Source organism: Streptopelia decaocto (assembly GCF_964273445.1).
Source record: "Streptopelia decaocto genome assembly, chromosome: 1".
NCBI classification, from domain to species: Eukaryota; Metazoa; Chordata; class Aves; order Columbiformes; family Columbidae; genus Streptopelia; species Streptopelia decaocto.
In genome coordinates this window covers 41,453,751-41,735,772 of record NC_138663.1, presented here as the reverse complement: position 1 = coordinate 41,735,772, position 282,022 = coordinate 41,453,751, and the positions used below count along the sequence as shown (strand labels likewise).

Below are 282,022 nucleotides of genomic sequence, written 5' to 3'. Positions count from 1 at the left end.
GCCTGCATTGCATCTTCTGCACAGCCTTCTTTCCAATAGGTTCCAGATCTATCATTCCTACTATCTTCTACCATCAACTGTCTCACCTTCCACCATCTTATCCTTCCAACAGCTTATCCTTGGTGCCATCTCAAGGCATATCGAGGATAAGAGGGTTATTAGGGGCAGTCAGCATGGCTTTACCAAGGGTAAGTCATGCTTGACCAACCTCATAGCCTTTTATGAGAATGTAACAAGGTGGATGGATGATGGCAGAGCGGTGGATGTGGTCTACCTTGACTTCAGTAAAGCCTTTGACACAGTCTCCCACAGCATCCTCACAGCTAAGTTGAGGAGGTGTGGTCTAGACAATAGAGTAGTGAGGTGGGTTGCAAACTGGCTTAAGGAGAGAAGCCAGAGAGTGGTAGTCAATGGTGCGGAGTCTAGTTGGAGGCCAGTATCTAGTGGAGTGCCTCAGGGGTCAGTACTGGGGCCAGTATTATTCAATATATTCATTAACGATTTAGACAAGGGAACCGAGTGTACTATCAGCAAGTTTGCTGATGACACCAAGCTGGGAGGAGTGGCTGACACGCCAGAAGGCTGTGCTGCCATCCAGCGGGACCTGGACAGGCTGGAGAGTTGGGCAGGGAATAACCTGATGAAATTTAACAAGGGAAAGTGTAGAGTCCTGCATCTGGGCAGGAACAATCCCAGGTTCCAGTATAGGTTGGGAGATTACATATTAGAGAGCAGTGTAGGGGAAAGGGACCTGGGTGTCCTGGTGGACAGCACGATGACCATGAGCCAGCACTGTGCCCTTGTGGCCAGGAAGGCCAATGGCATCCTGGGGTGTATTACAAGGGGGGTGGTTAGTAGATCGAGAGAGGTTCTCCTTCCCCTCTACCCCGCCCTGGTGAGACCCCATCTGCAATATTGTGTCCAGTTCTGGGCCCTTCAGTTCAAGAAGGACAGGGAACTGCTGGAGAGGGTCCAGCGCAGGGCAACAAAGATGATTAAGGGAGTGGAGCATCTCCCTTATGAAGAAAGGCTGAGGGAGCTGGGGCTCTTTAGCTTGGAGAAGAGGAGACTGAGGGGTGACCTAATTAGTGCTTATAAATATATAAAGGGTGAGTGCCACGAGGATGGAGCCAGGCTCTTCTCGGTGGCAAACAATGATAGGACAAGGAGTAATGGGATCAAGCTGGAACACAAGAGGTTCTACTTAAATTTGAGAAGAAACTTCTCAGTGAGGGTGACAGAGCACTGGAACAGACTGCCCAGGGAGGTTGTGGAGTCTCCTTCTCTGGAGACATTCAAAACCTGCCTGGACATGTTCCTGTGCGACCTCACCTAGGCGTTCCTGCTCCAGCAGGGGGATTGGACTAGATGATCTTTCGAGGTGCCTTCCAATCCCAAATATACTGTGACACTGTGTGATACTGTGATCTCTACTCTTTGAAGTATATATATATATATATATATACACACATATATACTTATATATACAAAACCTGTTTTTCCTCAGTTGTTCCACTCCAAGGGGAAGACATCTTCCCATCACAATTACACCCCACTGGGAAGAGGGCTGCTGGCTCACCCTGAAGTTTTTGGGGTCAATCTTCAGCTGGGTGGCATGTTTCTTGCCGAGTGGGTTCACTATCCCAAGAAAAGCCTCGGAGTTGTCCAGGTGTTGCACCATGTCATTGATGGCGGTGAAAACCTTCTTGCCGTGGCCCCTGACCTGATCCGACTGCTTCATCTCTTCAGCCGAGTCCATGCCTTTGAAGTGCGTGAAGTAGGACTTGGTGTCTGGGTGCTCAGTAAACATCCTGTTGAGAAATGAGAGAGATCTTAATTTGCAGACCAAGACATCCAGGCAGATATGGCTTCATGTTCCAGGCCTTGTCTTATGTATTTATGCCCTTTTTCTTTCTCTTTGCTAGAAACTCTTTCCCCTGGATTCCTTGGTTCTCCTTTGCCATGCCCAGCCATGCACAGCCCCTGTGCCCACAGCAGCCTGCCCCCTCCCTCCCTCCCCTCATCCTGGGTCACTTCCCTTTGCTCTCTCGACCTTAAAATCTACCTATCCTGAATTTATTTTGCTGCATCTGAAGTAAACTTTTCCTCAGCATCGACTCTGTCATGGGGGTCTAAAAGCCACAGAGAAGGGCGAACATGCTCACACAGGTTGGGTGTGACAGCACGATATTCCCAGAGATGTTCTGGACAGCAGAAATCTCCACCGTGCTCTTGGTGGGTCTTTCCATGGAGAAACCCTACTATTGTTTTTGTTAATTAACACCTTCCTAGAGTCCTTCCCAGAGCTTTCTTAACTGCCTGTGATGGATTGTTGGGTACTGCTCATTTTGTTCATTCAAAAGTAACAAAATTCAATGCCACTCATAAAGGAATTGCCTTTACAGCCATCTTGGTCAAACTCTTAAAAAAGCAGTTTACTCCATTGGTTAAACCAGTTATTCACCTGAAATAGTAATAGCAAATTCCAGATTTCGTTTCACAGAGACACAGAACAGTTGGGTTTCAATGGACCTCTGGAGGTCATCTTGTCCAACCCCCCAAATCAGGCCGATTGCCCAGGACCATGTGCAGACAGCTTTTTAGTATCTCCAAGGATGGAGACTCAAAAAGCTCCGTGGGCAACCTGTGCCAGTGCTCTGTCAGCCTCACAGTGCAAACATGTCTCCCGATGTTCAGAGGGAACCTCCTGTCTTTCAGTTTGTGCCCATTGCCTCCTGTCCTGCGCTGGGCACCACTGAGAAGAGCCTGGTTCTGTCTTTGCATCTTCCCTTCAGATTTTTGTATACATTTTGTATACATTCAGATCTCCCTGAACCTGTTTTGTTCCCATTCTCTTTCATACCATACTTTCTTTTCTTCCCTTTAAATGATAGAGTGAAGAAATTGTTCCCATCTCTTCTTCATTTCCCACCTCTTCCCAGTTTCCTTTTACTCTTCTTTGTGTGGATTTCTCCTCTTCTCTGTTTCCTCCCTGAGGCAGAATAAACCACAGCAAACCAAAATGTCCCCAGCAAGGGCTGCATGAAAAACATCAAGACGTGTTCCTAGGTTGTAACTCCATCCATCTTGCTGTTCCTCCTTCAACCTTCTGTGGCAGCAGTGGGAATGGGCTCTTTCCTTACCTGACCAGCACGGTTGTCCCATTGTCCTCAGCATCCGCATAGATCTTCTCCCAGGCACCGCGGGCACTTTGCACCTCGGCTTCAGAGAACGACATGGTGGAGGAGACTTTGGCAACGAAGGGTGCAATGGGAGGGAGAAGGACAAGGAGGACCTGGCGAGAGGGTTCTGCTCCAGTTCTCTCCTCAGGGCTCCCTAAATACTGTCCTGGGGATTTAAGAGATCTTGAAAGGAGTCTTTGTCTCCCTTCCCCTCAGTCACATTTCTACAGGCTTTAGGGCTGCCTAATCACTTTTAATCAGGAAAGAAACCAACCACATGAGGAGGGAGGACTAGCACTCTCGGTGTGGCGTCAGGTACCGGAGCAAAGATCTCGCTGTCTGAGGAGAAAAGAGAAAAAAAGGCAGTTTTCGGTGAGGAAGAAAAAGATCGGCTCTCCTCCTCTCTCACTGTTGCCAAGACTAGTGCTCGGTGCCTCTTTCCCAAGGGCGATCCTTGCCCAAGTGCTAATTTTCCTGGTTTGTTCCCGAGAGCACCGCTGTGCTGCAGGCACCGTGGTGCCCCGCCATCCCCTCTTCCCAGCACTTCTTGCTCCTTCAGATCCCGTTTTCAGCTCTGGCAACTCTCTCCAGTCCTGCCTTGATGCCGCGCTCACTGCTTTCCTTGCAGCCCTCTGGTTTAGGAGAGGCTCACCCCAGGCTGCTCCCGGCCTCAGTGCCAGGCGGATGGGAGGCATCACCAGCCCTGAACGACACTGTTGTGGGGACATTGACAACAGCATGGGTACAGCATCTGTGGCCACTGTGCCCTGGCAAGCTACGTCGTTTTAACTCAGGAGATAAAGGGGCGCAGGACACCCAGGTTGGAAGCACAGACATTTTGCTACCCTAATCCTCCTGGCTTGCAGCCAGGATCTCTGTCCTACCCCTAAGCCCTACCTGCCTGGGAGAGAGAAGGAGATAAGGGGCAGCAGAAGGGCCAGTGTGGAGCTGCAGATGGTGCATATGGGCCTGTTATTGTCACAGTCACTTGGAACTGGAGGCAAAAAAAAAATCTTGGATTATCCACACAGCATCTGGGCTTAACCTCTGTCAGGAATGTTCTGGTTAAGTCCAGGGCATGCAGACAAAATAGGGGCTAAGGGGCTTGAGGAACTGCTGCTGGACGCTGAGCGCAGACAAAACCTTGTATTGTTTGGGGTGGTTTAGAACAGGCACGAGGGTGAAACGTGCGGCACAGGGAGCAAAAACAGCCTGATACCCCAGGCAGAAGGAAAAGGGTGGCTGCAACGTCCCAGAGACTGATCAGTTGCAGTCTCCGTGTGTCTCACCACTGGTGACAGATGCCTCAAATGACTTCACCAAAACTATCCCCCCCCCACTTCCCTTCCTATCCCTTTCCACCACAGCAAAGAAAGAGCAGTCTGATCCCATGATGCACAGCTTCCTGCTTTCTCATCCCAAAATCCTCAGAAAAATGCCCCAGATTTCAGGAGAGCCCAGGGGCGGGCAGACAGGCTATGCTGCCAGGACCGCTGACTCTTTGAAGGCAAACAGATATTGCCTGAGAGCAGAATGAGTGGTTGCCATGGGTGGCTTGGGAGGGAGTGAGCTCCTGAAAAAAAAAGCAGCACCAGTTTTAGCCACAGGGAAAGGGCCTCCAGCAGGTCCGGAGCATGGAGGTAGAGCTGGTTTTTCATCGGGATGTGAATCTGTACAACTACTCACAACTTCTCCTCGTCTCTGTAGGTGTCATGTTCTCCTCATGGATCCTGGTGCCCCCTGACTTGCTGCAGACACTTCTCCTTGGGAGAAGCTGGAGCATAGTGGTGAGCCTGGCGCTCCCACCTGAGCTATGGTAGCAATGCACTTCGCTCAAGGATGCATCTTCTCTGTTAGCTTTCTTAGCCCTTTATTCTTCACCTCCCTTTTTTGTCCGTCCCCTTTGTTGTCTTGTTTGGGTTTTTTGTTTGTTTGTGTTTGTTCGTTTGCTCGTTTGCAGCAGTTCACAAGCAAACCTCAGATTCACTTCTCCTCTGATCTTCTCAAACTCATCTGGGACGTTGTACTACAAAGGCGATCGTTGACTCGATATATTGTCAGCCATCCTGTCATGAACCAAAAAAAATACCCATTTTGACTTGGGAAATTTCAATCAAATTAATTTATTGCCAAGTGACAAATCAACCAACATTTAGACACCTGTCTTCCCCCTGATCCTGGTCCCCTACCTCAGTGCCATGTTACCCCCAGGCCCTTTGGTGAGACAAGGGGCATTGCAGGAGCTGCAGGTTGGTGCAGGTGGGTCCCTTTGCTCTTGCCGCTCCTTGTGTCCCACTCAACTGCTTCAGCGTGGGTTCTTCCCCCAGCCACTGTCCCATTGGGTGCTGTACCAGCCCTGGCCTTGTCTCTCCTTTTTTAGCATTCACTGCCCTTTCTTAAACATGTTTCTTCAGGGGCACTGTAAACTCATCTGGTTTGTCAGTTTTGGGGTGCAGTGGGTCAGTTTTGTCCGGTGCTGAGGGCAGCTCTGTGCATCACTGAGCACTGACCTCCTCCTGCATAGACAAAATGAACAACGATGCCATCAAGCATGTCACCAGGCTCTCTGTGACATGCTTTTCAATTCTTTCCTTTCAGCTTCAGGTGTTACTTTTACTGTTTTGGAAAATTACCTTTTATTTTCCCCCTGCACTATTAGCCAAGTCCTTGTAAAAGGCACACAGAAACACCTTACAAAGTTTTGACATCTCCGATAGGGTTGTATGCATCTATACAACACCTCAGAGGTCTCTAGAGATTGAAACAAAAAAGTTCCAGAAGCTTTTTTCTTTTTGGCCTTGAAATGGTATGGTTATGAGAAATTTTCAGTTTAATTGTAAAGTCATCACATTGTTGCCAACACTCACTCTCTCACCCTCTCCCAGGGTTTGTTTCGTTTAATATCCTGAAGGAAGTGAATGTTCTTAAGTGCAATTTCTGCTGAATGGGAAGAAAAATTTTCTAAAGCGGGGGTGCAGGGCAGCACTGCAGAGACAGCCTGGACCCCACATGGGGAGCTCCTCAGCAGGCAGGGTCAGGCTGGGGGGCAGAGGGTGCTGGGAGATCCCAAGCAGGGAGCACAGCCCTGGGATTTTGGGTTGTGCATGGTGGCCAAGCTTTTCCTGGATTTGTCCCCGGCCGGAGAAGCAGAGGACGTGTCTCCCGCTGCAGTGTGGGGAAACAGCAGCGGTTCTGTGAAATGGGGTTTGCTGCCTTCCAGCTTCCAAGAAACCACGTGCTTTAGACAGAAAGCAGCCGGCAAGCTGTGGCTGAGAAACAGGTGTCATTTTCTGCCCGCCCGGTCATTTAGGACCTGGCAGCGCTGACTGCCTGCCCAGCCTGCTGCTGCCCCGGGCACTGGCAATGCAAAGCTGGCCCTGTTTCCCTCCTGAAAGTCAGTGATCTGTTAAGTTTGATGTTTAATATAAATAAATCATCCTATTATGCAACAGGGGTTCATGCCCAGCTCAGCAGACGTGCCTGTTGTAGAGAATGGCTGGAAAGGGCTCAGCAGGTATAAATCTTATTTCCCCATTATCCTCTGTCCTGTCAGACTGAGGTTAGAGCCCCCCATAGCAAGTATCCCAGGTTTCTCTGACACTTAGCTTGAGATGCCGACACTCGGTGCTGCTTTTACAAACAACAAAGCACCTGCATGTGCTCCATGCTCCATATCTGAAATTATCAACATTTCCAGCTCATCAGAACAAGCCAAATTAGGAGCTGCAATCACGATGGTTGGTGTCAATGTCTGAGCATCAAAGCTCAGGTAGCACACAGATGGGAAAGACCTGGAGCAGATGCACACAGCTTTCCCAGCTGCGATCAGAGAGGGGCAGTGGCCTGGGATGGAGCCGTGTTGCACTTTGCACTGGTGAAAGTCCCAAGTCCAAAGGGTAAGAAAAAAGCTGAAATACTCAGTTTCTTGGAACCTAGCCACCCAGAATGGTCCTCATATAGTTTACAGAGAAATGCCACCTGGCACGATAGAAATGTAGACAGGTTTCTGTTGTGAATATTTTTATTGTGCGCATACGATTTTATATGTGAAAACGAAGGTGATGTATTCAGAATAGTTCAGTTTTATTCATCACAGGGCATAGTATAAATACAGGTTAATCTTCTGCACGTTGCTTTAATAATTAACGGCATTAAGTACATGGCCAGCAGTGATTCTAACACAGTCATTACAGCTAATAACATCGCCAGTGCTGAGTTTTCATGTAGTATATCCAGCCAACCAAGTATTTGCATTGGGACAGGCCAGTGTTCAGCAGGAAAACTCTACACCCTCAGTGAAAGGAAAAAAAAAACCAGAACCAAAACCAAAACCAAACAAAAAAACCTCCAACAAGTGAGGCAAAGCTACTAACCATCTCACCACCAGACTGGTGCCCAGCCTGTCTTAAAGCAATAGCTACTCTGGATACCACCCCCCCCAGTTTTATTGCTGATCACAACTTTACAGGGTATGGAACACCCCCTTGGACATTTGGGGTCTGCTGTGTCCTCTCCCAGCCCCTCAGCTCCCCCCCCGAGCCTCCCCGCTGTAGGGGCAGAGTGAGAATCAGAGGCGGCTTTGTCACTGTGTGAGCCCTGTTCATCTATTGCTGAAACATCAGTGTGCTGTCAACGGCGTGCTGGTGATAAATCACACGGCAGCATAAGGGTGGCTGTGAAGAGCGTTAACTGCACCCCAGGCAGACCCAGGACACTGCTGGATCACATCTTTCTCTCAGACAAATTTGGGCTCACATGGGCCACGCTGTGCTGAACCTGCACACAGGTGCTGTAGGCAGGAGGCAAAGAAAGGAGGTTTTATGGACATGGAAAATATCGAGCCCAAGTCAGAGATGTAGAGAGCAGCCACAGCTGGACAGAGGGGCTCAGGCAGCGGCATAAGCACTATTCACATCTGCAATGTTACAGTCTAGCATTCAGATCTGCCCCTCTAATGAGATCAGACTGCCCAATGTTTTAATGGAAAAAATACTCCCACAGGGTTTGGGTACAAGCTACTGGACTACATTGAGTTACTGCTTCACAGCGTATCTTAACTGGGACAAAAGCTCTTCAGTTACACATAATCTGCTTGAGTGATGTTCTGAAGAAACCACAAATCCATTGAATGTCACCCCTGGCAGAGTTAAACCTGGGGCCCAGGTAAGGAGACCTGATATCAGAGGAAGAAAGGATGTAGCTAAAAGAAGACATCAGGCTAAAATAAATACTCATGAGGTGGTATATATGGAATTTAGGCACCAATCCAGAAGCTTTGCATCAAACACAGGTAGAGTACAGATTATATTGGTGGTATGGACTGTTGTGTTCAGAGATGCAGCAGGGCTAAGCTACAAGAGCAAGAGATAAAGCATCAGATAAACCTGCTGTCAGATACAACAGGAAGGAGGTGTTGGACTGAAAGGGTAGTTGGTGAGGAATGGAAGGAACCAGAGAATCAGACTAGCAAACTGTTACCTATGTGAACAGAAGGCTGGATGATGGACTTTATGGTCCATTTACTTTCTCCACTCTCATAATTATTGCTTCCCACTAAAGCCATGCTCTCCCTTGGGTTGCTGTCCCTGCTGCTCAATGTACTGGGCATTTACACAGATAAAAAATCTATCATCACTGTCTGACTTTCATTGGAAGTAACATCAGTACATGTGGCTTTAAATTCAGTGAGTCCAAATTTAATATCCAGCTTCAGTGTGCGTTTCCTCCCCAGCGTTGTGTCTGGCGTTGGCACTATACAGGAGCCAAGACGTTCTATCTCGTCCTCATCTACATACAGAGCATCCTGCTTTTCTGTACCATAGAAAGAAAAGGGTACACTTGTCTGATCTGGTTCTGTTGGATGAAAATAATAGTGGGCAACTTCATTTATATTCACTGAGTCCCCAATTCCCACCAATTTCTTGAAGATATCTACTGAATAAGTACAGCCATCAGCTTTTGAGACCCTTTTTTTACGGAAGTCATGGATGGTAGCATCAAATTCCCGAGTTACTGCTAGGCCATATGTCCGAGCACTGACTCTTGAGGAAACAATATCTGGATTGACTCCAAATAAAACAGCCCCTTTTGCAACGGCTGCTTGTGCCTCCAGTGGGCAAAAGATATGATACTTCTCACCAAAGGCCTGACTGATTGCATCTCTCAAGATGACGCTAGATGCAAAGCCCCCCACAAGCAAAATGTACTTGACTTTGGCTATCTCAGGCTTGTCAAGAATTTCCCTCAAAGCACAAATTATATTTTTGATACTGTAGTCAAAAAAGCTCTTCATTTTCTCATATGTAATCATGATCATCCCATCACACCACACAGCTCCTTTTGCGTTTTTGAAGAAGTGGGAGATGTCCTTTTTGGAGTTTGCCACTCTGGTCAAGTTGTAGTAGCAATGTATGTAAACCGCCTCCCTGCTAGCAGAGCATTTCTGTAGACTGAAGGTGTACAGCATATGCTGTAATTCGGTAGGATGGTTCTTTACATATTCATCCCATACACCATCATCAAATATTTCCTTGAGGAAATGAGTGAAGTTTTCATCTACTCTGTTGCCTCCCCATCCGCCTCCAGTTGCCTTGTGTAACTCCTTCAAGTGATGGTTTTCTTGGATCTCATGTACTGTGATGTCTATTGTTCCACCTGCACACACACGTACAAAAACATATGAATTGTAGAATCATTTTGGTTGGAAAAGACCCTCAAGATTGTAGAGTCCAACCATTGAAGTTAACTCTTTTCTTTAAAGTACATGAGGTCCTTACTTTCCACTGAATATAATCCTACCTTCTGAACTCCTTGTCCATGAGTCTGCTTTTCTGCTGCTTTCTTTTCTCATCCTGACTCCTCCCCTATTGCCTGCACACCTTTAGATTTCCTAAATTCATGCACTTCTGTTTAGAAGCCTGGTCTCTCAGGGCTCCTACAGTAATTGCTGATGAGAGTTGGATGCTCTGACTTGCTCCCTGCACAAGCTGATGTCCTTTCTTATCACAAAAGGAAACCAGCCTCCTCACATAGACAGTTGGCTCTTGCCTTCTGATGTACAAGCTCTGAGTTAAGATGAACAGCAGTGGTGAGACTCTCAGAAATTTGTGGTCCTCTTGATGCCTTTTCAGTACTTGTTCACAATCACCAGACTGCTCTTGGCAGGAAATTCATGTCATACCAAAAAAACCCTCACACAGGAAACTAGAGGAATTGCTAAAAAGTGCTCCATCAAATATTCCTAATGATTTACTCTACAGGGCCTGCTAGCTAATCTCTTTGGTCAGGTCACTGGGCACTACACTTGCTCCCACAGAGAAGACACCCTCAGACACATGGTGTGAACAGTGGGGTTGTCCTATGCAGGGACAGGAGCTGGAATCCATGATCCTCGTGGGTCCCTTCCAACTCAGGACGCTCTATGGTTCTATGATTCTAAGCGTGAGCTTGGGCTGTGCAGCAGCATGTGGGTGCACGTCCATGGTGATGCTGGGACATGGTGCTGGCTGTTTGGGCATGATGGCAGGAGCTCTCACTGTGACCGTCTGTCCTGAAGCACATGACAGCGTAAGACAGTGACTTCCATCTGCCATGGAGCAGACCTTTAGCAGTCCTGTCCTTTCCTCCCATTTTTATGCCTCCCCATGGGATCTCAATAAGTGAGAAATAAAAACAAAAACCCCATGACAAGCACAGCAGTGGAGTCCAAGCTCTGGGACTGCACTGCAGACCTTTGGGAACACTGTGAAACAGCCACGCTCCATGCCCAGCAAAGATGGTAATTCTTAAACAGGGAAAATTTACCTCCACAGTCAACAACAATATACTGGATCCCAGGAGAGTCTTCAAACTTCTTCTTGTCACCGCTGTCTACCATAAACCCTTCCTGTGGAAGCTGTTTGCACCACAGTGATGCAGCCTCTGGCTCCAAGGCAAGGATCAGCTTGTCAGAGATCATGTCAGAGATAAGTCCTGCCTAAAATCACAAGAGAGAAGTGTCAGTTCAAGGAGAGGTGGTGAGATCACTGCATGAATGCCACCTGCTAGGGAGGCTGTTCTCACCCCAGGAGCCCACAATGGAATGGTGGTTCTTGCACCGCTGGTCTCCCTGGGTCTCATTTCTGCACAGCGGTGCAGAGAAAGGGCAGAGAGGTTGCCATCGGCAGTTTGGGACATCCTTTCCCCCATCACTCTCAATGTGGGAGATTTCTCTCCCTGGTAGACTGAAATTTTAAATACAGGTTGTTTAAATGTTGAGGAGTTCCTCTGCCTTGATGGGTAAAGAAGTCTCCAAAGACAATTTGAGGGGGTGGGATAACCACTGCTTTTACCTCTTTCGCTGCCAGCCGCATGAACTGCCTGGCAGCCACGCTCCATATGGCTGGGACAGTAATGACCCAGGTGATCTCCTCCAGGTCACAGACAGTTTGGAAAGAGGCCTCTTGGATGGTGTTCAGGGCATGATCCTTCAGGTAGCGCAGGCTTTCAGAAAAGACCATCAGGGCGGGAAGCGTCTTTCCATTTCTGGCTTCCAGCGCCATGCTAGCAGTGACTTTCTACAAAATAAAAGGTCTCAGGGTCACACACGGCAGTCTCAGCAAGAGACCTGTGCACCTCCTCCAAATTACAGGGGGCCTCCCTTGTTCCCTGTGGAGGACTGAGACAGGGAACCCCAGAGGCAGGCCAGTTTCTCTGTTATGCTCTGAAGCAGGGCAGCTTTCTGGTAGGAACAAATACCTGGCTTCACTGAGGTGCGCAGTCAGATTTCATTGTCTTTTAAAAAATTATATAATTTTTATTGGTTTATTTATTTATTATTGCTATTTGTCTACTTGTTTAGTTATAGTTACAGTTATCATTATCATTTGTTCAGTTTATTTTTTTTTAATTGACAACTAATAGCATGATAAAGAAAGGGCCCATAAAGCCTTTGGTTAATCAAGAAAATAAAGAATTTCTGCTTCAGTTCATCAAAATGCCCTTTGATGTCCATTCATTCATCCTCACCAGCCACACTACACAGCCCTCTTCACCAATTCCCCTACCACCCCCACCCCTCAAATAAATTAGTAGCTCTGACTCCCATTAGCAGCAACTGTTCCACCTACTGTGTTGTACAGCTTCATCTTGAAGTTTTGGAAGAAGTACCAGCTGTCAGCTTCGCCGGGGGGCAGGCTCTTGTACTTCATCACAGCATCGTAGCCAAACTTTTTGAACTCCTGATTCCGGTTGAACAAGATGCACGTGGGCGTCTTTGGGGTCTTCAACCCGAGCTCCATCCCCCAGTACACTTGGCGGATTTGGTCGGTACCTGAAGCGAGAGAGAAGCAGTACCCGCTGTAGGATGTGCCAAAATCTATAGCAATGACGAAGACTGACTTGGTGGCCATGGCCAGAGGCAGTGCAGAGAGACGCAGCTCGGGGAGCTACAGGGAAATAAATAGATGTGAAGAGAATGAAACTGCTCCAGTTGATATTGCCAGGTGAAGCCACACCTCACAACCTTATCACCTGGAAAACAGTGATATACTAGTCACGGTGCAAAGTGCCTTTTCCTGTAAAAGGCTGGGCTTGTTTCTGTTATTTATAACAGGAAAGTCCTGTTGTGAAAGCAAGGACGTGCCTGACGCTTCCAATAGCTTCCTACACTCTGAGCAGCACAGTCCCCTGTGCTGCCACTCATTTTGGCAAACATTTTCTGCCGCTGCTGTAAAGCCATGAGTAACCCCGAGTTTTCTTCCCACATCAGAACGTGGATGCCTGAAGTACCTTCTAGGGGCGCTGGTCCTCGAGATGTGACTGCAGGAGGCAGAAGGTACGTTGCATAGGGGACGTCTCTGGCTAAACTTACCGAGTTTAACCTTAGCGGGTCTGAATAGTTCTATGAAGTCCCTTGGGGGGCTGCAGCAAAGGACAGCAAACATTTCCTGACTGTGAAATATTTTAGTAAAAGCTCTGTTTTCTACTTCGGATCTGTCACAGGGATGGTTAATTTCCTCAAATTCAGCTCAAGTTCAGCTCCAAAGGGTGAGGCAGATCTTAAATGCATGTATGGGAGAGAGAAACTGGAAAGACTGGTATAAATAGTGTACACAGATCCTGGTTTGGGGGGACTTGGTCTTTGAGCTCATCGGTTTTGCAGAGAAAAGCTAACTTAAATGCAGATTTTAGACTGGATTGTTGAGCTTCAAGAAAAAAAAAAAAAAACAATGTGTCCTCAGAGAAAGAATGGAAACAAAGTGATTTAATTGGGAGTCCATTCAAGTAAACTAAACTAAAATCTGTTTCAGTGGGAGAGGAGAGGGGAGGTGGTGAGAGAGAGGAGCAGGACAGTCCCTTGCAGCAGCTCTGCAGACTTGTATCGGCATAAACTGACAGTGGAACCTCATGCTCAGGCTTTCTCTGGCATTGCCTTGCTGCAGGAGGGAGCTTGCTGTCTGCTCCACCTGTACCTGAGCTGCAGGAGCAGCTCACCCTGGGACTGTATCTGTAATAACAACTGATATTTGGGATCCTCCTTGGAAACAGGACACAGAGCAGTTGTAGAAATAAAAAAAAAAAAAAAATACCCTGCGAACACAGAACTTTGTTATTCTCTGTGAAAAACAAAACAAAACACAGCTATACATTGCAAAGTTGGCTTCAGCAGAACAGCCATGTGCATTTGCTGTTCCCCACACTCTTCAGGTCTGGGGTGAGTTTGTTTTTCAGGAGTCGTTCCTGTATCCTACCCACTTCATCCAGCCCTAATGATTGCTGTAATCTTCCTTCTATTTTTGGCCTGTAGGGTCCTCTGAACTGTAACAGGCATCATCTGGGGCAGTGCTGGCCTACTTGTGCTAAAACCGCATCCAGGTGTGTGCTGGGCCACTGTCCTGGCTCTGATCTCTGGATGTAGCATGGATGCAGCCATGGAGCCTCTGCTCACAGGGTTGTGTTTTATAAGGTACCTGGTCAGAGTATGTGATTTTTTTTCCCCCTTCATTGTAAGAATGCCCTTTTCTTTTTTTCCTCAGGCAAACATCTGACACCTTGTTGCAACCACCAACCACCAACCATCAACAGTTCAGAGACAGGATTCCAGTGCGGGAGGCCTCACATCACAAGGCGGCAGGAAGCCTGGTGCTGGCGGAAGAAGAACAAGCGTGAGTCTGGTGACCAGAAATTACAGTGATTAGTGTGGCCCCTGATGATCAGCTGTAGCTGGTGTACACTGGGACAGGTTGGACAGAAGATAACAAACAAGCCAGACGTAGGGAGGGCTCTGATGTAGCACCAAATTTTGTCTGGGCCATATTGGGAACCCAGAGCCAATTTGCAGAAGCTGTTTGATCTGCAGCATATAACATGCAGGTCTTGCATTTTCAGAGTGTTTTATTTGCACTATTGGTACTGATCCCACACACCTGGCAAAGCACAGCCTTGAGAAGTTTTGGTGTCTAGATTTTTTTTTCCTTATGTGCTGATAAGGAATTAGAGGGACGAAGTTTAGCTTGGGCATTTCTTAGGACTTTAATGGATACTTACCTACTGATTCTAACGGGGTTTATTATTTGTTTCTTCTTTTCTTTGCTCTTATTTTTTTATTTTTCGGAACTGGGGGAGTTTTGGTTGGGACATTTAGTCTGGCCTTTTACCATTTTGCAGAGGCCTCCGGGCTTTTCTGCTTTTTTCCCCTTTTTTCTCTCTTTTGGATCGGCTGTTCAGGACTGGGGTATCACTTCCTGGGACTGGCTGCTTAGTGTGGATGGAGTTCATTTGGAATTGCCTTGACTATCTTTTATTTCTATTTTTTGTATTTATTTACTAGTACTGTATTAGTATTTTGTTATTTTATTAAATGGTGTTTGTCTCAATCCAAGTTTCTCCCTTTCCTTTTGATTCTCTCCCCTATTGGCGAGGGGAGAGAGAGGGGTGAGTGAGCGGCTATTGTGGTTGTATTGCTAGTTCGGGTTAAACCATGACAGTGAGGAAAATAATAAATGTTTCTGTAGCTGTCACTGAAACATACTAAAGCCTTAGTTGTCACAGCCCTGTCCTGCAGGGCAGACCAAATTTTCATTCTCCTGTTTGGCTGCATTGTCCTGGCCAGACATGAGCTGCCATTGAAGCAGGTTTGTCTTGGGGTGCAGATCAGGATACGTGACCAGGGCACATGACAAGAAAACATCATGTTGTGCAATGAGCTTTCATTTCCATGCGAATACTTCCCTGCATATGTAATGGCTGCCTTAACAACACCAGCCTTTAAAATAAAAGCACCCGGCCTAATACAGAAAGGGGAGGTGGTAAAAGCAACTCTGAGGACAGTTTGAGCAGATGTGCAGGGGCTGTCCTGGCTTTTTGCTGTGAAATCTGCCTTCTTATGAATGAGGCAAGCACTGAAGGGAGACATAGTGACAGGAATACTAGCAAGAAGGAGGGAAATGGTTAATCAGGAGGAAAGAAAAAGAAATAATAGCATGATGGGTGGCATCTTGGGCATAAAATGCAAACATAAATAATTCTCAGTGACTAAAGCCAGGAGTGAACTAACTTCAAATACAATAGCTGGGTGTCCTTGCCCTTCCTGAACAGCTTTGTGGAGAAGAGGCTTTCCTGATGGGATTTTCTGAAGACAGACTGTGGTATTTTAGTTTCTGATCACAGCTGTTGTTCACATGAAGTCATAAAGCGTCATGAAGTGTTTGCAGGTGTGCAGTCATGAATAGCCTGGTAGTGAAGGAATACTCAGACTTTCTGCAGCCTTGGAGCTTTCTTCTGCAGTGGCTCAAGGTTGAGACTTGGGCTGATGTAAGGCAAAGGTTCCCAGACAGTGGCCCTAGACTAAAATGATGACCAAGCTCGGTCACTTGTCCCCCTCAGTTTGTTTGCCTAATTACAGAAGACTGTCAGGAAACCAGTCTAGATCCAGATTACACCTCCTAAATTCAGGTCCTCGTTCTTAGTTTGTTCCCAGGTCTGTCTGCTTAACATATCTTGTTTCCTTCCATCTCTAGCCAGCATGCTGCATCTGATCATTACACGCCACAGCAGATCAGCAACCCTCATCCTCCTTACCAGGAGGGACACAGAAGACACGAGGAGTGAGTACTGGGTTTTCCTGAAATTTCCTCTTCTCAGTATTGTCCTTTCATCCACAGCCACTCATCTTTCCCCATAGCATGTCTACCACCTCCAAGGTTAGACAAGCTCTGAACACAACATTTCTGTGTGCGGTACTGAAGGTAATTTAATTGACAGAGCAGCACCTCGATGGGGTACTTCACAAGATCAAAATAGTAATAAAAGATGGTATGGCTTACTCTGAAAGGAGAGGAACATCTAGTGAATGATAAAAAGCAAAAAATCTCCAGCACTTTTTGGGGTGTGAGTCAGCATTCGACCTAGGGTCATGGTGTAGGGAGGGCTTTTTAAAGCTCTGGTAGTATCACCTAAAGAGCAGGCACTGGAAACAGAAGAATTTCACTCGCAGGAGGAACAGGAGACTGACATTACCCAGACATCTGTGGAGAAAGGAATCCAGGAGAACAGAACTCTCTGGGGAGTATGGAATGTTTGGTGATAATGTTCTGTTGTTAAAGATGGACAAAACAACTAGAGAAAAGATGAGAGTAGATTCTAATAGGTGGAGAATACTTGTGTTTTCCTCAAGCCTTTGACCTCTGATCCTCTCAACCCCACCTCCCTTTCTTCTGATGTAAATAGCTTTCCCCTTGATTTGAGCATAAATCCTAGGTGGAGGCTTTCAGTGGAGGTTGTTAAGCTCCCCTGGAGTTTTTTGTGGGTGCTCTGTGCTTTCCCACCTCATGGCTTTTTTTTGCCAGAATTCAGACTGTTCAATAGGGGCAAGTCCACTGTTGTCTCAGTGTCCAAGTACAAATAAAGAGATCTCACAAGAGAAATCTGTTTCAGAGCATTTCCTGGAGGGATGACCCAAAAAGAGCTTCAGGAGAATGAGGAATTGAAGAAGGAGAAAGAGAAGAACAAGGAACTACAGGCAAGGTAAGGTATTTATTCAGATTTCTGACAAAATGTGTGTTTCTACACTGAAGGGCCACATACTTTTTGCTTCCTCCAGTCCCTAGGGACTCCTTGTTTCCAAACAGGCAGCCTAGGACAGCTTCTCCACAGACTTTCAATTTGACAGCATCTCTTTGTAACTAATTCCTGGAAGATGGTTGGGATTGTTCTGGAAAGGGAAGGAGACTTTCCCAGGGTGAACATGTTAATAAAAGAAATCATCCTACAATGACATAGTAAAAATACTGCTCTTTGACCAGATTCCACTGTGATCATGCAAAACTGAGCTGAGAAAGCACTATTTCCCACCAAAAAAACGCTGCTTGCTAACTATATAATATAGTTGAGAAGTGCATTAGAGATTCATGACATGCTGTGAAATAGTTACACTTGTTCATTGTTTCATCTTGTCTTAGCTAAGTTTTTTAATATCCTTCTTGCCCTAGATTCCAACAGCTCTTGTCCAAAGTGATGGCCATGCACGAGAATTCTGAGAACATAAATGACCCTTCGCATTTGTCTGCTGTGCTGAAGATGTATGAGATGCTCAGGCTACATGACTGGGAAAAATTCAGGAGCTTTTCACGTGGTTTCTCTTATAAAAGAGGCAGAAGCGTAATTAAGGTTTGTTCATGTCCATGTTCTCAATTTGACTCTCATCAGATCAATATGGTGCAGTCAGTATAGTAGGCTTTGAGTATTGAGTATTTCTGCACCAGACAGGGCTGGGGACTAAGTCTGGGTCTCTGGTTTTCCAGCCCAGCAGAGCCTGCATAAAGTTGTAGAGAGCAAACTGGCAGCGACCTGCTTCCTCCCGCACATTCAAATGCCAGTCCCATATCTCACCCATGTTAAGTACAAGTGGGAAAACAGAGTCCTGTTTCCTTATGGTGAATGTTTAAGTATTGGATGGGAGACCTTGTTCTGATGTCTGACTCACTGTTCTGATGCTGGGGGGATCTGAAGGGAAAGACAAAAATTATGCACCTGAAAGGACAAGACTGAGGCAAGGCCATTATTAGCATCAGTTGTGATGATAAGGCCCTGCAGATGCTGAAGAATGGGCTTCAGTATGGAAACAGCTCAATTAAATAGTGTATTTCCCAGGTATTGAAGACATATTTAAATCAAATAGTGGCCCTATAATTTACACTAATGCAGATGTGGTTTCAGCACATACTTTTGACACTATGCCTTTTGTTCCACTGTCTTTGCTGCTGTAACCAGCTGTTGTCTTTGTGCTGCAGAAACTGTTTGAAGCCTGTGAGAAAGATATACAGCAGAGGACAGCTAAAATATTTGAAGTTATTGGCATTCCACCTTCGAATGATGCTATGACCAACAGCAAACAGGTATTTTATGTTTCTGCATAACTGGACCTAGGCAGTGGGATAAAAGGGCCATCTGCCTCTGACATTCATTTAGAACTTAGCTTCTGCTAAGGACACTGCTCAAAATGTACTGGCAATGACAGTGGGGATAACTTAAGAGCTGAGGGGGGTGGAGGTGTGGAAAGAAAAAGCTCCAGCAACCCTTCTGTGTCCTATGATACACAGACACAGACTGGCTGAAGTGCATGTATGAGTGCAGAAAGCACTTTTCCAGCCCTGTGTTGCTCTTATGGGACCTTCCTCCAAAGCTTGAAATTAGTGACTTCTCCATTGCTGATTGAGACCATCTGAGAAAGAAAAGTTCCCGGTGCTCAGGGACTGCATTGCTGGCCACACGACACGCTGACAGTCTGCTTCATGCTGTGCTTGGTTTATAGGGGCTGATGCAAGCAATAAGGAGTGTCTTCAGGTATTCCTATTACAAAAACGACTCTGAGTTTTACAGCGAAATTATCATGGTGAGTAGAGATATAGCCCAGGAACAGAGTTGGTAGTTCAATTTTCTGGTATGTCTGTGCAGCTTGGTGTTTAAAAGAAATGGGAGGTCTCCCTTCTGCTTAGGGTTCTTTTCAACTTGTGGTGAGAGTCTTCCATCCCAAATATTGTCACAGCCACGCACAGAGGTACATGTAACCTTGTAAGGGAGACACTGAGCTCCACCAGGAGCAGTGAGGAGCAGCAGGACAGGCAGGGCCACGATCACACCAGCAAGGGCACTGTCCTGCCCAACCCAAGTATGGTGCAAAGAGCAGGGCCAGTGATGGTGATCAGGGTCAGCCATAGACCAGTGATCACCAGACAAACCCACAGTGACCAGGCAGGTCCAGACCGAGCTGGGAAGTTGGTCTGTGGGTCAGGGTCAACAAGGCTGGGCACAGGCACCCCTCCATCACCTGCCACCACTGAGCTTGAATCGGCTCCTGGACCAAGTGGTGGAGGGTCTGTGGGTGGAGATGAGTCTTCTCATAAGTTTTTCTCACCCCACCCTTTCTGATAGCTTAGCTGTTTCCGCAGCAGTTGAATCCAAGGTTACGTGGCCACGCTGTATCAGAGCTGAAGCTGAACACAAGCAGACAAACTGTTGGGAAGGCCAGGGAAAGCTCGCAGAGACTGTTGGTGTGCACAGCGCCCTGACGCTTGCTAGCCAAACAGGCTATAATCTAGTGAGGGTGTTTTTTCTAGGAAATATATATCCATGTCATACAGATCATATATGAAGCCTCCTAAGAGCAGCTTCTTCCTTTTGCAGCTTGCTGGGCCTTTCCAAAAGCTCAGCCTTATCAAGCTTTTTGCAGATTTCTCTATGAGGACACAGAGACAGTTGCTGGATGCTGGAACAGTCCAGAAGCCCATACTTAGAAAACGAAAGAATCTTTGAAGTAATCCTGGGACCTCTGCCTGTCCCAATCAAACAATACCATTAGTTTTGACAGATTAAATTCTTCAGTGCTTAGTTAAGGTGGAGCAGTGACACAGAGCAAGAGCAGGGAGGCAATGTAACATCATATCAACATAATATTACAAAGCTTTGAAAACTCTTCTCACTTCATTTTCAGCAATCTGGTGTTGATATAGAAGATCCCATCCCAAAAGAGTTCGCACTGCAGTGCTGCAAAACTTACTGTTTGCTGCTTCTTCAGGAACCACCAGTTGAAGCTGTGTGGGAGATCGAGGAAAGTTCATGGCAAGATTTAGAGCACGTGGACAAGACAGACAGGGAGCTCTGGAGAAAACCAGTATGTCTCTGGCCCATAATGAAATGTGGGAAACAAGTCATTGTGAAAGGTGTAGTCTGGGAGAGTCAAGTGTCAATCTGCTAATTTATATGACCATAAAAAGATGAAACAGCTGCTGCACAACATGCTGCTCCTCTGCCTCCCATGAACTGCCTGCTTTTCAGAGCTAGTAAGTTAGATGCTCCTGGTTTGGGACACACAGGCTAAATCCTTATTTACAAACATGTATTAAAAATTGAAGATGTTTGCCTCAGCAGCATGCACAAATTGTATGTAACATTTCTTCCTCGCTGTCTTTAAACGGCATTTGTACGGAAAAAGAATCTGTGTTTCCAGCCTACCTTACCTGCTCTTCACAAATGCTTATTCATGACATTGTCAGGTAACAGTGGGGATTTCAGCCACCCTGTGGAGGCACCTGCCTCCTCGCCAACAGCATGTGGTGGACCTAATGCTTTGCAGGATCCCCAACCGCAGTGGTATCACCACTCCCCTGCCTCTACAGCAGGTACCCAGACTGTGGGCCCGTGCTTTCTGCTAATGATTAAAGCAGCAAGGATGAAGGTGGCCTCTTGGGAAACAGGTATCCTTCTTGGCTAAAAATGTACTTAGCTGAGAAAGAGATCAAGGCACTAAAATACAAGGCTTGCAAAGGCTACAATGGACTCTCAGAAGATTGGTGTGCATAGGTGTGTGTACACAGACACAGGGTGCCAAAAGGCTACTTGTGTTCACACAAACACCACCTGTCTGTTAGTACTCAGCTGCTTTCCCACATCTATACAATTTACCACTCCTCAGCCTTTCAGCTACATACCTGACACAGCTCTTTGACTGATCAGAGTGCTCTAAAAGTTGGATTTCACAGTGTAAGGGGGATGCAGAGAGGCAAATGTGTCTTTATGTGCTTGTGGGACAAAATATTCAGCGAGAATCTTGAGATTGGCCAAATAAAAAAGACTGGAAATCCTGCTGTGTGCCTTTCCTCCCGTTCTGCTTTCTAGTCCTGCAGTTTCCTTGGCTGCACAAATTCCCTGGCATTTTCTTGAGGGCCCCCAGAAAGAAAGACAAATTTCTGTGCAGCTCTCTGCAAGCAAATTGCTCTGTTTCTCTCAGGAATCCACTATTCTGTGAGCATGTTGCAGGTCACTGACAACATGAGCTGGGATCCAGCAAGAAAATCGGCTTTTAGAAAGCCAGCGTATTCTGAGAAAATGATTGCAAAAGACCCTTACTGGAAATATTATGGAATAGAGCAGGTGAGTTAAAATTACATATGCACCATATTTCTTACAACTTTCACAAAAAGAAAGAACTACAATAGTTGATTTTTCATACTTCATAAGGTGTTGCAGACGAAGGTGGCCAGTGCGTTAACACTTCATCTTGTCCAGGCTTTAGAAGGTAAATGACAGGGAATTTGTCCAGTACCAGCAAGTAAGACTCAGTGACTCTGAGCCAAATGCCATGTGATAATATAGGTGTAGTAGTACATATATAGCAAGCTGCCATGCTCTATTTGTTACTTGCTTAGGAATTTTGTTCCGCTAATTTTCAAGACCCTGCGGCTCCTTGAGTCAACCTGGTCTTGTTGTGTGGATCAGTTTTATCTCCGAAGCTCATCAGCTTCTCATGTATTGTTCTTTCCTTTGATTTTTCTTTCTTTAACCTTTTTTTTTTTTCCTCCCTAGCTTTAGGCTAGAACACTCAAGTTATAAAGCTTTATATTTCAAAGGCTGATTTTAAAACCTTCTGAAGGCTACACTAACACATTCAAGTTACAAAGCTTTCTGTTTCAAAGGTTTCTTTAAAGGCCTTCAGAAGGCTACAAGCACTGCTGCATCCTTTCCAGCAGGCTTCACACACACTCCCTAGTCTCTCTGAACAGCAGGACCAGGCTTTTTGCTCTGTCTGTACAGCAGCCAGCAGAATCCAGCAGACTTGGGCTCTGAGGTACTGCTGAAATCTCTTTTCACTGTTATACCTCATCTCAAAGGAGCAACAATTTCCCCTTCCTTGCAAAAGGTGCCATTTGGCCTAGAGTGCAGCAGCCCTGACACAGCAAATCCTGCACAGCTACAAGATTTTTAACCTCTCACAACAGACCAAGTACGTCATCCATAGGCAACAAAGGTCCACAGATTGCCACAAAATGTCTTGGTGCATGAAATTTCCCTCTTGCCAGACTCTCACATCTCCTGCTGCAAACAGAAACATCCAGCCAACACAACCTCTTTTCCCAGTTCTTGATGTTTTGAGGGTGAGATTTCACCTGGGCTGAACATCCAGTGCACCAGTGTGGTGAGTTAGGTCACACATCTGGTGTGGGTTGCGTTCCTTAAACCAGTCCTACCAGCAAAGCGAGATGAGGGATTTGAGTCTCAGATGTCCCCTGCTAAGTCTACTTAGGACTGGTTGCACTTTGGAGCAACCAACAAAACACCATTGTTTTAGGAAGGTCGCAGGGGGCAGGGATAATAGTGGTGGCTGCTGCTGTGCTGTCCTGAGGTAGCCCGAGGCCTCCAAATAAGAATGTCCCTGAAGAACAGGTTGAGTCACACCGATACATCCTGCCTTCCTCTGTGTCGTACAGGATGCCATCATGAAATAACCCAGAGTTGTCTTCCCTTCCTTCTTTGGCTCTACACTGTCATTAAGAGACTTGGAGAAATGCTACTGCTGAAATGTTTTTCTCCCACAGCTTTTTCCACCCTGTATCTCTTGGTCAGTGCTGTCAGTTGTGCCCTTAGGGTCTTGGATTTTTTTTTTATGGTGTAAAATGTCAATATGAGGATAACGAAACCTACAGGTCCTGCAAGACAGATGTCCTCCCTTAGTTATCCCAGAGCAAATACTTCACAGACACAGCAGAAGCTCCAATCCCACCACTGTGATACCTGTATTTCTAATTATTAGACTTTATTTTAAGGAATTATGGAAGTCATAGTTCAGGAAAATATTAAGGCAGCAACCTTTAAAGATAAACCAACCCTGTAACCACATAATCTTTGTATAAGCAGACCTTATAGCCATAGAAGCTTTGTACTCGGTAATCATACCCTACTCTTAAAATTAACATAGATTTACAACATATTCTTTTAAAACAGGTAACTGGGAAGTAACTGAGAAACATGCGAATGTTGCTTAGCATTGCTTAAATGGATGGCTTGTGTTAGAATAGGTGTGAAATATGTTAATTGGTGTAAAGAATTGTAACGAATACGTAATTATTCTGTCAATATAACCCATGTATAACCAACTGGTCGGTGGCGGACCTATGGAGGGACACCCCCAGTCTGGCCCATCACTGAATAAAGAAATGCTTTTTTTAAAACGCAAAAGCGTGGTTTTAAGAGTTTATTAGCTTGCTGATTTTACATATTACTGTGCCTTCCCCTCAGAGGGAGAAAACCTGACCCCGAACACAGGCACCACCACAGCTGAGCAGCAGCTCTGTATTTTCCCAAATCTTGCAACAACACATAATTAATACCTGGATTATATCACTAACTTCTCTTTAGAAGGTTTTTCACTTTTGAAAGTGATGACCGGACTCTGGTTAAAATGCACAGAGATACATCTCACATGCTCAGTTTCCAGAGGGGTACCTGGGAAGGCAAACAGCAGCTATTTCACCAGATATTTTCCTTAGAAATTCGATATCCCTCGTGACAGACTCCTGTGAGAATTAAGATCACTCGAATACCAACATGGGTAATTTTGAAGGAAGGACTGGGCAACTGAGCTGAGAAGCAATGCTGAGATCTTTCATAGCTGGAGCTGAGATGTTCCAAGCAGTTTAGTCTTCTACAAGGGCTTGTCTCAAGTTACTGAAACCAAATTCTCACAACACAGGAAAACAGACTAGGAGACTGTTCAAAAGCTCATGGATTGACATTTCTTTTCTTGTCCCCTTTAGCTCCCCCACCCAAAGGCACACAAACCAAAGGACCAAACAGATAAGCTGGCCAAAAAATGCATAGTTCATCATCCACTCTTTCAAAGGACTAAAATAATAACATCAAGAGCATAGTGTCAATGAACGTATGGTATTTTATATTAGGGTTAGCTGTGCTTCAGAAAAAATATCTGTGTTATGAGTTATTTGACTCATTTCACAGGCATTTGACAACTCACATATTTACCAAGCCCTAGGTTAGTAAATCTAGTTAGAATTGAACAGTGCAGAAAGTGTGATAAATACAAACACAAAATGTTGGTGCAATTAAAATTCCACGTGCATGGAAAACCCTAAACCACGAGCTTTTATTCTTGAGCGATTCCTTCATTCACAATGCTCCCAAAACACAATGACAAAGTAGAGGCAACAGTGGTTTAGGAAGAGAAGAGGACTAAAATTCCTCTTTTCAGGATGTTTTGGATTACATTTGTGATGATATACTCTAAGGACAGCTACATGGGGTAGGAACCAATTTTCCTGAACATTTCAGTAAGAAAGTTCAGAATTTTAAAATGCTTATGGAGAGGCTCACAGATGCACCAGTCCAGGTTAGGGGTTGACCTGCTGGAAAGCAGCACTGCAGAGAAGGACCTGGCAGTCCTGGTGGACAACAGGATGACCACGAGTCAAAAATATGCCCTTGTGGCCAAGAAGACCAATGGTATCCTGGGGTGCATTAGGGTGAGTGTGACCAGCAGGTTGAGGGAGGTGATCCTCCCCCTCTGCTCTGCCCTGGTGAGGCCGCATCTGCAGTACTGTGTCCAGTTGTGGGCTCCCTAGTTTAAGAAGGACAAGGAATTATTGGAGGGAGTTCAGCAGAGAGCTGCAAAGATGATGATGGGTCTGGAGCATCTTTCTTAGGAGGAAAGACTGAAAGAGCTGGGTCTGTTCAGCCTGGAGAAGGCGGAGAGGGGACCTTATTTATGCTTATAAATATCTCAAGGGTGTGTGGCAAGAGGATGGGACCAGACTCTTTTCAGTGGTGCCCCAGTGACAGGACGAGGGACAACAGGCACAGACACAGGAGGTTCCATCTAAACATGAGGAGAAACTTCTTTTCATTGAGGGTGCCAGAACCCTGGAACAGGCTGCCCATAGAGGCTGTGGAGCCTCCTTCTCTGGAGACATTCAAGACCCACCTGGACACATTCCTGTGCGATCTGCTCTGGGTGAACCTGCTTTAGCAAGTGGGTTGGACTAGATGATCTCCAGACGTCCCTTCCAACCCCAACCATTCTTTGATTCTGTGAATTGGTGGCAGTGCCAGTGTTTGATGCCAGGACAAACACATTAACACAACCAGCTGTGAGCTGAGGCTTTGGAGCAAGGGAGCACGTGGCTCCTCTGGCCGGGCAGGAGTGGAGAAGGAATAGCCTGGCAGCCAGCACCCAGGCTCTGAGGATCGACCTTCCCCACAGCAGCACGCACGTCGAACCCGGACAAAAAACAAGAACAACACAACAGGTCCTGTTCTGTTCTGGGTTATGTCCAAAGTAAATAACGGAAGGGCTCTGGTGAAGAAATTAGAGGATGATCAGTCCCGCTTATTTGCTTATAGTTTAGACTTTTACCATAATAAGAATATCTCATTATTTCTGCAAATGATTGTTTTAGTCCAATCTAATCCCAAATTAGGTCCTTTTTCTTTTTCTGTTTTTATTTTTATAAAATAAATTTATTCCTGCTAGGAAACATACTTCTTAATAAATAATTAACAAAGTAATCAAACTCTCAGTTTATAGACATAAACAAACACTAGAACTCAAACAGAGTTCACATGAACTGACATTCCTGGTGCAACCTCCAAAAATGTTACTGTCTCTATGTCTTCACTCTGAACAAAAAATAAATATATAAGAAGTCAGGAGATTGTTACTGTAATCATTAGGATTCTACTTCAGTGTACAAAAACTGATATAGAAAAAATTACCCCTAAGGCAGCTAATTCCCTCTTGAAATTAATTACAAAATTGCTTAATTGTTTTCATGCAAAATGTTTCTGTGTCAAGGCAATTATTATGGTGATGGTATTAATGCAATTAAGGGGGAGCATACTGCCTACACAGTCAATTTTTAATAGTTTTGTTATAATTAATGGAGAAGAATTAAAGTTTCTAACAGCCTAGCTGATTATGAGCTTTCCTAACTGAAGTCTGCTAGAAAGGTTACTTGGCTTCTGACACGCGGGGCACGCAGGTTTCTGTCCTTTGAAGAGCAAGGAAACACATCTAACGCTGTGGTGGGTTGCCATGACAGACAGACTTTATCTAGACTGAGTAATGATGTGACCTTGCTCCACAACAACTTACCAGATATTTTTTCTGGCCATGTCATTCTGCTCTTAGCTGCTTCATGTGCCTCTGTATGACTCACTGAGGGTAATATAAGTTGGATGCTGTGCCACGTACTACTCCAAAGTTAACGTGACGTCCTTTGCATGATTTCCTGATTAATATTTTTTAAAAGGAAATTGGTGTGAGACAGGGAAACTATCTCCTCTGTTCTGACTTTGGTGTCCTGGGTCTCGCCTGGTGAGGGAGACATGCTCAAGGAATCTGCCTCTGAAAAGCCAAGGGCAGGCCTGGGAGTTTCCCAGCACATTTGGTCAAGGAGCCCTTTGCGGGGACCCCCACATTCAGGGAGGTCTCTCTGCTGCTGCTCGCAGCTTCCCCCACTCCCAGCCCCAAGGAGAGAAGCAGAGGCCTGGGCAAATATTTGACTTCTCTTTCAAAGCTGCAATGAGGAACCAGGCGGGACCCGTGAAAGCTGAGCTGCAGCTTGTCATGTCTGGCGGCAATAGTAAAAGCACCATAAACACCAGGAATGGAAGATCCTGAGGTTTAAACCCCTCATGCCCCCTACCAGCTTCCCAGAGACTTGCGCATGGGAAGGGGGGTGCCTGCAGAGGGAAGGGAGCTTCACTTAAGGAATGGGCGAGCAGGTCTGGACTCTTTGCCTGAAGATGACTTAGGGGATCACAGGTGGACAAGAGGGAGGAAAGGAGCGACACATGCACTCTCTGCCTTCAGCTGCAAGAACTAGGCTGATGGAAACATGATGAACACGAGGACATGGCTCGCCCTGCAGCAGAGAGTGGACATGTTGTTCTCCTTGTCAAAGGGTATCGAGGCTGCACGAATACCACTGAGGTCCATGGGACATCTGGACAGGTGTCAGAAAGAGACTTCCATTGGGGGTTCCTTGCAGGTTGGAAACAGGACACTGGGTCTGGAACCACTTGGGCTGCTCTTACAGTCGTCCAAATTTGCTCAAAGAAATGCTACCTGTTCGTTTTGCAACAGCAGAAATTATGGTTGTCACATATCATCCACCCCCACCAGCTCAGCTAGATCAACTATCTCAACAGCTTCAGAAAGGTGGCATAAAAAGGGCATAAACTTATTATTGTGTAGCCTAATTTGATAGTGATGCAGTCGTGTTACCCTTGATCCGGACCAAGTACCAGTGGACAACTAAGCGGTGAGCTGGCATCACTACAGGTATGACCGTAGGCTCCTAAGAGAAAAATCTGTGCTGCGGAATCCTGAGGTCTCCCAGCTGTGCGCAGCCACTGGCATCCAAGAGCTTCCTCTCAGGGCCTTCTCTGTGGGTGGCACAAAGACCACACGTGGGCCAGCAGCTCCACAGGGACACGGTGGATGCTGCTGCCTATGCTGCCGTGGCTCAGGGGCATTGTGGTGGGGAGACGGCAGGGAGAGAGTAGGGATGGTGCAGAGGGGAACCGCACACGAGATCCTCCTGACAGCTGCGGGGGGACACAGAGCTGTGGGCAGGAGCAAAAAGCTGCGTTTTGGCGATGTGTCAGGGCAGGGCAGGAGGCAATGCTGGAAAGGCACCGGGAAGCTCAGCTCTGCCCAAGCCTGCGCACAGTGGCTGTTCCCTTTCACTGTGTTTCAGGGGTTTTTCTTTTTTTTACTTAGTCTGATTTTAAATGGCATAATACCTCCCACAAAAGCATAAACAAGCAATCACTTCCCGCAGGCACGTAAATGTCAGGCGGGTTTCGGTGATGTATCGCTAAGCCTCGCGCGGGCCCTTAGGCCAGCCCAAGCAGGCGGTGTTGCGCTTAAACCGGACGGAGCGGGGGCGGGAGCCACAGGAGACACAAGACTTTTTTCGTTTTCTTTATAGCGATTTGATCTTCACCAAAAGATCAAAGCGGCGGGTCAGGGCTCCCCCCCACGGCAACCCAGCGCCAAGGCTCCGGTGCCCCCATCCAGCGCTCCGCCCCGCCGCACGGGCGGCAGGTCACTCCCGCCCCGGTTCTGCTTTTCACAAGCTCAGCACGTAGGGTCGGGCAGATCACACACCCGGGCACCCCGCGAAGTAAGCGGGCCACCCAGGGGCGACCTGTACCCGCGCAAAAATTCATCTCACATTCGCAGTGAGGACCCGGGCGTCACCCCGGGTCGTTATTTTCCTTACTCATAAGTTTAAGGCATAACCCAGGAGTCCCCGCCTCGTTGGGACAGCCCTGCGCGCTAGCTCTATAGGTCAGGGCGAGCAGCTCCCACGGGGCTCCACCATGCACAAGCTAAGGCTTCATTTTCTTCACTACACTGCCCAGTCTATTTCCCCTTCCGCGCCGCGTAACTCCTGCCGCGGGCCGAACCGGGACGGGACCGCTGCGGGACGTATGTAAATGAGCAGCCCGGACGCCGCTGGGAATTGTGGGACGTACCCCCTCCCTCATCGCGCACTCGGGCGGGGACTGTCTTACTTTTGGAGGCGGGGCGAGTAGCGGAAGTAGTGTGATGTTATGTCCGGGTCTCGCTCGCTGCGTCTCATCGTTGGGCCCCGCGACAAGATGGCGGACCTCTCTCTGGACGAGCTCATACGGAAACGCGGTGTGATGGTGAAAGGGAGGTAAGCGGTCGGGAGGGCCGCGCCCTGGGCCCGGCGGCCTCCGGTGGTTCCTGTGTTGTCCCTTTTGGTCGTTCCGCTCCAGAGGCTGCGGGCCACCGCCTGCCTCAGCGCCGCCCGGCCCTGTTCCCCGTTCTCGCCTTCTCATTGGCTCAGGCGTCGTTCTGCGGGGCCGTGCCTCTGGCGGCGATTGGCGGTGGGGGCTGTCGCTCAGGGCTGGGCTGGGGCGGGGGTCTGTCCCCCACCTCACCTCCTGTTCCTGGCGCTGCCCCGTGGGCTCCGGCCCCGGCAGGGCCGCCCCGCCCGCCCCCTCTCCCCTCCCCGGGCCCTTCTCGTCTCTCTCGAGACTCGGGGCACAGCCCATCGCTGTGCCACAGCCTCCGTCCTGCGCTTTCCCCGCTTCCTCCTGTTTCTCCCCGCCGATTCCCCCAATGGTGCTCCCCAAACCGAGCGCCGGCGCCCCCTGCCCCGAGCCCCCTCGGTGTCTGGGCTGCCTCGTGTCTGCGCCCCGAGCTGCTGCTGGGCTGCGGCTCCTCGCCGGGCAGCGCCCCGGGGGTGCCCGGGCCCCCCGCAGCTCCCGGAGCGGTGCGTGGAGGAGCAGCCCGGTGCATTGTGGGATGGCCGTGGGAGGGGGGCTGTGCCACCGGGAGCCGCGATTGTAGCAGAGCTGGTCGGGATCCGCATAGGCCAGGCTGCAGGGACTTCATCAAACTTGCTGCCTGGCCCTCGGAAACTGTAACCTCTGTAGCGTGGTTGACGATACCCTGACAGATTGTTTGAAATGCTTGTGTGGATGTGGAATGTATTGCATATTAGCTACAAGATGAGGCTCTGTAGGGCAGGTGCTCCAGTGTAGGCTGGGCCATTTACTCTAGTGCAGCTGTTGGCAATCTTTATCTGCCTTCTCCCTTGGTAGCTTTTCAGCTTCCCTTTTGCTGTAGTCTCTTGATGCTTCTGAAGGTCTTGTCCATGGATTTCTCCCCATCTGTGTTAGCTAAACGTCCCTTTTTTATTTAAAGTTAATGGTCACTGGGGAATCTGAAGCTTTAACTCTGTCTGCACTTGTGTGTCTAGAGTAGTATTTTGAAAGTTATCTGCTAGCATATACTGGTAAAACATTCAAACATATATAAATCCTAGTCTAGACAAGGCCTTGGCTTTGCACTTTCATTCATGTTATCCTGCGTATTTGGAACAGTCTTATACTGCTTAGTATGCCAAGTACCTCATTTCTCCTTTGTTAAATCTCTTCTTAACTCGCAGTTCTTCCAAGAATTCTTCCTGCTTTTATTTGCTGAACAATAATCCCTCAGCAGAACTGTAAGAATTTTTGTGCCTTGCATTTCTGTTGTTTGTAGTGTTCAGCTCACCTTCTAAGATCTCTGAGGTGGCTAACTTGACTTTGTGAAGGCTGAATAAACTTAAATAATTATATCCGTGCTGTTCCGTAGTATAGATGAAATAACAGAAAAATCTTCACCTGGAAAATGTACTAATCCACAAAATAGTCAAGACAGAACTTGGAGTAATTGAAAGTGAATTAGATGTTTGAGGTTCCCCTGTATTTCAGATGTTGTGTCACAAAAAGCCTAAAGAGTTAATGCTGTTACAGGGTAAGCAATTGTATACAGAAGATAGTTGCTTATTAGGATAAACACAAATCTTAAGAGACGATGTAATCTTCAGTACAGAGTTACCTAACTATTTTCATTAGTTTGTGTCATTAGCAGTTTTAACTAATTCTGGCTTAAATGCTGATACACATTTCTGGGTTTAATTTGTCCTCTTTTATGCTTATTAAAAAGAACCACTTGTGCAGCCCTTCTGTGGCACTGCTGTGGTATAACCCCAGCCAACAACTATGACCCACACAGCCACTCGCTTGCTCTCCTCTGGTGGGATTGGGGAGAGAATCGGAAAAGTGAGAAAACTCATGGGTTGAGATAAAGACAGTTTAATAAGTAAAACAAAAGCTGTGTACCCAAGCAAAGCGGAACGAGGAATTCATTCACTACTGGCCATGGGCAGGTGGGTGTTCAGCCATCTCCAGGAAAGCTGCACTCCATCATGCGTAATGGTTACTTGAGCAGACAAACATCATCACTCCAAACATCCCCCCTTCCTTTTTTTTTCCCTTAGTATCTATACTGAGCATGATGTCATATGGTGTGGAATATTCCTTTGGTCAGCTGGATTCAGCTGTGTCCCTTCCCAGCTTCTTGTGCACCCCCAGCCCACTTGCTGGTAGGGTGGCGTGAGGAGCTGAAAAGGCCTTGACTCTGCGTAAGCGCTGCTCAGCAGTCACTAAAACATCCCTGTGTTAGCATTGTTTCCAGTGCAAATCCAAAATGTAGCTCCATACTAGCTACTGCAAAGAAAATTAACTCAATCCCTGCCAAAAGCAGCACATTCTTCACCCGTTATTCCATACCAATTACATCATGCTCGGGTCTCAAGCTATCCAATACATTCTTGTTACTCACCACCACCCTTCCCATCCTTTGGTATAATACACAGATATCATTCCCTTGGTCTATGGACTGCCCTTGTGAAGTGTCCATAAATGTACACAAAATGTTGATTGGACTCGTGTAGTCCATCACTTTGGGTTCCACCTGTTACTGTGGTCACTCAGGAGAGGAGAGGTGGTGCATTGTGTGGAGTTACTGACCACCAAAGCCAGCTCGGGTCAGGTCACTGCTGCACTTGCACTGCTTCTTGCAAGGCTTGTCCTCCATTGGTTCAGGTGGTTCCTGCTATAGTACTCCCTGTAACATACAACAATTTAAAGGTATTTCCATTACAGTCTCCACCCCTAGTTCCTTTTGGCTGGGTTACAGGGCTAACATTCCAGTGAACTCCTCCTTGTGCTCCTAGCCTGGTGAGCAAGAAAGGTTTCCTGGTTTAGTAATTCCAGAACATGCCACTCAAATCCCAGCTTTAACTTTGCCCCCAATTTCTCTACCTCCTCCCCACCCTGAGCAGCACAGGGAGACAGCGAATGGGGGTTGCACTCAGTTCATCACATGTTGTTCCTTTTGCTCCTTCCTCCTAAGGGGAGGACTCCACACTGGGACAGACGAGGAGTGTGGAGTCCTTCCCATGGGAAACAGTCCTCCACAAACTTCTCCAATGAGAGTCCTTCCCAGGGGCTGCAGTTCTTCACAAACTGCTCCAATGTGGGTCTCTTCCATGGGGTATGGTCCTTTGGACATCTGTCTGCTCTGGCGTGGGGTCCTCCATGGGCTGCAGGTGGGTATCTGCTCCACCATGGACCTCCATGGGCTGCAGGGGAACACCCAGTCTCGCCGTGTTCTACACCATGGTCTGCAGGGGAATCTCTGCTCCAGCACCTGGAACACCTCCTGCTGTGCCTTCTGCACTGACTTCTGTGTCTGCAGAGTTGTTCTGACTTGAGTTCACACTGGTGTTCCAGCCTGTCCAGTACAGCAGCACAGAAACAGCAGCATAGCCCAGGCATCGCTATCACTGTTACATTTCCAGGCACAGCAGAGTAAGATGAAAAGCAGTACAGCAAGCAGCAAAAGCAAAAAGCAGCCATCGACAAGCACAAGACTAATTTACAGTAAGGCAAACAAGCCCCATGGCAAGCACAGGAGCCAAATGGCAGTGGCACCTATAAATTCAGTCTAGCCCATTCCAGTCAAACCTCTTGTTATCACGGACCGTTTGAGGCACACATTGGGCACCGAAAAGAACTGAATGCTTTTAACATTGCTAAATTAATGCTTTTTAAAATTGCAGGGTAGTTCTGTGGCTGTTGCTTTATGGTTACTGTTAGTCTTCTGTATTATTCAGGACGTATTTCAATCAATGATCTTAATAATACTCTTGTTTCTTGTACATAATGTGCTTTGGCTGTATGAGCAGCCATAGGATTCTTCGCTAGATAACAAGATGGGATCCCAGTCCTACATTTCTCATTATCTGGACACAAGAATGAAAGAAACAGAAGTGGAGATTCTGTCTTTCACCTCTTTTTTTACAGATTTCTCCAGTGAAAATACATGACTGTAAATATGTTGGGATTGTAGGGTTAGGAATGCTGATATAAATGCTGTAGGAAATATTCAAATTGCATCATCATTTGAACTTGTGACAAAGCCTTTTGAGTATTACACAAATGCTAGATACCTACTTTTAGACTTTATAATACTGGACAGTACGTTTCAGAAAGCAGGTGAACACTGTAGCCCTCTTTAGCTTATTTGAATTCTAAAATGCCAACAGCAGGAATATTTTTTCAGTACCTGAATTTTAAAATTTCTCTTCCCACGTTGACATATTTTTTGTTGTGATTTTTTTTTTAAATAAACCAAACGGAAAAAATAAAATCCTTAAAAATTACTTAAATGAGGAACTGTATTAAAAAATTAGACAAGCTGTTTCCTAGACTTGCAACGAGAAGCTAGTTTCAGCTTTCACTACCTAATGGGCTGCTTCTTAGTAATACTTGTGTCCAAGTATAAGTGCTACTGTTTGTGTGGGCTGTTATCTTTCTGTGCTCAGTATTGTGATGATGTGCTTAAAAAGTAAAGCACATTGAGTGCAGAGTTCTGTTAGTAGATTAAAGAAGAGACAGTGATGTTAAGGAGTAATTTGACTGATAAGTATTCTTGCTGGCAGTAAGTAAACTTGGAAACGGGTGGCTTTGAACTGAGATTGGTACTGGTGTTTGTACTTCCTAAACCCCAAGACTCTATGCTTCCACGAATCTAAACTTGCTGCCCAGAATTCTTGAAATCACACGTAGTTCCATGTTTCCTTTGTATCAGGACTTACTGTTGTATTACAAAAGATACTTTAGCAGAACTGCTCTGTCCTGTTTCTGTTTGTCTTCAAAGGTCTCCCCAAAGTAACTAAGTTGTTGAAAAGCTTTGTTTCAATGTAGTATGTACTTAGCACAGCTGAAGTCAGGCCCTTTACTGAAGTTTGTAAATGTGAGCTTAAGAATGGATTTTGGAAATCAGTTCCTTAGCTGTTTATGTAGAAAGTAAAATCCAGCATAAAACAGCTTAGGGGCTTTACTATTGTATTTGGACATCTAACCTGAGTGGATTTCTGTGCAGTAATAATGAACTTTTGTTTGCAGCAACACAAATACTTTTATTGATACTGTAACACATCTTACAACGTCTGAAACTTTTTTTTTTTTTTTTCCCCCAGACTTAACACAAGGCCAGTGTTTGGAGGTGTAAGATCTCGCATTGGGATCCAGCAAAATCTTCTCAATAGGTCATCACCAGCTGTCAGCTTCCAGCGGACGTTTGATGCCCGGCAGAAGATAGGACTCACTGATGCCCGTCACAAACTGGGGGTTAAAGATGCCCGTGAAAAACTGATTCAAAAGGACGCTCGGTTCAAAATCAAAGGGAAGGTGCAGGATGCTCGAGAGATGTTGAATTCCCGTAAGCAGCAAAGTGTTGCTGCTGAAAAGGTGACCAAAGTGGTGGATGCCAGAGAGAAGATCAGCTTAAAAAGGAGCACTCCAGCTGCTATCAGCCCAACAATGGGGACAGTAAATCCAGCTGTGAAAATCACCAAAACTATCCAAGTAGGTCAAGCAAGCCACCTCTGAACCCCTCAGTTATTTTACAGCAGTTCAGTAGAAATGATGCTACATGAATATGTTCACATGTTTACAATGGAAAACATGGTAATGCGGTTGAGTCCAGCCTGTAGGGCAGGGTTTGGAGCCGTCTGGGTGTCCCTGCAGCTGCTTGGGGCTTTTTGTAGAATCTCAGCTTTCATTTAAATTCTCATTTGAATTTTGGGCCCAAAAAGACTAAAGCAGCACTCCTGTTAGCATTAAAGTGGTTGTCTTGAATGGTTAATAGTCTCCCACCTAAATACAAAGAAAATGTACGCATTTTTTGTCATTCTTATACCACCCCTCTTTGCAAGTCTGTGGTGGATTGTCCTGTCTAGATAGCTGGTTTATCCTAATGGTGGGATAACAGTTTAGAATATACAGCCATCTTTGTATCTAAGATGGTCTAAAATTCAGTGAGCCCTTCTACAATTTCTCTATTTCTCTGGTTTTCAGGAAAGCCCTGGCTTCCAGGGAGTTGCCTGGTTACATGATGGATTCCTGCAGAGGCTTAAGATTTATTTCAATTGCAATATAATCAGTTGATCATGCTAACCTGCTGCTTTCCTTTGCCAGTTTTCTAATTTCACTTTGCTGTGTGCACAGTAACTTGATTCTGAGCAAACTTCTCTGAGTCACAACTACTTTTGAACTATGCGTGTGTTAGGTACAGTGGGTAGAGTCTGAAGAGAAGTTTCCAGACTGTCAGGATTGTTGTTTGAGGAGTGGTTTTCCTCACCTCTGCAAGCATATAACTGAAGTTCCTAGCCTATCTCTTCTGTTTCCCTACTCCCAAAGGTCAACAGTGCGCTTACACATACCCAGAAAATCTCCTATTCTCATCAGTTTGGAAGCCTAGATGAGTCTTCTTTCTGTTCAGCTGTGGGTTTTGCTCAAGAGCGTTAAGCACATTTCTTCTGTAAATTGACCTAGGAAATTTCCATTACTCTGCAGGTTTACTGCTGGGCTGACCTAAGAAAGAGAAAGGACTCTTGTGGTAGTAAGAAGGGCTAATCGCAGAGCAATAGGGCAGTCTGTTCAGTAGTCTTTAATTAGTAGGGTAATTAGTACTCATGCTGTCCTTCTAAGCCAAATCACCACCATCAGCCATTAGGAGTTAAACATTTTCTACGAAGCTTCTAGGAGTTAAAATAGTTTCCAGAAACTTGGTACTGTAGCAGTTTGCTCTGACCTGATTTAGGTTTTTTTTTGTATGACTTGGTTTGACCTACAGTTAGACAATATATTGCAAGCAAGTAATATTGTATAATAGCAATTAAGACTGTAGACAAATCGTATGTGTCAGCAATTATTTAATAATTTTTTTAAAAGTTTATACTGCAATTCAAAATATCCCATGGCCCTCCTCTCTTCCCAAATGTGGGAGCAGTATCAGACTAAAGTATCTTGATCTGAAATGCAGCACACAGCTCTAATGTCCTGTACTGTGGTCTTGTTTCTCATAAAGCAAGGAAAAAAAAGTCTTTGAAACCAAAAGAATTTCCACAGCTCTACTGGTGTTTCTGTAGGACAGGTACCCTTGTTTCTGAATTGATTAGCAGATTGAAACATGAGGTGTAAGCTACAGTCTAGGGAAAATGCAAATCTGAAGATTTTATTGCCTGTATGGAGTGTTTTTGTAAAACGACCCTTTATTTTCTGTAATGGCCAGATTCCAGCTTTTTTTAGAAACCAAGAGACTATTTTTGAGAGCGTTGCTGCTTGATTTCAGTTGTTGATTAGTACAGCTACGTTTCCTGACCAGTTCTGTTGTGGTTTCTCTGTTTCATGGTATAGCAGGCTGCAGAAGGGTCAGCTACATTTTATTCCACTGCAGGTTATTCTGGCTCTGGTGTGAATTGACAGTATCTAATTCTCATTTGAAATGGAGAACAACTAGATTGTTTTGACTCCTAACTTGTTGAGTTTGATGGAAATAAGTATTGTGGTTCCCTGTAGCATGAAAGGAGAGAAGCTAAGCTTACTGATTTACCACATTCACGATTTCATATTGGCGGAAATGTATATGTAGTCAGTGCTGGCAGGGCTGGAGTTAAGTCCCCTTCTGACTAATCTTGGACTAAAACTCCAATCAGTTTCTTCGTGTGGCCTTAGATTTTAATTTTTTCACTTAAGTGAAAATGTCTCATATTTAACATATTGCAGGAAATATAGATATTATCTAATAGCATGTTCATAGGAGCATAGAGTACCTAATTGGAAGGTGGTAATATTTTTCAAAAGCAGTATAGTGAGTTCCATTTAAGTGGTTTCAGGGTATCAACTAACAGCTCTGATCTTCTGAAATGGGCATCTGGTGGACTGCAGTGTTCAACACTTTGGTTCTTTCTCTCTTAACTGTAGCAGAAAGCTCCAGTTCCTGGACACTCTCATCCAGCAGGAATGAGGATCAATGTGGTGAACAACCATACACACAAACAGGTGTGTGCCTACTCCGTGCTCTTTGTTATCTGTGAGGGGGAAGGTATCCATAAATGCTGGCAGGTTCAAAGAAAACTTTTAAGTGGGAAAGAAAAGTGTTTGGAAGTTCTCTAACAGCTTAGCTCCCTATTGTGTGGTTAAGATACTTCCATGGTAATTTAAGTTTTTATTTAGTCTAACTGATTTTGATTCCTTGTGTGTTATGTGAATGCAAAGTAGTTATTCCACATTTTTATCTGTATGCGCTAATGTGTTTTTTTTCTAGACTGTGACCTTTAGCCCTTAAATCGTTCTATAAATTTCTCAGTGACACCACATGAGATCAAGTTTTGATTGTTTTGATTCACCATCCTGCCAGCCGCTTCAGAGAATGGATACGATTGTACATGGTCAAATGTTCTACAGTGAGGTGGGAGAGGGTATAACCTTCCTGTGAAATCCCAGCTGTGGGCCCCTGCTGGAAACCTGATAGTGAATGATGTTAATTGGTATTCTGCTGTACTATCAAATTTGCCATATCCCTTATCAGTCAGACTTTGAAGAAAACCCTAGAATTTGTGCTGCTTCTTCTGGGATCAGTTTTAAAGGCCTTTGTCACAGCCCCAGCCATTCAGCCACCTTACTGCCTCGAAGAGGAATTACACATTTTTGTTACTTATTTTACTTTTTTGTGTGTGTGTATGTATATAAAGCATTATATGAAATACTGGAAAACTATTATTCACAACATCATGTCCTATTTTGTTTTGGGCTTTTTTGCCTCAGCTATTTGTCTGTTACCTCTACATTGACCTGCAGCCCTCACCGGTCCCAGATGTTGTCACTTAAGGAAGTGTCTTCATTATTCTGACTTCATCACCATAAACCTTGAATCCATTTCACTTTATCTCAAACTCAAGTCCATTGTCCTGATGGCATTTTCCCCAGTTATTTTCTGCACAATTTTCCTTTATTCTACCATCCCTTTTTTTTTATTCCTCTCCTTCTTGGCATTTCTGTGACTGGAACAACTTCCCTGTTTGTAAATCAGAATCTTGCAGACTGGGACAACCGACTTGTTTTGCAAGCTCTCATTGCTGATCCCTCTGTTTTTCTTTACTTTCTACTGAATTAATGTGAAGCTGGTTTGAGTTGTGACTTACATTCTGGGCAGTGCCATATGTGTATAGACTTTTTCTTAACATTATTTAGAGTCTAGGAAAAAAATACTTGTGTAGGAGTTAGCCTCAGTATTTTGAGGCAGGGCTATGAGCATTAAGTTGAACTGGGCAATTAATTATTCATTCAGTAAAACTCCTAGTGCAGTATTTTCTAGTGCCAGATGGATATGTGCTGTGCTGAGGAAACCAGGCTGCTCAGAAGGGATGTTTAGTTCAGATGTATTTGGCAGGCATCTGCTTAATTTTAAAAAATTAAAAATCATATGCACAAGCTTCAGTTTTAAAGGTAGCAAAGTGCAAGAAAGTAAGACACTGAGGCTTTATTGCACTGATGTGTCTTTGTCAGAACTGATGGGATCTAGGGAATGCACCAAGGGAAACAGATTTACTGTGACATTTCTGGAAAAGAAGTTTGATAGTTTTTGCACTGGTGTTGTGAAATGGACTTGCATACCTTCAGCACCGTGTCCCCAAGCTGCAAGGACAGGAGTAAAGTCCAATGTAGTGATATTAATTACCTGAAGAAGGCTGAAGGCAGGGGAAACTACTTATTTTGGCAGTGATGTCTAGATTAAATCTACTTGCTTGTAAACTATTACCTTGCTTCTAAACTATTACCTTGCTTCTCTTCAGGGTCTGTATGACATGGAAGATGATGATGAAAGTGTCTCTCCCCTTCCTAGCAAACAGATGAAAATCACCACCACAAACAGTTTCCTGCACAACGCGGTAAGGGATTATCTGAACAGTCCCCACCAGGCCATGCTCACATTGGGTGGACACACAGGCTGCGGCTTTACAGGGCTTATGTTCTTTTAAAGTATGTAAACGATGCTTTCTCCTGAAATGTTTGCTTTTCACCCCAGCCTTCCCTTTGTGCCCGTGCTTCTAGTGTTATTTTTGGACCAGAGTTCTTTTAGGCTAACAGTATGTGCTTTCTCCCTTGCTGGCAGGTTGCTGCATGTTAGCTCCTGACTTTCTTCTTGTTGAGGAAGTGCTTTGGACCGGTCTCGTTATTGTTTGAGCAGGCAAGCAAGGGAAGCTTTCTGCTGCTTCTAGAGACTGGACGTCAAAGCAGGAAATATGTTGCCATGCAAAATCTTAGTTGGCATCTTGTTGGGAGTAGTGGTGCTTTGGAGAAGTGGAATTTCAACGCAAATGCTAGGTCCTGCTCTTGGGGTGGATAACCCTCTCCAACTTGAGCGGAGAACTGACTGGCTAGGAAGTGGCTTTGTAGGAAAAGAGGCTGGGGGTCCTGCTGGGTGATACGCTTGAGTTAGCAGTGCATCCTTGCAGCAACAAAGACCAACTATAGATTGTATATTAGTAAGATCATAGCCATCAAATCAAGGAAGATGATTATTCCCATTTGTTTGGTATTTTGACAATACAGCTGGTGTACTGTGGCTGTTTGGGTGCTCTGTGATACATGAAAGACACTGACAGGCTGGAGCTTGTACAACAGAGTGGTCAGGGGGCCATAGTGCATGATGTGTGAGAGGAAGGGTGAGAGAGCAGTGTCTTTTAACACTGAGAAGGCTGTGGTGAGATCTGTCCACTCTTTTTCACTGTCTAACATGTGGTCATAGAAAAGGCATAACCCATGTCTGTTTTGGGAGTGAACAGGTAGAAGATGAACCAACAAATGTGTTGCAGCAAAAGAAATTCTAGTTGTATATGGAAGCGGGGGGAGTTGTGCAATTCTCAGGGTATTGGTCAGCCTCTGGCACAGGGACCCAGAGAGGTTGTGAAATAGCCGTTCTCAGCTATTCAGAGTTAACTGGATAAGGCCCTGAGTCAACCTGATGTGTCTTTGAAGTTAGCCCTGTTTCAGACATGGGGACTGGACATAGGTTTGTCCTAAATTGTTCTGTGGTTCTGAGAAAGCAAATTCAGGTGGTTTTACCATCTCACAGGCAGTCTAGTGCAATGATTATCCTGTGTGGTGTTTGGTTTTTTTTTTTTTTCTCCTGTGGTTATTTGGAATAGAGCTCCTGGTCATTTGTCATGCTTAAAAACAGGCTTATGTTTCTTGTGGGTTTGTTTTGCTTTTTTTTCCTTCAGGAGTATACGTGTCATCTCCAGTGTTCACAGCAGCTACCAAGCATAATTTTTAGTCTGGCTTTAAACTTGGGTAGTTCCAGCTAGAAGGTTACGCTCTGTGTCTTTGTGTACCCTGTGTATCCTAGCTTGGTGTTTCTGATGAAGTATTGTTGTTTGCACTAGGGCAGCTCAATCTTATCATTAATGAGCAATTTTTGTGAACTCTTTGTAAAGAACTTAAAAATCTTTGGATTCAGATTCAAGTCCCACTAGTAAAGTTCATTTAAGAAGAATATGAAATTAAAAAGTGCTCTGTCACTGAGTGAAGTGTTCTTTTGGGATAAACTAGTGCTCAGAAACTTCAGTTGATTTTTGTCTCAGAGCTGAAAGTCTCCAGTGCTGTAGTGGTTTTGGCACTGGGAAGGACATGCAGTTCTTAGTGCATGCTGGTAATGCTCTCCTGCTGTTGGTGCTTGAAAAAGAAGGATGATTCATGTAGTTTGCAGCTCTCAGAGGTACTTTATTCTTTCTTCCTGCAGACTGGGCTGAGTGGCAATAAATTCTCTCTGTCCAAGACTGTTCCCCTGACTAAAGTGGTCCAGAATGATACGTACACAGCTCCACCTGCACCTCCCTCTCCTATGAGGACAAAGGCCTTGACAAACATGTCCCGGACCTTAGTGACAAAGGAGGAGCCTCCAAAAGAACCGGCACCTGTTGAGGTGAGCTCAGGGAATTGAGAGATGCTCTTTATAGAAGTCTCTGAAACTTGCTGTTTGTCAGTTATGCAAGCAACTCATTTCTGCCTGCCTTCCACCATTATTTCTGGGATTCTATCAAGCTGATTCTGATAGCTGCAACCTGTGTCTTGAGAGTTCAAAACCTGTTTAAACATCCTGTTCTTCAGTGTTTGAGACTGGGAAGTTCTCTCAAGTATCTAGCCTGGGAGCACGTGATCCTGGAGGCATCTGTGTTACTGGGTTGTGGCAGTTGTTGTTTGGCCTGTCATTGGTGGCGAATAATGTTTTAACACTACTAGCTATGTTGTCTTCTGTCTGCTCCTGTTAGCAACGAGAAAAACACAATTCTTCTAAATACAGCTTCTTGCTGTACACACAAGGCCTCTTGGGCAATTTGTAGACAACCTGCCTGGAATTGCTTTGCCAAACTGCCTGATGTTTGGTACAGGTAACCCACCGTGTGTTCCCAGCACGTTCTTGAGGGGCTGAAGCCATATTTTGGGGCTTGCTGGCTGGTGCAGAGTGCAGCAGAGATGTGCGCTTAAAAATGCGAGCATGACCAGGAGTCCTGTGTGTGTATGTGGATTATGGGAATGAAAGAGAAAAGTTACTTCAGAAGCAAAATGGCATGGAAAAGGGGCACCTCTTCACCATCAGATGATCTGGGCTTTTGTAAGCATTGATGCACTTCCCATTACTAGCTGTAGCTCAGTCCTTTGTGTGTGTGTACAGAAATTTCCAGACATCCCTTTAATGACTTCTTCTTTATGCTTTCTCTGCTGTGCTGTCTTGCCTGCTGCATTTCTGACCTTTTTTATGTGATGCATTTGTTTGTGTTGGCAGCTGGCGTTCAGTCCTTTGGAAGGCACAAAGATGACCGTAAACAATCTGCATCCTCGAGTCACAGAGGAAGACATTGTTGTGAGTGTTGCTTACTGCCAGACTGTGGATGAGTGAAGCTTTTGTCCCTTATCCTACCTTATTTGATAAATCACTTGATCTGTGGTGAATGCAGTGAAGAGGGGTGTGAGATGGGTTTGCTTTCCTTGCAAAACTTTTAGAGTTCTTGGTTTGTTTTTTCTTCTGTTTTTTGTTCACTTTTATTAAAAAGTGCATACTTAAGAAGTTGGGACAAAATACCATTTGTAGGGTATACTGAGATATCTGGCATAACTTAGAACAATTTATGCCACATGATGCTTGGTGTTGTCCTTGAATTTATGCCTCCGTCCAAATTATTTAATTTCTTCCATTCTCAGCAGGCTGAGAATGAGCCTGGATTTCATGTGTGACAAAACGTATAGACTACTGGCCTTGAACTTTTCTGTTTGTGTTGGTAGCAGTATGGAGCTTTGTGCAACCCGTATTACTAATGCAAAGAACTCGTACCGTAGCAAACACAAAATAAAACAGGTGGCACGATTCTGCCGTGTATTTTACGAAGCTGGATAAGCAGTGCAGTTAGGAAACTAAGCCTTTCTCACTCAGTGTCTTCGGTTGAGGTGGTACCTTTGACGTGACCATGGTCATGACGAACTCTCTGCCCTCAGGAGCTATTCTGTGTGTGTGGCGCTCTGAAGCGAGCCCGGCTGGTGCACCCTGGAGTGGCTGAGGTAGTATTCGTGAAGAAAGAAGATGCTATCACAGCGTATAAGAAATACAACAACAGGTGTTTAGATGGTAAGTTTGAGGCCAGAGTTGCATTTATGATAGATAAATCACAAAGATTTTTCCACCTCAACGGAGAGTTTAAAAGCATCTGAAATGCCTGTATGCTACCAAAAGAGAGGAATGCCAGAAAATCAGTTCAAGAGCTAAACAATGTAATGTGCTTCCATGTAACTACCTGAATATATGCACAGTTTATTGAAGGGAAGTAAATTTTTAAAAAAATTCCTAGAGTGAGCAAAGCTAGAGGCAGGGTCCTGCTGATTCCACTGGTGTGACTTCCAGATAAAATTTCCTTTGTTTCTAATCTAGTACTGAGAGCTAGATAGTCCTTAGGAAGGCTTTACCTGCCTAAGGAATAGCTGTTTGCAAGGTACAAGTAAAACAAATATTTGTAAAACTCTCAAAGGGTAGTCAGAGGCATTTGGAGTCAGGCCTGTAAAACAATTAGTATCAGCTTCTCCACAAACTTTGAACAATGCAGTTGTTAGTATGGATCCACCTGCAGTGTTGTTATAGGCTGAAATTGGTGTTAATTTTTAGCTGGAAATAGATGATTTTTATTTCTTTAGATGAGTGACTTATTATAAATGTCAGATGAGGAGCAGACAGCTGAGAATGGGAGATTCTCTTGTGTTCTTGCTAAGGGTTTTGCAGCTATATGTAACTTCTTAATTAGCATGAGTCTTCATATGGTACTGAGTGTTTCAGTGGCTCTTGTGTTGCTGTGATTTTTTTGCAACAAAAGATGTTACCAGGTGTTCTTTCCCATGTTTCCCCTACACGTGGAACTCTGTTGCTTACGCTGATGTGTACTATTTCTGGGGTCTTGCCTTACCATGATTCTAATATAAGGGCTTTTTAAATTGTGTTTGTTTAGGTCAACCAATGAAATGCAATCTTCATATGAATGGGAATGTCATCACCTCAGATCAACCTATATTGCTGTAAGTGTCCTTTGGATGGGGGGGAAGAACCAAACATGTTTGCAGGTTCTGTTTTGAGAAGAACCTGAGGGGAGGAAAACTGTCAGCAAGTTATTGTCCCATGAATATGCTGAGCTGGGTGCAACGTAGCTTGGCTCTGTAGTGTTCTCAGCACTGAGGCTTAAAGCAAGCCTGAGACAAGGAGGTATTCTTGTGAGGAAAGCATATTTAAAACCTCTATCTCTATATTAGGAAGGGGGCAACACTGAGAACAGTAAATGCAGACATAGTGTTAGATTTTATTTCATAATGAGAAGTTAAATACTGGTTTTTTTTAATCCTCCAGCCGATTGAGTGATACCCCCTCAGTGAAGAAGGAAGGGGAACCACGCCGGTCAAGTGCAAGCACCGCCTCAAATCCCCCAGCTGAGGTGGACCCTGACACTATCTTGAAGGCACTCTTCAAATCCTCAGGGGTCTCTGCCTCTGTGCAGCCCACAGAATTCAAAATTAAACTCTGAGAAGGGAGAGCGAGCAGTGGACTGGAATTCAAGTTGGGGAATGAGAGAAGTGCAGGAGTGCAGATGTTTTTTGCATTTGCCTGCCTTTAAATTTTTTTTGTTTTCTATGATCGCTACCTTACTGTACAATAGTGTTTCCTCTTGTGTGTGTACTTTCTGTTTTCATAGTTGGAGTTTTCTTCCATGACTTTTTTTTTTTTCCAAAAGGATAACCTCCCCCTTCTGCCAGTAATGTATTACCAAGCATATACCATGTAACTCCCTCCTTTACTCCAAAGCCCTTAGTGGCCATTAAAAGTGCACATAGACTTTGAGAGGGAAGGAGTGGTGACCTTCTTCTCTTTTCTTCTGACTGACCTTTAACTAGAAGGTGCATCCTCTTGACTGTTGACAGGCAAGAACACCACGGTGGTTTTGAAATTGCTGCACTGGGTACAAAGTCAGGTGTGGCTTCATGCAGGAAGCACCATCTTGCGACTTTGACTTGTGTGTGCTCAGTAACATACTACTTTATTTTGGTTGTTGGATGTTTTTCTGCTCAGCAGCTGAGACATTGAGAAGTGTGAAAAACTGAGTGTCTTGCTGTGTATTCCAGCCAATTCCATCAGGGAGAAAGGATATATGCACAAGTGCACCCCTCGCTGTGCTATGGGAGGGATGGCTCAGCTCTGGTAATCCAGAGGTGTGGGGGTGCGAAAAAGGCCCTGGCACTTGTACAGTGAGTATATTAGCCCTGTAGGGTCAAGCTCAGTTCTTCCTGGACTGAAAAGCAAGAACCAGGGTTGTGTTCAGAGTTAGAAGAAATCCAGGTGTTTCGCGCCTATTAGACTATGTTGCATCCTGCTGCTGATGTCGGCATGTTAATCTTTTTCTTACCTTCTAACCTACCCAGTCTCCTATACAAAGGAACGAGCTGGGGCCTTTTTCAGATGCTAGTGCATCGGAAGCAGCCTTCCCTTGCACCTGAGAACTCACTTCCTTGAGATGTCACTTGGACAGCGTTTGGCTGCTGTGCGGTCATGCTGCTCACGCGTGGGTTTGGAGGATGATCGCTGCGCTCCATGGCTTCAGGGAGAGGTTTTGCAGAGGAGAGCAGGTAGCGCTTTGTAAGGAAGATGCAGAGGAGCATTAAGCAAGTCTCATGCAGAGCAGCAAGGATGTTCCTTGGGCCAGTGAGTGTCTGTGATGGGCCACAGGCCACTAGGTGGCATTTCCAGTACTTTGTTAGCACAACGTTATTGCCATGGGTATTTGGAGTCCCAGTAGCTCCCCATTTTTTGTATTTGTTCAAATTGTATTATAAGAAAGGAAAGCTAAAAGCCGCTTCCAGAATGTAGTTGGGATTTGAACTTGATCCTTCTAGCTGGGAGACTAACCTGATTCATTCTGTTCAGCTCCGATGAACTTTAATCAATTCCCTGTAACCGTTTTAGGTCCAGATTCTATTTCTTGGCCAACCCTCTGTTTCTTTCGCTTTCTTGAACCCTTTGCTCTATCTAGCTCGTGCAAACCATTCCTCTATCTCACTGCATCCCTTTTAGCCATGGAAATAACTGAGGACTTGGCAGGACTTGTTTTTCCTGAGTACTCTCTTTGGTTTGGAAGCCAACACCATCATTAGTGGTAAGGTGCTTCATGTGAACAGATGTTTGTAGGGGAGGGGACCCAAGACAGCTATTGTTCTCCTTTTTTAGATTGTCCATCAAACACCTGTGTTTTAATTAAAAAAAAAACTATGTGGGGAGGGGGAGGAAACTTTAGGGGTTGGAGGAGATAATGTATTATCTGTTTCTGAATAAACATTTGTTATACAGAGAGTGGACTCTAAGCCTTTTTAGATGCTGTGAAGCAACTAAAGATAGGCAGAGTTGTTTCCACATTGAGTCAAGCCTGCTTTTACAACAATGTAGGAACTTTGAAACGGACGATGTCATGAAGAGTGAGAGGGAGTATATGGATAAGAGAACTGATACTCATAAGCCTCTTGGTCTGGATCATTGAAATTAGTAGCTGATTCTTTCTACTAAGTGGGAGCAATTTGTGTCCCCAACAGCTTCCAATTTTGTTGTTACAGAAAATAAAGAACGGCCTTTGTTATTGACAACTTAGTATTTTTTTAAAGTAAAATCAAGGTAACTGTTCTAAGTGAAGTAGGGTACTATAATTATCAGCTGGGTACAAAGCTGTGAAAATGTGAGGACTGCATGTATTGTGAGCATGTATCTTGTCTCATCTGAGAGAATTTGAGCATCCAGGATATTTTTTTTACGTGTCCGTTCCGAAAGCCAAATAGCAAAATGCACTTTGTAACTTGCTGTTAAATTGTGCATTAAGTGATCTGAGAAATTATGATGACATTGACAAACTTCCTTGGAATGGCTCTGTTCTCTAGCTTTGTGGTCACGGCAGTATTCTTTCTTTTTAATTGGTGGAGTCAATGGTTATCTAAACACCACTCCATGATTTGTCGTACAGCAATGTCTTGGTGTGCATTGTTCTGCCTGTTCCTAAAGTCAGCTCTGGAAAGTTACCTTGGTCTTTCTAATAGTTGACAAGGTGGCTTTGGGCAGTGAAAGAAGAGGAACCAGTTATTCCCAGTCCTTTTCCAGCAGTTCCCTGTTGTCCTGGCTGTCACCATGATCTGTTTGCATTCCCCTGAGCTCACCTACCACCTTCTGCGCTCACATCTGTGCACATTTGCCCTCATGCAGCATGTTTGTGAAGTCTGTGATTTTTTTTTTTAATTTTTTTTTCCCCTGGGCTGTTAGAAATTATAAACCTGCATATGAAGTGCTGATTGCTTCCACTAATTCAGTATGTCTGGTCAGGACAGGTGGTAATTTGTCATAGCATTTCTATTTTTTTCCTTTGTTTTTTCCAAAACATGCTGACTTGACAGCAATGCTGCCATGTGTAAGTTTGTCTGGTGCGTTTTCATGACTCTTGCGTGTACCATTTCTTCTCATAGTGTTGATTTGGTGAGACAGCTCTCTGTAATTCATTACTTTCACTGACGCTTTTTCGCCTTGTACGCCTTGTTTTAATACCGTTGTTTTGGAACGGGCCTGGTCTCCCGTTCCCTCCCGCAGCGGGCGGCGGCGAGTCCGTCACGGCTCTTCCCGCCCCGAGGGCGCGGCCGCCGCCATTAGCGCCGCCGGGAACTACAACTCCCGGCGTCCCTTGCGCGCCGCCGCTTCCCGCCGCGCTAAGATGGCGGCCGCCGTGCCGCGTGTGGCCGGAGCGGCCCCGCCGGGGTACACGGGTGAGGAGGGGGCCGGGGCGGCGGGGAGGGACCGGGGCGCTGGCGGAGGCGTTAACCGGTGCGTCGCCCACAGCTCTGGCGGTGAAGTTCGGAGAGCGACAGCGCTCGCCCCACTACCTGTTGGTGAAGGAGCACCAGGTGCGGGAAGGGGCCGGCGCCGTGCACCCGGCGCGCCGGACTCTCTTCGTCCTCAACGTCCCCCCGTACTGCGGGCCGGTGAGTGGGGCTGGGCGGCTGGAGGCCGAGGGCACCGCCCAGGGGCCGGGGAGGCTGCGGGCGGGGGTCCCGGAGCACCTCCGGTGCCCCTGGAGTCCGTGCTGGGTGGGAATGGAGGAATGCGTCCTGCTTCACTGTGCGCTTCGTTTTCTCTTTTCTGTGTGTGAAGGACGCTCTGTCGAGGCTGTTTGCCCGCTGCGGGCACGTCCAGTCAGTGGATGTCTGTGACAAGCCAGAGCCAGGAGAGAAAAAAGAAAAACTGACATCCAAATACTTCAACCGCAAACCAGTAACGGTAAAGCTCACGGAAGGGGGGATGCTGATGCTTTAATGGTCAAAACAGGAAAAGATCACAAGAACTGATTGGTACTGTTTGGAGCACATTGTGTCCAGTTCTGGGCCTCTCGGTTCAAGAAGGACAGGGAACTGCTGGAGAGAGTCCAGCACAGGGCAAAGAAGATGATGAAGGGAGTGGAGCATCTCCCTTATGAGGAAAGGCTGAGGGAGCTGGGGCTCTTGAGCTTGGAGAAGAGGAGACTGAGGGGTGACCTTATTAATGTTTATAAATATGTAAAGGGTGAGTGTCACAAGGATGGAGCCAGGCTCTTCTTGGTGACAACCAATGATAGGACAAGGGGTAATGGGTACAAACTGGAACACAGGAGGTTGCATTTGGATTTGAGAAGAAACTTCTTCTCAGTGAAGGTAACAGAGCACTGGAACAGGCTGCCCAGGGGGGTTGTGGAGTCTTCTTCTCTGGAGACATTCAAAACCCGCCTGGACGCCTTCCTGTGTAACCTCATCTGGGTGTTCCTGCTCCAGCAGGGGGATTGGACTGGATGATCTTTCCAGGTCCCTTCCAATCCCTAACAATCTGTGATTCTGTGATATGGGAAAACCATCTTGGGGACTGGGTGACATGATTACTTGTTTGAGTTTATATTATCTTTTTTTTTTTTTTTTTTTTTTTTGCCATCCCACTACAACTTGTGGTTTCATTTTTATTTGTATCTTATTCATACTGCGGCTCCTTGCTGCGTCATCAGTTTCCCTGGTGTATCTGACGGGCCTGGGTGTCTTTTTCTTGTAGGGATTTCACGTAGCATACGTGGTGTTCAGGAAGCCATCTGGTGTCCAGGCAGCCAAGGCCCTGTCACAGGAAGGTCCCTTGCTGATATCAACAGAGAGTCACCCTGTGAAAACTGGCATTAGCAGTAAGTCAGGCCTAGCTATTGTCCTGATAGCTAGTGCTGGGGGAAAACTATGCCACTTGCTCGCTGAATCCTGCCCTGCATGTCCCAGATTAATTCTCACCATTTTGTACTGAGCCAGGAGACATCCAGCATTTCATTGTCCTGCTTTTATTATTCACAAGGTAGTAGCAATCTTCTTGTACTGGATGTTGTAGTCTGGCCCAGTGACCCTATGGGAGAATGGGGTCACTTGGTACAACAGAAGGGCAGTTTTTCCTGACATCTTTTCAGTATCACATAGATTCAAAGAAACCGGCTGTGTCTTGCCCTCAGAATGGAATCTGCACTCAATAACAGGCACCAGGTGTCTGTCAAGATGACAGCACTTCAGATATGACCCCTTGACAGGAGTGCAGCCCTGAATGTTTTATCTCTTGGGCTCAAGGCTGGTCCACTCCCGCTTGGGAAGGTTCAAGCTCTTCCCATCGCTTACTGGCTGTGGCCTGGACCGCGGGTTGATGGAGCTGTGGCACTGAGGAGGCAGAACAGGAATGGGAACAGAGCATGTTATGCTCAGAGCGGTTCTCTCTAGAGCTGCCCAAAGGCATCGCACCAGGGCTTGCTTCCAAGAGGGACCACTGCTGACTTCTGCCCTCTCTGTCTCAGAGTGGATTGCCAACTATGGGGCCTCAATCGTGGATCAGGAGGAGCTGAAGGCTGAGGTGGACGCCTACATGCAAGACTACGATGAAAAGATAGCAGAGGTGAGGCCAGGCTGAGGGGGAACCCATCTGAACAGGTGGTTTGGGGAGAAGAAGGGAGGAGAGAGGGTCTCTTGGTGCCCTTCTGCCCTGGCAGAAGGAAACACGCTGTTTGGCAGGGTTGTTTTGCTCCCAGTTGCTGGTGGGCAGTCAGACCCTGGTTTGGTTCACAACACCTGACCCTTCCACCCAGGGCTTACAGTAGATATCACAAATAAATGGTGTCCTGGCTGGTGTGCAGTGTTGTGACTGAGAGCTGAATGCCTGCACCCTTGGTCCTGCATGTTCCTTCAAATGTTGTGCAGAAGCAGGAGCTGTAACTTTCACATGTGTGAGGGGGGCTGTGGGGGAGCCATGCCTCGGGCCGGCAGCAGCCCATCTGCACTGAGCTGCATCACCCTCCTGTCTTTACAGGAAGAAGCCAAAGCGGCCGAGGAGGAGGGTGTCCCAGATGAGGAAGGCTGGGTGAAGGTGACGCGGAAGGGCCGGAAGCCCGGCCTGCCCCGGACAGAGGCTGCCAACCTGCGGGTGCTGGAGAAGGAGAAACAGAAAAGGGCCCGCAAAGAGCTGCTCAATTTCTATGCCTGGCAGCATCGCGAGTCCAAGAGAGAGCGTGAGTGTCCAAGTCTTCTCCTACCCCTGTCCATGTCTCTTGTCTTTCACCCTGTGGCCCTAAGAGCCTCCTTCTTCCTTCAGTGGAGGTGAACGGTTGGCTGGGTGGTTGTGCGAATGGCCTTGCCAGCTCTTGGGGGACACCTTGCCACCACCTTTCCTCGCAAAGGCTGCTGGAATATTTTGTAGGATAGTGCACAAGTCGTGGCTTTCCAATTAGGTGTTTCTTCAGTCTGCACAAAGGCAGCAGTTGGAAGGGAAAACTGGCCTGTTCGCTCCCCAAGAGGGAGCTGCAGCACTGCTGGAGATGAACAGCCAGAGCCCCAGTTTGGCACTCAGCCCTGGCGCAAAAGGACCCGCTCTGGGGAGTGCATGTTTGCGAGTGTTGGGACTGAGCCCCTCCCGGTGCGTGGAAGTGAAGCTCCCTAGGAGAGGGAAATCTGCTGCTCTTGTGTGACCTGTCGTCTTTTTGCCTGTTTCAGACATTGCCCAGTTGAGGAAGAAATTTGAGGAGGACAAGCAGAGAATCGCGCTGATGCGAGCCCAGCGCAAGTTCCGGCCGTACTGAGCTGTTTTCTCAGAGGCCTGTGCTGGAGAGATGCCTATGGACTCCACGTGCCAAAGGATTTCAAGGAATTGAGGCAGTTTTATGTTGTCCCTGCACTTTGATCTGAAACGGGAGATCCCAGCAGCTGCCGCTGGAGGGGGAGTTTTCTTCACTCGCACCAGTATCCTCCTGCTCTCCCGGCCATGGTCCAGCCCTGCGGCACCACTGCCTAGGATGCTCAGGTCAAGGGGCTGAGGCACATCCTGTGACAACCTGTATCTCCCTGCCACCCAAAGCCTCCTAAAGTGTGGCAAGAGCTGGGATTGACCCAGCACAGCCTCTGCAGGGGCAGGGAGTGGCTGAAGAACTGTAAATAAACTGCTGCTATGTTTTAAAAACAGGGGAATGCATCTCTCTCACCCTCGGTGTGCTGTGGGGGACGGCTGCTTGCCTGCCAACGTGGTGATTAAAGCCATGGCTTGTATGCCAGAGCTCCTTTGCTCATGTTCTCTGGAGGTGAGGAAGAAGAGAAGGGAAGTGACCTTGGAAGATCCAACTGGGGAGTTCCCAGACCTGTTGTCACAAGTGGTGTGGTACAGAGCCCTACCCCTTCCCTCGGGTTTTCCCTCCCAGGCAGCTCCCTCTCAGCCAGGTGTTGAGGTGTCCAGCCTTCCAGCTGTGCCTGGACCTCTACAGCCATGTCTGCTGTGGCCAATGGGAACTTCTGCTGTTCAGCACCATCACTAGAAAAAATGAGATATCAGCCTGGCTTTGGAGGGAGAAACCAGCCCCTCCAAGGCCTTTTTTCACTTAACCTGTCACCAGCCCCTCACGGGAGGCAGGTAAGGATGGCAACAGACACATCCAGCTGCAGGGCGGTGGTTTTGTTCTGCGCACGTAACATCTGTGCAGCCTTGGACTTAATGATTGCCCACCCCAGCATACACTGTGATCAGAAAGGGGTTGTAACCCACCCCCCCCCAAGGTTTTACACACTTATTTTACTGTCTGCAGCCTCGATATGGGTTTCAGTGCAAGTTTAAGGTGGAAATGCTGGTAGTTTCCACAGACCTGAGTTAAAACGCATTTACCCTCCATTGCAGGGTGAGACTGCCAGGTCCGATTGCTTCAGTTATGTTTTTGCATCAGTTTAACTAAGGAGACAGATGGATCCTTAATATGACACATCTAAAGCAGAATGCATGTAAAAATCTGATGACTGGAGTTGTAGCTGCTTGGGTGAGCAACCCAAAAGAAAGGATGTTCACTCTCCTATACAGTCAAGAAGACAGAGTTAACAGTGGGAGATTAATCTTTATTTAGAAGGACAGAAATAATCTCTGCTACCTTTTCCATTATTAGTAGTTCTCCAGCTGCCTCAGCTAGAGGATTAGTGATTCCTTCTCTCAGAGTTCATTGAAATTACCTTCTATGCCCAGGTGAGCTCTTATTTGAGCAGATTTTTAAACAAGCAGCAGCTCTCAGAGCAGAACAGACACTGAGGCCCTCTGAGCTCAGACACCCATGGAGAAAAGCAGAATGCTTTTGGTTTTTTTCAGTAGGTCTAAGGAGATGGGTCACACCAGCCTCAGGAGGTGACATGAGCCACGTGTCTCACAATGCTACAGCTGGGGCTGCTCCTCCTACAGAGGATTCCCCTGCCTGCATTCCTGTTCCATTTCAGGATACAAGTCAGGAGGGAGCAAAGGCAAGGCTGGTCGGGGCATCTATCCCCACACTCCCAGAGCTGCAAGTGGAGGAGGGATTCATTTTTCCCTTTGACAACTGAGATACTTTGCTAAGCTCTCCTCCAGAGAACCCCCAGCAGGCTTGTTTCCGCCCTGCAGTGACAGTGAGGTGAGTCTTAGGGAAGGGTATAATGAAGCTGATGTTGGATATGAGGTAGGAATGGTGACGGTTTCTCCAGAGCCAACTTTGAGCTCCCTGTTCTCCTGGACTGCTGCAGCAGTGAGGGCTTCCTAGAGCCTGGCTCTGGCGTTCTGCGCCGTCAGGAAGTTGCTGATGATGCCAGACACCACCTCAGGCTTGTTCAGATGCACAAAATGAGTCCCAGGCACCTCTACGAGCTGGATGTGCTGGAGGGAGAAGACACAATAAGATATGGACCAGGAAAGTGTTCCCTCAGGCAAGCTTTGTTTGCTGTGTGGCACTTGGTGGGGGGTGAAGCAGGGCAGGGATGGGAGACTAGGGAAGAGCTGGGTCCAGAGGGCAGTTACTGACTTGAGACTGGCAGCAGGGGCAAAGTTGGTTTCCCCCCACATGAGGGCTGTGCAGTTTGGGTCAACGTCCACCAAGGTGAGCTGCTTCCTCGCTGCAGCTCCCAGGTTGGTGGTGCAGAGCAGAGATGCAAGGATGGAGTCTGTTCTCACCTCTTTGAAAACAGACTCGAATGCCTCCTGTAGGGCTTTCACATAGTGATTGCTGTGGTCTAGCTTGCGTGGTACCAAGAGTCCATCTCGTGCTCTGAAAAGCAAGGGCAAGGCTCAATACAGCACACAGCGTGCCTCCCTTTGTCTTTGCTGCTCTCTGGGGCAGAAGCATTGTCCCCAAGACAGTGGGGTGGCAGACCCAACTGCCCTTTCCAGGCTGTTCATGAACAGGGTCACAGGGTCACACCTGGCAGCCAGAGGAGCACTGCACAGCTTTGCCAAGCAGCCATTTTCTATCAAACTATCTGTTTAAAACCTGGGTGATTGCCAAGTTGTATCAGAGTGGAGACTAGTTAAACATTATCACCCCAGGGCTGCTCCTTAACTGGTCTGAGTACTTTCCTCCCTTCCCCCACCCTGTCTTCTGCTCTTTTTCCTTCCAGCCAGCTTCAACATCTCCCCTCTGTCCCTTTCCTCACTCCATGCTGCTGCTTTGAACAGGGTGTGCCCTGCTTGGAAAGGGAGGTACCAGGGAGGTCCTCCAGGAAAAGCCAGCATTAGACCTCCTGCAGAGCTAAGATCATGCTGTTGCCTACCATGCTGCAGGTGATGGGACAGTGTGACACTGCAGGCTCAAAGGGTACTCTCGATGGCCTAGATGACTTCTCCTCACCGTGATGTTGCATTTCTAGCCAAGCAGGAAAATCCCGAAGCTCTTATGATTTCAACAGACCAGGGAATCCAAAACTGCACCTCATTTCTCAACTTCCAGCACTTCCTCTCATTTCCTAGAGAATCTTTTTTAACAGCACTACACAGGCCCTAAGGTAGCTAGAGCCTGGCACATATTGCCCTCCAAGGAGATGGAAAAAAACGCAGAGGACTGACAGAACCAGCTACCCACCCAGACAGCTTAACAGCTTGTAGGGTTCTGTGCAAGCCACTGGCTACCTCCCCACAGCTTCTCCCTGCCCCAGGCACCCAGGGGACAGCTTGCAAGAGGTGGGTCAGGCCAGGGGCTCTAGGACCGGCTGGAGGAGGTGGAGGTTGCTATGATTTCACCTGTTTGCTCAGGTCAAGAGGTTTTGGGGTCTGGAGAAGGGGGGGCAGGCTGGGTTGCTGTGACTGGGGGGTCAGGCCAGGAGGAAAGTGAACAGGAACAATGCTGTGGAGGGTCACATGTTTGCCAGGATAGCCCCCTTGCTGTAGGGTCAAGGGACAGAAAGTTGTGGGATGCTGTGGGGAGGACAGGTCCAGCATTTCCTCAGCCAGCCTTGCACCAAGGAGGCCCAGCCTCAGAGTCCAGCACCAGTCTTGAGGAAGACGTGCTGGCTGCTCTCTGCCTGCTCCAGGAGCCAGCCCAGCCCAGCCCAGGGCAGTGGTGGGGAACTGGGAAATGCTTCTCCCATGTGAGGCCGTACTGTTGTGCCAACTGCTCTGAAGGTCTGGGTGGCTGCTGCAGAGGGAATAGCAGAGGACTCATTTCTAACCTTCATCCCCCCCACCCAGGGCTGCAGGGAGAGTTGATTTGGCTTGTGCCTCACTCACACAATGATGAGAACACGGTCCTGAATCTTCCGCAGGAACTTCAGGCACTGTTCCACCGTGAAGAACTCTTGACTCTGCTGCAGGTGCAAAGGGAGAGCGGCAATGGTCAGGGACAGCAGCTGCGGGCAGAGGGTGTCCCCGACCCCCACTGTGCTAGTGGCTCTGAAGGCAAAAGCAGCTGCTGCCCCAAAGCTGCTGTGCTGGGACATGAGAGGCGGCCAGGCTGCGCGCAAGAGTAGCTGGCTCTGCAAAGGCTCCTTCTGTCCAGCTGCGTTTCAGGGCTGCCAACAATGCTGCCTGCTGGGATGCAGCACATGTGGGAATGATCTCATAGCAGAGAAAAGCTTCAAAAATCCTTTTACTAAAAAGGAGACAGTTCACTACCCTGAGTTTCAGAGCCTGGCAGTAGCACAGGTAGAGGAGACTCTACTTGCTCAAAAGTGGCACAAAGCTATCAGAATATCCAATGTAAGGACTTTGCTCCACTCTCTCTCCTCATCTTATATGGGTGACCTGTCAAAGCAGCTGACTGAAAGCATCCATCCATCTGCTGCCTGACAAGTTATAATGGCAGGGAAATGTGGCCAGGAGGCCCTGGGACAGAGGAACTGCTAAAAAAAAAAATTGTAACATTTTCCAGTGACTCTGTAAGCTGAGTCAGTTAATGATTGAGTGCAGGCTCTTCTAAAAGCAGCATTTAAAAGAGGTGTGGGAATTATGGAAGCAGGGCCTGGGGTCAGTGAGCGGGGCCTTCACTATCTCTGAGTTTTCTGTAAGCTCAGGGCTCAGAAACAGCAGGGGGCACGTCAGAAGAGCAATGCTCACCGTACGGGCTCTCATGTCTCTGTTATACACCAGCCCTGGAATAAAAAATAAAAAAAAAACAAAAAACAAGAGAAGTTTTCATGTCTCACCGAAGCAGGAGTTGCTCTCCTTCTCCTCACCTTTAGGATACGCCCAAGACTATTTAAGATGAGCGGAACAGGATTAATTCAGATTTCTTTTTCTTTTTCACATTTCTTTTTCAACGCCAGTTGCTGGGAGTGGAGAGCTCTGCCTCCAGACCTAATTGATCCCATTCGGGCTGTGTAAACTCATAGGGAGGGCACCCTCTACCCTGTGGAGGACAATGGCTGGTGGCACCGCTCCCTTCCCACACCCAGCGCTGTGATGAGCCCGGTCTCCGCGCAGCCCCTTACCAGCGGGTGTCTCAGTTGCTCCTCGCTGCAGCAGGATTGCCCCACCCTCTGCTGTCAGATGTCTGTTTGCTTCTAAGAGCCTGGGGGGAGACATGGCAGAGAGATTGCGCTGCTGGAAAAGGGAGGAAGCGAAGCGAAAATGGCATGACAAGGTGACAGCGAGCGCTCGGGCTGCTTCAGAAAAGAGCAGGGAGAAGCAGCAGCTTCTGGCAGCAGAAGCAAAAGGTCTTGCAAAGATTCCAGAGGACTCGAAAGGGAAAGCACAGAGACAGTTTCCATTTCTTATTCATGCAGCTGTAACTCTGCCCAAGGTGAGGGCCAGCAGCAGGTGAAGAGGACAGATGGGAACCCACCTCTGCAATGCTGCTTCAGGGCTGCGTGCTTTGGGAGTTTGCTGCTTTGCCTCTAGACTCAGTAATCTGTCAATCACGTTCCGTTTTGATTTCAGCCACGCCTCAGTGTCCTGAAACAAAGAGAGGTACAGAACAGAAATAACCCCTCTTCTGAATCGTTTTACCCCCATCAGAGGGTAAAAGAGGGCATTTCACCCTTCAACATCCCTCAGAACTGGTACCAGTTATGGACATCATATTAAAAATGCCTGTTTCTGGGGAAAAGGGAACAATACTTAAAAGGCAAGGTAGGAACAGAAAGCTAAGCATTGCTGTAAAGAACTTAGTAACTTTTTAACTTTGCAATCTTTCTACCCCTTCCTACTTCATTGTTTGAAAGAACATGGGAAATCTCGTAATTTTTGTCTCTCTGACCTTGGGCTTCTGTCCCACTTCTGCCAATCAAAGCCCCAGCATCTGGTAGTGATGATGGCAGGTTGGGAATGTAGCTTTACGTCCTGCCAGGAACAGAAAAAGAAATCCACTGGTCTTTCACCCAGGTCACCCAACAAGCTGTTGGCAAAAAGACAACTTCAGCTGACAGAGGTTCCAGTTCCCTTTGTACAAGGGCATGGCACAGAAAAGTGAATTTTGGTGCTAAGGGACTGCAGGATGTGGAGAACTACCAAGTGTCTTGTGGGATCCAGTGTACCCTCAGCAAGTCTGCAGATGACACCAAGCTGAGTGGTGCAGTTGACACACCTGAGGGACAGGATACCATCCAGAGGGACCTGGACAAGCTCAAGAATTAGGCCCATGCAAACCTCATGAGGTTCAACAAAGCCAAGTGCAAGGTCCTGCACCTGAGTTGGGGCACCACCCATATCAATACAGGCTGAGAGATGAAAGGATAGAGAGCAGCCTGCGGAGAAGGAACTGGGGGTACTGTTGGATGAAAGACTGGACATGAGCTGGCAATGTGCATTTGCATCCCAGAAGGCCAATTGTATCTTGGGCTGCATCAAAAGGAGCATGGCCAGCAGGTCAAGGGAGGTGATTCTGCCCCTCTACTCCACTCTGGTGAGACCCCACCTGGAGTTCTGTGTCCAGCTCTGGAGCCCTCAGTACAGGAAAGACATGGACCTGTTGGACAGGGGCCAGAGGAGGCCACAAAAATGATCAGAGGGATGGAACAGCTCTGCTGTGAGAGCTGGGGTTGTTCAGCCTGGAGAAGAGAAAGCTCCAGAGAGACCTTATTGTGGCCTTTAATACATAAAAGGGGCCTATAAGAAAGATGGGGACAGACTTTTCAGCAGGGCCTGTTACGACAGGACAAGGGGCCATGGTTTTAAACCAAATGAGGGGAGATTCAGGCTGGACATGAAGAAGAAATTTTTTACAATGAGGGTGATAAAACACTAGCACAAGTTGCCCAGAGAGGTGCTATTTGCCCCATCCCTGGAGACATTCAAGGCCAGGCTGGATAGGGCTCTGAGCAACCTGATCTAGTTGAAGATGTCCCTGCTCATTGCAGGGGGGTTGGACTAGATGACCTTTGAAGGTCCCTTCCAACCCAAACTATTATGAAGGGCCACCCTAAGCAGGGACCTCAGTCCATTTAACAAGTAACAGATCTGTGCCTGCCAAAAGGAAGAGTTCTGAAACTTGTGTGACCTGCCAGGAACTGGTCACATCAGTGCTTTCTCTGAACAAATGAAGGAAAGAAAACAATACATCTATTTTTTATTTTAGAAAGGTAGGGGAAGGAAACATGAAATCTAACCTCTGGAGCTAGCAGAAAGCCAAGATTTTCCAGCAGGATCAACTTGTCCACCATCTCAGGATAAAGGAAACAGAACTGAGGAGAGATGAAATAATATGAGAGAAAGAAAAAAGCTGAGGATTGAGTGATGTTTTTGTCCAGCTACATTGGAGGTAGGGTCAGGGAAGGGCCTCTCCTCCCCTGAGATCCAAGTCCCACACAGCCTGTCCATTCCTTTCCCATTTGTTATTTCAGATGCAAAAATCACAAATCCCATGAAGAAAGGATGCTTTACTCACCATTCCTGCCACAGACCCACCTGCAAAAGAGAGAAGGATGTTCAGTTACGCACAGGATACCCACCAGTAACAGAAACTCCCCTTCCCCACAGCAGGAGCTGCCTTAGAAGCAGACATGCATGTTGTATCAAGGGACAGAGCCCCAGCTACAAAGCAGAGCTGGCCCAGCAGGCAGGATGCAGGCAGAGAGCAGGGTTGTTGCTCAGCTGGAATCCATGTCCTGCACCATTCACATCCCCCTCAGGCAGCAGAGGCCAAGGAGGAGTTACTACTCAAAACCTTGTGGTGTACAGGTCTTGTGAGCTGTGGCCAGAGCAGCCTTGAGGAGCAGAATCCAAATCACAGCAAAACCCAATCATGTCCCAGCCACAAAGGGACAGAGCCTGGAGTCCTGTTCCCCTCAGCAAGCTCCATGACCCACCAAGAAGGGCCCTGCTGTCCCCAGGCTTTGTGGCCTTGTGGGAACCAGGCAGAAAGGCCTGATGCAAATTCTCCTGCCACAGACCACCCCTCTTCGCCCACCACTGTTCTCTCCTTGGGGCAGGGAAAAGGTCCACTACGGAGTCTTGAAAGCAGAGGCATTTCAAACAAGGGCACAGATTTTTTAATCACGCAAGCAAGAACCTGCTGCTTGACACAACATCATAAATATTCCAATCCAGCTCTTAGCAGCATGTCTTGTAAATTAATTATCTACTCCTATTTCCATAAATCTCACAGCTTACAAGGACAAGAGCCACTTACCCATACTGTGACCCATCAGGGTGAACCGTCTCCACTGCAAGGCTAAGTGGCAACAGACAAAAACAGACAGAGCTGCGTTAGAAACCAGAGCAGCGGCATCTCGCTGCTTCTCCACCAACATGGGCCCCTTCTCCTGGGAGGGCTTTTGCACTGCTTAGTTTGCTTCCTAATCCAGAAAGGAGGTGGCTAAGTAGGCCAGTTTTAAAGAAAAAAGAGCATCCACCACCTCATTTCCTTGGTAGTTAAGTCACGCAGCTCTCAAGCTCTCTCTGTATGGCAAACAACCTACAGCAAATCCTCATCCATTGCCAGACACGAGACTGGCACGAACCAAGAGAGCCTGACTGGGCAGCATCTGCTGGAATAGAGAGACCTTGACAGAGCATTCTCCTGGAGGGCATTCTGCAAGAGCCCTGAGGACACAGAGCCAGGTCTGCTGCCTTGAGGAAAGTATGATTATTTCACAAGTAAAAGCTCTCTGCACAATTTAGCACATCAGGCTCTTCAATCCGTTTTTAGGGCACTCTGAAAGTCTTATGGGAACATACTGCTTCGTCAGTGCTGCCCATCCGAAATATGCCTCACTGAAAGATGTGTTTTACATTCTGGCACACCAAAGAACTTCCAGAGGTTCTTTGTATGCAGAATGAGGGATGCAAAACTGCACATACCACAAACTCCCAAAAGATCAGCGTATAGATGGTCAGTTAGGTCACGAGTTATCAGGAGCCCAAGACACCTTGGCTTTTGGATTTCTTTGTATGATATCAAAGCAAGCAGCAAGCTGCCATCAGAGGGAACCAGAAGAGTCTCCAACTTACACCTAACACTTGTTAGAGGTCACTGGCTGCTTACAAAAAGTCAGTCAAGCAGAACTATTTAGTTGGATCCACCACTTGGCCACTACTGCTTTTTAGTATAGAAGCACTTGCTTCCCAGGGCTTACTGTTTCTTCTGCTCAGAAAATAGTAAGAAACAAGGATGCTTATTTTATCTGTCACAAATCACCAGCTAAAATCAGGCTGGGGAGAAGCCAGAGGGAACTGACCCCTCTCCTGGCAGTAAATGCTGCCTGCTTGTTCCAAGGAGCAGGAGCAATATAGCACCCCCTCCACAGACATCTCCTCAAGGGTCCCTTCAACTACCCACCTGCCACCACCCGGCGCACATCGCTCACGTAATCCAGAAAATGGTAAGGGGAGCCTGCAGGTCGGTGGGATGACCAACCATGGCCAGAAAAATCCATTGCCACATAATAGTAATCTGAAAGGGAGAGAGTATCAGATGTGCAGCCCCTGCAACACAACAAGAACCATCCTGATAAGCCAGACCTACCTCTGGGGAGCAGTGGAATGAGCTTGTCAAAGGTGTTGGCGTTGTCCAGCCAGCCGTGCAAGCACAGCACAGGGTGTCCATCCGAGGGTCCCCAGGCCTTGGCTGCCACATGGCCCCAGGGCACAGAGAACTTCAACTCTGAGAACATGCCCAAAATAAAGTGCTCACAAGTGATGCCCCTGGAGAGCCACGTGCTCAGAGTAGGTCCCAGGGATCTTGTTAATGGCCCAGAGCTCTGAAAACAGTAATAAAGGTCTTTAGTAACTTACCAGCCTCCTGTGGTCTTAATTAGCAGCTTGCTGATTTATAGCTCCCCGTTCAACATCCCAGGCTGCTGTCCCTGCCTGCCTGTTTGGGGAATCCTCCTCCCAGCACGCACTCACAGTGCTTCTAGGAAGAAACAAGCTTTCCCTACACAGGAGGGGAAAGCTTCCTCTCTGCGTCTCTGCAGCACCTGCAACCCGACCAGAAGGTGCAGGAGATCTGGCAAGAGGGAACCATGCGGAATTCCCCCAGCTGGCTGCAGTCAGCCAGGCACCTGTCCTGGACCAAAAAGACAATTTCAGGAATAAGGATGCTGCATCCATTACTAGACTGTTACCACCTTCTCCTTGTTTCCCTTGGTGTTTCTCCTCTTTCACACCACCAGTCGGCACCTTTGAGAAAGCAGCTGGCTGGATGCCACACAGTAGGTCACTGCTGCCACCCTCCTGTGCACTCTGCAGGGCCAGAGACCCTGCACAGGATACAGGTCCACAACCCACACCCGCTCAACCTCAAATGTGCCTCATCACTGCCGATCTGCCTGGCAATCTCTGGGCTACATCTGGCCTTAAGTCACACTCCCATACTTTGACCCATCGCAGTGAACTGACTGCGCTTTGGGCCAAGCTGTGGCAGAGACACAGCACACACTTGAGTTGTGACTCAAGGCTCCTGAGTGAACCCCCCAGCACTACCCAGGCTCTGGGGATCTTCCAGGGGTGGGGTGAATATCTCTCCTTTACCCTCGAGACCTTCTGACCCCTGGGGCTCCATACCCAAGTCTCTTACGCCATATCCCCTCCCAGAGAGTTGCCTCAGGTCTCTGCTCCCTTAACTAGCCCCTTGAAGCCCCACAGTGATTAAATCACTCTACAGCAAGTCCCTCCTGAGCTGGTACCTCTGAAGGGTGTGAGGACAGAGGTGGGCTGAGAGGGGAGGCTGCTGTCAGGGCCCTGGGAGCACTTACAGGCCCTAAGGATCCCAATCAGCCACCCTGGGGCCTCCCATGCATCTTTCCCTCCTGCTCTATTTAACCTCAGTCCAGGACCAGCCCCAGCAATGCTGTGGGTGCGGGTTTCCAGCGGCCCTGCCTGACCCCGGGGCTGTGCCTGACCCCGGCTGCCCCTGCCCGCCCTAATCCTGACAACCCTGAACTGACTTCCTGGTGTGACCACGGAGCTGCCCCTTCCGCACGGACCTGTCTGGCGACCGGGGCTGCCGGCTGAGCCCGGCTGAGCCCGGCTGCCTCCGCAGGCCCGCCGGCGCTCCGGCCCCGGGTGTCCCCGGTTCCGGGGTAGGGGCCTCGCCAGGCGGGCGGGAAGGGCCGCTACACCCCGGATTTCTCCTCAGGGCGCCCTGGGCCCGGGCCCAGGGGAAGGGCTGCCCGGAGGCCGACCCCTGCCCGGCGCCGAGAGCAGCCCCCGGAGCGCCGCGGCTGCTGGCGGCCGCCCCGGCCCCGCTCCCCGCGCCGCCCGCACGCTGCGCCCCGGCCCCCTCCTACCGTGCCGTCTGCCCGGGCCGGCAGGGCAAGGCCGCGGCAGGAGGACGCAGCCCGGCGGCGGGGCGGGCCGGCCCGGCTGCACCGCCCTGCTCCCCGCCTCCCCGGGGTGCCTCGGCCTCCCGCCGCTCCGCCGGCCCGGAGCCCCACGGCCCGGGGAGGGAGGGGGAAATGCCGCCATCTTTGTCCGCCAGTATCACCTCCCGGCGCCGGGGGTGCAGCGGGGAAACGGGGCAGTGGGGGTATGGGGAACACCTCCACTTGGCCCTACAGCAAGGGACCGTCCCGGCACACATGACCCTCCACAGCGCTGCTCCTGCTTGCTTTCCTCCTGGCCTGGCTGTTCCCCCAGTCACAACCACCCACCCAGACCCCGAAGCCTCTTGCCCATACAAACAGGTGAAACCATGGCAGCCTCCACCTCCTTCAGCTGGCCCGGGAGCCCCTGGCCTGACCCAGCTCTTGCAAGGTGTCCCCTGGGTGCCCGGGGCAGGGAGGAATGTGGAGAGGCAGCCGGTGCCTCCCACAGAGCCTGTGCTGGGATGGTCTGGAACTATGATCAGCCTTGACAGGAGCCTGTGAGGAGTGGCAGTCATGGAGGTACGGCTGTGTCATCGACTACCTTCAGAAGACACATTACTGATAACGGAAACTGCCTGTACTGCAGCATCGCAGCGTGAGATGTTTTAACTGTGACCCAGGAGCATCGTAGTGACATCAAACAAGCTCAGTGCCTGACACCAGTGGTGAGCTTCTGTCGCTCTCTGATGGAGAAAGTCTTCTGAACTCCTGCCGGAATCGCATTGCTCCAGGGGCGACAGTCACACTCCCATACTTTGACCCATCGCAGTGAACTGACTGCGCTTTGGGCCAAGCTGTGGCAGAGACACAGCACACAGCACTGCCTCAGCCGCTCCACTCATCTGCCGAAAAAACATGCCCCTCTCAGCTGGAGAGGTTTCTACATGGCTTTCATCATTAGTTGCCCAGAAAGGGGTTGGCTGCATAGACCGGGTTGCGAGAAAGTCGATGCCCCGGTGCGGCTGGGAATACTCTTGCTGGTGCCTCGCGTTCCCTCCAGCGGTCAGAGTCTGCCAGGCCTAACGCAGACCACAACCATTGCCGTTCAGTCAAGGGCTTTGCAGTCAAATGAAAGCAAAGTCAAACCACGCTGTGAGCGGTGTGATGCCTCGCTGGAATGGCTGGATAGAGCAGAACAAATGCCTGTTCTCAGGGAGTCATTTTTATATTGGCAATTGAAAACTCTCTGTTCAGTTCAGCACATCAGTCTCCTAAATTACACAATACATTTTCAGAACAACCTGCAGAGCTTGAAAGAAACCAGCACAGAAGCTTACAGGCCTGTTTCTCCTGCCTAGCTCAAGCTTATCCTGGCAAAAATAGGCTCTGCACCACAGTAATTGAAAGGCAACCTTGGGGACTCAACACAGAGAAGAAATAAGAGGAGCTGTGCAGCTCACAACCTCCCCTCCAGGTGAGCCATTAGAAAGGAAATCAGAACATAAATTCTTATAGGTTTGGAAAGTCCAGTGCATTGCTTTTCCTTAGGCCTTCATGGAGGAGGAGCAGGAAAGCAGACCAGAAGCACTGGGGAACCATGTGGATGGAAAGAGGCCACAGTACCATCTACAGCTTCTTTCCTACAACTGTGAGAGATGGGTGTCTGATTACAGAAAATGAAAAACAAAAGACAGCTCTTTTTTGGTAGAATAGATTTCTAAAATGCACTCAATAATCAATTGCTGCTGCTGCTGCTGTTACGGAAGGCAGGGTCTTCCTGTGAATTTCTGGGATTTCTTCACAACAAGCCACGAGAAAGCAGAGTAATTGTTAGGCAGTGGCTGCTAGGCTTGCAGTTCTGTCTATGGCATGGATGTTGAGGAAGAGAAAGCTGTGTCAGCAGCAGAAGTGATGGAGACCCCTTGCACAAACCTCTGCACTTGGTGGGACAACAGGCCTTGGCCGGGAAAATCTATTGCAACTTAACTGCAATCTGAAAATGAGAGAGCATCAGGCACATAGACCTGAAGCACAATACACAGCCCATCTTTGCGAGCCAGGTGCCTTGCACAGAGCCTGGAGAGCCTGGCGAGCAGTGGAATGAACCCACCAAAGACAGTGGCATTTTCCAGCCAGCCATGCAAGCAACAGTGCAGGGTATCACGTCAGGGTCCTCAGGCCTTGTCTGCCACATGTCCCCAGGGCATGGAGAACTTCACCTCTGAGAACTTGTACCCACAAGCAACATCCTCTGAGACCTACATGCTGAGAGCTGTCCCAGGGAGCTTGTTAACAGCCTGGAGGTCTGGATAGAGCTTGTGGATATGTGGTAGTCACCAAATTCATCTGGCACCTTGACCTCTGCTTAGTACCAGTTTTCAGGCACAAGCCTTGTTTGGGATAACCCCAGGATCTTGCTGTAAGTGCTGACCCTGGTAGTATGTGCATCATCATTCACAGGTCTGGGACCTTCTTCCCCACTCCAGCAGCCAGTAGGATCTGGGCTCTCTTTGCTTTGGGTCACACAGAAAGGAAAGGTGTGTTCTCTAGTGAATTCTGACTCCTGTGACTTGCAACCCAAGTCACTTCTCATAGGAGGCTCCATCATCCTTCTCATGGGAAAGAAAAAATTCTTTGTGGAAATCATCAGCAATAGGTGATAGGGGATAGAGCTCCAAGTGTAGAAGGTTGCACTGGGATGCAGCCCTGGACTGTGATCCTATAAGCCAATGCCAGGTTGTTGAAATCTTCTCCAGGTCTCTCATGTCTTCTCCAGCAGTGCTATTTACCCCTCCAAAAGAGAAGCCCAGCATCTTACAATACCACGTATCTCCCCCAGCATCACTGGCAAACCACCCCCCAGGAGGAAAGCCCTGTGCAGGATACATGGCAAAACTTGTGTGCCTCACAAAATGCATTTTGCTGCATTTACTTCTTAGAAGTGCTGCAGGCTACTTGCAGTGGAATTGCTGCCTGTGGACGTGCAAATTAGACTCCACCTGGCAAGGTGTTGGGGTGTTGGCTGGACTGCACTGGCCTGGTGGTAAGAACTGGGAATTAGAGATACCCCATGTACTTAGCAAAGGGTAATTTAACCTCTGTGTCCTTGCAAATGAGGAGAAGACTTGCAAGGGTGAACGCTGGGACATGCAAAGCTGTTACGCTCTGCTGACTTGGAACAGCATTGATCAGTTTGTGCCAGCTGCAGATTTGGTGAGGAAACTTAAAGTACAGCAGATTGATTGCTACCAAGGGACAAATTCCCTGTAGCTGGTTGGATTCAAGCACTGAAGTACTGGCGTATTGATCTATTTATGGTGATTTATTAGTAATAGCCCTGGACCCCAAACTCTCTTGTGCAGTTATACAAGTAAAAAAGCATGCTATTGCCAGCCTAACCGATTTCTTCCAGAGGATATATAGAGGCTTATATACCTCTGTATAAAGCCCGACATTGTGGGCATATGCTGCAGACAGGAAAATAAAAGTGATCCCAGGGCAAAATGTATCACATAACCAGCCCCAGCATGCTGGGTCCCGGGCAGCAAGAAGGTCTGGGGTACTGTTGGGGCCCACAGAGTGGTTCCTTCTCTGAGCCAAGGACCAGCTCCTTCCCTGCTCCAGCAACCTCAAGCAGGGGAAGGATCCCTGCAAGGAGACGAGGGAAATCTGGCAGGTGCCAAGCTGTTGGTGTTGGGTGCAGGCACTGCCTGTGCAGCCCACAGTGGGGTCAGCGGGAGCAGAGCAACACTTAATGACCAGAGGGAAGCCCGCACCTCCCCAGTGTGTGGATCCTTCATGGATTTTGTTCCCTTTGCCATGCACACTGCTTGATATCCCCTTGCCTGATGAAAGCTGCCTGCTCACACCTGCCCCCTGCACAAGGTTGCAGACTTGAGTACTTTATCCCCTAATTTGACTTGTTCTGGAAGGAGAACAGGACTTGTGAAAAGGAGAGGCCTCAATGAGGGGCTGAACCACAGGTTTGCACCCTGCAGACATTTCCCAGGAGATATCTCCCTCCCTTGATCCCCATCCACTAGGCTTGCTTGCCTTGGAGGTGTTCCCAGGAGTCAAAAGGGTTTAAATGAGCTGCCCACATGGGAAGAATTGAGGTAGCATATAAACATTCTGCAGCCCAAGAGGTTCTGCCACCCCAGACTCTGCTCGACAGGAGCAGACCCATCCAGGTACCTCATGTGGTGCACTTTTCCTTTGTTTTTTTTTCCTAATTTCATGTTGAATTTCACTGATGTGAATGAGTTTCTGATGACTGAAATAGCTGCTGACATTTTACGCTCAAAAAATGCTGTGATGGCTTAAGTTGGCTTCTCTCCCCTTGCTCCAGGCAGGTGCCTGTTGCACTCCTTGTCCCAGAGCTCTCCAGCCCTGCAGAAGGCGAGAGAGACAAATGGATGCTGGCTCTGTACCCAGCACAGTCTGGGGCCAATGTGATATTTTAAATGGAAATCTTTGTTTAAGTTAATAAGCCAAGCTATGAGCAGTTGAAAAAGTGGCGTGCATCTGCTCCAGGGATTAACCTGCAGCAGAATTTGGATAGTGGGGCTGCTGGAGTGTTAAATCATCCCCACATGAGCCACCGCTGTTGAGCTGGAAGCAGCTGCAGGCACACACCACACATCAGCTGCAAGTGGTGCACATTTGTATCACTTTATTTGCAACTAATGAAATAGATAGAAACATTTATTGCGTATAAATTATATATGAGCACTCATCATACAAATAAACTCCTGTCTCAGCTTTCCATTTCCTCCTTTATCAGAAAGTCTTTTGTATTTGGGACAAATTCAGGAGTCCCTGCTGGTGCACATCCCTTGGGCCTGTTTTGGTTAACTAGCAAGCTACTCTCCAGGTCTCTCCAAAACCCATACACACCTTTAGAGTAAGCACCTATTTTAATGTTTGAAGCAGCAGGAGAAGGAGAGGAGTTTCTAGCCAGCTCTTGTCTAGGCTTAACCTTCTTTCACTTGGAAAATCTGGCAGATTCCCCATATGCTGAGACAAAATAATAGCGAAAACCAGAAGTAATCTGACACTTGTAATTACAGGCCTACCAGCTCCTTAGTGACCTCAGACAGAATAAGGAAATAGCACATACAGAAATCATTTAAAACAAGGGAAGAGTTCTAGTTAATGCCAAGTCTCATGTGTTTATGGAAAAGAACCCATAAAACTGCTTGGTAACTTTTGGAGATGTAAGTTATAGGTTTGGGTTATGGATTTGGCTGATAAATGTAATACCTGTTGATGTAATAGGGCTGTCACAAGGAATATGATACCGTTTTTTATTTAAAAAATAATTATAACAAATTAATAATTTTTGCAGTAATTGGATTGAAAATTGACTTGCAAGCGAGAAAATGTTTAAGTTGGTACAGGCATGTAACGTGTGTTTTAGAAACAGCCCAATGGTAAGTTATTCCACGTGGGCCACACTTCTGGTCTGGCAGCTCTGCCTGTGGAAGAAGTGACGCCAGCAAAGGCTTGACTCATGGTGTAGGAGCAGCTGACTGTGAGCTCCCCATGCAACACTGCAGTCAGAAAGTCTAATTCCACCCTCAGATGTATAAGCAGGGAATGTGGAGCAGGTGTAATGAGATTAGAGTGCAGGAGGTTACATTGCGTCTGCTAATTCCATGGATGTGGTTACTGATGTGAAAGGATTCCCAGTTTTGACAACTACAATTCAATGAGGAACGTAACAACTTGGAGAGGCTTCCTGCAAGAGCTCTAAGGCCTGTTAAGGGATTGGAAGACATCTTATGGAGGAGGAGCACTTAGGACTGATATGATCCAAGCCTAAATACACCTATGTAGGATTAAGTTTTTGCTCCTCGGGTTGCTGCTCTGCCCAACAATGGTACAAGAAAAAACAATGTAGAGATGAGGTATACATTTTGTAGTGAAGAAAGCCATTAAATAATTGAGCAAGTTTACTTAGGGTGGTGGCAGCTTCCCAGCCATTGGCAGTTTTTGAATTAAGACGGGATGTTTAATAAAAAAACAATGATTAATGTGACAGAGTCTCTTGTCCTGTGATCATCAGGAAAGCAGACCAGTCTGGAAATCAGTCTAGTTCAACCGACGCTGCTGTCAGATGGTACCAGCCTGCAATGCTTCTGCTACAACCGCTCTCAAAATTATAGCCCGTTGCTATACTCCTTCTTGCCTTCAATGTTGTTTTTCTTCATTTAGAGGCTCAGCTTACTCAGCTGAGGAAGCCCCAGCTTCTGGGTCCAGCTTAGGACCTTTCTGCCATGGGGTCTGTGTCTTGGATTGCTCCCTGCCCTCCTTCGGGATGGCCTCTCGTCATCTGGTTTTTGTTTCCTTTGGGAAAAGCCCTAAAGCAGTGGGAACAGGTCAGAACTCAGTGCCTGGCTCCTGTGAGTGGGGTTCAGCATCAACTCCTATCTTAGCATGGGGGAAGAACTCTGGGGAAGCAAGGGCAGGGGTGCTCCAAGAAAGGTCCACCATTTTTGGACAGCACTCCAGGAATGCAGTCTGAAAATGTGGGATAATGTTGGAGTAGCAATAGGCCTCATGGGCACAATGAAACTCCTAACTGAGCTTCTCCCTCCATATCTGGTAGGCAGCAACATTAGGAGGAGTTAGCTGAGGTGGTAACAGATTTATGGGGACACAGAGCCCCCAGGAGCTCACACCTGAGTCCACTGGTGCAGGTATCTCCTCTCCCTGTCATGGATCATCCTTTGTTACAGCTCTGGGGTGTTTGACATGCAGGCCAGATTCAGAGGTGAGGGAGCAGTTCACGGTATGGTTAAAAAAGGCTGGTTTTTTTCTCTGCAGCTGCTTAAATCTGACCTTAATACCTTCCAGTCTATGTAGCCTGGTGCTTTCTTTGAAAACCTAGAAGGTCACTGACTGCTGGGTCTTCCTCCCTCAAATGAACCAGGGAGATGTATGGAGCCATAACTGCACTGGCAACAAGCAGGAACTGCCCTCCCTTTTTTTTCCACTTCTCTGCTTTTGGAGTTTGGCAATAATAAACATACTAGGAGTTGCTAGACTTTTGTCCTCACAGAAATAACCATGCATATTATAAAAACCCAAAGTGGAAGATTGGGGACATTTTCATCTCAGCTTTTTGGGCCTATGTGACTGTGAGGAAAGGAGCTGGTTGTGCCCACCTGCTCTGCTTTGCATGGGGAAGACCCTTCCTTGGCACAGCAGCCTGAACAGCCACCAGCAAAGCATCTCTCTGTCCTGCTGTACCTGGAGGTGTTGGTCGACAGCCGGCTGAACATGAGCCAGCAGCTTGCTCAGGTGGCCAAAAATGCCAACAGCATCCTGGCTGGTATCAGAAATAGTGTGGCCAGCAGGACCAGGGCAGCAATCATCTCCCTGTACTTGGCACTGGTGAGACCACACCTCAAATACTGTGTTCAGTTTTGGGCCCCTCACTACAAGAAGGATATTGAGGTGCTGGAGAGAGTTCAGAGAAGGGCAACAAAGCTGGTGAGGGGTCTGGAGAACAAGTCTGATGGGGAGCAGCTGAGGGAACTGGGGCTGTTTAGCCTAGAGAAAAGGAGGCTGAGGGGAGACCTTACTGTGTCTACAACTACCTGAAAGGAGGTTGTAGCATGGAGGGTTGTTGGTCTCTTCTCCCAAGTAGCAAGTGATAGGATGAGAGGAAATGGCCTTAAGTTGCACCAGGGAAGGTTCAGATTGGATATTAGGAAAAGTTTATTCACAGAAAGGGCTGTTGGTCATTGGAACAGGCTGCCCAGGGAAGTGGTTGAGTCACCAGCCCTGGAGGTGTTTAAAAGACATGGAGATGAGATTCTTAGGGACATGGTTTAGTGGCAGTGTTGGGTTAATGGTTGAACTCTATGATCTTGAGGGTCCTTTCCAACCAAAATGATTCGGTGATTCTATTCCCCACCGCTCCATGAGCCTCAGGCCTAGCGAGGGCTGTGCAGGAGCCCCGTGCTGGGCTGGCAGCACAGGCTGAAACACACAAGCACAGTGCCCTCCACAGCTGTGGGGGGAAGCCAGGAGAGCAGACGGTGTTGCAGACTGGAATGAAGGCACATCAGCAGCACTGTGTGGGGCGCACATTGCACAGCTGGCCATGGCCCCCCACCCTCCACAACACCCCCCCACCCTCCACGACACACAGCATCGCCGGGCATGGGAGCACAGCCGCTTGGTGCTGGGGGTTAGCAGCCTGCAAGCAGCGGCACACGGCTCCCTGCAGCTGCGCTAGGTCACTCAGCTCTGAGCAGCCCCTGTACCTTCGCTTTCCTGGAAAGCAGTTTCTGTTCATTACTGAGAAAGCCCTGCTCTTGGAGGGGAAGGAGGGGCCTGGCCACCGCTTCATGAAAAGGGACCACTGCTTGTGCTAATTTTTTCTCATAGGAGTTGAACTAATACAGCCTCCGCTCGCTCTAAACCACAGAAAGGTGTTTTTGTTTGGGTTTTTTTTTTTCTGGGGGCAGGGTAGGAAGGGGGCTGGGGGATTTTTCTGTGTTGGTTTTGTCCTCCTGGCTTTCTCTTTCTGTGGTGGTGTTGGTTTTTTTTCTTCTTCTGAATGTGTCACTGTGAGTATCTCCTAAAAGGAGGCTTTTAAGAAAGTTATGAGAGGGACCACCTAGAAAGGGGAAGAAGGGTCAAAAGGGAAAACCACCTATGACTGTATGCAGTAAAAGGTTGTACATTTGTACTGTTTGCAAGCTGGACTTGCAGCACATCAGGAGATTGTGGCAGTCATTTCCTATCCACCCCCCAAGCATCCTTCCACCCTACTCTCTGTACCAAATCTCATGCACTGCCTGCATCATCTCTCATGCCAGGATACCCAACCCTGCCCTATGCCTTCTTCTCTCCTTGTCTTCCCATTTGACCACCTGGCAGGAACCCCTCAGGCTATGTCTGGGCCACTTGGATCGCCCCATCACCAGGATGGTGTCACCTCCTACTTACATGCTATCCACAAAGCCAGTGTGCATACTGGTGGGCGACAGCACATCTGGGTCTGGCTGGGGGCCCAGTGAGGCACTGAGCCCCTAAATAATCGGTCACTCATCATCTGGAGATGATGGTCCAGCCCAAACTGAGCTTCCACTCACAGGTTTGTGGGCTGAAGGGCAAAGCAGTACTGACAGATCTAACATGTTCATCCATCTTCCCACCCCAGTCCCCTTTATGTTCTTCTCCTTTTGCTTTTCTGTACCTCTTTTCCTTTCTGCAGATTTTTCAGTGCTTCATTCTCTCCACCTCATTTCTTTCCCTCACCACACTACCTTCTCCCTTTGTCTGGGGCAATGCATGCCTTTTGCTTTCCCAGAGAACCATCTTTATTCAGCAGTTTGCAGTGACTGCCCCAAAATACCTTTTTGCTTCCCACCTCTTTTCTTCCCGCACCTCCCAAACTGACAGGGCCAAATAGGCAGCTTGTGGCTTTCTACCTTGTGCAGGCTGTAAGGAATCTGCACACTGAGCAGGAGCAAAGCTATTAGGGTGTTACTGGCTCTTGGGCTGTTGGATATCAACATCTTTGAACTTACCCGACTTGGGGGTTGCTGAAGAACAAGCAGAGAAATTCCACAAAGCAGAACTGCCCAGGGAGGTTGTGGAGTCTCCTATTCTGAAGGCGTTCAAGACCTGCCTGGATGCCTTCCTGTGTAACCTCATCTGGGTGTTCCTGCTCTGGCAGGGGGATTGGACTGGATGATCTTTCGAGGTCCCTTCCAGTCCCTAACATTCTGTGATTCTGTGATATGAAGTTAGGACAAACTGAGACCTACTGCCTTCAGCAGCTGGACTGCAGACAAAACTTTCTGGAAAAGGTTAATTCTGTCATCATCTTTATCAATTAATGCTTTCATGTTTAATGTTTTTTAAAGTTTTAGTATCAGGGATAGTGAAGGAATATGTATTCTTAGGCAAAGGAAAAAACGAGGGGTAGAACAAAACTTGTAAATCATAAGAACAAATCCTGGCATCTTCTTGGGAGCTATTCCTCTCCAGGCTGTCAACAGCATTCTGGACATCTCAGAAACCCCGTCTTTAGGAGGGATCCACCTTTCTCCAGAGATGCACCAGTAGACAGCGTTCAAAGCAAGTTGCCCCAACAGGACCATTACCCTGCCTGCATCCTCACTGTAATCACATGGAGCTTTTCAGGTGGGTATCCATACGTTGAAAGCAGTTGGAAAAAAAAAAAAAGAAGGATCAGTCCAGTGGCGAGAGCATGGGGAGTCTCTTGGTTCTAGGGAATTTACCTGTATTCTATTTTTCTTAAGAAAACTCAAAGACAGGGTTTGTTTTTCACCTTAAACACACCCAGGTGGTTTCAGGCTAGCAGGGAATAAATGCAGCACCAGCAAAGCCACTGCTTGAGCATGGTTTGGTTGCCGTCTCCTCCTTTGTATCACAGGAGACAAAGCTACTTCAGCATCTTTGTGTTTTCCATCTATAATGAAGCCACCTCAGAGGCACCTCAATCATGAACACATTTTGGGCCATTGTGAGTCAAGTCTGGGCTTTGGAAAACTGTGGTTAATGGTGCCATCGTGTCATGTCTCACCAGCTTTTATTGCTGAAGAGGATTGCAATACATTTCGGCTGTAACTGCTGCGAGATCATGATTTCAAGTGGATGAGAGAGGGAAGAGTGAGACCCACAAACCATCTCCAAGCAGTGAGGCTGGTTGTTACTTTTCACAGGCAAAGATGAAGAATAAAAGCAGAATTAGACTAGTCCATTTAATGTTAAGGCAACGTAGCTGGTACAGTCTGTGAAGTCACCCAATAAATGCTATAAATATCCACAGAGGGAAACGGAGTCCCTACTAGGCAACTGTAAAGCAAACTGCAGGGTATTTTTGAAGCTGCCATCCAAAAATACAAAGAAAAGTGTGACAAGTCTACTTAAAAACCAAAAATGGAACAGATGAGCACTTAGTCTCTGCTGTGATTTAGGGCTCCAGTGGCAGGTCCTCCCACTGAAGCCTTCCTGTAAAAGAATGCTTTGCCCAGACTCCTGTGGAAGTTCAGAAATCCTTCTGTGGTCAGCAGCATCTTCATGCTTGGTTGAAAGAAAAAAAAAAAAACACCAAAACAAGCACTGATGTCTCAGTACACAGTGGAACTTCTGGCAAGGCTGCAGATCAGATTCGGTGGTGTGTTTCTGACTGCTTTGTGCTTCTTAGCAATGCAAAGCAGCTGTAAACCTCTTTTAGTCAGCTGCTCAACCCGCAGTTACAGCTGCTTTGCATCGCTAGAGTGGTGCAGAGCAGCCAGAGCGCGTCTGCGTTGCGTGTTTGCATACAGCTTTTTCAAGAAGGCAATTCATCTGGCACGCAAGCAGCAGTCTCGGATCTGCAAAGGTATACAGGTGAATGAGAGCTCTCATAGCACAATCAAGTCATAGCCTAATTGCAGGCTAGGCCTTAACTGTGGGGTTTGTATTTAATGGTGAAGTTTATCTTTTGTACTATCATTTATCTTCGAGCGATACTACACTTACCGTATGCACCACGTAGAGCATTATTTATATTTTACTTTTTTGTGTGTGTGTGCATTTTCCCATTTTTTCTGTGATTTCCAGTATTTTCATTCGACCTGCTAAGGCAGCAGTGTGTATTTTTAGGCACGTTCCTCAAGTGCACATTATGCTGCTGCTCACTCTGCACTGCCAGGGTGCCAGGTGCCCTTCTGGGGGCTCCTACTGTGCCCGAGCAGAGCTGGGAGAACTCTGGCAGTGAAGGTCAAGGCCAGGACAGCCTCCCCTGTTCTCCGCCGGTGTAGAGGGGCCCTCGTCTGCCGGCTCTGCTGCCCGGGCCCTGTGCACAACCCCCCGCCCCGGTGACTCATGGCCCTGCGGCCCCAGCCCTGGGCACCGTACGAGCTCCAGTGTCCCAGCCCAGTGTTGGAGGGCAGCAGACGGTAACCGGGAGGAGGGGCAGAGCCCCGGTCCCCCGCTGCCGCCGTCGGGCCCCACCGCGACGTCCCTGGGCCGGTTCGTGGCTCCGGCGGGTCCCGGGGGGCGGTGGATGCTGCGGTGCCGCCCCGGTGGGGTCCGTCGCTCAGTCTGCAGCGGAGGGGCTCCCACAGCCGCTTTGTGGGTTTTTATTTTCTTTCTCTCTCTCTCCCAATCCGTCCAACCTTTCCTTTTAAAAAAAAGATAACTTTTTTTCTTCTTTACTTTTTTTTTTCCCCTTGCAAGAGCCACGCCGTGGAAAGACGGGGTGGTGGAGGAGGGAGAAACCCCTCCCCTTCCCCTCCCCCGTGGCTCCTTCCTCGGAAAAGAAACACTTGGGGGGTTTCCTCCCCTCCGCTCCCCGGAGCCGAAGCCGCCGCCGCGGCGCCCGCCCGCCCCGCGGCCGAGGAGGGCCCGCCGGGCAGCCGCGCCACCTCCGGTAAGCCGCGCACCGGCCCCTGTGTGAGTTGAGGGGCCGGGGGGAGGGATGCGGAGTGGGGCCGCCTGGGTTTCGCTTCGGGGCGGGAGAGCGGCGGCGGGGGCAGGGCCGGGCAGCGCCGCGGTCGCCCCGGCACGGAGCGCTCGCTCGCACCGGCGGCAGCGCCGCCAGCCCGCGGTCCCGGCGGTGCCGAGAGTAAGTTGTGCGGCGTTAACTGAAAACGGCCTTTTTGGGGGGGTGTGTGTGGGTGGATGTTGCCTGTCTGTCTCCTCTGGTCCCCCTTTCCGAGGGGTGGAGTGTAGAGGTGCAGACCCAGCTGGTTTGGCTCCGAGGAGCATTGGGGCAGTTGCTGGTTGTAGAAGAAAGAGGTAGCGTGCCCCGGGGGATGGCGGCGAGGATTTGGGGTGCCGGCATCTCTGCTGGCCCTGGGGGGAGACCTGTGCCGTGGTGGGGGACTGGTGGGGTGCTGGGAGCAGCCCGAGGGGGCCTCCCTCGGGGCTTGGGGTTGTCCTTCCGTCAAGGTGTTCTCCACAGCATCAGGGCAAGGAGATGCTCGTTTTAAAGTGAAACCTGCAAATTATGTAACGTCTCAGATGGGTGTGTAGCCAAGCAGCCGAACGGGTCCAGGGAGCGGGTAACTTGGTCTTTGTGCCCCTTCTTTTCCTTCACATAAACTGCTGGAGATGCAGCACACAGAGTGTTAGACTTAGTCTGAGCTGGAAAAGCCAGCTGCCTGCCAGAATCAGAGGCATTACAGGGAAACGGGGTAACTGTGAACCAGGAGTGGATGTGCCCCTCGGGGTTGCCCTTGCAAGGCAGAGGAGCTCACCATCCTCCGGAGCCGGCACAGTCAGAACGCAGCCTCACACCTGCCTTTTCTCAGAAGATCGGTGCCGCGCGCCCATGAAAAGCCTCATCGGCAAAGGTTATCGCTAAAACCTCCTCCTTTATGCAATCTGAGTCATGGTGCTTGCAGCCATGTAGGATCCGCTACTCACTTTTTCCCACAAACACACATGCTCTTACTGAGAATTTTGGAATAGTTACCACCTAAAACCTCAGCTTATGCTGCTCTTAGGATTTTTTTTTTTTTCCTTTTTTAAAATTTAGTTTAAGAGTATGTTCCTTCCTGCTCACTAGAAGCTTGGAAACAGGATCTGGATGAACCCTAGAGGTAACTGAGAGGAACTCAAGAATGTTAAATAAATGTCCCTGGCTTTTTTCTTCCCCGGGATGGGTGAAGGAGGGGGATGTGGCTTGACCGTTGTTCTGGAAATGTGAGGGTAATGAGTATTGTTAGCAAGCTGCTATTTAGGACTGTGTGGTCCAGACGGTGCCATTTGCTAGTTCTAGTCCTTGCAGCTCTCAGAGAACTTAAGTGAAAAACCCAGTCACATGTTGACCATGCTCAACAATGTAAAATGGGGTGGGATCAGAAATAACTAGTTTCCTGATGTTTCATTCCCTGTTGACTGTGCCCTTAAGAGGGTATGCAGACATATCTTCTTTCTCCAAACAATTGTGACTGCGGTTCAGATGCTGCGTGAACGTCAAATAGCCCATTCAGTCACAGCAGGGCTGCGGTCATGTGCTTAAAAATTATGCACATGCACAGAAGTTTGTGGAACTGAGGCTCTATTATCACATAATGTTGGTCTTGGTTGAATGAAGTTACGTCGAGATGTGGCCAGTCGCTGCAGATGAAGCCAAGCTTTGTTTCTGGGTATGTGATTTAAAACGTAGTTGTTGAAGTGGGGATTCTTGTCTCTTCCAGAATGGAAGGCTCTTAGGCACAAACCCGAGGGATTACTGGGATGCCAGCCTCCTACACAGGTTCCCATCGTTTCCTGACCTATGCTGGGATCTGGGCCTTTGTTATTTCTGTGCTCTTTGTTATCGTTCAGCATGTCATATGTCCTTCAATAACCTGGCTTGCTTATCACTGACTTAAATGTAGTGGGGTTGAGAGGTAGCACAGGGCTTTTGTTTCAGATCACATTGGAAGGCACAGGCAAACTGTGCCGGGGTCCCAAAAAGCAGGCATAGAGGAGCAGCAGGGAGAGCCTGAGCTGCTGCAGATCCCGCTGCAGTGCGTCCCTGCCATGACTGCCCAGAGAGGGCCAAATTCAGATTCTAGGTGACAGCTTCAAACATGCAGCCGGTGCCTCTTACCCTCAATCCAACTGGGAGTCCTGTGAAGTTGGTGGTCGGTTTGCGCAAGGGTAGAGCTGGAGTTGGGTGGTGTAAATTCTTAGTTGTTGTCACTAATACTGTGATTGCATTGCTGAGAAACAAAGGAGAAAATATGCCTTTTGGAGCTGAGTTTCTTCCCTTGCTCCTCATTTTCTCCATCCCCGCTGGGGCTTTGCTCTTCCCTCCCAGTCTTTCCCTGCAGCTCCTCACCACCCCCATCTGCCCTAACAACCCACAGGCTTCTCTCTCCTGGTTTCTCCCACCTTAGCATGGTCAGCAATAAACAGATGGTGCCAGTACTTGAATATGACATCATTTCGGTCGGGTTGACACTGTGGTTAGATTAATAAAAGCTTTGGGGAGGTGACATGTTCCTGAGCTGTTATTCCAGGCCGCTGCAGACCTCAACTAGTGGTGTTTGCCAAAAGCGCACAAGCCGGGAGAGGTAAATGTAAATGTGGATGGTACAAGAACTGAGTATGCCATTCAGGGATGATATATTTTTGCAGAGTAAATCTATTAAGTGTGTGTGTCATTAGGAGGCATCATATATTTATTTTAAATGATGCAACTAAATGCTACATTAATTAGACCCTTGTTTACATGTAAGTAGAGAGGCAGAAGGCAGGCATGATATCAACTTACCCCATTCTATCCTGTCAGTCTGCTTCACTACTGGCTGCTCTTCTGGTTTGCATTTGTGCATATCCTGCAGCCTTCTGCCTCAGTAAGGTATTTATTAGGTCACCATTTTGCCAAAATTGGTCTCAGACCCTTAAAAAAAGTGCAGTGGTGTTTGATGTAGCAGGATTTGGTGGCTTTGTGTTAGTGAGTGGTCAAAATGACTCGAGTAAAATTCATTTCCCCCGTGACCAAGTGCAAGATTTCATGTTAAGATTTGAAAGTGAGTGGTGTAAAGTCCTACTTTTTAAATTTCAGGGAATTTCTGCTTCCCTTCGTAGGTATTTAATAGTATGAAAACATTAATTCAATTTTAGTAAAATCGCTAAATGCTGGTTTTGTGTTGTCTTTGGAGACTTTAGAGCTGCCCCCTTATTTTCGTCCTCTTCAGTGGAGAAATGAAAAGGCCTGTGTGCACTTCACAGGAAATGAGTGTCTGATACAGGCTTGCAGGCTGCACATTTCCAAGAACTGCTCTCAAGGTATTTTGATAATGCACATTCTCTCTGCCTTCTCCCTTCCTGCTCCCCATGCGTTTTCTGTGTCTCTGCTTGTTCACAAACACACGCAAAGTATGAGGGAAAGAATTGAATGGTGCCAATATTAACTTTGCAAACAGGCTACTCTAGCTTTACATCTGCTCTTTTGGAGCTGTGGCTGGTAAAATTGGGTTGAGCTGGCAGCATTCAGTTGCCTTTGTCTAAGCAGAGAGTTTTTGTCCTCCCCCTCACTGCCTGCAAATGCTGAAGAAAAATGTTGACTTCAGATTGTGACTTGTGCAACAGGGGTTTTTTCTGTGTGTGTGTGATTCTGCAGTTCAGAAACAGTTTGGATCTACTTTCATACTTCCTCAGTAGCAAACTTTATTTGGAAACTTAGGCTGACGCTGTCAGGGAAGAAAATAAGCGTGACTGTTAGCAGTTGGAAAATATCAGAGATCTCCATTTGTGCGGTCTGAACTGCATAGTTGGGCTCCTGTACAGAAGGTGCCTTGCTAAAATTGAGAGGGGGTCGGTGTGGGTTTGCCTGGGTCAGCACGCTCATAGTGTTGTGCAGTGATGGTTTGATGAGGCTTTTTGACAGACCAGCAGTGTTGTTCTTCATCTGTATTTGAGTTCTTCCTTGTTTTCAGGTGGGAGTTTGAGATGTGGAGGGAGGAAAGCTGGAGCTGGAGAAGCATTCTCCAGTCCTCCCTGCCAGAAGTTATGTTTGTCCTCCGAGGTCCAGCTAAGTGACGTGATGGACCAAGAGCCCCACTCAAGGGGATGGCGAGAGAGAAGGAATGTCTCCTACCAGCCTCATTGCCACAGCCATTTCTGATTCTGAGCTGCTTTAGCAGTAACCACTGAAATCTGCCGTTTGCGTAGGATGCACACTGATATTCAAGTCAGCACATCCAAGCAAGTGATGCTGTTCTCTTTCGTCATTAAAAAATGAGATAAAAATGGGCTGAGCTACTTCTAACTACTCTGCAGCAGCTCCATAGTTGATTCCTCATCATGACTTTATATGCCATTGTTTACTTCTTCAGTTTTGCACGACTAAAGGGCGTTTATGCTTTGTACTGGGCTACCCTTAGTCTTATATAAAGTTTGAGTGGTTAGGAGGTGGCTTAAAAAAGTGATGCTAAAAATCCGAGCCCTTTGCTGCTGAATTCCTCTGCCTAAAGTCTAAAGCATAGCGTAGTGGGTGCTTTACCGAGACAAGGCAGGGACATTTGAGAAAGAAGAGAAATGAGACTCTTCAGATCAGCTCTTTCACTTTCCCCAGCAGCAGCATTTTAATGTCTATGTGATTGGAGTTTTTCCTTTTATGAGTTTTAAAATTAGTTACTTTTCAATCTCAGTCACCTTTGAACTTCCTCTCTTCTAGTTTTATGAAAGAGCGTAAAAAGAATGGCCCGATTGTGCTGTATCTTTCTCTTGCATCCCCCTGTATCTCTCTGCTCTCTAAACTGAGCATGAAGTTTCTCCAGGCTCTGTCTAGAACACTTACATGCGACTTCTTATCGCCCGTCTTTAGGCCCATCCCCTTTGTTTCAGCTCTGTTTTTATTTAAGGTGACTGGAACTGAATGTATTATCTCAGGTGATGACATTACTGTTACGCTCCCACCCATCCATTTTGCAACCTTACGCTCATGTTTGCTTCTTGGTTTTTAATGACTGCTTTTGCATTCGGAGCTAGAGCTTTCCTTAATGAACCCTCAGCGTGGTTACTTGGCTCATTGATCAGCTGCACCACTTAATTTTTTGCTCTTTAAAATACAGAGCCAAGTCTGCATGCACTTGCATTAGTCAGGACAGAGTCTTGCCCCTGACCCTGGTACTTGCCAGCCTGCCAAATCTCGAGTGACCTCTGACTTCTCTGGCCTGCGGAGAGTGAAGTGGTTTTGTCACTGTTCACCCTGGGAAGGTGATGGAGGGGGCTCGCTGCTTTTCCAGCTGACCGCCTGGATTTAAGTAACGCAAGGCTGGCAGCTGCCTGCTGAGGGGAGAGGTTATACCTCTGGTGTTTGAAGTGTCATGGGCAATAGCAGCTTGAAGACAGGGGGAGATGATTTCTAGAAAGGGACCTGGATCAATGTGTGTGTTTGGATGGGCAGGGGGAAGGGAGCCGCTGGCACCTGATCTGGGGGAGGCTTTGGGCTTCTTGTACTCACCAACCCATCACAGGGAGGGATGCTCTGCAAAGTGGTCAATATGGGAGGAAGGTGCAGCGGCTGGGAGGGTGGCAGAAAGGTGGGTGGATATGCAGGGGCTGAAATGCCTTGATTTCCTCAGGACACCCCTTTTCCATGTCCTGTCACCCTGGAGCACGACTGCTCCTTGTCTTCTGCCCATCTGGTTTACAGGTCCTGGGGTGCTGCTGGCTCTACCTCGTGCACTGTGTCTCACATTTTGTTGTACTTCTGACATGGGGAATTTGGGGAAGCGCAAGGTATGTCCAAGCAACTGTTGCTTCTTCAGATATTGTCTTCCTGATGGGGAGCTTTGTCTGGGGATTGCCTTTCCCCTGCAGCCAGGCAGACATGTGCTGCTCCTGCCTTAGCAGTGTATGTCAAAAAATGTTCCTTACAGCACTTGCAGCCCTCTGGAAGCTGTTTCGATTGAGAGAGCACCTCTCTTTGCATCTCAACGAGCCATTTCCAAACTCCTTCAAAATCCCTGGGTATACTCCACTGTGTCCAGCTGACTCTGCTCTAATGTCACTTTTCCCTGTCTCTTCTGATGGAGCCCTCCCCCACTTTTGCCCCTTCAGGTTAAACAACATTAAGTACTGGGGAATCTCCTCACCATCCTTTGCAAGAAAAAACAAATATCTTCTTATGTAACTTTTCTGTGCTGTCCACTTGGTGACATCCCAGTCAATTAAATTATTCCCCCAGAGGTCTTCTGGTTTTGATAGGCTGAAAATGCCATTCATTTTCTTGGTTTTGTTTTGTTTATCTTGGCTACCTGCCATCCCCATTTCATGACAGCTATCCTCATGTAAATTTGTTCCCTACCGTCAGTAATTTATATTGCTTTATATCAGCTTTGCCAGGGTGAGCTTTTTATCTTCTGAAGGATTATTGAGGTGGTAGAGAGATTTGGGCAGGGACCGTGGTTTTGTAGCGTGTGTGTTTGGTGCCTCTGATCCATGGCAGAGGCCCTTGCAAGCTGTCACACCTGCAGCTAATACCTGCGGTGTCACCTGTGTTTTCCCCAAGCCTGTCCTCTTAGCCAGACAGCATCTCCGCTCCATTGGTTGTAGGAAGTCTGCATGTTCTGTCACTTTAAGATTTCCTAAATAACTCCTCATGACTTTTTTTTTTTTTTTTTTAATTTTTATTCTTTTCACTTTTGACTCTCAGGACTGGTTTCTTTATTTTGTATGTTGGAAATCCCCTGTTACAAAACTTAGTGCTGTGCATTTGTACTTTGTGACCCTCACCCCCTTCCTCTGAAGGCACGGTCCCTGTACTGCCCTATGGCCCCTCACATCTTCTGAAGCTTGTCCTTCTTGAGAGCCAAGGGAGGATCTCTGCCCTGTGCCTCTGTGTTCTGGCTCACGTTGGTGAAGTGCCCGGGACTCTTCTCTAAAATTCTAGTTCTGATCATGATACTGAACCAGTTTTAGCTGCAGACACTGCTCATTTCTCAGAGTTCGCTGCTTCTTGGAATTCCTTTCCAGCTAAATGCGATGGTTTTGATAAGAGGGACCGCTGACAGCCTTCGCTTCTCAGGATTTACCAGTTTCTTCACACAGGGCGCTGGAACAACTGAAAAAAGTCAATTTAGCTGGCAGAGGCTGGAATGGAGGAAACATACCTGTGCTGCTGGTCTGGGGATGGTGGGGCAGTGATCTGCCCCAAGGGAGGGCAAGGACACCACCCCGGCTGTTGCTGCCCTGGGCATCGCTGCCCCCTTCCCACCGATCCCCTTCTCCCAGCGGGGAGACAGGACAGAGTGTTTCCAAAAGGGAACCATGAGGGACTTGTGTTGTCTTGATCTCCTCGTTGTGCTCTCTCCCCATCTCCTCATTTCTTCACCTAAACCAGGGAGAGCCCCGTCCGCCTTGCCGGGGGGCTGTCCCCCAGCCGGTGGGCAGTGAGGAGGAAGGGGAGGCCGGGCAGCCACGGCGGCTGAGTTCCGGCTGAGCACGGGGCTGGGCCTTCACGTAGCTCTGCTACCGACACGCATGGGGATGGCTGCTCACTGTGAAACTGCGAGGCTTGGGAGCAACACAGCCTGGCTTCCCTGGCTTACCGAAAATCTGCCGTGCTGGCCAGAGGCACGAAACGACGACTCTCTTCCCTTTAGCCACAGCAGGATAGCCTCAGCTGCAGCTTTGAAACTTAGTAGTAACCCATACTGATGTCCTTTCTCTAACTTTCTTTTTTTTTTAAATTCTCTTTTCCTCAGTTACAGAAAAGGAAAAAGAACTGAACCAGAATTCAGTCTCCAGTAGAGGCTGTTCCTTGCCAAAAGTCAGTAATTTTGGTAGTTTCACTTGCTGTGCAACAGGTTGTAGTTGCTTGTGGCTACTGTACAGCAGCCTTTGAGTTCAGGGAAGCAATGTGGCTTCTCTGTTACTCTGAAAGGGCAGGATTAGTTTCACACTGGGCTACTTCTACAAGGAGCGAGCTGTTTCACTTGGAAGCAGTTGTTCTGAACGTGCATAATATTTCCAAGGTATGAGTAGGGGACCCTGAAAATAGGGTATTTCCAGCTCATTCGGTTAGTCCAGCAAAAACAATTAGCTTTCCCTGTAAACTGTCACCGTCCCTTTTCTTGAAGCATGTTACACAGAAACCAAACATGCTTGCAGGCTTCCCTGCCTTGAAGAATACTCAGTGTACATCACACTGTCTTGTGGGTTTTCTTGGAGTAACAACCTTTTAGCCTTTGTCAGCAAAGTGTCATGTTAACGCAGAAAGCATGTCGTAGAAAAATATGATAAGAAGTACAAAACCTAAATATCAGATCCATGGGAAATTATTTGTGGTTTTGAAATGTGTTCTCCAACCCCAACATTTTGGAAAGGGATTGATGGCTCTCTGATCCTTGTGGGTCCCTTCCAACTCAGGACATTCTATGATTCTGTAAGGCCGGTCCTCCTGCAAGGTCTCCAGCAGCTGGTTCCTGGAGTCTGTGTCCAGGATTCTCCTGCTCTGTGTCTTTACTGCATGGAAGCACGAGCTGTCACAGTGCGTGCTGTTTCAACTTACTTTATATAGCATTTATGTATTTTTTTTTAAATATTGCATCCTTCTTGAACACTAGTCTTGCAGGGAAACGCAGTTTTGGTCTGGGGTGTGCGTGTGTGATGTGTTTTTTTTTTCTTTTTTCCTCGTATTCCCTCATGTGTCAGACGTGATGGCAGCCTTGCACCAAACCCTATTTATAGCCTATTTATAGTGGCATAAAAGATAGAGGGAACTGCAACGTCTCCTAGGCCTGCTTTGTGCTGGAGAAATTGGCTGTGATTAACGCTGGTCCTCTGAGCTGAGCTGCGCCACATTCCTCGCCTAACCACAGCTCCCTCTGTGCTCTTTGGCGCACGTCTGTCTGTCCGTCTCCTGCCTTTCCCTTCACGCTCCGCGAGCCCTTTCTGGATCAGCCCTGGTTGCCTTGGCCATAGTAGGATGCTCACAGGGGGCATTGGTGTGGCTGTGCAGCCACGTACCGTGGCGGTGACATTGTGGTTTAAACTGGTGCCAGTGTGTGGCAGACGGTGGCAGCTGTGGGAACCAGGCTGGCCCACCATTAAAACCCAGTGCTGCGTGCTTGGCTCTTACCAGGGAGGTTTCTCTTCCAGAAGTTGGCTCGAGCTTTCCTTTGAAACATCCTCTCCAGCCACAAATCAGTAGGCAGCGCATTTTTGTGGGATGCAGACGTGCAAGCAAGGGATGTCTGCTCGGGCTCTGCTGCCTGTAATGGGGAAGCTGCTGCAAGGGATTGTATCTCAGAGAGAGCTTTTCCAAATTATCCCCATCTCCATCCAACTGCTCTGGGAACTGCGGGATTGATAACTGGGAAATGCTGAAGCTGAATGGAGTGGGTGGTGTAGTAATGGGATACACCAGCAGTTCCGTGAGCTGTGAGTCACCGTGGCTTGTGGGGTATGTGCCTGGGCTGGACTTGGCTCAGGAGAATGCAGGGAAGTGATGTTAAATCATGGAGCCCAGGTGTAAGTGAAGCCTTGCAGAGACTGCCTCTTGAAGTCATGCAGAAGACTGGGTTCATTGTTTGAACTTGCTGATGGATCTGCTAATATGGGATTGCATGGGTGGTGGGTCTGCTGCTCCACTGGGTCAGCAGGTTTAGTTTTCCATCTGTGAGGTGAGAAAGTAAAGCCTGGAGAGCCAGAGAAGCAGGACAGAATGGTACAGGCCACAACAGACTGGGTTGCTATTCAGATAACTCAACAGGCAATGGCCACCTACTCTGTTTCAGATAAAAGACTCTAAATGTTGTGTGTTGCATTGAACACAAGTTTGAGTTTGGTGTACTGAATTACAAAATCTCAGAATAGTTTGGGTTGGAAGGGACCTTCAGAGGTCATCTAGTCCAACCCTCTGCAATGAGCAGGGACATCTTCAACTAGATCAGGTTGCTCAGAGCCCTGTCCAGCCTGGCCTTGAATGTCTCCAGGGATGGGGCATCTACCACCTCTGTGGACAACCTGTGCCAGTGTTTCACCATCCCCATTGTAAAAAATTTATTCCTTATGTCTAGTCTGAATCTCCCCTTCTTTGGTTTAAAAAAAGTTGCCCCTCTTTCCCATTGTAACAGGCCCTACTAAAAAGTCTGTCCCCATCTTTCTTACAAGCCCCCTTTACTTATTGAAAGGTCTACCCAGAACCTTTTCTTCTCCAGACTGAACAACCCCAACTCTCTCAGCCTGTCTTCATAGGAGAGGTGTTCCAGCCCCCTGATCATCTTGGTGGCCTCCTCTGGACTCGTTCCAACAGGTCCATGTCTTTCTTTTGTTGGAGGCCACAGAGCTGGATACAGAGCTCCAGGTGAGGTCTCACAAGAGCAGAGGGGCAGAATCACCTCCCTTCATCTGCTGGTCACGCTTTTGGTGCAGCCCAGGACACGACTGGCTTTGTGGGCTGCGAGCGTACATTGCAGGCTCATGTCCAATCTTCCATCCACCAGTACGCCCAGGCTTCCTAACCTTAAGAATCCTTAAGCTAATTCCTGTTGTTGTAATCTCTTAACGTTCAGATTTTACAGTTCCTGCTTCCAGGATTTGATGGCAACTTTAAGGTCTTAGTATTTGCCCTTAGACCATCTGTGAGCTGCCTGGACCTAATCAGCTCATGGCTTTGGAAGTAATAATAATGATAACAACAATATCAATCTGTTGTCGTCGTTGCTATCTGAAGTGCTGTATAGATGTTTCTACAATAATACTGGTCAAAGAGGTTGAGACAAACAACCTGTTCCCAGTTTTGTTGTATTTTAGGTCCGTGTTATGGCAAGCTAATGGGGTTAGTCACCTCTGATGGACATCTCTTTCTTTTCAAAGGATGGATCTGCTCATAGGTAAAGCTTTGCAAAAACTGCAAAGTGCCACATCGGAGCTCTTGAATTTGGACCATTTCCAAGCCTGATGTCCAGAAACTCATCTCTATGGGTGGTATATTTAAAGAGGTAAGCTCTTTCAAATGTCCTGGAGGAAGAGTGCAAGAACAAATCTTAGCTGAGTACTTGAAGCTGCTGTTGAACGTGCTGGATTTGTCAAGCCCCAGGGCACAGAGCTGGCTTGGCTGACACCAGTCGCTGTGTACTGTCCTCTCATTTACTAGAATTGTCTCCTTATATGAAATACGCTGCTTTGCCTGGTTAGTGAGCGAGGAGGAAAGCAGAATGCCCTGTGTCAAGAGCACTTATTTTGAAAAGCTCTTGAACCTGCAGTAAATCAGAAGGTCTGGGGAAACTCATCCAGCTTTTAATTAGTGGGACGCCAACTTTTTAGGGTATATTGCTTTGGCCACAAGCACTGTTCTGACTGTCTTGCAGTAGGGAGGCAGTAACGTGTTTGGGCGTTGGGGTATTTTGGTCATTTATGGAGGGAGGGGGAGAGATAGCAAATCATAGTGTGGCAAATCAGAAGAAGAACTAATTATGCATATGTATTTCATTACACCCTTGGGCTGGCTTATTCCTAATCCTGAGAGTCAGCTCATCCTCCTTGACGTGGGAGGCCATGTGCACATAGGACCTGTTGACCCATTAAAAGTTAACCTTAAAGATAATATCAGGAAACACTTCTAGAACTAATATTAATACAACTGATATTGCACTGCAGGCCGGGCAGTCATCTGTTGGAAATGGGTCACTGAAACTAAACAAATTCACACCATCTGAGGCTCTGACCCATATGTAGATTTCAAACCGAGTGAACAAATTATGAGGGTGCTATTTTTGCATTTACTTTGAATTTGAAACGATGACACAGTCTCGGTTCTTAGTCAGTCAGACTTCCAGTAGCAGTGGATTTTTCTTAAAGGACTTGGGAGAATGACTCAAGGTTGAAAACTGGGACAAACAAGTTTATTTTTTTTTCCCGTCAAACGGCATCAGCAGCCTTAAACAAATTTTCTATCTGTTTGTTATTTTTGAAACTAGCCTGGAAATCAAAGACAGCTGCCTGCTTCTGTTTTCCTGCTTGAATTTGTTCTCCAAGCTAGACCCATGAGATTGGCAAAATTTCCATTTGGATCCAAGAGAAGTTGCTGTTTGGGCAGAGTGGCTGCTGGTGGGCCCGGGGCTTCCTCTCGCACCCGTCAAGGCTGTGCTGCAGCCTGGGAGGCAGCTGGTGGGAATATGACCTTCTTTTTCTATAGTCACTGATGTCAGGGGGCTCTATAACTTCCTCACTGAACAGAGGGGAGGAGGAGGAGAAGGAAAGGGACAGAGACGCTGCAACTTCTTGTGGCACCTACAGTGCTGAGTTTTTGCTGGAGATAGATGGCCACAGTCGCTGCACGTGGCAACTGTGTTTGTTTGCGTTCTGCTCACTAAATCAGCTTCCCCTGAGATTTATTCTGACTTGCTGAACCATCCGAGCAGCTTTCAACTGCTGCTGGTTTTTTGGTTTTTGGTTTTTGGTTTTTTTTTTAGCAGAAAAGAAAAAACGCAACTTGATGAACTCTTTCCTACCCCTCCCACCTTTCTGTATGCGTGGAATTTCCCTCCCATGATGACATGTAGTGAAAGGGCAGGAGCTGCAACATTCAGAGTGGTACCAGGGACATTAGTGGGTTGTGGAGTGGAAATCTCAGGGCTAGAAACCAGAGAAGCTTCCCAGGCTGCTCTTGGAAAGGGAGTTTGTGGCTCCATGTATGTAGATGTGCCTGACAATTACATTAGTGGTGTTACTGTTCAATATTGAGAGAGATAGAATCATAGAATCATTTTGGTTGGAAGAGACCCTCAAGATCATCGGGTCCAACCGTTAACCCAACACTGCCACTAAAACAGGTCCCTGAGAACCTCATCTACGCATCTTTTAAACATCTCCAGGGATGGTGATTCCACCACTTTCCTGGGCAGCCTGTTCCAGTGCCCAAAAACCCTTTCTGTGAATAAATTTTTCCTAATGTCCAATTTAAACCTCCCCTGGTGCAAGTTGAGGCCATTCCTCTCATCCTATCACTTGCTACTTGGGAGAACAGACCAACACCCTCCATGCTACAACCTCCTTTCAGGTAGTTGTAGACAGTGATAAGGTCTCCCCTCAGCCTCCTTTTCTCCAGGATAAACAGCCCCAGTTCCCTCAGCTGCTCCCCATCAGACTTGTGCTTCAGACAGCTTTGTTGCCCTTCTCTGAACTTGCTCCAGCTGGCACGAGCACTGAAAGGAGCGCAAGGCTTTTAAATAGCCAGCAAAGAGCGCAAGATAAGGGGAACTTGGCAAAGAGCTAAGCCTAACCTAAAGCTCTCCCTCTAGTGCAAACCATCCACAGATTCCCAGGGGGGCTGCCTGTCCGCTGTGAGCCCTGATGCTCCCGCGAGTCTGCAGTGGGAGACTGACAGAGATGGAGAAGCGTGTCTGTGTCTGCTCCGCTGCAGGCTGTGTGTCAGCAGTCCGTCCTGCTCCCAGCACGGCTGCACTGTCAGCGAGTGTGACTGGGTTAATGGAGTATGTCAAGGGACCGAGGGCAGGGTTTGGTGGTGAGCTACTGACTTGTCAGGCCTGGGGAAGTGGTATGTAACAGCTCAGCTTCTCGCACAGAATGAGCCTCTGGCTTGGGGCTGTGGTTTTTATGTTTATGCATATATATATACACACACACACATGCAGAATATGTATTTATATGTATATGTAATTGAAATGACTTGGATGGCTGATGGCAACACTGAGTTCAAGATAGTGCATTTCCAAAAACAGACAGCCTGATGATAACATGAGGTGCAGGAGATGAGCAGGGTTGTGACCGTACAGGAGGGCACGTTAAAACACAGCACATGAGCAGGGGACAGTGAATGGGAGAGGGCAGCATCGTCTGATGGCTGGGGTAGATGTCCCTCTGGCAGAGACAGAAGTTGAGGATCTGGAAAGGCCTGAGCAGAACCATTCCTGTGACATCAACAGTGCCTAGTATCAGCATTAGGTGGTCTGTCTGGTAGCAGTCCCAGCCCTGTGGTTGATGGTGTAACATTTCTTGATCGGTCTTGATCGGAACCCTTTGCTTTTTCCTGGCACGGTGAAGCAGGCATGAACTGAGGTAAGGCAGTGGTTCATGGGGTTTGCTGGGAAAGGCTCATTCCCATCTTCTGCCTCTTCTAAGTCATGTTGTCTGTCTTTATGTCAGAGAAACCTTTCCACCTTTCATGGAATGACAAAGTGAAGGATATGTTCCTGCTTTGGAACATTTTTACCCTTCTGATTTCAGGTGTCATTTCCCCTTGCCAGTCTCAAGGCCACTCTGAAAAGCACCTAAACACCCAACAGAGGGAAATCTCAAAATACCATGATCTGCTAGGTTCAGACCAGCCTGCTGAAGGGTGTGCTGGGGAGTCCCTGGCTGTCAGTCACTGAAACCCAATGGGTGCAGAGCTCTGTAAGTGCTGCCTTGTGCTGGCGGAGGACTCATATGGAGCCCTTCCTGCACATATATCCTCGATTGTCCCTGCATCTGGGGGTTGGTGACGTACAGTAGCTCTTTGCTGCTCTTGCTGGTCTTTCTCCCCTGTGAAGTGTCTTCACTCACCCAGTTAGAAGAAGGTATTGCGTTTGCTTCACTCTCGTTCTGTCCTGCAGGCTGGATGCAAAGGAGGAAGCATGATAAAGGCAGCATCTTCCCAGGATCCATGGGCTCTTTGAGAGATGATCAGAGGGAGGCCAGATGATCTGCACAACACGCACACCACTGTTTCTCGTCCCCAAAGGCAGCATCGGAGTGTTCTCCCCAGCCCTGCGCCCCCCGGCTTGCCCGATCGTTTCCGTATGTTTCGCAGCTGTGAGTGGGAGGTCCTGGAGCGGTCCCTCCACATCCTCCAGGCCAGCGACTTCTACTGGGGCCCCTTGTCTGTGGGGGAGGCTCACGCCAAGCTCCAGCGGGAGCCCGTCGGCACCTACTTGGTGCGGGACAGCTCGCAGGGGAACTGCTTGTTCAGCCTGAGCGTGCGGATGCCAACGGGGCCTGTCAGCCTTCGAATCTCTTTCCAGGAGGGTTATTTCCGCCTGAAGAACTGGTTTTCAGACTGCGTGGTCCGGCTGCTGGAGCTGGTGGTGGCGGGGACCCGGAACAACCCCTTGCACTTTGATGAGATGGGGGGAACCCCCCTGGTCTTCTCCGAGCCCCTGTGCCGGAGCCGCCGGGCAGTGCCCACGCTGCGAGAACTGTGCTGCCGGAGCCTGCCTGCCAGCGCTGCCGTGGGGGACACAGCAGGACAGGGGGGCTCCTCGGGTTTGTGCTTGAGAGAGGAGGTGGTCTCACCCCTGGGTGGAAGAGGAGGGTCAGAGGGGAGCATCATCCCCAGCCCCTCTCCATCATGTGCTGGGAGATGACACCACGTGTCTGGGAGACAAAAGGAGGTGCCTGTTACGTGGCTGTGCTGGTGGGATGCCTGCCATGCTGGTGGGGCTGGACTGGCTGCTGGGAGAGGAAGGGGAGGGCAGGGGGAGCAGGGCTGGAGCCCGCTGGCTGTGACGGCTGTGTCCTTGTACGTGCACAGCGTGTGTGACCTTCCCCAGAGATGCCTGGGGTAAAGCCAAACCTGAAGAGCAGAGATTTTCCCCTAGCCAATCAAGTCCTGCTCATTGCTCCATTTATAACGTATAAGCTTGAGAAGAAGGTGAGTTGCCTGTCCTCCCAGGTCAGCCCTGTGTTTTCCTCTGCCCTGAAGTGCCCAAGCTCGTTTCTGCTACAAATCTGCCCTCATGGTGTGCCTGAGCCCAGTCCCACAGCTGTGCAGCTTGGGCATCAGTGGGTACAGCCCCTGTGCCGACCGGGTTCCCACGTAGCTGCAGCAGAGCAAGAGCACGTTGTGCTCCTTGCAGCACGAATGTGATGCCCACCACTTCAGAGTCCAGTGTTTGCACAAGAGGGGAACCATTGCAGCCATGTACGATACATGCAGCTTCACTGGCTTTTGCGTTGCTTTGTTTGAACAGATTTTTGGGAGCACAGATGAGTTACGTTATGCTAGGGGCATGGTATTCTTGCAGAGGTAACGCTCATCTGGAGAGTCGGGTCTGCTCCCAGAGGGTGTGAATGGATGGGATCCAGTGCCCTTTCTTGTGCTCATCTCACAGTGTGCTGCTGCCATCTACAGGAAATAAAGACATTTTGGTTTTGCCTTTAAAAGGGCAAAAAAAATTTTATACAATACTTTTTTAAAAATGTAATAAATGTGTTTTTTTATACTTATTTTCAAGAGTCAATGAATATATGGTGGTATTTTCATTCCCTTGCAGTACTGGAAACCTGGTTAGTTTAGTGCTCGGACATGGTAATCAAACTGAAACTGGGCAAGTGAATTTTTTACAAAGACCAAAAGCAGGATGTAAATGAATGGTCCTGGATAGGAACAATAAGCTTCATTCATCTTATAATGTAATCAAGTAAAGAATTTTCTAAACATAAGATACTTCCTAAAAATGTATGGATGAGATTTCCAGAATTATTTTTAGTACTTCAAAATTTGTACTGAGCGTTTGAAAGAAACATCAGTAATTCAAGATCCTGCAACAGGGCACAGCATTAGTGGACTTGAACTGATGAGGATGTGAGTACAAATGGGAGGAGTGGAGTTGTCTTAAAGAAGGGTTATGGTTCACTTCAGGGGTGCAGGCAGGTATTGATGTCTTTGAAATAAGTGCCTGAAAACAGCCACGTGAAAGGAGAAATTCAGATACTGTAAAATCTGAGCCAACCCACTTTGTATGCTGCCAAGGATCCACAGGCAGGCGGGCAGCCTGCTCAGCCTGCCCTACCTTTCCCCTTCAGACCCGTACAGTGGGAAAAAACAAAACGTGGAGAGAGATTACTCTGAATTTGCTCTTTTGGCTTCAGGTACGTTATCTGAGGAACCAAAGTGTGCGGTCAGCACAGAGAGAGAGATAGAGGCTGTGATTCATCGCAGGAGCCTGACTTAGACGCTTGGATTTATTCTCTGGAGGGCTCTGTCGTTCTGTTGATGGCAAGGTGCCTGGCTTCCTATCTCAGGGTGCTGGCTTATGAACCAAGGTAGTTAAATAAGTGCTGGAGAAGCGGTCATCTTCTCCCTGCCGCCTGCTCCTCTCGGTCTCGGGGAGGCTGGGGGCAGCTGGGTTGACCTGCAGCTGCTGCAGTTCAGCCCGGTGCAAAAGCACAAGCTGGGGTTGTTCCTTATCACAGGGCATGTCTGCATGATGGCAGTGACACCTGGGTAGGGTTTTGCTTGCTGCTGGAGCTGTAATCTTGTGCAGGGCCAGGGCAAAAAGCTAAGCAGATAATTGCTGCTGTTGTCATTGCTGGGTCCATTAGAGGTGGTGAATTGGAGCCCTCAGATGTCTGAGTCTGGCTGTGGTGCCCCAGGTGAGGGTTGGGGCACCCTGTGTTACCCCAAGCAGCATCACCAAGGGGGGTACCCTGAGAAAATAACCTTGTGCATCCCCTGCTCAAATACAGGCCCTGTCTCTCATGGTTATTGGTATCTCCAGCTCCTGAAGCAGCCATGTTCAGGCACTGTAATCCCTGCAAGGATGGGACCTCTTGGTAGATGGCAAAGCTGAATCCTCCTGGGGGCTGTCTGGCAGCAAAGGCATCCAGCATCCTGGGCTGCACTGACAGGAGCAGCGCCAGCAGACAAGGGGACTGGTGACCTTCCTGTCCCACCACTCCTTAGACCACAGCTGGAGTATTGCACCCAGTTTGGGGCTCCCTAGTGAAACAAAAACCACAGTAAATTGCAGTGAGATGGTGAGGAAGGGGTGACCCCAAGAAGCTCAGGGGGCTGGAGCACTTTACCTGTGAGGAAGGGCTGAGGGAGCTGGGCTTGTTCAGCTTGGAGATGGCTTCAGAGGAACCTAACATCAGCCTGTCTGTACCTACAAGGAGATCCGTGAGGAGCCAGGCTCACCACAGTGGTGCATGGCAGATGTAGGGGAAACAAATCCAGGCTGGCTGTGAAGGAGGCTTTTCCCCATGAGGGTAGTCTGGTTGCGGGACAGGTTGCCCAGGGAGGTACAGTCTCCACACTTCAGAGTTTCAAGACCCAGCTGGATCAAGCCTGGAGCAACCTGGTGTGACCTCAGAGTGGGCCCTGGTGTGAGCCCCAGGTTGGACTAAAGACCTCCTGGGGTCCCTTATCCTGAACAACTCTGCAGTTCTGCATTTTCGTAGGGCAGGGAGGTGGGACCGGCCATGGAGGAGGTGGGGGTGGTGGTCCTGTCGCTGAGCAACCAGGGTGGTGGCAGTGCCCACCAAGTACTGTGGCATGTTGGTAGGTGGAAAATCACTTCCTTCCTCCTTTCCCCATGCTACATGGAGCACCCTTTGGTCACACAGGTGCTCTGGGTGCTGCTGCCTGCCATGGGTTTGGCCTGGTCTCAGGCACCATCCCGTTCCTCACCCTCAGTGCTCTTTGGGCACAGCTCCAGCAGAGCACAAGTCTCCTGTGGCTCCTTTGCCCACCCAGCCCCTGTGGGTGTCTCAGGTGGCTCTGGGCACCTGTGTTTTGGGACCATGCCCTGGTTCTCCAGTGAAGCCCCTGCCTCGGTGGGATCAGCCACATGGCTGCCCTCCCTCTCTGCCCGCTGTGGCAGGAGCGGGACTGTCCCCACTGCCCTGAGCACCCTGCCTGTCCCCTCACTCCTCATCTTCCTTGGGGGTGTTGTCACCGAGGCACCTTGGCTGCCTTCCCTTCAGAAAGTGGGGAGGGGGGAAGGAATGGGCTAATTTCTTCCACGTTTATAACCGAGCAGAGGAATGCTTCTGTTTTATGGCCCCAGTTATAGCTCGCAGAGGGAAGAGCTTTCTAACCGGATTGCTCTGACCTGGCTGTGAACCGCTCTCATTTGGCCAAAAACGAGCATGATGGGTTGTGTGGCTGGGGGCTGCGGAAGAGCCCCGTTTGTGGCCAGAATTGTCCCTTAGGAGAATCACACCGAGGGAGGAGGAAATAGTTTGGATTTTAATAAAGTCTGCTTTATTTTGTTCATTTATATATATATATATATATTTTAATTGCACAGCAAGTGCTCATCTCTGTCTTACAAGTAAGTCAATTCCATGCGGGGCTGTAGCGAATTGATTTGAGATCTGTGGATGGAAAGCAGTGAATGACTGCCAAGCATTGTTGTATTAGGAAGGTTTAAAGCATATTATGGGTGAGTATCCTTATTATTCCCAAGGAGAGGTCGCTTTGCAGATCAGGATTGGTGGAAGAAAGGAAAACAATTTGGGAAGAACAGGAACGTGAAAAGTACATTGTCTGGGGCCAGCTTTACAGAGTCCTCCTTCGTTTTCTGCTTGGACATTGAAAGAGAAACCTTTTTCCTTAAACTCCTGAGAAAAAGTTGGACAAGTAAAGCCGTACGAGTTTACTTCCATGAGGTGGCTGGAAACGATGTCCTGCTGCTTTCATTAACAAGTGGGAGACATTCACTTTAATCACTCTGCCTCTGAACCCGTCTCTTTGCCATGTAGGAGCAGCTCCTGGTGGCCTCCATCCAAACGTCTCTTTTGGTGGCTCCTAAAGGGGCTTATAAAGAAATCACAAACTTCCTCAGAACCTCTTGAGCGCCATTTGGGGAATAGAAGAAAATTGTTTGCATTTTTATATGTTATGTTATACATTTCTCCAGATGACTCATTTCAGTTTGTCGAGGAAACTTTTACAGCCTTGCAGATGTTTTTTTTCAATCGTTCTTCCTAACAGCAGAAGTTGAAAAGTTTAGTCCTTGTGAGAGGGGCTTCCTCTACCGGGCTGCGAAGGGCCGATTTCGGTCCCAACACACCACAGGCATCCAGTGGGAAAATGCTCTTCATCTGCTCCCAACTAGCTGTCTGTTAGCAGTGTTCTGGGGCCCCAGGGGTTAATTTCCCAAAATCCTTCGCTGAAACTTGTTAATAACTTCCATATGTACCCATGTGTGTGCACAGGAGGGGCCCCACAGCCAGCAGCTCTTGTAATAATACTTGATTACCTCTGACATAAGGGTCTGTGTGCCATTAGGGATCTGCCTCAATGGATCGGGATTCACTGAAAACCGCAAGTTTGTGCAAAACACATTTCAAAAAATTTATTAACATTTGGGTATCCTCATCATTTGGAAATAAGCTCCTCCTAGGTAGGCAAGCTTCAAAATAAAACCTTCTGTGTACACACAGCTGGGTCTCAGTCTTGGACCCTTACCCTGTTGTCCCTCCCAAAATGTGTATTTGAATCATTAGCCTTTAAATGTGCTAAAAATCTTAAGTTACAAAAATACCTTGGATGGGGGAATGTGATGGTTTTGTCTAATTGAGTTCATTCTGCACCAATTCCTTAGATGTTTGGCACCTGTAAAGTTATCACGAGTGCAATGCACTGGAGCTTTTTGCCTGCCCTGCGCCACGGCAAAGGCAGAGGCAGGGCTGCCAAGGGCAGCGTTCAAAGGGAGCGGGTGCCCGAGGGAGGTGCCGTCCCGATGCCTCCCTGCAGAGCTCCTGCTGCCTTGTGATCTCAGCTGGGGCTGGTGGAGCTGGGGTTTTGATTCAGGCAAAGCAGAGCGCTTCCAAACGCTTCCCACGTAAGGGCTGGCTCAATAGATGAGGACTTCTCAGCTGGGAAAAAGAGAGGGCTGAGGTCTTCAGTAGAGATCTGTGAAGCCTAAATGCCATGGAGAAGGTGTTTTTTTTTCCTAAAAAAAACCAAGGAGGCACATGATGAAATACTCAAGTGCAAGACTCAAAAGAAACAAAAGGAGACATTTCTTCATGCAATATATGGCTTAAGTAGGGGAAGTCCCTGCCACAGGCCACCAGAGATGCTTTGTGGGTATGAAAAGGGATTAACAGTGATTAGTGGAGCACCTCTGGAGCAGGAAATGTTGAGCCAAGAAACCGGAGAGATGAGATCCAGGTGCAGCTTTCAGCTCTGTGCCTCGCTGGGCACACCTCTGCTATGGCAGGAGTCTGGGAACAAGCCAGCCTAAGCTCAGGCTTAGGCTCAACAGCACGGGGTGAGGCCCAGGCCAGCTGAGCCAGCTCAGCAGGGGATGGCTGTGCTGAGCTTTGTGTGTGTGTGTAGCTCCTGTGCGGAGCTCTGGGTGTGCATGGAACTCCCAGTACCCGCGCTGGGGCCGCTGGAGGCCGGGGGGTGTGTCTGCACATGCCAGACCCCCACACCCACCCCCACAGGTGTGCAGTGGTTTGGTGGCAGCCCAGCGGAGCAGCCCTCGGGCACTTCCTCCCAGCTTTTATGAGCAGAAGAATGGGGACACCCACCTGATGCCTGGAGGGAAGCTCCAGCACAGGCTGGGGAGAGTAATAGTCCAGAATGAATGAAAGGGTCTGACTTGTCGGCTGAGGGCATCAGGAGAGGCCAGCATCAGCTGGGACGGCTCTGCCTTCCTGTGCTAGGGGGCTCCAGCCCAACTACCCCCATGTCAGAAAAGAGCTGCATGGCTTTGAAAAGCCATGCAAAATACCATATAGCGCTGGCAGCCTCCTAGGTCTGTGTTGTATTAATCCAACCCAGAGCAAACATACACACACTATTCAAGGGAGATTTTTTGGCTCCTGGGCTACCTGCCTTCCCAAGACACCACCCTTGTTGTCAGACCTCTCCACCTTTGAGCTGGTTGCAGATGCCATTGAAATCAATGACCAGTTTGTTGTTCCCTGTGGCAGGTTTTGGATTAGCCCCCACTGCCCCCCTCCGTTTTGTCAGGCTGATGTGAGCAAACATGGGTTTTCCACACTAAACTTAATCAAAACAAAACCTGCTCCTACTGGCTTGTGCAACAAATCATGCTGGGGGAATTGCTGGCATTCGGCATGATTAGCCCAAACGCAGATGCCTTCCAGCTTGTAAACAATAGCCTAAAGGACTGGAGAGGATCACAAACAAAGCACTTTACAGGCAAGGCTGTGTTTTCAAAAGGGACTTGAGAGCTTATGTCCATTGGGGGTTTGTCTTTTAAAAATGAACCAGAAGTAAACAAATTGACAAAGACAGTTCTGGAGAATTTAAGACAATGAATTACTGGATTTAATACTCCAAAGTAGAAGGATGAAGTTGGGAGAAAACTTAAAGCAGGACTAATGAGTCCTTTTAAACTCTTAAAGAAAATGTGCCCACAACCTTTGGGATGGGCAGGCACTGGAATCCCCACCTGTCCATGCTGATGAGGCCGGGTGGGAAGTGGAAGGGATGCAGGAGAAGACCTTGCTTCACTTCACAGAAGAAAAAAATATCCCTTAAAAAGCAGTGAGAGCAACAATGGAATTAGGCAACTTTGTTAAGTTTTATGGAGATTAAGTCTGAAAGGGATGTTCCCTGCACTGTAGACTAGAGACAAATTGCTGTGAATTTCAGACTGTAAACAGTTCAGTTCACGTAAACCATAGGTTTTGTATCATTTTTTTATTTAAAAGAAGGCTGCTTTTTTATAATAAGATTTTTAAACAAAGGCTGAATTATTTTCAGTTATGTCTGTTTTCTCCTGGCCCTGACAGAGTGAATTAGCAAGTGCCCAGCATCACACCCAAGAGCTTCCACAAGGGGCCAATGAAGTTCTTGACCCTTGATGGAGCTGCTCACTCATTTAGACGCCACGGTGACCAGGAGCTGCGGAGGGAGCTCGCCAGCATTACCGTACTGAGATGGCATCACAAGGAATGCTGAGTCTGGAGAGATGCCGGTATCCTTCACACCTCCCCCTGTTCTGTGCATGCCGGGAACACACGCACACAGCAGCCCCCTCGGTTTAAAACCATCGGTCTAAAAGGCAGCAGCAATTCTGACTGCTGAGCATGCACATTGGCACAAGGTATGTGCCAGGTCCTTGCCGCTTAGACTTCTAGGCGCCTTTAGGGGCGTTTTGGGATTAATTGAATCTCAAGCCTAAAATAATACAGGTGCAAATCCAGATGTTCTAGGTAGTATCCAGCCTCTAGGCTGTAGCCCTTGCTCTGCGGTACTGGTTTGGGTGGGGAAGGACTGTTGGCTCCTTTTATCCTTGGACTTCTCTGAAGAACTGTCCAAGGCATTGAGATGGGAGAACTGGGTGGTGGAGAAGAGGAGCTGAAGATCCTTCCTGCTCTTGCAGACTGTGCAGGGAGTCAGCCGGATACGAAGGCAGCTCTAACGTACGTGCTGAAATACCTAAAATAAGCCATGCAAACAAATCAGTCGTATGTTATCCAGATGGGACTGTTCAAATCCAATAATAGCAGTAAAGTGCTCCCGAACTCTGCAGAGAGAGAGATTATAGAAGGATCAGGTATAATTATAGTGCCTTATTATTACCATTCTCATCATTCTTTCTAACAAAGATTTTCAATAGGATGAAAAAAACTTCTTGCAGGAGAATGTAATGTGTTTGCTGGCATTTCTTCATTCTTCCTTCCAAGGCTGTTGAAGTCAGTCCCTGTAAATGGTGTTAATAAATACTGTCATGATCTTGGGCTATATTATCTTTCAGGTGATACCTTCTTTAGCATTTCTTTATGGCCTTGACTACAGCAAACCCTTCTCCTGAAACGCCTCACTGTTGCTACCGCTAGTGAGTGCACCCCCAAAACTATCCCACTGCTGCTCTGACCCTTGCTTTCACACATGCACTTCCGTGCAGGGTTAAGCAATGCCCTTAAAATATTAGTGGCTGCAAGTGGCTTGTCTGTCTGTGTACTACTCCAAAGCTGGAGAAATACAGGTGGAATCACTTAGTGAATGTTCTCTGCTTTGGAGAAAGTCACAGAACCAGAGGTATGTATCTGCACGCTGTTCTCCCCCACCCAAGACCCGTCTCCTTTGAACACCATCAGTGCTTGTGAGAAAAGCCCAGGGTTATCTGAATCAGATCCTGGGCAAAATGGGTGTGGAAAACACGCATCCTTGTCTGCAGGTTGGTCTGGTGGGCTGGCACCACTGAGCGAAGGAAAAAGGCCTCCTGGCATTTTTTCAGCAGTGTCCCTTTCCAGGTCACTGCAGGTTCCTGGAGGGATTGCCGTCAGACGAGCCTGACAGCGCCAGGCAGCTGTGCAGCCCTGCAGCAGCTCTGCAACCCAGCACGGACTTCCCAGGGAGGGGATTTCTCACGGGAGGGAAGTCCCAGGTGGCTCTTCCACTCCTGCTGGTCCCTCGGCCTCAGAGCAGCTTAGTCTGGGGAAAAGCTGTCGGTGAGTGTGTAGCCAGTAAAAACTCTACTGACACATCTCATTCTTAATCTGCAGCACTCCCTGCATTGCCATCCTCGTGGCCCTGATTCAGCAAAACCCTCATGCCTCTCTCAGCGTGGGGAGATGCCCGCGCCTGTGTCGAGTGTTGTGGTGCAGGAAAACATCTCTCCTGGGCCTCAGGTCTCCATGCCCTGCTTGCTTGCACGTCCCAAGCAGCCCAGGAGAGGTGGTGCAACTCAAAGAGACCCAGCAGGGTTGGGGGGACAGGTTAGGTTTGTTTCTTGGGGCAGGAGGAAGGGGCGGTTTGCTGAGATGGGTCTTTCTCTTTTCTCCTTCTCTTCTCCCCTGAGCACCTTGGCAGAGCCTTGCTCTCAGCTCAATGAAAGTAGGGCAGAGTCTAACCACATTTCAAGCTGTCTGCGTTTTTGGATTCTGGGTAACTGCGATCTCTATCTGTTCCTAGAAAAGATTTAAACAACTTATAAACCACAGCTGGGCAGAGATAATAAAGGAAGCAGTACTGGGGTGGGGAAGGATCTCCCCAGCATGTGCAGAGTGGGGAGAGGGGCGCTGCAGAAGGAGCCGGGGGCTTGGCTGTGGAAGAGGATCTCCACATGGCTGCTTGGGCTATGGGGGGACATAGGAGGGCTGCCTGAGACACCTCAGGAAGCAGCAGTAGCTCAGTGTAAAATGTGTGTATGTACATGTATATACATGCATATATCTATATAAAGAGCAAGTGGAGATAGATACATTTAGCCAGGGGAGAAGGGGTCCAAACCCTGCCATGGTATCCAGAATCCCACGTCTCTGTGCAAACAGCACATGCTTCGACTCCCAGCTCCCATCCCTGTTGGCTCCACACCTGCCATTGCACAGCTTTCCAAACAGGAGAGACTCTGGCAGGAGAGGGTTTAAAACCCTGCTCTGCAACGGTTTGAAAAATAAAACCCTATGATGATCCTCTTGCATGAGGCCAAAACTACAGATTCTTGTCCTGTAGTACTGTCAGCCAGGGAGGTAGATGGCAGGTGGGAAATTGGGAGGTGGGGAGGGAAGACAGAATGAAACACATTTCTGTATTGGCAAAAATCCTAGCAGAGAGGTAGTTCTTCCAGCAAATGCTTTTGCCAAGATGCTTTGTTTAGTTTGGATAGCCAGAATAGGGGCTGGTGGCAAAAAGATGTTTTTCTACCCTAGGAGAGCGTGCTATAACAGCTGTATCAGCCTGTATATTCTCCACAGTTCATGATAAAAGCAAAGCTGAGGAATTATTAGGAAAAAAAAAAAAGGCACCATATTAATTTGCCAGTGAGATACTTAGCTACTTAATCCCTTCCCAGCCTTCCTCTCAGGAGCTGGCGGAGGCCTGGCATGAATGAGAAAAGCTGTGCCAGTCTAAAGCGGGGTGCAACTGCACACATGTGTCTGCTGCAGGGGGACAATGCTGGTTCCCAAGGTCACTGTGATGAGGGTCGTGCCCTCAAACACCCTGAGCTAGAAAGCTGCTGCAGGCCAAAGGAAGGGTCCCAGCTAAAAAACAAACAGCACAGAAAAAAAGTGAGGGCAGGAACAGGGGAAGGAATGAGGCGGTCTGGGTGGAGGGGAGCATGGGGTCTCCTTGAACAAGCTGGGGGGAAGGAGCTCGGATTTGGAGGCAGCTGTGGGGCTACCAGAGGCGGTCAGAAGCTGCTCCGTGTCAGGGTGCGGGGAGCCGGGGCTGGCACAGCAGCTGGCTTGAAGCAGAACTTGCTGAGGCTGGAGCAGCTTTCCTATGCAGACAAGGCCAGAAGGGCCATCTGGCGAGGCCACTGTTGGCAGAGACTCATCCTGTGGCTCCCTCGGAACTGCTGCCACCTTGTCCAACATGATCCTCCCTGTGTCTGCCCCGCACAGGACCCGGCCCTTGCCAAATCTGCCCGTCTTCCACCCTTCACCCCTTGCAGAGAGGATGCACCGCCCTTCACGCAGGATTTCAGGGCATGATGTGCACACGGCAAGGTGTGCAGCTGCCAAGGAGAGGGGTTGGGGGGCTCCTGTTTCAAGAGAGCACGGCTGGGAGCTGTCAGCAGCGTGCCCTGCTCCTGCCCAGCATTCCACCCCCAGCGTTTTTGGTGCTAATGTGAGAAAGCTCAGCCCAGCCCAGCCATGGCACTGGTGACACATCCTGTGGCCGTGGGAGGGCCATGTGTCTGTGACTCTTGCTCTTGTACTCCCACAGGGCTGGCGAGGCAGCGGCTGCTGCCAGGCTGCTCACAGCAGCTGCACACCCTTGGGGCACAGCAGCGACTCTGCCGCTGTTTGGGGAGGCTCTGATTTGAGCCTTCCCCAGTCGAGGCAACCGTGGCGAGCTAAACACCATTGCCAGAGCCTTGACTAGTGCAGCGTCACTGGTTAGCAGCATGAAATAGGCGCCTGGGCTTTGCTGGTCGTGGAAAACACCCACACGCAGTGTCAGGAGTCCTCTGCAAGCCGAGAAGTTATCATTCATAATAAAACTGCGCTCCTCAACAGCGCTGGCAGGAGTTTCCAGAGTGCCCCTGGCGTAGGAGGGACGGCTTGTGGGCGGCTGGGCAGACGGTGCCAGGCACTGGAGGCAGCGCTGCCCACAGCTCCCCATGCTCAACCCCCTCGTCTGGGGGCTGCTGCCTCCCAAAAGTCTCAGCACAAGGGACAGCTGCTGCCACTCAGTTGCTGTTGCTGCAGGGCTGCGAGAGGGGCTGCTGGGAAGAGGGGTGTGGGGGTGACAGGAGGGATGCTGTGGGGACAGTGACCTCTGGCAGTAGAGGGGTGTGAGGGTGGCAGCAGGGGTGGGTTAAACCCACTGCAGTGGGGCTGTGTGCCCAACAGAGCCTGCAGCAAAGGTTTATTTTCCTTTTCTACACCCCATTTTCTGCTTGCTCTCACCAAACAGGCAAACTGCTGCTACGGTGTCTGCAGCTTGCTGAGTAAATGTTGTTCTCCGAGTTGTTGATTACGGTTAATTAGCATTAATTTTGCCTTAAATGGATCCTAGTCGTGCTAGTTTTCTCCGAGGTCACGGCTGCGCTGCTGCTGAGCCGGGGAGACACCGGGCGGTCCCGGCTGCGAAACGCGGGGCTGTGGCGGCGGGTGGGTGCGGGGAGACACCGGGCCCGGCGCTACACGGGCCTTTCACACGCTTCATTTTCTGTGCGACCCGTACGAGCCCGGCCCCGTGTCTGCATTTCGCTGGAGCTGAAACGCAGGTGGCGCAGTCCCAGCTGCGCGGCTGAGCCGGACGGCGAGTGTTCACCTGCCCCGAAAGGAAAAACAATCAGTCCCCGCCGCTTACGGCCCCGCTGGCCGCCGGGCTCGGCCGTGCCGCGGCCGCTGGGGCGGGAGCGGGGCCGGGGGCGGCCGGGCCGACGGCGCCATCTTGTGGGCCCGGGCGGGGGTTGGCGGATCGGGACCGCCGCCCCTCAGCTCCCTCCCCGTCGTCCAGCCCCGCCGGGGCTCTGTGGTGGCCGGGCCCTCCGCCTTGGCCGAGGGGGCTCTGCTGGTCCGCCCGCTGCGAGTGAGCTGCTTGGGGGAAGCTTTTTCCCCCTTGCGCAAGTGGACGAAACATGGGCCGCTCTGCAGTCGGCAGGGCAGCTCCCGCCCCGCTGCTGCCCCCGGCTCTGCCAGGTCGGTGTCCTGCGGGAAGGTGTCGGCCTAAGAAGGCGAAGTCCTTCCAGGCAAAGTCCTTCCAGGCGCAGTCCCGCTGCCCCGGCTCGGCACACGGGCTGTGCCAGGGAGCCTGTGCCAGGGAGCCATAGGGAACACAGTGAGGTTGAGGCGCAGCGCGCAGCATCAGCCCCAAGAGCGCGTCAGGCGTGCGATGATAATTTAGTCCTCTGGAATCTTTCCAGTAGATGAACAGAAAAAGAGCAGAAGCGGGGTGATTTCTGAGGCAGACTCATTTCGCTGGTGAAAGGGAATTACAGGAGAGCCCCCTGCCTTCCCCACGGTGGTGTCAACACCTTTCTTTTTATGGTTTCCCCTCGAGTCGCTGATTGTTCTGTTCCCTAGAGCGGTTCAGCGAGTACGAATGCAGCACGGGCATTGGCAGCTTCTGCCTTGGCATCATCCAGCCCTGCTGAGAGGCACTCGGCGCACAACAGCGCTAAAAACGCTGGCAGAGGTTTGGCCGTGCTCGCTGGCTCTGCCGTAGCTCCCCTGGCCAGGCAGAGGGGAGCTGCACAGCGCGGCCCAGGTGAGGGGAGTCAAAGAGATTCCGAATCCTCAGGGGCGCGTGTGTTGCCTCTGGCTGGTTTGCCAGCATTGGGGATTGAGCCGGTTTCTGACAAGGCAGCAAATCCGGAGTGGCCATGCTGGGGAACGCTCTGAAGTGCTTGCTACAGTCAGGCTCATCGAGTTGCTGCAGCTCTTCTCTGCGCCAAGCAGTGTTTCTCTTTTGGATGGTTGTGGTGTTAAACGCTTCAGCAATAAAGAGGCTTTGTTGTGGTCTCTGCAGCATTGCTTTTGACTTGGCTAGCAGCAGCCTTTTTGTCTGAATAAATGCCTTCCCTGGAGTTGGCTGCGGGGGCATGCGTGGGCACGTGTGTGTGTGCACCTTCACTTGCGGGTGTACATTTGACACAGCTGTGAACAGGCAGTTCTGGTAGGTTCAGCACTTGCCCAAACTTGTTGGTTCCTGTGTGCCAGAACAATGTGCTTTTCCTCACGGCTGGGGATGCTGGCCACTGTCACCGGCTTTTAACAGCGCTTGAGTGAAATTAATGGCCACTTTCCAGCTCCAAGCAGAAACTGTTGGTACAGCCCAATCCTGTATTTAGTCTGAGGAAGCGATCAGCATTTGCTGCATCAGAGGAAGGACCAAGCCATATGGACTCTGGCCGGGCTGTGCTGCGCTGGGGCTGCAGCTGGGCAGGCAGGTCCCTCCTGGCCGTGCTGCAGGTCCCAGCTCACACACAGCAGTGTACTGTACAACGCGTGAGTGAAGGTCATACAATGACCTATTCCTTCAGAGCTTTGTAATTTATTTCCTTTGGCACAGGTATTCTGGCTAGTTCCACCTAAGGATTTTTGGGGGGATGGGGTGGAGATCAGTTCAGTCCCGCTACAGGCTGGTAATAGAAACACAGAACTCCCCAGCGTTTCCTCATCTTCCTCGCATTTATGTCTCCAGGGTTAAAATCCAGTCCAGAATCCCCAGACCAAATTGAATTAGAATTTAACATTCAAAGATTCAGGCTCCCTTTAGGCTCTAAGGAACAGAATGTCATCCTGTCTCGCAGTTAATAGCTGCTGGGTAGTCGTTTCAAAGCCATTTCTTTTCAGCGAGCTCTACCATAGCAAATTCCAGCAGTGAATGTATTTCTGGTCTGGCCGTGCCACTAATCCCACAGCTGAGTCTTACATGTGATCTCTTTTGAAATGCTAGATCTGTATATATATATATATATATATTTTTTTTTTTTTCGTTCCAGACAGCGATATTTCTCAGACTTGGCATTTAGAGTGGCAACAGGGTTGTTTATAGAAAGAGAAGGGAAAGGACGGAAGGAGGATGTTGACCTAGCAGCCCTACAAACCTACCGCACTTAATCCACTTATCGCTCTGAATTCCTGAAGCAGATAAATGCTGATAACAGTTAAAACACATCACTGACAGGAGCAGCATGTTCTGTCCTCTAGAAATACATCAATGCTGGAAACCGCAAAGCTGCGCTGCCATGGGGATGAGCGTGATATAAGAGCCGACGAAGCCCTCGCTGTTCCGCAGTGCTCTTCCACAGGAGGGTAGCAGCCCCTGCCCCTTCTGTCTCTCTGCCCCAACTACCTTGAGATGGTTCAGGTCTGACAAATGCTGCTGAGCGCTGTTGTAACCCCACAGCCCCCCAGAGCCACAGCTGCCTGATCTCTCCCTACACATCTGAAATACCAAGCGGGCCCCAAGTGTCTTGTTACCGCTCCTGATTGTCCTTGCTGCTTGGCGTTAAGACCTGTGAGGAGCGACTTCCAGCTGAGACCAGCCCCGTGCAGCTCACGTCAGCGTGTCTTGGGGAGAGGAGTTGGTTTTGGCTAATCTGAGCTAAACCTTCCCTGGAGGAGTGCAGCTGCTGCACCAGCCTTGCAGAGCCGCACAAAGCCTCCTCTCCCCATCTGTCAGGGCTCTCAGCGAGCTACCGGAGCCATCCCTGGGCTCAGGGGAATGCAGCGGCCGCAGCTGCCTGCCACCCCCTGTGCCAGCACCCCTTCCTCCTCAGGACCCGTCCCAGGCTGAACAGGAGGAAAAATGCTGTAAACCAAAGATTGCTCTGGAGCAAACCTCACGCCTACAAACTCTGGAGGGATAAAACAGCTGATCGAGAGTGACTTTGACAATGCACCATTTACGGGCTCATCTGTCTTCTTAGATCTATCCCCGTGTGAGCGGGCACCCTTGAAATGGCAGCAAAGTGCTTTCTTGTGGACAGTACGCATGTCTAACAAGAAGTGCGAAAGGAGGAAGCTGCCTAGAGAGAAGCGAGGACCTCAGACATTGGGGCTTTTTTCGAGGCAGACACTGCTCAGCTGTTGCATTGCAGGTGTTGTAGCTAAAAACAAGCTTTCATTGAAATCAAAGACTCTTCATGAGTACAGGCGGCAGGATTCTCCCACAAAAAGAGGTTTTTCTTCTTCAAAGGGCTCTTCTTAGATTTCCGTACAATAGATTTCTTCAGTCTTGCCTGCATTGTGAAGCTGATTCAGAGCCAGCATCATGTGGATCTGAAACATCCCAGCTGTTAGGGATGGACTCGCTGTCTGGTCGTTCTCACTTCTGGAATACGAGCGCCTTCCTCCAGAGCGACCTCATGGAGGAGGTGGCTGCTGAGGGGTGTTTTGTGTGCTCAGGAGCACAGTGGAGCCGTTCCTCTACTGACTGCTGATATGGGCACTTGTTTTCCATGTTGAAGGTAAAACAGGTGACCCCACACTTGAGTGGTCACATAAAGAAGGAGTTTGATGGTGCTGCTCTGCCCTGAGCCGAAACCCTGTGGCACTGCTCAGTAGCTTTCCTGTGTATACAAACCACTTGATTAAGATAATTTAAAGTAAGGTGCCCTTATTCCAAAAGCTGGATGGTCCGTGCAGTGGGATAATCATGAATACCTGTTCAAAAACAACTGTGTAAACAAATTATGGTGCAAGTCCCACTGTGCCGCTGTTAAGCTTGTCCATCACTCCAGAGCCCGTTGAATCCTTCCCTGAATTTGACCACATTCACCTCAAAACGCCTCAATCTTCATCAATCAAGGCACATTTTTTTTCTGTATTCCCAACATGTGGCTTTGGTTGTTTTGGAAGGGGGCAAAGTTTGCTTTAAATGCGCGTGATACTTCACAGTCATCAGCAGACAAAGCTCTATGCGTTATGGAGCTTATGGTCTGATCTTGGGTCACCGGCTGGTAGGTTTAACACCATCGCAATATCACAGAGAAATGACCCCAGTGCAGGGAGGAGCCTGACCGAAAAGCAGAAGAGCCCGCATTTGCCAGGAAGAGCTTGCCAAAAGCAGTGTGTGTCCATCCTGCCCGTCCCTTCACCCATGAGAGGGGATCAACCAGCTGCCTGGGTGTGGAAATACCTGACAAACCCCCATCTCTTCTGCCCTTTGGATCTTCGTGTCTACTTGCTTTCTTACAGCCTTTGGCCCCTGCCATGGCCTCTCATCTAAAAGCCATCTTCCTGTTTCTTTGGTTGCTTCAGTGTGGAGGTAAAAAAACCAATTTTTTTATTGCTTTTGTTTACTCTCACGTTTGTTCATAGTAGAGCATTTCCAGCTGCTATCTTTTGCTAATTTCCAGAGATCCCCTCTAGGAATTCGCACGCTGCTGCTATTTCTGTCTTTAAAGCATTTCAAAGCTGAGCGAGAGAATCCTCAAGAAAGGAGGAACATGGGAGAAGGGTTAGATAACCTAAATAAAATGGTTTGGCTTTTTCCCTGGCATGTTCTTCTCAAGCTAATGGCTCCTGGGATACTGTAAAAAGATGGATCTCTCCTCTGTTTTGTTACAGCAGTGCTCAGACACGTCTTGTATAGAAACTATATTCATGTGTGTTCTGCTGGGTAGAGAGAAGGATGATGAATGATTTTAGAAAATAAGGCCCAGCCGAGACTGCTCGGGTTATCACTCCTGCAGTGCCTGCAGGATTGTCTGTTACCTCCTTTCCATAATATTGTATCTGGTGTACACAGGGCTGCGCGCTCACAACAAATGAGCGTGTCCCTCAGGACTGCTGTATCTCCGTTGCTTTTACAGCTAAGAGCCTTTTTCTAGTGGTGTAACCTAAGCTCTTCCTTACTCTCAGGTTATTGTCCCTGCCTATGTTGTCTGTAGAGGATTTGCCCTAATGGATGTTACTCTCTGACAGTCCGTTCTGGACAGTGGCCGTGCTCTCCCTCCCTTGCTGCCCCCCACAACTCTCTGTGGCACTCGGCTTTCAGTAGCGCCGAGTCCGAGTTGCCTTTTCCGACGCCGAGTCCCGCTGTGCAGAGGTGAGGCTGCTGTTGCGATGCAGCGTTAGTGCACGGTGACGGGAAAGCAAGGCTGGCTGTGCTCTGTGACAGCTTTAATGCCTTGTTATGAGCCTGTTCATAGATGCAGAACCCCAGGGAATCCCATCAAAAGCATGAATGGAAAAGCCTGCCTGTCCCCTACTTTCTCTCTCTGCTGGTTTTTTCCCCTTATATTTCCATGTCTCTGAAAGGAGCCTTCATTTTGTAAGATGACTTCTGCATACATTTCCAGTTCCCCTTTTTAAAAGACAACGGTGGTTTGCACAAGCCTTCTCTTAGATTGCTTTGTATGTGGTGTTATGTCAGCTGCCAAACAAATAGATCCGGAGTGTTAAACCCAGATTTAGCTGTGAAGCCAAGGAGATCCTATACCCCAGAGCTCCTTACTAGCCCATGGCTCACTCTTAGCTTTTTTTATATTTTTATTAAACAAAACAGAGAGATGAACTATGGTGTGTTCCTCATCTGTGCTTATTCATCGTCTCTTGTAACTCCCCGACATCATTGTCTACTGAACTGCAGTGATGGATCACTTCCAGCAGCCCTGCCTGTGTGAGGAGGAAGCACATGAAGGGCACGATCTCCCATCTCTCTGCCTAAGATACTGTCACGTACAGATACTGAAGATCTGTGGTCTTCTGCAGATAGTTCCCATATCTAGCATCAAGTTCCCATATCTAGCACTAAGTCTCACACTTTGCTGCCCATTTACAGCAGCAGAAGTTTGGAATGATTAAGCTGTGTCTTATTTCTCGTGGCCCCAGTATGCGACCCCCATGCAGAATATGCAATTTCCTTCCTTGCTTGTGCTTCCGAAACACACAGTCCCACCAACAACACCTGTTTGTGTACAGCACCTTCGCTGCTGTGGAGTCATCATGTGGGAATATGTAGATGCCCAAGCAGAGGTTTGTAACTCAGGAGTTTCGGGAGATGTCCAGCCAGCATTTGTCTTGGAGAATTGCTTTCTATTCACCCGCTGTAAATACAGCCTCACAGCACTGCAAAAATCACTTCACCTCCCGCTTCATTTCCTGTCTCGCTGCGTGCTGGTGCTGTACGGAGGAGCTCACAAGGGAAAAGGGGAAGCCTGTGAATGCAACAGGCTATCGCAAATCACACAGCAATTACCTAAGAGATGTGGCAGATCACACAGGGCACGTGCTCTGAATCACTCAGTTTCTGACAAGGACCAACACTGCATGCTGTGGGCGCACTTCCTGACGTACAGTGATTTTCACTGTGCAATCTCGTCTTTGGGGTAGCAGTCCTCTCTTGACTTAAAGTGGTATTAGGTGGCTACTAACAATTATTACCCTTACAGGGGAAGATGTCGATGTACAGCAGAATCCTCCAATCCAGGTTGCACTGCTCAAGGAAGGGATATCCATCCCCTGTAAAGTCACCTTCCCTTACATACCGAAATACACCACATTTTCAATCACCTATTACTGGATAAATTCACTGGGCCAGAAAGCATCCATCTATAGTAGGTCAGAAAATGTAGCCATCCCTTCTGGAAAAGAGAATACGACTGCTACCGTATCTTACGACCACAGAATCATGCCACCCGGAAACACCTTTTCTACTGGTACATACTACTGCGAGGTCAAATGGAATCACATCCAGAAAATGGGAAAGGGAGTGTTTGTCCTTGCTAGAGGTAAGTGAACAACCAGAATGGAGGGACATGTAATTAAAAACCAGCTGGATCTGGCTATGAAAATATGATCTTTGCTCTTCTTCACCCAAATATACTATGAAGCCAGGTGGGAATAATATTTTATGCCCAATTCTTAATGCCATCAGAGTTGAAAGTGCTTTACACAGGTGACCTGTGCTGCTGTTTCTGATGCACAGATGAGGACATGAAGGTGCAGGAATTTTTATCTGCCCGGCTGCAGCTTCCTGGGAACAGCAGGATTAAAGTAGGGGTCTAACCAGGGACCCCAGGCACTGGCTCAGACAGTGCCTTTAGGTGTCAGTGTTCAGGGGGCAGTGTGGTTTGGCCTTCAGCAGTGTAACAGAGACAGCTGAACACAAGATCAGTGGTTAGGGTGCTCACTGTAGTCGGATGAACAGGTTAGGAGCTCACAAACAGGTTAGGGGCTCACTGGAATCTCCCCATTTTCCATATGGTATAAGGGATCGGTTGTGCATTAATGCACAGACTGGAAAGCGAGGGAGAGCTTAATGTCAAGGTAAGAGGAATGTTATAGAAAAGCGATAAGGACTTGCATTCTGGATTTGTATTACTGAATGCTGGGTGTGGAAAACTTCTTAGAAAGTGTAAATGCAAAGAGCTGTGGTGAAATAGCTTTGCTACACTGGTCAGAGGGTGCCCACAGCATCCACCTTGCTAGTTTGTGTAGCCTGCATGCTTTCCACCGTCTGCCTTTCTGCCCCTATCACTAAAGACCTTTGCCAGCCTTTACCTACCACCTTGCTTGGCTCTCATAGTCTTCTCACTTCTCTCTAATCTACACTAAGTGCAGCTGCTCATATCCTGCCTCTTTTGTGTGATTCTTTTGCTGCACCCTGCTTTCTGTTCAGTCAGACTAGCTTTTGAAGGGTGTGTGCCTCTGTGCCACCATATTCTGCACTGCTTCTGTGTTTTAGCCCTCTCAAGGCTCTTTCCAGGGTTAAAAATGCAGCAGGATTGTAACTTCCACTCACGCTGTGAATCTTTTGCATTCTTTCTTACAGATACAGGGTACGTAGAAACCTCTTATAGGTGGGAAATCCTTGTTACCGTTACCGTTCTTCTTGCTGCACTGAGCATCGCTGCAACAGCTCTGCTTCTGTGGAAAAGAAAGGCAAGTTATAACCAGATTCTAGGAATTTATTTCACTTGCTTCTAACTTGGCTGGATTGGAAGTCCCCATGCTGAAATTTTCCATGCTGAGTGTCTGCCTCAGGTTTATTAAGTTCAGTCTTTCTGAGAAAAAAGATTACAGGAAAGACAAAACGAGTTATTGATTTGTCCATTAAAGAAATTCTAGTAATCATTTTGACTCCAGCGTGCTCTCCTTTAGAGCAAGGATCTGACACAGGGCAAGAAGTCACACTAACAGTGTGCTGGCCCTGAGACTACTCAAGGAGATGTAGCCTTGTGATGAGTCTTTGGAAAATTGCAGCTTGTGCCTGCTCAGTCCTGGCTCTTGTCGATTTAGCCCCTCAGTTGTCTAAAGGAGCCCGTGTGAGGCTGCCTTTCCACGTGGTGCCGGGCAGACAAGTAACGTCCTGGGCACACAAGTGAGTCTGTTGCAGCCCTGATGGCAGGAGGAGGGCAAGACTTCCCCCATTTCTAATCCTCTTTCAAGATTGGTGCTGTGACCTCATTGCGGGGAGACTGTACAACTGCGTTCCTGAGCCATGTCTTGGCCACCATAGAAGAAGAACAATCTGCACTGTGGAGGGGATGGTGACCAGAGCCTTGGGCAGGTGTTTGGCAAAAAAAACATTGAAACAGAGTGAGAGGGGAAGGTCAGGACAAGGATCACAAGGAAGCCTCTATGGGAGTCCCAACTAACTGGAAAAAAAGAGAGAGACAAGGACCTGAGGAGCCACCTGCTTTAGTTGTTTCTGCTTTGAGCAGAAGGGGATTGGACTAGACAATCTCCAGAGGCAACTTCCAACAGCAGTGATTCTGTGAACCTGGAAGAATGAGCCTTGCAAGGGAAACTGGGACTGCAATCCAGAGTGAGGAAGCACTGGAGCTTGGAGGAGGGTGTTTAGACTGGACTGACGGGGCCCCTCAGGTGAGCAGACCAGGGGCACACGTTGGGACCAGATGGATGAGGAAGTAGAACCTGGGATGAGTAGCTGAGGACAGAAGGGAAACCAAGAGAGGGGAAGAAAGGACACAGCAGAAGAAAAGCCAAAAGTAGTGCTGAAAGATCTCGAGGTGACAGGCAGCCTGTGGAAAAAAGCTCTGGAGTCATGATACTGGAATCCCTGTTATTTGGGGAAAACCTACTGCTCCTAGTACTGCCACCCTCAAGCATTCAAATATCACCCTCTGCATTCTTCCAGAGATCTCAAGGCTGGCTTAAAAAAAAAAAAATTATGTCTTTTAGATCTGAATTTGGAGATTGTTGTCTTCTAGCTAGAGTATGCTCCATATTTACTCATTCAAGCTGCTCTCTGCCACCATGACAGCAGACTCTGTGCATGCATTTTTATGTGGAGTCCGTGCTGCTGGTACAGTGCTACGACTCCAAGGAGCATCAGGCTTCAGCACACCCTGTCAGAGATCGTCAGGTTGAAAACAGAATGGCGGAAGTTGGCAGACCTGCTAATCTCGTGAGATTTACCTTGCAGGCGGTCTGATGAGGGAGGAAGGAGTGTAACTAGCAGAGTGACCTGGCTGGAGACAGGCCCCCATGTCTGCTGGCCTAGACAGCATCTCCATAGGGATAAGGGGAGAGGCACTGTCATGACTTGCTGATGGGCATCTCTAGGTTTTGAGGTGGGCCAGCAAGTCTCAGACCCACGGCCTCTCCATGGGGCCCATGCAGTCATTACACGTGCCCTCCTGCAGAACACAGCCCGTATTTCTCACCACAGCTTGCTCAGACCTGCTGGTTTTAAAATGTTTATCTTTAAGAGAAGCTATTTAGCATCCTCCTTAGTTACTAATGGACTGGAAAGCAGTTCATCGTTTTCATGTGATGTGAATATAATCATCCCACTTCTTTCAGAATTAGAACAGAGATACTTAGCAAAACCTCCTGCCTTTTCTGCCTCCTCTCTTGCTTGCTGAGCAGGGCTAACCCTTATCTGTGCATGAATGGAATGTGTTCAAGGAGAAATCATCTGAAACAAGAAACATTTCAGAGGAAGAGACCTTCTTCCTTCAACTCCATGCCAGGCTTACACATTGGTGTGTGTCACTGACTATATGTTGTCATTAATGGTCACCTGGTGCTCTTCTCTAGACTCCACATATTAGCCAAAGCTTTCTGGCCAAATCCTGACAAAGGTCACTGTATTTTGCCGCTCTGAAATTTCACCACACACTTTGAACTGGGCCCTGCTTTACTCCCTGTCCTACAGCATTGTTGAGCATTGTTAGATATAATACTTACATCCTCTGTCCAGATAAGTTTCAGCAGTGGAAGTGATTTCTGTGTGCACACAGAGCCCAGTTCTTTTCACTGCTCCCGTGTTAAGTCAGCAGACTCCTCCATTTTACCCTGTGGTCAGGAAAGGGAGTAGCCCGTGTCATGCAGAGTGCCAGCAGTCTTTGCTGTGGAAGCACTCGGGGGATGTGCGAGCAGCTAGCTTTGACATGACATTGGTGCTCTCTTCATCTTTGGGGAGATGGTGTTTTCTCCAAATGTGCCATTGAGTGTCTTGTCCTGACCAGGTGTTGTGCCCCAGAAGGAACCAGCTGAACATCCTGAGACAGAAGGTGGAAACGCAGCCCCCTCCAGTCACCCCACCACCACCACCACCACCACCTTCTTCTGTCTATGACGTGAGTACCAGAATCACCCTCCATCCCATCTGCCCACATCACGGTGCAACCCTTCCTTTCCCTGCCCTGCCATGGTACAGACAGCACCAGCGTCATGATGTGAAACGTAAGCAATATGTGTGTACCAGTCTGGTACTGGTGACCTTGCTTCTGTGACTGTTGCGTGTATCCATCCTGGTCCCACTCGTGGCCTCCCCAGTGCGAAAGCCCTGCCAGGCAGCACCTTTGCCTCTGCCAGCACCATGGCAGCACAGAGCAGCACGTGTGGGGCCAGAGAGGGCTCCTGGTAGTAGAGGTAGATGGGTCTCCACAGGTTAGGAAGGAACGGGGGATCTCAGCCCCACTGTGTACTGTAGAGTGTCTCAAAGACATGCCCTTCCCAGCTGGAGAATGACGACTCAGTAAAGGGGCAGAGAGAAGTGGTCCTCCCAACAACCACAGCTGTTTAGAGCTCTTGCTGTGACACCTTCGCTGATGTCAGTGTCACAGTGGCACTGCAGTCCCGAGCAGGGTGACTAGCTCTTGAGGGGAAAAGGGAAGGAAGAAAGTGAAGGGAGTGTCTCTTTTGGACCATTTCCCCTTTCATTGCATAGGATCTCCATTTCCATTCCCCAAATGGGCAAACGCCGACTGCTCCCACTCTCTGAGCCCAGTAGCCACAGTGTCATAGGTAATAGGATTGGAGTGGCTCTTCTGAAGTATCAGGCCCAGACCTCAGCTACCTCAAGTAACCATGACCCCTAATCGCATTTACAACCCACCCAGCTCCATTTAAAATGGATTCCCTTTGCTCCTTTTATTCCCATGGGAGGGCTGCTCCTCTAAGGAGGGAAGGTTGGGTTTTTTACCCCATAATCTGTGGGACAAACAAGGAGGAATAAAATGAAAGTGAGTAGAGAAGGATGCTGCCTGGATATTAGGAAACCTTTCTGACTGTGAGGTCTATAAGAGCTGGAAAAGTCTCTCCGAGGAAAACCCGTAAGCACTGCTGCATTAATCATTTAAACTAAACAAAGCGAAGCTCTGGAGAATGTACTACAGAGAGGAGCAAAGCTCTGCCAAGGAGGCAGGAGACCTGATAGGGGGAAGATACAAACAAGAAGATGGGTCTGCCCCCTTCTCATTCTCACTTCACAGGGGAGGGCACCATTTTTTTGGCCCTTTAATTTTTGGAGTAGAGCTTTAAAATAAAGCTCTATGTATTGCATGTGATATGTTTATTCTGGGCAAAAAAAAGCAATGCTTTGGGTAAAGGAGGTTGCAGGTTATAAACCTTTTCATTTGTATCAAGTAATTTCTTTTTAATTCGGGCTTATAAAAATCCGAATGGGTAGTTTCCTGCTGAAGTGGATGATTTCTGCGAGGAGACAAAAAAAAAAGTCAAATCCATTTCTCGCTCAGTCGGCCTCGTCATGCATCCTTAGCTCCATCTTAATTACATGTTTCATCATGTTGCTCTGTTCAGGAGGCCCCGCTAAGGCTAATCTAGGAAGCCAGCAAAGCCAGCCTCAGGCACAGGCAGTCCTGGAGCAGGCTGGGCCCCTGTGCTTGCAGCCGCCCCATGGACTTGGCCCTGCCGGCCTTTCTCCAAACCCCCTGAATCACCCACCAGCTGTGTGGGGCTGGTGGCCAGCCCGGTGTGCAGGGCAGGTGGCTCCGCTCTCTTTGGCAGAGCCACAAGCAGCCTCAGACCATTTGCATGCTGGGGGATACCAGCCCACCCACCAGAGGGTGTTTCACGGTGGAGCAGCTGCTGTGGGTGGCTCGTTCAGGCACGAAGCAGCAGCTCCTGCTGCAGACATGGCACATGGGGAGAGAGCAGGGCAGCGAGCTGAGGAGGGGGCAGCGTGGGGTTCTGAGGTGTAGCAGGGAAGTTAATGGGGGAGACAGGGCAAGAGCTCTGGGATAGAAACCCTGCGTTGGATGGGCCCTCAGGACAAGTGAGGGGAGTGGTCAACAAACCTTATTTCCTTTGAAAGATGAATCTGGTATCCCACTGCTAAATTCTGTTGGGACTTTGCATGGTGTAAGCCCAGCCCTGCAAACCGCGTTTGAAACAAGGTATGTTGTGAAAACCTGTTAGTATTAAATTAAGTGTTGAACACTTAGTGCTTAATTCATGGAGAGGACAGAAATTGGGATAAGCTAAGGCAAGGAAAAGGAAAGGACAAGTGTGAAGTAATTCTAAGTGATGAGATAAAGAAGGTCAGAGATTAGGTGATGGGACGGGAGAGCAGCATGTGCCAGATGTGCTATTTGTGGGGGAAAGCAAGAGGACAGGGAACCACAGTGTCTTTGCAGGCTGGGAGCAGGAGCAACAGGAGGCAGCACTGGACATCGAATTAAGGGCTTGGGACTGCCTGGGGCAGCTCATTAAACACTCTGTGTCACCCTACACAGCAGCAAGGCTCACCCTGTCATGGGAAGAGTCCCAGAACACCTTCTGCAAAGCCATGCTGCTGAACATCCCTCAGAGCAGATGCCTTCCCCATCAGCTCTTCCAGGTGCCAGTTTACCTGCTGGTACCTGGGAGTGGATGTATGCAGTGAAAAGCAGCAGGCAGCAAAAAGCCCTGGGCACCCACTTTGTTCCTGCTGCGTTGCAAAGTGTTCCTAGACCTCTTTGTCCTCCTGCAGCCCCGGAGCTGCTCTACCCCATTGCATTGCCTGGACCCAAACCTGTATTTTACTCCATCTTCCAGCTTAGCTGCCTGGTTAATGAGCAGCTTGGAAACAACAATCTGAGGGACTCGCTTCATCCGCTTTACACTTCAAACAAGCTTTTTTGAGCAGCAAACAGAACTCCTGCGGTGCAGGCGGGTTCCAGAGCACAGGAGCTTTTCCCAATGCGAGAAAGACGAGGCTGCTCAGGAACGGGAAGGCATCTGCCAGCAGGGAGGAGAGAGGCCTGTGTGCCTCTGCTATGACAGTAGCAGGTGGTCAGTCACCAAATAAAAGTAATTAATTTGCAAATGGCGGTTGGAGACACCGGCTTTCCAGCTGGCTAGCAGAGGACCAGCATTGTCAACAGCCTCCACGGGAAGAGGGCTCGTGAAGGGAGGGAATTTTTTTTTTGGAGGTTAAATGCCAAAAGTATCCTTCTTTAGACTAGAGCAGTGGAGGAGGCTGCTGCCTGTCCTGTCAAGGCGACGCAGAGCCAGGCGGCTGGGAGTGCAGCACATGGGACGAGGTCCTCGCTGCGAGCATCACAAAGAGAACTGAAAATGAGGATCGGGAAATGGGATTTTTTGTGTGTGCACATGTGCACATATGAATAGTTGGGAACGGCTGCTGTAGGAAAGCAGGTTGTTGGGAGTGGGAAGCAGGCAGGTGAAATAATTCGACTGTTCCTGGAGGAAGCTTGGGAATGGGAGAGCTGTCTGGTGCACCGTTCAGCACAGGCCCCTCCTGTCTGAGTGCCTGTTTGTTCCAAGCCCTGATCCCAAATGCTGCTCCTCTGTCATCCTCTTCAAACCACCATCCTGCTGGCCACAATCCTGAAAGATGCTGCAACTCCCAGCAAAATGATGGGGGGGTCAGGCAATTGGCTGCCCCAGAATCAAGCCCCCATGTTTTGCTCATCCTCTTCAGTGTGTTGCAGAGCATCTCGATCCTTCGCAATCTCTCCACTAATACCATCTGCCCCTCTTGCGGATGAAGCTCCTCCCATCTTCCTGTTGCCAGAGAAACAGCCACCTTGGCAACCTGCTGTCATCCTTGAAACACACATGGAAAAGTCCTCCGGATTGTTATGTTTGATCCTCCAGGCAGATCTGGAGCATCACTCAAACTGACACACATCTCCTCTGACACAATTACCTGGGGGACCAGCGGGTGTATGTGTGTTTCTCTGTGTAGCTGTGTGGGACCACAGGTGTCTTTGAGGGCCTGGGAGTGTATTGATTTTTTTTTCTATTATTCTTTGCTCACTCTAAGAAGAAAGGGTAGTTCTGGTTTGGAAAAAGAAAAAAACCAAAACAAACATAGAAAATAAATAGAAATCATGCCCAATTTAGAGTTTCCCATTTTCAACACCCCCAGTGCTTCAGGACTTCAGCCTCACTTCTCTTCTCACCCTTGTGTGCCCAGAATAACCATGAGCAAGAGCTCAGGCACCTAGAGAGTCTTGGGCAATGCAGAACACTGTTGGTTACCTGTGGTCCCCATGGTGCACGATATCCTGTGGCAGAAGAGTCTTTATTCTGCATTCTGGGACAATTTGGAGCAAAGGCAGGGGCATTGGCATTGTTCTCCACTGCCTTACACAGGGTAGGTAACATCAAAGCCCACCTCTGTGAGCCTGAAAAAGGAAGATGATGCAGTTGCACTGTAAAGATTTCAGGGGAGAAGGATTTTCTTTTTGCCCAAGTTCAGGTCAGGAACTTAAACATTTTGGAAATGGCAGGGGTTCCTAAAAAATGTCAGGCACGAGATGTGGAACAAGCCAGTGGAAAATAAGTTGTCTTAAACCTAAGTAATTTGTTTGACCCCTGCTCTCTTCTCTCTTCCCTGTGCAGAGCCTGGATTTGCAGCACGTTGATGTCTATTCTGTCCTTGAGAACGACACAAACAACCTGTCACCCAGAAAGAGTCCTCCAGGGAAGGTAAGGGCTGGGGCCCTGTTTTTGGAGAGTTCTCTTCTGCACTGGGCACATGGGGAAAGAAAACCCACAGAGTCGCCATGGCCCTAGCAGGCAGTGTGTGTGTCTCCAGTCCCACCGAAGGGGGAAAACGGGACGTGGCCTCCACTCACCAGCTGGGCTGCACATGTGGCCTGTCATCCCTGTTGCGGCAGAACCCTTGCTCCTGCAGCCCTGTGTTCATGCAGATACTTTGCTGTGTGGCATACGCTGAAAGGCATTGAGGGGTTTGGTGTCGCTGCTCCCCCTGAATGAGATAGACATTCGTGGAGAGTTGGGCAGATGCTGGTCGCCACTGTTGCCCTTTCCAGATTATTTAGACAGCTGGGAAGTCCTCTGGGGTAGAGGAGTCTGTGCACCCAGGGCAGACCCTGGACACAGTTTGCTTTCACCAGCAGTAGCCACCTGAGAGTCCTTTCACGGTAGCAGACGGTAAGGTGGTCTGAATAGAGGTTGGGCTGAGACAGTCTCTGTCAGCTCTGGAGCTCAGGAAAAGGTGGTGTGGGTACGTTCTGGGCTTGGATCTTCTTGCTGGGCTGGGACTTATGAGCTTGAGATAAGGAACTAAATCCACTCAGTGAAAGTAGCTGCAACTTGGAACATGCAGATCAGTTGTGGGGGCCACATGAATCAGTCCAGAGGCCCATGCAGCCCTCTGCCCTGCCAGGCATCAGCTGATTCCTAGGGACAGAACTTGCATCAGGCAACCCAGGGAACATTTCCTTCCTGTCCTCAGAACTTTGTTGTTCTTTTTCCCATCCAGACCTCTTATCTGCTTAAAACTTATATTTACCCTTCTAATGTTGGAAAATGTTCCTGAAAAATGCCTCCTGCTTCCTGCCACTGGTGTCCTGTTGGGGAGAGCTCCCCATGTTTCCCATGCAGTGTGGACCATGGTGCGAGCTTCAGTTGGCACCATCCCTCTGTTTCAGGAAGGACAGTATTTTAGTGTCTCAGGCATTTTCACAGCTTCCACCTTTTAGGAAAAGGTGATCTAAAATCAAGCAGCCACCTCTGTGTAAGAGCTACTTGCCATGTGGTCTGGTCCCAAAGCCACTGGCCTCCTGCAGTGACTGCTGTGGCCCACAGTGGTTGGTGGTAGTAAAGGCAGCGGTAGGTATGAGGTTATTGATGGGAAGGGTGGGTTGTTTTATATAGGCTGTCTTATACTCCAGTGCATCATATGCTATGGAAAAGATAGCGTCCCCGGTTTTGTGTTCTTGCTGCAATTTGAATTAGTTGGTTAGGGAGAACAGTAGGTCCTGATCCCTTTTCCCTGTCTGATTTATTCTTCTGTATACCTTTATCAGCTGCCCCATTCACAATGATTCAGTCTGGATGATGAGATGCAGTAGGTGTGGGGTTTTTTTCCCTACTGTGGGACTGCCTGGACTGTGCTGAATTGCTTGTGTGTGGCCCACACCACTCAACTGCTGCTTCAGGAGGCAGCAGGTCTGTAAAACAGAGCAGGATCAAAGCAAGAGCAAAGGAGGATCTGTGTGTGAGTGGGTCTGGCGCTGGCAGTCTCAGCCAGGGCTGGGTAAGGGTCAAAGCAGAGATGGGAGAAACAAAGGAGAAGAAAGCAAAGAGAGAAGCTGGGATGAGCTCTCACACCAAGAGCGAACACCAACAAGTGTCCTCAGTTCTTGTGCTGGTCAGAAGGAAGCGTGAGTGGCAGGGCTGCGTTATTTCTGCACAGGAGAATTTGACTGCACTTTCCACTCCTGTTGCAAGCACCTTAATCAGCTTCCCTCTCAATCATCCTGGGCTGTGACTGTGTGGGACACTTGTCTTCCAGCTGGCTGTGCCAGAATATAACAGTGAGTTTTCTCTAAAAGTGAGACTTCTGGGCCAGTGGGTTTGGCCTGCGAGTGGGAGCTGGGATTGCTGAATGGTGGCTGATTCTGCTGCTGGTGTCCAGGCCAGCCCTGGCTTTGGGGAGCAGCGCATAGAGCGGGAGCCCTAGAAGGGAGCGGGACAGAGAGCCCCTGAAACGAGAGTATTTGCGCGCTGTCTCACCGGGCCGTCAGCCAGCCCGGGTGGCAAAGGGTTAATCCTGCATGTTTTGGAGGTGCCTGCACTCAGCACATTCGTAAAAAGTTTCCCTTTGGTGGTGGGACAGAGAAAATGCCAGTGTAGGTAGGGCTTCCTTCACCCGGTGGCATTTCAGCTGCTTGCTGTGTAACCTTGCTTACAGCAGGTCTGTGCCATGCAGCGCTTAAAATATCAGTCTGTCAGCGCCTTGTCTACACAAGGAACGGTTGTGAGGAATAGACTCAACTGTTGAAGAAACAGGATTGAGGAGGTCAGGGAATTCCTCCTTCACAGAATCCAAAGTGATTTATTTTTTTACCAAGTCCAATTTTCCCTCCCCTCCTTGTCTGACAGCTTTTTTTGGGGTAGAGTGACAAGTAGAGGAGGCATCTTTATCCCTTGGGCTGTATTAGTCACGTTCGTCTCTGGCGGAGCAACATTTCTCACTGTAGTGGCTTCCGTTTCCGTGGATCACTTATAGCCATCTCTAACAGAACAAATGTCAGTGTCTGCTTATTAAGAATCAATTCATCTTCTTTTGAATAATTTTCCTCCATTTCTTTTTTTCTCCTTTTCGTCATTCTGCAGACACCTAAGAAGCAAGCAACTCTAGATGAATCCTGTGATACATTGTATGAGAATATCTAGCAGGGAAAATCTGACCCTGTGAGGACCAGACATCTTTCTGTTCAGCAGAACTACTCACCTCCCCAGAGATCTACAGCGACTTCAGGGCACAACCACGAGGGACTTGTGAAACCCTGGCTCCTTCTAAACTGCCCTTCATTAACAACAGAATGTGTCTGTTTGACTCCTGCTGGGGCTCAGTCTGCACTGATGCTGTAAAGCTATTTTGCAGATGCAAAAGAGAAGCTGCTTTTGCCAAGCACTCACAAGTACCTTAGAAAAGGTGCAGATGGGATCTGTGGAGGCTTCTCTCACCTGGTTTGGCTGAAATACTTAAATCTCGATCTTCTGTAAATGAGAGGACAATCCAGAGACCTCCCTGCTTGCTGGATTGATCTTCCAATCCTGACCTGCAGCAGTTCGTCTGATCCCATGCCTACGGCTTTCCTGACATGGCCATCAGGCCTTCATGCATAGTTTAACTGAGATCCCAGCATCCACCTGCCCATTTTTCCCCTCTCAGGAACCCCACAGTGAAACATGCTTTCTCATAATCTGCTAATCCCATCAAGTAGTCACAGATGCCTGCTGTGACCATACTCAGCCGACTCAAATCAGTGCCTCCGAGTAAATGCTTTCCCTTCAGCGCTATCAGCAGTATACGGTGAGGAGTGGATGCATGGACAGAAATAAAGATGGAGGAAAGGAAAACAGAAAATATCCCTGCCCAGCACCATGTCTCAGTGGCAGTGCCCTCTCCAGAACAGGGAAGAAGAACCAGGAGGTGGGAACCTGAAGAAACTCATTTCCCGGGGCTGCATACGCCAAGCGGGTCTGGGGCCAGGTTCCTGTCCGGAGAAGTTCAAGCAGAACCCTCCAGTTTCCTGTTCTTCTTGGCAATGAGCATTAGTACCGCTTGGAATTTTGAGCCCCTGTGGGAGCAGGCACGGTACCTCTGCCCCACCAAAACCAGTAGGTTTGCCTTTGTTTCAGCTGGCCAGTATTTCCCACCCAGGGTATAAGGCTTCCTTCCCCCAACCCCATATGTTATTCGGCCAGGTAGGCCAGTTCTGAAACTCAGAACAACTGGAGGGAGGAAGGAAGGAGGCCCTAGAGGTGAAATTTTTATTCAAGCTCTTCTCTCTCCTGTCAGCTGGAACTTGCCTGCCATTTGTGCTGATGCATATTCTAGTTCTGGTAGGCAAGAGGTTACGTTAAATATCCATATAACACGATCAAACTAGTGGATCAAAAAGCTGAAGCTGTTTTATCTCAGATTAAAAAACAACAACAAAATAGCAACCAAACAAAACCAACCCAAAATAAGAATATGCAGCACAACTTGAGAGGAATCATAGAAACCTCTTTAAAGAAGAAGATCAAATTAAAATTGAGCTCCAGGGTCATAGGACCCTCTCTACTTGAAGATAATGTTGCTATGCATCAGAGATAGAGGCTATGGAAAATGTCTCCGGGGCCTCCAGCCTTCCTATACTATGTTTAAAGAGATAATCCGCTTATTGCTTTGCTCTTTTTATTAGAAGAGATTTCAAACATGCAATTTGGACTTTATTTAACCACAGGAAAATGCTTTTTCTCTTCCCAGTGTTGAGGAATTCATTTCAGAAAGAGCAACGAATAGACAGCATGGCTTATTAGACCTGTTTCCCATTTGTTAAATGATTGCAACAATTATAAATAAATATTTTTGAAGTCAACAATTTTAGTGTTCACCAGAAACCAATTGTTTTCATAGAAGAATTTACAGAGGATTGTACAGGTATGAAAATGCCTTTCCTTAGCAAATCTGAAGAAATTATGAGATGAATTATAAATATGTTGCAGTATGGCAATAAAATATTCAACAGAAGCTGGTGGATTAGATGAAAAGTGAAAACTTTCAAAATATTGCTTAGTTTTTGTGGTTTGCTCTTTAAATTTTATGAATGCTAAAAATACTGGGTGCTACTGGAAATTTCCTGGCAAGAATCTCACTTTGCAGTGAATTGATTTGTCTTGTCTTTCTGTTAACTCTTTAAATAGCGTGTTACTCACATTCATGCCTGAACAATTCTATATATTATATTAAGTAGCTGAAGCTGTTTAAAATGCAACATGAGAGGAAGAAAGGTATTTGGAATAGAAAAGGCTATTCCAGAACAGTCAGTGCTAAAGCATGGGAAGAATCGCACCAGGTTCTGATCAATTCAGTGAAAAAGTAAAAATGTCCAAGAAACAGCAGCAAGTCTGGGGATTTGGGCTGTGCGCCAAAGCTCCCGCAAGTCAGGGGGAGTCATCGTGTTAATTTCAATGGGTTTTGGATTGGCCCTGGAAGGGTAAAAGGCTGCTGCCCGAGATAAAGGAAGTTTTGAAGCCACGTAGCCACAAGCTAATATCGCTTCTTTGGCACCGTGCACCACAGGCAGCCACAGTAGCATCGGAGTGCGTGAGAGAGAGAAGTATAAAGCAGAAGACTATGAGAGCAGGGATGTTTGCAAATGATACGGAGTTGTCCAAGGAGGTATGAGGAAAGGCCTCCAGGCACAGGTAGGATTGACTAGGAAATATGATTTATATAATATGGGCATAGCTACTCTGTAGCAGAGATCCGTTCAGGAGAAAGGCAGTCATTTGGTCTTTTTGTCCTACCTGGCTGAATGGCCTGTAAGAACAGATGCAGAAAATGAGTATTCCTAGCAAAAGGAAAGGAGTTCATTTTTAAGTGTTGAAAAATAAAAAAACCCAAAACACAAAAAAACCCCACCCAAAAGATAAATTAAAGATCAGCTCCACAAAGCTGAGAAGGGATGACTGGCTTGTGTTTTCTCTGCACGTTTTGCTTTAAAAGGAATGTTGAGAACGGATTCCTCTTTAAAACTGTGCTCCTAAGGGCCTCAGCTCCACTTGCGTCCCCCAGCACGGTGCTCTTACGCACAGAGTATGCTCCCAGGTTATGGTGGTATAATCTTTGATTCCCAGGTGTTGAATTATCCCTTCGCACTGACAGGATTTCAGGGAAGTGGAGACCTGGTATCAAAGTAAGCTGTGGTCTAGGTGGAAGTACAGTGCCTGCCTTCTAAAGGAGGTGCCATGTTAGCACCAGGACCCTTTGCCCTCTCCACCAGGCATGAACCTTTGGTCCTGAGAGATGCAATCTCTCACCGTGATCATCTTGCCAAGTTGTCTGAGCTGGTATTGCTGCAGAAGGTGTTGGTGACACTGAGGTCATCTAGTCCCTTTAAAACAACCTCTTTGCAATGCTCTACGGCAAATCCTAGTTTGGGAAGGCAAGAAAATGGGTGCACTTGGTTGGTTTGTTGCTTTCCTCCTTTTCTGCAGAAATCTCTTGCGTGGGTACTGTTCTGTTGTATGAAACACGGCAACTATATTTTGCCTTTATCTATAGACAAGAAAGACCTTGTTGTGGTGGATAATGACAATGAAATGTATGTCCAAGGTGTAGTCCAATGTGTTCTTCTTCATCGCTTCTGTCTTCTTGTTCCTTCTCAGAGGTGACGCTACCATTCATCATCTGTATAGCAATAGTGTCTGAAGACCCAGCTGGGGCTGGTTCTTTATCAAGGGAGGTGCTTGGCTGAACAGCACCCAAATGAAATGGTTCTTACTGTTCTAGCTTGGACTCCTGTCCCATGCAGCAGTACCCTGAGGGTGTGCGAGTCTGGGCCAAGGGCAGAGGTCTCTTCTTCCTGCTGGGCTGTCTCTTGGGAAGACCTGATGTTTCTTCAGCCCTTGGCCATGCAAAACTCTGACCCTGTGAGAAGGGATTTAGGGAAGGCAGTGAGTGAAGCCACCAGATGGTGCCCTAGGTCCTCTCTGCTCCCTTTCCTGTGCCCTGCCTGCCCACATCCCCCTGGTAGTCCCTAGACCACAGACTACAAGAGGTGGGCACCTACAGCCATGTAGAACGTCACCAGCCATGACTGTCTTCTACCCCTGCAGCTGGCACCCCTCACAACTCTGTGCCATAGCCCAGGTGCCACCAGCACCTGTGAAGACTTGAGGACAGGACAGGTCCCCTTCCTGTGCATCCATGAAGTCTGGAGAAATAGCTTCATCAGATACCAGCATCTTGGCACAGGGCTGCCCATGTGAGGGACAGGAGGGTGGCTGCTGACACCATCATGGGGTCAGACTGGCATCTGAAATGCAAAATTGGCCAGATGTTGAGGGCTGCTTGGAGCTGCCACCACTTTCTTTCACTGTTAGAAAACTGCATCTTATCTTGAGTTTGGGAAAATTTACTGTGTATCAGTGGTGATAAAATCCTCTGCAGGATATGCTGCTCCTCTTCTTCGCTGTATCAGAAAGCTGATGAAGGCTCAGATACTGCCCTTTCTGTGTTTTGGGATTCTGTGGTGGTCAAGATTTGCTGTCCACAGTGAACGATCATTAAGAGCTAATAAATAAAAAAGGAAGAAGTCAGAGAGCACCAGTATCTACCTGATCTCCAATGGAAGAGGAGAATGTGAACCATTAATGTCTTCTCTTTCTTGATTCTAGGGCAAGCCAGCCTCCACTTACTGTCAGAGATAACATGTTTTTCTTAGTTAACAATAAAATAGAAATGCAGGTTACTATTAGTAACTAGTATGTTACTAGGTACTTTACTATTAATAACCAGGCCTTTAGCTGCCACCCTGCACTACCAGTTGTGGATACACAAGGTTCACAGCACCAACGCTGTGACGACACAGCCACCTGGGGACAAAGCGCCACGGCGCTTCAACAATGCCGGGCAAGTCCCATGAGAAGTGACACAGGAGGGCAAGTCCTCAGCTCCTGAGGTGAGGGACATTTAGGCAGGAGGGGGCTGCCACAGCCTGCACACCAGCACTGCCCCATTCTGGAGGAAGCCCATTAATGTCTCTTAGAGCTCCTCTCTTCCGTCAGCTCTTTGAAATCTGTGGGTCGTGTTGCATTGCTCTGGGCCACGTGAAGATTTGGATACACAGCTGGTAGGGCCAGGCAGGTCAGCCACCCTGCTTTAAGGAGTCAGAATGTAATTAACCAAATTGGAACAGGGTGAATGTGGAAAAGCTAACATATGGGCTTCTTCAAAATGTTATGTCTTTTAATAACTAGTCAGGGCCTCTGGTTTCTATTCCATCTGAAAGATTTGTCTGGCTACAATTTTATGCAATGATATCTGAGCACTTCCAGGGGTAATAATTGTACCCAAAATACCTGTGCCACAGTGAGCTTCCCTCCCCTGTGAGGGAATTAGTGTAATAATGCCACTAACAGTGTTTTTGGCGTGGACATGTGCCATTAAAATGAAATATTTCAAATGTCCTTGCAACGCTCAGTATGACATTTCAGCTTCATACATGGAGAAATGGTGACTCAGGAAGTTAAACAATTTTTCCAAAATAGCAGATAGTCAGAGATAAAGTTGGGAACAAAATTCAGGTTCCTGTGTTATTTGTATTAGGTTGTCCAGGTAGGAGCCAGTAGCTGGGTGAGTAGGAGCTGTTGAGCTCCTTATAGTTTAGGAAAAAAAACCAAAGAAGTTTCTTCCTGAGTCACCAGCACCAGTTTCTGCAGAACTTCGCTTTTAATTTTTGACTTCTCATGCAGGTTTCGATCAGGCTCACATATGCCTGGCTGAGGTCTATTTGTTGAGGTAGCAGAGCTGCAGGAGAAGTTACTGCCTCTCTTTTATGGAAGTATCCACCATTTTGGCAATAAGGAAATCTCATAAGAGCCAAATTACCATGGAAAGCTAAATTATGTATGCAGTTCCCCAAATAAATGTTTATGCAGGGAATGTGATGAGCTGCTGCCCATCCACTCTATAAAGTCTTCCTGACTGCTGAAAAAGTTCCTGAGCTTGTCAAGAGGGTTTAGACAAAGAAGAGCACGCAGCAGAGTTGCAATGTCACTTTCCGCTCACAAGGAAAGGAGGTTAGGGAAGTCCCAACAGCTGGATGCTGGAGAAGAAGGAGGTGTAAGGAGAGGTGATAATGCTGATAATTACGTGAATGGAAATACTTGCCATTCTTTTTAATGTTTAAAGGAAACCACAGCGTTGAGGTGATGTAATTCCTGCTCGGTTGGGTTGTTTATTCAAGCAGGGCTGTGCTGCGCTAGCACATGGGGAAGGGAAAGTAAAACTTCAGCTTGGCTTTTGCTCCCTGGGGCTTTCTCTGCACTTTCAGGCTCACTTGGGTCAAGGCAAGGTGTGAATTCAACGTACAGCAGCTCTTCCAGCATGGCCCTCTGTACAGACCAGCCCTTTGCTAAGCAACATGTGAAACGCAGATGTGGGTTTTGAAAAAAAAAACATATGCAACAGTATAATAGAAGGAGCTGTAGCTCTTCTTTTCCTCCCCAAAAGATTTGAAATAATCTTGCCGTCCATAAAAATCAGGTTAGCTATTTTTGGTTCTTGCAGAGCTATAATGAATGCAGCATCTCTCATTTCCAGTCATGATAAGTCACTAGATATCAATTCGTAATTGCTTGATTAATCTTGAATTTTCAGAGCTGACAGTGCCTGTCCTAGCACTTAGACAAGAGCCACATTTACGGAGAAAGGAGAAAACACTTCCTTTTAATTTTTAATTTTTTTTTAACATAGCCTGCAAGGTAAGAGCATGAAATTACAGCGGGGTTTGTAGCATATGTTGTCCTGAGGAATATGGGCCATTAGGCAGAGTGCAAGTGAAACAGTCAGAAGCTCGTGATAAACTAGGGGGGGTGCGATGAATTAATTTTATCACATGCTTCAGCAACTCATTACAAGAGTATCTCAAACCCAAATGTTAGTACGTTTACATTTGCTGTATGGTTATGCATGTTAGGCCATGTTTTTTCATTTCAATAAATAAGAAGTTTCCTTCATGAAGATCATGACATTTCTATGTAGAGAAAGGCCATTTAAGGTCAACGGTTGTGAGGGAATATACCTTGGTGTGCTTTGTGTATGGTTGAACTTATAATTATCACTGCACACACCTCCCTGAGGGGTGTTGTTAAAATAATATTACCCGAAGAAGAAAAGGCATTCAACCCCTTTGTAGAACATTCATTACATTCTTTGGGCTTTTTTTTTTTCTTCCCCCTCCTCCCCCACCCCGAACAATGTGTATGTGGCACATTCAAGATGAGCAGCAACGTGATATATCAGTCATTGCTTGGGAGAAACATATAGTACTGTCAGGTCTCCTTTTCTGTATGACAGGCAGGCCAGAATACATGATGGCACAGAGTGATGTAACGGTGTTATGGGTACAAGTTGAAGTTAGCTTTCTCACTATGTTAGAAAAAGGACTTGTGTTGATCTTGTCCCTCTAACTAAGGAGTAAGAAAGCCTGATTTTTTCATTCCAATTAACTGCTGTATCTGGATGCCACAGACTTCTTGGGAGAGGTGAGTGCTGTCCAGAACATCTACTCAAGGGTCTGAATGTTATGGTGACTATTAAAACACAGGAGTGCTATCACTGCTGTCCTTACCAGATGATGAGCCAGTGATCTCTCAAGAAAATCCCAGTGGTAAAAGTGCAAAATTCTGAAAATTCCCTCCACACCCCGCCCCCCCCCCCCCAGCCCCTCTGAATACAGCGCTCCTCCATGGTTACCTGCTGGAACTAAGCATGGTTATTTTGGTCTACAAGCATCTCCAGTAATGGTGTAGAAAAGGAAGAGTTTCCACCATGTACTGAGCGGAGACCTATTTCTCTGCAGGTGTCTCACTCAGTGGGCAGTTAAATGTCCCCAAAGGTGTATTGTCCTCATTGAATCCCTTCCTGCACTCAGGGTTTCTTATGTGGTTTTTTGTGTGCTTTGCTCCTTCTAGTCTTGTGCGAATCAGGTGATAGGAACTCCTCTGGGATGCCATCTTGCAGTCTTGTAGATTAACATTTCCTTTGCTTAATTTAATTTACATTTATACCATTTATACTCCCCCAGACAACCCTAAACAGTCTTTCTTGCTCCCTGGTGTTTCTGCACCCCTGAAGTTCTCATACACAATTCCCGTGATGTTCTTCACAGTTGTTATTTGGCCAACCTACACACGCTGTAATCCCTTCCAGCTTTTTTATCATTTTATGTTCCTCTTTTCTCTTTTTTTTTATTTCCCTCCAAGTTGTTGACATCTAGCTAGCACCGAGTTGTCCAGAACTGAACATGTCTTCAAACTGCGGTCTCATCACTATATTAAAAATTGGGACTATTGCCTATATCTCTCAGAAGAGGTCTCTGGCTTTACAACCCCAAATTAAATTAACTGCATGATTTTTGCTGCCATATCACATTGCAAAAACATATTAAATCTGCTGTCTACTGTCTCCCTGAGGTCTTCTGGTATTTCTGCTTTCAGTGCTTGAGCACAGATGATTCCTCTCTTCACCTCAGATTCTATCTTTCAGTAGCTTGTATGCTGTACCTACTGCCTTTTTAGACACGTGGGATTGTTCAGCGTTCCTCTCTGAGGAAGAGCAGTGCAATTCTTTACACATAAGTAAATTCTATTTTTAGCATGAAATAGTCTGTCTCCACCATTTCACCTCCAGGCTGTCCTATAATAATCTGCCTCAGTGCAATTAAAAGGCATGTTACTTTTCCTGGTTTCCAGATTTTCTTATTTATAACTGTATAGAATGCTGGCCTGTATGTTAATAATCTGCAACAATCTGTTTGAACGTCACATACCAAGGTTCATGGGTTGAAACTCTTTTTCTGGAGAAAGGGAAATGCCGTTCCTTCCCTAGGAAGTTTCTGTCCCAAATGTCAAGAATATGGATTAGCTTTTATTTGGTGGGGAATGATATATTAAAATGTTGCTTTGTGCAGGAGACATCTTTCTATGGGTGGCTCAACGCTCTGAAATTAACTTCCCTGGGAAATAAGGCTTATCACAGAAATTGCCGTCATCCTCATTTTCTCTCGTATAAACACAGAGCAACAAGAAAAGAAGAAAGAGAAAAAAAATCAAGAAACCAAAACACTTTGCTCCATGCATCATTTTCTTCTTGACGAGAGAAGAAGAAAAACAAACCCTCGTTGTGACAGATGTTAGTCAGATCAGCTAATACAGTCCTAGAAGATACTTGGATATTAAGTTTATGAAAACAGTGTAAGAATCGATACAGAACAGAATGTTTTTTATCATATTCCATTTCACAGATAAGAGAATCTAGAAAAATTGGTTAAAGCAAGCAAGACATTAAAAGCGGTGGTGTAGTCGTGACGATCTAAAAATCCTAGGGAAGCAAGGTTTGTGGTGAAAGGTAGTATCTTTTATTAGATCAACCGATAGAGCTGGAAAAAGCAAATAAGCCTTTGAGCTCAGGGTCTGTCTGTCAGCTCTGACAGAAAGCAGCAAAATTCAAGCTAACTACAGGTTAGATGCAATTGCTCTTAGTTTAATCTAATTATATTAATTAATTTGACTACTTAAAAAAAAAAAAAAATGAGCACCTATGGAGCAGCAAGGGGTGTGAGCAGAAGTGACTGACAGCCCACTGGTTCTCTGCTGGACCACTAGCAAAAAAGGGTTGTTTGTGCTGGTGACAAAGGGAGAAGTCAGCAAGGGAGGCTGTAATGGGCTAGGAAGGACACGTCTCTGTTAAATTCATGAGCTTTATTATCTGGGGATTATAAATTTTAATTCCAAACTTCATCTTTTGGGAACATTTTATAGGTCTCCTTTGGGATAAGGATTGAGGGGTTCGAGTTGTTGCTGTCTGACAAATACTCTCCTAATGACGAGTATGTGTTTCTGTCCTTTGTTGGCTGGCTGTACGTGCTCGTTCTGAGATAGCAATTATTTAGTTTCATTCAAATGGTTTCTGCGGGGGTATCTTGTGTGCTGGATGAAGTGATGAACTGTAGAGATTTGGGACGAGTACACGCAGGAACAAAGAATTTTGGTGGTTTTGCTGTGGGAGGAAGGGCATTGATTATGCTGTCTGTGGAGCAGGACTGGCGTATTTCATATTTGATGTTCTGGCTGTATCTGGTTCTATTTCATGTGTTTTCATCTGCGGATTTGCTTCCTGTAATGAGCTGGGAAAGAGAGAGCCTGAAGGTTAGGAGAAGAGGCACTGGGAAAAAAAATCTTTCGGAGACAGTAATTTAAAAGATTATTTTATGTGTGGATTTTAACGTGGAATATTATCGCTACCAGGGGCACGTGGTTTCAGGAGAGAAATGCTACAGTAGAGACTCTAAAATAAAAAGCAGAATAACAAATTTGCAGAAAGCTAATGGGGTCAGAGATTTTGCCAGTCCCTGTTAATTTTGATTGCACTAGACAAACACAAAATAAACCTTGATCCCTTGAAAAGTGATTTTTAAAAGTTGCTGTTGTTGCTGTCCTATCCTCATTGTAGTGAATTCGTATCTATTTTGCTGGAAGAATGACCTTGCAGGATAAAGCAGAGCACCCAGTGCTCTCCTCAGAGCAGGTGCAACAATATCTGCAGGGCTGGCTGAATCTCACAGCTTCTCAATGCGTTTTGGATGGCTGTTGGTCTTACTGCATCCGCTTTATAGAGGAAGTTTTATGGTCTGTAGGTTCTTGTGTATGTGCTATAATAGCTTGCAGGGTGGCATTTTTTAGTGTCAATTGTGGTGTCCACAAAGCCAATGCCAGTGTAGGAGCAATCTTGGGACTGACTAGAGCAGCAGTGAAGCTGCTCATTGAATTTGCGGTTGTATTTGATGAAGGAGTCCGAGGTTTTCTGAGCTGTCCGCATTTCTGATGGAAATGTCATCTGTGTTTCCTATATATGGCCTGGCTTGGTGGTGTAATGTTTTTCAGACTTGGCTTGTGAAGAAAAAATGGCCTATTGGGTCATTAAAGAGCTGCAGAAAGGTGGTCTCTCTTTGCCCTCCACTTGCAGCTTGGCAAACAAAAGGAGATGACTAAATGCTGTCTGAAGAAGTGAGCTGGATGCTTGCTACATGATGTAGAAAATTTCACATGGTTCAAAAGAAGAAGACAAAGCATTAAAGAAAACCCCTTTGGACTGGAGCTGTGGGTTGGGAAGTGCCCAACCACAGGACCACTAAGTCATGGAGGATCCTTCTGGGGCAGCAACACCGTCTGCTTGTTGGAGCCAACAGTCTGTCTTAGGGTTTGTCTGTTCAGCACTCTTGGAGGCAGGATGCTGATCTGACTCAGCACTGCTATTTCTCTCATCTCTTCTAGAGAAAACAAGGGGTTTTCCTCTCTTTTATTGCGAGTCCCAACTAGAATGCACATAATTACGTTTTTATTTACTTTCCAGACTGCTGCGGCAGGCCCAGGCCTATGCATCAGGGCCCCAAGTGCGGCAACACCAGCCTCAAGAGGGGAACAAACCCACTGCTCCTCTAAGCTAAAGGAGGCCGGTGAAGACCCTGCCGACCTGACCCCGCCGTGGCCGTGGGGCGGCGAGCAGCCGTTCGTCTAGGGAAGCCGGCGCCTGCCCCACGGCCCACAGCGGCTCCCTCTGCCCCGCCGCCGCGGCAGCCAGGCACCGGAGCGGGGCCTGCCGGGCCACGGCACAGGCCGGTCCCACCAAGGCCCCGGGGGAGGGCGGCCTCCCGGCGCCACCTCCTCTCAGGAAACAGGGGCGAGAGCGGGAGCCGGCGAGAGCGCACGGCACACGACGGGGCGCGGGGCAGCGCCCTCGCCCGCCACCTCCCCCTCCAGGCAGCGCTGTGAGATGCCAGAGCCCTCCTCCGCGCCCGGCCCTGCCGAGGGAGCCCGCCCCGCCGGCGGCTCCTCCTCCTCCCCCGCCGCTCTGCCAGCAGCCAGTCGGGCCTGAGACCCGCGCCCGGCTGCGGGGCCTGCCCTGAGCGCCGGCGGAGGGCGGGCAGGGGCGAGGGGGGGAAGAGGGGAGGAAAAAAACCAAGGAGAAGCCCCGGATACCGAGCTCTGCCGCGTCACATGAGCTGACGGGATCCGTACCCGCTCCCCTCCGCGCAACAAAGAACCGGGAGCCCCTCTGCCCGCCGCGGGACGGGGCGGGACGGGGCTGCCATGGGATGCTGAGGGCGGGCCCTCGCAGGTAAGCGGCGGCCGTTACGGCGGTTGCCCGCCGCCTCACCTGGCGCGCGGGGCGGGGGTCTCACCCTGCGGGGGTGGCCCGTCCCCGTGGCGTGGGGGGGACACACTCGCACCCTCCTTTTCCCCTTCCCCGTGTTTGTTCTGAGGTGACTTTTTAATCTCTTGGCGGTTTGTTCCCTCCCCCCCCAGCGTGTGCGGTGTTTGCTGGGGGGTTTGTTTGTTTTAAGGGGGCCGTAACCCGAGCTCTGCCCGCGCCCCCTGGGGACGGGGCGCCGCGGGAGGCAGACCCAGCGTTCCTCCTCCTGTGAAGGGCAGGAGGGGCGCGGGGGCTCCGGTCCGGCAGCCGGGCCTGTCGGCGGCGGGGGAGCGCCGGTGCTTCCCGCAGGCTGCGGCTGCCCCCTCGCCTGGGTGTCCGTCCTGCGCCTTGTGCAGCTGTCCTTCATCTCCGATTCCTTCACGTTGTTTTGTTTTTGTGGTGAACGAACAGTTAAGGCCCTGCGGTTTTGTGTATTGCCTCTACCCTCTTCCTCCCCTCCACCCATCTTGCCCCTATCCATAGGAACCAACACGTCGTGACCTTTCTGGCTGTTAAAAAGAATATTAAGGTGATCTTTATTTTTGTCAAAGCGCCATCCAGTTTATGAGCTGCCTTTCCCCATCCGGATTACTGCTGGCGGTGCTGGCAGCCCCTTGCCCACCCGGGACTTGCCCACCGGGACCGTGGTTGGAAGTTGTTGACAGCGGCGGGGACAGCACGTGTGTCACACGCCCCTGGAGCCAGCGGCCTCACAGCCACCGAGGTTCATGGCTGGATACTCCCGGTGGGAGCCCGGGCAGCGGCGTGGAGAGACCCGCCACCTGGTGAAAAACACCCCAGCAAGGCTGGTGTCTGCAGCCTCTTCTGGTCCGGGAAGCGCTCTGCCGCCGTTTTGCTGCGTGTGGGTGCTGAGAGTGGCACAGTGAAGGGTGCCAGGGGGTCGAAGGTTAAGAGAAGTTCGTGGGTAGGAGAAGGGGGCACTGGGGGGGTGGGCTGGGGGCAAGAGGGGCAGGCAGGGAGCTAGGCTGGCCCCGGGGAAGGCTGGAGGTCAGGGAAGAGTGAGCAAGAGAGCACAGGTGATGGGAGCAGGGGGCTTGGCCCTGCAAGTGAGCGTTATCCCATCCTTGTGTGTACGTCACAGTGCGATGCTGCTGAAGGGAGCAGTTTTATGTGTGAAGAGTGGGTTTTTTTATTTTTAATTTTTATTTTTGGCCTGCAACCCTCTCTGTTGTGATATGAAAATAATTACTCCTGGGCACAGCTAGCATCTTCCTTCAAATGCCAAGCAGCTGCCTGGCTTGAGTCTTAACGCAGGCACCCGTTAACCCTGGGTCTGTCCAGCTGGGAGTGTCCCTGGGAAGGAGTCTTCCCCTGCATGGTTATCTTGGCTTGTGGGGACAGAGAAGAAACCACAGCTCCCTTTCAGAGGAAGATGCTAGGCTGGCCTTTATAAATGTGTCCAATCTTTTCTCTTTAAGTCAAAATTAAAAATCAGTAATGCTGCAAAGTGGGGAGGAACAAGCCACCCACTGCCCTCTGGCTGTCCAGTGCCTGTGAGGGTAATAACAGCCCATGTGGAGTCATCTGTGTTCAGATGGTGGGGCAGGACTGTGGTTCAATCAGCAGGAAGCGGATTGCATGCCAGGGAAGGCACTGAGGAGGGGGAAGCTGAGGGTGTGCAGCACCTTCCAGCTAAGCTAATGTATCCTGAGATGTTTCACAGGTCCTCTTGCTGCAGGCTTTGGTAAGGAAAGGGGTGCCTGAGCAAAGAGGTTGGGCAAATATTGCTGCAGCCTCAGCTGTTCAAAGATGATGAACTAGCCCACTCGTTCCACCCCCACCCCACCGTATTTAAGGAGTGGCATTGGGGTCCTCGTTGGTGTCCTTCAGGGTGAACCAGATTTGCAAGTTTATGCATATCTTCATGCAGACGTGGACCTGGAGTTTATTTTAATGAAAGCCATGAATTTTAGGTAGTGTGACTTCAGTTAAAGCAGTAGATGTTCCAAAATACGGGGCAAAACTGTGAAAGGAGGCAGTACTGATTTTAATTGCTCATTTTTTCCCAGCCCCTCTTTTTTTCCTAAGATTTCTGTCCTGACTCCTCTCCCTTTACGGAGTGTTTCTTGGTTTTGGTGGGGAATAGAAGAGAACTTGTTAATAGCCAGCTCACATTCTGTTGATTAGTGCTGAAAATATGACTGATTTTTTATGTAACTGGCTGTGTCATGAGGGCCTGGACTGGGACCCTGACAGTTTGTTTTGTGTGGGTCATTAGCTCCAGTGGAAGACTAATGACTGTGGCTGACAACTTGTATCTTCACAAAATAGGAGAAAAGGTTGGCTTTTCCCTGAGAGCGGACGGGAGGTTTGAAGTGAAAGTTAGTTAATCTGTCCCTTCCCTCCAAAAAAATGTACAGCACATTTTTGAAACTGAGTCATCAGGTACAATTTATGTCAAGTATTTTTAAGCTATGATGAATTTGATGCACTTTGGCCACATGCTCACTGGAAATCGTAAGACAAGTCTAGCTTAGATTTGCCCTGGCTGAGCTTGAGAAGGCAATGAGGGAGTTTCCTTGCTGTGGCTCTTTTAGATCCGAGCAGAGCACAAGCGTCTTAAAAGGGCCAGGACAACTGCTGTACAACACCCTCTCTGCAGAGGTGGTGTAGGAGTGACATAAACTGTCCAGCCCCATGTCTCTGAGCAGCCTTTGCTGATGGATGAGCTGGAAGCAGGAAGGGGTGGAATACTTTGATGGCTTGTGCTCTGGACAAACTGGGAAGAGAGCTTGCAAGGCTCTTGTGCATCAGCCAAGCTTGTGCCGAAGGCCGTGGCATCTCCTCCTGACAGACAGTGTTGTTTTTTGGCTCTCTCTGAGCTGTGCTTCTTGAGGGGTGTGCCACATGATTGGTGTGTGGGGGACAAATTCCCTTCGAAGTCATGGGAGTCATGACAGCGATGCATGGATTCAGGAATGATTATTAGTGTCTGATCACCTGGCCAGGACTGTGTAATGACGCTGAGTAAGAGATAAAAGGTTTTATATCCCGTATACTTGGTTCTTGCTTCAGAGTGAACCGCAAGGCTTTTGAAAACGTGTGCGTTTGAAGGCTCTCTGGTAACTGCAAATAGGTGCAAATGTTAATCACTTGAAACAAGTCCTTAAAAATAAGAACTGAGAGAGATGCAGGCCATAGGCAGGAAACTGAAAGAAGAGCTAATTGCTGAGTTTTTTGGTATATTTTTTAAATTGTGTTTAATCCTGCACGTATGATTTTGCAACTGACCCAGCAGCTCTAGCAGTTTATTCATTTATTTAAAACAGCTTTGTAGTTCACCTTGAAAACCACTTCCTGCCATATGGTTATATTATTTCCCTGTGCCACGTTTTTTGCTAATTATCAAGACCATTTGCTTTAAAATAGGTGTTTTTAATTTCACAGCCTTGCCTGCCTCTCCTGCTTGATCCTGCCCTGGAGTCAAGAGGCTATGTCTGTTCATTCTCCATGGCAACAGGCTGTGATTTACTTATTCCAATTTAATTAAAAAGCAGCTATCAAATTCTAGGCATCTTATATGTTCGTTATATTAGAAAAATATCAGTGGATCAGTCTCCACAACAGATCTGCCAGCCTCAAAAAGAAAATTCTCAGCCTGAGCCACTGGTTTCTTCCCATTTGGAAGAGTTCAGGGGAGGGAGGAGAGCTGTGGCCTGTCCTCAGGTGGAGCAGGTGGAGGTTGCTGGACTGGGGGTTTGGTTGGAGTTCAGTTCTAGACTCCTGTAGCATTGCTGACAACATTGGGGTGCCAGTTTAAACCACAGGACTACCTGTTCAAGCTCATTAGGTCGCCTTTCCCTTCCTGCTATTGTTGTGCAGCTTTTGGGAGGTTTCAGGGCTTGATGGTTTGGCATGAACACCCCAAATCTTGCCGGGAAAGGGGAGCGTGGGTTGTGTGCTCTGGGCATGGACACCTGCTTGCTGGGGCAGGCGTTTGCTGCAGTGGCTACATCTGCTGAGCCATTTTTGGGGCTAGCGGAAGGTTGCGATGCCATTGCAGGTTTGGGTGAACAGGGCACAAGTACCAGTGGCACAAACATCTGTACTTGCTGCAGTGGAAACGCAGAAAATCACAGTTCTGCTGGAAGTGTTGTTCTGTTTATCAGCTCTCCCCATGTGAGAGATTTTACAAGTCGAAATCCTTTGTATTGTGTTCGGTTTTTTGGTCCATCTTGAAGCCTGTGTGTTTGTTGATGCGTGCATGATACGGCTTTTGGTTTTAAGCTAGTTGCAGTGCAGAAGCCCACAACACCCTGTTGGTTTAAGCATGCCTGGTATTTGTATGCAGGCTAGAAATGAAGGCCTTAATCCTAAATTAGTTTTCCAAGCGCTGTGGTTGTACAAATACTAGTTTGTGTTAGTCAGGGGTAAGGGAATGTATGGGCAGTGACAGGTGGTTGTTGGCTGAAGAGGGGATGGTGCCAGGAGAGGATCTTGGGGATGGATGGAGGAACGTGGTGAATTTAGTGACCTACAGGTGTTAGGTTTGGTAGTAAATGGACAGAGTGGAACTAGTGTAATTAAGGAGCGCCAAAATGAACACTTCTTTTTGTCTTCATTAGCAACACCCCAATTCTTAATAGGATTATTTTTCCTTGAAGGGACTGCTCAGATGACTGAGCCTTTGGAGTACCTGTGTGCTGATGGTATTTTTTTCCTGGGAGAAGCTGGGCCTACTGAGTTGTGTAACTAGACTCAGGTGCTATTTCTGAGCTCTACTAATGTGTGGAAGAAGAAAAGTTGGCCGTGCATTTTTATTAAGCCTTAAGGAGCAGTTATCCTCAGAAGAGTGCCTGTACAAAACTGCACTTTTTTTTTTTTTTTTTTTTCCCCTTTAATGTTGCTACTCCTGCTGCTTTTTCAAAGTCACCGCTGGCAATTTTAACAACATATGTAGGTTTTTGCTCCTCCTAGCCAAGCCAAAGCCAGCGAGGCTGTGGCAGAAAACGTTGGACTCTCTCCTGACTTACTTAGCTTCATTGATTTAAATTATGTACAGGCTTTCTAGCTGCAGGTTCCTGGTGATCATGTAGCAAGTGGGAAGAGCCAGGCACCTCTGAGTCTGTGAGGTTAGCAGTTAAGCGTGGGTTTACTAGTAAAGTGAACATGTTTGGTCTATGGGATGCTGAGCTGTAAATCTGAAATCTTATTATGTTGTTCCTAATAAAAATAGAATAAACCCAAACAAAACCTCAAAGCAAACTTTTGTTTTTTACTGTATTTGAGCAGATACATTCAAGGAATTTATAACCAACTGGTAGTATCCTTAATTCTTTATTACTGGTTTTACTAGAGTACAGGCATGATCTGTATTCTTCAAGAGTTCATCTGTTCCTCTTGCTTATCCAGCTTTGAAGTAGACCTTGCTGATATTAATTTCTGTATAGCCTGTAACCTCATCTATAAAATGAAGGGAATACTTCATACAGGCAGCTGTGAAGTTACATTTATTGTCTGTAAATTGCTTTTAGTAATTGAGCAGAGGAGGTGGAGAGGAATAAAGACACTGGAGTAATATGGGCTTTTTTTTTTTTTTTTTTTTTGGTCGAAAATAACTGCAGTATTTTTGCTCATCTGATGATGTAGAAGCTTATGGGGAAAAGAAAAATGCTTTATCAAGACGCCCTGAAACTAGTTGTTAAATTTGTAATGAAAACAGACATTTCTGAGCATAGTGATGAAGGCAGCCATCTTGTTTGATAGTAAGAGAGTCTAATTTAGAAATAGGCACAATTATTATTGTAGGTCCTGCAGTACTTCTCATCTTTCTCTCTAGTTTGGGTCTACTTAATTTTAGTGTCAGCTTTTATGTACATGGCTGCATTCATCATCCAGTTCAGAAATGCTGTTGGTTCATAGAGTCTAATAATAGGTAAAACTCCCTGTTTTAAGATTATTAGCAAACACCTCTCTTGCAGGCTTTTCAGCTAGGCCCCTTCTTTTGTGCTGACTGGTGTAGTTAATTGTTGGGTGAAACTGCAGTTTCCCGTGGGTAAGGATGGGTTTTCGTGGTGTAGCTGAACCAATCTAACCAACTGCTCTTTCTAAGAGGGGTGGCCATGCCTTGTGGTATTCCCTGCCTTGTGCCTGCTCTGGTGCTACATGGATCCAGCTTGTTCAGCTTTCGGAAAGCTGACTTGCCCCAAAATATAGAAAAGTGAATAGTTTTCTCCTGGGACAGAGAGCTGAATCTGCTCACCAGGTTCAGGCTCGTATCAGATCTTCCATGCAGGAGGGGTGAGAATTGTTTTGCCAGGACTGAAAGGTAGGGAATGAAAGAAAGGTGGAAATGGGGCCCCCCCTTTTTTTGGCAGCAGTGAACTATTAGCCTGGTTCAGCTGTAATGTGAAACCTCGCCCTCAGCCTTCATTTTCAGGTCCCTCCCTTCCCCTCTGCTCGTCTCCTCTCATTCTTTCCCTGGGATATACTTGTGTGCCTCCAGATGCTGACGCCATTCCCAAACAGTGATTTCAAAAGGGGAAAAAAAGGGAAAGTGTTGGTTTTTTTTTCCCCACCACTTTTGCGATGAGATGGACCGTAGTTCCCGAGAGCCCATTGCTATAAGGGTATCTGCTCAGAGACATAGACTAAGGGTATTACAGGGCTCAAAAAATAGTAGCAATAACCCTCCCTTAGGAGAGGGCAAAAGGGGACTGCCTGAGGAGAGAGCTGGCGGCTGAGCTCATGAAAAAGCTTCCCTAATGTGGCGATGGCAGCTGTTTGGACTAAGGCCTTGGAGTTAGTGGAACCAGGTGGTCCCTATGGCCTGGGATAAATGGCAAGGGCAGGGAAATGTTGGGAGAATTTTCTGCATGCCCATAGTGAGCCAGGCCTCAAGTTGGGTACCACACCATCTCTCCATCTCTGAAATGTGACTGACTAATTTTCAGGCACCAGCAGAAACTTGGAAGGCCTTGTGGGACACGACTGTGGTGGTGCAGAACGGTGCAGTTCTGCTCCGGGGATGCAATGAAGCCAGGGGTGTGCTGAAGCTCAGGCTCCATGGGGGCTGACCAAAGTGAACTTTGCTTCTTGCTGAGCGGCATGAACAGTGTTTCTTTCCCTGATGGATCGGCGTATGTGCATTAGCCTCTGCTGAGTGCAGGGAAGGAGGGATGTGTCACCTAACGAGATGCGTGCCCCAGCATCTACTTAGCAGGGGCACGGTGCAGGTCAGAGTGTGCGTTTGGGAGACTGGATGGAGGCGTCTGTTGGCCTGCGGTGATTGCTTTATGGCTAAAGGAGCAGATACGGTGTCTGACTGGTGAATTTTATTCAGCATGAAGGTGAAGATGATGTCAGTGAAGAGCCGTGTGCCAGAGGCAGGAGGATACAGTGAGCCCATGCATGTGTGGACTGACCGAGTGGCTGTACAGGGCGGGAGGGGCAGGTTGTAATCAGCGTGGTACATGAATTAGAAATGTTTGTGCAGCCATTTTCAAATAAGGAAAGTAGTAGAGAGGGATGAGACAATTTGTTTCAGCTTGAGAGTTGTTAGAGATTTGTTTCAGGCTGTGCTGCAGGTGGTTGGGCTTTTTTTTAAAGCATTTAAGCCTAAATTCTTGTTGGCACGTGGAGACATGGCAAGAGAAAGATTATTGTAGGGTTGTGTTGCTTTGCATGGTAAGATTATACACTGGGTGGCTGTTACAGTGGATTTGTGTTCCAAGGATGGAGTGAATAAAGGAAAGAACCAGTGTATTGGTATTAAATAATTGTGCCACTAGATATGCTGGGCACAAAGTGTCTTTGTTTTCAAGGATATGGTGGGTTTTTTTCTTTTTTTTAAATCAGACACATTTATAAGCCAGCTGCAATATTTTTTGAAAAAAAGACACATTTATAAAAGAGGGGGCAATATAGAAAATGCTATAAGTAATCTCATTGTGAAGTATGTTTTTCTTCCATCCCCTTGCACATGTGTGCAGCCTCTGGGGAAGATGTTAGTGAAGGAGCTGGATAATCGGGGTCTTCTCTGGAGCTGCCATTGTTCTGATTGATGTAGTGGGTATTAGCAGGGGGATGTGTACAGATGCGGGGGCTGTCTGGGGTTTCATCTCTACAGTCTCCCTTTTTTATTCCTTCTGGATAGAGATATGTATCCTAGCACTTTTGTCTTCCGCCTACATCTCCTTCTCATTTCCTGTAAATACTTGCTGATTTTTGTTGTTGTTGTTGTTCTTCTGGCAAATCTTCAATCGTGCTTGTAATGGGTGACTCTCCTCCTGCGCTGCTTAACCTGGCTCATGATGATGGGTATTCCCATAAGCCCGTCTTTTCCTGGATCTCTCTGTTGAATTTTCATGCAATCTGCCCAGTCTGTGGGATTCTGTGCTGTCGTGTTGGTCGTTCTAGTGAAGATCCAGGGATCATAGCTGACTATAGCAATGTTCCAGCTGCCCTGTGGAGTGCGAAGGGATGCGGTGAAAGAAGCAGCTATTCCAGGGCCCTGTTTGTCCTCAGGCTGGAAATGCTGATGGCACCTTAGAGTTCCCATGTAGGATTGCAATAATGAAATAGTGTTGGGGGGAGAGCGAGGAGTAGGGCATGTGCTGGTCACTACGGATAGATTAACAAAGAGGAGTTCTTACGGTGCCAGCAGAATATATCCTGTGGATGTTCCTAGCCAGGAAATATTTTGAAAAGCTGTCCCAGAGAGTAAGAGGCAAGCCTCATAGATCTGTGCTATAACTAATTGCCCAGATACCACTGGAGGAGCAGTTTGGAGAAGGGAACTCACACATGAACCGGGTGTGGTGTAGAGAGGGAAACGGGAATTTCCTGACTTTTGTTTGTAAAGCTCAAGTGTAGAAGGAATTTTAGACATAATAGGTGGAAAGAAGGACTGAAATTAATAGGTAGTTCATTTTTTTCCCTTTTTTTTGCTCTGTGTGCTCCTGGCTAGTGTTAGCTGAACATTGGTTGAAGCAGTACAGAGCATGCTTGGGAACTGGAGACATTAAGCAGAAAGAGAGCGTGAATCTGATTAGCTCTGCTTTTCGTGCATTAAGCAGAAAGATGGGCTGAAATGTGATTGCAAAGAGATAATAGCAGCAGGCTCCTGAGGCACCACCACCACCCAGCATATGGGGTGATGGATCTAACCATGCCATGGAACTGTTTCTTGTAATAGAAGCCGCTTGTTTTTACGTTGCGGTTTCTGTTGTACTTTCTAATTATCCTATTCATCGCTGTCTGCCATTTTGAGCCTGGCCACGAGGGATGGCTCAGTCCCCTGGAATGTGTACCCTGTTGAGCACTCCTGCCCTGAATAGTAACCGTAGCTCTGGTAGGCAAACGGCAGGAGGGAAGAGGTGCCAAGGCTCGAGAGTCCTAGCTATTTTCCCCCCTGTTTCCAAGAATAATGGAAGTGACAGCTGCTGCTTTTGCCATGCTGGGAGAAGTGAGTGCTGGTGTTGTGTGTGAAGCTCTTAACTTCCTTCTGAAAGCACAAGTATTGGGTTTTGCCGGGAGAAGGTTCCTAGTGACCTGAAAAAAGGGGCATCTATCTGGACTACTTATAAATAATAAATGAGAGCTGGCTTTGCTACACCAGCCACTTTCTCAGCACAGTAGCAGAGATCCTGGAGCCAGTTCCAGTTTGTGGCCTCCCCTGCACAGGCAGCAGACGGGCTGGCAGAGGCTTGGCCAGTGCAGGCTGGAATTGGCACTGCCAGTAGAGCATCTGACCTCCGTGTGTGCTGCTGGGGGAGTTTTCTGTGTCTGTGGTGACTCCTTCCCTGAAAAACACTGCTTTCCTTTCTCTCCACCTGAGGTTTTCATTGGTGGAAGCCCTAAAGAACCAGTTCCCAGAACTGGTGTGGATTGGGGGAATGCAAAGGGACTTGGAAGAGCAGAGCTCTCCTTAAAAGGTCTGAACAAAGCAGGGTAGTAAGAAGCTCGTGTGTGTGTGTGTGTGTGTGTGTGTGTGTGTGTGTGTGTGTGTGTGTGTGTGTGTGTGTGTGTGTATGTATTTTAAGGCCAGAAGGGGTGGATCAGACTAGTGTTTCTGTGACCTTTTCTCAACTGTGTCTTGCCTTCCCTGCCTGCTCTCTCTCCATCAAGGGACTTCCACTTCCTTCCCGGTGACCTGCCGGTCTGCAGGCAGCCTGCCTGCCCTGTGGCAGCTCCCAGCGCTGGCTCCAAGCCCAAGCTAATAATCCCGACAGATTTTACTGGCTTATGCTCTGCGCCTTACTGTAAGGGAGACAGTGTGTGAGGTTGTGGTTTGCATGACTTTCAGCGTCATTCTGGCCCTGGGATTCCACCCAGTGGCATCTGTGTGAAACCCAAACCTCGTAATAAACATTGGCTGAGCCTCTGGCAGAGCCTGGCTTTGCTCAGCCTGGCTTAGCTTCCTTGCCTACAGGTGACCAGCTAGCACAGATTTCGTCCAAACACACCTCCTAATTGTCTCTGACTGTCCGGATGATTGCCAGCAGTATGGGGTTCAGGTGGAAGCAGGGAGGTGTTGATAGCCAGGAAAGGAAAAATTCATCAGGTACCAGAGAGGGTAATGAAGATCTCCTCTCACCGCTCTCCGCATGCATCAAAGCACACTTAAAAAAAATAGAGTGTTCATCTTTGACCCCCCCATTAATGGCTGGCTTGGTCTATGTAAGAGTTTTGTGAGTCTGCTGCTGCTCCCCAGGAGTTTAATTATTTAGAGTGCGAGGTGGAGGTTTGTGCATTCACTGTGGATGGAGCAGGGTCCATGCGCTCCTGACGAGCCAGGGGGCTGGTTACAAGGGCAGTCTGGCTGTTGTGTAACCGCTTGCTCTGGGGAGCCTGATGGAGGTGCAACCTGCAGCTGTGTGGTCCTTGTCAGGGCCAGGAGTCTGTCCTTCTCGTTGTGCGAGCTCAAGGTGACCGTATCACATTGAATTTGAGGTCTGTGTCCTTGTCTTCAGGGTACTTAATGGTTTGGATGTGAGATGCCTGAAACGACCACCTGAAGCTGCTGCACAGGCACGCTTGTGTCAGATCCTGGTTGTTGCTGAGCCTGGAGCCCCCCAGGTCAGTGGTAGAGGTTTTAGGGGCTGGTGTAGGAGTCTGGCAGTGATACCTGATTTATCAGACCTGGGCTATGCACCCTTCCAGCTCCCTGTGGTGGCATGCCTTCCTCTGCCTGCTTTCTGCCAACAGCCCCCTCCTGTTTCTCCCAGCTCCCCTCTGCACTGTAGCAACCATTTTTCTTCCTGTAAGATCCCATCTTCCAGCCTGCTGCTCCCTTCCCTTTGCAGGATGTCAGCTTGTTCTTGCATTCCCTACTTCTGCCCATCCAGCTCTTCTCTGCTGTTAATCGTTCCAAGCCTTGGGAACACAGAACAGTTGTGAGGAGCAAGCAGGCGAATGACGGATGTGCCTGGAGACCTTTGTGCAGCTCATGTTCCCAAGTGGGCAGCTGTCCACCTCAACCAGGAGTGTTTCCCAGCTGTCCTGCTGACCATTCAGCCAGGCATCCACCTCCAGTGGGAAGGTGTCCAGCTCCAGGTTGGTTAACTGGGATGTAGGCTGGTCTGACGTATCAGTTGGCCATCTGGAAGGGTCAGGCTGACAACGCTGGCCTTCTGGCTGCTGCTGGAATGGCTCAATTCCTCTTGGGGTTGTGCTGCCTCTTACCTTGGCTCCTGAGAGCTTGCAGGGCTGATTGGCACTGAAATGAATCAGTGGCAGCTGGTTGGTGGAAGACTGTAAGTGGAGGCTTATTTCAGGGAAAAATACTTGATATTGGGGGATCTGGGTTTGGCCAGTAATAAAATGAATTTATGGGTGGACTGGGAAGCCTGGTTTAATGTGGAAGGTTCACACTGCATTTCTCACACCATGCCCATCGATAATGCAAATGCAGCAGACACCAAGCTAGCGGGTCGCCTGGTGCGTTGCTGCTTCTGAAGGCCGAGCTCGTTGTGCATGCTGGGGCTTGCTTCTGTGCTCTGCCTGCTGCCATTTCTTACCCCCTGAGCTCAGGGACCACTTGAACCTTCACCTTCTTGCATCTGCTCTCCTGCCATCTCCTCGTACATCCCTCATCTCCTTTTTTTTTGCTGTAGCAAGGGCCTGTGTGGACTCTTGGTTGCATGCCAATGGGCTCTTCATGTTATCCCTGTTTAATCTCTTCCCTCTCCTTTCCCTGTTCTTACTTGATTTCCTTTGGTATGGAACTAATGTTCCAGGTTGTGTTGGGAGACTGGGTTGAACTGAGATGGCAGAAGGAAGGTGGAGGGAAGGAAGGGGCTGGTGCTGGTAGAAGTGAGTTTCTGCTGTCAACTTTGGTCTTAATCTGTTGATTATTATGAATCTAGCTAAATCAGCTGGATCTACCAGACAAATGCCAGCTGTTCTGTGTCCTGCCTCCATATTCTACTCTGTTTTTCTATTTTTTTTTTTCCTGAAAATTAATAGGATTCTGCCCATTGATGGTTAAAACATCGCCTGGAGTTTTGGAATGGATCAGATGCGTCAATCAAATGCTACCACATTGCATCCAAGGAGAGGAATGCCATCCAGCTGGGGGTAGGGTCTGTTTTTTCTTTGCCCCCATCAGTGTTTAAAGTTATTGGAAATGTTTTTTTTTAATGCAAGAATTTTTAATAGAAAGTACTAGTTTTCAAAATTAATTATGTTGTGTGAAAATTTGACTGCTTTCTTTTTTTTATTTTATTTGTATGGAGCAATGTTGTGCCTCTTTATATTCAAAATGTTATTAATAATCTTGAGGCTTTGCAGGGCTTTGGTAAAGAAAACATTTCAGTAACTACTTCAAATATTTTGGGAGGGAAATTTGGTGTTTTAAATGAAAAGTAAATCTATTCTGATTACCAAGAAAGATGAAAATAATTTAACTTGTTTCAGAAATGTCAAAGTTCAGGTCAGTTGTCCCAGTTCTAGAAATAATGTGAAACAGACTAATACCCTGGTAAACTGTTCCCCTTGCAAAAGGCGAGAGGAGGCAAATAGATCAGTAGGAAGCCACATCTCTCTGTGTGCTGCTCACGGGTACTTGGCTGCTGTGGCAGCAGGTGTAGCGTGAGACCTGGAATGAAATAAAAGGTCAGGAAGAATGTGAATCGGGAGCCTCGCATGGGCTTAAAGCCCAGGTTGCGGCCCGAGCGGCGAACTGAAGTGGCTTTTTGGCTCCCTTCCACTCGCTAGTGCGCGGCTGCCCATTATCCTGGCGCTGGTATGCCACTTGGCTGCTTCAGCAGAGAGGCCACAGAGACAAAACACTTATCTGGCTCTCAGAAATGGGGTGGACTTTCCAGGTCAGGCGTGAGGAGATGTGTGTTAGGGTTCGTGTCCGGAAGTAATGCCGTTCCAGTGTTGCTCACTTGAAATCCGAAGCTCCTTATGCTTTGCGTTGATTTCCTGTTCTTGTTAAAATTGGTTTTGCTTTAGAAGCGAAGGGTCTTAAAGCTGAGGGGTTTGACAGAGCATGCTGCAGAATGATTCTTTTCTCCTCAGTATGTAAGTTTCCTGAATGAATGATTTTGAAATAAAGTAATATTTCCCTGCAGAGCCTGCCTCTGTTAAGTCTTTCGACTGCCACAGCAACAGTGAGACTACTAGTGCAATATTAATAATTTATATGTGCCCTTCATTTTGGACCTTTGTCAGTCATTTCAGCCTCGGCAGGCTGGGAGAGATGAGAAAAACACGTATGTTTTGCTGCTGTTCTCTCTGCACATCTTCTCAGGGTAGGCAAAGGATTTCATTCTCTGGAGAATGTCTATCTGGAACCTTTTAGCAGTGCTAAATTTACAGAAATAATACTAGAAAATAGCTTAACGGTGTCTCATTTCAGTCATCTCTGCACAGGGTTGTACTGCTTTCGTTGGGCGTCTGCAACAAGTGCGGTTCAGATGTTCGTGAGCTTTGCCTGGTTGCAGTAGGTGAGGGAGAGGTGAAGCTTTTATGGGTCCCTTCTGTGGGATGAGCCCAGCCAGGGTTTTGCTGTGTGTGCAATAATCAGCCCCAAATGTTTCTGTGCAGCTGTGCATAGCTTTCTTCAAATCTGGGCTTCATGCCCTTGATTCTTTCTCTTACCCGCTTCTAAAGGGAGGGAGATGGTCAGGTAGTCCGTGTGTTTCCTGAGCAGGTCTTGCTTGAGGTGAGGAGCGGAAGACTCTGAGCCAAACAGAAACAAGCCGTCCGAAACAAGGCTGATAAGAGGATGCCACCAGAGAATTCAGCTGCTTTAAATACAAGGTGTAAGTGTGCCTGTGCTTGTGCTGAATTCTGGAGTTAACTGTTGCAGGCTTGCGCTTGGTGTTAGTAATCATCTGAACACCTTCCAGCTTGGCTGTCTGCTAGGTACTTCTCCTTCAAATCCTGTTGGAACCGCATTTCAGGGAGTTTGGAAGTGCTGCTGGTGTAGTGTGCATGAACTGGTGGACGTGTTCCAGCGAGTCTGTGTTCTTGCAGGCAGGTAGTGAATGGTTTGAGTCAGATCAGTCTTCTTCGAGTCGTATTTAGCAAGCAGGTAAGTCTGCAAGAAGCTGGAGAGTTCACTCCAGTCTGTTGCTGGTGGTCTGAAGTGGTTGGTTCACCCCAGGCAATGGAGGACCCATGGGGTTTGTGTTACTGGGTCAAGGATGGATGGATGGATGGATGGGACTGTCACGGAGAGAACAATGTTCTGCAAAGAATTTAATCAGTATCTTAAGTCCGACGTAGTTTTACTGAGGAAAGACAGATTTCTAGAATAATTGTTGGGGAAAAAATTACGTTTCTTTAAAACTGGATTACATTACTTCAAATTCTGTTTTTGAACTTCTCGGCTTGGAAAAAATGTTTGGCTCAAAAATTGCTGTGTGTGTGCAGAAGGATCTGCAGAAAGATTAATGGATAAGAAGAAACTTGGTCTGATTGTTTTGTGTTGCACTCGTTAAAAGATCTTTTCATTTGAGATGAATTTTTTTGCCATGGTTTGTATCTTTGTAGTTCAAACATATTCTCCTCCTGGATTGTTAAGTTTCCCTGAGAGCTTGTATGTACAGTTTGAAGAAGACAAGATGTAAGTGAGTTAAGATTTTTTTGAACTTAATTTTTAATACTTAAATTGCATAGCCAAATGGCTTGGCTGCTGGTGAATGGTTATAGTTCAGAAAGAAACTAAGATGTCTTGTTGGACTTCAGATGTCTTGGTTGCAGCAATGAGGTTTTCTTTTTTTCTTTTGGACTGATAAGGGGCTAGAGCCTTACTCCTGGCTCTGCACTTTTGTGCTTTGTCTAATACACATATGCATTTGTAACAAAAGACTTTATGCGAAGCAGCACTGACTTCTGCAAAACGAAGAGAACTGGGAAGCTGAGTTAGAAGACACTCTTTCCTTATCTTTTTCCCCCTTTTTTTTATTTTCCCTCTCCCTTCTCTTTACAAGAAGTTACTTTAAATAGGGAACTGTTCAGCAGGTTGCAACCAGAGTTCTATAATAAGATCTCTGTTCCCTCTCCCTACTTTTTCACATGCAAAGTTGTGGCTGTAATTATATGACAGCTGCCCTCTTGGCTGACATGCAACAGATTGAACTGGGGATCTCCAGAGCTAAAAGTGTGAGCTGCTACTCTGTGAGCTAAAGCTCTATAGCTGGAGGCTGTAATGATCTATATCCTTCATGACTGAGTGTAGAAGAGAGCTGCAAAAAGCACTTGCTGAGTTATGGTGTGTACGGGGTACTCGCTGTGTACACAGTTACTTCCCGAGTGTACTGTGAGCGTTGAGTGGTTTGTGTTAATTGTACAAACTGTTGTCGACTCATGGGTGCTTTAAAATGACAGTCCATTTTGAAGTCTTTGTACCTTAAATGAAATAACTTTACTAGCCTGTTAGTCAGGCACAGACGTTTGTTGCTGTATGTGCATGTTGCGAGTATAAGGGACCCTTATGCTACTGAGGTCCTTGAGCTCTAATGCAATGTAAGTAATCGTTAACAATACTAAGCGCAGTGTGAAAAATTCTACAGCATCAGTGACGTTCAGGCAAATTTGCCTTTGTGCTTTGCCATAACAATAGGTTTTTTGTAGATGGCACCGTGGGAGATCTGTAAAAGCAAAGGAAGGAGAAGCTGGAATTGTTGGAATCTCTCCTGTTTCCTAAGGACCAGGGAAACCTGAGCAGTGCCAAAGTTTGTCAGGCTGAGGAAAAATGAAAGGAAGCAGAACCATATGGAGCTTCATGAGTAGTGTCAGCTGTGGGTAGCTTCTGCAACCAGTGTTGTGGGAGAGAGGGAAGTGTGTTACAAGTTGAGACATTAATTTTGAACTTTGTGATGTTCTTAACACCCCCATTCTCCCCCAAACAAAAAAAAATAATAAAAGGAGGTGGGCATCTGCTCGCTTTAAATGGGGCAAAATACACGTTCCTGTCAATCTGCACAGTTCAAAACCAAGCTTATCTTGACAGCCCAGTGTGTCAGAAACTTACTTACTTGGTACTATATATATTATTAACAGGGACATTCGCTGTTGTAGATTAAGATGATTTCCATATATGTTAGGTCATGTCCAATTACACAAGTCTGACCATACTAAATCATGGGTTAGTTAACACCCTGCACCCTAGTTCCATCCTCCACTGTCTTCATTTGCAGGAATTCATACATACCGGCTTGTATAAAGACACCTGTAGTATGGCCTAAGAAATTCCTATTTCCTTTCCCCTCTCACATTCCTGACCTGTACCACTACTGTTATCCCGTGGATTGTGCTAATGTAACCATTGGTAGGACCATGGTGTAAAATACACCAGTGACCTGATGTGGGTCAAAAGCCCCATCCCTCCCAATAAGTGAAATGACCCAGGCTACTATGATCTAGTCCGCAGTGCTGCTTTGCAAGCAGCAGTGTTGGCAGAACTGGGGGGAGATGTTGCAAAGAGGGGTGGAGTGAATTTTTTAAGTTGGTTTTACTCCTGAAAGGCACATCTTGTGGTACTGGCCCCATCAGGCCATCTTGTCAGTCCTGGACTCAATTCTCCCCTGCCTGCCCTGTCAGTCCTTACAGAGAGAGTGGGATGAGGCTTTCCATGCTTCCCGTGGGAGTCTGTTCCACAGCCTAATAGACTTCACTGTCAGGAAGCGTTTTTTGATTATGCTTTAATCATGGGTGTCAAATTCCTGTCCCTGGGATGACCTGAGCCTGCATCAGTACAGGTGCCTTCCTTGCATACGCTGCCTGCAGCCTGCCGCCTTCTCCTCTGGTGTTTCTGCAGGCCTGTTTCAGCTGCAGGCAGCTGGACCTTGTCCTTAGTGCCATTCTTGGAGGCTGCTGCAGAAGTGTGGAGCTGGCATCGCACATCAAGGGCCTGAGTTGTCATCTAAGATGGAGTAGGTTGTCATCTGTCACCTGGAGTAGGTTTTCAAGAATCCAGTGAGTGGATACAAGCTGAAGCAGCGTTCATGTGTGACTCTACCTTGGGTAGAGCCAAGCCAAAGAAACCTGTTACAGCACAGCTATCCACTGCCATAATTAGGTTGCTGTCAAACTTGGGAGTCCAGGTAAGACTCCAGTATATTCCTGCAGTTTAAAGCAGGGCTCTCGATTTCTTTTACATGACAGAACTTGGGCCATATATGTTGAAGTGCCTAGGAAGAGCAACCCAGCCAAGCTTCTTGTCTGCGAGGCTGTGGAAAATACCAACCGTGATGCACCTCAGTGGAGATTCTGTGCCGTGTATCCCGTTGGGCAGGCACAGGGAGGGAGCCCGCCTTGCTGTCCCTTCAGGGGATGGCTCTCCTATGGCTGATGGCAGCTGCTGCCAGGCTGCGGCGTCTGGCTGTAAGAGGTGGATGGGTTTCCTGGTGAGTAGAGTGTGCACCCACTGTGTTGCAGTCCTGCTATGCAGTATAATCTGGTTGCACTAGAAGACTTCTTTTTTTTTTTTTTTTTTTTTTGTTCTTCTAGCACATAGCAGTTGTTTTGCACGTGTGGGCTGCATGTAAGCATTTTCCGTCTTCCAAGTCTCTTATCTTTGTTGCCATTTGCTGAACCCCCTCTGTTCTTTGTATTCCCTTTCTAAGGTGGGAATGAATAGAGCAGCTTTTGGTGGTGCAGAGGCAAATATATCTTTGTCTTGTGTCACATCATTATGAAATCAGTGCTATTTTTCGGTCTGTTCCTAGTACAGTCAGACATTTTGCTTACTCTCCTGTCTGCTTCTGTGATATCCATAGACCTCATTGTATGATGTCTTTTTACAGAATGGATGTAATTACTCCAGAACCAGAGGGTGTATGAGCTGTTCAGATAATGACCTGCTACCCTGTTCACAGCTGGAATGGTTGTGACACCAGTGTTCTGAAGCAGCTTCCTTGCTGTTTCCCCCGATTCGTTCTTCCGCCCCCAGGCTGGACCTCTCTGCATCCCCATCCCTGCCTGTGTCATCCAGTTTGTGTCCTCGTTCCCTTCTGCTCCTTGTGGCTCTGCCAGGGAATTATTTATGTGGTGTCCCTGCACAGTCCCTGGGTCCTCATCCTCCTCATTGCTCCTCAGGGGTCCTTGTCTGACTTTCACCAGTGCTTTACCATCATTTGGCTCTTCTGTGTAGCCTTTCCTGACTGTACTGCCTGCTTTGCCTCCTCTGTTCCCAAGGGAGAAATAAAGCTTATGCCTCATTTAGAGATGCATAAAACATGGCCACACTGTCATCATTTTTTTGGGGTTTTTTTACCTCCTGTTTGGCTTGGGTCATCCCTTTCCAGTTAGTCGTGCATGAAGCATCCCTCTTCCCTTATCTTTGTTTTCCTGGGGTTTGCATACAGCGGCTTGCTCTCCTGGGGCTAAGTGCCATCCATGCCTGTTGAATTCAAGGGTGTAGTTTTACAAGTGTTGTCTTGGGCAGCCCCTTCTGCTGCTGCTCCCGAGCTGCTTGTTCAGCTGTGCCAGTGCAGCTGAACGTGCTGCTGCACACTGAACTGGATCAGGGAATTGATCTGGATTAAAGTTGCCAGGGTGGAGAGGAAAGCTGCTTAACCTAGCGATCTGCCCAAAGAAATACTTGAGAAACTACAGTTTAAGGGCACTTTGACTTGATAGCCCTTTGACTAACAACCCCCTAGTATAGAAATCCCTTGTTTACAGGTAGAGTTGCTGCCTCCCATCTTTGTGATTCTCCTCCCACACTAGTAACACCAGCAGCCACCTGCGTCAGGTGTGGAGCAGCTGCTGCAGGTTAAGATGTGCTGTGCAGCTGCTCTGGGAAGCGTGGGCCACGACGCTCTTTGGAAGGGTCGAGGACCCCAGAGTAAAAATTGAAGTGTGTCACAGAGTGTGCAAAATCATCGTTGTTGTGCAGCATCTCAGACTCGTGCTAATTGCTGGTCTGGTTTTACCCAAAGCCTTATTAATGTTCCAGGATGTTGCTGTGTCACTAAGTTTCTGGGAAATATAGTGTACCTCTGGATACCGGCTTGAAACTTTGAAAATGCTTGTCTCTACCGTGCTCTGCGGGACACGTTTAACCTGCCCCATCCCTCCCGAGCCCCTGTCTGGTGGCTCTGCTCCTGCTCTGCCACTTGGCTTTCACACACCCTTCCCTGCCTGATCCATTCATGTGCTCCCATCTTCATGCTGTCATGAGTTTAATTTTTGTTTAAGATCTTCGTTCCTTTAATGACAGCGGGAACCGAAGGCTGTTCTCTGTGGGGGCTGTGGTGCACGGCTGTGCTTGAGGTAATGAGACTTGATGAAAACCTCTTGTTACTGTGGCAAGATTTCTTCTTTCTCTGTGTTTAAGAAAAGGGGAGGGGGGGGGAAGAAAAGAAAAAGTGACAGACCCTGCTGGGTATGTTAATATATTTTTAATGGCTTGCATGTGGCTAGCTGAAGACTTATTTGTCCAGCCTGGGAGAAAAGTGGAGCAGCGTGTTATTCTTGTGCACCTTTAAGCTTAGCCAGGAGTTGAAATGGGAGAGAGGGAGGGTTGGGTAGAAATTTCACAGAAATCTTGATGATACAAATGAAAACTGCTAGAGATGGAGGGGGGCTGGCAGGGAGAGGAAGAAGATTGGATCCCAGATACCTCCTCCCCTCCCCCTCCCCAAATCTTCCTCTTTTTCTGGAATATTCCACTGTCTGCGATCATCAAGCGAGCTACTGTCTCAGACTGTGATATTTCTGCCAGTGGTGAGGGGAGAGATTTTTCTGAAATAATTGCTGTATTTCTGATGAGAAACAAAAGGATTTACGCTACTGAGGCGAGCTGGGGGGAGGGAGCTGACGGGACTGCAGAGGGAGGTGCAGGGGGGGGGAGTTGCTGGGCATTTTTCCCTTCCAACCTTAATGTGCTAGTTAAGCTGCAGGCAGGATGAGGCTGGTGGTCCCAGCCGGCCCCTCAGGGTGATGGGGGTTTTGCTGTTTTCCTGTTCCAAATGCACGCCGAACGCTGCCGGGGCTGGGGGTCGGTCCTGGGGGTCAGGAGCCTGGTGGCTGGGGCTGCGGTGTGGGGTGGTGCGTCGGAGCAGAGGTGAGGTCAATGGTGCTGCGAGGAGGAACACGCACAAGGAGAGCGAGAGCTGCCAGCGAAGAATTAATGCTGCATAGCCCCAGTGAGAGGGGGAGAGAGCAAGTAGCGATGAGCCCTGATGCTGGTGTGTGCTGATTAGAGCAGCCAGGAGAGGATGGCCCTGGTGACACACTGACAGGTGGGCTGGAAGGGGTTATAGTATGGACAGGTAAGACGGGCTGAGCCAGCCCCCTGCAGCTCTCACCACAGGGTTAGGGGAGCAGTGGCATCGCTCTTCCAATCTTGCACTTTCATTCTTAGAAAATCCCAGTTGAGAGCGATATAAGCCTGGGGCAGGGAGCACAGAAAATCAGGTAGACTCTAAAACAGAGTTTTCCCTGATGCCAGCAACTTGTTGTTCCTCAGGGAACAGCTACTGTGCCAGCTCTATCTCCTCTCTGTTCAGTGACAAGTTCAGCTTTCCCTGTCCAGTCGCAAGAGGTCTGTCCACCCAGTGTTGAGCCTGCCTGGTTTGGGGGGGCCTTCTCCAAGTGAGGAAGCCAACATGCGAGAAACCTCTTTTCCTCAAGGCCATAAAGACATGCCAGCATCTGTTGGGGCACGTGCGTGGTTGGGGTCACGGTTGGGAGAAGATTGGGAAGTAATTTTCTTGAGTACCTGCCCAGTCCTGGAGTAGCGTGTGTGAGAGTTGCCAACAGTCCTTGCCTGGCTTCTTGTTTCTGTCAAGTAACTGCGCTGCTGGAAAATGTCCTGCTGCAGGTGAATGCCCCTTCTTGGTGGCAACATCTCTGGGTATTCCTGAGGCAACCTCCCAGCAGAGTAAAAGCTGTATTTCTGTCTTTTTTTTGGAAAATTAAATGTTTGACTGTCTGTTTAATTTTAGAGCCAAGGAACGGTGCTAGACTGGCAACTCTAGGGACATCCTTTGTAGCCTGCCCCTGCCAACGTACCAGATTGCTGACTCCCAGCCAGACTGTCCCCTCTGATTTTTAAGTAGCACAAAAACAGTTTGTGGGAGATTTCTCTGAGGATACTGTAAGTTTCTTCACATTACAGAAGACTGGAAGCACATATGGTGAGCTACTGATATATAACTGAAAGGACGGCAACTTGTTAGCCCTCACTGACTGGATTGCCTAGCTGATCTGACCATACCCTTATTTAGATATAAATTAACTTCCAGCTGATTTAGTAAAATCGGTTTAGTAGTGAAGCAGGCAAATCAGGGACAACACATTTGCGTTCTGTATACGTCTGTTCACACAGGGGTTTAATGCCATTTTACCCATCTGCTTGAAGTACTTCTGTTTGCCTCTCCTGTGTGTCCCTGTGCAGGCAAGCCCGAGTTTTCGGTGAGTGTCCACAATTTTCCAGCTGGGCTGAAGTTGCTGATGGCATCATGACTTAGCCAAGAGCATGAGTGAATGTGAGTTGGCACAAAATCAAAGCCAGAGCCCCACCAGGCTCCCAGTCCTGTAAATTCTGGGTTGTTGAAGCCCTACTTTGCTTGAGTAGCCAACAATAACAGTCAGCTAGTACAGTCATGTAGTATTATTTTTACTCAGGCCTCTTCCACTGATAGTATAGTTATAAAACAATTGGAAGGTTTTTTGTTTGTCTCCTTAAGCGTGCTTTCTAGTGCCCTGTCCAGGTTAATTTAAAGATGACCGAAAGGGAATGTTGGTTTTACACTAGACTTGTACCAATTTATCTCCCCCTTCTACCTCACCATGATGGATTTTTAAAATGGTGCTGTCATCAAACCTGAAATATCTAAGGCTACAATAGGGAGTAATGTGTGCTCTCTGTTTTAATTTTTGAGGGGCTTAGTTCGAGAACTGCTGCTGAGGTATAATGAGGTTTCTATGAGCTCTAATACTTTAATTGTAGGCAAGAGAGTTGTGAGTTTACTGGCTATCTTCAGCTTGAAACAACTGAATAAATACAAGTCTTGATACAGATGGTAGCAAAAGCAAGTGAAGACCAAACAGAATTTTATGTGAGCTGAGTTTAACGTCACAGCTTTCGGTTTCTCACTGTTGAGGAGGAGATAATTTTCTGGGTCCACTAAGGTTGTCTTAGTCTTTCAGCCTAGAAAAAACTTTCATTGCTAGATGGGAAAGAGTGGGGAGGTAAAGGAAACAGCCAAAATTTTTGTTTTGATGTTCTTTATGTGGTACGTTTTTAAAAATAAAATCAAATCCACAAACTAAAACAAAAAACCCCAAACTATAAAGTCACATGCGCCCATCTATTTTTAAAGATTATTTTAAGGTCATCTCTAGCAATCTCATACCACAAGCCACTTGCTGTACTGTCCCCTCTGCTGAGATGTGTTGCCGTAGCTCTGCTTTTCTGTAAGCACAAGGCTGCGCAACACAGTTTTCTTGCTTTCTGGTTGTTTACTAAGGCAGAGCTGAAGGCACTGGTTTGATTTCGTAAAATGAAGCCATTGGGGAGGGTCTCTGAAGACCACACAGTATCTTGCTGCTGTTGCATGCAGGTAAAACATGGGCATGTTATTTCAGGGAGGGGAAAGGAGTCTCCTGACCACGGTGTTTAATCCCCTCGCGCAGGCGGGGAAGCACACAAGGCTGGGGGAAGGCAGCTGATGTGGGTGCCCATCGGGGTCCAACAAGGGTGTCCCAATGAAGTGGCAGTGAGGTTTGTTAATTAATTTAATAATCTTTCACCTGAAGCTTGCCCCTACGACTCTTCTCTTGCTCCTGTTACCCCTTCCCCCTCCTTGGGACTTGGTGGTCCCGTTCTGGGAGTCGGGAATCGCAGCCTGTGAACTACTGCACCCAGCAGCTTGTGGTGGCTGCGGCTGCTGCTAAATCAGCCAGCTGAGCACCTGCTGTCTCCTTGCCAAGGGAGCTGAGCAGCCAGCCATTTGTTGTTAAAGTGACATTGTCAAAATAAAAATCCTGTTTTAAGCAGGCTCTTCCTTGCATTCCTGAATAATGCACTGGGCTATTAAACTAAATGAAATTTAAGAAATTGCATTCGTCTCCCATTAGTAGCCAGAGGGGATGGCCTTGAGCATCAGGTATGAATTACCTACGCGCCCTGCAACCACAACTTTGAATCCCAGCAGGCTTGACTTAGCCCCGTGCGCTGGGGTCGATAAATTGACTTCCATGCAGCTTATTATGTGGGGCTCTTTCAGATGTGACCTTATTAAAACCAGGAGTCCTCTCTGGATGTTAACAATCCCACAGCTATTTCCCTAAGTATAGAGGAGGGTGTTGCTGAAGTGTCCTTGAAAAAATCTCTTCCTTCCCCAAAATCTCCACTGAGAGGGGCACATGGGGTTGGTTCATGAACATCAGACATGGCTGCAGCATGTTGCTGAGAGAACAGATTCTTCTGTGAGGGGCATCAAAAGCAGGTATCAGCCTCATACTTGTGTAAGGGCTAAGGCTACTTGAAGGGAGGCTCTTCCTTGAACAAGTAGTTGCTTACTACATGTGATTACATTGTATTGTTGGTGGGATTCTTGTTTGTCACTAAAAAAAAAATTAAAAAAATCCCAGCACTATCTAGCCAGCTGTTGTATCATTTCATAACATCAGACTGTTTCCTTCCCTCCTCCTGCCCTATCAGTTTGTTTTTTGTAGTGCCCTCAGAGCTGCTGCTGTCTCTATCTCCTGTTGGACTCCCTACCCCCATTCTTCATATGCTTGGCCACAAGTCAACATAGAAACGTGTTCATGCTCAGGTGGGAGGTTAAAACTGCTATGAGATATTTACTATGTAGAAGACAAAACTGACTTGCCACAGACATTCGGGAAAGAAGGGAGCAACTCAACATCCTGGGCTGAGGCTTGAGCTAGTGCCTGCCCTTTTCTCTGCTGCCTGCCAGCTTCCTGAGAAAGTCGGACGTTTCTGCCAGTGTCACATCTCTGCTCCTGCTTATCTTCCAACCCTCTTTTTTCCTGGCCCTTTTCATCCTCACTCAGAGCGTCTTAGGTGGCACGCATGTAGAGAAATGAGCCTTTGAACCTGACACTGGCTCTTGTGTGAGGAGGGAAAGAAGAGCACTGTGGTTAGGGCACTGTCCCTGGCTTTGGTTCCCCCATTCAGATGCTCTGCTGGCTGCAAAATGGGGCTGTTGCAGCCCACAGGGCTGGAGGACACGTGCTCACAGGCTGCGAAGCGCTTGGCCACGGGAGAGGGGAGGGCTGGGGGTCGACAGATGCAGAGCTGCCCCTACCCCGCAGTAGCAAAGTGGAATTGGCACCTAGGGCTTCGCTGGGAAACAGAGGGCGAGAGCTAATAAAAGATCAGTTTCTAATCTTCTGTTTTAGGGGAAATGCTGAGCAGCAGCAGAAGTGCTGGAGCCGCTGATCTACAGATTGCTGTGGCTTGGCTTAGTCTTGTTTCACATTATAATGATTTTCTACGAGCTTGTGTGTGTGTTAATGAAGGCTTTGGTTCAGTACAAGCTGTTATTACTGGACCACGATTTCTTGGTCTCTTTCACAAGCAAGTGAATTTCCCCAGTGTTCTCCCTCTCTGTATGCACATGCATGCACATGTGTGTGCACTTGGGGATCTTTCAAGATGGAAAGTGCAGTGGAAATGTAAAATACTATAATTATGTGCAGTGTTCATTTCTATTTTTGCTCTGCAGTCAGCTTGGCAAGTGGAACTCTGTGTCTGGGCAGTCTCATATCTGATCTGATCTATTTGTCTGTGCTTTTTTGCATTGTGGTTTGCAGCCCTGCAATTGAAACCTCTAAGATTACTTAAAGATGGGATGAGAGTGTGCTTCCATTGAGCTTTGTAAAGACCATTTCTTCTAGTGCAAAATAATGGGCCTAAATGACTTGACAGTGCTCCTTTTAAATCCACCACTTGGTTCCTGAGAGGGCGGGGGTGAGGAGGTAATGTATAGGTCTTACAGGAATAAAGGCGGTGTTTTGTGCTCCCCCGCGGCTCTGTAGCAGTAGCTCACTGACTGACCCTGTTAGCAGGGTCCTGCTGTCATCGCGGGTGAGTCTGGAGCGCGGACGGGCAGCTGAACTAAAGAAACTGTGTGAAGGTGGGGGATACGGGGAGGCTACGGCAGCGACTGCCAAATGGGGGAAAAATTAAATGCTGGCAGGGAGAAAGGGATACTCCCTTCTAGCTCAGTGGTAAAAAAAATCTCCGAGTCTTTCCTTCTCTTCAGTTTCCTTTGGGAATGACAGGTCTGAGGAGCTCCAACGTGGACAATGCCACACAGTGCTGTAGAAAGGCAAGTGGGAGTACCAGACGGTGCATTTCTCTCTTGACCGCTCCTGAGCCCGTGCACCAGCATCACTCTTGGAGAAGCTGCAACTACTGCTGGAACCTCTTATGGAGGAGAGGTAGAGCCAAGGCCTTGATCAATCGATTGTTAAAGATCCCACTGCACTTTCCATGAGATGAGGGGACAATAACCTCGGTGTCCTGGCCAGATTCCACTTCATTACTTTCTGCCCATCTAAAATTTCCCTCTCCCCTCCCCCTGCCGTTTACCCTGGAGATGTTATCATTTGTTTCCTCTCCTAATGACTCACGAGTAATGCTGCTGGCACAAAACTGATGCTTTATTTCATCCTGGTGATGAGGGAAGGATCCCTGTGATTTGGGGTCTTTGGGGTGAAAAAGGTGCTATGGAAACACAAAGACGTTTGGAGTGTACACGGATATACAAAAGCGCTATTGGTTACTGTTCTCTTCAGCTGCTGTTTCGGAACAGGTAAACAGGTTTTCCCGCTGCATCTTCCAGCCAAATCCAGATCATAAATGCGCGTGTGTGTCTTCAGTGTGTGTGTGCGCAAGCCTGTCTCTTTCCCCCCTTGCTGTCTTGGAACAAGAAGAATGTGTCAAGCCCTCTGGCTGCAATCCAGGACTCTCCGTGGAACTATAAATCGACCCGTCAGGGAGGGGGAAAGAGATTAACGTTGGCCGTCTTCATTAGTGAGTCCCCAGAGGAAACCGGGTCTGCCGTGAGCCGTGAATGAGACCAGCTGAGAGAGGAGGGGGGAGAGTTTGCGGTTTTTATCACTGCCTCCAGAGACCCCGGAGGAGTGGAGGAAAAGAGTGTGATAGGGATGGGAGGATGTAAAATGAAGGAAGCCGGAGCTTTCCAGCACGTCGCTCGCCTCCTCATTGGAGAGCAGGTAGCTGGTTGCTGCTCCTCCGCGCCAATCCCTGACCCGTGAGCCCATGTGTGTGGCTGGAGTACTTGGCATGCTAATTGGGAGCAGAGAGGAGTGAGCCCAGTGGCAGCGCAGTGCCCTGCCATGCTAAACAAGTGCCGGTAATTGCATTCAGGGTACTTTCATTATGTCAGATTTTACACAGAACCAGGAAAGTGCATTTATCACAAGCAGCGTAATTCTTCTTGGGCATTGCTCGAGGTGTGTGTGCTTAATTCCCTGCCCCCCCCCCCTTCCCAGAAAGATGAAAGTAATTCTTGCCTATGTTTCATTCTCCCTTGCCCGCTGATTTTTACAAATAGCTTCTTTGAGCTTCAAACAACGATCTCTTTCTTCCTCACTCTGTTTTTTGTGTATGTTTGCACTGCAGGCTCATGCAAACACATGCATGCACTAGCGCACACGTGTACTAATTGTTGTTTTTCCAGGCTGAAGGAGGGTATGGAGACTGCAACTGCAGCTGGTAATGTTTCAGGTTCCCTTGTAAAGTCCCTGATAGCCTGGATTGTGGTGGTGCTCCTACCAGTAAAATCTGGTTTAAGCTGGTAGTTGTCTTTCCCCCCCCCCCGTTTCTTGCAGTGAGTGACGCAGGCTCGACAGCTCCAGATAGTGATGCTCTTTATTCACGGAGCAAGCATCACACACATCGTGGCCATACCAGCTATGCACGCACGCCGTTCCTACCAGGGCACCTTGCCATGACCTGAGGGGACCGGGAAGAGTATGTCTTCTCATTTGTGCCCATGTGGTCCTTGTCACCTCTGCAGCATGACAACAAGAGAACCAATTAGTGTCAGTTGTGGTGGCGGTTCTTACTGATGGGGACACAGACCTGGCTAAGGTGTGAACTGAGACATCATATGTCTTCTCACTCTGCCTCCTCAAGGGTCTCTGGGGTGGAGGAGTCACATTTGGGAGCAAGGGAGCTCCTGGGAAATACAGCCAGAGCCGGCAGCTGCTCCGGTTGCTGGAGGTGTGAGACGTTTGCAGGCAGTTGCAGTTACTGATCTGCCTGGCACAGATCTCTGCTAAAACTTCTTGTCCTCTTCTCCCTCCTGTCCTAAGTGCTGCATTTTTGTTCTCTTGCTGATTTCCCCTTAGATGACTTACTGCCCTCAATACATGCACAGCTTCCCGTGTCTGCTTTATCTTGATATCTATGGTCCTTTGTAAAATACAGTGCAAGGCTTTGCCTTTGCTTCTGCGTGCTCCACCAGTGCATAGACACCTCTGCTGTGGAATTCGTCAGGTTATTGAAATTGTTTTTTAAATAGCCCTTGCAGCACAGCTGTGACTTATACTGATAGGCAGTTAGTATTTACTAAGTTAAATTTTGCTCCTTGGTAGTAAGTTAAATAATAATCTATTTTTCTGATATTGATAAACTTTAAAAAAAATGTTTTGTTTTGTAAAGACCAGCCCATAGCTTATAGTCCCTAGCTTCAGGTGTTTGCAGGCAGAACTGGATGAACAAGTAATAATATTTGGAGTAGAAATACGGGCAGGAATGAGACTAGAAAGCTGGGGCAAAGGAGCTGCTGTTCAGGTGGAAGGAGAGCACTAGTGGTACTGAGTAAAAAGTGGCATTTCAGGTGAGTCAGCCCCAGAGCTGACCTAAAAGCCAGGAATCCTCCTGCTTCCTAGTTCCCCTTTACACCTCTTGCTGTTGCCAGCTGGAGAGCATGCACTGATATTTTGTCATACCTTGAATGGAGAAGAAATAAATGATGATGAGTAGAAGGATAACTGCACTGTGGTGTGTCATAATGCAACACCAGGTACGGTGTCACTAATGAATGAGCTAGTGGATGAGTTATTTACTCCGCGGTCCAGAGGGAAGAGGTCACCTTTGCTGACACCCACCTCTGAGCAGCATGAGGGCTCTGCGCTGCGAGCAGCATGTCATCTGCAGCGACAAATCCCCTTTTTCCTCTCACAGCTGAATGCCCTTTGGAAACCTCCCGTTCAAGCCCAGTCCAACTTAACTTGTGGTGTGGCCTGAGGTGGTTTGGTCTGCGAGGTGACCCTCTGCCACCCAGGTTGGAGGTCTCTGTTCTTGGGGGACCCCTGTCCTGGTGGAAGAGTGGAGGAGGGACGGGGGGAATGCAGCCTGCGGTCGGGGAGAGGTGCCGCGGTAGATTAAAGCAGCTGCTGAGGGACTACTCCAGTGAAGCTTGAAATCAGATTGTTTGACAAACATCATGTTAGAAGCACCTGGCTGGTTCTGTTTGCCCCACAGCTCCCTACCTCAGAGAGAAAACAAGGATTTTCACTGCTCCAGAAGCGCTTTACTCTTCCCTCGCTATGCCCCAGAGGGCAGGTTGCCTGCCTGCAGCGAGCCACGGGTGTCTGCTGGAGATTGAGTGTGGTAGAAGGTTTTGGGAACCCCTCACTCCGATGACATCCCACCGTCTGAGAGACAGAGAGGTTATAGAGAGGTGGGTTTCTTTGGTGTGATTTTATTATTTTCCAGCTCTGATTTTTGTTCTGCCTCATTTGCATATTGTGTTTTTTTCCAAGCCTCTGCATCTCCTTTCTTCCTCCCTTTTTTTTTTTAAATTCTCTTCTCTCTGCTAAAGATTGCTCCCTAACTCTCAAATGTCCCTCCCCCGCTTCACTCCCCCCCACCGCATTTTTCTTTCATCCTTTGTTCTTGATTGCTTGTGCCCGGGAGCAAAGAAAGGAAGAGGAAAGGATACCATCTCTCTGTGAAATCCAGGAGAGAGAAAGGCAGGCAGGCAGGCAAAGTTGTCAGCCTGGCAGAGTGAGGCTGAATCCATCTCAGGGACGCGCCGCACGCCTCGAGCACAGGGGGTTCGCCTTCTCCATGACACTTGCTGTGCCACACAATGTGGCTCTGGTCCTGCCAGCCCTGGATGTGGCTCCCCTGCAGAAATGTTGCTTTGGGCATCTGCTGCCCCAGGGGAATGAAATGGGGGTCAGGGATGGACCAAACCGCCTGCCACGCCAGCCCAGTTTACTGACGAGGTCCCATGCACAGTCCCCTCCCGATCCTGGTCCCACTGTGAATCTGGCGTGTCTCTCTTGCACAGGAGTGTAGGTAATCACCTGAAATGTGTGCGCATGCTGGCTGATAGATCACATCTTCTCTTTCCTTCCATCTCCTCTCGCACTGCATCAGCAGCGCTGCCATAATCTCTCAAAATCAACAGGCCATTACGGTCTGATGTAACTCAATGAGTACTCTGAGACAGAAATCCTGCAGTGTACTTAAAAATCGTAATGTAGAAACACAGCGCTGTCCTGCATTCTTCCTCCACCTTGTTTCCTGGTTTCTAGTGTAAAATCAGCTTTGTTCTGTGTCTGCACATAGGTGTTTTAGCAGAGTGCACTGCTAGGCTTCAACTAGTCTTTTATTCTCTTTTCAGAATCCCAAATACAGAATCTGATGTCTTCCCCCCACCCCAACCTTCTCCCTTTTTTCCATTAGCTTTTTGGAGTGATGACTTTCAGCTGGTGGCTTGGGAGAGCGGAGGTCACAGAGACCTTGCAGAGGCCCCTCTGTTGCACCCGCCTTTACCGGCCTGGCCTGTCCCTCACAGGTGGAACATGTGCTTTTGTTGATTAGACCCAGTGGGTGGGCAGTTCAGGTGAAGATAGGCCATGCTGGGTTTTGCACAGCACAAATGTCTTTCTGCTGTTTGCCATGTTTCCCTAGAGCTTTATCTTAGATGTAGCTTTACATTTCAATCCTCCTTCTTAGTCCTCTCCCCTGAGTTTTTGTTGTAAGCCACGTTTCTGCCTGAGAGGACTCTGATCTCTAAGCCTTATTAGAAAGGGGCATCTACTCCCCTGATATTTGCAGGTTATTCCTATTTCTCATAGGACTCTTCTTCAGCTGAAACTTAGTTTGCAGGTAAATGCAATGGAGTAGCCCAGACTTCTATGTCATGTGCTACAGAACTGGATATTTCATTATTTTGGCTACATAAGGTAAACATGTATGATGGACAGAATTGAGTGAGATGCTTACTGTATGAGTTACATCTACTGTCAATGGTTCTTTCAAGCCTCTTGCCATGGTATATTGCTGGAAGGACTGGGGTGTCACGGTTTGTCTGTCTCTGCTCTATTGGTGATGAGGTGCTGTTAGTTCTCCTTTCTGACCTGGCCGGAGAAGGAACATAAATGAGTTGCTTGAGGTGGAATTCCAAAACTGGATGCCAGGAGATACTGTACCCCATAGCTCCTCTCCAGCCTGCATGAGGTCTGAGGACGGGCATTGAACTGCTTACCAAAACCTGTAATGTGAAGTACGTCTGGAGATGTAGAGAGAACAGTTGGTTTTGCTGCCTGCGGTCCTGGCCCTGATGATGGTGATATGGTCCCCTTCAAGAGCAGTCTCTCTTTTGCTTCTGTGGTCCACTGATGTTGACTAATTGCAGGCAGATCGCCAATACAAAAGAGTTAGCATAGATGCATGATTGTCATTAACTGTCAAAAAGAGATGAGCAATTAGCAGAGTCACCTCTTCTGCCTCCAGGCCTAATCCAAAACTCAATGGCAAGAGTAAAAATGGCTGATTAGCAATGAAATCTCTTGTTCAAAGGAACTATTTGGGGTGCTTGCCAGTGGCAAAACCATCTCTTCCAACTAGGTAGTTCATCACTCAAAAATTTCCTGTGATGGGGTGGCTCCTTGGGTATCTCAGCAGAACTGAAGAAGCGTGGTCTTTGCTTCATGCCCATGGAAGCGTAAGGTGCCAGAGGCACACCCACACGCTGCTTGGACCGCCGACCTCTTTGATCTGATATGTCCTCTTGCACACTGGAGCTGGCTGTGATGCTGGAGCTGAGTCCAAGTGTTGGTTGGAATGTGAAGGATTGCTCCACTGTGGATAGTTTGGAGCAATGACCCTGAGAGAGAAGCTGCTTCTTTATGTCTCTGTCAGTTGGCTTTCATGTACTTCGAAATGTGAGGGTCTGTACTATTTTATGACTGATTTCCTATCTGATACCACTGTGGGTGTTTTTGTTGTCCTTAGAAAAGTTTAATTCAATTAAGATAACTGGCCAGTTTTTATCTGGAGTGTCAAAGCAACTCCATGTGCTTCTATCCTCCTGTAGAATTTCTTTAAGAATCTTGCTGCAGAGGCTGTGATTTGGAAGGCCTCCTCTTGGGTGGTGCCTCCATCTAAGAAGCTTTACTTGTCCTCCATGTCCAAGTATCTGGGGAGCCCCTTGCCAGAACTGCGGGCACTGGAGATGGAAATGAAGGACCCCTCTGTTCATACTTACCTGTACGTCCAGCCAACATGTTTTATAGCTTATCATCCACTGGTCCCAGTCACAGCATTACAGCTGCTAGAGCAGCTTGAGCTTCCCTTTTCCTTTACTTTCCCTTCTCTTCATCCTCTACCTTGCAGTGCTTTGGAGAGAGCAGCTTCTTCTCTGGCTTGCTCTAAAGTCTGTCCTCTTGTACAAAAAGCTTCTGTACAACTGTGTGATTCTGGAAGAGACTTGCTGACCATCTCTGTTTTGTTGGTTCTCTCTCACATCTTTCATTTCATCTGAAAACACCTTCTTTTCCTTCTCGTGTCCCTCTTAGCATTTATCTTCTCCTTCTGTTGTAGATATGAGCACTTGAGCCAGTTGGGAATATTGATTATTTATTTATTTTTTTTTAATCTTTTGGGAACTGTTGGTTTCAACAGTAATAAGTGTCTGTCTAAGATGCAGCATTTCATACAAGTTTCACTGGGAAAGGAATGTGGTGTTGTCCGCCTGCCCAGAATATCCCCATCCCTGCCAGCTTAAAGGCCTCCTCTGAGCTAGGACAACACTTTGTGCTTGGGGCGGTGGGCAGAGCATTTTTTTGGTGGTTGTCCTTACCGAAACAGATCCTGCTTCCCAGTCACACCTGGGGAAGGAGTGAGCACCAGTGGCTTTGGAAACCGGCTTTGTCACCAACAGCCAGGATCCAGCTGTGCCTTCGGGCCCTTCCGCGAGGAGGGGGAGGAAGCGGCTTGTTTTGGTTTGTGTTTTGTTCCCTTAAAGCTTTGAAAAGGCGTGTGATCTGTTGAAGCGTAATTAAGGCATTTTTACATCTGTTTGACTTTGGAAGCTGGTGTGCAGTAAGTTTTTTTTCCTGGAAAATGCTTTCAAAAGGTGTTGGAGAGTGAAAGGGCAGAGCTGCGTGGCAAGTTATGGTCCAGGTACTTGTTGATGTGATGCGCTGAGTAATTGCTCGTCAAGCTGCAGGTTTGTGTTAAGTGGAACTGGCAGTGCAGTGGATGTGGTGTCATTTACAACACGTGCAACTCAGGGAGAGGTGAGAAGGTATTGCCAGAACACAGGAGGGAAGGTGCTGGATGAGGACTCAACAAGCTGTGCTTCAAACCCAAGCCTGCCTCTGCTGACAGCGTTGTTTAGCATCTCTGCATCTCCAGAGGAGGATGTGCCAGAGGGCTCCCCTTTGTAAGCTCTGGCTGTGGGGATCTGAGGAGGAAAGCGGGAACTGGGCTTGAGCCCCTTCTGACGGAGCTGGGGGAAGGGAAGCGGAGGGAAGAACCTGAATGGAAGCAGGCGTGCGCTTTGTCTGTGCCGTTCATGACTTGGAGTTGAAATCTACGGCTCAGAGATGAAGCAGTGTTGCGGTTTGGGTTGCAGGTTTCAGGGTGTTGGTAAGGGCATGGCTTTTTAGTGGCTTGAAGTAGATACAGATCAGCACAGTTGCCCAATAGAATGGACCCACTTGCCTCCCACGTTCCCTGTTGCTGCTGCAAGTGTGGCATGATAAACCAACCCAGTAAAAATACGATTTTTCAGCCGGATCTGGTCAGGGAAATGTGCTGAGGGAGGGAGGGAGGGAAGAGGCAGGAGGGGCTTGTTTGTCCTTCTCAGCAGAAGTAAGAACTTGGGGTTGTCTAGATGTTTTATCCAACAACTTTTGGTTTTGGCTTATTTAGCTAACTCACCTGCCTCCACCCTTTGCCATCTTCTATTATCCCCATTTAATAGTATTTCCCAGCTTCATGAGGGTGCGATAAGGGTATCGCAGGCTATGAGGCAATCAGATGCAACATGCACATGTGTGTGTATACGTGTGCGAGAGGGACAGACACCCAAGAGAGTCATCTCTGCTGGCAAAACCTCCGTGGGGCTAGAAATGGCCTTGGCAGGGGCTGTTGGCGGGAGGGAGCGGGCTGCCGCGGCACAGTCGGGTCCGCGCAGGCCATCCCAATGCGCTGCTGGTCCCGGCTGTGTTGTGCTGTGACCGTGTGTGACTCAGCCCACATCTACAGTGGCATTTTGCAGTTTGTCTGTCACACAATAGGGCACGAGCGCCGATGCTCATCAATTCTAAAACCAAAGGGGTTGGCAGCCGTGGACAGAAACCTATTGATTGTGCTGTAAATCAGAAGGCTTAAGGGAAAAAGCCCAGTTCCCAGGAAAATTGCAGGTCTGTCTCTCACCTGCTGCAGGCAGAAGAGTCTTTCTGCCACCTCCTCTGGGCAAGCACAACATATTTTGTGTGCAGGGATAATTGGCAGTCTGGGGTCTAAGATCAGTGCTAATTCTTTCTGTATTTTGTGCAGGTAAATGATGGGATTTCAGCAAGGCTGAATTAGGTCCGATAACGATGCCAGAAGGTTCAGGCTTGCTTGAAAAGTAACCTGGAACAGAAATGGGACAATGGAGCTACTGGAGCTTGTGTGAGCCAGTGTAAAAGGGAGGCAAAACTTGATGCTTCTGCTTTTGGGATGGATGGCTGTTTTTGCAGCAGAAGACAAAGATCTGTGCCATAGGATTACAACAGGACAAGGGGTAATGGTTTTAAGCTAAAAGAGGAGACATTCAGGCTGGACATGAAGAAGAAATTTTTTACAATGCGGATGGTGAAACACTGGCACAGGTTGCCCTGAGAGGTGGTAGGTGCCCCATCCCTGGAGACATTCAAGGCCAGGCTGGACGGGGCTCTGAGCAACCTGATATAGTTGAAGATGTCCCTGGTTATTGCAAGGGGTTGGACTAGATGACCTTTGAAGGTCCCTTCCAACCCAAAGGCATTGCCCCCTCCTTTTTGCAAGCAGTGGGCTCTGTCCCTTTGTGCCCCAGGGACCACCTGGCTTTGGGAATGGAAAACTAGAGAATTTCCCTGGTGTCAGTATATGAAAGGACACAGAGAAATCCACAAAGAGCAGAGGTGTTGCTGTGGGGTAGAATGTGACTGGATTAATGTGGGACAGAGTTTGGAGCTGGAGAACGTAGTGGAGCTAGAGATTTGGGGGACACAATGAATTGCTGGGCAGGACATGGACAGATGGAGAGAGATCTTGGAGGAGGTCCCAAAATTTCCCTATTTTAGTACATTTGGGAGAGTCGTCACTCTTGTTATCATGCATATGTTTTGGGAGTGGGCCAGGGGAGGTTTCAACAGAATCAGAATCACAATCTTGTTGTATTTGTTGTTGTTGGTTTTTTGTTTGTTTGTTTTTTCAGACTCATTATTTTGGGGTCATTTTTATATGCATTGAGAAGCTTTTGTGTTGTGTGTGTGTGTGTTTGTTTGTTTTTAATGTTAACTGTTAATACCTCTTGGTTTTCTTTCCATTCTAAGCGGGAATTTTTGCCAGGCTCTGGATCAAGTATAAACAGGAGTTTCACGTAGATTCAGGCCAGATGTAGAGGCAACCTGGGAAAAGCTGAATGGCAGGAAATTATGTTGGTCACAACTGAAATGCTCAGCAGAGCCAAAGCACTTGAGCTTTGAGCGAACCTTTTTTACAGCATGTGTTGCCCCTGTGCCATAGATTGTTAATTTTATTTTTTTTTTTACTGAGAGCGGATGGAGAAAACCCCTGGGGATGGGATATTTCTCCTGTGACTGGCGATGAGCCTACATGTGCTCTGGAGAGAGTCACCCCTCTTGCTTTGCCATGTCTGGGTTTGCAGGAAAGCTCCGTGAGGACCGTGGCTGAACTGGATCCGTGTTTGCTTAAGGTGCTGAGGGATGCTGAGGTCAGACGAGCTTCCTCTGCTGCAGTGGGAAACTGTTATAATAACTGCTGTTTCTGCTGTTACAGGCCACACAAGGATGAGATATTTATTAGGCTAATGAGCAAATTATAATTCAAAGCTTCAGGATGAACAAAAAAAGAAATGTATGTTAGCTCCCAACTGGTAGTGGTTGTAGGATCAGAGTCGCAGAATTCTTGAATTTCAAAGTTTTCCCAAGTGGCTGGAGCTTGGATGAGATGCAGCTACATACGAGTATGCGGTTATAGTCTTAAACTGAGAAATGTATGTGTGCGCTGCGGTCACAATATCGAGAATGAGGGGAAAAAGCAACCTTACTTCATTTCCTGCCTTTTTCCATGTGAATTCTCATTCATAAAGCACAGAAGAGGGATATTTCTGCACAGTGTTTCCTAGGGGATTCATTTTTTTTTTCCTCTTACTAAAAGAAAATGCGGAAAACTTTACTCATGCATTCAAATACAGCTGTGTTTGGTTTGTGGTGTAGAGGTCTAAGTGTGCATTAGGACATGACATGCCCAGTGTACCTGCTTTGTATCTCCTCCGTACACACACGGCTTTTTTCTGTAAACTCTATTGACCTGCTGTCCAAAGGCAGTTTTGGATTACAGTTTATGTGGTCTGGATTGAGCTGGATGCTGCCTGAGTTTTGGAATCTTGCAAATATGTTGGCATTTGTGTAATAAATACAAACTTTTAAGAGTGTTTCTTTTGCTTGAGGAGCTCTTGACTTCATAAGCTTTTATTGTGAGCTGGTTGTTAGGGCTGAGAATTTGCCACTGACTCCCTCTCCCCACCCCAAAACAAACAAATAAATAGAACCATATGCAGTTGACTTCATCCTCCAAACAGCCTCTTAGGCTACTTCCCTATGAAATCAGCAGCTTTTTTTTGTTTTTCTTTCAAGTTTTGAGACATGCCAGACCACTGTAGGCTGCACGAAGAAGGAAGATGTTAGCCTCAGCCGTGACTCTTAAGTCAGCTGTCAGCTTGATCCAAGGGATCATTCTCCCATAGCTAAAGTCACTGCAACGTGTTTTTCTTGCCTCGTTCCCTGTGTGAAATGAGCTGCTGTAGTGAAGGGGTTTTAAAGACATTCTTTGTTGTTTGGGGTTTTTTTTCCCCCCAAAATAGAAACATTTAATAATCTTTTTAATCATACTGTTCAATGTACAGCCAAGAGACATTCTTTTCAGTGGCTGTTTCTAGTTTAGACTCGGCATAAATCTATTTCGGTTTGTCAATGGCGTGATCCAGTTCTAGACGATGAAGTGACCCGAGTACATATCAGCCCGATCCTGCGTTTTATTCCAGCCAATACTACTGACTTCCCACTTGGTCTTTGCTCAGTCACTTATGAATTTATATTTTATTTCTCTTAGCTTTGAAATCAGGGTGGCTCCTGGTAAACTCCGAAAGGTTTTGTGGCTGTTTACGTTAGTTGATATTGGTGGAGAGTGCACCAAATCCTAATATTAGAGGAGGAGGGATGCACCCTGTGACCCAGCAGAGTTAAGGTGAGAGCATGAAGGGACAGAAAAGGGACCAGTGGTGGAAATAAAGGGAAGTTCAGGCCAAGGGGAGAGGCTGGTGTTGAGCTGCAGGGAATGTGGAAGATTATGCAAAAGGGTGAGAGGAAAGGAGACGCTTCAGCTCAAAGCAAAGGAAGCAGAGTACAAATGAAAGCAGTGGTTTGGAGAAAGGTGGGTTGAGTCAAAGAATTGGAAGAAAGAACAGGGAGGAAATAAGGGAGAAGGTTTGTTCATGGCAATTTGCTTTATAGATTACATTCATCTGATTTTTAGTTTTGAGGCATTACCCTGTGTTTCTAAACTTGGAGTGAAATTATGCTGCCTTTTTTTTTTTTTTTTTTTTTTAAGCAGCTGACCACTCTAAATTATCACATTATATATTTTGGAGTAGGAAGGCCTCTAAAATTTGCTCCTGAGATCATACTGTGTCTGATAGCACTCGCTCTAGAAAATAGCTCCTTGAACTCTTGAAAGTTTGAATGGCTTGGCATTATTCCCTGCCAGTCTTCCTGGTGTCTTTCAAATTGTTGTCCTGTGTTGTAGATGAGAACTTCCTAACATGTAAAGCATTTAAGAACATGAAGAAAAAGTAACTGCGGAAAGATTCTTGTCTATGGATTTTTTTTTTTTTTTTTTTGCCTTTTACTCTTTAGGGAATAATGCGCCTGATTTAAAATTTTGCCTGATAACACCTCTGGTTTTGTTTGTTTGGGTCTCGGTGGTTGTCCTCTTTTCTCCATTGCCAGCTCTGTGTGTGAGGAAGGAGTGGTGAGGAGAAGGGGTGCAGCTGGGGTGGTTTGTGATGACTTGTTTTGGGAAATAGGAGGGAGGTGGCTGATGTTGGTCTGAAATGGGGGGCTGGGGGTGGTGCTGTTCCTGTTGTTCTGCCACACAGTGTGGTTCGGCCACAGATCAGCTGGCTTTCAAAATTAATGCTTAAAACTTCCCATTTTGGAAGATACCAATTTAAAAAAACAAAAATGAAGCACAATAAGAAACACTAAGACCAGCACTTCAAAACTTCAAAACTGAAGGTAGATCAATCACCTGAAAATTCTCCCAGTAAAAATATTTGTATTTTCTCTCACCAGACCAGTATGTTGAAGTGTAACGCTTGGGTCTCACACAAGCTTCTGCAGTGACTAATTAGGCAATGGAAAAGCAGAGAAATCACCTCACCTCTGGCTGCACACAGCACTTGTTTAAAAAGTTGTGGAAAATATAGGCAGCTGCTGCAATCCTGGGCTACAAGAGGGGGGTGGAGATGGAGGGGCTGCCTTCCCCAGGGCTTGGGCTGGTGTCGCACTGACTAGCAGCACTGGTAACTGCTGCTTCCAAGGTTAATTAGGAGGAGACACTTGTTCCTTAACACATGATGGTCATCTGGAGGAGCCAAAGGAGACTTTTTGGGGTCCTGCTGCTGCCTGTCGCCAGTGGTGCAGGATGGGGTGGGTGCCTTGTGCTGGCGTTGGGACATGATGGGACCTGGTGTCCTGGGCAGGACAAACCAAAGGCCCCGCTGGACACAGCAGCTCCTGCATTGGGCTTTTATCTGCTCTTTTGCCATCGGCTTGTCTCCTTCAGGTGGTGACAGCCCTGTGAAATCTTCCAGGAGCCACAGTGTTTGTCTCCCTTGAAACTTGGGAGGGCAGGGCACAGCAGGCGGGAGAGGATTGACGCTTTTTTTTTTTCCTTGTTTAAAGCTTTTATTTACCTGTTCTGGTGTTGTTGTTTTATTGTTTTGTGGTTTGGTGTTTTTTTTCCCCCCTTTCTTGTTTTTCCCCTCGGAGAGCGCACAGCTCAGTATTTCAGGCGCCTTTTTTTTGCCTTCAAGAAATTCCTATGAAACTATCAGAGGATTCGAAGGTCCGTGAGATGCTTCTGTATTTTTGAGTCCTAATCACTTAGGTGAAAAAAGAATAAGTAAATTATATATTGAACCACTAACTGGTGCTGAGGCCTGGTGGTTTCCATGGCAACCGGGCTGGAAATAGCAGCCTGCGACGTCACCAGCACGGCACAGGTAGAGTCGGATCCCGCCGCCGTTTTCCCCCGAAGAAGTGAGGGTGGCAGCTGCAAACACCTTGACATTGCAATTACTGTATGCAAATACCGCAGCCACCCTGGGGTACCTGCCCATCGCCGGGGCACACCGAGGTCACCGCACACTCAGCAGAAATGTCTGGACCCTCTTGCAGGTGCTGAGGGAGGCCGGACCCCCTGCCCCACACCTGCGCTCGTTGCGGGGCAGAGCCACAGGGTGAGGCCTTTCTGCCCACGCCAGCAGCCCCTTGTCTGGGTTGGGGGGCTCAGGTCTTTTCTCCGGTGCCCAGTGATGCCCCAGTTGCCCGAGTTGCTCCACTGATTCATCTTACAGCTGCAATATTGCACATCAGAGGGGAGAGATTTCTAAAGAGCTCGTCTTGGACACCATTTCTTCTTTCTGGCGATGGATAAAACACCTGGTAGGTTTGGTTTTGGTCTATTTAAAAAAAAAAAAATCATTGGTGTATTATTTTGTTGTTGTTTTGTTGCTTTCTGGAGGGTTTGGTTTTGTTTTCCCTTTCTCTTTTATCTTTGGGGCGCCAAGAATGTAAACTCTGGTCTTTTCTGGCATTGCTGAAGGACAAATGGGAGGTGTAAATGAATCTATGAATGTGATCATTTAAAACCTTAATTGAAGGGGTGAATGAGGTGAATCTTTAACAAAGGCCTTCTCTACTCAAAATATTAATTACGTGTTGGAGTAAACACATTTTGAGAAAACAACCAACCAGCCTGGTTCAGGATGGTTATTTGATTATTCTTGTGGAGCCAAGAATGGAGGTTCTGCCTCTTGCACTGTACTGGACTGTAGGTACAGGTGTGTCACACTCTGTGACAGGGACTGTCCCCCACTGGAGCCCTGGTACACAGTGGCAAGGGGGAATTGAAGAGTAAGTGGCTGTTCAGCTGTGGAATTGAATATCCTTTAGCCAGCAACAACAAAAAAACCCACACCACTGATCTGATTACTTAGCTGTGTGCATGATCAAAACACGGTAGATGTGATACTTCCTTCCATGCATTTTCTGGTGTTTGCGTTCAATTTAGTTTTAGCTGTCCTGAGTGATTGCATTTCCAATGTTTTCCTGAGAAGACGAGACCATATGTCTCCCAGTTAAGGTGATTTGTCCTTTTTCCCCATGTAGCAACAAGCCTGTGTTTTTTCTTTTTTGGCTTCCTTTGGACCTAAGCATAGTCCAGGTAGCACTGAACAATCCCGCTTTTTTGTTCGTGCCTGTCAGGGGTTTGTAGACAGTTCAGTTCTCATCTCACTGGCCATTGCTTAGCAAGCTCTTATATTTAGTCCTTGTGTTTGTAAATTGATTTCTGGTTCTTGGTAATGTGCTTGTTGCTCTTCTGCAACCTTCGGTTTTGTCGTGAGCTTTTTGAGCAGGTTTAGCCCAGCATTAAATATCAGCTTTCAGGTATGGTTACAACCAAAACAAATCAAGGGTCGTCAGCTCTAGAGACTGCAAATAATAACTGCAGGCATGTGCAGCAAAGGCAGCTGTTTGCTTGCAGCAGTGCCCACCTGTACACAGAAGTAGCTCTGTTACAAGTGTCTTCTCCAGGAGACCAACGTATCCTACATCTCCTCTGCCTGCATCATTGCAATGACTGTGAATAGAAAATGCTGATGTTATAGTTGTGCTGGCTGGCTCTCTCAGGATGCGTCTCATACTGCCTGTTCCCTTTGGTCAAAATAGATGCACGCTGGACAATGTTTTACGTTTAGATGCAAAAGCTTATCTGTCATATAGGCATAAAAACATTCAGTGTTTATGAGAAAAGTGACACAGGGCAATGGATGGGAGGTTTTATTAGGTGCTGTGGCTCACTGAGTGTTTTTTGCAGATAGCATGCTGCTTGGACCACCTGTTCTGCTTCACAGGCCAGCAGTGACCTGTGGACCAGTCTGGGTGATGCTGTTCTAGGGCCTTATCTATACTAGGAAAACGAAAACAAATAATGCATAGTTTATTGTCTTGTAGTAAAGCTAAATGACATGGTGTTTTGTTTTTAATATCAGGAGTTGATTCTTGACAGTGCTGCAGCTGCGTGAGAAATAACTGTCCTGATTTTGCCAGTGTAGATGCAGATAAATGTACTTGGAACTACAGAAGACTCCTACCTTTATCATGTACCTGCTTTTGGAAGCATCTCCAAGTATTAGTAGCTCTTATTACCTTCTTTGGCTGGACTACTTTAAATCATTATTATTGTTGTGGCTTCCAAGGGTTTTTTTTCTTCCTCAAATACTTGGCTTGTAGTCAGTGCCACCAAGAAGTGAATAGATATGAATGTGAAAAAGATTAAGATCTCCAAAACCTTACTGACAAAAGGTAAACCTTGCCATGCACTTCTCTCTGTTGCTAGTAAGCTGTGCTACCACTAGTGATGCAGCAGAGGATTCTGAGATCATCTGGGGCTTGTTAGAAGCAATGTCAGAATTTTGAAGAACTGAACACCTACTGCTCCTTAGTAGTTGTGGAAGTGTGGTCTTTGTTTAGACACTTTAGTGTTTAGCTGAGCTTTTAGAGGATGCTTTCCCTCTTTAGACCTGCAGTGATCAGGTATGGTACGATGCATGAAGGCCTAGAATTAGCAGTTCTGTCTTAAGGTACCTACTGCTATTAACACTTGTAGTGTTCCTCAGGGTTTTCTAACACCTCCTATTTTTTATGCCTCTGTCTTTCAGAACATGAAATATTTGGGCCAAAAGTCGACACAGTTTTGTCATATGGGCATATTGATAAGGACGAGAAAGAATGGCACTGCTGAATGTTCCCATCAGAGTCATTGGCAAGTGCATCTGGCAGGAAGGATTCGGTGATGGGAATTAAGATAATGAGCCACGTGGAGGTGGACTATGACTTTTCACTCCTTGTCCCTTCCACTTTTCTCCCAGTTCACGGGGTCTTCACAGAAAGGAGAAGCTGTTACTAGTGCTGGCTGTGCAAGGTGTAGTTCTTGGTCTCTGCAGGTGCTGTGTTATTGTGCCTGCACAGAGCATTACCTGATGTGGCTTGGGAAGGGTGGAAGCCGAGAGGATAGGGATTTCTTGTCTTCTGTGACGGGGTTTGCTCAGGTCTCGATGGCTGCGATCTCCAGAGTTAGATGCTTTGCGTTTGGAGGTGGGATATCATCAATGGCACCTACTGGGGTGGCCCAGCTGTTTATTCACCCTAAAAATACCACTTTGTCTTTTCCTCCACCATAGGGCAGGTGGGAGGGGGAATAGGATGAAGTGTGGGGCTCACAGTGGGTGGGTGGGGAACAAACTTCAGGGAATGAGTCCGGTGGCTGGAAGGAGTTGGGCCCCATTTAAAATGGCTGCCGCCGTGTTCGAGGGGCCATTTTAAGTGCCTGTTATCCTTCTCTTGCTTAAGGGTGTAATTTGAATGAATGTGAAGCCAACAAAAATGTGAGATTCCAGGACAAATCTGTTCTGATTTGGGGATTCATCCGAGTCCCAACAATGCGTAAAGTACTGCAGGATGAGAGGTGATATATTGTGGAAATGTAAGATATGAATTTTATATTTATTACTGACTTGGCAGGGTGCTTTTCACATCACCATTCTGGTACAATTTTGATTAGATTTTTATGCTGAGCATCGGAGAAACACTGCTCGTGTGTACGTAATTCTCTCTCTCTTGTGCTTCTCTTCTCTGATAAGGAGAACTCTGTGCTGATGAAAGACACAGGGTTGACAGTCCTTGCACTGTAACGATATAGTTTAGACAATGCCAGTAAAAACTTCCTCTGCCAGCGTGGAGGACGTGTGTTGACACGGAGCAGAGTGCCGCTGGCAGCGCGAGGACGGGTAAGTTTCTACGTCTCGCCCAATTCCCGACCTCTGCGAGAGTTCGGAAGGGCGATGGTAGTTTCTGTGATCTTGGCGCGTATGGAGGCTGGTTCAGTGGTCCTCAGTGCATGTGTTGCTCTCATTTGTCACAAATTGTTGTCTCGTAAGGGATTTTGTTTACTCCCAGCATGTGCTGGCTCGGAACTAGCATTGAAAGCAGATAAAATTCATCTGCAGATGGAGCGCTGTCTGTTCTCTCACAGGTACTTGTTTTCATTAAATGGGTAAGTATCAGGAAAATACCCTTCTTTATAGAGTTACCTTACAAAGGTTCTGGGGCAGTGCTAAATCTGTGGAATATATTTATATTTGGTTATTTATACAACCCATGTCTTTTGTATGGAGCTTTTTACAAGCAGTGATGCATGTATTTTACCTTGCTTTGTGTCAAAACTAGTAGCTTCCCCGTTTTATACCTTCACAAGGATTTGTGCCATGTGGTTCACGATAATGCAGAAGGTCTGCATCAAAACTGGGAACTGAATCCAGACTTCTGGGATTCAGTGTCCGGTACCCAGGAAGAATGAGGGAGAAGCTAGGATGATTTTGTGCTTATTTAAAGGTATATTTACATATGTTTGTGTTGAATCTGCTTCTGGATATGAACAACTTTGATGTGGCACTTTAGAATGTGGCACATTAGAATAATTGTCTTGAGATGGGACTTAAAGAGATAAAAATGTAGTAGTCATTTGCATCTTCACCACGAACAGCATTGCAATTGTACTGCAGAAATGTGTTTGGCTTGTGGCATTTGGTAGAACCAAAAGGTTTGACTCAATCTGATATTGGCAGAGCAAAATGTATGAACAGACGATTGCCAGCAAGTTGATTTACCACGATCAGATTGTAAGTTGTCATCTGGGCTGTAGTAGTTGACTCTCTTTGTGATCCTTCTTCATTGCAATGAGAAGCGAAATATTTGCTTAAACCATCAGGAGGTTGGTTGGTTCAGTGTTACTGAGACTCAGCTGGCAAATGGTAACTCGTTAGCTGTGCTAACTTGGTTGCTTACTTCTGTGTTTGCATCTCTTGGCCTCATTTTGGTGGGCAGATGATGTCAATGGAAGGCAAGTGAAAGGAAAAGCCTGGGGCTTCACTGGTTGTAATCACTCTTCTCACCCCTAGCCTAGGTAGAAGCAAATCTGCCTGCAGAGCTGCTGGCTGGTGGGAGGAAAGAAACTGAAAAAGATTTGTTAGCATCTAAGTTTCTGGCCTACTAAAGTAAATTTATCACCCTGAGCAGAGCTGTGAATTCTTATATTTAAAATTTTGGCAGTAAATGGACAAGGCTTAAGGTGGTGGTATGTGGGTTAGTAGTTCAGTCCCTACCCTCCCGCAGCTGGAAGACACTCTTTGCAGCAAAGGTGGAGAACCTTTCCCTTGTTGAGAGCCAAGCTGGGCTTTTGGGCAGCCACACATTAGCCCAGACTTTCACAAATCCAGCAGTGATGTGTGAAGTCAGGTGGCTCCAGCCTACACAAAATGAACCTGTGGACTGTGCTCAGCCCTCTGGGTTGCAGATCTACCTGAGGTCTAAAACCTCACATAGCCCACATTTGGGGCCTGCCTCTCCAGGAGGAAACCTTGCTTGCGGTGTAGAATCACTATGCACTTAAGCTTGTTTATGCAGGGAAGTTAGCACGCTGTAAGCTTGGGGTGTGAGTTTAACTCCCCAGCTGTTCTGGGCTATTTTGTGGGGGCATTTTTCTTCTGCAATTAAGGACTGAGCTGCTTGCTCCAGTGGTGTTGAGTAACAGAGGCTGTGACACGCTGTCCATTCAGGGCCTGGCTCATTGCCTCCTTCCCAGGGAGAAGAAGACCTCTGATAGCATTTGGATTTTGCAGGAGGGCGCACGGGATTGAGCAGCAGTGAGGTGATGGGGGGTGGGAGTTAGGGGCTGTGAGGCCAGCAGGGCTGCGTGCCCTGTGCCAGGCACAGCTGGGACATGGCTGGCTTAAGTGTGCCCTGGAGAAGGCAGGAACAGCGGTAACACAAGTGTATGGGGAAGGAGAGCAGAAGCAAGGGGAGCCCCTGGCTGCCGCGGGCTGCGGGTCAGACCGTGGCTCTCCCCAGGCACGGGCTGCCGGTGCTGGGCAGAGGCCGGAGGGGAGCAAATGCTTCCCGCCGGGGAGCCCGGGCTGGCATGTGAGCAGCCTCACCTCTGCCCGCCGGCTCTCGGCAGCCCTTCCTGGCTGCCTGCCGCCTCTCCTCCGCTGCCAGCCCCTGCCCGCCCGCAGGCAGCCCGTCCTGCCGGGGCTGGGAGCAGCGGGGTGGGCTGCAGGGAGGACCAGCTCCCGTGGGCCGCCAGCCACCCCGGCAGAGCAGCCGGCCTCCCCCCGGCTCCCCGTGTCAAGCGCGTGTTGGAGCTTGTGCTTGTCTCCTGGACACCTTCCCGGTGAGTTTTCCAGAGAATGACTACAGATGAAATGCAATTAGACACAGATGGACGGGGGGGGGGTGGGGGAGGGGTGGGAGACGAGCCGAGTTTGAAAATGGGGGGATGGGAGCGATTAATTGCGAGGCCGTGAGGCAGAGCGGTGAGTGCGAGAGAGATGTGTGTGAGGACCAGAGGTCCCCGCGGGGAGATGCTCGCTGGGCCGGGGCCGGGAACCTGAGGAGGTCTCTCTGCTCTCCACTGCTGCTGCCGTCGCTGTTGTGGTTGTTGGAGAGCCAGAGGGAAGCAGCAGGCGTGTCTCAGGGATGATTAATCATGTATGGCAGCAGCGAGGAAGGAGGACGCGGTGCGCACATGGAGACCAGCACCTCCCTTACCCCTGCACGCCTTGGGCTTGCTGGCAGCGATCTCTTCTGCTGTGAAATCCAGCCCCGGAGGAGGGCAGGCCGAGGGGGCGGTCTGTGTTTCGCCTGAGCCAAGAGACGGCTCCATACCCACCCCGTCCGCTGGGAGCTCTGAGACACAAGAAACTTAAATCCCCACTGTCTGGGGAAGAATGAAAAAAATGTGAAAGCAGGGAGTTGAGCTAGTCCAGGTGGGAGGAGAGGCAGACCTGACTGAAGGTTTAATTAGCGAGGAACATGTAAAAAATAAAAGTGGGTTTGGCAACAGCAGGCTGCGAGCGCTTCCCAGTTGGAGAGGTGGGGACAGGGCACAGAGCAGCCCAGATTGGTGCAGATGTCCCTTTGCCTCAGGACTTGTCAGCCTCCGCTCTCTCCACACCCTGTCACTACCTGAAAAAAAAAAAAAAAAAAAAAAAAGATTTAAACATAAATTGGTTTCTGTTTTGGGGAAGGAGTTTGGTTTTAAGTCTCCAGGATTCGACTTCAAATTGCTTTGAAGAAAAGCTTAAGAACTAGAAACCTGCTTTTTTTTTCTTTTATGTGTGTGTATGTGTCTTGCACGAGAAGAGAACCGTAAAATGAGAATATCAGAAACCTCCAAAGTAGGAGCCCTGTGGTTAAACCAGGACCACTGGCAGGCCTGCAACTTTTAACCAGGCTTGCCAGTCCAATGGCCACTACCTGTGGGGATCTGCATGCACATCTTCCCCTTGCAATTTCTCCTGCAAGTAGCTGAAAGCATCCCCTTTTGTCTTCATCCCCACCAAAGCTAGGGCAATATTCTTCCCACTGTCACTATAATTTAGGGTGGATGATGTCAAAGTGTCCGTATGTTTTCCCCTTATCATCAAAGACTCCCCTGTCCCAGTCTGTAAAAGTTTTTTGGGGGAGTTCTGGACTGAAGGAAGGTGTTTGATTATATTTTCTTGCTCCTTATTTCCCTGTGCTCAAGATTTGCTCAGACATCCTTAACTACAGTGCTGTCTTCTGTCACTGAGGTGGGATCCCTGGGCTAATTTTTGTAAGGTTGCTTTGATGTGCTGCCTTTACGTTTGTCCCTACAAGATTGCTAGAGAGTCTTATTTAATGCTTATAAATAGCTCCACATTTTCCATGTGCCACTTCTTCATGCAGTGTAGTGGCCAGAATCTGGAATGTACTAATTTCTTTATTTTCCTCTTCCTTCCCCACAACCTCCCAATTCTGGTAAATGTAACTAAGTAGTATTTCACAAGCTAAGTATTGCCACAAAATAAGAGTAGGGCATATGGATTGTTCAGAGGTGGGACTGGAGTGGGTTTCTCCAGACAGAGTTAAGTTTGTTGCTTTGTGGGGTTGTTTTGGGATCCCCAGATTTAAAAAAAAAAAAAAAGCCATGCAGTTTTCCAAGCGGAATCAAAACACGTTGGTGGCATCAGAAGCTGAGAAAACCGAGAGCTGGAATAAATACTTAATGCTCCTCCCTGTGAGACCTCTGCTTGCAGCCAGTAGTCATGGAAAACAGGACAAAACAGATGTGGATGCCCAAGCCAGTGAACAGTGCTGCTTTATTCATCACCGTTGTGGAGCGAGGTGTTTTCCTGTCCTCACCAGTTTGGTGAGCCCCCTTTGTCAGTGCCCTGGGGTGGTGACGGGAGGAAGGTCCTGGAAGCATCTGGCACACTGCACCTGTGCCAGCCCAGTGGATCTGATTTTTGGGATTTGGGCAGCGTAACGAGCTCCTCCGCTGAGGCGGTGTGGAGGGATGTCTGTGCCGTATCTGAAAGAACTGTCTACTTGTTTTGAACAGGGACTGTTTTCATTTGCGATGTTTTCATTCGGAGCTCTTCCTGAGATGGCTTTCTCCAAGGATGGGGCAGCTTGTCCTCTGTCACCTCTTTGGCATCCACCAAGGGGAGCAGGGGCTTCGCGCTAAGTCATACCTTGCAGCTTATATGATTTAAGACAAAGGAAGAAAACCGGAGACAAGAGCACATAATTTGCTCACTCAGCTGGCGGACGGGCAGCAAGAGGAGTGTGTTGCTAATTAATGTGAACTGTTGGTCTCGTTTGGATAGGGGTGATGCCGTGATGGGGAGTAGCGTCGGCCTTTGCGCTGTTGGACCATCTCGGGGGTCATTTAGTCCACTTCCAGCCCAGGGATTGCTTTGACAAGCCCTCCAGCTTTGTGTTGCCCTCCAGCCCCAGCGGTGGGATCCCTGGGGACCGCAGCTTGCCAGAAAGCGGGCAGACAGGGCTCTTCCCATCTCAGGTGTCACCTTGGGGGCTGCCCAGTCCCTTCTTATGCCCGGGGATGATTTCTGACAGCTTAAGGGAGCTTTTGGAGGAACCAGGGGCTGGCTGCCAGGCTGCCTTTAATTCCCCCAGCTGGCAAACAGGAGGCCTGTGCCGGTTGCCGGGGCAATGGCGGGAAGCTGTGTTAGTTTAATGAAGCATTGGGAAGGCTGCTGTTTATTTCAGGGCAGCGGGGGCTCTCTCACCTGCCAGGATGCTCCCCCGGGGCCGAGGAGCGGCTGCCAAAGGGCTCCTGGGCTGCTGTGCTGTGCTCTCCCCCTCAGCTGCTGTCCTGGGCCCTTCCTGGGGTGCAGAGGCCACCGTTGTGCTGTCCCTCGGCACAACACGTCTGTCTGCTCCCCTTCCACCTAAGCCCAGCGTGTTTGGTGCTGTGCCCTCGGAGTTGTCCTCCTCCCAAAGCTCCTGCCCCTTCCCAGGGTGGTCCCCCCATCCCCTCTCACAGCAGTGAATCTGGTCCTCACCCCAGTGCTGGGATGCTGGGATGGATGCCCTTTCCCCTTCATCTCCCGCCTGGGGCATGGCAGATACCTGCTTGGGGTGCTGAACTTACTCCCTTGATTTAAGCAAATTAAGTCTCGAAGCATCAATGTCTTCATAGGAAAGGTGACCCACAAAGTGGGGAAAGGAGGAGAAGAAGAGGAGGGGAAAGGAAAAAAAAAAAAAAGCCTTGCGTTTATGCCCCTTTCCCAGTGTCTCTTTATGATTTAAAAAGGACTGAATATGGGGCTTGGGCTTTTTTATCCTTCTTTGCCTCTTTTCTTCCCAGTGTGTTATTTCAAGTACAAAAGGATTTTTGGTCTTGTTTAACCTCTGTGGGGGGGAGGGGAGATTCGATGGACAACTCAAACAGTAATAGGCTTATGACTGTTCTGATAAAACTTCATTAACTGATTATTTAAAAAAATAAGCATTATTCAGACCAGTTAAAAATCAAGGGAGTGTTAAGTGCGTTTGAACAAACAAATATTCGGTGGAGAGCTTATTTGAAAGTTCAGTAATCCATGTCCATTTAATGCAAGGCTCAGAAAAGCCTCTCAGGCCACAGACCCATGAATTTTTAGCAAAAAATGGCAAAAATTGGACTATTGTCTTGCAAAGACAAAAAAAAAAGGCCTTTTCACATGTGAAAATATAGATGTATTTGGTAAAGATGTACAAACAGAAATGCACCTGATTTTTTTTTTTTTCCCTCTCTCCCTTCCCCCCCTTTTTTTCTGGTTCCCATTTAAAATGCCATATAAACAAACACTGCCCTGGATGGTGTAGCAGGGCCTCCCCTTGTCCTGCAGGAGCAGTTTCCCGCATCAAACCTGGCAGGACCAAATCCACCCTCCCTCCCCAAATTCAGCAGCACGTTACCCACCCCACACCTGCTGCTGGGGTGGCAGCATCCCTCCCACGGGGCTGTGCAGGTTCCCTGTGCATGGATGCTGCTCCATGTGGATGGGGGACAAGGAGCCCATCAGCCCAAACTCTCCGACCCCCTGTTGCTAACCTCCCTCTCTGGCCCGTTTCTCTCCGTACGTGTGAGTCTCGCGCCCTGCGCGTGGCTGGTAATTAAAAAAAACCTTGGAGGGGGATATTATCGAGTTAACAGTAGTTATTTGTCAGGCTGCTGGAGCGGGGGGGGGAGAGTGATCTATCCCCAGGGAAAGCGGCACTGACGAGGGGTGGGGGGGAGCAGGGGGGAGGAGGAAGTGGGGGCGAGATTGGCAGGTGACTGCCAGCTCCGAGGAGATGACAGCGGCAGCAGCTCCGCCAGTCCCACTTGAACACTGCACTGCAGGTACTGGGTTAATGGGTGGGAAGTGGTGAAGAAGAATATCAGGGTGGGTGGCTGGAGGGGAGGGTGTTGGCGTGGGGGAGTTGATTTCTGCTGAACGCCAGGATTGAGATGACACTCTCTATAGACATGTAATCATTAGACTTTTCATTCCCAAGAATATTTGCCTTCATATAATTTTTAAAAATGCAGAGAAAGCTTTCCCCAAACCTGACAGTATTCTACCTACAATCACTTCCCCCTTGCCAATATTACCGTGTTCTGCAAAACCGGTGTGAAATGCTGTACTATTTTTGACCATTTCTTTAGGATATTTGTAGCGAAATTTTAATTTTTAAGGTGCTAGGAATAGGCTCCTCAGTCCCACATCATCTCCATGTAGCAAGGCCTTTTTACTGAACGTGAGACTGCATTACAATCTAAACCTCACAATTTTCTTGTTTGATGATACTGACTATCCAACTAGAAAATTCATGTATCCTCCTTTTGCAGGACTGGCAGGTTAGACCTAGACTGAAGTCCTGATTGACATCTGCAGACAGCAGTCTTGCTCGTGCTCTCTCTCTCCCCCCTGTGCTTGCGCTCTGTCTCCTTTTTCTTTTTTTTTCCCTCTCCTCTTTTCCCTTTTCAGAGGGCAAAACATCTGTTTGCAAAGGGCTGAGGACATGCGCTGCACAGGGAGATAAAAGCAAAGAGCCCTCATCCCGTGTAAGAGTTCACAGATCTGTAACTCAGGGGGCTGGCAACAGGGTTTGGCAAGGGTTGAAATCCTTCTGTCTTTCTCCCTTCTCACATGTTTGAGTTTGAAAAACAAAAAACCACCGGGGTTATCTCAGACGTGCAATAGTGAGGATTTAGATGTCAGCTTCGCTATCAGCTTCATTCTTTGTGTACAAAGAGAGAAAGAGGATCACAGATTTGCACCTAAGCTGTACAGAGCGATGCCTGGGTTTGTCACAGCGAAGGGGAGACGGTGTCTCTTCCCTCTGCTCCAGCAGAGTGGAGCCCCAAGAGCCTTACGCAGCCTGGGTTGGGGTCCTGTCCTCCTCCCTCCTGCAGCAAGAGCCAAGTTCAAGGAACCGGCTGAGAGTTCAAGGCGCACGTGTGATTATAGACCTGCATGATCTGTAGCAAACAGAGGAAGCTCAGAAAAATGTCTCTGTTCTCATGTGCCTCCCTCTCACCACCACCACCAACCCCCTGTAAAGTGTTCAGCCATAAAAACGTTGCCTCTTCTCTTCAACCTGTTGTGATTGTGGAGAGGGTCACCACCTGTGCTTGTACACCCATGGTGTTGCAGGTTTTAGTCCAGAAACTAGGCAAGATGTTCTGAGCTGTGAAAACAGCTGATGAGATGGTCTATACATCCAAATTAACCTATGGCTCGGGTACCATACTGGTGCATTTATCAGAAATGCCTGCAACAAAAGGGACAAACTGCCTTTTATTTTCTAGCGCTGACATAGGCATGCTGATTTATATTACACGGAGATACATATTTTGACTGCTTGACAAAGAAAATCATACTGACGACAGCTTCTTGTCATGCAAGTAATCCTACCAAATGGAAGCACGATCAGTGCCATCCGTTTTGAGGTGTCTTCTGGGTGGTGGTTTCTCAAGTCCTGGTGCGGCTGGTTTTGGGGAACTGAGCCCTGTGTTTTAACCTGGTGACTGCTTGCAGTCTTCACTGAAGAGCACTGGGAGCTTTGGGCATTTAGCAGCTTTGAAAATTACATCATAGGCATCTTAAATGGTACTTTTCAAGTGTGCATTTGTTTTAAAGCCTACCAGCTGGCCTTTTGGCCATATATATAGATCACACACTCGTTGAAATACTTACTAGGAATGGCAGTTATTTGAATTCAAAGAAAAATTGCACGTTTCTCTCCTGCCTTCCTCCTCCCCTTTTTGTGTGGAACAAGAATCCCAGAGATGCACCTTCTGGTCCCTGAAATGCAGTGAGACCTTGAGCTGGACCGTGAACCTACTGGCCTGTCAGTTTTGCTTGGGGTAGAAAGGGCTCACTGTTTAAAGTGCTACCTGCTTTTTGGGTGTTTGTGCTACAACCTGCTAACATTTTCACTGTTACTAACACAGGGCAGCAAGAGTTAGATGCGTGCAGCCTTGCTTGGGGGTAAACAGGGCTGGGGGAAGACACCAGCAGGAGACACAAAGAAAACCCCTTGGTTCAGAGCTCACAATTAATAGAACTGAAATTTTGGGCGAGTCTCAGGATAGCAGGAGCAGGTAATGCAAAGCCAGCACTGGGAGCTCATTTTCATTTCAACCATCTTGTGCATGTGTAGTTGGCTGTCTTTGTTTAAAGAACTTGGCCTTCAGGTAGATTTTATTTGGATGGCTTGCTTATCCAAAGAACATTAATGACTTTCCTTGAGGAGTTCCAGCCAGTACCTTTGCACCCCGGTTCTCCTCTAGCCCTGTTTTCTCTTTTCCATAATCTCCCAGTGCCCGGCAGCAAGCCTGTAGGGTACATGCGCAAGCGAAAGGAGCTTGAGTTGGGGAATTAATATTCCTGGAACATAACACCAGCAGCATGCACACGCTGAGGAGAATATTAGAGCTATTAGCGGTGGGAGTTTGGAGTGCATGCAATATCTAGATGGAGAATTCAGTGTGATTAATCTGCCTCTAAGCAGCAGCCTCCAGGCTCTGGGAATTCTGTGGCACGTTTGAAATCAGAACTTTTTTTAATTACCTTTCCGCATCAACAAAACAATCGCAGTTGTGTGAAAATAAGCCCATTCAGTCCCTGCCCTGTCTCTTTTTTTTCTTCCCCCCCTTCCTTTTTCTCCTTTTTGGATGAGACATGCTGTCGAAGCCCTGACTATTCGTGGTCCCAGCAGCCCCGACAGCACTTTGCACAAGTGCAGAGGGACTCGGCCTGGAGCCTTGGCCAGCCTCCAACTCAGGTAATTGCCTCGTGGGCCAAGTTGGAGCAAGCCCCTGCTAGTCGGTGTACATGTGCTAGATTCCTTCCTCTTCCCCTCTTCTTTATTCCGCTTCCCAACAAGCGCCCAGGCCTCCCGCTCTCCCCCATCACCTCCTGGCCTCGCTGGCATCCTGGCTCGCTGGCAGCCGTGTTGCTCCCCCCCCAGGCAGGTTCAGGGAGAATCCCTGAGGGAGAAGGAACGGCATAAACATGGAGCTTTCTCTCATAGAGACAGAAGGGTGGAAAAAAATAAATTAAAAATATCAAAGGAGATTCATTCAGTATAAAAATGGTAGCAAAGTTGTGGCCAAACAAGGCTAAAGACTTGCTGAAGGGTATGAGATTGGGACCTCCCTGCTTGCAAATCGTACCTTTTCTCTCCCTCTCACAAGGGGAGGCAGAAGGAGCGTTTCTTCCTTCCATTGCAGCCTGGTTTGTTGCTGTACTGGCACAGAGAAGCTGTAAACCGACTGGGAAGATCTTCCCTGGTGCTGCAGTGGTGCCAGGGCTGAGGCGATGCCCCAAGGCGCTGGGATTCAGCATTGGTGTGGGAACGGAGGCTCCAGCCATAGAGGAGCTTCCACCTGGAAGAGTGTCTTCTGGCCACCTGGCTTTTGGGCTGGAAGCATGTAGAGCTGCCAGGGTGCAAAAATTTCTGACAAGCTCCTCTTGCCCCTGCCCGCTGCTGGGCTCTCAGCGCCGCCGGCCCTGGTGCTCGCCCTCCGGGGCACCTCGGGTGCTCGTGGGGCGCTCCCGCCGACCGGCAGCGGCAAGCCGGGAACGCACCTGCCAGCCGATGCGTGGCAGGGATCTGGATTGTTTCCTGCTCGCTCCATGTGCGTGTTTCACTCCTGCAGCACTGGCAGGTTGCAAGAAGGGCAGGCTGCGATGGCAGCGCCATTTTCTTCTCCCTTCCAGGTCTGCGCAGTGGCATGGAATGTGTTGCAGGTCTCGGCGAGGGCAGGGATGGAGGCTGGAGGGAGGAGTGGGCACACAAGTTGTCTCCCCTTTGGCTCGGCAGTTCAGATGACTTTAATATATAACGTTTGCAATTAGCACTGGTTAATTTTTTTCTTTTTCTTTTTTTTTTTTTTAATTTCACTTGGCTGTGGCTGTGCCCTTGGCTTATCCCTCTGAATTCCTGGCCTTCAGGCATGATTATCACAGTGCAAGTTTGAGCTGCCTTGCTTCAAAAGGAGAAAAAAAAAAATCCATTTTAAACACAAATAACAGATTTTTCTTTTTTTGGCCTATTTACCAACATGTTTGAGGTTGTGTTAAATTTTGAGAAATTAATATTAAAAAAAGTCCTCAAGCTGAATAAACAAAAAACCCCCAAACATTACAACTTTCCAGGTTGCATTAAGCCAATAGCCCCTTAATAACCCTTTGTTTTCTTTTAGGGTTTATTTCAGAAGTGACCACAGAAGTCTCTATCATCAGCTTTTACTCCCACATCAACATCTAAGCATTGCCTTGTATTGGGAGTACATCAAAGCCTCCTGGCCTTTCTTTCACGTACCCCAGCCTCCCTGCTTCTCCCCAGGACACCTAAAACCTAAAAATACGATGGGAAACAAAAAAATCTCACTCTTTAACCCCGTTGCCTTGCTTAGGCCTCACGTACAACTCTGTTACCTTAAGCCTGACCGTTAATATCTTTTTTACTCCAATTAGAGTTTAAAACTGGTTTTGGATCCTCAAGTGGGGAAAAAAACCCCAAGGACATGCTGGTGAGCGTTAGCTCATTCTGGCCCACGGCTCCCAGACCTGAGCTTCGGTTCCACCGCTCACCCAGCGGCTCTCAGCCCCTGCCTTCCCAGTGCAACCTGGAGCCTCCGCCTGTTTCAGCCTTTTCCCCTCAATCCCCCTTTGCCTTTCCCCCCCGAGCCTCCCCCATGGCCGCTGATGCCCCTCGGTTGTCACCCCAGCCCCTCGTCCTGCTCCAGCCCTGGCGGGTCTGTCCCAAAAGGGCTGCGGTAACCTGTGCCGTGCCGGAGGACGGCGCCTGGGCTCACGCTTGCTGTCTGTCCTGCCCAGACCACTTCTGAAAGGTATTTCCATTGTGGTCACAAACTTTATTTGTGGGGAAAAAACCTCAACAAACAAAACACAAAAAAACCCACAACATTAAAAGAGAGTATGTTTTGTACCAAAAAAAAAAAAAAAAAAAAAGGGGAAAAAAGCCATTTTCTTGGCCAGCCATTTCCTGAGTTCCCTTTGTTACTACTGCAGATATGTGTTTGAATAAGAGCCTTTTCCCCTCCCCTCTCCTATTCCTCCCTGTTCTACCCTGCAGTGAAGTCACAATCCGGCGTTTGTGGGCTCTGTGTGATGTCAGAGACTCAGCCTTGTGACTTCACCGGCGGGCTCAGGCAGAAGGTGCAGACGGGGCTGAGAGAGGAGAGGAGAGAGGGAAAAAAAGAAAAAGAAAAAGAAAAAGAAAAAAAAAAGCCCCCTCCTCTTCCCTTCCCCCCCCTTCCCCCCCCCCTCGGTTTATAAAACCAGTAGCTGAGATAAATCGGAAGGGGGTGGGGAGAAGCAGCGGGGAAAGCTGCGAAAGATGCCAGAAAGGTACAGTAAATGGGCTTTATCTCTCCCTTCCCTCTCCCTCAAAGTTGAGAGTGGAGAATTGCCCTGCAGAGGCCACCTCTCGCCCACCCCGCGCGCGTTGGCGGCGGTCGCGGCCGCGTGTCTGCGGCGCCCCGTGCGTGTCACCCGCCCCCGCGACGCCGCCGTGCCCGCGGGTGGGTTTGGGGGGAGTGCTGGTGTTGCGGGGGGTGGGCGGGCGGCGAGGGGCAGCGCGGCGGCGGCGGCGGGGGGGCGGCCGGAGCCCGGCGTGGCCGAGCGCCGGGAGCCGCTCGCCTTGTCCCTTTTCAAAGGCCCCAGCTGTTGGCTGCTCGCTGCAGTCTGGCTCCTGCTCCCAGACCGACAGAAATGGGTTATGAGGTGTGTGCGGGGGACTCCCCCCCCGCCCCGTCCTTCCTTCCCCCTGTATCTCTCCTTGACGATGGGTTTTATTTTGTTTTGGTCTCGGATGCGTTTTTATTTTTTTTCTCGCTCTGCAGGTTGAGAGGAGCACGGGGGTGGCTGGGGTGGGGGCCTGCCATTTCACCGTCACGGGTGGGTACAGCGGGAGGGAGAAGGGCAGGGCCTCAGGGTCACATTCTCAAGGGCTGGCAGATACGATTTATTTAATTAATCTCCATCTTTTCTGTTTTTTGTTGTTGTTTTCTTTTTTTTTTTTTTTTTAACTGGCAATCACACAATAGCGATGTGGGTGCACCAGCAAAGAGCAACCTCAAAAAAAGGGGGGGGGGGGGTGAAAAAAGGGGGAGAGGAGGAAAAGGGGGCGTTAGTTTGCCCCTCCCTTCTTCTTCAGCATTTTTTTTTCCCTGTGTCCAATTTACCATTCACTTGAGATTTTGGACAAAGACGGGGGCAGTGGGTGGGCTGCTTTGAGTTTTGTGATATAATATGACTGGAGCGAGAGAGTAAAGCGCAGACAATTAAGGATCAGCGCGAGGGCTTTGCTCATTCAGTCTGTTGAAGAAGCCGTCATTTTGTGTTAGCGCGTGTGTCTGGAGGAGGAAGGATAGTGGAGAGTGACAGTGGAAGGATGCCTAACGTTGTGGTGTATTTGTACTTGCTAAACACCGTCTTCAGGAGAGGGAGGGCTTCAAAAGACAGGGATGAGGGAAAGGGGGTCCTTCTGAATTTGCCCCTGTGGTGGAGCCACTTCAGACTGGACCCTGGCTGCTGGGAACATGATGTTTTGTTGCCTCCTCAAACGAGGAGGGCTGAGGAAGGAAGAGTGCATGCAGGTGTCAGGCTCCCTGCCGCCGCTGCTCTGCTCATGCCCCTCACCCCGATGACCGGTGGCTCCTCCGGTGCTCCAGTTCACCAAGCTCCTGGGCAAAGCATCTCATCGTGACCAGCTGCGATCCCAGGCTCTTCTCTGCTCCTGGGTCACTTGAGTCCCGCTGCTGCACTTGGCTCCTAACGACCCAGAGCGCATCCTGCTTTTGTAGTTATTTATTTCTTTATTTCAACTACTGGACCCTGGCTGTCCTCTGCCAACGCGTTTCAAGGCTGATGAATAGCACCCCCTGCAGTTAAAGAGCCGATCTTTTGTAGCACAGATGTATAATTAATTGTGCAGCGCTTTTGCAGTCTGAACAGGCGAGTGGATTCTTGGAAGACACCCATGTACTGCTGCCTGCTTCTCAGACCCCCAGCTCCACAGCCCTGAAAGCCTCCATCCTACCACAGTGTGTGTAGTGATCTGAAATAGAATCCCAGTCCAGGTCTTTGGTGTAAAAGCCAAAAACACTATAAAAAATCCAACCCCAAAGCACAGCTGCACAGCAGGACTCTCCTGCCCTGCTCTGACATGAAAGGACTTTTGGGGTTATTTGCATCTCTGCTCCATCAAGGTGGTGATGTTTAGGGATTTCTTTTTTTTTTTTTTTTTCTTTCCCTTCTTCTCTCAGAGGGGAAGTAAGGATTTGTTAGTTTGTAAAGCTCTTTGAAGATAAAAATCACTGTGGTGAGTGCTGCCTGTTGGCTTGTTTGAGTCACAGCTTGTGCTCGGTGGGGAAGTGAAGCCTGGAATCGCCCTGCAGTCCCCTTGGAGGATTAAGTCAAATGACCCATATTGGGGGTCCTCCTTTGGGCCTCTGGCCCCAGGGAGGGCAGAAGTGGGGGTGACCAGGTGGGACTGGTCACTGCGTGTGAGCCTGGGACGTGGGGGGCGATGAGCAAAATGCACCCTGCAAAACAGAGGGCAGAGTACGTGGGGGATGTGATTTAGCTAAGATTAGATATGGAAGAGATTTTAAGCCTCCTCATCTTGTCTGGGTACGGCAGGATTGTCCCCTATGGGGTTTTCCTCAGTTCTTTATCTACACCTGCTTCTAAATGACTCCTGAAAGAGTAGAAAACAGTGGAGAAAACCCTTTGCTTTGATGTATCTTCAGCTGGGGACATCCATCACCCAGGACTGTAACCATAGGTGTTTGGGGAGGGGGGAGGCATGCATCACTTCAGCCCCATGTTAGGATATTAAAGGATAAAATCTTTTTCCTAAGCAAAGTGGAAGGTCCCCAGGTGTCTTCTCTCAAGCTTAGAGATTGCAGTGGGAGAAGGAGGCAGGATCCAGCTGGGTAAAGAGACCTCATCAAGAGGATAAAAGCATTTAGGGTAAAGGACAGTCTGTCTCCCTGAGTAGGGGAAGTAATCAGTGAGGATGTGCAAGGGTCTCTCAAAAAGCCCTAGGCAGGCGATGCTTATATCAGAGTAGAATTTCCTGGCAGTGGTGAAGGGGAATGAGCTGAAAGCGTTAATTGGTTCCCCCCACCCTCTTTTCTGTTAAGATATTCCCTTTCTTGTAACCACCACTGCTTTTTTTCTTCTTCCTTTTTTTTTTTTTTTAACTTCAGTCTCAATGAAGAGAAGTGTTAAGGAAACCCCCTACTTACCACCTAAGGCTAGCTGCTGACTTACTGTTTCTTGAGATGAGATAATGTTAGCTGATTATAAATAGGATGACTACCCTTTTTCATCAATGTTAGGAGTAAGCCAGCACCTTGATCTTCAGCCCGTGGAATGAATCACACTGTAAGAGTTGAAGCTGTGCTGGTTTCAGAGAAGAGTAGTGATCCGTTCTCTCAGCCCACACTCCCTGCTGTGCAAAGGCTTGGCCCTGACTGGGGATCCCTGTGCTGTGGGCAAGTACCCCAGGGAATGTGAAATTTCACCCTGGTGAAATGCTTTTTCTGATGTGAGCAGCATCTCTTCATTAGACCTGGGTTCAGCTAGGGCTTTTAGGGGACCGGCTTGAGGACTACGGCCCCCCCGAACACTGCTGCTCCTCGTGAAACTGTTTGTGTTGGGACACCTTTTTTCTTATTTGTGGATTTGGGCTATTTCTGAAATTGGCTAAAACCAGCAGAGGCTTGTCGAGTTGGTAAGTTGACACAAATCGTGCTTACTTAGGCTTCTGATCTTGCTTCTGTGCTCACTGGTGATGCCCTAAGAAGTGCCTGCCTTATTTTCAGAATGAACAGTATTTTATTTAGGTCTAATTACTCTGAGGATGTTTACAGAAAAGTTAAATTGGGGGCATTTAGTCCTAATCACCTCTCAGGACAAATGTGAGTACCAGCATGTTTCCCAGCTGCAGAACATAATCTCTTCAAGAGGGATGATGAAAGCCATGAAATACAAGCAGAGGCTTTGTTAGTTTGAACCTGAACTTCGGTAGGCAACTAGAAGAGTCCCTTGAATCCTGAAGTAGAAACAAGTTACTTGGGATTTTACTGCATTCCTTGGACTCTGTAAAGATGGGTCTGTATAGACTTTACAAAACTAAATGCTGATTTTCTTAACCTGGGATGGTTACCTCCGTTACCTGGTAGCTTTTAAGGCATTGTCATCACTTGGTTTAGGTGACTTGAATGAACGTATGCTTCTTTCCCCCACCTCCAAATGTGTAGGTAGTGCTTATAAATAGCTGAATATGTTGTGTTTAATGTCAAGTTCTGTGTGTTCTCATGTGCCCTATCCTGATGTGGATTTGAGCACAACTTTAAAGTAATGCGGGGCACTAAAATAAGACATTAATGTAATTGGAAATTTAGAATTAGAGGGTTTGAGCATTGAATGTACTTTTATGAGTCTCGAGATGGAAAGTAATTAAAGTAGTTGTGTTTGAAGAAGTTTTTTTCTTCGTGTTTTGTTAGCATTAGGAAATACATAAGTAAACCACGGTGGAACTTTAAAAATATTTTTAATAAACCAATCTCTCTGGTGAATCGGGACCAGAGAGCATCGCTATACATCACAGAAAAGCAGAAGTCAGTTTCTGTGACAAGAAGTTAATGAGATTTCATGCAACATGTATCTTCAGTGGACCCTTAGATTACTACTACCCAATATAAATACAGCTTTCTTACTGGATGAACATAGAAGACGTCTTAGTTTTGGTCCAGTCTGATGCCCTCTGCGTTTGCTTCTTGGTGCTGCAAGCCCTTCTCATGTGCTGTTTCACGTGCCTGAGTGCTGAACCATGGTAGGAGCAAGGTGACTGGAAGAACTAATGCGGTTTCTTCAGGGACCTTTTTTTTTTTCCCTCCTGTTGGAACAGCTGAGATTCAAAACAGCTATTGCATGCATCAGGGAGGAAACCAACAGGGAGCAAAGCAAAAAGCAAAATCTTAGTTGCCTTTAAAATTTGGGACTATATGTCATGGGGATTTAAGCTTGTTAAGCCTGGAAATTCCCACTTTGCTGTAGGCAGAAAAAAAAAACCAAACCAAGCCACCAGCAAATTAAACCTCTGTAGAAGGCCAGCAGAAGTAACGACAGAAAACCCCAGTCCTTTTCTGTAAAATGTGTTCAGGCAAGGCAGAGTTGTTTTTATGTAAGACCATTTAAAAAGATGAGTTCTTCTAATATTTGAATTTCTCCTTTTATTTAGATATGTTTAGTAATTCAGATAATGGAGATTTATTGATGGCCTTTTCTGCCTTGTTGGAGACAGTCTTTCTGGAGAATCATATTTGTTTGGCTTTCTGTTTTAATTTCCACCCTTATTAGTTTCGACATCTGCATGGAAATGTGATTCCTGTTTCCTCAAAAGTCCAGCTTCTGTTGTTTCTTGCTTTTTTTACTGGACTTGGATTCCTTTCCCTGCAGCATCACAATCACTTTCACAGCAACTATTTCGGTTCTGCCAGAAGCAGCTTTTTGGCAGGAGGTAAAAGGAATAAGCAGAAGAAGCTGAGCAGGTCTTAAGGTACAAAGATCTTATTTTCATGAATCAGCTCCTTGTAATGGGAAGATGAGAGGACAGAAGTGTTGCAGTATTAAAAGATGGAACAGAATTGTCTCCCATATAGGTGATTTAATTTTTCTCCTGCTGTGATCCACGCTACCTACCTTTAGCTTCTTTATCATTTTTCTTCCCTTAGCTACTCCAAAGTCTTGCACTCCAGTTGTTGCTCTGTTGCAGAAACTGGGCTGTAGGATTTAACACTGTGGCTTATGGTGATGCTTCCAAATGACGCGCTCAAGACACAAGAGTCAGTAGGCTGAGAATCTGTGCCTGTCCAGTACTTTCCAGCACGTACATGGATCCTTTGGCTGTCTTAAGGGGAAAAGTTCAATATCGGTGAATTAATGAGAGGAGAGCCCTCCCTGTCTTTGCTGCAGTTCCTTGGGAGATGTCTGATACTGCTTCTCCCTTGTGTAGGGTCAGATGTAACACTTTTTGTCTGAAGTAAGTGTAAAAGAAATAGGAGGAAAGTACGGGAAATCCTGGGGCTAGATGGGAGGAGAGGTAGGAAATGTTAATGAATGCAGCCATGCTGATGTCTTTCTTGGAGAAAGAGAATCAGGCTTGCTGCCCTTGCTTTACACTTGCTTAAAGATGTAGCTGTCCCACTGTGAGTATAAGTTGCAGTCCCTGGTTGTGTGACCTGTAGGTGCCTGATCTTGCTGTCATCTTTTGTATTATCTATCTTCAAGCTAGTCTCTAATGCCCATTCCCATAGCATCTGAGTGCGTCTAGATGAAAGCTGCAAATGTGCAGTGGCGAGCCTGTGCATGACGTGAAATTGTGTAAGAGGGGAAAGGATTAGGACAAGGGTAAAACTTTGAGGGGACGGGTGCCATGCCTGTGAGAAATCTGCATGCCTGACTCTGCGGAGACTTCAGCCTCCTGGTGCTGCTAGTTCAGTGCTTTTCATCAGCAGTGAAACCTTTTGTAAAGAAGAAGAAATCTCTCAGAGGACCCCACCAGCTGCATTCAGAAATCATCTTTCCTCTAACAAACACTGGGTTGCTCAGAGTCTTTCCAGCATATGTTACCTGCAAATTTGTTCTCCATCCCCCAAGCTGCATTGCTTGCTGGCCTCCCCTCTTCCAGGCAGAGGGAGCTCAGAGGTTGTGTGGAGATGAATGCGCTGAGGTCATGAATGGTGTCACCCCTCAGTTCTGCCCCTCCCCCAGCTGCTAATGTATGCTTCTGGAGAGCCACACGAACTGAGTAATTACTGAATTACGGCTAGATCAGAAGTGGTGACCTGAGAGACAGGAGGAGACTCTCCATCTCCATTTGTCAGTCCTCTTGTGGTCAGAAGGACCTTTTTTCTCCAGGATCTGTGAGAGAGAGGGAAGGGATGTGCAAGGTAAGCCTTACATTAAGGCATAAGGGGTGGAAAAATAAGCGTTTGCTTTTGCCACTGTGGAATTGATGGGCAGCAGAAGAGTCAGCATTGGCTGGCTGTGTGCTGTGACCGCAGCTGGTAGGAGCAGTAGCACTAACGCTGAGGGCAACTCAAAGGGTATTATTTTGCCCAGAAGCTCGCATCCGTCGCAGAGGAGGGTTCCAAGTCTTGAGACCATTTTCCTGCCTGTCTCTGCCTTGTTTGCACTTCAATCCTTGGAAGTAGTTTGGAGGTCAGCGAAGGTGTCTGTGGGGAAAAATGGGTAGGGTTTAGAAGTTTTTCAGTTGTGATAGTACCATAGTGGCTCTGTATAATTATGGTTGAGCTGATTTTCTTGCACTAAAAGCAGAGAGACTTCAGTCTTTCTTATGACTGTGGCGTAGCGCATCTGCTCAATTTATAGCACTTACTCTTTGATGATGAAATGTATTTGTTGGAAATTTACATGCAAACCTGTTTAGTTTTTTGCATTGATTTTGAAATTGATCTTTTAAGGATTTATTTTGCTAAGTAACCATTTTTGGCTTTCAATACCTGGGTTTTTTCTTCTTTTCAGAATTGAAGGGTACTTTGCTTCTAAGTTGCTTTCAGAGCGTATAGATACTACCAATGGCTTTACCCTAAACTAGAACTGCTTGCGTGGATGTTTGATTTGTGTGGTTGAAGGATCAGAGCCCTAGTAGCATGATGGGGTTACTTTCTTCGTTAGTCCTAACAATGTTTTATTTCTAACTTTTTTTGGTGTAACTGATGGTGGTCAAGTAGTTCTCACTGAATAGCCAGGTCAGAAGGTTTGAATTTATTTCTTTTGGAAAGTGAAATGTTTAGTGGCAAAGAAAAGCTCAGTGATGTGAACAAGGTGTACTAATGACAGTGGGTTTTCATCTGGAGTCTTCAGACAGCAAAAAATTAGTTTCGGAGAGAATTAAATTCTCCCTTAAGCTCAGCAGGGTTGTATGTTGAAGCCTGATACATCACTTCAAAAGCTGCAAAGGATATATTGCCTGTGCTTGTGGTATTTAACTAATACAGTTCTGGTAACTTGTGTTTTCATTCTGCGCTTTCAATGACCCTGTATGTTACCGGTGATGCCTACTGTAGTGCAACAGCTGACAGTCGTGTGACATTTGCATGTATTTATAGCATGAGGTTTTTTAAATGCCATTTAATCCTTTAAAATGAGCCATATAGTTTTGAGCTTTTAAATATTTTAAAGAGCAACTCCTCTTGTACTTGCCTTGTAACACTTTTAAGTAGTCATTAGTGGAGATGGGAAATGCTGCTGTGCAGCAGGCTAGAGATCCAGGTATTTAAGTATGCAAATTATTTTTGGTCCTTTGAGAAATTTTTGACTTGTCAATGTTAGCTGTCCTTAGAGTTTTATCACGCTTTTTTGAGCATTTTACAAAACCTTTTCTGTTTATGCTGCAACTTCATTGTGTACATTAGCTAAAAAAATCCCTTGCTATAGGAAGCTTATATAGGTAAGCTCTGTTCTCGTGTTTGTATATATAAAAGAGTTTTACCTTAAGTTTAACTTAAGGTAGAGTGCTCAAAGCACTCCTACTTTATAAATCTACACAAAGGATTGACCTCGATGCTTCACTTGAAAATCAGAAAACAGATAATAGAAAATCAAATTATAGAAACCATATCGAGTTCCCCTACCCTGTTAGGGCTTTTATCACAGTGCTGGATCCCCGGAGGGAATGCTGTGCTAACCAAGGCCTTCGCGTGCCGCGGCAGTCAACAAGATTAAGGCTGTTTGCTGCTGGAGCAACCTCACAGTTTGTCACGGTGAAATGTGCTGTTGGAGCCTCTTCTTCAGGTGAAGGAAGTGATGACCTTCACCTCCCGTAAGTGAAGCACCCTGCCTTAAACGCTACTTGCAAATGGGCAACAAGTGTTGCGGAGAGCGGGGATGAACTGCGCCGTGAGAGGAAAAGCAAGCAGCAAAGCATTGCCTCTGTGCTCCAGCTGTGGGTCCCAGGTGGCCAATGCGGAGCACATCACGGTGATCTCATCTGAAGGAGATAAGGCACAGATCAGCACAGAAGGCTTTGCCTCTGAAAGAAGCCATCACGTACTTGTGTCGAGTCCAAAGAGGAGCGGAGAAGCAGATGAGTCCTTCCTGGGCGCTCCTGCCAGCAGCTGCGGAGTCCCTAACACCCACAAACTGTTACCTTGAAAAACAAATGGCAGGAGCAAATGTAATTTTTGCCTGCTCTGGTTGTTTTCCCCAGACTGTTGCCACTGTTGCAGTCTTATCTCCATGGAATTTCAGCCAGTCTCCGAATTATTTTTGACAGATAATGCGCAGTACAAGATGTGTTTTTTTATATTTATTTTTTGTAAAGAGCGAGTCACCTGTTGGGGAGCCATCAGTGAAGCTGTCAGCTGGCTGTGCTTACAACACAGTTCATTGCATTTTGGGATGAGCTATAAGCAGGGGCCTTCTCTCAGAATAAGGCTTCCAACAGGAGATGGTGCTCAGTGAGGATCTGGGCAACAAAGCTTGGGAAACAGGACAGTTATCGAAACTGTTGTATCTGCTCAGCAGAGTTCCTGGCAAAACAAGTTTTAAATGATGCTCGAGCTCTCTGTGCCCAGCACTTGGAGCTCCTTGGGCTGCCAGCCTCCTGCGTTTTCACGTGAATTGCTCTGAGTGGCAGATGGAGGAAGCCGTAGTGTCACTGGGAGCTTCCTTTGCTGACATGCAGGCTTAGATGATGATGATTTGACAGGCACTGCATCTTTGCTCTCGAGCTGCCCCCTCTGCCAGTCTCCTGGCCCCCTCACTCTGAAAAATCAAAACCAAAAAAACTAGTGAACGTTCTTTAAAAAAAAAGCTTGTTTCTCCAGCGCAGATTAGGTGTAGTTAACTCCCAAATTTAAGGCTGGCAGGGGGCTCGGGAGGGCTGGGAGAACTGTTTTTAATTGCCCACGCTGTGCGGCGGGGAGCAGACCCCCCGCACCGGGCCGCCCGCAGCCTCCATGTTATTTACCGCGGCTCCGCTCAGGCACCGCCGGCTCGGGGCCCGCGCGGCCCCGGCGTGCGGCCTGGCCGCGGGCTCAGGGTGTGCTGCGGGCCGGTAAAGCGGCTTCCCGGGCTCTCCGGCCGCAGCTGCCTGGCTGCTGCCTGGGAGGAGAAGCGGCCAAAGGGAATAAATCCGGTTCTTAAAATAACGTGGGGGAAGAGGGGGGTGTTATTGATTTATGAGACGATTAAAATGGAAACTGCCGCGGTCCCTCCCCCGAGAAGGCCGAAGGGGGCCCGCAGCTGCTGGGTGGGCGCGGCGCGCTGCCCCGCTCTGCCCCCGCACCGCCCGAGGGCCGCCGGCCGCGCTCGTCCTGAGCGGCCGCCGGGGCGGGGGTGTCGCTGCCGCCGCATGGCGGGGGGCCGGTGACACGCGCGGCGGCGTCGCCCGCTCCCAGCCCGCGGGACGGACCCCCCGCCGCCGCCCTCCCCGGTCCGCGCGGCGGAGGCGACACCAACCGCCCCCTCCTGGGGCTGCGGCGCGCGGCCCCTTTAAGCGGGCGCGTGGCTGGAGGGGAGGTGGCCGCCTCGCGCCCCCCTCCGCCCGGCGCCGCGCGCGCGCACGCAGCCACGCACATGCACAGAGGCGCGCGCGCCTCTCCCCCTCCCTGCTCCCTCGCCCGGCCGGGACCCGCCGCCTCGCGCCGTTCCCGCTGGCGCGCGCTGCTCCCCAGCGGCCGCCGCCATTGGCTGGCGGGGGTCAGCTGACCCCGTGTTATTTCCTGTGTGTGTGAGTGTGTGTGTGTGTGTGTGTGTGTGAGGGGAGAATGGAGCGAGACGCCCCCAGGCCCCCGCCGGCCCCCCGGCCCGGCCCCCGGTCCGCAGCGCCCGCCCGCCGCCCGCGCTGCTGAGCCCCCCCCGCACCTCCCGCACCTCCCGCGGCGGCGGGGGGCGCCGGGGAAGGCGGCGGGGGGAGGGTCGCAGGTAAGGGGCACCCGCGCTCGGGTCGGGCCGGGCCGTGCCGGGGGGTGCCGGAGTGCAGGGGAGGCCTGGGGAGGGGAGTGCTCCCGGCAGGGCCCGCCAGCCCCTCGCTGGGGAGGCCGCGGCCCCCTTGGTGGTGCGGGAGGGATGTAGGGGTATCACCCGTGGGTTAGAGGGCAAGTGTTGGCTACGGAAGGGCCCTTAGGAAGTTCTATTATTAGGAGGTTTAATCCTCCCCCAGGTTTGGTTTGTTTTTTTGAGAGAAAAATAAGCTTGTGTTTATGTGTGTTTAAAGAGGCCCTCATGCTCCATAGTGAGGTGCCCACCTGTTTTCCCATCCTGAAAAAATGGTCTTTTGCAAGAACTGTGAAGTTTTTATTGCGATGTGAGGATTGGTACTTCTCTGTTTAAGGGGTAAATGATTAAAAATGTCAGATGAGTGCACCCCGCACACAAATTGTAGTAGATGGACAGAATGTGTTGTGAATACCTGAGGTTTATAGTGGTTTTTGTTTGTTTCTTTCGTTCTGGAGCATTTTTTATTTGCAGAGATAACAAGAATACGGTGTGTTTGGGCTGTTGTGAGGATCAGGTCGTCTTTTGTTAATAGCCTCTTACTTTGCTGGAAGTTGTGTTTAGGGCTGCAGTTGGAAATTATTTTTTCTTACCTTCAAGGAAGGAATAAGAGAAAGTTATGTAACCTGAGTGTCTTAGCCGATGCATCAGAGCTGTCTGATGGTACTGGGACTCTGTTATTAAGTTGAAAGTAGGAACTCATTTGTATGTAACTCAACAAGTGATGGTCTCTGTGGGTAGATATGGCACCATCAGAGTCCTTGATTTCTGTGTTTAAAAGAGCAGGCAGTCTGATTAAATTGCAGTATTGTTTTCTGTACTCTTTTTTTTTTTTTTTTTTTTTAAATCCTCCTTTGAAAACGAAAGGAAAAATACCTGTGAGGGGACTGAGGATCAGTTTCAGAGCTTTCTATGTTTAGGTTAGCATTTTGAAAGCAATTCACATCTGTATCACTTGTTGCCATCTGTTGATTCATCCATGGATAATTCTTTGGACTATATCGTTTTTAGCACGCTTCCTGATCAATAGGTGCATGTGTAGTAGTTGGCTCACCTTTACCCAGTCTTTGTAGAGCAATAAAGTGACTGGATGTTGGAGATGCACCAAGCTCTGGGTTAGAGTTATAGCATATTAGTTGAGCTCAAGTCAGGAAGAGCTGGGGTTTTTGCCCCTATTTTCTAGACTGCCTTTTGTTAGGTAACTTAGTTTTTTGAGGTTTGTGCATGAGTATTGTGCAGCTAAGTCCATTTGGTTAAGTGTGTGTGTGAAATACTTCTTAATATTTTACTTGTGACCTTTTATTTTACTGAAATCTATGTGTGTGTGTTGTTTTTTCTTAAATCTACATATTTAAATGGGCTTTCATATTACTTAACTTTAAGCTGTTTGAAGCTGTGTGTTTTTCATCTGTTGTCTCTCTGTTAGGTTCTGTTGGTATATAGAAAAGCAGCTGCATTAGTGTAATGCAGAGAGAATTACTGTAAATAAATAAATTTTTATTTAGTTATCTGTGTCTTAAACTTTGTTATGAGGAGGGGAGAATATTGTTTGCTTATTTCTGTAAATTGCTGGAACATGAAATGCCTATTTTTGTGTTTTCTGGTTAAATTAGTGAGCAAACTACTATGCTTTGGGAGTGGGAGTATGACAACACCTTTTACATCAAAACCATGACTTGCTACTGTACATTTTTGTTTAGTTTTGGGAATGACCTCAGAAAAGCAGACTTTTGAGCTTTGTATTAATAGTCTTAAATGTCTAGGGGAGGTTTTTGGAACTCGTTGAAAGTTTGGCATTCTTCAGACTACATAGTTTTAAATGTGTTAGCATCCCTGCAGTAGAATAGTACGTGTTTCGACACAATTCAGGCTTTGATCTCTAAATCAAATTCCAGAGGCTTTGGGATTGATGAAACCTGCATTTTTGCTGAAAATGGGTGCTTTAATATACCTTTGCAGCCTGGGGCAGATTAAGCATAGTATGCTGTATGAAAGTACCAGGAATAGCTTGGTTGTGAGTGTCTTTAACAGGAGGTTAGGAAATATTTTCTTTTTTGACCTTTTTTTAGTTATTAATGTTTCATAAAGAAGGCTTGAGGTTAATTTTTGTTAAATGAGTAAATCTGTTTCTATAATGCATTAATAAAATCTGAAGGTTATGCAAATGAACCAGAAAACTGTTTGTGTATTAGTTGTGAAGAGGCCCTCTATTGTCAGAATAAGTTTTCTTAACCTTCAACTGAAGAACTGGGGAGATAATAAGTACTTCTTTACTACACTTTAAAGGCTACTCAGATTAAATTTAAGGACTTCAAGCAGTATAAGTAAAAACGTTCTTAATATAGTGCTGTCTATGATTGATACCTGTTTAAAGTCTGTAGGAAAAAGTGTGAAATGTTTAGTTTGGGGTTTTTTTCCACCTCTCTCCCTTTTTGTGTTGTGGAAATGTGTGTAAGGAAGTATTTTTGGGCTCTTGGTAGAGTGTTAAAAGGAAAATCATTGCATACCCCCTTTCTCCCTTCCTTTTTAGGTCATGTTTAACTAAACCACCCATGAAGCACAGCAAAATGGCAATAATGCTGCTCTTAGGAGGGTCCCTTTGTAGGAATTGTACTGCACAATCCTGTTGTTACTCTACCAGCTTGGCAGGTTGCTATCTAGAATGTGGGCATAACATGTAATAAACTTGAATAATTTCATGCTGCTTGCTTGGTTTCCATATAATTTGAGATAAGGGTATATTTAAGAGTTTATAGCTGGCTTATGCATATCTTGCCTTTTGACACAGGATATGCCAGATATCCATTTGGGTGGGGTAGCTTTTTAATTAAAACATACATTTATTTTTTCATACCCTATTCAATTATATTTTATACTTACAAAGGGTATTAGACTAATGTTTTTGGAACCTGAGTTCGTATAACTTCCAAAGATTTAGAAATGTTTTTGGCAGCACTAGCTTCTCAGGCTTCAGTGTGTACCTTCACTGGCTGTGTGAGAATTTGTGTTACTTAATCCTGCGATTGGCCTCCAAGACAGGAAAGATTATGTATAACTGTTTCTGAAGAGCCAACTCATGTGCTGATTTGTTGGCAGAGACTGGACTGAGACCAACCATCTCTTCCTATTCAAGTAATTAAACTGCAGTCTGATAGCAAAAGGTGTTTATCTTGACTGTTTTTGGTGAGATATCTCTGTCTCAAAAAAAAAAAAAAAATTAATTTCTGGTTTAGCTTTTGGACTTCTAAAATAAAAGATAAAGGTAGTCTTAAGTATTTTTAACTGTTTCTAATAGTGTTGATATGCTAGATAAAATTTTTTAGAACGCTTTAGTGATACTGATAGAGGACACAAACATAATGTAAACAGAGGTTGGTACTTCTCCAGAATTATACAGGAGAAGCTATTGTATTCTGGTAACGGGATTCTAAGGTGCGGTTCTGTTTCTATCAAACTCTTGTTAAAAAAAATAAAGTTGGTACTGTTATTCTTCTGACCTGGGTCCTCTCCCTTACCGTTCTTGACTAGTCTTCAGTCTTGACTGACTGGAAAAATGAAGGATTCTGTCTTACAGCTGGGTACAGCACTGCTGGTGCATCTGTGTCACAGTAGTGTCTCGCTATACCACTCCTTGATTTCTTCAGCTGAACCTTTCAACCAGTGTTTACCATAAAGTTATGTGTGGGTTTGTTTTGGGACACTTGGAAAAGCATATGATTTTCTTTACTGTGCAGGTACATGGTTTTTTTTTTAAGAGGAGAGGGGGGGAAAAAAGCCAAACACAAAGACTCAAAAGTTGAGGCTGATGTGTAAGCAAAAGCAGATTCTGTTTAGACCTGTTGGAGGATAAGATTAGTTCAGGGTGTTCTAGAGTCTGTGATAAGCTGCCTATTTACCTTTAAGGACAAAAAAATTACGAAAATTAAATTTTTACCAGGTCTTGAACTTTTTTTGTGCTGTATTTGTGAACAGCACAAGCAGTCAAAATTCCAGTCTTGACCTGGATACAACAAAGCATTCATGTTGCAGTAAAACTCTGGTTTTGTTTTGTTTTTTTTCCTGCCTCTTGTGTAGTGATTCCTCAAGAACAAAGTTAAGAAGTGGTAGAAGAAAGTGCAAGCATCCTCTTGTTGCCCCGACCTGGTGACAGTGAATATGCATGTGCTTTCCCAGTGTTCTTTGTGTTTCCTCTTTTTAGCATGATGTTTGTAACTGGTGATAATATTGGAAGAATGGAAAAAGTGTTACCAGTTCTTTGTCTGAAAGCCCTGGCTTGAGTCCCTTTGAGATGTGATCTGTTCTTTGAGAAGCTGAGTATTTCTTGCCTGCATTGTGATGCAACAAATACAAAAAAGGCTAGAAAATTGACTTTCCCCCCCCCCCACTTCTTTGTAAGCACACAGCACGTCTGCATTCATGCTAATAACTGCATATGGAATCATTATGTATTCTGTGCCGGAATATGATGATTTATTTCAGAGTACTTTACTAGTATGAACTCAGTCATCTAATTGCAAGTGAATTGCAACAGAACCTTCTGATGAGTTCTGATAAGAGCTCAGTGCTTAGCTAGAAATTGTATGGGGAGCTACTATGGTACAAGCTTTAACACAGTTTATTGGGAGAACTGTTCGTATCACTTTTCCTGTGAAAATATGTGCTGCAAGCTCTGTCTTGGTAATAGCTTTTAACTGAACTAGAGATTAGGTACTGGCAGAGCTGACTCTATAGATGGCTTGTGGCCATATACAACAGCACTAATGACTATGAAAAACATACCTAAAACTTACTAACTGAAAGAAAAATATGTGCTGTCACACCTGCCAGAATGTAAAGGAATAAACCATTGTACACAATAATGAAGTGTTGTTAATCAGCTTCCAATTCAATAGCTACAGTTTGCTGTTACCTTTGGTCAGATGCCTGGATACACTTGAATTTCCGTGCAATTTGACTTGTCAAACAGTGTTTTCTATGAGTAGAAAATCTGGAATAGCAGGGACACTGTATATTATATTTTTTTAAATTAATATAAATAGTTATCTGATAAATGTAGCGAATGCTGCACGATCAGCATTATTATATTGTCTGCTAGAAATACAACACAGCAGAGAGGAAGCAGCCCGGGAGGTTCCTGGAGTGTGCAGAAGACAAATTCCTGACACAGCTGGTGGGTGAGCCAGCTGGGAAAGGTGCCCTGCTGGGCCTGTTGTTTGCAAACAGAGAAGGACTTGTGGGTGGTGTGGTGGTTAGAGGCCACCTTGGGCACAGCGATCACAAAATGATAGAGTCCTCGTCCTCAGAGAAGAGTGGGCTCAGCAGAACTGCTATGGTGGACTTCTGCAGGGCAGACTTCGGCCTGTTTAGAGTCCCTTGGGAGGAGGCTGTTCTGAAGGGCAAAGGAGTCCTGGAAAGCTGGACATTCTTCAAGAGGGAAATCTGTAAGGCACAGGAGCAGGCCGTCCCTGCGTGAAGGGAAGAAGGTTGGCCTGGCTGAACGGAGAGCTTCGGCTGCACTCGGGGGAAAAAAACAAAGGAGAGTTTATGACCTTTGAAAGAAGGGGCAGGCAACTCAGGAAGGACTACGAAAGTGTAATGAGGTTATGTGGGGAGAAAATTAGAAGCGCCAAAGCCAAGCTAGAGCTTAATCTGGCTACTGCTGTAAAAGGTGACAAAAATATTTCTATAAATACATTAGCAACAAAAGAAGGGCTAAGGAAATGTCCATCCTTTAGTAGATGTGGGGGGAAATACAGTGACAAAGGACGAGGAAAAGGCTGAGGTACTCAATGCCTTCTTTGCCTCAGTCTTTCATAGTAAGACCATTTTTTTTCTGGGTACCCAGTCCCCTGAGCTGAAAGACAGGGACAGGGGGCAGAGTGAAGCCCCAATAATCCAAGGGGAAATGGTTGGTGACCTGCTACACCAAAGACACACACAGGTCAATGGGGCTGGATGAGATCCACCCAAAGATACTGAGGGAGCTGGTGGAGGTGCTCACCCAAACAACTTTATGTCATTTGTCAGCAGTCCTGGCTAAACGGGGAGGTCCCAGTTGACTGGAGGAGCAAATGTGACGTCCGTCGACAAGAAGGACCAGAAGGAGGATCAGGGGAACTACAGGCCTGTCAGTCTGACCTTGATGCCAGGGAACGTCATGGAACGGATGATCCTGAGTGTCATCGTGTGGCACATTCAGGACAACAAGGTGATCAGGCCCAGTCAGCATGGGTTTATGAAAGGCAGGTCTTGCTTAACCAACCTGATCTTCTGTGACAAGGTGACTGGCTTAGTGGATGAGTGAAAGGCTGTGGACGTTGCCTACCTAGACTTTAGTGAAGCCTTTGATGCTGTTTCCCACGGCATTCGCCTGGAGAAACTGGCTGCTCATGGCTTGGACAGGTGTACCCTTTGCTGGGTAAAGAACTGGCTGGGTGGCCGGGCCTGAAGAGTTGTGGGGAATGGAGTCATATGTGACTGGTCACAAGCGGTATTTCCCAGGGCTCAGTATTGGGGCCAGTTCTGTTTAATCTCTATATCAATGATCTGGACGATGGGATTGAGTGCACCCTCAGTAAGTTTGCGGATGACACCAAGCTGAGCAGGAGTGTTGATCTGCTGGAAGGCAGGGAGACTCTACAGAGGGATCTGGACCGGCTGGATCGTTGGGCTGAGGCCAGTTGTATGAGGTTCAACAAGGCCAAGTGCCAGGTCCTGCACTTGGGTCACAACAAACCCATGCAGTGCTACAGACTTGGGGAAGAGTGACTGGAAAGCTGCTTGGTGGAAGAGTTCCAGGGGGTATTGGTCGACAGCTGGCTGAACATGAGCCAGCAGTGTGCCCAGGTGGCCAAGAAGGCCAACATCATCCTGGCTTGTATCAGAAATAGTGTGGCCAGAGGTACCAGAGCAGTGATTGTGCCACTGTACTTGGCACTGATGAAGCTGCACCTTGAATCCTGTGTTCAGTTTTGGGCCACTCACTACAAGAAGGACACAGAGGTGCTGGAGAGGGTTCAGAGGAGGGTGATGAAGCTGGTGAGGGCTCTGGAAAACAAGTTTGATGAGGAACAGCTGAAGTAACTGGGGCTGTTTAGCCTGGAGAAAAGGAGGCTGAGGTGAGACCTTATTGCCCTCTACAAGTGCCTGAAAGGAGGTTGTAGTGAGGAGGGTGTCAGTCTCTTTTCCCAAATAACAAATGATAGAATGAGAGACAATGGACTCAGGTTGTGCCAGTGGAGGTCTAGGTTGGTTATTAGGAAAACTTTTTTACTGAGTTATCAAGCAGTAGAACAGGCTGCCCAGGGAAGTGATTGGGTGACCATCCCTGAAGATATTTAGAGGACATGTAGGTGTGGCTCTTGGGGACATGGTTTAGAGATGCACTTGGCAATGTTAGGTTAGTGGTTGCACTCAGTGATCTTAAGAGTTTTTTTCCAACCAAAATGATTCTATGATTTTATGATTATCCTGTATTTTGTTTCTCATCTTGTATTCAAAGGAAAAAAAGAGTGAAGTCAACAGTGTTCTGTCATATGGTGCACACTTTGGTTTGCCATTCTTAAGTTTTTCCAGTCTCGTTTTGTGCATGTGGAAGTGAGGAGGTTTTCTTTCTCTCCCTTCTCTAACGTATTTGGATGAAATGTTGTGCTCATCAGATTTTCCTATGTTCTTGATCCTGACCATACCTTATGCATATTGCTACATAAAAATGGTGATTTAGATAGGTCTTGAAAAGTATGATGGACACTTATCAGGCAGTGAATTAAAAGAGTTGGGCAAAATTGTTACAGAAGGTGGTAGCAGATTGTCTTTGTATTTGTGGGGTATTGCTGAGTGAGTGGCAGATTCTCTTCCGTGCTGCTGGGAGTAGAAGTAGCAGGAGCATAATTGCTCCAAAGTGACGCTGTTTATTTTGCATGAAAAAAACTGAACTGTGCTATCCTGATATCCTTTCCTTCCACATCACTATATTGTAATCGAGAAATATTATTCCTTTGCCTTTCTTAATCTCGCATTTACTGTGGGAGCGTATAAAGAGAACACCACTGATGCAGAATTGTTTGGATGCCAGCTGTGGTAGAGGATTGGCTTTGATGTTGACCTAGGGAGGTCCACTGAAGGGTGGTGGTCTGCACTTCTGCGCTTCTGACCTCAGTCAGCAGTGTGTTTATTGCAGTTTGGGAGCCACGTGGTGAGTCTTGCCTTCTGCTCTGGGTTTCTTTTCTGCTGGCTATGCTTGTCGTAGCCCAGTCATCAGAGACAAAACTGTTCTTGAGAACTTCTCAGTTGAGTGTATGTTTTGGTTTTCGTTTGTGGTGTTGGTAGTGGTATTTTTTTGTGTGGTGGTGGTTGTTTTGTAGTTATGGTAGTATCCTGCAGTTAGGATATAGAAATTTGACTTGTCATAGAAGTCAATTTTGTTTGTTTCCTTGTCTTTTGGCCTTCAGAAATAAGGGGTGTGTAAAACTGGCAAGGGGAGAAGAGATGAACTATATATATATAGAGAGAGAGAGAGAGAGAGTACACAGTCTAATGAAAAGCCCATTGAAGTTGGTGGAAGAAGATGAGTTGAGTGAATCTGGATCAAGCTCACTGGGGAAAGCACATATCTCAGCCTAATGAGAAACAGGGTCAGGAAGCTCCTAAATGCAGACAGGAGAGGAATTAGGAAGTAAACTTCTTGCCTATCCACAGAACTGTAGTGCTGATAAAGACTTTGTTAGGCTGTGTTTACTCCTGAAGCTTTTCCTTATTAGCTCCATGTGTATATCGCCCTTCTGAAATAAGCTAAGGAGTGAGAACCTTTTGCCCAGTTGGTTAGCAAGAAATAAAGAATTTAACGCAGGAGCAATAATCAAGGCAAAAGTCAATGACTTGGTTTTTTTGTCACTTTTCTAGCTGAAATGATGCAGCAAACCTTTCAGTTTTTCTTTGGATGTTTTGGAGCAAGGGAGGAAACGGCATCTCATCCTTACGTTTTTGTAATAGAACTCTAGGAATACATTAGCATTATGGAATGATTATATATAATCTGTCACGTATGGTTTATGTTAATTGTCTCTATTTAGTGTCCTCTTGAGGGGAGACAGGGTGGAGAAAGAAACACTGGAATCTTCTAGTTTTGTTTTTTCTCCTCTCTGATGTACAGGATGAGTGACGGCAGGAGCTCAAGTTTAACAGAATGCTGGGCTGATTCTCAGAGTAGTGAGCCATCCAAAGCTCCCTCTGTCTTACTTTGGAGTCTTAACTCTAGCATTTCCAAATAAAATATGCTCAAGAGTTCAGTGTCTTTGTTATCTTCCATTAATCTGTATTTATATATGTGATCTTTTTTCTTTGGTGCTGAATTACACAGAATCACAATCTTTACTTTCAGCTGTTGACTTTCTTCAGGATATATGCTCTAGGATACAGGATGGAATACATACCGTGGAACTTTTACCCATCAGCTTTCCAAGTGTGTCTCCATCACCAGTCTCAAACACTGCCTGACATTATCACTGTGGTGGCACTAAAATCTGCTTGTGGAGGAGAAAGCTTTAGGCCCCAGTTTTAAGAGGGTCTGCAGTTGTAGCTTGTTGACTTCTGTGAACTGCATATGCTCGTTAGAATTAATTTTGTTTCTGTGGTGTGGTGTGACTCCTGTTTGTCATTTACTGTGCCTTTGGCTGGAGCAGCAGAACTTAGAAGCACGGTGTCTGCAATTTAGAGTACCAGGGTACAGTGGCATGTCTGTTGGTTATGGTGGCCTGGGTTTATACCATATAATTTCAGACATTTAAATTAAGTGTATTAGAAGTTTAGTCACCTTATAAAATTGACATGGGAAGAGGCCTTCTGGAAGGCTTTCGCTGACTCCATGGGGAAGCTGGTGAAAGTGAACCAATTAAGTGCTTTAGTGATACAGGAATTTCAAAAAGTACAAATTTAAGGAGTTCCTAATTGTTTGCTCCAATGCTGCAGTGTGCTACATCTTCTCTGTTGACTCTCTGGTTGTGCCAGTGTAACTACAATGGAGAGATGTGCAATGAAATAATTCAAGAAACTAGTCCAATCTGAGAAATGCAAAGAAAAACCTGCAGTGCTGGGGTGGGAATGAGAGTCTTGGGAATGGCAAAGTAGGAGGTGCGGGAGGAACTTCATAAAACAGTGCTGCCACTGGAGTAATCTTTTTGTTGGGTCACTAAAGTGAAGTTATTTTGTATTAATCTGAACTGTTTCTCTGTCTCTCTGTAACTGTAGTCTTAGTCTCTCTTAGGAGAAAACACTTAAATTGTTGGAATGGATCTGCTTCAACTTCTGGCTCTGGTATGAGGTGGATGGCTGTGGAACCCAGAGGGTGAAGAAATGAGCAAAGTGATGTTTAGAGCTTGTAGGAGACAAGGAGAAATGTCAGGGAAGGAAAAGTTGTTGGTTATTTTAATGTGAAGATCTTAAAAATGCTTGGAGATTTTTTTTTTTTTTAAGTTAAACCATTTCTCTCTTACATTAGGGGAAAACTCATTTTTTCTTAACATTTTATCAGTAAGCATCATACGGCCTTGACTGTATTTTTTGTCTGAAGTTTTCCATAGCAGCACTATTTGCAGACCTTCCACACCCAAATTGCTCTTAAATCTGTGTCACTTCAGGGGGATGAAGTGCTAAATTGATAGGTTAGTGAAACTTGAGAGTAGTATAGTGCATAACTAAATTTCTTGTGTTATCTTAAAAGAACAAAAATTATCTGTAAGAAGTTTCGAGGACATAAATTTGAGGACAGCTTTTCTGCAGTTGTATGGTAATTCTTTATTTGTTAGTTTAAGTGGATCGAGGTTGTATTTCTAGCTGATGTTAATGTTATTGCATATGAAGTAGCTAGGTGGTATTATCCTCAACAATGGTTTTATCCTAATCAATGGATTTAATTCTTGTATACAGTGCGTAACCTGTATTGTAATAATACTTGCACATAACTGATAGAGATTTTGTGTTAATTTACTTCATTTGCCTTGAGGAGTTCCCAGGAGTCTTAGTTACAGGCTTATTGCACCAGGCATTGTAAAACAGAATAAAAAGACTTAATTGTGTAGACTACATTGAATAGAAAAGACAGACATGTATTACAGGTAATATTAAATATGACCTAAGTATTCATCTTAGTGACTTGTCATAATTTGGAGAGATAATGTGTTAAAGAATTTAAAGGCAGGCGCTAATACTTAGAATGAACAATTTATAGAAGTTAATTAAAAAGAATGTGTTAATTTTTTTCCCCACTGCTGTGTAGTTCCAAGTATTTGTGGTACTGGATTAATTTCTACAACGGAAGTGAGAGCTTGGACAGGTAGAACCTGGCAACCCTGCTCATTCTTTTCTGCTTTTCTCTTACAATAAATAATTGACTTCTTTTCATTGTCTTCAGCTCTGTAACTGAAAAGTGAAGGTTTGGTGAGAGTTGTGATGTCACTGAACCTTCTGTCTCACATGTCTGAGGAGGCGAAGAGCAGATCAGGAGCAGTCCTTGAAATGGTTGCTCAGATTTTACTGTGTTGTGGAAGCAAACATGATGTTTGACTGTATGGGGGCATGGAGATGTGGACACAGGTGAATTTGCAACAAGAGGCATATAATGAGCTGCTAAGCTTTTTGGCCAACTAGTATTAAGTTGGTGCGAAAGTAATTGCAGTTTTTGCATTGTTGAAATTTGCTGTTTGATATTGGAATACGTTATTAAAAATGTGGTTATGTTATACATAATTTTAATGCTTATTTCTCACTTTTTTTTTCGCTGCAGAGTTATTACTTGCTGTTTATTTTATATTTGTTTTAGACTATGGAAATGGTGTTGGACAAAAAGCAAATTTGAGCAATTTTCTTGTTTGAGTTCAAAATGGGTTGCAAAGCAGTGGAAGCAACCTAAAACATCAACAACACGTTTGGGCCAGGAACTGCTAACGAATGTACAGTGCAGTAGTGGGTCAAGAAGTTTCGCAAGGGAGATGAGAACCTTGAAGATGAGGAGCATAGTGGCCGGCCATTGGAAGTTGACAACAACCAACTGAGAGCAATCATCAAAGCTGATCCTCTTACAGCTGCATGAGAAGCTGCCAAACAACTCAATGTCAACCATTCTATGGTCATTTGGCATTTGAAGCAAATTGGAAAGATGAAGAAGCTTGATAGTTGGGTGCCTCATGAGCTGACCAAAAACAAACAAACAAAAATCATCCTTTTGAAGTGTTATTGTCTTATTAAACACAACAACAACTTTCCATTTCTTGATTGGATTGTGACATGCGACAAAAAGTTGATTTTCTATGACAACCGGTGATGACCAGCTCAGTGAATGGACCGAGAAGAACCTCCAAAGCACTGCTCAAAGCCAAACTTGCACCAAAAAAGGTCACAGTCACTGTGTGGTGATCTGCTGTTGCTCTGATCCACTACAGCTTTCTGAATCTCACTAAATCATTGCATCTGAGAAGTCTGCTCAGCAAATCAATGTGATGCACCAAAAACTGCAACACCTGCAACCATCATCGGTCAACAGAAAGGGCCTGATTCTTCTCCATAACAATGCCTACAACACGTCAGACAACCAATGCTTCAAAAGTTGAGTGAATTGGGCTACAAAGTTTTGCCTCATCTGCCATACTCACCTGACCCCTTGCTAACTACACTTCTAGAAGCATCCTGGCAACTTTTTTGGAGGGAAAAAGCTTCCACAACCAGCAGGATGCAGAAAATGCTTTCCAAGAGTTTATCGAATCCCGAAGCATAGATTTTTATGCTACAGGAATAAACACACTTATTTCTCGTTGGCAAAAATGTGTTGATTGTAATGGTTCCTATCCTATTTTGATTAATAAAGATGTGTTTGAGCCTTGTCATAATGATTCAGAGTTCATGGTCCAAAACCACAATTACTTTTGCATTAACCTGAATTGGGTTAGGATGTGCAATCAACTGATCTGCAGCTTGGAGAAAAGAAATGAGGAGCAGAGGGTTCAGTATAATTTTCACTTTGATGGTGAGACGGGTTGTTTGACTGTTGTGTAAAGATGAAGAGCCTTTTACATACGAACTTCTCATTTCTAGTGCACTTCAGTAGCCATGCCACTTAAGCAGTTCCTGCTGTGTCTGTTTTGCTGGTGCAGATGTTTGTGTGATGATACGGTGAATGGATCTGTCAGTTCAGAAATGGCTTTTCTTCTGTTGCAGAATTGTTTCTCAACTCTATCGGTTTCCTGATCTGGCTTGCTGCATGAATGACCATGTTAGCGCTGTGGAGGAAAGCTAGTGCGTAGGGGACTGACCCTATATGTGAAACCAAAATTGTTGGTTTAATCTTTGACATAAGATGGAATCTGACTGATTTGCCTAGGTTCTTATTAAAATAATGGTATCTGATTAAAAAAAAAAAAGTAGATGGATGACTTTCAGCAATTTGTTGCTGGATTTTTAAAAGCCATTTAAATGCATCTGTGCTGTTGATTGAGACTGAGAACCAAAGACAATGATAAAATCAGGTGTACAAAACCACATAAAATTCTGCTGAACTTTGATCGTTAGTTATATTTCTAGAAATACATGTTTTCATAACACCACGACTTTAATACCCGCTTACAACGAAATTTTGCTTGCGTCAAAACTTTTCTTCATGTTTAGGAATGTGAATTTAACATTACATTTTGCTCCAAGTGAAGAGCTGAAGTGGAGATGGTATTTTAGTTCTGTTCATGCGGTAAATAAGGAAGACTCTCAGCCGCAAAAAAAAAAAAAAACTGATTGGGTATTTTTAATGTGGTGTTATCCAAATAATTAAAAAAAAAAATCAGAAAAATATTTTGGGTCTGGGGGAAGAAATGAGCAGTCAAATAATATCCACACACAAAATTCTGATTATTATTTTGTTGTTATTGTTTGTTTATATGGGGCCTTTTATTACAGCAGTTGAATACTCTGAATATGTCTGTTCACATCTCCCCTGTGAGACAGGAAGATGCAATGACTCAGGCTTAGCAAAATTTTCTGTGGGCACTTAGAGAAATATATTAAATGAGAAGTGAATGTGGATCTTATGTAGTACAATAATCCCCAGAGCAGAGCATTCTCCTCTCAGCTGACAAAGCTCACTCTGATCCTTCTGCCACACCCATCTGTTCTTTACCCGTTTGGAGAGAAATGTTTCCTTAATTATTTGGATTTAAGTTCATACATACTGACTTTCTGAAAAGGCATACAGACATTTTGATAAAGACGATGAAGTGTCTCAGCGAGGCGATGGGAACTAGTGGCAATCCACTTGGCCAAGCTTTAGCTCACGTGAGGAATCTGATGAAGTTTTTCATTGGGCCTAACAAAATGCAGTTTTTATGTTAAGGCCAGTGTTGGCACCAATTTGCAAGATATGTTGCTAATAGACACTAAGACTTGTGTAACAGCTACATATGGGTGTTTTTAAGACATGTCATGTTTTTTTAAAATGTAAAATCCAGTTTTCAGTAACGTAGTATTCTGGCTTTAATGTCACAGTTTACCTACTTCAACAGTTTCTGGCACTCTCATTGAAAATTAATTGTATACTATTTAAACTTGGAGTGATGTAGTAAGGCTTCTTTGATAGAATAAATTATGAAGGCTTGGTGAGCCAGATCTGATAGAAGTGCAGTGGTGGATAAGGCAGTTTCAGTTTCCCATGTCTTAGATAATTCTGTTTATTTGTAGTGGGCAAAAGTAACTTCTAATGTAGCAGGATCTGAAACAGCTTTACAGAGGGGTATGGAGAAAATCTGTTTGCAGTTCAGGGCAAGCACAACTTCCTGAAAGAAGTGAGCAGTGAGGATTATGGCTCGTACAAACTGGTGACCTTTTGAAGTGATGGCTATCTTGGTTTACTTCAATATCACACATAAGGCTGAAAACTAAAACTAGTTTCCCTTTTGTTTTAAAAAGGCATCAAATGTAGAACAAATAAGTTAGAACTGTTACTTCATTGAATGCAGTCTTAGGTTTGATCGTTAAGTTCATCTGCTGGTGGCATAGCTGATTTGTCTTCTCTTAAAAGCTGCAGTTCCTTCAAAACTGAAACAGGATCAGTCTATTCTCAGCTGTTGCTCAGGTGCGCAAGTAATAACTGTGCACCTGCAGAAATGAGGGTTAGCAACTTGGCCTTGACTGTGGAAATGATACTGAGTATGTGGAAATATTTTTTTCCTGTATTTCAGGCTTAATTCAGATCCTGAGGATTCTTTACTTACAAATTATGCCACTGAGTTGCTTGTACTCAAGTTCTGACTTGGTGGGGTTTTTTTGGTTGTGAGAAGATACAGTGAGGGAAGGATAAAAATGGTAATTTTTGCCTTTCGCATGAGTTGTGACTAGAAATGTCTATGGAGATGTATGTATATCTGTTATTTGCACAGCATTTAGCAAGTGAGTCTATTTTAATCAGAAGCCTGGACACTATGAAAACCTCACTTGTTCACGTATGTTTTTTGACTATAGAAAATGCTGTCTTACTTTTTGTCACCTGCCTGTAGCTACATTTTCTTTCCTGATAAGCGTGCTAGGAAGTGAGAGGTCTTTGACAGATCACTGAAAATATATTGCATTTGACTGCTGCCTGAGACTTCTCTGCACAGATGGGTCGCAGTAGTCAACCCAAATCTAAAGAAAATTTAACGAAGCAGAAAGACCTCACTTGCCTCCTGCAGGATCAAGCGATGCTGGTTTTGTTTGCTCCTTTATAGGCTTATCGTTAAGAATTAAGCATACCCTCACAGTGTTTTGGTTTTCAGCTCCCTTCTTTTTGAGCTGTCTGTTGGTAGTGCGGCGCTACTGTGCTGGCATCAGTGTTATGTGGGAAAATCTGGGCAACCATTCTGTATTTGTCCAGTCTTGAATAATTGGGACAAAAAAAAGTTTTAAAGATTCATATGGCTTTAAAAGAAAACTAGTACAGTATGTTGCAGAAGATCATTTCACACAGTAATCTTGGTGTGGGAGGACTGATGAACCCTGTTAATCAGGAATGGTTGGGGGTGTTCTCATATATAATACATGCAGGAACCATTGAAAGATGCTTACATGCTGTTGATTACCATTTAATAATGTTGCTCACAGTAGGATCAGAATGCAGTAGCTCCATATTTTGAGGAACTCCTGTGTTAATAAAGTTGTTCTACGAGGCTGTTTCAGACGGTTAAGCAAAAACCAGAATCTGCATTGTAGATACGCTTAAAAATAAGTTCACATGAAGAAGGTAGGTTGAAAGAGAAACAACTTCAAATGTGTCACAAATAAGTCTGAAGTATGTTGAAGATGACCTGCTACTTCTCTCTATTCATGGCTCATGTGCAGTGATTTCATATGTGAGGCTGTTTCTTTATCAGCCACACAAGCTTGTAATGTGCTTCCTTTGTTCCCACCAGGTTGAAGGCTATGAGGGAAGGAACAAAAGTGTTGGAGCAGAGGGAAATTGCTTAGCTTAGTGACCGTAGCCTGTAATCTCTAGATGGATGTGCTTAGATGGCTCTACAGCTACAACCTGTAAATACTTGAGGAGAATCATGAAGCTTTATTGATAGAACTGGGTGCACGTGTAGTGAGGAGTGTAGGTGTGACACTGAAGCAGTGAAAGCTGTGCCAGAATCTTACCTTTCCTTTGAATAAATGAGGAAGGCTTTGGATGTTTTTGTGTGTGTTGGTAAACACTGTAAGTGTGTGTAATTTGTGACTGTTTATGGAGCACTTCTTTGGAGATGGGACTTCATTCCTTCTGCTGGAGATGGTTTTGTGGATATGTACCACCATTATGGAGTTTTATGTGGTTGTGTTGTAGCCTCTAGTTGGCAGCTGGTGTATCGTTCTCTTGAGTTCCTGCATGTGGAGGAGTAGATGCCAGCTGAAACTGAAAATGCTTCCTTTAAAGGCTTCGGGTAAAAATTTAATCAAATGAATCTGTTCTTTTCCTGTGGATCGAGGTAGAGTTTGAAGGCCTCATCTGTCAATGTGTTTTATTAACAAGGTTTGCCCATGGAATTATTTTCAGTGGCTTTGCTGAGAACATAGCACTTAGATCTAAGCACTTTACAGGGCTGTTAAGAAATATTATTACAATAGTAATTTTGATAGTCCTGTATTTATAGTACATTAATGACAGGAAATATGAAATATGTCTTAAGTTATCAATTATGTAATTAATTGAAGTATCTCCTATCTTTTCTTACTCTTGTTATTAATGAAATGCCTTTTTTGGTGGCTGTTCTACTGGCCGTGTTGCTCAAGTTGAGGTCCTTGTGAGATATTCAAAGCAAGTGTTGTTCCATTGGAGGCATGAAAACAGAAAGCGTTTGCTCAGGGCACCAGCAATTTAAGCTCTCCTGATGAAAGCTTTATTTATTTGTCAGGGTAAAAGCAAAGATTAAAAAATAAGTAAATAAATTGAAGGAGAAAAACTTGTCTCCCTGTTTTGAGTTAACATATATATCTTCTGGACTAAATAAATATTATGTGATTGCATGACATTGTGGAGGATAGGAATTTGTGCCTCAGGTTGACCTTTACTGGATCTCTGTTCCTAAAGGTATTTTATGGTATCTTGTACTGTTTCTGTTCCATCACGCAATCAAAATGATTCTTTTTTAATAGTGAGAAAGTCTTAAAAATGTTTCGCATGTTAGAGGTTTTCAAGCCCATTGTTAGTAGTATTATAGAAGACCGAATATCATCAGTGATGGAAGTTTTTTCTGTGATGTAATGCAAAAGAAGCTTCCTGAGACCTTGTTCAGACCTGGCAAAGTAAGCTTTATTAAAGTCATATTTAAAAACTAGTAATAGATTCCGTGAGAGGCTGAGCCTGTGATGAGGATGGGGACATTGCTGTCGTGAGGATGCGAAGTCCGTGGGCACCAGGGTGTGTGCAGCCTCCGCAGCACATGGACAGAGCTGATTGCAGAGCCCCAGACTGCCTATCTAGTGAAGCTGCTTCCTAACATCTGCCAGTTACAGTAGATAGTCCCTTACCTTTAGTTTGACAACTCCCTTCTACTCATATGTCTGTTTTCTTTCCTGCTTTTACTTTTTGTCCCATTTTTCGCTGTAACAGCAGGTCATACAAAAAGGGAGAAAGCAGCTTGCATTAGGTATCCCAGTTTTGAGGGCAGGGGCTTCAAACTGATGAAGACTCAAAGGGAATAATTGAGAAAAGGGAGGGTTTTATCCATAAGAAGCCCAAACTGGACAGATTGACACAGTGTGGCATTCATAGAAGGGTTGTGCATTTGATATATGTAGTCTTTAAAGTGCTAAAAAAGTAGAATTTCAGCAGAACAGCAGACCTCTCTTATAGTATGACACTTAAAATATTAGAGTGTAAGATTAAAACAGCAGTCAAGTTGGCTTCCTAGAAGGGGAGAGACAGAATTGGAAATACCAACAATTTGACAGTTTCCTTCTGATTCTAGGAAATGTTTTAGTAATACTCTTGTGGACATTAAGCTGCATGAACGAGGGCTGGAACACAAAGGTGCCTTTGAGTTAGCAGAGAGGAACTGCGGAGACATGTGTTACAGTGGAGGTTTTTTGTGTGTGTTCTGTAGCCTGCATGCATAAACAGATAGTAGAAATCCAAATATAACTAGGATGCCTTTCTGAAAGACCATAATGGTGGAGTTAGAGTCTTCTGTGTATAACATACATATTAATTTAAAAAAAACCAAACCAACTCTCGAGGCACAGATGGTAAAAGAGCACAATGCCAGACATCGCCTGCATCTCCTCATTTGTATGCCTGTTTCCTTGGGACTCCAATGATCTCCTACTTTAACAAAACTTTTAAGTGCAAAACCAGACTTTAATTTTGAGTGGGTTCAGTTGAGTGTTGCAACAGAACACGTGGCACAAAACATGGCTAAATGAGAAAACACAATGCGGACAAGTCTTCCAGGAAGTCTCTGATCGGAGGAGTCAGCGTTCTGTTTCCTGAAAAAGTGCGAGCATTGTCTTAAGATTCATTTAAAGGAAGGAATCTCTCCAGGTGGCTTTGTCTGGTTTGTTTTCAGGAAGAGAAAACCACAAGGTGTTTCAGAAATGAAATGCTTTTGTCATCTCTTTATTGATTTTATTTAATTAATTAATAGTTTTTTTTTAAGTGTATATGCCTGTATTTGTTCATTACTGTACTTTTCTTAATGCGTCTACTGTTGTGTCAGGCTTTTGCAGAGGGACTAGCTAGGGACTCTAACAAATTTTGCAGCTGTGGTCCAGTCCTTAAGGATGAGTCATGATTCCACACACTGAATAGTAGATTGAAGTGCATAGGAGAGCCTCCTGAAGTGCATTTACTTAGGGGTTGATTATGTAAATGATCATACGTATTTCAAAACATGTATTTTGACCAACAGATGTTTTCAGTTAAGTGTCATTCAAGGTAATATAAAAGTCTTAAGGGATGAAGTTGTAGATCCTTTTGGTCAAATAGAGTAGGCTTGTTCTGACTTTCCATCTTTTAAAACAAAGCAGTCGGGGGGAAGAGTATCACATGTTGTCTCGGTTTTTACTTAAGTGTCACTGGAGTAGTCAGGAATGGAGCTTGGAGCAGATACCTTTGAGTATGCTGGTGCCAGTTCTTTCCAGGTTCCCATAGATCCTTTTCATTGGAGTCTCTTGGTTTGAGCTTTGGTCAATTGTATCTTGAATGTTTTCTAATAGAGATCTTGCCCAGAATGAAACTAAGGCCTTGGGTATCATTCCTACAGTAGATCCAAGAGTGGTTTGAGGGTGTTCCAGACTTCTCATTGTTGCATCTTTTAACACAGTAGCAAAATACTTGATTATTCGCAGTACTAGTCATGGAGAATAGCTGGAGGGTGAGGATTGTTCTCCTTTGCTTTGCAAAATATCGTTGGAAATTTGTTTCTTCAGGGGCACATAGACAGACACGGTTAGTAAATGACTGTGCAGAAATAATCATGCTGAAAATACGCTCCAACTGATAGTAGGCTCCAGACTTATGTTTTGTTGGAAGTGATACCTCTTACTTGCATTACCTAGAAGGCTGGAAAGGTGAGGTGATACCCATTGATGTACCAGAAAGTACCAAATCTTAATTGCCATTAAAACAGTGAAATTGAGCAGTAGTATTGGTGTGACTGGTAGATGTAGATGCTATACCTTTTTTTTCCTCTTTCTTTTTCTCCCCCTTTAGGAGGGCTTTCGAGCTGCAGCTCTGCTGCTGAACAGCATGCAGTCCTTTCGGGAGCAAAGTAGTTACCACGGAAACCAGCAGAGCTACCCACAGGACGTGCAGGGTTCCTCCCGACTGGAAGAGTTCAGCCCCCGCCAGCAGGCCCAGATGTTCCAGAGCTTTGGAGGAGGTGCTGGCAGTGGACGTCGTGGAGCAGCAGGAGCCTCTACAGCAATGCCTGGTGAGAGCTCTGGCCATCAGAGCTACCAAGGTTTCAGGAAAGAAGCAGGAGAGTTTTACTATATGGCTGCCAACAAAGATCCAGTGGCATCAGGAGGGCAGCAGCCACCTCAGCGCAGGCCTTCTGGACCAGTGCAGAGCTATGGGCCCCCTCAAGGGAGTAGCTTTGGGAGTCAGTATGGGAGTGAGGGACATGTGGGCCAGTTTCAAACACAGCATTCGACCCTTGGGGGTGTATCCCACTATCAACAGGATTATACTGGTCCTTTTTCTCCAGGGAGTGCCCAGTATCAGCAGCAGGCTTCTAGCCAGCAGCAGCAGGTGCAGCAGTTGAGACAGCAGATCTATCAGTCTCACCAGCCTTTACCCCAGGCTTCCAGCCAGTCTGCTTCTAGCACCTCACACTTGCAGCCAATGCAGCGTCCATCCACCCTACCTTCCTCTGCTTCTGGGTACCAGTTACGAGTGGGTCAGTTCAGCCAACACTATCAGCCACCTTCGTCGTCCTCCTCCTCCTCTTTCCCCTCCCCACAGCGTTTTGGCCAGTCAGGACAGAATTATGATGGAAGCTACAGTGTGAATTCTGGGTCCCAGTATGAAGGCCACGCTGTGGGTTCCAACGCACAGGCATATGGGACCCAGTCAAACTACAGCTTTCAGACTCAACCGATGAAAAGCTTTGAGCAGTCTAAGCTGCCCCAAAGCGGGCAGCAGGGGCAGCAGCAACAGCACCCACCTCAGCACGTAATGCAGTATTCAAATGCTGCCACCAAGCTCTCTCTTCAGAGTCAAGTGGGACAGTACAGTCAGACTGAAGTTCCTGTAAGGTCACCAATGCAGTTCCACCAAAACTTCAGTCCAATCTCTAATCCATCTCCTGCTGCATCTGTGGTTCAGTCTCCAAGCTGCAGCTCTACCCCTTCTCCACTCATGCCAGGTGGAGAGAATCTCCAGTGTGGGCAAGGCAACATGTCCATGGGTTCTAGAAACCGAATCCTGCAGATGATGCCTCAGCTTAGTCCTACACCATCTATGATGCCAAGTCCCAATGCTCATGCAGGAGGATTCAAGGGATTTGGGCTGGAAGGACTGCAGGAAAAAAGGCTCACAGATCCAGGGCTGAGCAGCCTGAGTGCTCTAAGTTCTCAAGTTGCCAACTTGCCCAACACAGTCCAGCACATGTTGCTCTCAGATGCCTTGGCACCTCAGAAAAAAAGTTCCAAGAGGTCATCATCTTCAAAGAAGGCTGACAGCTGCACCAACTCTGAAGGCTCCTCTCAGGCAGAGGAGCAACTTAAGTCTCCCATGGCAGAGTCCCTTGATGGTGGCTGTTCCAGTAGTTCAGAGGATCATGGGGAAAGGGTGAGACAGCTGAGTGGCCAGAGCACCAGCTCAGACACCACTTACAAAGGGGGTAACTTAGAGAGGTCCAACTCCTCACCAGCGCAAGGCTCTCAGAATGAGCCATCAAAACTGAGCAGCAGCCCTGCAGCTAGGGAAGATGTGGCCTCCCCTGATGGGAAGGAAGCTGTGGTGGCTGTGGAAAATGCCCCAAAAGTGAATGAAAAGGCAGTTGGGGTGATTGTCTCCCGGGAAGCCATGACAGGAAGAGTAGACAAGTCAGGTGGGCAAGAAAAACCTGCGCAAGACGATGCTACTGCAGCCACTCAGGCACCAGCTAGTGCTAGTGGAGCAAAAGAAGCTGGGCATGCAGGGACACAGCCAGAGACTCAAGGAGGAAGTAAAGGGAGCAAAAGTGGAGATAACACTAACCATAATGGAGAAGGGAACAGCCAGCCTGGTCATGCAGTTGTTGGGCCAAATTTTCCTACAAGGACAGAACCTTCAAAATCTCCTGGCAGTTTAAGATACAGTTACAAGGATAATATAGCAGCTGGTATACAGAGAAGTATTGGTGGCTTTCCACAGTATCCTTCTGGTCAAGAAAAAGGGGATTTTCCAGGGCATAGTGAGCGCAAAGGCCGGAATGAGAAGTTTCCCAGCCTCCTACAGGAGGTTTTACAGGGGTACCACCATCATCCAGACAGAAGGTATTCTAGGAACGCACAGGAGCATTCTGGGATGGCTGGGAGTTTGGAGGGAGCCATGAGGCCCAATATCTTAATTAGTCAAACCAATGAATTGACCAGTAGAGGCCTCTTAAATAAAAGCATGGGGTCTCTCCTGGAAGGCCCTCACTGGGGTCCCTGGGATAGGAAGTCCAGCAGTGCAGCTCCTGACATGAAGCAGATAAATCTAGCTGATTACCCTATTGCTAGAAAGTTCGATGTGGAGTCTCAGTCTTCTGCCCATGAAGGGGGAGCGCTCTCAGAGAGGAGATCAGTGATCTGTGACATATCTCCATTAAGGCAACTTGTCAGAGATCCTGGCCCTCACCCAATGGGGCACATGGGTCCTGAGGCCAGAGGTGGAAGGAGTGAACGTCTTGCCCCTGGCTTGAGCCAGTCAGTAATACTCCCTGGTGGTTTAGTATCCATGGAAACAAAGATGAAAGCTCACAGTGGGCAAATAAAAGAAGAAGACTTTGAACAGTCAAAGAGCTCAGCTAGTCTCAATAATAAAAAAACAGGAGACCATTGTCATCCTGCTGGCATCAAGCACGAGTCTTTCCGAGGCAACGCCAGCCCTGGAGCTGCAGTCTCGGATGCTGCTCCAGACTACATTCCCCAGCAGGACAGCAGATCGACACCAATGAGACGAGCACCTGGCAGAACTGGAAGCAGCAGGGGTAAATCACCTTCTCAGTTTCAGGATCTTGCTGATAAGCTAAAAATGTCTCCAGGCAGGAGCAGAGGCCCAGGAGCAGATCTGCATCACATGAACCCACACATGACACTATCTGAAAGAGTTAATAGGGGTTCCTTGCATTCTGCCTACCCTCAGAATTCCGAAGGCCCATCTTTGGCTTCAGCATATCACACAAATGCTAGGCCTCATGCTTTTGGCGACCCTAACCAGAGTTTAAATTCCCAGTACCATTACAAGAGACAGATATACCAGCAACAGCAAGAAGAATACAAAGATTGGGCAAGCAGCACTGCTCAGGGTGTGATTGCTGCAGCTCAGCACAGGCAGGAAGGAGCAAGGAAGAGCCCAAGACAACAACAGTTTCTGGAAAGAGTAAGAAGTCCCTTAAAAAATGACAAGGATGGAATTATGTACCTTCAAGGTAGCTCTTACCACGACACTGGAAGCCAGGAAGCTGGGCGCTGTGTTATGGGGGGTGACAGTACCCAGAGCAAATGCACCGAGCTGAAACACGGCAACCAGAAGTTGCAGCATCACGAATCTGGTTGGGACCTCTCTCGGCAAACTTCTCCTGCCAAAAGCAGTGGCCCTCTTGGAGCAGCCAACCAAAAACGATTTTGCCCTCAAGAAAGTGATGGGCATCGACGAGAGGAATCTACAGATTTGCCCAAGCCTAGTAATGCCATGCTCAGGCTCCCTGGCCAGGAAGACCAGTCTCCTCAAAACCCATTAATTATGAGGAGGAGAGTCCGTTCTTTCATCTCGCCTATCCCTACCAAAAGACAGCCGCAGGATATGAAGAATAGTGGCAGTGAAGATAAAGGGCGACTGATGACTTCAGCGAAAGAAGGAGCTGAAAAAACATACAACTCCTATGCCCATTCATCTCAAAGCCAAGATGTTGGCAAGTCAGTTGCAAAGGGAGATTCCTTCAAGGACCTACCAAGTCCTGATAATAGGAATTGTCCTGCTGTTTCCCTCACAAGCCCGGCTAAGACCAAAATATTGCCCCCAAGAAAGGGGCGAGGATTAAAACTGGAAGCTATTGTTCAAAAAATTACCTCTCCCAATATTAGGAGGAGTGTTCCTACCAACAGTGCTGAAACTGGTGCAGATACTGTTACTCTTGATGACATCCTGTCCCTTAAGAGTGGACCTGAAGGAGGAAATGTGGCTGGACATGGACCAGAGGCTGAGAAGAGAAAAGGAGAGCTGTCAGATCAGGTGGGGCCAGCAAGCCAGGATACGACTGGTGAAATAACTCTTCCAAGATCTTCAGAAGAGTGGCAAAACAGTGAGGATGATAAAACCAAGAAAGAGGTCCCTGAAGCTGCCAGTGTTGGTAAAGAAGGAGCAGGGTCCAGTGCAGCACCACCACCTTCTCAGAAGTCAAGTGGTCAGGGAAGGCCTGATGGATCTGTAAGTGGAGCTGGCACTCTCACCTTTTCCGACTCAAAAACAATTTCCCCTTCCAGTGTGTTTACTTCTGAACCAAATCCGAAGTCTGAGGAAAAAGATGGAGACGTGACAAATATTTCACCCAAGCCAGATGGTTTCCCTCCAAAGGGATATTTTCCCTCTGGAAAGAAAAAGGGGAGGCCAATTGGGAGTGTGAACAAGCAGAAGAAGCAGCAGCAGCAGCAGCAACAGCAGCAACTGCCACCGCCCCCACCACCCCCACCAGTACCTTCACAGGCCTCAGAAGGGGTAGGTGGTGGTGAGCCAAAACCTAAGAGACAAAGGAGGGAGAGGCGAAAACCGGCAGCACAGCCACGGAAGCGGAAGCCCAGACGGGCTGCTCCAATTGTGGAGCCTCAAGAACCAGAGATCAAGCTTAAATATGCTACCCAGTCTGTAGATAAAACTGACTCCAAGAATAAGTCCTTTTTCCCTTATATTCATGTGGTAAACAAGTGTGAATTAGGCGCTGTGTGCACAATCATTAACGCGGAGGAAGAGGAGCAGAACAAATTGGTGAGGGGTCGGAAAGGACAGAGGTCTTCGACACCCCCTCCTAGCAATGCGGAGAGCAAAGTGCTGCCAACCTCAACTTTCATGCTGCAGGGCCCTGTAGTAACAGAGTCTTCTGTCTTGGGGCATCTGGTTTGCTGCCTGTGTGGCAAATGGGCAAGCTATCGTAACATGGGTGACCTCTTTGGTCCTTTCTACCCCCAGGATTACGCAGCCACTTTGCCCAAGAACCCACCTCCAAAGAGGGCCACAGAAATGCAGAGCAAAGTCAAGGTACGGCACAAAAGTGCTTCTAATGGTTCCAAGACAGATACGGAAGAGGAGGAGGAACAGCAACAACAGAAGGAACAAAGAAGCCTCGCTGCTCATCCCCGCTTTAAGAGGCGGCACCGCTCTGAGGACTGTAGTGGAGCCTCTCGGTCACTTTCAAGGGGAGCTTCGTGTAAAAAAGCAACCACTGAGGGTGGCAGTGGTGGTGAAAAGACTCCTTTGGACTCAAAACCCTCTATGCCCACTTCAGAAGGTGGCACTGAGCTGGAGTTACAAATTCCTGAACTACCTCTTGACAGCAATGAATTTTGGGTCCATGAGGGTTGTATTCTCTGGGCCAATGGGATCTACCTGGTCTGTGGCAGGCTCTATGGGCTGCAGGAAGCTGTGGAGATTGCAAGAGAGATGGTGAGTACCTGACCTTACTCTACAACGTTATTTGTTTTCATTTGCAATATGCATACCATTTGGAATACCATTTTTCCTTTATCTTCTCTTGTGTCTTAAGCGATCATCTTTCATCTTAAATAAATCTGTAGTGATGTCCTTTTCATGACCTTGTTTAGATCTCTGCCACACTTGATCAGACAGATTTTTTCAGGCATCAAAGAGCTGGATGCTCGTTACCTACTAAAAGTCCTGGATGTCCAAAGCCCTTCTCATAACTACAGTGATCTTTTTTCTTGTTTATTCTATCCTATTAGATATTTAACATTCTCTAGCGCTCTTTGTAAAGTCATACAGTAAAAGGACAAGTGGCAGCAGACACAAACTGCAACAAAGAAAATTCCAATTCACTGTTAGATGAAAAATTTCATGGAGTGGTCAACCGTTGGATTGAGGGAGGAGGACCAACAGAGAATCTGTGGAATACTTGTTCTTGGAGATTCACAAGCTTGATTGGGCAAGGCCCTAAGAAACCCACTTCACCTCTGAAGTTAGGTCTAGCTTCAAAGTTGTCTCTGCTTTCGGCAGGAGGTCCCTCCAACCTAAGTTATTCTGTGACTGTAATACATGTTACGCAACTGTAGGAGGATTTGTAGTACTTAGAAAATACAGTGGATAGAGTAGAATTGCACAGAAGCATGTAAGCTTTAAGTAAGAAGTGGCTTGGTTTAGTATTGATGAATTCAATACTAATTATACCACAGATTATACTGATAATTGACTTTCTCCAAAGTGTGAGTATACAATGAGTGAGAAGAAATGTGTAAGATTAAAGCAGGAACAAAGTGGAAACTTCATTCACAATCACCTGGTTGTAGATGGGGACACTCATTATTCTTGATTTTCTGAGACATGACACTCTAAAATCCCATTTATGTGGCTTTCTTTGCCATCATCAGTATGCTACATCCATTTTTTATGGTTACCTTTTGCATTATGCTTTCTGTCCTGGACCAGATCATGGAAGAGGCACTAGACTATGTTTTCCTCTTCCCTTCGGATTTTTTCCTTTTCTAAACAGTTTGGGGATCCCATTTTTATCTTCTCTTTGTATTGTTATAGTGTGCTCGTTTCCTCCCCATGAGCTTTTCTCTTCAGGTTTGATTCCTGGCTTGTTCTGCATTTTCACTCACTGTTCTTTGACAGTAATTACATGCTTCTTTGCCCTAACTTGATTTGGCTTGCATTCTTGTTTCTAGCTTCTCATTAAACAAAGTCAGTTAATTTCATTTGGTTTTCATCGAGCCGTGCCTGCATGCTTGCTCCGATGAAACTGCTGAATTTCTTATCTTGGATAATTGCAAGGTTTCTTTTGGGATCTCCACCACCAGTTGAGCTCTACTCGCAATGTGGCTGCGCTTTCATTTGTCTCATAGTTCACCAGTGTTTTGAATCTGAATCACTCCAGCCTGATTTTCCATTTTTCCTGTTTTAAGGGTCTTTCATTTCTGATCCTTGTTCTCTCAGTAGCAACTGCCTTCTCTGCAAGTTCTTGAACCACCTTAAGTTGTCCTCCAGCAATCCTTTTTGTGTTCCTGTACCTGCAAAGGGGTATGCCTGTCAGAGCCCTGCTGTGCTGGTAGGCTCTAATCAAACTGGACAAATAGTAGCCTGTTATCCACCACATTTTTGTATGGGGTTTGCATGTTATTTGACATCTAGTTATTTCTCTGCATGGGATCTTGACTTTCTGAGTGAATACTCTCTGGCCTAGCCTTTATCACCTTCTTCCAACCATTATGATAATCTCTGTGTCACAAATAGAATTTTTTTTTTTGTCCTCTTCTTAACCCTTTCTTCTGCCCTTATTGCACCATACAAAAAAATCTCCTTCACCTTTGCACCTTGTGTCCTTTTTCTCTACTTCTTGTCTTTAATCACTTGCTCAACTCCTTGCTTTTCTTTTCTCTCATAGTACCTGTAGGCACAAGTGTTTCCTATTTAAAAAAAAAAATATACGAAATGCCTGTGGCCTCTCTCGCCTTTGCAACCACCTCTTGATTTCCTTTCCCTTTTTTTATCTCAAAATTCTTTGAGTGCATTGTCTGGGGCACATGTCCTCCACTGTGGCTTTGATTGTGCTCTACTACAATAGTAATGAGTGTTTACGGTGATCTCTTCCTAGCTAAGGTTCAGATCCAGTACCTCATTTTCCTTTCTCTGTCAGCTACATTTATCACTATCAGCTGTGCTGCTCTTGAAGTGTTGCTCCACGGTTGTTTCCCATCTGTGTCCTCTTTTGTTTACCACATTTCTTGCCACTATTTTTTTGCAGAGGCTGTTGTTCATTATTCCCAGCATTTTGTGTGGGATTCACTGAAGTTCTGCTTGTGTTTTCTTTCCCTGTATCCCAGAATATCATGCTTTCGCGTAGCTTTCGGTAACTTGGTCACTTTTTTTCCAGAGTCTTGTAGGGCTTGCTTTTTGCTCCAGGTTCATGTTCTTCTGCCACAAACTTAAAAATTGTTATTGAATTCATGGTGAGTTCTCAGCCTCTCACTTCAAAATGTGGCTTTTAATCTACATCATCCTTAATCCATCGTCTGCCATCTTGTTCTGATTTTTTTTGTCACTCGGATTCACAATCTCCTCACTTGATGTGAAAATTACTTCTTCCTAATCCTTCCTATTTAAGGCTGTAAGAACTGCTGCGTACTTTCTGTGTATGGGAAGTGATACGTAGCCTTAAAGTGCTCTCCACTCTTCTGCCTGGGTCAGTTTTTAATCTAGTAAATAAGGCTCTGAACTTTTAGAGGCAGGGACCATTTTCTTGTGTGTGCTTTGTTTTGTTCTGTCTTACAGAAGTGTCCTAGCTCAATGATGGGCTCTTCTGCCTGACATCCATGTGCGTAATCCACCTTTCTCTCCCACCTCTGTCACAAATAACAGAATAGCATTTCTCCTAGCATTACTTTTTCCTTAGCCTTTTTTATCCTATTATAGCAAATTTCAATGCCGTACTCTCCTCTGGAAGCCGTATATCCTCTCCCTTTCAGTTAGGAGAGGGTTATGCGCAGCACGAAGGTGGCAGTCGGGGTATTCAGAGGTGTACCTGCCAGAAGCCATCCCCAGGCAGCGGAAAGGCTTTGTTGAACTAGACTCTTTCTGCCCTGCTGCCTGAGGATAGCCTTCTGGCTCAGACAGCTCATTTTCTATGCTTGTTGCATATGCTCACTCTTTATCTCTTTCTGGCTTTGCAAGTGCATTTTCTTTTTGTTCCCTCTGACATGCAGTTCATCAGTGTTAGTGTCCTGGAAAAGCAGATGTGCAAACCATGTAGCTGCTTGCTAGCAGGAGGGAGTAGACAGATGTGTGAGCAAGCATACAGGAATCTAGGTCTTAAATTGGTCTGTGGTAAGGAAAGACATTAGTTTATGGCATATGAAGGGTTATAGGCCTGGAAGTGAATAATTCATGTATGTAACACCTTCTGTGCAAATGAAGTACTGCCATAATTCAAAATCTATGTAAACTCTAGTACCCACAAAGGGCAACTGTGCACCCAATTTAAACTGAATCTATAACATTGAGTTGAAACGTTTTCTTTAGAGATCTGGCTCTATTGCTGTTGTTTATGCAGCATCCTAGTATAGAAATAAGAAACTTAAACTTCTAGTCGAAGGCCATAAACTATCAAACCATGATGTAGAGGTAGTGGCATAAGTAACCCCCTTTGCATTTCTTCTTCTTGCACAAGCTCACCTGTTTTTTCTCAGGTGAATGCCTATTGTAGATATTTTCTTTTTCAAAACACTTCTATTTTTTGTTTGCCTTCCAAAATCAGGAAGGAATTTGAAGCCCTATTATTGCTATGTTTCCTGTTCCTTATGTGAATAAATGTCTGCATCTTACTGCAGTTTTTTGAGAACAGCCCCATGGTTGATCTCAAGGAAGGCTTAGAACTCAAATGAGATTGCTCAAAGATCAACTTGTACCAGATGCTCTAGAAGAATTTGAGATGAGAAGATATTGTCTTATAAAGGTTTATCAAACCATGAAGTGACTCTCCTGAGCTTTGAGCTTTCCTTAAAGCCTGATTTTGCCCTGGACTGAAAGTGGTTATGAATGTATTACCTTCTAAACAGTAATCCAATCCAGCTGGTTTCCAAAGTGCCAGAATCTGCCTTTCTCGAAGGCAAAAAGCTGCTCTAGAGGGCCTCTTGGTTCTGAGAATGTGAATAGCAGATCAGATGAATTGTGCTGCTTCAGATGCAGGATGGCTTAATCCTTCTCCTTATTTTGAGGCTTTAGCAAAGAGAAGAGCAACGCAGAGAACATTCTTTGTGTTATTGAGTTGCAGAATCCAAGAAGATAGTTTTTCTATTGTTTTCTAAAAAGCTGTTCACTAGGAGGTGGTATGTTGTTTCTTGGAAGTTCTTTTTATAAAACACTTTTTTCCCCAAGGCCAGACACTCTGGCCTAGCAGGGGTATTGCTTCTGGGGATTTTTGGTTGTGGTTTCCCTCCCCACCCCCTTTCCCTGTCAGAACTGACCTTGCTGAAGGTAAATCTAGCTCTTGTTTCTGCTGACAGTGTTTTGTGAAAGGAAAACTTGTTTATCCCCCTTTTAAAGATCTGTTTTAAAAGGTCTAAAGAATTTAATGCTTTTCTCATCAATCTCTGCTTCGTTCCCAACTTGAGAAATCTTTTAATCCTTACACATGGAAAGAAGCCCTTGGAACCTGTTTTCCTTTGTTGCCTCTTACTGAAAGGATCATCTTGAGTTTCAGTCAGGAGAACTTCAGAGTAATAAGGAGTGAAGGGTAAAATCTGCCCATCATCTGCAGTATAATGGAAGGAGATTCTGGGCTTTCTGTCACTAATCTGGAATTTTGTCTGTCCAGCTCTCCATGGATTATCTTTCAAAGCCTGCCGCTTACCTGAAGAGGAGAAATCTACCTTCTTTAGGACTGTTAACAAGCCTGTTGAGAAGGTCAGACTGACTGGAAAAAGTTCTTAAAAACCGCATATGTACTTACAGAAGTTCGGAACCTAAATGTGTGTCTCTTTCTTTGCAAATTGATCTTTAGATATTTGACTGTTCCATTACTGCTGGGCAGTGACAGCCTTCTGGCTCATGGAGTGTGCCCGTGTTAGTTTGTAGGGCTGGAGGTAGGTTTGCATATGCTATCCAGATTTCACGGAGAACAACTTCGGGTTTTGCACATAAGTTTTTCTTGGCCATTTAAGACTATGCTAGTTGACCTTCCAGAATATTTTATCTGTGGAAATCTGTACCAAAGAGGAAATAATCATTACCTATCTCTAGTATTTTGTTTACTCTGCTGGTTTCATAGAACCGTTCTCTCCTGTTTACCATTCTGGATTGTGACTGTAAATTGGGTAAAGAAGGGGTGCCTAGAGGGATCACTAGGAATTAAGCTATTTGTATTCTCAGCTTTGGGGTGGGGGACACCTAATAACAGTGCTCTTACACACAGTAAATAATTGCTTTTAAGAAGTTCCTGTGTGGCTAATCAAATGCCTAAGCCAGGGAATCAGTGTGAATTGAGAAAATTGTGAAAGGTTAGCTGCCTCTGGCAAAACAAAGCAAAATGGTTTCTAGCCCCTGGAACCTGAGCAATGTAGCACCGAAAGTCTGAAGGTGTCAATTAATTCCAAATGTCTCATTTGGCACAGGTGTGCTGTGTTATCCCAGAGCCAGGCTAGGAGCAAGTTGCTGTCAAGAGGGGTGATCCTACTTTATCCTCTTTGCGAGACGCATGTTCCCACTGTTTCCCTTATGCTGGATCACAGTGGGTTGATTTTTAGCTAGCTAATCCATCAGAAGACTAGCTTGGAGTGGGGGATCCTGGTGTCAGATCAGCCATCTGAATCCACTTTCTCTCTGAACCATGTTTGCTGCATCTGACAGGGAGGGCCCTTCCCGCTGCTAATTACAACCATTAGATCAAGGTAGCTGTAACACAAAATTGTGCCCAGGTGACACCAACACTAGAAAGTGTTTTAGGCTGAGAGTGCTACTGTTTCTATGTGTTGGGAGATGAATGCTGACCTTTTACTCATTATCCTTCTTCTTAGAGAAGAAAAATGTGCAGAACCTGACTTTTTTTTTTTTTTTGTTTCCTCCAAAAAGCCCCTCAAGTGAAGTTCTGCATGAGGTCAGGGTTCAGCTGAAATAATAATCTGCTGCTTCAAAGGCTGCGTGCCTGACAAACACAGGAAGGAAAAACCTGTGTTTCTTACAGCCAGACCTGTAACAGTAGGGAGAAATTTCCAGAGTAAGAAGAAGTGACACTGGAGCTTGTTAATTTTTCACTGTGAGGAAAGGGAAACCAGTAATGAAGTTTGAAACTGCCTGTTAGCAGCCACTGAAAAAAAAAAAGGGTGTATGGAGAACATTGTTTGCTTATTTTTATCTCTGGCAACAGCTTTTAGTATGCTTTAAGCCCTCAAGTGCCACAGAAGGCACCTTCTTCAATTCCCCTTGAAGAGGTTGAGTTCTTGGTTTTTGTTGACAGACTTTGTCCAAACACCTAGTTGCTGGAGTTGGAAATGTACGCTTTCTTTCTTGAAGACAGTCCTTAGTACAATTAGTTTAACATTCATTTTCATTCCTTGGGAAATGGCAGCATCTTTAATATTCTTCTGCAGCGTTACAGAAATAAGAAAGCATGAAATTTTGGGTGGAGAAGAAATTCTGAAAGACAGGCTGAATAATGAACTTCAGATTCGGTTTTCTGAGAAAGTAGTGCAGCAGATGGCAATGCCTGAAACTCTCCAAGTTGTCATGACTCTTGGCCTGTACGAGGGTGCTGCCACGGAGACAAGAACCTGGTAGGAGCCCCTGTTGTATCTCAGTTCATTGCCTTCCTCTGGTGGGGAGCTGGAGGCGTCAGTGACTAGTGCTACAGCACTTCGTAGTTCACAGCAGCTCTGCATGTTGGTATCACAAGCCTCAAATGCCAAAGAGGTGAGCAGACAGAATCCACATCTACATTTCTGATGCATGTATTTCAACATCTTGAGTGACTGGAAGCCACTAATTACATTTGTGAAATGAAGCTGGCTTTCTGTGGCTTTATTGTGAGTAGAAATCAATAATGAATCATAGAATGCCCTCAGTTGGAAGAGACCCACAAGGATCATCAAGTCCAACTGCTGTCCCTGCATATGACAACCCCACAGTTCACACCGTGTGTCTGGGGGCATTGTCCAGTCACTTCTTGAACACTGTCAGGCTTGGGGCTGTGACACCTCCCTGGGGAGCCTGTTCCAGTGCTCCAGCACCCCCTGTGTGAAGAACCTTTTCCTAATGTCCATCCTAAACCTCCCCTGGCACATCTTCCTGCCATTCCCTTGGGTTCTGTCCTTGATCAGTAAAGAGAAGAGTTTGGTGCCTGCCCTTCCTCTTCCCCTTGTGAGGAAGCTGTAGACCATGATGAGGTCTCCACTCAGTCTCCTCTTCTCCAGGCTGAACAAACCCAAGTGCCTTTAGCTGTTAAAACTGTTGCAGCATATGGTGCTCATGGATTGTAGATGACAGGAGGATCAGTTTAGTTGAGGTGTCAAAGATGATATTGGGAAAAGAGGAAAGACTTCTCCAGTATTGACCTTTTGTGTGGGAGCAGAGAGAAGAGGAAGGGTAGGCAGGGAAGTAACTTCTGTGCATCATTATTAGCAGACTCCTTTGCCATTAGTTTATCCCAAAGCATGGGCATTATGTCTGTTCTTGCATGTGGTTTGGGATTTACTGTTTGTCTAGCATGTGGAGTGAGGAAAGCAGAAAATAGATTTACTGACAATAGAGCATTGGGAAAGAACAGGATGTTTAACCACTTACATTAGTTGTAGCCAGGAGCACTGGAAACTTGTATGTAAAGAGTAGCTTGCTCATTCCACAGTTGTGGCCTTTCTATAAAGCATCAGGGATCCTCAAAATCTATGTACAATTCTCATTTAAAAATACATTTAAGTAACGTTAATTTCTAAAAAACTCTTTCAAATGTGAATGGGGCCTTCTCTATATAGGAGATTTCTAAACAAAGCTTTAGAGCTTTTTTTCTTTTTCCTGGCTATCCACAAACTCACACAATTCTTTTTGTAAGATTTAAGTTGCCTGTTACTGTAGAGGTGCCAAGCTTTTGCTAAATTGTCAATAGCAAGTGAATACAATCCATTTGTGTGTCGTTTTAGCTTGAATCTTATTAAGCTGTTATGGGCAAAAAGGTTGTTAAGATTCCCCAAAACTGGGGAGGAAGGTTGTTGTGCTGTTTGTGTTTTATTTTATTAACTTAAACTGAACCAACTCTTCTTTGAACTTAGACTAATTCCAGATGGTATTCACTTGAGCTGTATCCCCTTAACTTTGTTAGATGAGTGCTGCTAACAAATTAGCGTTGAAGGACATTCAAGAACTTCAGAAGTTTATCCTGCTCCATACCTGTGTTTAAAATAGCTTGTATTGGTTTACAACCAGGCAAAACTGTAAACCTTCAAAAATATCTTTCCCTGTTTTAGAAAAGGTTATTACTTCTTAATCTTTATTTGCTTGTTCAGTTTGATAAGAGGATAATTTCTGGAGGTAAGAATTTGTGAATTTCTGTTATATAATACTGTATGTATTGTTAGAATTGCATTCTATAATTTGTAAGACTTTTTAAATTTAGAAAAAAAAAAGTCTCGTTTTCATTTTTAAAATAAACATTATCCTGAATCCTTTGGTGACTGAACAACAAAAATAATGCTTCAAATACACTAATGTTCTACCATCATAATAAAGGAAAGCTCTTCAAATGCTGCAATGCAAACCATGTTCATCAAAAGCTGTCTAAGCACAGTGCTTTGTGCAGTAGCCTGACTAGGGTAGGAATGGTGCAGGGAAAGCTGAGACACTTGCTCAGTGGTGGTGTCAGGGATAATTTTTTTTAATACAATATAGAAAGCAGTTCTTGAACTTTTTTTTCTTTTCAAAAGAATATTTTCATCTACCTATTATAAACCTAGTTATATAACCCCAGTATCCTTTTTTTTTAATTAGCGAAATATGTTCTAAAAGAGGTTAGATTAATTTCCCTAGATTTAGAAAGATGAGTAAAAATAAAACTGAAGTATGATGAGTATTCATGTAATAATTATAGAAACTACAGCATAATTAACACTCAAGTTTTTTGCCTTGAAGAATGTTACTGTGCAGAGACAAGGAGTGAAGAAAAGAGGTTCTGTCTGTGCCGCGCACTTTGCCTGAGGTTATGGAAGAATCTAGGAACAGATTTTGGGTTCCCTGAATCTTAAACCCATCCTTTGCAGCTAATCTAAACTACACTACCGTTACAGTGTTGTGCTCTGGGTAATTTGTCTTTCTTTTTTGGCAGAGAAAATACTTTTTTCAAACAATTTCACAGACTTAGCTGGACTCCGTGTGAAGTATAGGATAGTCTTCACGGATAGAGCACTTTGGAAAAAAAGTTATTAATGAGCCTTCATTGTTACGGATTGGATCTCAGCCAGCTGCTTAGTGATTAAAGTTTAATTGCATGATGATTAGTTTTCATTAGTAAGCAATTAGCATTTAACAGCAGTCTTGTATTGCTAAAGCTATGGGTGAACACAAGTGGCTTTAGCCATGTTGAGAAGGTCTGTAGCTGGAGATGGGGGCACAGAGTTGTTTGGGGAATACGGAGCTGGGAGTTCTGATGTTAGTTGCCCTCAGCAGCTTGTTCCTGCCACAACATTGAGTCAGGAGGAGAGATGGGAGCAGGAGCTGGAGCAAATGGCCAAACCAGGATGGCCTGCACATGGAGCATGGAGCCCTTCGTGGGTTAGCCCTCATGGGGAGCCATCAAAAATAATCGTGGTCCTCAATTGGCACTTTGAAGTTCCTAACTGCTCTCATAATAATGCCATTTTTTCATAGTCTTATCCCATTGCCTACCACAATGAAAACTCTTTTTTCAGAATCCCCCCCCTGAACTTGATGAAATTCCTGTTTTCACTGTGATAGCAGCCCTTGATTGCTTTGTGCCACAGTGAGGTAAGTTCGAGAAAGATGAGCGCAGGGCAAGGGCTGAGGGAAGTGGAATAGATGAGGTAGTGAGTGGAATAAGATGAGATGAGAGGTAGGAATATAGCAAAAGGTCAGGGCTCCTTTGCTGTTAAAGGTACGAAAGAGCAAAGAGCATCGCTTGGAAGCCACTTCTGCTCCCCTGTGAAGATGAAATATGGTGTTAATTTTAATCTACGCTAAGTTTGGGTTAGCAGAAGCTGTTTTGCTCCCTCACACCTCCTGTTATGCCAGCATTACTGCTCTGCAAATGAACCAAGTCAGGTAGCTGATCTGGCCAAGAAATTCTCCCCTCCTCCTGCCCTCCTCATTTTTATTAAGCTAATATTTTGTCTGGACCAGTTTTCTGGACTGTGTCAGTACTGATACAGGTAAAATGCCCCAGGCAGGGATAGGGGGCCGAGGGGGTGTGGGCAGCAGGTGGTGCAAATACAAACTGATGCCTTAAAATGGTCTGGAAGTGAGTGAACTGGTCAAGACCATGACTTCAGAAAGGCTTTTGCAGAACAATATTACTAATTACACAAACTAGTAAATTCCATAAAAGGTACATTTTAAAAGTTGTCTAAGGTGCTTCATGAATGTTTATAGCTTTACAGCATTTATGCCAAGTGCAGCCATCTAGTTGTCTAGACATGAAAAGGTAGGGGGTTTTCTTTGTTGTTGTTATTATTATTATTACATGATCTAGAAGCACTAGGGACTGATGCTCCCTCCCCTTCTCTGGCCTAATTTGCCAGCCAGAGTAACCTGAAGCAGGCATTTCTCTTCAGTTAAAAAGGACTAAAATAGCTGCAGTTTCTTTTTGAGAAATTCTAGCAGTGCTCAGGGTGTGACTTTAATCACGTAGATCTACTTAAGTTGTCTTCAGACTTGCTGAACTGTTGTTAAGAGTAGACATAACAGTGTAGGACTTAGCATGAAACACCAACCCTGCTCAGGATGCAAAGACGATGATGAGTGGCAAAAGCTGTGCTGTTTGTCAGTACCTGAGTTACCCATGGTAAAAATAGATTGTGTATGTCTTCCTGAGGTCAGGTTGCACAACTGATTGTAGCATAAATGTATTTATGTCTTATCTCAATCAGCTCATTGTTGTCTGTGTCCTAAGCTTTCCTTCTGTTTAGGAAAATATTAAAGGTTGATCTTAAAAATTCTTTGTGCGGTCGTCATTTGACTTACTAGTCATTTTTTGTTTGTTTCTGGGTCCTTCTATGTTTTCTTTTGATTTATGCTTAAGATCCTTAATTCTAACTCAGTTGTATGTTTGTCTTTTTTACATGGTTTATCATTTCACAAAATGTGGTTTGTTGGTACTTTGCACTATTCTGCTGTTAATGGCAGCTTTTCTTGCACCGCTGACTCCTTTATTCTCACTGAGAACTCACGCTTGCTAAGTTTCAGAAAGTTATGGATGATTAAAGGGGACTGTCCAGCTTCATAAAAGACTTACTGCCAAAGGAGGGGAGGAAGGAGGAGGGTGTCCTGGCATGAATCTCTGAAATAGGGATTTTCTCTAAAAGACTCTGCTGCTCAATATGAAACTTAAAAGGTGGGGGAAAATAAAAAAAGAGGAGGGTAGAGGAAGGCAACTTCATGTGCTTGAGTTCAGATTTGGGAGCTGTGAACTTTGCAGTCTTTGTGCCTGCGCTGTCAGAATTTCCCTACATGGCCTTTGCCAAGTCAGTTAATTATTCTGTAAAGTAGGCTTTAAACCCACTTATTTTGTGACCATTAAGACAAATTTGTAGAGTGCTGTGAAAGTTGGAAGTACAGTATGTGTTTAAGTTGTCAGATGTTCTTGACGAAATTGGAAGATTTGGGAGCTAATACAAAGTTGTGTGTTGTAGTTGCATAGTTCTAATGGGAAGAAGCAAAGTTTAAAGTTTAGTCATGTGTCATTTGGATTCAAGTCCCCAGCAGGTAACAAAAATGTCTTGTTATATGTTCATTTGATGTTAGCTATCTCTTTTCTTGTAGAAAGTAAAAATGCTGAAAATCCTACTTGAATGCACTGGTATCATAGGTAGATTCATGATTGTATTTTTTTAAGTGTTTCCTGGGCGAATAACTCTTCAAGTTAAATCTAACCACTAAAGTTTCAAGGTTGACGCAATGCATAACCAATGCTTTCCAGAAAATCGACGAATGTTTTTGATGTTAATTTTAGAAAATTGTTTACGTTAGATTAGAAAAATTCCAATACCCGCATTATAGGTACATAAAACTATTTTATGAGGTTTTAATGCAGTCTTAACTCCTATACTTAAATTTAATTATTCCTCCTTTGAAGTCTCACATACTGTCATTGGGGAGAATAAGGATTCTTTAGTGATGCCACATGGTACTATTCCACCAGGCAGAAATCTGCAGAGGCAGTTCCTGGGGAACAGGAGTTTTGAATAGTTGCCAATAAATTCAGTTTTCTGGACAAATAGCTTCAAGGGTAATGCCAAAAGCAGAATTTTCCATTCAGAGTCCCTAAAGCTGCATCACAAAGATGACTTTACTGCTGACTTACACTTCTGCTTTTGGGCTAGAGCCTTCAGAAGATGAAGGAATAAGAAGTGAGAAGAGGGTGTGCTGGTGTAAAATAAATGAAAAACAAAACAAAAATGCCTGTATCCCTCAATTTCTGCCCCAGGTGAAAGAAGATTGAAATTTTTCTTTGATCTTGCACAGTGACTTATTTCTAGTAGTCTGTGGTTCATACCAGTCCTTTTTATCTTAGTATAGATTGATCTAGCATTATCAAAACTGAAGGTGTGGCTTGCAAAGAGTTAGATTAATATTATTGCCTTTACCATGATTCTGAGTCCGGAAGATCTTCATGAGGTTTATTTCCCTTCAGATCTGGGGAGAACCACACAGCTCCCTAATCTGTAGATGGAGGAAGTTCTTTCCCCAGGAGAACAACACAGTCTGTCCTTTAAGGAAGCTGCTGCCACTGCCTCAGCTGCTCTGCCCCATCCAGCTGGAACGCCATCCGGCCTCAGGCTTCTGCTGCTATTTATATTTCCTGCTGCTTCTGCACCACTGCGAGCTCATACAAAGTTTTCCTGTGTTGTGTGTCTCTGGCAAGACACTAGATGTTTTTGAATAAATGCAGTTTAGAGTTCATAAAAGGTAGCTGTTATTGTGATGGGCAGTTTAAGAACATTTATCGTTATGGTTTTTAGGTTTTTTCCTGGTGATTACTCAATGGTGAAACAACATGTGCTTCTTTAAAACCATTCATATTTTTGGCCAGCAAACATTATTTTACATAGAGCACCTCCTCTGCATCTGAGGTCATTTCATCAATGTGTGTTACTAATTTTTTAGTCTTCCTCAACTCTGATTATTTATTGCTGTGGTTCATGAGCTTGTATCTTTGATTATTTTTTTTTTCTTTAGCACTGAACTGTTACTTGACAGCAATACCACTAAACAGAGATGTAGTGACTCACAGGTATTTTTTCCTTCCTCAAGTGTTGCACCTTTATCTCTCCTCTTGAATTCATTTCACCTGCTCTTGTTGCTCATCTTCAGTTGCTTTTCCTGGTTGGTAGCAACAGCCACCAGTGACTCCAGAATACTTGTATGCACTTGGCTACTCCCTGTTGTAGCTCTGCCAACAACTACTGCTTCAGCCGCCTTCTGGAGGAGCTATTGTTTTCCTATCATTCTCTCCTTAACAGTATTGAGAAGTATTTTTATTTGCTACCTTTTTCTAGAGAAACATGACCATTGTACCTTTTCCCCCATCCTTAGTTGCAGTGGGATATATTTTGACTGCACAATAGGAGCAGATCTTTAAACCTTTATTTAAGAATAGGTATTCTTATTAATGAGCAAATGTCCATTTGGAATACTGTTGCATTTTTTAATTTTTCCAAACTACCATTTTCACATACCTGCTGCTTTCACCTGCCAGCTTCTTTTCTTAAGCCTCAAACATAAGTTACTCATCGTTATTTTATCTGTCTTCTTTGTGCTGCTTTTTCTTCTTTCAGTCTCAAGAACTTACGATCTACTTCCAATCAGTGCATCTGGCTAATTTTATAATTTCCTAGATGAAGCGCCTCACTTTCAAAACCCTGCACGTTTACCTTTTGTTTTCTTTCACACATTTCTTCACAGCCCCTCTCATCTGGCATTTGTGCTGAACAATTGGCCAAGCTCAACCTGCTGCTGTGGTGGACGCTGCCCAGTGCTGCTGGCTCAGTCCCACCCTTCCTGTTTCATCCCTTTGCATCCACTGATGCTTTGTTCTGCATTACCCAAGTGTCTTGCACAGTGGGGCTGTTTATGATGAGGGCTTGCACAAATAATGACAAATGGTTTATTTTTGTCCAGCGTTACAAATCTGTGAGTTTTTGGTAGGGCTGCATTTGTGCTTCACCCTTTTTCCTTCCAGGTTGCATAGGTATTTAATATCTTGTTAAAATCTTTCCCTTTTACAGTTTGCCTTGCTCAAAAGCCTTTACAAAGGTTTTGTTTCTCTTGAATTCACTGTCACTAATAACATAGTGACCATGTCCTTAAGGATCTAAACCTGTTCTTTTTCTTTGAGCATTCTAGTAAATACTAAGGATCATCTCAGTTTTTCCTTTGCCTAGAAAAAAACTGGTTCCATCATGTAGTTTACTTCTTGAAAACAAATTCCTGAGTTTATTGCAGTTTTTTGTTCATGTCTGTGTTTTCCTTTTTTATGTCACTCTGGTCGTTGATATTCAAAGGTATTGATTTACAGAGGAGAGCTTTTGGTGATTATTTAATATATCTAAAGCCTCCTCTATTATGGTGGTGATGTTGCTTTGTTTTAAGGCAACTGTATGCTGTTTTGTACTGCACTTGGTAGACCTTGTGCTCGATAGAAATTCACCATATATTTGGATATTTCCTGTAATCAGTACCCAAGATAGTCATGAAATCTAGTACTGGCAGAATATTCAACTGGAGTAAATGCTCTCTCTTGCTGACTGTGCTGTTCCCACAAGTCTGTATGTCCTTATCGCATAATCACTGCTTGAAAATTTGAATTTCTTTTTCCTCTTTTAAGTCTGCTCTTCTGTCTTTCAGACCTTTTTGTAACTAAATTGCACTTATTGTTGCACATTTAATTCCCCAAATGAATAGCCAAGATAACATAAACTCTGTAATTTTTTTATGCTAGACTTGCATATTTTAGCAAATTCAAATCCATATACTTGTGAGTGGTTATCTGAAACATTTTTGTCATTCAGGATGTCTCTTTGTCATCAAAGGAAACAAGATTTGTGCATTTCTTTTCCTCTTGGATTTGGTAGTCTATGTATTACTTTAGTATTCCTTTTAAAATATGAAATCACTACAAAGGTGTGTATTTAGCCTGCTTAATTTGAAATTAAACATGCTTTCCCATTACTATTTAGTTAATATTTTTTGCTAATTTTGCTAAAGCTGTTTTAGTTAACCATCAGTTTACTCTTGAAGTGTGTGACCTCTGTGCTGGTTCAGTTATGCTTGGTCCTTATTTCATTTGGGTCTTTTTGCTCTTTCCGTTGTCAGAGAGGCGGGGAGGTTCATCCTCCTCCATGACTCTATCAGCTTTTCACCAGTCTTGTCTCCTAGAACTATGTTCGTGCACGTTAAAGCCTTTGATCGCTCCACCGGGTGAATGAAACACTTTGGCATGTATAGAGTGGTGAACATGAATTTATCGCTTCATAAAAGGGTTGAAACCTGATCTAGGGTGTCATAGCTCAGCTTTCCTGTTATGGAGGTAGGACTGAAGAGTCTTAAAATCTTGTAACCAAACATTATAATTTCTGGGTGCCTACATTCTTTTTAATACTCATGAGGTTTCTTTGTTGTTCATTGTGGAATTTCATGATCAAACATCTTGATCTGCAAAAGAATTGCTGTTCCAGGCAGGTGCAAAAGTGTGGTTTTTTTGTGGTGTCCTGCCTGCAGCAATGGCCAGGAGCAGTTATCATTGGAGATGTGCAGTAAACCAGGCATGCACAGAGCATTACTTGTGTATTTTCTCCCTCTTTTCAGCAATCACAGCTTTAGAGTAGTCTCTCTCACATTGCTGTGGTTAATGGGCAGTGGCATACCTATCTTTGATGAATTTGGCTAATCTGTTTTTGAACTCATCTTTTGGCCAGTGCAGCGTTCTTTGGCAGTGACTTTTAAGTTTAATTATTTCTTGTGTGGGGAAAAAGCAGATTTATTTTAAATTTAAATCTGCTATTTGCTCTTCCTTCTTGGAATTTGCTAATAATAATTCCCTCAAGCACACCGTATTTGATTTTGTAGATTTCAATCCCCCTTCACTTACCTCTTTTCCAAAATACTTAGTTTTTAATCATATGGAAAATCTTTGGTTCCTAGCTAACTCTGGGATCTGTCCATTTTTATTGTGATCTGTTATATTTATTAACAGGGTGACAAGAACCACACACAATATTAAGATGCCAAGATACTACAAGAGTAACAGATAGACATAATGAAGATTTGTGTTTCGTTGCCAGTTTCTTTTCCTAATAACTTCTAAACACTCTGGCTGGTTTTTGGTTGGTTGGTTGGTTTTTTTTTTTTTTTTCTGTTGCAGGGACTGCATGATGTTTCTGTCCAGGATGCTCCTAATACCTTCCCATGAGTCATAAGAGTTAATTTAGAACTTTTCTATACGTAGGTGAAAATATTTTCCCTATGTGTATCACTTCGCCTAACAACATGAATTTTCAGCTCTGTTTTATCATACAGTTGCCCAGATTTTTGAGAAGTTTTTGCAGCTCTTTACCATCAGTTTGAGATCTGACTACCTTGGATAATTTTACAAACTTCACAAGTTTTCACATTTTATTGTTCATTCCCCTTTTCGAGTTTCTCTCTAAGAACAGTTTCAATAGCTTCAGTGTCTGCATAGGACCTTAGAAATTTTTGCTGACAAAACATTCCTTGTCAAAACGAACCGTTTATTTCTGTTCTCATTCCTTTCTCTTTTTCATTTGAGTTGTGGGAAATAGAATTCTCTGGTCTTCATTTCAAGTGCTTCTGTTGTACTTTAATCAGTTTTGTATGTGTTGTATCAGATTTCCCTTTTCTAAGACATTTTTCAGTTCTTGTATTTGTTCTGTTTTTTTCCACGCCATCCATTTTGAGCTGCAGTTTCCCTTTGTGCTTCAACAGCCTGTGCAGCACTGCAGTCCTGACTTTTTACTGCATTTCCTAGTGCAGCTTTATTAGTATGGCAACTTCCAGATCATTGATTTGTCTGTTTGCTGAAATCCTGGAATCTAAATTTGTCATTAATCTCTTGAATTGAAGATAGCTGCCCAATTTTACTTCCCTGACTGTTTTCCTTTATTATTACTTGATTTGCTCGCTACAAAAGTATATCGTCATTGGAAAGAGATACCTTTTAATAATGCAAGTTTAGAGGAATTCTAGCTTTTTAATCGCGGAGTTTACTTTTCTGATTCTGTGCCTGTTTTTTTGAGAAGTTAAATTGTTTGACAGGAAATGGAAACTAATAATTCTGTACCCTTCAGTACTAGTTGTTATCACTTGCCCCAGTCCCATAAGCAAATTTTTTCATTAAACAGTATCAGACATCAGAGTGAAAGTGCTGTTTTCCTCTCCTGTTTCCTAAAAATGTCTTCCCACCCTGCTCTTTTTTAATCTCAATCCCTTTTTGCAGCAGCCTTCCAAAATCACTTATTCCTTACTCCCGTAGAAAATGGTACAAATATTTTTTTAGTCTTCCTCGTAGTTTGTTGGCGTGAGTTGTCTCTCTGCATCCCGCTTTCCAGGAAAGAGAACGTGGCTGCCTGCTGCTTCTGTTGCCCTTTCGCCTGGATATTAAATCTGAGCCTCTGCCCAGCCTGCCAACTGTTTAATCAGAAATAGTCAGAAGGCCCTCCTTCCTAATATTGCAGCTGACTCTGAAATACTCATTATCTTACATCTGCATTCGTGCAGTGCAATTATACAGAAGCAATTATTTTCCTAAAAGCTTATAATTCAAGCAGATGAAGGAGAGAGTGTGAAAAATGCATATAACATGTAAAGTGAAGACTCAGTACCTGTATAATTAATGCCACATATATTTCAGATTTTGCTTGGTTTTCATTTCTAGTAACCTTCGGTTGTTGCTTTCCATTTTATTTCATTTATGTATTCTTGATACTGGTGTGCAGAAGGGGAAAAGCGAGGAGATACCTAGAAAGCAAAGCAGTGGAAAAGGGAAGACAGCAGAAGGCAAATGAGAAGCTGGTGCTTGGAAGAGAGGAGGTTAGAATGAGGCCTGAGTTGGGGTGCAGGTGAGCAAGAAAAAGTCTCTTTGGATTATAGACGGTAGCAAGTATGATACAGTTGCACCTGTTGTGAATGCCCTTGCTAAAACTGCTTTGGTATTGTTCCACAAGATAGATAGTGGAGGAATCATCCGGAAACACCTTATTATTAGGCAGAAGCAATTAATTTCTGCTTCTAAGCAAGGGTTCCTGCTGTTGCCTAGATCATATTGGAAGGGCTAGTCATGCAGCTCCCATCCTCCCACCAACAAAACCGTATCCACTGTGGGATTCCAGCACTCCCAGACAAAGACATGGCTTCCGTCAGTGTGGAGCTCAGGGGGCAAGTTAAAGGGTGTGTTTTACTTGAGCAGTTTGAGGCGCTGCTTTTCACAAGCCTAAGAGCTCATGCCTGCTTTGGAGGAGGAAGGTAGGGATCTCAGGACATGCTTATGTCATAACAGCTGTATGGAGTTGGGTACAAATCTGAAGGAGGCATTAAAAAAGGTATAAAAACTCCACCTTTATTTTTTACATTGAGAGCGATGTACTGTCAGAAGAGTATATGCTTGTAGGAATACAGATTGGGGGGGAAAGGGGGAGCAAAAAAAAAGAAAAGGCACAGCAATAACCTTAAAGCAAAACAGATATAGCTAGTGGACGTTTCAGCATTTTGAATGAATTGGAACAGCTCTGCTAGTGCTGTGGTAGCTGTCCCCCTACTGTTCACGCTTCCAGGTTGGGTGTTACTTCACTTTGGTAGACAGAGAATGATGAGCTGTAGCGAGGAAGAAATGGGCTGCTAATAGCATGGAGAGGTAGAGACAATGTATCTGGCTTTAATACTATTGATAATTTAGTTCAAGGGATGGAGTGTCTCTTCTAAATGGCACTTTTCAGTCTCTCCAGCCTATTCTAAGTGAGATATATGTGCCTTGTGGCCAGAGATGAATTGTGCAGATAGGACCTCTGAATCAATCTTTGCTGTGTGGTCTTTTTTTTTTTTTTTTCTTTTCCCTTTCCTTTTTTTCATGTAAGCCAGGAGTTGATTAGACGCCTGGCAATGATTACTATCCATTGGCACCTCCCATTGGGAGCACACTCCAAGTACCAGCCTTCAGCTCTTTCAGGCAGGGGAGGTTAAGCAGGCTGCTTACTGAGCAAAAGGAATTTCTCTTCCCATGAGAGCCTGAGTGCTGTTTCCCTGGCTAAGAATGCTATAATTCCTTTGCAAGTGACAAGCAGGCTGCTACCATCTGCTGGTGAATGGCTGCAGGATGGTGGAGGTTGAGTGGAAATTTGCTCATGGGCCAAAAAGAACAATTAGTGGTCATTAGGCCAAATTCACACATTTCCTGTATGAGTTCTATGATTTTATTTTGGGTTTTAGAATGTTTTCTTGTTGTACATATTTTCTTTTGTTTTGAAATATAAATGCATAAGATAAGGGTTCTAACCAAAGCCACAAAAAGTACCAGCAGAGACTATGCATGTTTTTATCTTTTAAGGTACAGCGGTGTTGTCTCATAAAAGAAGATTGAGACCATCCAGAAATTTTTCAATCACTTTATTCTGTCTTTCTAGAAACACCTGGATATATGTGGAAACCACATGGCATTACGTGATGATAGTCTCTTTCAAAGATTAAGTAATAGGCTCTTAAGTTGGTTTAGAACCATACAGCTTTGTAGGGTGTCTGCTTTATTCAGTCACTCGGTGGTGTGTCAAGAAGGAAGAACTCGAAAGAAAAGAGTAGTTATTGTGTATGTGGTTCCCCCAGCTTCCTCTGAAAGAAGCAGATGGTCGGGGGTCCCAGGAGGCAGAAGAAATGGGGCCATTAGACTGTCAGTGGCTTGTGAAAAGCAGAAGCATCTGCCAAAATGAGACTTGTTCAGCAGCAGGGGAGGCGGCAGCAGCAGATGATCTCTGCCTTGAGCAGTCAACGGTATTGTCGTCCACTGGGGAATTGCTGTTGGGGGCGTAGCTGCAGGTAACCTTGGTAATAATCTAGTTGGTCTGGCAGACTAAAGAAAGGGAAATGAAGGCTTGATGTTCATGCTCTAGCATCTTAACTACCCGCTTTTGCTGTCTAATCGGTCCTGTCTACAACCAGTTTGAAAATATTCTGTACCCATTCTCAGCTGAGCAGCGCTACAGGCACACTTAAAATTCGTCTAAATGCCTGTCGTGTTTCTGCGGGAAGTTTCAGAATAGCATGATGAGCAACGCTGGATGCAACAAAGAATAAGTTCAAAGACTAAATTAACATTTGGAAAAGTATCAAAAATTTTGCTGGGGGTCGTCTTGTTTTCAGTTGTGTTGCACAGCATACTCTTTTAAGACATGCCTGTTTAGTTTTAAGAAATATTTTACACAGCTGCAGTTTAATCTCTGCTGCTGTGGTTCTTATGCTCTTATTGACTGCTCTGTGCAGGACACAGTGTTCCAGGGAAGAATGTTGCAACAGCGTGATGGTACTTCAAAGACAAGATAAAGGGGGAAGGACAAAATGCCTCTGAGGAAGAAAACTAGAATCGCGTATCTGTGTTCAAAAAGAATAGTCAGTTTGGGTTTTGTCCTGTTAGAATAATTAATCTCAGGCAGCCACATCTGAAAGCCAAGAACAAAGCAGACAGGTAAAGAGCTCTGGTTCAGAACTCCTCAAGCTGCTCTTTGTGAATACTTGGCATAGGTGAATCTGGGACTGTTGCCAGTAGATATTCTTCTTCTAGAGTTGGCTTCATAGCCAGGAAAAGACATCTTCTATGCATGAAACTTGGTTTTACTCCCATGAGAGAGTGAAATACACTGCAGTTTGGCTAGAGGTCCATACATTTTGGTGTTAATTTACATCTTGGTTTAGATTATTTCTTTTTTTACCTTTGGAAACTGGTGTTTATGTTGTGACAGGCAAAAATAAGCTTGTTGGGTGTCTCTCTGTAGGTTTGGGGACACTTTTCTTACATCATAAATGCTGCAGTAGTTTGTCATGACACACACCTTCACTGCTTAGAAGATAGACACGATTTAATAGGGAGTGCTGAAGATCAGGCTCAGGATGCTCTGGAATAACCGAAAAGACCGTTCCAGACTGCAGATGTATATGTCGTGATAACTGACGTCTCGCAAGCTTTTCTCTTAGTTGCACCTGCTTTGATTCGGAGAGCGCCACCTGGTTTATGGCTGGAGCTAGTTTTGCTTTCATCTTTATTCAGTCATTTAAATACAAACTATAGTCATCTCTGCATAGCACAGAATAGTAGGAAGAGCAATGACTGCCACATCTTCATAGTGGTTTTTGAAATATTGTAACTAAAACCCCATTTACTATGCAGAGCAAGTAACTTCGCTGTGGCTGTTGTCTTTGGCCACATCTATTCTGCAGATCTCCACTGCCACAGATATTATTGAGGGATGTGAAGAAGTGTGGTGTAGCTCATGTGGCCATTTTGGCATATGAGCCTCTGTATGAAAACAAAACACATAGGCACCCTGACAACAACCAAAAAAACCCCGAACAAAACATGCGTTTGTCCAGTGCCAGGTGCACTGCTGGTTTGCGCACATCTGTTCCGTGTGCATTTACAGGTGTAGCTTACTGATAGTGTTAATAGAGCACATGTAATTTGACACTAGCTTTTCCAGTAGAAAAAGAGTTTTTAGATCATGTCATCATCTCTTGGTGTGCAGTCGATGACTAAAGGCAACTTGTAGCCTAAATGTCAGGTGAATTGTATCAGTTATATGAGGCCTTATTGTGGTGTTGGTTATATATCTCAAAACCAAAATTCCTGTGGTTTTAAGGTATAACTCAAAAGTTCTTGTAGGTTATCTTTCCTTTTTCTGTCACTAGTCTATTTGTGTTTTAATTTCTAAATAGTAGTGATCTCTTTGCCTTTGGTGGTTTCTACCAGATGAGCTTTGTTTTCTTTTTAGAAGGGACAAATGTCAACCTGTCAGAAATTATCTTTCATCAGAATGTTAGATTAGGTAATGAAAATCACTTACTGTATACTTCCAAGAAAAAACCTTACTGTCTGAATAAGATGCATGATAGACCTCCTCCTTTAAATCATTCCTTTAGTCATTCAGGATGAAGTAAATAAGCCAGTGGCTTCCCTTCTGCTGCATTCGCATCTGTCTGATAATATGGTTAAATACATCATTGACCAGGTCAGATAATAGGATTTAAGTAATGAAAATTGAATGTGGTCATCTGATGAGTCTTACTACTTTGAAAATAAATGTATGAGCATCTATCCAGCACTGCAGGCACTTGTTTTGGAGATGTGCCATTTCTGTGATGGTGAGGTGTTTTCCCTTGATGACATCTTCTCCTGCTGCCAGTAAACCTTTGATCACCTGTGAAAAACGTTCAGTTTGGCCTTGATCATCTTGGACTGCTAGTGATAATGAAAACTACTTTTACACTGATGGTATCTTCTGAATCATTCTCTGTCATGCTAATTCTCATTTTAAAGCTGCTGTAGATTTAAAAAAGCTCTTTTCCTCCAATTTTAACACTGATGTCATTGTGAGATACTGAAACATAGGCCAGTGAAATGAATTGGAGAAGTGTTTTAAATTCTTTCTGAAAGGTTGGTTTGAACATTTGGTATCTCTTGCCTGGTTAGCACAGCTGAAAAGTTTGTTGCTGAAAGAGCCTGTGTTGTTGCCTGTTCAAAAGGCCTGCCTGTGTACGGTGTGGAAAGATAGTGTCATTGTGACACCCAAGAAATTTGTGCTGGAATGTGGTTGATAAAATTCCCAGGACAGTACAGGTATTTTGAAAGACAATAGTCTTCATCGCCATTTGTTGGTTTCCCTTTCAGAAATGTTCCCATTGCCAGGAACCGGGAGCCACCTTAGGCTGCTACAACAAAGGCTGCTCCTTCCGATACCATTACCCATGTGCCATCGATGCAGGTAAGAACAAATGACATGTATTTCATGTTTATTCAAAGCAAGGTGCTTACAAATGTATACCCTCTCAGTTTCTCACCTACTGTGAAGAGACAGTAATATAAGTGGTGAGAAATGGCATCAGGTAAACAGGGTACAGTAACGCGTTGGGACAAGAAGGAACTTGTAATGAAAAACAATCTACCTGAAAGTGCAGAAGAAGCCTGGTTTGGGGGAGTGCAGCTACAAGGACTGAAATTTGGCTGCAAATTAGAGAACTGGTCACTCTTTTCTTGAAAAACAAAACAGCCACCACCCGACCCCCCCGTGTTAAAAGGGTACAAGTAACCGGAAGGGTGTTTCCTTTTTCAGGGTGACACTTCTATGGATACTCATAGTAATAATTTGAGGTGCAAGGTGTTTGTAGAATTGTCAGCACCACTTGCAGAGCAACCTTCCTTCTCCCTCCTTAGAAGCATTTCAGCCAGTCTCTTGAGTAGGTCCAAATTTCATCCTTGGACATGCTGATGGCTTGGCTGATATTATCTCCAGCTATGAACCTGGGGCTGGAAGTTTGTATTTTGTGTACAAAAGTTTTTCATGGAGATAAACTTTATTCTTGAGTAAAATATCCCAGCTCAGAATGAACAATGTCCCACTATTCCAGACCTCTGTAACTCACTTCTCCTGTCATACAAAACTTTGTCTGATAGCAAGCAGGTATGGATTCAAGGTTACAACTCTTGACTGGCAATTAACTGCAAGCTTCTTGTTTGTTATCCCACTTCCACAGCAGACCACTTGTTTCAGCACCTATTTTATGCTGGTTTTTAAGTGTTACAGTATTTGAAGTAGGCTTGTTCATTTCTGAATGATTGCACTGTGCACCTCTCACTGTGAAATTCCTCCCACTGGAGCACAGCAGTTTATTCTAATAGAAATGTTTTCAATGAAATTAATATTGCAGTGGAATACACATAGCACCACATTATATATGGAGAATTTTTGATTTTACATGAAATAAGGTGTTCAAGTAATATTGTTCAGGTTGCAAAAATCACACACTCAAAAATTTGCCAGACATAAGGAAATCTTTGTAGGTTTAATTTTGGTCTCTTACAAATGTATCTTATAAGATAGTAATTGCCATATTAAAGACTGACATATTTTTCCATAAGGCCTGTAGGATGAAGGGGCACTCATTCATGAACATATGTTGTCCTCACTTATTCTGTATTTTATTTACTGCATATGATTCCATCTCAGTTCTAAAAGTAGAACTATGGAATTTTCTGTGATGTTTGTCATGCCTAAGAGTTTCATGAACATCAACAAAACTTTTATTTACAGTACATTTGAGAGGCAGAATCATCAGATTTGCATTCGTATTGTGCTTTAGTAATTTGTTTTCTGGTTTGTGACCCGCCTTTTTCAATACCATGAAAAGACAAAATAAATATAGTGAATGTTCCTAATAGTTTGGGGTGCTTAATTTGAATTCTTGTGTTACTAGGTATGGTATGCAGCATTTTCTTTGTTGTAGACTCAGGTATCAAAATTAAGATATTGTCCTTTTTCTTCAGATAGACTTTGCTCATTAACCCTACTCCAGCAAATGCGGTAGGATCCTCCAGATGACAAATGTACTGAATAATTGTGACTGATTCCCAAGAGCAATTGTGTGTTATGCACAGAAGAGGCAGTGCCCTGTACAAAAACTAGTATATATAATCATACTTTCTAGTCCATATTATATATAAATACAATAGATCTGCCATATAATAGTAGAAGTGGGCTACATTAAATTTGGCTTTTCCTCACAGTTCTCTTGAGTTTTTAGCCCTTGGGGTTTTCTTTAGAGTAGCTTTTTTTGTTCAAGTTCCAAGGCTACACTTTCTTCATTTTCTTTTAATTTTCTCATGAGACATCATGCTGTCATGTGGCCGTCAGTCAGAGCACACCGTTCAGAGCTGATTTCCCCCCTTTGAGTAATACAACAGTAATAAATTGCAAGCCACTTGGTGGGCTGGAGCCACGTGGAGATGGGTTACTTTGACTGTGAGTTTCACAACCATATTTAAATAATAGCAGAGGGGTGGTGAAACTGGTGAATCTCTGGTTTCACTCCAGGAAGAGTGTGATTTAGTAAGAACAAAAACTCCTCTCTGTTTCTTTTTACATTTCCCTTTCTGTTTCTTCAGTCTGTATGTGTCTAATATGTTCACTCCAGCTCTTCATACCAGCCACAGGCTCTTTATTTCATTGGTGTCAGGTTCCCCTTCTCAAATTTCTTATCCAAGACCCACTTCTCCCTGCTCCTTTCTAACTTTGCCCAGTTTTCTAGCTGTTATTCTGGCGTCCTCCTCTCCTTTCTTGTTTCTAGCTCTGGTTTTCATTTCTGGGCTTCTCAGTCCCTTTTGGTTCTCCTGACTTAGCTCCTTGTCAAATTTAACCTTGCTGGTCCCTGTCTGTTCTTGTATGTTGCCCTTGATCTTTTTCACCTTTCTGTGCCTTATCCCAACAGTTCTTGGTCTCCAGTCTTCTGGCTGAATCAATCCTGATTCCGTCTCAGCTTCTTTCCACTGGCAGTCATCCATAATTCCCTACTCCTAACTTCTACCAGCACTAGTCTTGTCATCCTGCGAGCCTCCACTCTCTCCAGTTCCAGATTGCCTTTCTCAGGAACATTTTCACTTCTGCTGCCTTCTGGGTCAGTGCTTCCCATTGTGCAGTTCTGAAATGGTCACCTTCTTCCTTCAGGCTGCCCAAGCCTTGGAAATGTCCCCTGACAGCTTCAGTGCTTTTGGCTCTGGTGCTTAAATCTGAAGCCAGAGGTTCATTTACAGGAAAGACCTGCTCTCACCCAAACACAAGTATATTGGGTGGAATTTTTAAAGGAACTGGCAACTAAAATCTAAGAGGCTGCTCCTGAGCATGTGCAGATTAAAATCCCCATTTCTCCTTTCAAAGAGTTATATTTGCTGGTTTTGCGGTAAGCTGGCCAGGGCACGCCTTGGCTAAAATGCAAGTCATACTGAAAATCAGGGTATGTTAGAGCTTTTCAGAGAAAATTTTCTGGGATAACTTTTCCAAGAAGAAGGTTTAAGGAAATTGTTGGGCTGCTTTAACTGAAGCTTTCAACCAAAACAAATAGAAGAGCCCAGCTTGAAGTAAAATCTCAGCATTCAAGATTTCAGCCTGATGATATGAAAGTAAAAGACCTTGTTTGCAGTTGCTTTGATCTGTTGGTGTAATCAAGCTGCCTTAATCTGTAGCCGCTCTTCCAATAAATCTGTATAAAAGAAATAAGCAAGCTATATGGAATAGGACTTGATTTTTCATTTATGCCCAAGCAGAAGATGCAGGCTTCCTTGAGAAGCAATCAGCATTCTTTTCTCTTTCCTCAGCCTTCTGTCTGCCTATAAACTCTTTTTATTGGTTATGCAGGGCTGCCGTCTTTCCTGTAGCGAGTCAGATGTGGATATTTCTCAAGCTCCTTCAGCTCTGTGGTCGCTCATTTGAAGTCAACCATCCTGTTTTGAAGGATGGTGCCACCTTGCTTTACTGAGGATCTGGGACAGATCTGTTCTGAATCCTCAGAAGTTTGTGCTGACATTTACAAGGGCTCCCAGGCTTTTGGAATACGTATGGCTGGTTTTGTATCTTTAAAAAATAATCAGAAAACACTTCCTGGAGTGTTGGGTTTTTTTTTTAGGGTATGTCAAGTCATGAACACTTGTTGTTTGGCTGAGTTTACTGTAGCGACCACACCGTAGCTGGAATGATGTTTACACCTTGTACTCCTGGGCAGCTTCACTGTGAGCGTGTTTTCACCTTTGCATTGGTGTGGATTGGAAGTCAGCACCCTGTCCATTTCTGTGCCTCTTTTGAAAGGCAGAACATCTTTTTGGTAAAAGGCTGGAGGGTGAAATATCTCAAAACAGCTTCAGTCAGTGGCAGCGCCGAGGGCTGGCCCTGCCGTGCGACCTGGGCTCTGGCTTCTGCGCCCGTGCTGGAGGAGCCAGGTCCTGCACGGCTGTTATAACTGGCTGCTATGCAAGGCACGTGGCTTCCTAAGCTGCCAGTTAGTACATATGGATGCTTTTATATAGCCTAATTCAGCCTTCCTTTTAATCTCCTTTCATACGAAGTAATCTTTGGCAGTACAGGCTGCAAGAGAGCTGAACTCCTCCTTGGTGTTTGCGTAAAAATCAAGATCAGTGGTGCCACTTAAGTGATTTTTAAATGGAAATGACTGTGGTTAACATTGTCTGGGTTTGGCTTCTGTCTGTCCAAATTTATGAAGAGCCTCTGATGTCTCAAGATAACTTAGTCCCAGGGACGTCTCCATGGAAACAGGATCTTTGTTTTCTGAAATTTTGTATTTTCTCCCTCCGCTCTTTTCTCCCCACCTGGAGTCAGATCCTGATTGTTGCGGCACACTTGTTTCCACAACATGTATCATAGGCACTTTCACATACAAAAGGTTTTTGACTGTAAATGAGGAAAAGACTAGCAGCAAAATAAAACGGATTTTCAGAGAACAGAAATCCTGTGTCTTTGCAAGTATCATTAAAGATGAGTAACAAGCAGAACACAGAGGGTGAGACAAAGTGTGAAGCTTACAGAAGAATAATTGCTCCTATTAAAAATGTTTTAGGTTTTCTCTGACTACTTTATGGAGAAAAATCTGTACAAACAAGGACGAGTCTCGGTTCTTTTTCCCTTTCTGCCACAATGAACTGATCATAGCTATGTGTCCGGTGACTTAATGATGAATTGTAATCTGTGATATAAAGTACTTGGAACTGCTAACTGAAATCCAGGCCAGCTTTGTAATGATGAACAAGTTTTGCCTTATTGGTATTCAGCTGATTTTCTACAGTGAGCCAATGAAATTTTTCATAGATGTCCCTTAAGAGAAACGAAAAAAAAATCCTATTAATTGGATCTGCTGTTAGTATTTGCAACAAAAATGCCACCATCAGTAAGAAATGGAGCTCTGTGTGCAGATCAGGCATGAGGTACAAGGTTTCTGACAGTTCCTCCTGATCCTTGTATGATCTTCCTTTCTGATGTACTAGCTGGAGAAGTGCATTCATTACCCATGTTGGGTTTCCAAGAAAGAAGAAAGCACCATCCTGTTCTAACATACTGTGTATGTTTTTGATGATTGCTCTGTATATTTTTGATGATTGGTGTATTATGCAGTGATAATTCATGCTGTAGTCTGAACATACAATTCCTGCCCTTATAATGAGGCAACATTTTATTTATTTCCTGATATTTGCTAATGCCGCATTTGAAATGGCTATCCGTGGCAGGATTAAGGGTTTTACTCCCCTTTGCTAAAATCTCTCAACTTAGCCTGTCGCATGCTGTTTCCCTTTGATTCGGGCCAGAGGCATTCATGTTGAAACATAAGCATTTCATAGCAGAGGGATGCTCTGCCAAAGCTTGGGTGTCTAGAAAGCTTTTCCCTCAAGCTTTAGTTGCAGTCTCCTGCTGTCTGCTAAACTCTTCCAGCAGATTGAAACAGCAGGTAGCGCTGGTTATGATACGTATTTAAGAGCATTTTAAATTAGCACGTTTTATTTACCATTGTGCTTCTTTACTTGCTAGCTCTTTGGGTAGGTCGGAGCAGAGAGGAGGTCAGAAGCACCTTGCTGAATTCTCGCGGTGTCGGTCATGCCGAGCTGGTGATGATGCTCGGTCAGCCTGGCTTCTGTGCGGGAGGCAACTGGAGAGGAAAACATAGGAGTTTGGGCAGGTTGAGAGGTGCAGGTCAGGGTGCCCAGGGGAGGCAGCTGAATTGTCTCTGGAGAGCGCTGCGTTTCCACTTGGCAGTGAGGGTGAAATACAGGGTATCTGGAAGGCACAAATGGAAGGAAGGCGGAGAGCTGGGCAGTGGTGCTCCTGTTGTGGGCACCGTGCTGAAGTTCCGTGAGCTGCAACTCGGCGTGCTTTGGAGGTGTTGTCTGGAAGGGAAAGCAACACCTACACTGCCAGCGCCACTAAAGAAATGCTCTTCAAACAACAGTTTTGCATAATTTTGTTCCTAAATAAGCAGTTCTACATAGGTGCACTGCTTTCTGTAATAGGTTTATGTCGTTAATTTAGCTATTACTTAGATCATAGAAGCTTCACATATATGAATCATGGAAGCAGATCCAAGAGCAAACATGAGTGACCTGAGTACCAGACATAGTGTCAAAGTGTAAGCTGATCACCAGGATTTGGGATTGCAAATGAACTATCAGGTACACCCATACCTAGAGACACAGACCTCTTCTCCCCCTGATCCTGGTGGGGCCTTGGGGTAAGGATGAGAGGCAACTATTTTCCTATCAAGTAAAAAGCGCAGGGATCATCTGTTCAGATTGGATTAATGCATCCAACTTCCTTTTGCTGTAGCAAGGAGGGCTGGAATAGCTGAAGCGCGTTGGGTGTAGGATTTTTAGGCTTGCTGTTGTCATTCTCACTCTATACAGAGGATTGGGAAGATTGGGAATGCTTGGACTTGTCTTGGTAATCCAGACACCATTGTCACTTGGGGTGTTTAGTAATTTTATTTGCTAAAAGTTTGTGGGTAGAAGGGATGAACCTGCTGATAAGATACTATTCCTGTAAGAGATCTTTGAATGAAAAATATATACCTATGAAGGAAGATTAACACATGTGATGTATTATTCAAGTTTTTGTTTTTTTTTTTTTTTAATTAAATAAGTAATAAATTACTGTTTTCTCCTCCCCTAGATTGTTTACTAAACGAAGAGAATTTCTCAGTGAGGTGCCCCAAGCACAAGGTAAGAATCCTCTCCTGGATAAGACCTGTTTTTTGCTGCCCTCTTCTGGTACCTAAATTTGGATTGGTAATTTTATACTTTGATAACATCTGTAGCCAGAGATGCTTTTAGGTGAATTCTTCTGTGATGTGTGCTTGTGGTATATTCTGGGGGCAAACATCGACTTGAGAAGAATACAGAGAGTTTAAGAGGATAAATTTAATTTTTTGCCCTATCTGTTCAGTTGTTCTTTAGATTCTTGATGACTCTCCAGAAAGCCCAGCTTCATTTCCTGTCTTCTGTGATAGAATCAGTGCATTGCTCGCTGTTTCTGTTTGTGTGCTACATTGAAACTGGCGGTGGTTTTTCTCTTGGATTTACTGAGGATGCAGGGAGGAAGAAAAATGGCTCGTGGAAAAGTTTCGAGCAGTTTTTGGGAGCGTTTAGACTATGTCACGTGCCTGAAACACCTTGTTCTAGTTTAGTGGTACTTAACTAGACTGAGTCTGACCACTCAGCCTTCAGTATATCTGTTTAGTTGTTCTGCAGATCTTTGACTCTTCTGAAGACCCATCATTGTTTTCGATTTTTGATGATGGATTCAGCATGCTGCTTCTGCCTAGGGTTTGGGTGTCCTTCACTGAAAGTCCCTGGGGCCTCCAGGCACAGTGGTGCTAAGGGCTGGATGGCTGTTGCTCTCTGTCTGTGTGGAAAGAGGAGACAAGACAGACAGCGCATACTCTCTTTTACGTGTAAGCAACATGATACAGTGCTGGGAATGCCTCTCCCAGCCCATAAGGGAGGATAGATTTCAGGGAGGCTGTGGATACCAGTCCTCCAGTTCTAAATGCTCAGAAATATCCAGAAAAAATGGCTATTCTTGTGCCCAGTTGGATGCAATAAGAATTGAGAAAGAGTGTGGATGGCTTATAATGGAAAGCAAATGATAATAGGGAAGAAAGAATTGGGTTGCTTTCTAGCAGAGATTAGTCTCCATTTAGGCCTTGTCTGCAGATCTCTTCTCTGTCTAGAATTAGACTGACATCTGGTGGTCTTTTGTCTTCACAGATTATCATTAATCTGCCTTTTGTAAACACACAAGAATTAGTCTCATGTTCCTTTCTGGATGTTCTACCACAATGTGATGTATTTATACACGCGTATTTAAAATGCGCTGGAAGATTCTGGGGACATTCAGGCTGTTATCCAGAACTGGCCTACTTTTCATCATATAAAAGAAACTTAATTATTCTGCCCAATTGTGGAATAGTGTTGAACATGTGCAGCAAGCTTAAATTGATGTGTTAATGCTACACAAAACTGCAGATCTTGCCAAACAAAATCATGAAGGATGAGCTTCCTTTACTGTGGAATGCAACTACCCGAGTGCCACATGCTGCCTAACTTTGGATATTTGACTGAAGAGAGTAGCAAGGCTGTTTTATTTTTGCTGCCCGTTGTCTGAAGTATTGCATGGAAACACAGTGTTAAAGCTTTTCATGGCTGACTTGGGTCACCGCTGCTGTACATAAGTACTTTCAGTCATGGTGGTCAAACTGTGAAAGGAAACAACCATTTTCCAGAAGATTATACTCTTGGAGAAGATACTGAGCAGGCACATTGGTTTCTAAAGTAGTCTTGTGGGGCAGGAGGGGGAAAGCTGCCAATTAAGTTGATAAAGGTACTTCATGAGGCAATAAAATTTTGGATTTTGTTCAAAACTATCCCACTGCAGATCGTTTTCTGTGTTGTGTCGAAAATGGAAATTGAACACCAGCAGCCTCCCTTTGACACTGAAGTTTGTTGGCTTTTGCTTAGTAAAGACGTGAATCATTTGGTGGAAGTCAAGCAGAGTTTTCTTCGCTTGGCTGTGACTCTGCCCTTGCCCTGTGGTTCACTGATCATTACTGGTTTGTTCCAAATCCTTCTGCAGGGCACATTTGGATCACCCTGCTCCTTCCACTGGAGTGGCTGGGAAGGGGAGTTCCAGCCAGCTGCAAAGCAGGAGCAAGAGGGTTGAAAACCATCGCTCTGGAGTGACCGCAGAACAAATTGCGTCAGTTTTTTGCATGACATGAACATGAGCAATTGAGAAGAAGAAAGACTTTAGATTAGACCATTTAAAACTATGCTTTTAGGTAACACCAGTTTAACATTAGTAGCTAATTAGTAGCTGTCTAATACCTCATTCTTCTGTGCTAACACTAAGTCCCCCAGCATAGTGCCTCTTATCCTTTTTCAGTCATCGGCAAATACATCTCATCATAGTAAGTGGCTCCTGGAGGGCAAAGGTGCTTCTTGCCTCATTAACTGCGCTTGACACCGAGGCATAAGCAAGCTACGTCCAGAGGGATGGGGATGGGTCCTGCCTTTCCCCCTGCTCCCCAGCGAGCTTTCCCATTTCCTTCTGTCAGCATTGATGCTTCACCCATCCATGTCCGGAATGTGCTACTTTTGCAAAATAGCAGCTTTTATCACAGGGAAAATGCTGTCTGAAAACTAATCATCTTTTGAAAGGTTAGCTTCTTCTCACAAACCCGGCTGGCTGTGTGTCTGCAGCACAGCAAGCGCTGTTGCAGCAGAACTGAAGAGGATGCCGAGGCACTCAGGAGGGCATAAAGGGGATGGGATACCTCACCTTTTGGTGGCACTGCAGTCAGTCTTAGATTGTCTTAAGCCATCTGTGGGGCAGTTTTAAGTGGTGTTTCTCAGCTTGTTCTACCTTTTTGCATTAAATTCTGTTTTTCTTGAAATTAACCAGGCTTTCATATACCAAACTCTTTCCTTTTGCAGAATTGCCTGCTTTTGTCACAGGGAAAACTCTGTCTGAAAAATCTGTGTCTGGTTCCAATACTGACTTCTCTTTCTCTCTCTCGCTTCCTGTATGTTCACTTTCCCTACCCCTGTCTTCCTTTCCTCCCTCCTTTTCTTTTCCTCCTCCTTTTGGCTTGCTGGTCTGTCAGCCCCTCCTTCCTTGCTCTCTTCCCTCCTTGCAGAACAAGATGGTGAAAGGCAGCCTCAGCACAGAGCAGTCGGAGCGGGGGTGAGGGGGGAAGTGTACACCTGGGAATGGAAATAAAAGCAAGCACAGGTGAGTTGGGGAGAGTTTCCAGTTTCCACCTGCTGCCCTCTGTGGCTCCTTACCTCCAGTGCCTTCCCCGTTTCTATGAGGAATCAAGGTGCTCTCGTGTATATTCAGAAAACTTGTAATAACTGTTTCTTTTTCTCCCCCTGCTACCATTCTGTTCAGGCTAGCAACTGCACTTTTTTTATTGTATTTCTGCAGCAGTTCTTCTGTTTAGCAGTGAGAGGCAAAGCTTGTTAGCTGTTACGACTACCTGATTACTCTCCCAGCTAAACCAGTGGCAGAAATCTCCTTTCATATTGCTGTGATCATGTCCATAAGGATCTGAAAGTTTTTTTCCGTAATTCTCAGAGTAGTTAATAGTAAGCTTCTCTAAAAATAAATAAATTAATCAATCTCTTACATTTTGTTATGTAAGGAAGAGTTAATAATACTGATAAGTTCAAGATTATTGTCATCTTGATTCCCCCTTTTTCTGTAAATGCAAAGACAGGAGTAAGTAAAATAATCTTATCGGGAGCCCATTACATTCAGACCAGCATTTTCCTCTGTTTTGCAAACAGTTGTGGGTGATAGAAGGTGGAACTGTGTCCACATGTGGCCATAATTTCACAAGCTCGTAATGTTTGCTCTGGTCCCTTGTCTCCTCTCACTCTGGATCCAGACTGGGCTGTGGTTGCTAGAAGTCTGTGGGAAAGAGCAGTTGTGCTCCAGCCCCAGCTCCCCAGCTGCTCTTCCTTCCTGCCTCCTCCTTTGTCCCCTCCCAGTGTTCATGCAGCCATGGGTGAACATGGCGGAGAGTTCCGTTTGGCTGAAACTACATTTTGTCACGTTCACGTCTGAGTTGGGTCATTTTCCTAATCTGGTTCACTCTGTGGGCAAATACCCTGGCACGAGGGAGGAGCGCAGAGGTGGGAGTTAGCACCCAGGGAATGGGATGTGGTTGGGATTTCTTATTTCATTTCCACCAAGGGTATTACCACTCAGTGGCAACAGGGACATCTAAATGCAGTATGTATTTGGTTTCAAATTAATACATGTTGGCACCCTTTCCCAAGAAGGTCTCTTGTCTTAGTTTTCCTGCTGAGTTGCATTTCTCACTCAAGCCAGTTGCTTCTCATTTTCTTGCAATCATGCAGGTGAAGTTGCTCTTTGATGTCTGTTCTCTGAGCTGATGATAACAATCCCCTTCCTTCACTGCCATCTCCTTGCTTCCCAGGCACCTCCCTTACCTTAAAACCTTACCTGTTGCTTGAGTTAAGTAATTGTAAAGTGCTTTTAATGGTGTTTTCTGTGAAGGAGGAGAGATGAGTCAGAAACTTCTGATTTTTAGTGCAGTAGCAGAAGACGGGTAGTGTTTCATATAAACACTTTGTAGACTGACTGTTGACTTGGTTTAGCTCTGTGATTTTTCATTTTTAACAGCATTATTTCTTGGCTTTGGAGTGTTGTTAAAACAGTTACCATGCTAACAGTATGTAAAGTTGATTATCTAACTTCTTCCTTCCATGGTAAAGGTCATTGGGATTCTTTTAAGCTTTTCTCTTTTCCTTAAAGTGCAAAAGGCAATACAATTCATAATATTAAAACAGGATGATAGTCTCACAGGGCATCTGCTATGACTGTAGTCTTCCCAGTTATGTTTTTCTGGGCCATTTCTTTAAGGTACTGGTGAACATTACTAAGTCCCAGAGATATTTACACAGCTTTGTTTCCTCGATTATAGTCAATGGCTAACTTTCTTTCAATGTAACATAGGAATGTATTGGCTTAAGACTTTGCAGGCTGTGGAATCACAGCATGGTTGGGGTTGGAAGGGACCTCTGGAGATCCATCCAGTCCAACCCACCTGCTAAGGCAGGGTCACCCAGAGCAGATCGCACAGGAATGTGTCCAGGTGGGTTTTGAATGTCTCCAGAGGAGGAGACTCCACAACCTCTCTGGGCAGCCTGTTCCAATGCTCTGGCACCCTCAAAGTAAAGAGGTTTCTCCTCATATTCAGATGGAACCTCCTGTGTTTCAGTCTGTACCATGAATCTCTGTATCATGTTCACCATGTGCTCTAGACATCTCTCTCAGGCATCATTTGTTTCCAAATCCACTTCTGTGTCAAGTAGTTCTTATCTGAAGGTCCTACTCAGTCTCCTCCTTTTGTTGCTGAGAATGTCTTAAAGATGTTCTCCAGCCTGACCTTGAATCCCAAAGTAAAAACCATGTAAATCTAAAAGATCCAGTTATCTAAAAAAATAATAGTTAAAAAATTGCTGCATTACTGTGGTAATTCAAGAAGTGTAGAGGAATTCTGTAGGAGTCTGGTAGCACAGGAGCTGCCCTTCCACTGCCCTTACTGTAAGACAGAATGGGCACTCAGCTGTTAGATTGTTGGGCTGGTTTAATCCTGGTTCACTCCTGGGCCCAGCAAGTGAAGAACAACCCTGCGTGTTGGATAACATCCAGGCAAGTCAGTGTATTCCGTCTCTGTTGCTTCTCGCTGCCTGAGCCAGTTGCCTCTAGAACATTTGGATCCAGTCCAGATCTGGAGAGTGAGTCTGGTGCTCTGGATCGTGTCCAGGAGCGGGGCCGGACTCTCTCTGTGCGGGGATCCTGTTTCCTCGCGGACCCGGCGCCTCGCGCTCTGGGCCAATTCCAGGCACAGCCGAGCTGCACTTGTACAGGAGCCAGAGGCAGCAACGCGGCCTTGATGCTCCTCTGGCGAGGGCTCGCAGTTGCACAGTAATGAACCCCGCAAAGGTCAGCTGCCTGAGATCTCAAGGAACCTCCCTCCTTCCTCCGTAGCTGCCGCTCCGTGGCGTTCCTGCTGTTTGCCACATGTGCTTGCCCGGCTCTCGGTTCCCAGCCTGGCCCCCTGCACCACGGGGGTGCGTGCAACCGGGAGGTTGGCCTGCTGGGGTGTCATCTGATCGGTGTGCCGATCATCACAACAGCACTGACTTCTGTGTCACACTTCGTTAGGCTTCCTGGAGTTTAATTGCCAGCTATGAATGAACACGGGTGTTATTTGTTCCTAGGCACACCTCTAATGCCATTAACTGTTTTCCATATGTGTTGCTTATAGTGCGAGCTTTTTTTTTTCCTTTTCCCAAGCTCACTAGCTGGTGGGGTGGGATTTATATGTTCTATCAAAGGGTTAAACTTATTAAATAAACAGATTGCTTGTGGGGTCATTTGTGTTATGGGAGAAGGGAAGAAAGGAATATATTATTTCAAGCTTTGCTTTCTCGGCTGTGCAGATTAAGAATGAGAACCATGGCTTAGAGAAATGAAATTTTAACTTTGTGTGCAGTTTCTCTTTTGAACTGAGCCTCCATCAACTTAGCAAACTCCTGAAGTTAATTTTCTTGCCTCAGAGAATTTGTGGACAGGGAGAATGAGCGTGCCAAGCACTTCGACATTTCCACGTTTGTCTTGAGAGACATCAGAAGCGTAGTCCTTCCGTGAACTGTCACCACCAGCATCATCTGGCAATTAGACCAAGCAAGCAAGAAAAAGAAATACCACCTGCCCTCCGACTAGTTTAACTGCAGCTTGAACTTGAGTTTGTGAAATCCAGCCAAATTTGTTCCTGTGGTTGGACTCCTGTGATTTTGATGCCTGCTTCACTGTCTGCTACATATTCACTGAAAACCACTGTTGGATGGTGGCCTGGTGACCCGGATCGAAATGCTTGGTTCCAGTCCCTAGGGGCAGCATGGCAACCCCGAAGCTGCCATCGCATTGGAACGTGCTTGACCCCTGTGTTTCCAGTTCTCATAGTCAAGATAAGGAGTGAACATGAGGCAAACGAGCTCCTTTCTGGCTGCTGAAGGCAGCTGCTCTGCGAGTGCCGTGCCCTTCTCCTGGCGCAGGTTGTCCTGTCGTCCTGGACCTCCTCTGTAACTGGGCTCATTTAACTTTCTGCAGGTTGTTAATCTAGTAGTTTTTATTACATGGATTTGCTTTCATGAACTGTTACTGTTGTGCTTCCATCCATTTGGAGTCCCCAAAACAAAAGAGCTCTTGGTGTTACCGCTGTGGTGGGCTGCCGAGCGGGTTCCTCTGAAGCCTGAAGGGAAGGAACCATCCCAATGTTACCGTTTTGCTTTGTTTTTCAGGTTAGGCTGTTGAGATAAAAAGCGGTGGACATTCCTGACTGAATGGAATCTCTCCCACTGTGCAGCCATGCCCCCCCTCGACGTGCCTGCCAATGCCAGCACTTCATAAATTCTTACATCACACTCAAGACTGATGACATCACAGAACCTGACCAAGGAGTCTGAACCAGCTGTTTCCATGGACACAATCTCCATAGTGACAGTGGGAAGGGGAGGGGGAAAAAGGAAACAGGTGGGGGGAATTAAAGAGGGAGGGATAAATATATATATATATAAAGATCTATTTTTTAGTCTTGAAAGACTTTGTTTTAAATGAAAGGTGCGCTATATCCCTTTTGATGCTTTTGATTAAAATTAACAAAACCCCATACAAATTAAAAAAGAAAACTGTAGCTAAAGGAAATATTAAACCCAAGATCAAAGCAAGGCTCATGGAGCCTAACACTTTGTGGGAAAGAACAGCAGAACTGGGAGCGCTGCAGACAGGACTTGTGTCCCCTCCTCTTGCTTTCTTTCTCACAACGTCCAAGGAACTTCAGTTTTAAAAGGCAAACAAAGTAATGATAAATTGTTTTTAGGGTGTGGGAGGAAGGCTTGGATGGTTGCAGGTAATGGGGTGTAATTTTTGAGAAACACTATAGAATCAATAGTGGAAGCTTGAAAAACATCTGAAGACTCTTAGGTCATGAGAGTCATGAAGTAAGAGGTAGCTGCTGCTTGCTAGATCCCGTATACCTTGTTCGAGTGGGAATGTCTGTACCACACGACGGAAGAGGGAATATCTGCCTTTTGTGGCAACAACATGCGCCCCCACATCGTTCCAAGAAGCTGCCTTCAGTTTTGAGGGCAGGTGAGAGGAAGATGTGGTTTGCCTGCCAGATTGGGGAATTGGAAAGGAAGTTTGAATGTTAGTGGAGTCAAGGTATCTTCAAACTGATCAGGAAAATCCACTTAGCCCTTTTTTTATGTTTTGCTTTTCCTAAGGCAGGAAGAGGGAATGTCAGTGGAACAGCCTACACTATATGGTTATTTGGGGTGTTTTGGTTTTTGGTTTTTGTTTTGTAAATTATGTAATTTTAAAACATTTGGGTTTAAGGAACAACAGCAACCTTTTTTTTTTTTTTCTTGTTAAGGCCTTAAGAAAGGGGTTAGTGCATCTTTCAGGGGTCACTCTGCCATGGGAATAAAATAGCTGTTTCACAAACAGTTTTATATAAAAAAAGCTTAAAAAAACCAAAAAAACTAATAAACTTCATTTTAACCTTGTCTCCTTTTGTTTTGTGCGAACTTGATTTGTTTAAAAGGACAGAGAGACAGTACTATCTGCTGCTTTTTGGTTTCTTTGCCTTCATCAGTTCTGCCTTCAGCAATGACCTTCCAAACTGGCCCAGCAAGAAGACGACCACAAAAGCTTTTAAAAATTAAAGCTTGGGATTTGTTTGATGTGCAGAGATAACAAACCAATGACTGGATGAGTTTTCTGTTCCCGTGGGCTGGTGGTACCTCACCAGGTTGCTGACTTGTGTCATTCATTGGACGGTAGCATATCCCAGCGATATCAAACAATGTGGTGTTTACTGGGAAGTCACCAGAGAGAGCGATCTAACCAGCATGACTTGGATCAAAAAACGGGGTTGATATTGTGGGAAGAACTATTTTAAAAAGTTATGTACTGGATGCTTGCTCAACTGCTCGCATTTTGGAGTATTCAGCACATAAAAAAATAAAATCTATGATAGCTCATATTAAGATATCTATTTTAACTCTATTTTTAAAAGATCGATTTAAAGATTCGGGAGATAATTTGGCAGTTATTTATTTCTGGAAGTTGCTACTCTTCACGGTTAAGTATTTGGAAAGAAAGGGCAGTCTTCTGCTTACTCCTTTCCCAGTAGCAGCTACTGAAGTTAGTATGTCCTTCTACATTAAGAAATAGACCTGTTGTGATAAATGTCACTAATGTGTCCTGAATTGGTGCTGAAAATATTTAACTGCTGGTGTAGTCAGAAAAAAAAACAAAAAACAAAAAAACAAAAAATCATTTTTAGCATAGTTAATGTGATTGAGTAAATGACTTCTTTTCAACTGAATAAAAATTGGTTTTTTTTTTTCCTAGTGTCTGTTCTATTCTACCTGTTCCATAGAAACAAACACTTACTGCTACTGCATTGATTTATGTGGGTGAAGAATCCCCTATGTAGTACTACAGCAGAGGACGGTGCGGTGAAACTGCTGAATTTGGTACTGGTGGCTCCTCGGGGCGGTGTCACACAGCGGAGGGAGAAGGTTTTTGGGAAGCTGGGGGGGGATCTGGGAGGTTTCCCTTGTGGGTGCTCATGGCAATGGTGGAGATTCTCTAGCTCCTCGTGCACCATGGTTGGAAATTAGCGGAGTCACGTAGAGCAAATAAATCTATGGTAAAGCGATTGACTCCATGAGAAATATTTCTCAGTGGGAACTGCTTAAAACCCTTCAAAGTAGCTGCTGCTTCCACCTTCGTCGGTGCTGCTGTCAGAGGTAAGGGCTGTGCTCTAGTCAAGAGAGGTTTTGCAAGTTGGTCATCTTTGCTTGTCACCAGGTCTTTACAGAAACCAGAGCTGCCATGATTCTCTAAAACCAGACCAGGAGGAACCTAAAACAATGTGGGGGAACCTGGAAACAAGCCAGAGCAGTCACAGAATCCAGTTGGAAATAAAAATTTATTTTGGCTGAGAAGATACAAAGTTCATGAGTGGATTCTAAAAGCCATTGTACAACATTTTTCCTGAGTCTATTTTGCAAAAGCAATTAACAGCTTGATATTGTGGATACCCCAGAATTGGAAGGAAAAGGTTTGGCAATCTTGACTCATTTAGAATTTGTGGAGCAGAAATGACCTGCAGCAGAACATTAAAACATGGAGATTGTGTAAAGAAGAAAAAGAGTGGTCTGCCGGCCACTTGGGAATTACCTGTTTGGATGAGGAACCTACTAATGAGGGTTTGGATAAGGCTTCTCATTTCCAAAGCGTTTCTCCACACCCGCTCCCATCAGGATCTCTGAAAGGAAAGAGACACCAGTTTGCTGAGAAATGTACGTGATGGTTTAACAGCGTTTCCAAGGTGCGTGGTGGCCATTTAAAAAGGAAACTCCAACAATGAATGCGAGTCAAATCAAGGGTAAAAGAAGGATGCAGTTTTTCCATAAAGGATTTGCAATGGCTCCAATGTGCAAAGGATGTCTATTGATAACAAGCAGATCAGTTTTCAGCTGGAGATGAGGATATAGGAACTGATGGGGGGCCTGGGATACGTACAGCAAGCACACTGTGATACCAGGAGCCACCAATTGATAGATTCATCATGGATTTTTTTATTGCATGTGAAATCTACACTTGGAAGTCCAAGGCACAGACTGCTGTGGAGTTTATAGTGTGGTTGTGCAGCCCAGCAGAAAGCGGTCCCAGCTGCCGCTGCAGGAGGTGGTGGCCATCCTCACTGATGTGCGTATCACATGGGCACGCGTGGGGATTTTACCTGGGGTTGTCATGTTCCCAAACCTTTTGAATTCGCCTTAGAACAAGACAAACACAATGTCTAAGTATTGATGTAAAAAAAACATTCAGGGGTTCAGGGCAGAGCCTCTGCCAGGGAATGTTGCACATCTGGTTCATGGAGCCCAGCTAATGCCAAGCTAAGGGAAAACATTTTTGCTGGAACATGTATTAAAAAAGAAGGTGGTCAAGATATGGGCAACTGAATGGCAGCTCTGGTATTTTGACTGCTTAATGTACAGTATCAACTGTAACATACATCAGAACGTATGTGAGGAGAGACAATACTTTTAATTTAACTGGTACAGTTACAGGGAGAACATTTTGGGATTGAGTTGGATATAAACTTTCTAAATTTTTATGCCTAATAACAGTGTTATTACATGAGCAAATACCTACACCATCTTCAGTGCAGTGGTTGTCCTAGACACAGAACTGGTTTGTCTGACCTAGTCCCTGGATTATCAGACTGTGCTCTTTCTGAAAATGTAGAAAATTCAGTTTAAATATTGGACCTTTGGAAGTGGAACAGGATATGGCTGAGGATGAATAAATCATCAATGGTCTGGATTTGTTTTTTTAGTGATTAAAAGTTGTGTGAAAACATGGAGTACAGGTAATCCAGGTTCAGTTGCAGATCTAGAAAACATAAAGAAGTAGCAAATATTTTGTGGCTCTGCTGACTTTCCTCTGAGAAGCTGAAAGTGTAGTTACAACCTTAGGTTTCAGTTAGAAATCTTTCTATTGCGAAACAGATTATATCCTTGTTTGGCTGGGGAATATTTCTAACATGTTTAGTTTTGTTGGGTTTGGGGGTTTTTTGTGGTGGTTTTGTCTGCTTTTGCTTTTTCTTTGTGGTTGTTGCCTTCTTTTTTTAAGATAGAGCTACTGCAGTAGCAGTAGCAGTGAGTTGGAGAGTTTAGTTGATAAAGGTAGAGGGTAAAAGTAGTTATTAGAAAAGGGTGGGAGACCAATAAATTCCTGGTACTTTGTGGCGTTGCTGCGTGCTAAAGAGAGCTTGGCTATTGCACATCACTGAAAAATCACCTCCACACAGACACCCTGCACCGCCGGCTCCCAGACTGACCTGTGCTATTCAGCCAGCAATTAGTATGTACAGCTGTGAAGGAAAGTGTGTGGTTTTCCTTACAGTGTAAAGGTCAGTGCAATGGTGCCTGTCATTATACGTGAGTGTTTAATTTTTTCCTCTGCCTATACTTTGGGTCAGATCCAAAAGGCTCGCTCTGTCATCCCGCTGAAAAGTGAACAGAGTGCTGGTTACAGGGTCTTTTTGTAGGATTTAATTTCTTAAGTGGGACTCATAGCTCTAGAGAAGGGAGCCTGAATTAGAGGGAAAGTGTTGCTGTGTGCTGGCTTCTTCCATAGGGTTGTACTGAGAGCCGAGATTGCTTCCCTTTCATCCTCATCCTCTAGAAGTTTCACGTAACTTCTTGCTTAACTCAGTTTGAATGCGATGGTTTCAGGTTTTTGATCTTACCTGGCCAGCTTTAGAAATGCTGATACTTCTTAGCAGCCGTAGTGTTATCTCCCATCCAAATAAGCCTGGAAAAGAAAAATACTCTTCTAGCTCATAGCAAACCTCCTATGAAGGAAATCTTCACTCCAGCTGGTGATCAGGATGCATGCTGACTGTGTACTCTTCTGCATGTTAACACCTGTGTGCACGTACTACTGAACGTGAACACATCCAGGTCATCTGCAAATACCACCTGCTTTACATTAGTGGCTTTTGGGCTGGAGCTGGAGCTGCTGAACAGCCAGACTGGGAGGTCACAGTGGGTTTGGAGGTCAGTGCTCCCTGGCTTTGGGGTATATTGTGACATATATATATATATATCCTGAGTTTTATTGAAATTACTGATTTTCAGTGCCACAGCTGTTAGTGGGGAGCAGCAAAAAGTGGCAGAGAAGTGTTCAGGGAAGGAGCTGGGAGGTGCTCTGCATTTACACTAAAGATAAGTGTAGTGTTGTAAGGATCAGTCTGCGCTGTATAGCGAGAGAGCTGTAAGGTGAAACCAGTTTATCAGAGAAACGTCACCACATCTAATGGTTTGATTAAAAAAGGGAAAAGTCTGTATGTTTTATAGCATTTGTATTAGGAAAACTTAATAGGATTTCCACCTGAGCTCCTGCATCTGAGCTGTGTTTCCCTCTCAGAAGAGGGGTGGAATCATTAGATTCTTTAAAATTGTAGATTATTTTGAGGACATTATTTTGGGGACTGTTGGAATTACTATGAATAGATATGGACCTGGATTATGGGGCATAACAGTATCTGCTGCTTCTCGCGTACTTTTTAATCAGCTGGTGTCAAAGTGCCTTACAAACAAGAAAAACCTCACAGTTCCCATTTGTAGTTGGAAGAAATACAGAAATACATACAAACATTCAGTGTTGTGTGATGAAATCAGGAATTGGCAGGTGGAAACAGATCTCCAAGAGACAAGGAGGGACCTTGTGTAAAAGCAGAGCAAAGACTGTGATGCAGCGTAACACTTCTGGGTTTTGTGATGTCTTTGCTGCTTTGGAAACCAAGGTGAGGAGGGTGCTGTATGAAATGGGTGTTGCAGCCTGTTCTGCCACGGCTAAAACTGCTGAGGAGGAACTGGTACGTGTACAGGTGATAGAGGGTGAAACTGTAAGTAACCCTTTGGAAATGAAACCAAAGAGTGCACTCTGCAAGAAAACAAGCAAAGCTTGTGAGACACCACTGATGGAGACACTTCCAGCAACCAAAACTAGGTCATACAGAATGGACCAATTTTACAGACTCTAAGCAGATTTCCAGGGTTGTGTTCGGTTCTGCTCCAAGTACAAAACATTCTTGGCTCCATGGGAAAATGTGCTGGGAGAAGAGATGGTTTCCAGAGCCATGAGCTGGAAGTCAGCATTTGCAGCTTTTTGTGTCCTACTTCAGCCACAAAACTCTTTTTTATTAAAAACAGCAGCAGCGTGTTGCCACAGAAACACAAAAGACTTGGAAAAGATGCTGTAGCAGAAATGTGAGCATTCCTCATGACAAATGTGACAGACTTAGCAAGCATCGAGTTTGTGGTTTGTTGCTTCAGAATAAGATGGAAATAAGGTGCGTCTTTTGGGTCACACAGGATTGTTACAGCCTAGAAGATGAACAAATCAGAAGCAGAAATCCCTAAAACTAATCCAAGTCCCCAGTAATCGACAGCAGTGACTGCAGACCGCCAGTAGCTGGGACAAATTCTGCATTGGAGCGTGGCCCGTCAGCCTCAAACACCACCCACCACCCATGTGTGATGGATTCATCCCTGAGCTGAGGGTCAGAACTGCAGCTTTACAGTCCAAAGTTCCTCTTGAAAAGAAGGAGAGGTGAGAAAACCTTTTACAAGTGGCCTAATCATGTGAAAGAGCCATAGAAAAATAACAGGTCAGTAGAAGAAGTCACAGAAGGTTTTTTTCTTGGGGCTCCTTTTAGGGAATGCTAAGACATGAGAGCAGGAGACCTGAGACCACTGGAAAGGCGCCTGGAGTCCTCACTGGTGGAGGTGGCTGCTCCTGCTGAGCTTTTCTGTGTGAAGTTGCATGTGTGTGAGTTTTGGAAGAACAGTCTAGGTGTAGGTATTGTTAATATATCAAACTCATTCTGTGCCACTTACTAGACCACACAGCAACGGTCCTGAAATCAACCCTTTAATGTAGAACAACCTTTTTGCATCCAAGTGGTTGTTCCAAATAGAGGATAGTCTCTGTTGTACTTAGAAAGGGAATGTTGGCCAGGTCACCTGGGCTGGTTGGTCCCTCTTCAAGGCACACACACTTCATCTTGGTTTTCTACCTCCAGCCAATAGCAACCCGCAGAAACTGTGGAACACAAAGGCTGATGTTCATTTTCTAGGGTTCCTTTTGAGATAACTGAAAGATCTGCTTGAGACAGGGAGACGCCAGAAGTCTGTGCAACCTGTATTTACCATTTCTGCAGAGGGAGAGAAATTTATCCATTATTTTTAGCATTTATCGGAGTTATTTGGGCTTCAGGAGCAGCTGATCGAAAACCCAAACAACCGTTCCCAGTCTGCGGTCAGGTGTTCAGTGAAGGGTCTGGTGGAACTTTCCTTTCTTGTCCCTTACAACGCAAGAGGATGGACCCATCTGGGGCTGCTCTGAGCAGCCTTTTCATCTGGCTGTTTGCAACAGCCCTCGGACCTTCACTAGGGGCATCACGATTTGTGGTTTTTAAGAATACGTGTACTTAGCTTTGTAATTTTTAAGTGTATACGTATGTCTGGAAATATATGAGTATCAAGGCTCAATAGCTGAGAAAAAATATTTAAGTTCCCTGACCAGCTTGCATGGCATTGGGTGGGAGTGGGGAAAACCACGGCTGTGTCAGGAGATCCGGGGCCACTTGGGCACCTCAAATGTCACAATTCAAAGTCTCCCTCAAGGCACGGTGCCTGTGCACAAGCCAACAGGCAGCGTCATGAAATAACAAAATCCTTCCTTGCAGTAAGCAGTGCCCGTCCTTGAAATGAGCTGCTAACAGCCACGCAACACAGCGACTCATGTTAGAGGACAGAAAAGTAACTAATTCCTCTATTTCCCATTCGTTTCCACTTCTGCCTCAACTGACAGCGAGTGTTTGAGCTTGATTTCTGCTGCAGCTCGTGCAGCTCAGGCTGTGGTAACTGCCAAAGCGGACACGTATCCCCAGTTGTTCTGAAACACCACGATTCAAAAAGCACCTGAGAGTTCATAATGCTGAGACATTTTCTGCCTCATTTCTGTTGATTACGGGAGCCTTTGTAAGACTCTATCGTTGCATTTCTCCGTCTTTTACATTACTTTCAGGTGATCTGCACGGCACATCTGTGTTGCTTGTAGGTAACTCATCCTGCTTTTCATAACTCATCTTGGAGCCACTCAAGGGTTGTGTTTCGGAGTTGGGGCAAAAAGGACTTGGGATGCAGGAGCTCACGTTTCCCAGCCCTCCCTGGCACCTGCGGGCTGACCCAGGGCTTCTGCAGCTGCTCTCTGCTCCTCAGACGGCACAGAAACGCTCCAGGCTCACCCACAGGTTACCCCCAGTATCTGGGGGCTGTATCAGTGCTGTTACACTTCAGCAACTTCTCCAATTGGGGTTTGGCCTCTCGCATGTCGCATGTCGCACGTCCTCATCATCTGGGCAGGACAGAAGTCCTGAAATTCTGCCTTTTTTTCTTTCTCTCTCTCTTTTTATTTTTTTAATAGAATCACTAAATTCATTCCAGACTTCCACAGCTTTGCTTTTTTCTTTCCAAAATTAAGGAAATCTTTTCCATTGTTTGCAAAGGTATATATATATATATATACACACACCTGCTCTAGACCAAGAGTTAAATAACAATTCCAATTGTGTCTATGAGCCAGAATCCCGGTCCAGCAACCATGACTATTACGAAAAGGACACGTGAACATTCTACCTGTGATCCACATTCACGTTGTAAAGCTATCCGGAAATCCTGCCATAGAACAGACTGGGAGGGACCTCTTGAGGTCTCTGGTCCAACCTTGTGGCTCAGAGAAGACCAGCCTCAGGACCACACCAGGTCACTCAAGGCTTTGGACAGTCAAGTTTTGAAAACCTTCAGGGTGAAGACTCCACACCCTCTCTGGGCCCCTGTTCGTGTGCTGAGCCGTTCTCCCGGAGCAGCAATTCCTCCTTGTGTCTTGTCAAAAGTCCCGTTGCTTCAGCGTGTGACTCGCCTCTTGCCCTGTCACTGTGCAATTCAGAGAAGGATCTGGCTCCAACTTTCTTATAAATGCAGCGGTTCACCGTGGTTGTTCTGGACCCTGTTCCTGCAGGGAACTGCACCCCATCCCCCCCTCTGCAGCCGGCAGGAAAGGGGAGCCCGGAACACTCACTGCCTGTGTGAAGCCTTTGGGAAAGAGTTATCAGAGCCTCTGCCATCAAAGCCTTACTTCTAATTGAAGATTCTTCCTAATTGAAGCTGCTTCCTAATTGAAACTCTCTGCTTGTTCCTCACTTGCTTTTTCCTGCTTTCTAGCAAACCTGACATTCAGGTTGATTCTCTTGATACCAGAGGTCTTCAGCCTGACTTCACAGAATCATAGAATCGTTTTGGCTGGATGAGACCCTCAAGATCATCAAGTCCAACCATTAACCTAAACCTGGCACTAAACCGTGTCCCTAAGAACCTCATCTATGTATCTTTCGAACACCTCCAGGGATGGAAGGTGACTTCAGTCAAGCCCAGCCTGCTTGAGGGAAGCAGGACTGAAACCCCAGGCCATGCACATGACAGAGCACGTCAGGCTGCAGCAGCTTTCCATCCCTGCTAGCACGGGCACTCCTCAGGATGATGAACCACATCAACCTTGCATAGAAACCACAGGTCCCAGCGCACCTCACCGAATCCTGTGTGGTGTGAAATTCACCCTGGCGGGTAGGTTGTGTAGGTGTTTCCTTTCCTTCTTATAGCCCCCACCGCTCTCCACACCCTCCTCTGGCTGCCTGCTGACCCCTGAATGGCTGCTGCTCCCCAGCCTTTGGTCTTTCTGTCCCTGGGGCCACCTGTCCCAGCCCAGGGCCGCGCTGGGTCCCAGCTGTGTGGGCTGTCTGCTGCTTTCTGAATTCATACTCCCGACAAAACACACGCACAAATGAGGCTGGAGACAGAGGGTTTTTAAACCCTTTAACATTTTTTAAAGTGTCCCATTTGTTTGGCCACGCAGCTGTCCCTGTGGGACCTGGGAACGGGCTGAGTTTGGACACTGCTGCTCCTCTGTAGCTGGGGAGGTTGTTTGCACTGAGGAGCTCGGTGCTTTGCTGTCGGGAGGAGGGGAGCTGGGCCAGCCCACTGGAGGCCCCGACGTCTCCCGTGTCATTTCTCTCCCACTCACAACCCTCATGTTTTCGGGCACCATCCATTCAGTCTTCAGGCCATCTCAAAAAACACAGAGCAAAATACTTTCTGGTTCCTTCCTCCCTCCCGTGGAAAGATCACTACTTACAAATGCCTCCTGGGTAAAGGAGGGATGGTGTTTTTTTAAAATGCAATTTTTCTTAACACAAAACCACAATTAACGTAGCTGTAGAAAATATAAAAATGAACACAGACAAATAAACTCGTTATGCACAGTTGCTATGAGACAGTAGCAACTGCTATTGGCAAAAGAAACCTACAAATCATTTGTGGTGGAGCATCAAAGGTAACCAACTAACTAAACACTCCCTAGTCAGATCTTGCCTGCATTTTCATAATTTCTAATTTCTGTCTCACTCCATATGCTCCCACTGTTATTAATCAAACTGTGAGCATGACTGAGCCGATGTTGCAAAGCAAAACAGTTATTTGTGGATTTCCTATCCATAAAAAAAAAAAAAAAAAGAAATATACCTTCTGGTTTCCAATGCACATTCGGATTTGTGAAGTACAGACTATCGTTAGGAGCATCACACAGAAATCAAACATAAACAACCTGTTTCACTGCCAGAGTGTCCTGGTTTTGTTAAAAACAAGTTTCTCTTTCAGTGAATTTTGCCTGTCAGCTAAAGCCTTCATATTAACTGCATTTTCCTGGAGAACCAGACACATGTTTTGGTAAACCTAGCAATGGAATGCAAACTTATTGATAAGCATGGATGGACATCTTGCGAGAGGGGCGACAAGAAACAAGTGACTAAGAAACTGACCAACTGTGTATAACATTCCATTCACGTGAATACTTCATATAAAAGTGGGAGACCACGAGGATCTCGTCCCTTTTTTCCCTTTTCCCTTCTGCTTATGGCCGACCTTAGGAGAGGACCTTGCTACTCGTCCCTGCGAACTGAGGCCTAGTGACAGACTGAATCCAGCTCTGGTGGCTGCAGAGTCTAATCCAGGACTTTGGGTGCCGGCTCTGCAGTTGCTGAGACTTTCAAGATTGGTTTTGTATATTTTGTATTATTTTCTCTATTCTTATTAGTAGCATTAGTAAAACATCTTTAATTTTTCCAACTCTCTTCTCTCTGTCCTTCTTTCCCTCCCGATCGCCTGTCCTGAGTGGGAAGGGGGGAGAGGGAGGGGCAAATGGGGAGAAGTGGGGGGGGAGAGGAGGTTAACAATACATCTGCCAGGGTTTTATTGTCACCCCACAATCTTAACCCTCGACACAGAGTAACACAGAACAATCTTCTGCTTCCAGCACACTGATAAGAACTCCTAAATGCTGACTTGTATTGAAGCCGTTGTTTATACTGACAGAAAAAGTGCAGATAAGACCATGAAAAATTGCCAATGAGAGCATGACACTGCATTATTCATTAAAATAGCAAAATAATGAACTCTCTACTCTAACCACAAGCACACCACGCTCTTAGAAATTATTAGCAGAGGTTTTACATCATCAAAACTGTATGTTTGAGTATTTTCATTTTAAGTGGATCAACAACCATTTGTGTAAAAAGTGCTGGGACAACCGCACATTTTATTTTTGCTGTTAAAGTTATTTATAGTTTCCTAATTGAATCGCTGCAAGTTCTTCTGCTCATCATCTGCTGCTGCCTTAATGGACTGCTGAACGAAGGGCAGAATTCAGGAGATGATGAACTGCTCGACAGAACAATCCCCAGTTTGTACCCAGTGAGCAGCAGCCTTGTTTTCTCCTGCAGCGAGGCCAGGCCCGCGGGGACACCTGCCTTTGCCAGCTCTCTCCGGAGCCTGCTGTCTTTTCTCTTATTTCCCTTCTCTCCTTGCATTTCTCTATTTGTCACTATGTTTTTTTCTTTCTTGTCATTAATTCCTGCCCCTTGATGCTCCTCAGGTGCCTGGGAGTAAGACAGGAGCGCTGAGACTGTTGGGATTTGTGCCCGTTTGTTAGTGAGTGAAGCCAGAGGCGCCTTTTGGTTTCTGCAGGTTGCCAGGAGAAGCCACATGGATTTCAGCGGCTGGAGGAGGATGGGAAACATTCCCCTGGGGACCCCTCGTGGGGTGCCAGATGTGCTCATTTCACTTTTTCTGTGGCAGCGGGAACGGTGTCCCCGGCGCTGTCCCTGATGCGTGACCCACGTGTGCCCGCGGCGTGTCCAACCTGCAGGGATGTCCCAGCGCCTGCCCGGCGGCGCAGCAGGAACGGCTCTGCCTGGTGCCGTGTGCGGTTAATGAACAGCTACAGCAAACAGCTGATTCATGCAAACGCGCTGAGCCCGCGGTCTCCTTTAAACCCGGGGAAAACTGCAGCGTCACTTCTGCCTGCAACTTCTTCGGTAACGCTGCGGAGGGTGATCTGCACCCCCGCAAAAGTGACCCGGCTCGGTTCACTCTGAGGCATTTACTTGAGCTTGATGAGCCTTTAGTTCCCCTGCAGTTTAGTCTTTGTTTAAGTCCTGGGGAGCAGGTACCTGCTATCGCCCCTCTGTAGAAACCAGCACAGCAGGGCCCCAAACCAGGTACGGCTTTACTGTTTCTGTAGCATCCGCCGTATCTGCAAGGCCCAGCCTAAGACAAACACCCCAAAAGACCTTGTTTGAGAGGCCAACATCCTGCACACCTGATCGCACAGCGACAGGCAAGCTAAAACAAGCTTCTCTATACAAAACAGCTGTGTAAATGTGGCAGGACAAGGGGACAAAAGGGATCCAGAGCTGAGGGACAGCACGGGACCACAATGTTGACAATGGCTGCGCAACTGAAAGGAGACAGGAGCAAAGAGCAAGCACCAAAATAACCATGGTGGCATCACTCTGAACGTGTGCTTACACAGACAAAGCTTAATTCTTTACCAGAACAAGAATAATTTTACTCTCACCGTTGAAGAAATTGCACCAGCAAGCCAGGAGGAAGGTGATGGGAGCAGTGAGAGTCACTTCTACTTTTATTGAACCTAAGGAAATTGTAACAGCAAGTATGGTTTAGAAGTAATGCCTCTCTTCAGCTCTTCCTTCTGAGTTGTGCTGAGCACATGCAGCTCTGAACACTTTCCCAGGAAGCCAGGGATGTTCAGGAGCCGCCAAAAACAGCCTAACGAGCCTGGAAAATTATCACCGAAACTTGAAATCTGACTTAGCTTCTGGGGGACAGCATCACCCGAGGTTATTCTGTCTGCTCCTCAGTGCCATAAGCAAAGCAGAAAAATGCAATTCTCTTTCTAGCCTGATTATCTTCCTTTTATTTATTTTCTTTTTAAATTCATAAATAACTGAATTGAGGACTTAACTGTGAAAAAACAGCATCCACAACGATCCTCCCAACACACAGAAACAGCAGCAAAATTCTGTCACTTTTGCGGGCGTGCAGATGACCCTCGGCGGCGTTACCGGAGAAGCTGCAGGCAGAAGTGACGCTGCATTTTCCCCGGGTTTAAAGGACAGAGACCGCAGGCTCAGCGCTGTTGGCTGTAGCTGTTTACTAACCCCACACAGCACCAAATGCTCCCTCTGCCAGAAGAAACAGATCAGAGTTAAATGTTCCCTGGAAGAAGAGCGAGTCTTCAAATTAACTTTTTATCTTTTCTAACCTCTATTGTGAAATCTTTGCTGTGTGACAATTACAGTATCAGTCCTCGTTAATGTCCTTTGCACCTAGATTTGCAGATGCTTTATCACAACTGGGTAAACAGCCTCATTACACACATTTTACAGGCGAGGTAACTGAGCCGGGAGGCAGCTGAGTTCTCGACTCTGACTCACAGGGCAAATCAATGGCAGACAGGAAACCAAGATGCTTTTGTCTCTTTGGCTTGCAAACCCCGGATTTAATCACCTCATTATTTTCAAAGGCGTCTCACCGATCTCACCCTTCAGGGAAGCAGGATGAGTTTCCCCGGGTGGATTTAAATGCATCTCTCGTGGAAAAAAAAAGTAAAACCAGGATTTTAGCTGGTACCTCAGTCCACAATTTCCCTGGATGCTCCCATTATAGCAAAGAAAAAACCCGTGGTATCAGTACTAAACCAAGAATGAAAAGAAAAGCAATATATTCACAGCTCTTGAGAAGCTTAAAGAACAAGAAACCAAAACCAGCAGCTGAGACAAATCAACAGCCTATGGTATCGGGGGCGTAAGCCGTATTTTTCTGGCAGTTTCACAGGAGACTGTGAGTCAAGGCAACTGCTACCAGTCATTTTCCAAATGAGCAGGTGTCTTCCCAGGGCTCGGCCACATCACAAAGATTTAACAGTGTCTTCAGGAGCCATTTTAGACCAGTGCTGGTACCGCGACCTGTGCGAAACAGCACCGGGATTCATTGTCTCTCCGTCCTGGTGTTAGAAATGGCACATGCTGAGCTCCATTTGGTGAACTCGGGTTAAAGTAACAGTGGGAACATTTTAGCCTGAGGAATTAGGGTCTCTAGAAGCAGCTGAACTTGAATTCAGCGATAAAAAATAGGGTTGTTTTGATTTCTGCTTTAACCTCAGTTAACACGATGAGGATACTGGAGTTAGGGACCATAACCACCACAGTCAAGCCATTTGCCGAACTGGGCAGCGTTACGTACGTGTGCAAGATCAGTTCAATGTCATCCCAAGCCATGGAAAGTATCACGTCAAGATAAAGCCATTCTGCCCTTATTTCAGTTTGTCTTTCATATCCAAGGCTTGTCCAGGGATCACTCATTTCAGAAATCAGTAAAGTTGTATCTCTGGGGTGAAAAATGAGGCGCAAGACCCGCCCCACTTTTGGTATCCAGTTCAGAGTTGTTGCTCTTTAAGAGCAATGGAGCAAGGAACATGTATGGCAATGGCATGGCATGGGATGGGATGGGATGGGATGGGATGGGATGGGATGGGATGGGATGGGATGGGATGGGATGGGATGGATGGGATGGGCTGCTGCCACCTTAAGGCTTTCTGAATTCATACTTCCCACAAAACACACGCACAAATGAGTCTGGAGACAGAGGGTAAGGAGCTGGGGACCCACCAAAGGTGTTTGTAGCAGTTTGAGGATGATATAAAGTGTCGTAGGGCCCTGTGGCTGCTGCACTGCCTCTCATGGAAAAATACAGAGGGCTTTCAGCCAAGGTCCTGGCACGCACCTCTTGATGTTGCAGGCCGATGAGAAGCCACCCATTGAAACCTGCAGGGTAGATGAGGCAGAAGATTAAAGTTTCTCCCTCGGCGGAGATTTTTGCAGCACCCGTTTCTCAGGGATGGGTGCAGAGGCGCGTGGCAGCTGCCGCTCTGCTGCCCCCAGCCCCGAAGCTCAGGGCCTGGCGCTCTGGGACACAAACAAGAGTCACCAACGAGTTTGCACATGGCGTGCGCACTCTGAAAGCTTTTCAGTGGCAAATGTTGCTGTTCGCTGACTGCTTGTGTGATCTGCAGCCTTTCCGTCCCCACCGCGCTCCCAGATGAAGCTCCGGCACCGCGTGGGTCTGAGCGGGCGCCGCTGGCCGGAGGGTCTGAAGCTGCTTCCCTGGAGCACCTGGCCAGGGGACGCAGCGCGGTCAGCAGCAGCTCAACCCTCAGGCCTCAGGCTGCAGGAGACAGCTTGGCCAAGGCTGGCAGCTTTTTCCCCGACTGCTGTTCCCTCTGGGCAGCAAGGCGCGCTTGTTTCTACAGGCAGACTCGGGTGGTGGGATCTATCTTACATGAAGCTGTCATCACAGGAGGTGCCATTTGCTATCAAATTTACAGGACTTGCTCAGCAAAACAGGTAACTTTAGACATAGCTGTTGAATCTTTGATTCCAACTAGAAAGGTTATCCCAGATATTAGGCCTTAGTTCAACACTAACATTGACAACAAATAAAAAAACCTTTGGACTTTGCAACAGGCAATAAAGAGCATAAAGCAATTAAGGGTTTGTCTTAGGCCTTTCCCTCTTTCTGGATATGAACCGATGTGTCTTATCTTGCAGTAACACAAATCAGACGGGAGCTTCAGAAAGGCATTAATTCACATACGTAGTGCCTGCATCCAGTACATGGGAGGACTAAGGTTTGCCATCTCCATAGGTGATGGTGCTTTCAAAATGTCCAAGTTTTCACTTTTTTAAGCAACCCAACATTTTTTAAAGTGTCCCATTTGTTTGGCCACGCAGCTGTCCCTGTGGGACCTGGGAACGGGCTGAGTTTGGACACTGCTGCTCCTCTGTACCTGGGGAGGTCGTTTAAAGGCTGGGTGCTCCATATCTTACAGTATCTGTGTAAAGTTGTATCTCTGGGGTGAAAAAGGAGGCGCAAGACCCGCCCCACTTTTGGTATCCAATTCAGAGTTGTTGCTCTTTAAGAGCAATGGAGCAAGGAACATGTATGGGTCGGGATGGGATGGGATGGGATGGGATGGGATGGGATGGGATGGGATGGGATGGGATGGGTGAAGGAAGTAAAGTCCAAGCTAAGCTTGGCTTTGGTGACAGGTGATCTGCTCTGATTGATGTAGGAAAAAGGGTAGGAGGCCACAGGGAATTTAAGGAGGAAAAGCCAGAAGAACAGATTTCTTTGCAATGTGGGAAGGCTGGCAGTAAGTCATAGTAACAGTAACTATGAAAGACTTGGCTGTTTCAGTTCTGCTGACTGCTTTATTATGAACAATCTGTTAGCACAGTCCATCTCAAGGCTGCAGAAGTACTTCCAATGTATAAAACCTCATCTGAAGGCCAAGAAAGTCACAATGAACCAAGTGAGACTAAAATTTCCTGAGTTGGGGTTGTGCCTTAGGCTAAATTTGTTTGGTAACGTTCAGCCAAACATTTTTTAATCCCTTTCTAATGGCTGACATCGTTCTTAGAAATACATTGTTTATCTGACCTTCTCCTAACCCATTAGAAAAATTTCTGGCGATATTTTCCTTTCTCAGTTTAATGCTTTGAAGCATTACGCACGAAATTTGGCAGGAGGCAGCTTTCTGTTAGTAAGACACATTGCACCAGCTCTCTAAAACTGTGCTCAAACTTGGCCGTGTTACAAGCACTTGAAAACCTGGTTTGCATGCGCTTGATAGAGTTCTCAGTTTTTTTTCAGCTCAGATTCCCCAGAGAAGCTTGAATGGAGCAGGTGGTGGTTGTTGCCGGCTGCCGGAGACTGGCAGGGGTGAGCGACAAGGGGGAAGATGGTCTCCTCCGTGTTTTCCTTGGCCCCTCCCAACATTCAGGAGGAGAGGCCACCCAAGTGAAGGCAAAACAGGCAAAAAGTAGATGGTGGGTTCAAAAAAGGAGGTGGAGGAAGGACCAAACAATCTGGGACAGGACAGGACAGGACAGGACAGGACAGGACAGGACAGGACAGGAGACCGCACTTTCTGGGCTCAGAAGAGGCCACCGAAGAGGAAAGGTTTCTGGGGTCCTCACCAGCCCCAGTTCTGCTGTAGCCAGGGAGATGGACAGCCAGGGAACGAGAGCTGCAGGCTTCACGCCGACAGTTTCTGCTGCTCCAAGAGGCTTTCATCCTTCTGAATGAAACATTGCTGAGGTTTGGATCCATCCAATGGTGTTACGGGGAAATCAGTCAGCCTGCTGGGATTTGTGTGAAAAATTTCTGAAAACTCAAGGAAAATATTCATGTTATGTGACCAGTGCTTCCTGGCTGGCTCCAGTGCTGAAGGGAAGGGGGAGAGAAGGAAGAGTGTTTATTTGGCTGCTGAAAGATTTTCACCGCACCTCTGTGGAAGAATGAATGAATACACGATGCTGGGTAATTACTGGAACAGCAGTTTTTATAAACAGGCACTAATCTGTGACCTCCATGTCCAGAGTGCCAAACCTGTGATCCCGCAGGAAGATCTCCAGAAGCCACTTGCAGCTTCAGCCAGGGGCTGGGCATGGGTGCTGGACAGCTGTATGTGGTGGTCAGGAGCTATTAAACCCAGCTTCTGAGCTCTTCTGATTCGATACCAACACTTAGAAGGTCATTTGGATTTGTTTCCATTTTCTCCACTGGTGGCACCTCAGAGGGATGCTGGGAGTACGCAGGAGTGCCTGCTCCCAGCCCACACAGTCACTGATGAACCGCTGTGGAAAAGCCCAAATCAAACACCCTTATGGACAGGATATGAGCAGTAGGTGGGAAAACAGGCTTTGAAGCCAAATGCTGTAATTAAAACAGGGTTATTAAATGATCATCATCTATCCTGAGCACTGAATGAATGGAAGGTCCTTCAGAAAGTAAAAATAGCATGAGGTCGTAATTAAAGATGATCTTGTGGAATATATGAACAAAAAGGCTCAATTCAAATTGTGCAGGCAACTCGTGCATTATCTTACTTCTGGATGCTTTGTTTTGCAATATTAATAAGCTTTTTCTAAAAGCCTCCTTTCTGTTTATATCGCAGGTTCTCCAGTCAAAGAACAGTGAAGTCTGCATGTTACTTCAGTAACTTCACTTGGCTCGTCTCTAAATTGACTGTGCACAAAGACATGCACCCCGCACAGTGAGGCTGAAGCTAGCTCAAATTATTATGTATGGATTCAGAGGGTTTTTCCCCTGCCTTGAAAATAGCTCACAATATTACTTTATTGAAAAGAAAGGCAAATGAATGTATTTCATTCTTTAGAAGCGTAATTACCCTTCTGTCTTTCTTTCAGAAGGAGATTTGTTGTCTGTTTTTGTTTGCTTGCTTTGAAAACTGTTCTTTTGAATTTACCTAAGCTTCAACACTTGTTCCAGGCAGTCCAAGCTACCAACCAAAAGCGGAGGAGTTGTCTAGGTTGCAGCCTGAAGCAGGTAGAGGAAAAAGATCATTTTTCCAGAGACCTTTAGGAAAGGTGTAAACTGGGTGGTGGGAATGTTTTTTTTTTTAAGCTGGTGCATTTTTCGGGTTGCAGCTGTGTTGCCTCATGTCAAGGCTGAGCCCCAGGAAGAAGAGCAGCTGGACAGTTACTCTTCTGATGGCCTTTCAGGGTGGTGTTCATGGAAAATAAACCCACTTCCCAAATTCCAATCGACCATCCTTGTGACAGCCCAGAGGTGAGTGATGGGAGCCTGATAGCCTTCGGCTCCTGTCAAGATAAGCAAAAAGGAAGGAACCCGGGTGGAGGCTTTTCAGCTGGAGTTTGTAAAAGTGGAGCTCGAGAGAAATTGAAACCAGACGGGTAACATCCTTTTATCAGTGGAGTGATCAGGACATGCCCACTGTTGTTCTTGGAATCACATTTTTCATTTTTCACTTGTCATCTAAGTGCGTGGGTCATGAAAGTTGGTGTGAGAGAAACCGCTTGATCACCTCTAAGCATCCAGACATCTGCTCAAGCCAGTCCATGGAGTAGAGGACCATCCAGCTCTGTCTCCTTAGACCTCTCAATAGAGCTGTTTGAAATGTGGTGGGCACTGAGAAGCCAACAAACTCCCAGACTACTGGGCAAACATACTTCAGCTCTTGTTGGCTCTCCCAGGCTGTACTTGCTAAGAGTCCTCTCTGTCTCTTCATCCAGGCTGTTAATAAATAAGCTAAACTTTATCAGCCCCACATGGATACGTAGGGACATCACTAGTGACCAGCCGTCAGCTGGACTCTACCACTGATCCCAGCTCTTTAAACCTCACGGTCTGAACAATTGTCCATCCACTTTACTGTCTACCTTGCCAGTCTGTGTCTCATTGATTTAGCTACGAGGATACTGTGGGAGATGGTGTTAAAGGCTTTGCCAAAGTCAAGGTAACAAATGACTTGCACTGTCCTCATGCTTTGAGGAGGCTGCCCTTGAAGAACAACCAGCTCTCCGGGACATCTCTCTTTGGGATCCTGCCAAGCAGATCTCTGAATGAGGTGAAATCTGCCCTCCTGAAGGCAAGGGCAGTAATGTTATTTGTTCTGCTGACTTCTGGCAGGATTTAACATTCCACAGCCTCATGGTTACTGCAGGCAAACTTAACCATCACGAAATGGATCAATTCATCCTTCTTCATGAAAAGCAAACCCAGCAGAGCATCTTCCCTGGTTGTCTCATTGATCGCCTGTGTCAACATTGTCCTCAGCACGCTCCAGAAAACACCTGGATTGTGCCCAGTCGTGTAGTGCGTCTCTGTTGAAGTGCGCAGTCA

General features: G+C 46.4%; 9 protein-coding genes across 25 annotated transcripts in view; 6 read left to right on the top strand and 3 right to left on the bottom strand.

The window, feature by feature from the left end:
- Positions 1–29,145, bottom strand: part of LOC309449195 (cytoglobin-1-like) — a 31,280-nt gene extending 2,135 nt beyond the window's left edge. Inside the window, exons 1-3 of one of the 3 annotated variants that reach the window (XM_082071158.1) lie at positions 29,034–29,145; positions 3,144–3,521; positions 1,580–1,811 (exon numbers count right to left, since the gene is read on the bottom strand). In XM_082071158.1, the coding sequence (XP_081927284.1) occupies positions 1,580–1,811; positions 3,144–3,238 (327 nt within the window). In that variant the 5' untranslated portion in view covers positions 3,239–3,521; positions 29,034–29,145. Of the gene's footprint in view, positions 1–1,579; positions 1,812–3,143; positions 3,522–26,601; positions 27,072–29,033 lie in introns of those variants that run through there. The other 2 variants (XM_082071159.1, XM_082071160.1) reach the window with 2 other exon arrangements.
- On the bottom strand, positions 7,241–12,571 carry LOC309449913 (heat shock 70 kDa protein 12A-like; the record flags this gene model as incomplete). Its single annotated transcript, XM_082072441.1, has 4 exons — positions 7,241–9,836; positions 10,986–11,157; positions 11,513–11,737; positions 12,290–12,571. 4 exons carry the CDS (start codon positions 12,569–12,571, stop codon positions 8,791–8,793), a joined length of 1,725 nt encoding a protein of 574 aa, XP_081928567.1. The 3' UTR covers positions 7,241–8,790.
- LOC309447104 (uncharacterized protein) lies at positions 14,247–22,028 on the top strand (the record flags this gene model as incomplete). Its single annotated transcript, XM_082067407.1, has 9 exons — positions 14,247–14,326; positions 16,181–16,267; positions 17,097–17,186; positions 17,651–17,828; positions 18,452–18,556; positions 18,973–19,053; positions 20,152–20,331; positions 21,477–21,590; positions 22,023–22,028. Exons 3-9 carry the CDS (start codon positions 17,113–17,115, stop codon positions 22,026–22,028), a joined length of 738 nt encoding a protein of 245 aa, XP_081923533.1. The 5' UTR covers positions 14,247–14,326; positions 16,181–16,267; positions 17,097–17,112.
- POLDIP3 (DNA polymerase delta interacting protein 3) lies at positions 29,038–44,601 on the top strand. 2 transcript variants are annotated; one of them, XM_082071106.1, is made up of 9 exons: positions 29,038–29,179; positions 34,364–34,751; positions 37,155–37,229; positions 39,023–39,118; positions 40,972–41,154; positions 42,016–42,093; positions 42,723–42,852; positions 43,721–43,787; positions 44,113–44,601. In XM_082071106.1, the coding sequence occupies exons 1-9, from the start codon at positions 29,073–29,075 to the stop codon at positions 44,285–44,287; spliced, it is 1,299 nt and encodes a 432-aa protein (XP_081927232.1). In that variant the 5' UTR covers positions 29,038–29,072; the 3' UTR covers positions 44,288–44,601. The 2 variants fall into 2 exon arrangements, with proteins under 2 accessions (XP_081927232.1, XP_081927231.1); XM_082071105.1 differs by having other exon boundaries at positions 37,152–37,229.
- Positions 44,602–47,420: 2,819 nt separating this feature from the next.
- RRP7A (ribosomal RNA processing 7 homolog A) lies at positions 47,421–51,278 on the top strand. Its single transcript, XM_082071148.1, has 7 exons — positions 47,421–47,549; positions 47,623–47,765; positions 47,935–48,060; positions 48,856–48,979; positions 49,625–49,722; positions 50,134–50,332; positions 50,814–51,278. The coding sequence occupies exons 1-7, from the start codon at positions 47,498–47,500 to the stop codon at positions 50,897–50,899; spliced, it is 828 nt and encodes a 275-aa protein (XP_081927274.1). The 5' UTR covers positions 47,421–47,497; the 3' UTR covers positions 50,900–51,278.
- Positions 51,279–51,493: 215 nt separating this feature from the next.
- SERHL2 (serine hydrolase like 2) lies at positions 51,494–62,399 on the bottom strand. 2 transcript variants are annotated; one of them, XM_082071125.1, is made up of 12 exons: positions 62,253–62,399; positions 60,488–60,722; positions 60,302–60,415; positions 59,153–59,194; positions 58,409–58,428; positions 58,131–58,205; positions 56,369–56,478; positions 56,016–56,095; positions 55,642–55,676; positions 54,817–54,893; positions 53,269–53,362; positions 51,494–52,974 (listed from the first exon to the last, which is right to left on the bottom strand). In XM_082071125.1, exons 2-12 carry the CDS (start codon positions 60,633–60,635, stop codon positions 52,858–52,860), a joined length of 912 nt encoding a protein of 303 aa, XP_081927251.1. In that variant the 5' UTR covers positions 60,636–60,722; positions 62,253–62,399; the 3' UTR covers positions 51,494–52,857. The 2 variants fall into 2 exon arrangements, with proteins under 2 accessions (XP_081927251.1, XP_081927252.1); XM_082071126.1 differs by lacking the exon at positions 60,302–60,415.
- Positions 62,400–74,176: 11,777 nt separating this feature from the next.
- Positions 74,177–90,920, top strand: LOC309446213 (suppressor of cytokine signaling 1-like). Of its 7 annotated transcripts, XM_082065753.1 has the most exons (4): positions 74,179–74,673; positions 75,784–75,847; positions 85,569–85,693; positions 89,309–90,920. In XM_082065753.1, the coding sequence occupies exon 4, from the start codon at positions 89,375–89,377 to the stop codon at positions 90,056–90,058; it is 684 nt and encodes a 227-aa protein (XP_081921879.1). In that variant the 5' UTR covers positions 74,179–74,673; positions 75,784–75,847; positions 85,569–85,693; positions 89,309–89,374; the 3' UTR covers positions 90,059–90,920. The 7 variants fall into 7 exon arrangements, with proteins under 7 accessions (XP_081921883.1, XP_081921879.1, XP_081921877.1 ...); XM_082065751.1 differs by lacking the exon at positions 75,784–75,847; XM_082065755.1 differs by lacking the exon at positions 75,784–75,847 and having other exon boundaries at positions 74,179–74,696.
- Positions 90,921–106,364: 15,444 nt separating this feature from the next.
- NFAM1 (NFAT activating protein with ITAM motif 1) lies at positions 106,365–123,556 on the top strand. Its single transcript, XM_082057483.1, has 6 exons — positions 106,365–106,581; positions 108,710–109,048; positions 110,092–110,201; positions 112,757–112,867; positions 117,384–117,470; positions 120,129–123,556. The coding sequence occupies exons 1-6, from the start codon at positions 106,527–106,529 to the stop codon at positions 120,186–120,188; spliced, it is 762 nt and encodes a 253-aa protein (XP_081913609.1). The 5' UTR covers positions 106,365–106,526; the 3' UTR covers positions 120,189–123,556.
- An 8,432-nt stretch (positions 123,557–131,988) lies between these two features.
- Positions 131,989–262,800, top strand: TCF20 (transcription factor 20). Of its 7 annotated transcripts, XM_082061681.1 has the most exons (7): positions 131,990–132,192; positions 144,697–144,807; positions 218,683–224,319; positions 247,481–247,574; positions 254,307–254,356; positions 257,299–257,426; positions 261,533–262,800. In XM_082061681.1, exons 3-6 carry the CDS (start codon positions 218,719–218,721, stop codon positions 257,380–257,382), a joined length of 5,829 nt encoding a protein of 1,942 aa, XP_081917807.1. In that variant the 5' UTR covers positions 131,990–132,192; positions 144,697–144,807; positions 218,683–218,718; the 3' UTR covers positions 257,383–257,426; positions 261,533–262,800. The 7 variants fall into 7 exon arrangements, with proteins under 7 accessions (XP_081917806.1, XP_081917805.1, XP_081917802.1 ...); XM_082061680.1 differs by lacking the exons at positions 257,299–257,426; positions 261,533–262,800 and adding an exon at positions 256,269–256,399 and having other exon boundaries at positions 131,989–132,192; XM_082061679.1 differs by lacking the exons at positions 257,299–257,426; positions 261,533–262,800 and adding an exon at positions 255,404–256,049 and having other exon boundaries at positions 131,989–132,192.
- The last annotated feature ends 19,222 nt before the right edge of the window (positions 262,801–282,022 follow it).

Coding starts and splice junctions, on each gene's coding strand:
- POLDIP3 (XM_082071105.1), top strand. CDS start 29,073: ATGTCCGGGTCTCGCTCGCTGCGTCTCATCGTTGGGCCCCGCGACAAG. Junction 34,752..37,151: donor AAATCACCAAAACTATCCAA/GTAGGTCAAGCA, acceptor TCTTAACTGTAG/CAGAAAGCTCCAGTTCCTGG. Junction 41,155..42,015: donor AAGAACCGGCACCTGTTGAG/GTGAGCTCAGGG, acceptor TTGTGTTGGCAG/CTGGCGTTCAGTCCTTTGGA.
- RRP7A (XM_082071148.1), top strand. CDS start 47,498: ATGGCGGCCGCCGTGCCGCGTGTGGCCGGAGCGGCCCCGCCGGGGTAC. Junction 48,061..48,855: donor TCAACCGCAAACCAGTAACG/GTAAAGCTCACG, acceptor TTTTTCTTGTAG/GGATTTCACGTAGCATACGT. Junction 49,723..50,133: donor ACGATGAAAAGATAGCAGAG/GTGAGGCCAGGC, acceptor CTGTCTTTACAG/GAAGAAGCCAAAGCGGCCGA.
- SERHL2 (XM_082071125.1), bottom strand. CDS start 60,635: ATGTTCTCAGAGTTGAAGTTCTCTGTGCCCTGGGGCCATGTGGCAGCC. Junction 59,195..60,301: donor TGTGCGCCGGGTGGTGGCAG/GTGGGTAGTTGA, acceptor GTTGCCACTTAG/CCTTGCAGTGGAGACGGTTC. Junction 56,479..58,130: donor GCTTTCTGCTAGCTCCAGAG/GTTAGATTTCAT, acceptor TCTTTGTTTCAG/GACACTGAGGCGTGGCTGAA.
- LOC309446213 (XM_082065757.1), top strand. CDS start 89,375: ATGATCAGAGGGAGGCCAGATGATCTGCACAACACGCACACCACTGTT.
- NFAM1 (XM_082057483.1), top strand. CDS start 106,527: ATGGCCTCTCATCTAAAAGCCATCTTCCTGTTTCTTTGGTTGCTTCAG. Junction 109,049..110,091: donor AGTGTTTGTCCTTGCTAGAG/GTAAGTGAACAA, acceptor TCTTTCTTACAG/ATACAGGGTACGTAGAAACC. Junction 110,202..112,756: donor TGCTTCTGTGGAAAAGAAAG/GCAAGTTATAAC, acceptor TGTCCTGACCAG/GTGTTGTGCCCCAGAAGGAA.
- TCF20 (XM_082061678.1), top strand. CDS start 218,719: ATGCAGTCCTTTCGGGAGCAAAGTAGTTACCACGGAAACCAGCAGAGC. Junction 224,320..247,480: donor TGGAGATTGCAAGAGAGATG/GTGAGTACCTGA, acceptor TTTCCCTTTCAG/AAATGTTCCCATTGCCAGGA. Junction 254,357..254,579: donor TGAGGTGCCCCAAGCACAAG/GTAAGAATCCTC, acceptor CTATCTGTTCAG/TTGTTCTTTAGATTCTTGAT.